At 45.7% G+C, this 288,358-nt stretch overlaps 3 protein-coding genes across 4 annotated transcripts; 1 reads left to right on the top strand and 2 right to left on the bottom strand.

The window, feature by feature from the left end:
* Positions 1-29,253: 29,253 nt before the first annotated feature.
* Positions 29,254-70,304, bottom strand: LOC141114345 (cytoplasmic polyadenylation element-binding protein 1-B-like). 2 transcript variants are annotated; one of them, XM_073607969.1, is made up of 12 exons: positions 70,244-70,304; positions 62,734-62,745; positions 57,351-57,548; positions 52,977-53,194; positions 50,207-50,441; positions 47,844-47,954; positions 43,529-43,633; positions 37,378-37,514; positions 37,071-37,269; positions 36,620-36,714; positions 33,074-33,154; positions 29,254-29,343 (listed from the first exon to the last, which is right to left on the bottom strand). In XM_073607969.1, exons 1-12 carry the CDS (start codon positions 70,302-70,304, stop codon positions 29,254-29,256), a joined length of 1,542 nt encoding a protein of 513 aa, XP_073464070.1. The 2 variants fall into 2 exon arrangements, with proteins under 2 accessions (XP_073464070.1, XP_073464071.1); XM_073607970.1 differs by having other exon boundaries at positions 43,544-43,633.
* Positions 70,305-83,011: 12,707 nt separating this feature from the next.
* On the bottom strand, positions 83,012-130,525 carry B4GALT5 (beta-1,4-galactosyltransferase 5). The gene is made up of 9 exons (XM_073606765.1): positions 128,185-130,525; positions 107,053-107,187; positions 102,344-102,457; positions 99,302-99,423; positions 98,132-98,248; positions 92,296-92,483; positions 91,285-91,407; positions 91,047-91,148; positions 83,012-89,561 (listed from the first exon to the last, which is right to left on the bottom strand). Exons 1-9 carry the CDS (start codon positions 128,288-128,290, stop codon positions 89,414-89,416), a joined length of 1,155 nt encoding a protein of 384 aa, XP_073462866.1. The 5' UTR covers positions 128,291-130,525; the 3' UTR covers positions 83,012-89,413.
* A 28,740-nt stretch (positions 130,526-159,265) lies between these two features.
* SLC9A8 (solute carrier family 9 member A8) lies at positions 159,266-219,346 on the top strand. Its single transcript, XM_073606764.1, has 16 exons — positions 159,266-159,418; positions 164,862-165,040; positions 173,745-173,825; positions 175,114-175,172; positions 176,835-176,918; positions 185,115-185,216; positions 186,509-186,543; positions 197,573-197,716; positions 198,420-198,558; positions 203,231-203,336; positions 207,837-207,953; positions 209,192-209,274; positions 211,187-211,298; positions 213,595-213,815; positions 214,657-214,803; positions 216,755-219,346. The coding sequence occupies exons 1-16, from the start codon at positions 159,405-159,407 to the stop codon at positions 216,860-216,862; spliced, it is 1,731 nt and encodes a 576-aa protein (XP_073462865.1). The 5' UTR covers positions 159,266-159,404; the 3' UTR covers positions 216,863-219,346.
* Positions 219,347-288,358: the final 69,012 nt, after the last annotated feature.

Genomic DNA, 288,358 nt, shown 5'->3' with positions numbered 1-288,358 from the left:
CTTTAATAGTATCTCATTGTGTGTGTTCTACCTGAACTGTCTATAGTGCAATGCAAAACAGTTATTTCTTTGATATTCGCTGTGATATTCCTCAGCCTGGTGCCTATAGTGTGTATTATAACACACAGTACAATGTATATAATGTTATATACAGCAAGTATTGTACATTGTGGTTGGTTTACACATCTGTAGCCCCCTCCCGACCAAAGTATCTGGTAACTGTCAATGTCCATTATCTGAGCGTTATCTGCTCTGCTCTTCTTGCCTCTTTCCCTGGTTAAACATTATATACCCAAAGAATAAACACCTAGAGAGCCCACAGGAAAACAGAGCTTTCTTCTGTATTGAGGTTCAAAGAATGGAGCGCCCCTCTCCTGTACAGAGGAGCAGAGAATAAAACACCTTCTTCCTTTATTGAGGGACTAAGCATGGCTCCCCCTCCTCCTGTACAAAAGGGCAAAAAACGGAGAGCCCTCTTCCAGAACTGAAAGAGAGAGATTTAAGCTCCCTCCTACTGTACAGTGGAGCAGAGAAGGAAGTGCCCTTCTGCTATATTAAGAGGAAAATAAGTGAGTGTCCTCCTCCTATACAGTGGGGCAGAGAATGGAGTACCCTTCCCCTGTACCGAGGGGCAGAGAATGGAGCACCTTATTCCTATATAGAGGAGTGGAGTATGGAGTGCCCTCCTCCAGTACAAAGGTGCAAAAAATGGAACATCCTCCTCCTGAATAGAGGAGAGGGATAGAGAATGGAGCACCCTCCTTCTGCATGGGGGAAGAGAATGAAGTGCCCTTCTCCTGTATAGAGTGGAAGAGAACTGAGTGCCCTCCTCCTATACAGAGGGGCAGAAAATGGAGTACCCTTCCCCTGTACAGAGGGGCACAAAAATGGATCGTCTTCCTCTACAGAAGGGCAGAGAATGGAGTACCCTTCCCCTGTACAGAGGGGCAAAAAAATGGAGCACCTTCCTGTACAGAGGGGCAGAGAATGGAGTACCCTTCCCCTGTACAGAGGGGCAAAAAAATGGAGCACCTTCCTGTACAGAGGGGCAGAGAATGGAGTACCCTTCCTGTGTACAGAGGGGCAAAAAATGGAGCACCTTTCAGTACAAGGGGCAGGGAATGGAGCGCCATACTCTTGTATAGAGTGGCAGAGCATGGAGTATCTTCCTCCAGTACAAAGGTGCAAAAAATGGGGCACCCTCCTCCTAAACTGAGGGGTAGAGAATGGAGCTCCCTCCTTCTGTACAATGGGGCGGCGAATGAGGTGCCCTTCTCCTGTACAAAGGGAAAGAGAATTGAGTGTCCTCCTCCTGCACAAAGGGGCAGATAATGGAGTCCCCCTCCATGTACAGAGAGCCAAAAAATCCTCCTGTATAGAGTGACAGAGCATGGATTGTCCACCTCCAGTACAAAGGGGCAAAAATGGAGCACCCTCCTCCTGTATAGAGGGATAGAGAACAAAATCAACATTCTCCTGTACAGAGGAGAAGAGAATGGACTACCCTTCTCCTCTACAGAGGAGCAATAAATGGAGCACCCTTCTGTATAAAGAACAGAATGGGACATCATTCTCATATAAAGAGGGGCAGAGAGTGGAGCACCCAACTTCTGTACAGAGGGACAGAGAATGAAGTGCCCTCCACTTGTACAGTGGGGTTGATAATGGAGTGTCCTCATCCTGTACATGAGGGTGGAGAATGGAGTGCCCTTTCCTTGTACAGTGGGACAGAGCACCCTTCTATACAGAGGAGCATAAAGTGGAGCACCATCCTCCTGTACAAAAAATGCAATGCCCCCCCCCCCCCCTCCTTCATAGGACAGACAATGGAGCGCTCTCCTCCTGTACATAGAGGCATAGAATAGAGCAGCATTACAATTGAATAGAGCTCCCTCCATCTGTACAGAAGAACATATAATGGAGCACCCTCCTCCTGTACAGAAGGGCATAAAATGTAGCGCCCTCCTCCTGTATAGAAGGACATATAATGGAGCACCCTCCCCCTGTACAGAAGGGCATAGAATGGAGCGCCCTCCTCCTGTACAGAAGGGCATAGAATGGAGCGCCCTCCTCCTGTACAGAAGGGCATAGAATGTAGCGCCCTCCTCCTGTACAGAAGGACATAAAATGTAGCGCCCTCCTCCTGTACAGAAGGACATAAAATGTAGCGCCCTCTTCCTGTATAGAAGGACATATAATGTAGCGTCCTCCTCCTGTACAGAAGGACATAAAATGTAGCGCCCTCTTCCTGTACAGAAGGACATAAAGTGTAGCGCCCTCCTCCTGTACAGAAGGGCATAAAATGTAGCGCCCTCCTCCTGTACAGAAGGACATAGAATGGAGCGTCCTCTGCCCATACAGAATGTTGTCACAGTGTACAGAATGTTCAAGTACATATTTGGGGGGCACACCCTACAATGCGTTTAAATTCAAGATGGTGCTGCTATAAGACCTACAAACAATACAAAATATTTTACAGCGCACACATACAAGAATGACATTTCCTGCAGGGCTAGTTAAAAACACCTGAACATATTCAAAAAATACGGGGGTTTGGTCACACTATATGGTCATATAGTGCTAAGCCCACTTACTGCGACAAAGTACCCTGAATTAGTGGGTCCTACTCTAGTAATAGAATGGAAGATCCTTTGTCTCAACCATGGGAGCTGAACTCCTCTATGTGGGAGAACTGAAGGGGATACATCCTAAACACTGGTGGCCACTAAATAGGAGGTAATGAGGAGCCCAAAATATTTTGTACTGTTTGTAGGTCTTATAGCAGCACCATCTTGAATTTAAACGCATTGTATGGTGTGCCCCCCAAATATGTACTTGTATATTGGAATAGACCCTGACCAGGTTTTTTTGGGCTGGAGCACCCCTCCCCCTCCTCATTACCTCCTATTTAGTGGCCACCAGTGCATAGGATGTATCCCCTTCAGTTCTCCCACATAGAGGAGTTCAGCTCCCATGGTTGAGACAAAGGATCTTCCATTCTATTACTAGTGTAGGACCCACTAATTCGGGGTACTTTGTCGCAGTAAGTGGGCTTAGCACTATATGACCATATAGTGTGACCAAACCCCCGTATTTTTTGAATATGTTCAGGTGTTTTTAACTAGCCCTGCAGGAAATGTCATTCTTGTATGTGTGCGCTGCAAAATATTTTGTAGTGTACAGAATGTTGTCACAGTGTACAGAATGTTGTCAGAGTATTGAATTATGCGCTGGAAGCTTCTTGGATACAGCAAACGGCTTTACTTTTATGAAGGATGGCAGAACATATCATCAATGAAAGTCAGTAGATATCTGTTCCCGCCTGATGTAGGAGTTTTCATTGGACCACATACATCACTGTGTATGAGCTGTAGAGGGTGGGCGTTTTTTCTTTGAGATGCCCCTGGAAGGGAACCACGGGTGGCTTTTGCTTCAATTCAGCACTTACATTTCATGAGCACTTTGCAAGGCGCGATTGTCAAATCTTCTGAGAAGCCTCTCTTTATAATGTCCTGTATGGCTTCTGGACTTCTGCGCCCCAGCCGTCTGTGCCATAAGTGAATACATTTGCTGTGTAGGTCATTAGAGACTATATTGGCTTGCTGGTCTGTGGGGATGAACCTGTATAGGTGATCATCCAGTTTTCCTTTTGCGAGGGATCTTATTACTGTCAATTGTGCATTCATCACCCTGGAAATTAACTGTGAGACCATTGTTTGCAAGACCTTTCACTGATAGAAGGCTGCCTTCTAGTTCTGGAACATACAGCACTTTCTTTACAAGGATACTCTTCTTGTCTCCTTGTGGTGTAGTGCAGTTCAGGAAGCCCTGGCCTTTACCTTCGGAAGTGATGCTTTTCCCGTCTGCTAGGAAAACTTTGTCTTTTGCACTGTAATCAATGTTTGTGAAGAAGGTCTCATCGCTAGTCATGATGCTTGTCACGCCTGACTCTATGCACCAGCCGTGTGGCTTTCTGCTCTGTGTTACTTTGTACTGCAGCAACATGGCTTGGCTGCGCGAACCGCCGTTACCTTACGTCGCTTCCTTTTTTTGGCCACTAGGGGCGCATGCACCGCCGGAGGCTCGCGCTCGCCCACAGAGCCAATGCGAGTGCCCGGTGGTCGCGATCACCGCCAGGCTCCCTCGATCACTCGGGGCACACCGAGAACCGATATCTGTGTGTGTAAACACACAGTTTCCGGGTTCTCTGAGGGGAGAAGAGACAGATCGTCTGTTCATACAGAGTATGAACAGCGATTTGTCATCTCCCCTACAAAGTCCCCTCCCCCTTCAGTTAGAACACATACTAGGGAACACAATTAACCCCTTGATCGCCCCTTAGTGTTAACCTCTTCCCCGCCAGTGACATTTTTACAGTAATCAATGCATTTTTATAGCACTGATCCCTGTATTAATGTCACTGGTCCCAAAAATGTGTCCAAATTGTCCGTGTCCGCCATAATGTCGCAGTCCCGATAAAAATCGCAGAAAAAAAAAATAATAATACAAATTCCATAAAACTATCCCCTATTTTGTAGACACTATATAACTTTTGCGCAAACCAATCTATATACGCTTTTTGTGAATTTTTTTTTTTTTTACCAAAAATATGTAGAAGAATATATATCGGCCTAAACTGAGGAAAAAAAAAATATTTTTTATATATTTTTGGGGGATATTTATTATAGCAAAAAGTTTAAAAAATTGCGTTTTTTTCAAAATTGTCACTCTATTTTTTTGCTTATAGCGCAAAAAATAAAAACCGCAGAAGTAATCAAATACCACCAAAAGAAAGCTCTATTTGTGGGAAAAAAAGGACGTAAATTTTGTTTGGGTGCAATGCCGCACGACCTCGCAATTGCCATTTAAAGCGACGCAGTGCTGAATCGCAAAAAGTGCTCTAGTCAGGAAGGGGGTAATATCTTCCTGGGCTGAAGCGGTTAAAGGTGCGATTCCATGATGTGTCTGCAGTTTCCTTTGTGATTGCTTTGACTCTTTCTTCCGTGAATAGCTTTCGCTGCTCGGCTTTCCAGATAGAACAGTCCTTTTTTAAGTGACAGGTCTTCTTTCAGCGAAAACAGGCTCTGCCTTCTTTGTTGTGCTTTGTGCCTTTGTATATCTTAAGAGCTTTGTCATCATGGTACGTGTTTTCTTTCCTTTTGTCGTATTCATCAATTAACTTGCCTTTGACATATTCTAGTATTAGTTCCTGCTCGGGTCTGGTTTCTAAAGCTTTGATAAGAGCAGTATATGTCTCTGCAAGTCTGCAGAGGAGCAGGGCAACAATATGGTTATCTTTGATGTCCTCTCCAAAATATGCTCTATGATTTCTAGCATAGCTTTCATGTGTTTACACAATTGCTGGCCTTCTTCTAGTCTCATCTTATAAAGCTTCCTTAGCAGAAATAACTTGCTGTTTAGACTTGAACGCCCATGCAGTTTTTGTAATGAAGTCCACATACCTTTGGCTGTTTTCTCTGTTCTTATGTGGATAAGCTGGCCATCTTCCACCAGTAAGCTTACAGTCGCTTTTTCCTGTCTATCCTTCTTGTCTCAGTACTCCGTCTCTCCATTTGTGGGTCTGTCTGTATTCAGCACTTGCCACAAGTCGTTCTTGCTAAAAGCATTTCTAGTTTAAACTTCCACAGCTGGTAATTGGCATTGTTCAGCTTTGCAATTGCAAACTTGTATACAGCTTGTATACAGTATTTACTGACTCACTGAGTTACAGAATTCTCTTTCCAGTGCCTGGGAGTTTGGGGGTGCCTGCTGGGTATGCTGGGTGCACTGGGAGCCATAACATGTTGTCGGAGTATTGAATTATGTGTTGGAAGCTTCTTGGATACAGCAAATGGCTTTACTTTTATGGAGAATGGCAGATCATATCTTACAGCATGTCTTTATAATGGAGCAGGAAGCAGGAATATAAGAGAAAACCTACACTGAGAAAGATAACACTTCCTCTGTTCACATTACCATAGATACACACTACAGTGCCACCTGCCATAATGCATACAGTATTGTCAGTTTATTAGCAACCATGCTGTTGTTCTTTCCAACGCAAAAGGGCTTAGAATGGAGCGCCCTCACCCTGTACAGAAGGGCATAGAATGGAGTGCCCTCACCCTGAACAGGAGAGCATAGAATGGAGCACCCTCACCCTGTACAGAAGGGCATAGAATGGAGCGCACTCCTCCTGTACAGAAGGGCATAGAATGGAGCGCCCTCTTCCTGTACAGAAGAGCATAGAATGGAGTGCCCTCCTCCTGTACAGAAGGGCATAGAATGGAGCGCCCTCTTCCTGTACAGAAGAGCATAGAATGGAGCGCACTCCTCCTGTACAGAAGGGCATAGAATAGAGCGCCCTCCTCCTGTACAGAAGGGCATAGACTGGAGCGCCCTTCTCCTGTACTTAAGGGCATACAGTAGAGCACCCTCTTCCTGTACACAAGAGCATAGAATGAAGTGCCCTCCTCCTGTACAGAAGGGCATAGAATGGAGCGCCCTCCTCCTGTACAGAAGGGCATAGAATGGAGCGCCCTCCTCCTGTACAGAAGGGCATAGAATGGAGTGCCCTCCTCCTGTACAGAAGGGCATAGAATGGAGAGCGCTCACCCTGTACAGAAGGGCATAGAATAGAGCACCCTCTTCCTCTACAGAAGGGCATAAAATGGAGCGCCCTCACCCTGTACAGAAGGGCATAGAATAGAGCACCCTCTTCCTGTACAGAAGGGCATAAAATGGAGCGCCCCCTCACCCTGTACAGAAGGGCATAGAATGGAGCGCCCTCCTCCTGTACAGAAGGGCATAGACTGGAGCGCACTCCTCCTGTACAGAAGGGCATAGAATTGAGCGCCCACTTCCTGTACAGAAGAGCATAGAATGGAGCGCCCTCCTCCTGTACAGAAGGGCATAGAATGGAGCGCCCTCCTCCTGTACAGAAGGGCATAGAATGGAGCGCCCTCCTCCTGTACAGAAGGGCATAGAATAGAGCGCCCTCCTCCTGTACAGAAGGGCATAGACTGGAGCACCCTTCTCCTGTACAGAAGGGCATAGAATAGAGCACCCTCTTCCTGTACACAAGAGCATAGAATGGAGTGCCCTCCTCCTGTACAGAAGGGCATAGAATGGAGAGCGCTCACCCTGTACAGAAGGGCATAGAATAGAGCACCCTCTTCCTGTACAGAAGGGCATAAAATGGAGCGCCCCCTCACCCTGTACAGAAGGGCATAGAATGAAGCGCCCTCCTCTTATACAGAAGGGCATGGAATAGAGAGCCCTCTTCCTGTACAGAAGGGCATAAAATGGAGCGCCCTCACCCTGTACAGAAGGGTATAGAATGGAGAGCGCTCACCCTGTACAGAAGGGCATAGAATAGAGCACCCTCTTCCTGTACAGAAGGGCATAAAATGGAGCGCCCTCTCACCCTGTACAGAAGGGCATAGAATGGAGCGCCCTCACCCTGTACAGAAGGGCATAGAATGAAGCGCCCTCCTCTTATACAGAAGGGCATGGAATAGAGAGCCCTCTTCCTGTACAGAAGGGCATAAAATGGGGCGCCCTCACCCTGTACAGAAGGGCATAGAATGGAGCGCCCTCACCCTGTACAGAAGGGCATAGAATGAAGCGCCCTCATCCTGTACAGAAGGGCATAGAATGAAGCGCCCTCCTCTTATACAGAAGGGCATAAAATGGAGCGCCCTCACCCTGTACAGAAGGGCATAAAATGGAGCGCCCTCACCCTGTACAGAAGGGCATAGAATGGAGCGCCCTCACCCTGTACAGAAGGGCATAGAATGGAGCGCCCTCACCCTGTACAGAAGGGCATAGAATGAAGCGCCCTCACCCTGTACAGAAGGGCATAGAATGAAGCACCCTCCTCTTATACAGAAGGGCATAGAATAGAGAGCCCTCTTCCTGTACAGAAGGGCATAAAATGGAGCGCCCTCCACCTGTACAGAAGGCAGAGAATGAGGGCTATGTTTTTTGGATTGCTCTCTAGAAATGACTTTGTCACCTTTATTATTATAATTTTGCGTATTATAAGATGAAATATAAGCTCTCCGGAGGGTATCTCCCAAAGGTGTGCAGCCCCCTATATAAGTCATTCAGCCCCCCCCTGCTGGGATTGTGGCCGGGTGGGGCGCTGAATGATGAATTCTGGTCCTGGGTGGCTTTCTATGGGTGCACTCTACACTCGCCCCCCCCCCCCCCCCCCCCCCCCGTATACCGACCTCAGTATTGTGTCATATCCTTTCATGGTATGATTACTCCATTGTTTCACCACCGGGAGATTTCACCAATCTCTTCTTATCATTATCCTCAGGTTTAATCACAATGTGTTCCCTGACAGCCTGGAACCTCCCGTGCCATAGCTGAGCGCAGGTTTCCTCACCCCGGACTCTCCGTACCGTCCCTCGCCATCCATCCGGGAAAACTGCTGACTGGCTCATCTGTGAGCGGAGATGTCTGTACATTCCTGCTGAATACAGACTTTGATGTAAATACGCTCCATTTATCTCTGCCAGAGAGGCATGCGAAGGGTGTGAGATCATTGTTGCCTCCTGTTTTATTGCAGGACATTTACTGACGTACGGGGTCCGAGGACTCCGCAACAACTCCATGGGGGTTATTTACGAAAGGCAAATCCACTTTGCACTACAAGTGCAAAGTGCACTTTAAAATTGCACTGAAAGTGCAATTGGAAGTGCAGTCGCTGTGAATCTGAGGGGTAGATCTGAAATGAGGGGAAGCTCTGCTGATTTTATCATCCAATCATGTGCAAGCTAAAATGCAGTTTTTTTATTTTCCTTGCATGTCCCCCTCGGATCTACAGTGACTGCACTTCCAAGTGCACTTTCCGTGCAATTTCACTTGTAATGCAAAGTGGATTTGCCTTTCGTAAATAACCCCCCCTTGTGCTCTGCCTGTATGTCTTCCTATGATGAGATGAAGTATTGGGGTTGATTTACTTAAGGCAAATACACATTGCACTTTACAAAGGGGGTTATTTACGAAAGAAAATTCCACTTTGCGCTACAAGTGCACTTGGAAGTGCAGTCGCTTTAGATCCGAGGGGGACATGCATGGAAAATAAAAAAACAGCATTTTTGCTTGTACATGATTGGATGATAAAATCAGCAGAGCTTCCCCTCATTTCAGAGCTTCCCCTCAGATCTACAGTGTACTACAGCGACCTGCTTTTACAAGTGCACTTGTAGTGAAGAGTGGATTTGTCTTTAGTAAATCAACCCTAAAGTGGCACATAATTGTGAAGTGGAAGGAAAATGATAAATGGTTTTCAACATTTTTTACAAATAAATCTGTGAAAAATGTGGTGTACATTTGTATGGCGCCCCCCGGAGTCAATACTTTGTAGAACCGCCTTTCACTACAATTACAGCTGAAAGTCTTTTTGGGGATGTCTCTACCAGCTTTGCACATCTAGAGAGGGACATTTTTGCCCATTCTTCTGTCAGATTGGATGGAGAGCGTCTGTGAACAGCAATTTTCATTTCTTGCCACAGATTCTCAATTGGATTTAGGTCTGGACTTTGACTGGGCCATTCTAACACATGAATATGCTTTTCTTCCATTGTAGCTCTGGCTGTATGTTTCGGGTCGTTGTCCTGCTGGAAGGTGAATCTCCGCCCCAGTCTCAAGTCTTTTGCAGACTCTAACAGGTTTTCTTCTAAGATTGCCCTGTATTTGGCTCCATCCATCTTCTCATCAACTCTGACCAGCTTCCCTGTCCCTGCTGAAGAAAAGCATCCCCCCAACATAATGCTGCCACCACCATGTTTCACAGTGTGGATGGTGTGTTCAGGGTAATGTGCAGTGTTAGTTTTCTGCCACACATAGCGTTTTTCTTTTAGGCCAAAATTCAATTTTCATCTCATCTGACCAGAGCACCTTCTTCCACATGTTTGCTGTGTCCCCCACATGGCTTCTCGCAAACTGCAAATGGGGCTTCTTATGGTTTTATTTCAACAATGTCTTTCTTCTTGTCACTCTTCCATAAAGGTCAGATTTGTGGAGAACACGACTAATAGTTGTCCTGTGGACAGATTCTCCCACCTGAGCTGTGGATCTCTGCAGCTCCTCCAGAGTTACCATGGACCTCTTGGATCTTCTCTGATGAATGCTCTCCTTGCCCAGCCGGTCAGTTTAGGTGGACGGTCATGTCTTGGTAGGTTTGCAGTTGTGCCATACTCTTTCCATATTCAGATGATGGATTGAACAGTACTCCATGAAATTTTGAAAGCTTTGGATATTTTTTTAAAACCCAACTCTGCTTTATACTTCTCCACAACTTTATCCCTGACCTGTCTGGTGTGTTCCTTGGCCTTCGTGATACTGTTTGGTCACAAAGGTTCTCTAGCAAACCTCTGAGGGCTTCACAGAACAGCTGTATTTATACCGAGATTAAATTACACACAGGTGGACTCTATTTACTAATTAGGTGACTTCTGAAGGCAATTGGTTCCACTAGATTTTAGTTAGGGGTATCAGAGTAAAGAGGGCTGAATACAAATGTCCCCCCACACTTTTCACATATTTATTTGTAAGAAAATTTGAAAACCATTTATCATTCTTCTTCCACTTCACAATTAGGTGCCACTTTGTGTTGGTCTATCACATAAAAATCCCAATAAAATACATTTATGTTTTTGATTGTAACATGACAAAATGTGGAAAATGTCACTGTATACTGGAAATGATGCAGCTATAGATGCTTTACTGTAATGGTGACTTATAGCGGGACTGTGATAGGGTGGGGGGCAACCTGGCGCTAACAAATACTAACGAGTACTAATAGCTGCGCAAACTGATGATGCTATATAAATCCTATATAATAATAATAATAATGATCTGGGAGGGTCACCAACTGAGACTGACTTCGCTAGTAACACTAATACAGTGATTAATGATAGTACTATACACTGTCACTTTATTAATGACACTGGCTGGGAAAGAGTTAACATCTAGGGGCAGTCAAGGGGTGTGCCTAACAATGTGTAATGTGTGTTGCTTTTACTTTCTGATCTGGCAGTTTTTTCTCCCTGCTTTTTAGGGAGAAGAAACAGCCAGATCGCTGTTCACAGTACACAGAGTTCACAGAACTCCAGTGTGATTGGACAAAGCTGATCAGCAGGTTTCAGCTGAATTTATTGGCTGAAATCACTGACTGAGGGAACATTGAACAAACAGGGAGGGTCTAGCTAGGACTGAACTAACTAGCGCTAAACAAGAGGGGAGGACAAAGGGAAATGTCAAATCTCCTAAGTAAACAAGTTGTAGTGGCCCTAAACCACCACTAGATGTCAACATGCATCAGAACACGAGTAAACCAGCTACAGTTCAATGCAATAACAAAACAAAAAAAAAATACATATAAGTGGAACAAAAACATATTCCTCACGCACTGCCAATATCACATCCTCATTCCTGAGCAATCCTCATTCACATTCTCATTTATTAGCAATAAAGCCTTTCATTAAACTTTGTATATCAGCAGATGGTCTGCAATGGGAATATAATACATACTGGTTACCCCAATCATATATCTAACAATGTACAGCACTAGGAAGGAGCCGAGGCACTTCCGCTGAACTGTTGTTGCTGCACATTCCAGATTTCATTTTAAGCAAAAGTCTCAGATTTATTTATTGAGCAGCTTAGGAGAAATTTACTTGAATACAAAAGTTCCCTTGCCCATTAATTGTGGTGTGATTTTGTTTGTGAGGTGTATGTTTATCTCATTTACTGTTCTTATTGTTTGTGATTATTTTTTTCTATATTTGATCATTTTTTTGTTTACTTTAAATGTGTTATTTTCATTTTCCTTGCCTTTTGTATAATGAGGGGTTGTATTCTGGAAGAAGAACAGATCCAGGATAAACGAAAGGAGCTTCTGTAACCCTCAGGAGACAATGACAGCACATTTATCCCTCATTTATCCTAACAATGCAGGATAGGGGGGGATGCCAACTTTAGGAGTTTTTTTTTAACAGGCTTCGAAAGATATATAAATGGCCTACACCTATAGTGTTTTTATAGTGTTTTTACCTACAGACAGGGCCCGCGCTACCACTAGGTGAACTAGGGTGCATTGCCTCCTGGGGTGCAACCACGACATGTCCTAACAGGACAGCGGCATGTACAGAAACTGATCCCCTGCAGCTGCTGAATGTCAGTTCATCCTCCTCTCCCTCCCGCAGGTATTCTGTGGCTGCAGGAGCGAAATGGAGTGGGGCCGGGAGATATAGTGGCTGGGAGAGAGCACAGCTGGGCCAGGAGAGATCAAAGTGGGGCCAGGGGAGAGGAAACAGCGGGGCCGGAAGAGAGCACAGCAGGCCTGAGAGAGATCAAAGCGGGGCCAGGGGAGAGGAAACAGCGGGGCCGGAAGAGAGCACAGCGGGCTTGAGAGAGATCAAAGCGGGGCCAGGGGAGAGGAAACAGCGGGGCCGGTAGAGATCAAAGCGGGGCCAGGGAAGAGGAAACAGCGGGGCCGGGAGAGAGCACAGTGGGGCCGGGAGAGATCAAAGTGGGGCCAGGGGAGAGGAAAGAGCGGGGCCGGGAGAGAGCACAGCGGGGCTGAGAGAGATCAAATCGGGGCCAGGGGAGAGGAAACAGCGGGGCCGGGAGAGATCAAAGCAGGGCCAGGGGAGAGGAAACAGCGGGACCGGGAGAGATCAAAGCGGGGCCAGGGGAGAGGAAACAGCGGGGCCGGGAGAGAGCACAGTGGGGCCGGGAGAGATCAAAGTGGAGCCAGGGGAGAGGAAAGAGCGGGGCCGGGAGAGAGCACAGCAGGGCTGGGAGGGAGCACAGCGGGGCTGGGAGAGATCAAAGCGGGGCCAGGGGAGAGGAAAGAGCGGGGCCGGGAGAGATCAAAGCGGGGCCGGGAGAGATCAAAGCGGGGCCAGGGGAGAGGAAAGAGCGGGGCCGGGAGAGATCAAAGCGGGGCCAGGGGAGAGGAAACAGCGGGGTTGGGAGAGATTCCATATCTGAAATGACAGTCACAGTCAGGGATCCGTACCGATCACTGACTCAATTTTATTTTTTTACATTCATAACTAAGGTATAGTAAAGTGTGAACAGGAAGCCTCTGTACAAAGTTTTTTCCTTTTTATGCATCCTGTGCTTCTGAGGCTCCAGAGATGGAGATTCAGGGCGGTGTCTTCAATCTCATCATCACAGGTCTGTTTAGACCCCTAATATCTCACCAAAGCCCCTGAACGGTGGTCCTTAAAAAAATAAAATAAATAAATAAAATGTTAAAAATAATTAAAAAATAATATAACAAAACAGCAGGCTAAATATAACTAAAAGACACAGAGAAACAGGTAGTTGTCATTATTTGTAATTTGGTTTAAAGAAAAAAAGGGCTGCTCTAAAATGCCCGACCCTATTATTTGTCCCAGTTCGGTCTTTCTTCCCACTGTTCCCCACACACTGCCCCCAATGTTCTGCATACCGCTGTGGAATTGGATGATGTTAGCTGGAGAAATTTAGCAGTTTCATGTTTTATATGTTTTAATATTTTCTGTTTTTAAAATTTTTTGAAGTTTTTTTTTTTTTTTTGGGGGGGGGGGGGGGGGGGGGTTCAAGTCGTTGATCTTGGCCAGGGCACAAAATAGTCTAGCTCCGGCCCTGTCTACAGACACCCCTTACCTGCATGGACAGTTCTTGGTAAAGGTGAACTAACCCTTTAAGCTGCTGAGCCATCACAAAGGTTGTGTTTTGCTTAGCAGAAGCCCCCCCCCCCCCCCCCCCCCCCCCCCCCCGCCTCTTATATGAGAGCGGAGTCGATACAGATAGCTCCTTCCTTTTCCTGGGAAGTTCTCGATAACACCGTCTCCTCTGGGAGATGTAAGAAAGTGAATGTTCTCAGCCCCTCCGTCTTCCTTCCAGCAGAATCGCAGTTCCTCCAGAGCTCAAAACATCCTCTGCTGCTGTTTGAGTTGGCGTCGGGTTCCTCGGAATCAAATATCAGCAATCCAGTTTTGTTGGTGAATTTATTACTATCTAAGTGGCCACAATTTCCTTCCTTTCTAACCATTTCCTGCGTGACAAGAGCTCCACAGGGCTCAAAGGGAGACGGAAATCACACACACATATGCGCAGCACAGCGGCTTTGTGGTTAGACTTCTACTTTGCAGCACTGGAGTCCTTGATTTAAATCCCATTCAGTGCTGTGTGCACTGGTCGAAATCATTTGGTGGAGGGGGGATTATGGTGGGGGGGTTGTTTTTCAGGGGTTGGGCTTGGCCCCTTAGTTCCAGTGAAGGAAACTGTTAAGGTGTCAGCATACCAAGACATTGTGGACAATTTCATAATCCCAACCTTGTGGGAACAGTTTGGGGATGACCCTTTCCTGTTTCAACATGTCTGCCCACCGGTGCACAAAGCAAGGTCCATAAAGACATGGATGAGCGAGATTGGGGTGGAGGAACTTGACTGGCTTGCACAGTGACCTCCACCCCAATGTGGAGAGTGTGAGCCAGGCCTTCTCTCCAACATCAGTGCCTGACCTCACAAATGCTCTTCTGGAAGAATGGTCAAGCATTCCCATAGACACACTCCTAATCCTTGTGGACGGCCTTCCCAGAAGAGTTGAAGCTGTTATAGCTGCTATGGGTGGGCCAACTCTATATTGAACCCTACGGACTAGTGCCCCGTACACACGATCGGACCTTCCGACAACAAAATCCATGGATTTTTTCCGACGGATGTTGGCTCAAACTTGTCTTGCATACACACGGTCACACAAAGTTGTCGGAAAATCCGATCGTTCTGAACGCGGTGACGTAAAACACGTACGTCGGGACTATAAACGGGGCAGTGGCCAATAGCTTTCATCTCTTTATTTATTCTGAGCATGCGTGGCACTTTGTGCGTCGGATTTGTGTACACACGATCAGAATTTCCGACAACGGATTTTGTTGTCGGAAAATTTTATAGGCTCTCAAACTTTGTGTGTGGGAAATTCCTATGGAAAATGTGTGATGGAGCCTACACACGGTCGGAATTTCCGACAACAAGGTCCTATCACACATTTTCCATCGGAAAATCCTATCGTGTGTACGGGGCATAAGACTGGGATGCCATTAAAGTTCATGTGCGTGTAAAGGCAGGTGTCCCAATACTTTTGGTGTATCAACCAAAAATCCAGAAAAAACACGATACAACTGTTATAAATTGAGTTGCAGTTCAGTGAGTAAAATAAGTATTTGATCCCCAAGCAAAACATGACTTATTAATTAGTGGAGAAACCCTTGTTGGCAAGCACAGAGGTAAGACGTTTCTTGTAGTTGGTGACCAGGTTTGCACACATCTCAGGAGGGATTTTGGTCCACTCTTTACAGATCTTCTCTAAATCCTTAAGGTTTCTTGGCTGTCACTTGGCAACTCAAAGTTTCAGCTCCTTCCATAAATTTTCTATAGGATTAAGGTCTGGAGACTGGCTAGGCCACTCCATGACCTTAATGTGCTTCTTCTTGAGCCACTCCTTTGTTGCCTTGGTGGTATGTTTTGGGTCATTGTCATACTGGAAGGCCCATCCATGACTCATCTTCAGTGCTCTGGCTGTGGGAAGAAGGTTCTCATCCAAGATTTTACAATTCATGGCCCCGTCCATTGGCCCCTAAATGCAGCAAAGTTGGCCTGTACCTTTAACAGCGAAACAACCCCAAAGCATAATGTTTCCACCTCTGTGCTTGACTGTAGGGATGGTGTTCTTAGGGCCATAGTCATCATTTTTCGTCCTCCAAACACAGAGTCGAGTTAATGCCAAAGAGCTCAATTTTGGTTTTATTTGACCACAGCACTTTCTCCCAATCCTTCTCTGAATCATTTACATGTTAATTGGCAAACTTCAGATGGTCCTGTACATGTGCCCTTCTTGAGGAGGGGGACCTTGCGGGTCCTGCAGGATTTCAATCCATGACGGCATATTGTATTACCAATGGTTTGTTTAGTGACTGTGGTCCAAACTACCTTGAGATCATTCATAAGCTCCTCCTGTGTAGTTCTGGGCTGATCCCTCACTTTTCTCAAGATCATCCTTACCTCATGAGGCGAAAGCTTGCATGGAACTCCAGACCGAGGGCGATTGATGGTTATTTTGTATTTCTTCCATTAGTGTATAATCACTCCAACAGTTGTCTCCTTCTCACCAAGCGTCTTGCTGATGGTCTTGTAGCCCATTCCAGCCTTGTGCAGGTCTACAATCTTGTCCCTGACGTCCTTTGACAGCTCTTTAGTCTTGCCCATGATGGGGAGGTTTGAATAGAAGAGCTTCTGTGGACAGGTGTCTTTTATATACATAACGAGTTATTGTTGGGAGAACGTTATTAAATTGACAGGACTAATCTGTGTAGCACATGAGCACATTGGGGTTGATTTACTAAAGGCAAAAAGACTGTGCACTTTGCAGAGTGCAGTTGCTCCAGAGCTTAGTAAATGAGCAAAAGCTCTGCTGATTTCCACCATCCAATCATGTGCAAGCAAAAATGCATTTTTTTAAATTTTCCTTGAACGTGATTGGGTACTCTTTGCAAAGTGAAGCCTTACCTCATTTACTAAGCTCTGGAGCAACTGCACTTGCAGAGGGCAACTGCACTGTGCACAGTCCATTTGCCTTTAGTAAATCAACCCCATAATGTAGCCAGTCTGTGGGAGACAGAATTATTGTTGGTTGGTAAGGGATCAAATACTTATTTTACTCACTGAACTGCAACTCAATTTATAATGTAATATATTTGTATATTTGTATCGTGTTTTTTTTATGGATTTTTTTTTGATATTCTGTCTCTATCATTTAAAATACACCTATGATAAAAAAAATTATAGACCCTTCATTTCTTTGTAAGTGGGCAAACTTACAAAATCTGCAGGGGATCAAATTATTATTTTCCCCACTGTATGTGAGATAGGGACCCTTAGATTGTAAGTGTCTTGAAGGCTGGGATTGATGTGTGTGTGCTTTTTATGCACTGTGTAAAATGTTGGCACTACATACAATGCTTGTAATATTGGTGGAGAGAGGTTAGACTGGTGGATGCAGCAGCAGCGCCCCCCAGTGCCTGAACTTTACGCCTTGCACGTTCTGTGTGCACACTTCATTTCTTGCGGCTTCTTCTGAGTCACTGAATGTTTTTTTATATCTTGATTTTTTTTTAAGTGTTTTTCATTTCACTCTTCCATTAAGTGCATGGGTTAGAAACACTTGTGTAACATCCAATGTTTGCTTCCCTGCTGCATAGCAGCACGCCTACGGCAAAGGATAAGACTCCTCCGTTTCTGCTATTCTAAAAATCCTATTCATAAAATCACACTAAAAGCTAAAAATATCCTATAAATAAAGTGACAAAAATAAAATATTGTATATAAAAAATATGCATATAAATGCAATTTGCATACTATGGGGTTGATTTACTAAAGGCAAATAGGCTAATGCACTTTGCAAAGTGCAGTTGAACGCTCCATGGGGTTGATTTACTAAAGGCAACTAGACTGTGCACTTTGCAAAGTTTTGAACTCTGCAGGAGCAGTTGCTCCACGGCTTGATAAATGAGCAGAAGCTCTGCTGACTTCCATCATCCAATCATTTGCAAGCAAAAATTAATTTTTTTAAATTTTCCTTGCATATGTTTGGGTATTCTTTGGTAAAATTAAGCTTTGGGGTTGATTTACTAAAGGCCAATAGCCTGTGCACCTTGGAAAGTGCAATTGCACACTGCAAGTGCAGTTGCTCCAGAGCTTGGTAAATGAGGTAAAGCTTCACTTTGCAAAGAATATCCAATCACATGCAAGGAAAAAAAAAAAAAAAAAAAAAACAGCATTTTTTTCTTGCACATGATTGGTTGATGAAAGTCAGCAGAGCTTCTGCTCATTTACTAAGCTCTGGAGCAACTGAACTTTCCAAAGAACACAGTCTTTTTGTCGTTGGTAAATCAACCCCAGTACCTCATTAAAGAGGGAGTCCTGCAAATTTTTTTTTTTTAAGTCAGCTACAAATACTGCAGCTGCTGACTTTTAAAATATGGACACTTACCTGTCCCAGGGATCCAGCGATGTTGGGACAGGAAGAGGCATAGGGGGTTATTTACTAAAGGAAAATCCACTTTGCACTACAAGTGCACTTGGAAGTGCAGTCGCTGTAGATCTGAGGGGGACATGCAAGGAAAATAAAAAACAGCATTTTAACTTGCACATGATTGGATGATAAAATCAGCAGAGCTTCCCCTCATTTCAGATCTACCCCTTAGATTTACAGCGACTGCACTTCCAAGTGCACTTTCAGTGCAAAGTGGATTTGCCTTTCGTAACTGAAACTAAGGGGCCGAGCCCAACCCCTGAAGAACAACCCCACACCATAATCCCCCCTCCACCAAATGATTTGGACCAGTGTACAAAGCAAGGTCCATTAAGACATGGATGAGCGAGTTTGGGGTGGAGGAACTTGGTGGAGGAACCTGGTTGGACTTGGCCCCTTAGCTCCAGTGAAGGGAACTCTTAAGGCGTCAGCATACCAGGACATTTCGGAAAATTTCAAGCTCCCAACTTTGTGGGAACAGTTTGGGGATGGTCCCTTCCTGTTCCAACATAACTGCGCACCAGTGCACAAAGCAAGGTCCATAAAGACATGGATGAGTGAATTTGGGGTGGAGGTCTGCACAGGCTCCTGACCTCAACCTGATAGAACACCTTTGGGACTAATTAGAGCGGAGACTGTGAGCCAGGCCTTCTCGTCCAACATCAGTGCCTGACCTCACAAATGCTCTTCTAGAAGAATGGTCAAACATTCCCATAGACACACTCCTAAACCTTGTGGACGGCCTTCCCAGAAAGAGTTGAAGCTGTTATAGCTGGAAAGGGCGGGCCAACTCAATATTGAACCCTACGGACTAAGACTGGGATGCCATTAAAGTTCATGTGCGTGTAAAGGCAGGCGTCCCAATACTTTTGGTAATAAAGTGTTTATATATTGTTTGGGGGTTGTAAGTGATTTTCAAGCAAACAAATGCTGCTTTTTACATGTATGATAGAAATGTCAGAAGTCAAGTAGTTAAAAACATTGGGCTGCGTTTAGATCAGTAAAAATGCCCGAATGCCTAAAAACGTGGAGTTTTAGGTTCCCCGTGTGCCTTATAGCTCTGCAACAACAGATCACTCTCTATGCTTCAATTAACATGGCCCTACCGATCCATATGCCTTTGCAAAGGGCCATCTGTAGCCAGGCAGCTGGCAGGCAGCTTGTAGAAATCAATGACAGGTGGAGGTCATATACGTGCGGGTCAGATGCACACAGCAAAGTGTAATCAGACCGCGATCTGATCCGTGCATCAGACCTGCACGGATGTACACTCTGGGATGCGGTCTGTGCAGCCAGCCACCTGTCAGCTACCTTCACGATCCTGTATGGAACACCTGCTGAAGACCGCCCTTTGCACGGGCGTACGGATCGGTACCAGATCGGCCTTAGTGGGTCATGCCCGTGTTCTACCATCACTGTTATGGAGTCATTTTGGAGATTTTTACTTCTACATTAGGACACGACTCGCGTGGTCGTGCGACGTGACTCCCAAACAAAATTGACGTCCTTTTTTTCCCCACAAATAGAGCTTTCTTTTGGTGGTATTTGATCACGTCTGTGGTTTTTATTTTTTTGCGCTATAAACAAAAAAAGAGCGACAATTTTGAAAAAAAAAAACGCATTATTTTTTACTAAGGCTGCGGAAATTAACGATTAATTCCTCGATTAATCGTTAACTTTTTTGATCGATCAAAATTTTTTTGATCGGTAGGCTGCCTGCCCTGGGGCCGCTTTGGGCCAAGCTGTGGCTGCAGCGCAGTGCTCCGCTCCCTCCTCCTCCACTATATGTCATACACAGTCTGCGGGCATCTCCCGCTGTGTGTCTCCGCAATGTGAGAAAAGTCCCGCCCTCCTCCTAGATCAGCTCGTGTGATAGGCGCAGTGTTCTGTCTATAGACGCAGTGTTCTATCTATTACACAAGCTGATCTAGGAGGAGGGCGGGACTTTTCTCACAGCGCCGCCAAAGTTTTCACACTCAGCTCCGAGACACACAGCGGGAGATGCCCGCAGACTGTGTAATCCAGGCACAGGCACTGACTGCAGTGAGGCTGCGATTATGGGCACGGTGAGACTGCATTATGGGCATGGTGAGGCTGCCATTGTAGGCACGGCGAGGCTGCGATTATGGGCACGGTGAGACTGCATTATGGGCAGGTGAGACTGCATTATGGGCATGGTGAGACTGTGTTATGGGCACGGTGAGACTGCGATTATAGGCACGGCGAGGCTGCGATTATGGGCACGGTGAGACTGCATTATGGGCACGGTGAGGCTGCGATTATAGGCAGGGCAAGGCTGAGATTATGGGAACGGTGAGGCTGAGTTTATGACGTGTGACGTCCTAGCCATGCCCCGCTATGTCCAGCTTCGGCCGTTGCCATAACAACGGTGCTAAATCAGCTAAAAGTAGTTGGATCTGTATGTGTGTTATAACTAATCGAAATTAGTCGATTAAAAAAAAAATCAATTCAATCAAACACGAAAATTTTAATCAGTAACAGCCCTATTTTTTACTTTTTGCTCTAATAAATATCCCCAAAAAATATATAAAAAAACATTTTATTTCCTCAGTTTCAGTTATGTATTCTACATATTTTTGGTAAAAAAAATGGTAATAAGCGTTTATTGATTGATTTGCGCAAAAGTTATAGCGTCTACAAAATAGGGGATAGTTCAATGGCATTTTTATTAATAATTTTTTTTTTTTACTCTTAATGGCGTCGATCAGCGATTTTTATCGTGACTGCGACATTATGGCGGACAGATCGGACACTTTTGGCGCTATTTTCGGACCATTCACATGTATACAGCGATCAGTGCTATAAAAATGCATTGATTCCTGTGTAAATGTGACTGGCAGTCAAGGGGTTAACCAGGAGGGGGCGCTGCAGGGGTTAAATGTGTCCTAGGGAGTGATTCTAACTGTGGGGGGAGGGGCTGTGTGTGTCACAACACTGATCACCGCTCCCCATTACAGGGAGCTGTGATCAGTGTCACTAGGCAGAACGGGGGAAATGCTTGTTTACATCAGCATTTCCCCGTTCTTCCTCTCCGTGAGACGATCGCGGGTATCCCCGGGGACATCGAGTCCGCGGGACCCGCGATCACACTAACAGAGCTTGCAGCGCAGTCGCGCAAGCGTGCCGCCGCCAGCGCGCTCGCGACCACACGGTGGCAAATTTAAAGGGACGTACCTGTACACCCATTTGCCTGCCCGTGCCATTCTGTCGACGTATATCTACATGCGGCGGTCAGCAAGTTATTAATGACCTGCAGCTAAGCACTATAACCAGATACAGGGCACAAAATAAAAATGCATAAAATAAAGTGTAGCGCTAGGTATAAAAACAAGATGATCCTGTGCAAAAAAAGCATATATGAAAGTAGATATATCACTGTATTATTAAAGTGCAATATGACCATTAACATTAGATAGCATAAAATCAAATAAAGTGCAACTATACAGTGTACATGAATTATATTATACGCAACCAAAATATTTAGTTGTAGTGCAATCCCATTGCTTTTGTCACATGGGATCGCACTATAACTAAAATATTTTGGTTGCGTATAATACAATTCATCATGTGTGCACTGTATAGTTGCACTTTATTTGAATTTATGCTATCTAATGTTAATGGTCATATTGCACTTTAATAATACAGTGATATATCTACTTTCATATATGCTTTTTTTTGCACAGGATCATCTTGTGTCTATACCTAGCGCTGCACTTTATTTATTGTAAAGTGAAGCTTCTGCTCATTTACTAAGCTCTGGAGCAACTGCACTTGCAAAGTGCACAGTCTATTAGTCTTTAGTTAATCCACCCTATTGGGGTGCAGTGAAACCATTTCTACATATTTTTGAAGGCAGAGTAAAATGGAAGCAGAAAGTGTAATGCCCCGTACACACGGTCGGATTTTCCGACGGAAAATGTGTGATAGGACCTTGTTGTTGGAAATTCCGACCGTGTGTAGGCTCCATCACACATTTTCCATCGGATTTTCCGACACACAAAGTTTGAGAGCAGGCTATAAAATTTTCCGACAACAAAATCCGTTGTCGGAAATTCCGATCATGTGTACACAAATCCGACGGACAAAGTGCCACGCATGCTCAGAATAAATAAGAAGATGAAAGCTATTGGCCACTGCCCCGTTTATAGTCCCGACGTACGTGTTTTACGTCACCGCGTTCAGAACGATCGGATTTTCCGACAACTTTGTGTGACCGTGTGTATGCAAGACAAGTTTGAGCCAACATCCATCGGAAAAAATCCTAGGATTTTGTTGTCGGAATGTCCGAACAAAGTCCGACCGTGTGTACGGGGCATAAGGCTCGCTTCATATATATGCAAATCGGATGCATTTTGATGCATCTGATTCGCATAACATGTGAACCAGACCCACTTTCAATGGAGCTGGTTCATACATATATATATGGGACGGTTGCAGTGTGAATGAAAAAAGGGTCCGGTGTGTTTTTCAGTCCGGTTCAGGTGCGATTTCAGTGTCAAATTTGCACCTGAACCACTGAATGGAAACCGCACCAAAACTGGACCTGCATATATGTGATCCCAGCCTAAGTTCACCTTTACAGAAAATTCGTAATGTGACCATACACTGGATGGCTGGACCCCTCCCCACCCCCCCCCCGGTTTTGCTGTACTGGAGTCGCATTATCCTCTGCTGTCAGACACCGGCATGCTGCTTCACCGGTCCAGGGATTTGAAATCCCTGCGGCTTGCTCTCCTTGCAGCGCTGAGAGGACGGGCTATACGGCTTCTGATTGGTCAGTGCTGTCTATGTGACGGCGCTGACCAATCAGAATGCCTCTTGTCCATACATGCTGAGAGGTACAGGAAGGAGATGTGCAGGGATATCAAATCCCCGGACCAGTGACGCGGCTGGTCGGTGTCTGACAGCGGGTGATCGCGGGACTCCGGGGGGGGGAATAGGGAGGGGGTCCAGTGTAAGGTCAGCTTACAGATTTTCTGTAAAGGTGGACTTACACTTTAACCACTTGCCTACTGGCCACTTTTACCCTCTTCCTGCCCAGGCCGATTTTCAGCTTTCAGTGCTGTCGCCCTTAGAATGACAATTGCGCGGTCACGCAACACTGTACCCAAATAAAAAATGTCCACACAAATGGAGCTTTCTTTTGGTGGTATTTAATCACCACTAGGTTTTTAATTTTTTTGCTAAGTAAATAAAAAAAGACCGAAAATTTTTAAAAGTTTTAGTTTGTTATAAAATTTTGCAAACAGGTAATTTTTCTCCTTCACTGATGTGCGCTGATGAGGCTGCACTGATGAGGCTGACTGATGGGCACTGATGAGGCTGCACTGATGGGCGCTAAAGAGGCTGATTGATGGGCACTGATTAGGCTACATTGATGAGGCTGCTCTGATGTGTACTGATGAGGCTGCACTTGTGGGCACTGATGGGAACTGTTAGGCAGCATTGATAGGTGACACTGATGAGGAGGCACTAATTGGCAGAACTGATGGGCACTGATGAGGCTGCACTGATGGGCACCGATGAGGCTGACTGATGGGCCCTAATTAGGCTACATTGATGAGGCTGCACTGATGAGGCTGCTCTGATGGGCACCAATGAGGCAGCACTGGTGGGCACTGATGGGAACTGTTGGGCGGCATTAATAGGTGACACTGATAAGGAGGCACTGATTGGCAGAACTGATGGGCACTGATTGGCAGCACTGGTGGGACTGCACTGATAATCAGGACACTGAAAATCAATGCCCCGATTATCAGTGTAGATGTCCCTTTTACACAAGCCTGTTATCGGCTCTCTTTTCCTCCCCTCATGCTTTCAGCATGAGGAAAGGAGTGCCGATAACCGGCTTCTGTTTACATTGTGATCAGTGTGATTGGACACAGCTGATCACGTGGTAAAGAGCCGCTGATTGGCTATTTACCTCAATCTGTGATCAGCAGTGTCTGGAGGAACTGTTATCACAGAGCGCGGACACCCGCGCAGCAGCGGGCGCGATGATCATGGGAGGACGTCATATCACGGCCTCCCAGAACTGGCCGGCTGTGCTGTAGCCGTCATTCAGGTATAGCGTGGTCGTCAAGTGGTTAAATGCAGGTAATGACTTAAACAGAAATACACCGGTCACTTGCGCTTAAACATCTTTATTATATGCGACAAAACAACAAAAAAGTAAACAAAACTCACAAAACTACAATGAGGTAGAAACTTCGCACACAAGACAATGGCCACACCGGTAAGCGAGTGCAAACTTAGGTCTACGTCTACCGAGCAAACGTTACAGACGGTATCTTTGGCACGGAGCTTCCAAACAGAGGAGTGGACAGAAATAAAAAAAAAAATACGTGGACACATTACAGAAAGGCTTCTTCCTATAACAAAGCACATAAAGCCCATATACATTTGCGCGGTGTGTTGATGCACAAGCATTGACACGCGTTATGCTGCGAGTTAACACTAAGTCACTCCATTGCGAATAATGGGCTACCAACCACACCGGAAAGGTCCCAAAAGTCAGATGGGTCACAAAATTGTTATAGAGATGCACCATGGTGCATTGTTTTAGTATGCTGGGGGGGGGGGCTATTCAAAATGAATGGAGCAATAACACATCAATGAACGTAATGTGCCTTGCTGCACAAGAACAGGAGCATTCCCACAATGCATAAATCGAAATAAGCCCTCAACCTATGAGCATGGGCACATGACCTCTAGAAGAAGTCTCATCTCTACGGCCTTTACCACCCCACCCATCCTCCGTTCTCTACTGTCTAGCCAGACATTAAAGATCCATTCACTTTTACTCAATGCACGTTACATGCATTTATGCATTGTGGTGTCACTCACTTTCAAATAGTACCCCCCAACGTACTAAGGCAACGCACATGTGCCGCAGCCCGCTGCAACACACCATAATGCGCTGCGTTACAAATTTTGCGGCAGGCCCAATTTTTGGAACATTTTGGTTGCGTTGGCAGCCCATTTTTTTCAACGCAACGCATGCGCAATTAATGCACCACTCGATTGCAAATGAGCTCTAAGTGATTAAAATCTCTCATCCTCTGAAGTGCAATTTAAAAAAAAAAAAGTGCAACAAACATCATTAAAACGATATAAACATACAAAAAGTCATCATCTGTCTCAGCCAATAGACTGGAGCCTGTCCTTGTTTTTTCATTGGAAGTTCAGTTGTACAAAGATTTATCTGTATTTTTTTCAACTAGCAGCTCCCAGATATAGGGGCCCATGCACACGGACTGGTTTGGTGCCTACAGCATAAAAGTTGGGCATTTTTGGCCACAAGGAAGGCCCATGTGCAGTGTATAGCCCACTGCCAGCAGCCTGGTAAAATCAATGACAGGCTGTTCTGAGTGGCACTTACATTTCGGGTAGTATGCATGCAGGAGATCAGCATTTGGAACGCACATCCCCCGCACATGGTCCCAAATGCGAGTCCTGCTCAGAGCAGTGTCAAGCCGCCGCACATTGAGTGGGGAAGATGAGCGCAGAAAGGGTTAAAGAGTCCATCTAACATTTGTGATAGTCCCAAATAAGAGTTCGTAAAATGTTTGCAGCACAAGTGGCAGCCCTCTTCACAGAAAGCCAGCTCTATAGGATCAGAAACAAAACAAAAGAGGGCAAAGCGCCATCTAAGTGCAGCTTATAAAACACACAGGCTGTAAGACAGTATAAGGCTCATCAAGGGGGTCAAACACTGTAAGGAACATCCCGTCCCGCAAAAACCGCTGGAACAGAGGATGAAGCTGTCAGTTCTGGTGAGGACACTGGATTGTATCCCTGCACTCCATCATGCCGGTTGAAGCGCACCCAGAACACACTCTCAAATGGGTGGGATGGCTCCAGACGTCATTGTGTGACAAAACGCATAGGACGGAGTGACATTGCGTTCTTCGATTCCCGGACATGCAGGCTGCTCGTGTATCGCCAGCCGGCGAGAGTGATATTTAGACTTTTTTAACACCATTTTGATAATGATGTAATTGCAACCTTACTTTTATTTTAGAAAGATTTTACACTATGTGGAGCTTTTTTTTTGTATTTCTGAGGATAGATTTATGGAAGCATCATCTGGATGATTTTCATCTTTGGCTTTTAGGAGACCTTATTCAAACAGCATCGAAAAGGTCCTGGCTGGGTGTGTAGCCACAAGCGTGGCTGATACAGGTGACTGTGCTCCAGACAAGATCTCACTCTGGGTGACGGATGGTGGTTATACTGCAGATGTATTGACATGGATTCTACATTTTTACATTTTTCACTTTTTTTGGACTTTATTTCATTTGGATGGCACATATTGTTTCTATCATATGGGTCCTCATTTAGCGCGACTCTGTCGCTGTTTGGATTCATTGTACATTAAAGTTTTATTCCAATGCTGCACTTAGAGGGCGCTTTTCTCCTCTTTTGTTTTGTTCCTGATCCTATACAGCCGCCGCACACTTGACTATGACAGGCTCCTGGCAGTGGGCTCTCTGCTGCACCTAGGTGTGCATCCCCCCAAAAAAATGCCACTTTTGTTTGCGCTTTAGGTTACAAAACAGCCGCATGCATGAGCCCTTTATGATATAAGGTGCCAGGACAAAAACTGACTTAAAAAACTATCTCTAAGAGTGTAAAAATGAACTGGTAAAAATTCCAGAGCGTAAAAAACATGCAAAAAAAGACTTGATTAAAAAAAAAAAAAGAGCGAACACTGATGTTGTTTCGGTAAAAAAAAAATGATGACTGAACAACCAGTTTATGCAGTTCAGATATGAAAGGCACAAAACTGGGCAACTGTCAATGAATCCCCATCGCCCACAGTCATTGCAATAAGTGTAAAACAAGAAGCGTTTGCGATATAAAAAAATAAAAAAAAAAGCTGAGGTATTAATAGTCAAACCTTCAAGCGGTAATAAACCCAAAAATTTATTATATTGCGGCATACCAATCAGATGTGGTGGCTGCATTTGTTTTCACCTGGTGATATGGCCAGTAACACACCTCCTGTATTAGTGAGACACAACTCTGGATGAATAAGCACAGGAGGCACAGCAGACAGCAGCATTGTCAATCTGGGCACAGGGTAGTGGTAAAATGGTTGTAAAGGCTGAAGGCTTTTTTTTAACCTTCATGCATTGTATGCATGAAGGGAAAAAACCTTCAGTGTGAAGCTTCCTCCTAAAGCCCTCCTAATACAGAGATGTAGGAGGAGGAATTGGGATTTTTAAGGTGCAAATTAATTTGAAATAATACCAACTATAATACATAAGAACATTTTTTATTTTAAAGAGCAAAATAAAAAAAATTGTTAAAATATAACAATTGGCAAGTACAGATCAACAAGATTTTATGGATATAGCACTATAGAATGGAGTTCCCAACATGTTTCACCCATATATCTGGCTTCTTCAGGGGATCCTGTCCAATTAGTGGTACAATCTTTCCATTCAATAGAAGGCTTGTACCTCTAATTGGACAGCATTCCCTGAAGAAGCCCTTCCATATATCGGGCTTCTTCAGGGAATGCTGTCCAATTAGAGGTACAAGCCTTCTATTGAATGGAAGGATTGTACCACTAATTGGACAGCATCCCCTGATGAAGCCAGATATATGGGTGAAACATGTTGGGAACTCCATTCTATAGTGCTGTATCCATAAAATCTTGTTGATCTGTAATTGCCAATTGTTATATTTTAACAATTTTTTTAATTTGCTCTTTAAAAAAAAAAAATCCTATATATTATAGTTGATATTATTTCAAATTAATTTGCACCTTAAAAATCCCAATTCCTCCTCCTACATCTAACTAATTAATGGATGTGGTGCTAATATCAAGTCGATTTGCCCGTGATCATAAAGTTCCTTTCCTTCCTAATACATTCCTGAGCCCGATCTAGCGATGTGCATAAGAGCTGCTGCTGCTGTCCTGGCTCCTCATTGGCTGAGATACACAGCAGCAGCAGCCATTGACAATCAGGGCTAGTGAGGAGGGACCAGTGGGTGGGGCTGAGCCCAGTTCTGTGTGTCGAGAGCGGGGCTCGAGAATGAGCATGCACAAGTGCCCCCATAGCAAGCGGCTTGCTATGGGGGCACTCGGTGGCCGGGGGGGAAGAGCCAGGAGCGCCGGCGGGGGGGGGGGGGGGGGGGGGGGGACCTGGGAAGAGAAGGATCGGGGGCTGCTCTGTGCAAAACCATCGCACAGAGCAGGTAATTATAGCATGTTTGTTATTTTTTTTTTAAATTGGAGCCTTTAGTATTACTTTCAATATATTAGCAGATTTAATTATACTAACATATTGAAGCCAAAGTTTATCAGTTACAGCAAACCGTTTTTTTTCCCCCCTTTTGGGATAAAGGTTTTGCATGAATAAAAAAAAGCTGATAATTTTAAGCACCCCTTTCAATGTTTAATGGTTTGTCTCATCCATGTAAACTGATACATTCTGCTGGAGAGAGCTTGAGTTAATGAAAAATAACAGACTTGCAGGCTTGATCACCAGATGAAAACAGAAGAAGGAAAAAGTGATAAAGGTTTTACATAAATAAGTAAAAGCTGATCGTTGTAGGCCCCCCCCCCGTCAGTGGTAAATGGTTTATCTCAATGCTCTAACTGCTTCATCTGCAGGACACCTTGTTCTGTTGGAACAACAAAAGACTTTACCTGCCAGATCACTAGGTGAAAATAAAGCCTGAAAAAAAGAAAAACTAATGCAGCCACCACATCTAAGAATTGGTAAGCTGCAATATAATAAATGTTTTTTTTGGGTTTAATGAGGCTTTCAGACAACTGTCCGCACAAGCTTACACTCAGCAAGTGTTAGAGGACTAGAATAAGAACTGAAAAGAAAGCTGGAGACAAAATATCAACCTCTGTAACCATAAAGAGAAAAAAAAAAATCTTCTATACCTGGGAAGGAACTGACTGCACAAGTGTAAAAAAAACGATTACAGTGTGTGGCAAGAACTATATCACATGACTTCCCCCACCATCCACTGTCAGGTGACTTCATCAACTGCCTCCTGTCAACAGAAATGTATAAGTGCTGAATGTGCCCTCTAGTGGGGGGACACGGGACCTCATCATCTAATCAGCATATTCCTATTGGTTAACATCTGGAATCCCGGCTCTTCTAGTTACGCATGAGCGGGCAGTGGCGACGCAGGAGCTCTTTCGAGTGCTGGCAGTGCCAGCAGGAACGGCAGAAATACTTGAAGCAAACCTAAAAAGAGAAAGGGGGAAAAAAAAAGTTTAATTCTTGCAATACTGACCACTTTAGTAACCATTCAGCACTGGAGAGAAGGGCTTAGATAGAACGATATTACCAAAAGTATTGGGACGCCTGCCTTTACACGCACATGAACTTTAATGGCTTCCCAGTCTTAGGCTCCATTCACACTAGCGCGTTTTTTGATGCATTTTGCATTTTGCAGAAATGCACGGGAATTTTTTAACATGGGTTCCTATGGAACATGTTCACATCAATGCCTTTTTGTTTCTCTGCATTTTTGGAAAGGGTCAGGGACTTTTTTTCATGCAAAATGCAGCGTTTTGCATGTAATAGAATTCAATGGACAAGCATCAAAAACGCAAGTGCACCGTTTTTGCAGCGCTTTTGATGCGTTTTTGATGCGTTTTTTGCAGTTTTTTTTTTTTTTTATTTTTTTTTTTTTTTTTTAATTTTTTTTTTAGACTGTAAAAAAAAACTGTAAAAAAAAAAAAAAAAAAAAAACGCAAAACGCAAATCGCGGCAAAAACGCGGCAAAAACGCTGCTCAAAAACGTGGCAAGCATGAAAAAAAAACCTCCAAAAACGCTCAAAAGCAACATGCATAGGTGTGAATCGAGCCTAAGTCCGTAGGGTTCAATATTGAGTTTGCCCATCCTTTGCAGCTATAACAGCTTCAACTCTTCTAGGAAGGCTGTCCACAAGGTTTAGGAGTGTGTCTATGGGAATGACCATTCTTCCAGAGGGTACAGGCACTGATGTTGGACAAGAAGGCCTGGCTCTCAGTCTCCATTCTAATTCATCCCAAAGGTGTTCTATCTGGTTGAGGTCAGGACTCTGCAGACCAGTCAAGTTCCTCCACCCCAAACTCGCTCATCCATGTCTTTATGGACCTTGCTTTGTGCACTGGTGCACAGTCATGTTGGAACAGGAAGGGGCCATCCCCAAACTGTTCCCACAAAGTTGGGAGCACGAAAGTGTCCAAAATGTTTTGGTATGCTGATGCCTTAAGAGTTCCCTTCACTGGAACTAAGGGGCCAAGCCCAACCCCTGAAGAACAACCCCACATCATAATCCCCCCTCCACCAAATGATTTGGACCAGTGCACAAAGCAAAGTCCATAAAGACATGGATGAGCGAGTTTGGAGTGGAGGAGCTTGACTGGCCTGCACAGAGTACTGACCTCAACCCAATAGAACACCTTTGGGATGAATTAGAATCTAATGTGATGGGGATCCCTTATGGTAAAGGGGGGTGCTTCTGATGTGATGGAGGGACTTGGATGTGATGGGGAGACCTCCAAAGTCATGGAGGACCCTTATGGGAAATGGGTTGGGGGGGCTTTTGACGTGATGGTGGGACTCTGATGTGATGAGGGAGATCTCTGTGAAGGGGGAACTTTGATGTGATGGGGAAACACTGGTATGACAAGGAGACCTCTAATGTCATGGGGGACCCTTATAGTAAAGGGGGCGGGGGTGCTCTTTTGATGTGATGGTGGGACTCTAATGTGATGGGGGAGATCTCTGAGAAGAGGGGACTTTAATGTGATGGGGGAACTCTGGTAGGATAAGGAGACATCTAATGTGATGGGGGACCCTTATGGGAAAGGGAATGGGGGAGCTTTTGATGTGATGGTGGGACCATGATGTGATGAGGAGACCTCTAATCTGATGGAGGACCCTTATGGGAAAGGGGGTGGGGGAGCTTTTGACCTGATGGTGGGACTCTGATGTGAAGGGGCAAATCTCTGTGAAATGGGGACTTTGATGTGATGGGGAAATCTGGCATGATAAGGAGACCTCTAATGTCATGGGGGACCCTTATGGGAAAGGGGGGAGCTTTTGATGTGATGGCAGGACTCTGATGTGATGGGGGAGTTTCTGTGAAAAGGTGACTTTGACCCGATGGTGGGACTCTGATGTGATGGGGGACCTCTGTAAAGCGGGGACTTTGATGTGGGAACTCTGATGTGATGGGGAGACTTCTAATGTGATGGGGAACCCTTATGGGAAAGGGGGGGGCTTTTGATTTTAATGTGACGCAGGGATCTCTGAGAAGAGGGGACTTTGATGTGATGGGGAACTCTGGTAGGATTAGGAGACATCTAATGTAATGGGGGACCCTTATGGGAAGGGAGGGGGGCTGTGATCTGATGTTGGGACTCTGATGTGATGGGGGGATATCTGTGAAGGGGAGACTTTGACCTGATGTTGGGACTCTGATGTGATGGGATTCTCTGTGAAGGGGGGCATTGATGTGATGGGGAACTCTGGCATGATAAGGAGATCTCTAATGTCATGGGGGACCCTTATGGGAAAGGGGGGATCTTTTGATGTGATGTAATGGCAGGACTCTGATGTGATGGGGGAGTTTCTATAAAAAAGGGGACTTTGACCTGATGGTATGGGGGAGATCTCTGTGAAGAGGGGACTTTGATGTGATGGGGAAACTCTGGTATGATAAGGAGACCTCTAATGTCACAGGGAAACCCTTATGGTAAAGGGGCGGGGGGTGCTCTTCTGATGTGATGGTGGGACTCTAATGTGATGGGGGAGATCTCTATGAAGAGGGGACTTTGATGTGATGGGGGAACTCTGGTAGAATAAGGAGACATCTAATGTGATGGGGGACCCTTATGGGAAAGAAGATGGGGGAGCTTTTGATGTGATGGTGGGACCATGATGATGAGACCTCTAATGTGATGGAGGAGCCTTATGGGAAAGGGGGTGGGGGAGCTTTTGACCTGATGGTGGTACTCTGATGTGATGGGGAACTCTGGCATGATAAGGAGACCTCTAATGTCATGGGGGACCCTTATGGGAAAGGGGGGGATCTTTTGATGTGATGGGGGAGTTTTTGTGAAAAGGGGACTTTGACCTGATGGTGGGACTCTGATGTGATGGGGGATCTCTGTCAAGCAGGGACTTTGATGTGGGAACTCTGATGTGATGGGGAACCCTTATCGGAAGGGGGGGGGCTTTTGATGTGATGCAGGGATCTCTGAGAAGAGGGGACTTTGATGTGATGGGGAACTCTGGTAGGATAAGGGATAAGGAGACATCTAATGTGGTAGGGGACCCTTATTGGGGGGGGCGCTTTTGATTTGATGGTGGGACTCTGATGTTATGGGGATCTCTGTGAAGGGGGGACTTTGACCTGATGTTGGGACTCTGATGTGATGGGGGATCTCTGTAATCTCTGTAAAGGGGGGACATTGATGTGATGAGGAGACTTCTAATGTGATGGGGAACTTTTGGGGTGCTTTTGATGTGATCGGGGGAATTGGATGTGGGAACTCTGATGTGATGAGGGCACCCTGACATGAAGAAGGGACTCCGATGTGATGGGGGGGATTGTCTCATGTGAATATTATCCAGGTGGTTGTGTGCTTCATCCCAGGATCAGGTTAGACTGGGGTGCCACCAGATTTTTTGTACTTCTAAATGGTGCCAGAATTGAAATAAGTTTGAGGACCACTGGTTTAAATACATGTAAGGAGGTTTCTGAAAGGTCAATTTGTCACCTCAAGCTTCCTCCATCTCCAAGTGTCATTTACACACCAAATCACAGAAATTTACCAACATGTTGCAGAAAATGTATACAGGCTTATTTGATAAAAATATGCCTGGTGCAATCAATGGCAGCCGCAGGCACTGCACTGAACTCCTTGCACTAATAAGAAAAGATGAACCAACACTGAGATCCAGCGGATTGACAATTACCTTCTCTCTGCAGAAAAACGGACCGAACTGTAAATTGCACACCTGACACATTGACTCTTCCAGGTACGGGTCAATCTGAATCTGAAAAGAGAAAAGGATGGCAACTGAACGGCACTGTACTGATTTCAAAGACTTGACATACAAAGCAACGCTACTCTAGACAAACTCCAGAATCTTCATCACCTGCTCCTCTGACCACCTCAGTCTTTTCCGAGAGGATGAAGACAGCCATTTATAGGTGGCCCAGTAATATTTAAAATACGGTTGCACCGATACCACTTTTTTAAGACGGAGTACAAGTACCAATACTTTTTTTGCAAGTACCTGCCGATACCGATTACCAATCCTTTTTTTTAAATGTCATGTGACAGAGGCACTAATATGCAGCACTAATGGGGAGGCCCTAACATGTAGCACTGATGGGCAATGACAGGTGGCACTGATGAGGCGTTGACTGTGTCAGTGGTTTATTTTATTTTTTCAAAATAAATCTTTTTGATTATTTTTTTACATCTTATTTCTTTTGTTATTTTTTTTTTTTACAATGCTTTCTTTTAGGGGGGACTGTCAGTGGTTTTTTAATTATTTTTACAATTTAACCTTTAAATATTTATTTACTACAAAAGGAAGGAGCCGGTAAATTACATATTTACTGTCTCCTTCCTCCGCTCTCCATTCTGACAGATCTGGGACGAGGGGGGGACTGGAGGAGGACCCGGAGAGCCAGGGGAGGACACGGGGCAGTTGGGGATAATCGGTGCGGCGGTGGGGGTAGTTACAAGCACCGATCTCCCTGTATAGCTTTCATTAAAGTGGTTGTAAACCAGTTACAACCACTTTTACCTACAGGTAAGCCTAGATTAAGGCTTACCTGTAGGTGCTCAAAATATCTCCCAAACCTACATGGTTTAGGAGATATTTACAAAAGAGATGGGCGCCGATGTCTACGGCGCATGCGCCTTAGACTGGGTGCAGGCGCACCTTAGGAACGGCAATTGTGCCGTTTCTAAAGGAGAGCGTGCCGTGACTTGCAGCTCCCATGCGCCGCAATACCTGGAAGGAAGATGGACGCTTCGTGGAACAGCGGTGACATTGCAGGCTTCGGTTTCAGGTAAGTGACACATAATAGGGCTACTATGCGATGCATAGTTGCCAATTATGCTTTACCTTTTCAGGGAAACAAAGAGGAAGTAAAACCCATCAGGGTTTACTTCCTCTTTAAAGTAGCTGACAGCCCCGGGGGGGGGGGGAGGAGGAGAAGCAGCTGTCAGCTGCTTTACTGAAAGCTATACAGGGAGATCGGTGCTTGTAACTGCCCGATCATCTGTGAGGCTGCCCGGCCCCCCTGCTACGCTGAGGACGCCGGGCCCAGTACAACAGGGCCAGCTGTACCGGCCTCCTGCCGGGAAGTACTCGTTCAAATGCTGGGGATTGGCACAGATACCAATGGGGTTTATTTACTAAAGGCAAATCCACTTTGCACTACAAAGTGCAATTGGAAGTGCAGTCGCTGTAGATCTGAAGAGGACATGCAGGGAAAATAAAAAAACAGCATTTTTTCCAAAAAGGAGGTTCACATGCTGGTATCATCCACAAGAAACAGTATTGGAGACTGCTCAGACCAAACACCATCAAAAACAAGGTGCAGGAGTGTGTTACGTACAGGGTGCAACATGTCATTCTCACCCCTCCTCCTAGGTTCTGACCTCTGCACCCCCCACACATCAATCTCCACAGCCCTCACCCCCCCCCCCCCCCCCAAAAAAAAAATTCTTACATCTGTACTCTCTCCTACCTTCCCCAGCTCTGGTACCTCCCTGTATAGCAAGTCCTCAAAAGGCCTGAACACAGGATGCAGCCCACTGGATTGTAAAAAAAAACCCATTGCCATCAAAGCTGACAGGAACCTCCGCCGCTGACAGCTATGCCAGGCCGACCACTTAGCGCACCGGCGCTGCTGGATGGACAGAGGAGAAGAACAGGAAATGTTTACCCTAGGAGGCGGCCGGCCGCGCATGCGCTCGCACAAAGCCGGCGCCGCTTGCAGGACTAAGGAGAAGGATGTTTAATCATGTCTGGGCGACAGGCAGTGGGAAAAACATTTGGTGGCGGCCGGCAAATGCTGCGCGGGCCACATGACAAGGCCTGGCGGGCCGGATTTGGCCCACGGGCCTTGTGTTTGCCACCTGTGATCTAGGGAAATCAAAGGGTTAAATGTGTCCCTAATGAGTCCCTGGACAACGTACGTTATTAAGAAACGCTTAGGGCGGAGCGACGCGCTGACGTCACCTCGTACTCCATTCGTGTATCCAGTTGGAATGGGCTGTCTGTTTGAGCTCCGGCCGGCGCAACTTTTTCTCTGTATCCGCAATATCCTTGGGGCTTTTTTCCTTTTTCTGGCCGGCGCAACGGACTTTCTGATTCTTTTTTTCTACCATCTTGTAAGTGCATTACTTTTTTTATTAATAAATTGTCGTTGGTTTTACACTATTGGAGCATTTATTTCTTCCATGCACCATGACATCTACACGCTGATCTGAGCTGTTGTGAGGTGACCTTCCAGTATCTGAACATTGCCTGCTGTCCCCATGGAGCCGGTCTATGGTATCACACACGCTTTCCCTGATCCTCTGTGATGGGGGATCATGGTGTCTTGGTAAGGGCACATTTCTGCTGATATTGGTGGTGGATTTCACATAACACTTGAAGACAACAGTTTGTTCATCTTTACGGACTATTTTTCACCATTCACTGGTATATACCATATTATACTGTTCACTTATGTTTTTTATGCGTGCACCTAGTGTTTTTCATTCATCATTCGTTACTTAATCTATCAATTGTCAATGATTTTTTTGATGCTTAACATCAATTTATTTTTAGGTATTTATATATTATTTGTTTGCACTGTTGATTTATTTCACATATTATTGCATATTGATTTTGGATTTATATATTATCAACTATATAGTCCTTGGTTACTTCTCTACGGGTAGCGCGATTTTTTACTTTCTATCCCTAATGAGTGTAAGGGTCCTTTCAGAGGGTCCATTTTTTTGGGGGGGGGGGGGGGCTACCAAAAATATGTAGCAGAATACATATTGGCCTAAATTGATGAAGAAATTTGATTTTTTCATTTTTTTTATTGGATATTTTTTTATAGCAGAAAGTAAAAAATATTTTTTTTCCCCTAAAATTGTCGGTCTTTTTTTTTTGTTTATAGTGCAAAAAATAAAAATGGCAGAGGTGATCAAATACCACCAAAAGAAAGCTCTATTTGTGGGGGAAAAGGACGTACATTTTATTTGGGTACAGCGTCATAATTGTCAGTTAAAGTAACGCAGTGCTGTGTCGCAAAAAAAAGCCTGGTCAGGAAGGGGCTGAAGTGGTTAAAAAAAAAAAAGCCTATTTTGCATAGTGGAGGGGGATAGGGATGGGGGGGGGTGGCAACATCCAATTGGGGGTGAAGATCTGCTTTCAGCATATTTGAAAACAGAAGGTTTAAGCAGCCTCTCAGAGCACCTTCCTTGGATGTGAGTCACTTACCTTCTTGGTGAATTTGGAGGTTTTTATTTCCACAAAAGCCGCGCTCACCGCCTTGAGGTAACTGCGCTGGTTGCTGAAAATGACACGTCCAGAACCTGAGCGAAATAAATGTAATAAACACACATCACATGTATATAGATAATAAAGTTGAACCCTCAGCCCAAATCTGTTTGCAACAAGGACACAGTACAAATAGGGCTGAACACGCGATTGATTGCATGCGCTGGGAAGAACAGAGCCGATGTGCCGATCCAGGTGCATCACGCTTTTTCCTTTCTTTTTTTTTTGTTGTTAGAACTTGTTTAAAATATCACAAGTGGCATTTCATTCAGTGCTATTCACCCCAGCGACGTTGCGGCGGTTTGTGTTGCAGCACGCAAAGTAAATACCGCACGGCGTCCTTTTTTTAGTACGCCAAAAAAAATACGTTAAATAAAAAAATGCTGCTCACCAATCGGGTACTTGTGCTTATCGGTATCAATGCCGGCGTAAACCACTCCACCGAAAAGGTCGTTCATTATTGTGGCGAGGGCTTCAGCACTTAGCATGCCATGCAACGCACCAACAAACACAGTCTTAGTGCGATCCACACGATTCGATGGATTGAGCACAAAGTTGCTGTCTGCCAGCACCCAAGGTATGACTTGCACCTAGAGGACACAGAAAGAAAGTCTGAACAAAACTGGTGCTCAATAAAAATGTAAAAAAAAAAAAAAAAAAAAATATTTCTGCCACACTGAACTGTGAGAGGCTGTTACCTTCTTGCTGCGCATTCGGCGGCTTGACATCCTGTAGTAGTGTTCACACAGCTCACTTCGTCTTTGCAAATTTTGGGTGCAGGCTTGAAGTAGTGCTCGCACCGACTTCTCCGACTCAAATACCAGATAAACGAAGCCTAAAATATTAAGAGATACGAATCTAAGACAGCACAGCTGTTGTGTAGCCCTCGGGGCCCCCATAAACAGTAGTCTGCGTGTTTATTCAATTTATGACTGTCTTCTGAAACATGTCTCCTCTCTATGGATGTTCCTAAAGCATGTCCCCAATCTATGGATGTCACCTTAAAAAGGGAGTCCACCTAAAAAAAAAAATTATTAAAAGCCAGCAACTACCAATACTGCAGCAGCTGACTTTTAATAAATGGACACTTACCTGTCCTGGAGTCCAGCGATGTCGGCAGCCAAAGCCGATCAATCGCTCGGCTCTCGGCGGCTACCGCCGCCATTCTCTGTGAGGGGATCAGGAAGTGAAGCAATGCGCATCCTAAGTGGTCCCCGCTATCTCCTGGGACCTGTGTGTTTCCCAGGAGACAGCGGGGGGGCGGTGTTTGCGCGGGAAGGGGCGTGACTATTCCAGGAAGTGGGTGCAAATACCTGTATTAGACAGGTATCTGTACCCCCTCTCCCTGAAAGGTGCCAATTGTGGCACCGGAGGGGGGGGAATCAGATGAGCGGAAGTTCCACTTTGTGGGTGGAACTCCGCTTTGAATATAGATGTCTTCTAATGCATGTCCCCAGTCTATAGATGTCTTCTAATGCATGTCCCCAGTCTATAGATGTCTTCTAATGCATCTCCCCAGTCTATAGATGTCTTCTAATGCATGTCCCCAGTCAACAAATGTCTTCTAAAGCATGCCCCAGTTTATGGATGTCTTCTTAAAAATATCTCCAGTCTATGGATGTCTTCTAATGCATGTCCCCAGTCTATAGATGTCTTCTAATGCATGTCCCCAGTCAATAGATGTCTTCTATTGCATGTCCCCAGTCTATAGATGTCTTCTAATGCATGTCCCCAGTCAATAGATGTCTTCTATTGCATGTCTCCAGTCTATAGATGTCTTCTAATGCATATCCCCAGTCTATAGATGTCTTCTAATGCATGTCCCCAGTCTATAGATGTCTTCTAATGCATATCCCCAGTCTATAGATGTCTTCTGATGCATGTCCTCAAGTCAATGAATGTCTTCTAAAGCATGCCCCAGTTTATGGATGTCTTCTTAAAAATAACTTCAGTCTATAGATGTCTTCTAATGCATGTCCCCAGTCTATAGATGTCTTCTAATGCATGTCCCCAGTCTATAGATGTCTTCTATTGCATGTCCCCAGTCTATGTCTTCTAATGCATGTCCCCAGTCTATAGATGTCTTCTATTGCATGTCCCCAGTCTATAGATGTCTTCTAATGCATGTCCCCAGTCTATAGATGTCTTCTAATGCATGTCCCCAGTCTATAGATGTCTTCTAATGCATGTCCCCAGTCTATAGATGTCTTCTAATGCATGTCCCCAGTCTATAGATGTCTTCTAATGCATGTCCCCAGTCTATAGATGTCTTCTAATGCATGTCCCCAGTCTATAGATGTCTTCTATTGCATCTCCCCAGTCTATAGATGTCTTCTAATGCATGTCCCCAGTCTATAGATGTCTTCTAATGCATGTTCCCAGTCTACAGATGTCTTCTAATGCATGTCCCCAGTCAATAGATGTCTTCTATTGCATGTCCCCAGTCTATAGATGTCTTCTAATGCATATCCCCAGTCTATAGATGTCTTCTAATGCATGTCCCCAGTCTATAGATGTCTTCTAATGCATATCCCCAGTCTATAGATGTCTTCTGATGCATGTCCTCAAGTCAATGAATGTCTTCTAAAGCATGCCCCAGTTTATGGATGTCTTCTTAAAAATAACTTCAGTCTATAGATGTCTTCTAATGCATGTCCCCAGTCTATAGATGTCTTCTAATGCATGTCCCCAGTCTATAGATGTCTTCTATTGCATGTCCCCAGTCTATGTCTTCTAATGCATGTCCCCAGTCTATAGATGTCTTCTATTGCATGTCCCCAGTCTATAGATGTCTTCTAATGCATGTCCCCAGTCTATAGATGTCTTCCAATGCATGTCCCCAGTCTATAGATGTCTTCTAATGCATGTCCCCAGTCTATAGATGTCTTCTAATGCATGTCCCCAGTCTATAGATGTCTTCTAATGCATGTCCCCAGTCTATAGATGTCTTCTAATGCATGTCCCCAGTCTATAGATGTCTTCTATTGCATCTCCCCAGTCTATAGATGTCTTCCAATGCATGTCCCCAGTCTATAGATCTCTTCTAATGCATGTTCCCAGTCTACAGATGTCTTCTAATGCATGTCCCCAGTCTACTGATGTCTTTTAATGCATGCCCCAGATTATGGATGTCTTCTTAAAAATATCTCTAGTCTATAGATGTCTTCTAATGCATGTTCCCAGTCTATAGATGTCTTCTAATGCATGTCCCCAGTCTATAGATGTCTTCTAATGCATGTCCCCAGTCAATGAGTGTCTTCTAAAGCATGCCCCAGTTTATGGATGTCTTCTTAAAAATATCTCCAGTCTATAGATGGCTTCTAATGCATGTCCCCAGTCTATAGATGTCTTCTAATGCATGTCCCCAGTCTTTAGATGTCTTCTAATGCATGTCCCCAGTCAATGAATGTCTTCTAAAGCATGCCCCAGTTTATGGATGTCTTCCAATGCATGTCCCCCGTCTATAGATGTCTACTAATGCATGTCCCCAGTCTATAGATGTCTTCTATTGCATGTCCCCAGTCTACAGATGTCTTCTAATGCATGTCCCCAGTCTACTGATGTCTTTTAATGCATGCCCCAGATTATGGATGTCTTCTTAAAAATATCTCTAGTCTATAGATGTCTTCTAATGCATGTTCCCAGTCTATAGATGTCTTCTAATGCATGTCCCCAGTCTATAGATGTCTTCTAATGCATGTCCCCAGTCAATGTGTGTCTTCTGAAGCATGCCCCAGTTTATGGATGTCTTCTTAAAAATATATCCAGTCTATAGATGGCTTCTAATGCATGTCCCCAGTCAATGAGTGTCTTCTGAAGCATGCCCCAGTTTATTGATGTCTTCTTAAAAATATCTCCAGTCTATGGCTGTCTTGTAATGCATCTCCCCAGTCTATAGATGTCTTCTAATGCATCTCCCCAGTCTATAGATGTCTTCTAAAGCATGTCCCCAGTCTATAGATGTCTTCTAATGCATGTACCCAGTCTATAGATGTCTTATAATGCATGTCACCAGTCTATAGATGTCTTCTAAAGCATGTCCCCAGTCTATGGATGTCTTTTAATGCATGTCCTCAGTCTATGGATGTCTTCTAAAGCATGCCCCCACTCTCTCAACCCTCTCACTGACACTTTTGCTGGACAGCTTGGTCTGTTGAAAGAAGTTGACAAATAGCAGACAGTGACTGGATCAACAGGTGAAAGTAAAGAGAAAAAACCTAAAAAAAGAAAATAGACGCAGCCACCACATCTAAAAATTGATACGCTGCAGTATGATATATTTTTGTTTTAAAATGCTTTAGGAACATTTCTAAACTATTCTTTGGAGCTGGGAAAAGTACAGCGCCTCGATAAATTATTCATACCCCTTGAAATTTTCCTCATCTTATCATGTTACAGCCAAAAACATTAAATGTATTTTATTGGGATTTTATGTGAAAGACCAACACAAAGTGGCACATAATTGTGAAAGTAGAAAGAAAATGATAAATGGTTTTTAACATTTTTTACAAATAAATATGTGAAAAGTGTGGTGTATATTTGTATTGCGCCCCCCAGAGTCAATACTTTGTGGAACCGCCTTTCACTGCAATTACAGCTGCAAGTCTTTTTTGGGGATGTCTCTACCAGCTTTGCATATCTAGAGAGTGATATTTTTGTTCATTTTTCTTTGTAAAATATCTCAAGTTCTCTCAGATTGGATGGAGAGCGTCTGTGAACAGCAATTTTCAAGTCTTGCCACAGATTCTCAATTGGATTTAGGTCTGGACTTTGACTGGGCTATTCTAACACATGAATATGCTTTGATCTAAACCATTCCATTGTAACGCTGCGACCCAGTTGAATCTGTCTGGTGACGTCATCCGTCGCACCGTCCGGTGCTCTGTCTCTCCGGGAGAAACACAGGGGCAGAGCCTGCATGGTGGATAAAGCCTCCTCCCCTTCACTGAAGCAGAAAGTCAGCTGATGAGCTGACAGCCAGTACAGTGCAGGGGAGGAGCTCAAGGAGACCCAAAATCAGGAGATGAATCACTGGGAGGGACTTCTTATGGCTTTCTTTCAACAATGGCTTTCTTCTTGCCACTCTTTCAGATTTGTGGAGAACACGACTAATAGTTGTCCGGTGGACAGATTCTCCCACCTGAGCTGTGGATCTCTGCAGCTCCTCCAGAGTTACCATGGACCTCTTGGCTGCTTCTTTGAATAATGCTCTCCTTGCCTGGCCTGTCAGTTTAGGTGGACGGCCATGTCTTGGTAGGTTTGCAGTTGTGCCATACTCTTTCCATTTTCCGATGATGGATTGAACAGAGCTCCGTGAGATGTTCAAAGCTTGGGATATTTTTTATAGCCTAATCCTGCTTTAATCTTCTCCACAACTTTATCCCTGACCTGTCTGGTGTTTTCCTTGGCCTTCATAAAGCTGTTTGTTCACTAAGGTTCTCTAACAAACCTCTGAGGGCTTCACAGAACAGTTGTATTTATACTGAGATTAAATTACACACAGCTGGACTTTATTTACTAATTAGGTGACCTCTGAAGGCAATTGGTTCTACTAGGTTTTAGTTAGAGGTATCAGAGTAAAGAGGGCTGAATACAAATGCACACCACACTTTTCAAATATTTATTTGTAAAAAAAATTGAAAACCATTTATCATTTTCCTTCCACTTCACTGTTATGTGCCACTTTGTGTTGGTCTATCACATATCTAATAAAATACATTTACATTTTTGTTCGTAACATGACAAAATGCGGAAACATTTCAAGGGGTATGAATACTTTTTCAAGGCACTGTATGTGGCTTTTCAAGGATGCTGGAATGAGGGCATTAGAGCTAATCCTTCAATACCACAATATTTACAATCTGCAGCAAAACTGACGTATATGCCCTAAAAAGTCAACCAGTTTTTGCAGCTGATAGCAAAATCAGAAAGCATACCAAGTCCACACCATCATGAAAAGATTGCAAACGTCTACATAAAATTCTGGCTTCAATATTTGACCTATAACATAACCCATTTGTAGCATATCCAGTCTTTGCAAGAGGTTGAGAAGAGAATCTGTGCACTCCAAAGAGGTTAAAGGTTACTTTCAAATATTTTAACAGTGCCATTGGATTCAAATTCTTACCCAAGTGGCTAAGCCATGGATGGTCAGCCAAAAGATAAATTCAATCATGTACTCTTTTAATACTGAAGAATATAGACTGGCTAACGGATAGCTAGAGTCACACTATTACATACACCATATTACCACAAGTATTGGGACTCCTGCCTCTACACGCACATGAACTACACTGAACGTGGGAACAGTTTGGGGATGGCCCCTTCCTGTTCAAACATGTCTGCGCACCAGTGCACAAAGCAAGGTCCATAAAGACATGGAGGAGCGAGTTTAAGTGGAGAACTTGACTCAGAGTCCTGACCTCAACCTGATAGAACCATCTTTGGGATGAATTAGAGCGGAGACTGCGAGCCAGGCCTTCTCATCCAACATCAGTGCCTGACCTCACAAATGCGCTTCTGGAAGAATGGTCAAATATTCCCATAGACACACTCCTAAACCTTGTGGACAGCCTTCCCAGAAGAGTTGAAGCTGTTATAGCTGCAAAGGGTGGGCCAACTCAATATTGAACCCTACGGACTAAGACTAAGACCATTAAAGTTCATGTGCGTGAAAAGGCAGGTGTCCCAATACTTTTGGTAATATTGTGTAGCTGCTGGACATAGCTGGGTAATATTGAAAGCCTTGTTGTAATCCCATCTCCATGCCCCAGAAGGTCCAGGGGTGGCTTGTTGGGCATCATCAAAAAGTGTTCAGATCAAAGTAATCTCCTACCACTCTAGCATTACCTTTAGACATATTACCTGTAGGAGGACAACCTGGATGAAGTTCCTGCTTACCAGGCCACTCAACAGTCAGTGCACCAAACGCACGGAATGCTTTTATCAGGGATGCTGCAAAGCAAGAAAGGCAAAGTATGATACACAATATAAGAAATTAAAGGACATCATCTTCTATCTGGGCTTGAAAGAAGGGCTAGCATCTCAGGAAAGGCTTTTTATAATGTTAAGCAAAAAAGGCAACTACCCCAATTAATAATTAGCTTTTAGAGTAAGGTTGTTAGGCAGCTTTCCAGCTGCTTCCACCACCAGACTCCTAGCTGCTCCCATCAGCAGCCAGGTAAGGAGTCTTCTCATTCTCCTAGCTGCTCCCATCAACAGCGGGGTAAGGAGTCTTCTCATTCTCCCAGCTGCTCCCATCAACAGCGGGGTAGGGAGTCTTCTCATTCTCCCAGCTGCTCCCATCAACAGCGGGGTAAGGAGTCTTCTCATTCTCCTAGCTGCTCCCATCAACAGCGGGGTAGGGAGTCTTCTCATTCTCCCAGCTGCTCCCATCAACAGCGGGGTAGGGAGTCTTCTCATTCTCCCAGCTGCTCCCATCAACAGCGGGGTAGGGAGTCTTCTCATTCTCCCAGCTGCTCCCATCAACAGCGGGGTAAGGAGTCTTCTCATTCTCCTAGCTGCTCCCATCAACAGCGGGGTAAGGAGTCTTCTCATTCTCCCAGCTGCTCCCATCAACAGCGGGGTAAGGAGTCTTCTCATTCTCCCAGCTGCTCCCATCAACAGCGGGGTAAGGAGTCTTCTCATTCTCCTAGCTGCTCCCATCAACAGCGGGGTAAGGAGTCTTCTCATTCTCCCAGCTGCTCCCATCAACAGCGGGGTAAGGAGTCTTCTCATTCTCCTAGCTGCTCCCATCAACAGCGGGGTAGGGAGTCTTCTCATTCTCCCAGCTGCTCCCATCAACAGCGGGGTAAGGAGTCTTCTCATTCTCCCAGCTGCTTCTCCCATCAACGACGGGATAACAAGACTTCCCAGACTCCTATTTGCTCCCATTAGTAGCACGGAATCGAGTCTTCTCAGCCTTCTAGTTGTTCCCATCAGCAGCAGGGTAACGAGTCTGGCAGCACAACCCCCCCCAGCAAGATTTGGTCCTCGGCACAGGAGGCACCTTATTTAACCACGTTCATCATTCCAAGTGGACATCATATGATATCCTCCTGCAAAAGTGCCTTGTACACGGCCGTGCGCTATCACCGGCGGTGTCCACCGGACACCGCCGATGACAGATCACTGTACCGGCCTGCTGCCAGTATCATGTAATCGCTGTAACCAACCACAGCAGATCACATGACAGTTGTAAAAAAATGGATGGCTTCCTTTCATGCCACCCATTGTGTACAATTGTGTTGCTAGCTGTGATCCTTCACAATGATCACATAGGACAGACAGGGCCAATGACAGCCCATCTGTACATCCCAGATAGGAAGGATAATTTGCCACAAATGTTGCGGCAGTGTTGAATTGTAAGTCTGTTAACGTGCTGCACATTTTCACTGCCAAGTTGTACACTTGCAAAGCACTCGAAGTTCTAGTCACTCTAGACACTTTTCCAATTTGTAGCGAATATGCGTGGCAAGTCTCTAGCAAGGGCAAAGTTGCAGTGGCGAGTCTACAGCAAGAGCTCTGCAAGTCCACAGCATGAAAATTCAGCCTCAGTGCCCCCCTGTGGTGGGATGAATATTGCGCAACAAAACTGAACCAGAGCATGCAGCAGACTGGGATGTGATTAGCTATGGCCAATCACAGCTAATCACAACAATACTCACTGAATACATCGGTTTTATTCCATAAAAATGGTTGCTTATACCAGCGGTTCTCAACCTCAGTACTCAAGTACCTCCAACAGGCCATTTTTGCAGTTTTTCCTTAATCTTGCACAGCTGCTTTGAATCAGAGTCAATGGCTTTGTATTTTGGACAGCTACCGTATATACTCGAGTATAAGCTTTTGGTGGAGGGGGGATTATGGTGGGGGAGTTTTTCAGCACATTTTTTTGTTTTGAAAATGTCCCCCTCGGCTTATACTCGAGTGAAGCACTTTTCTGCAGCAGAGAATGACATTTTCCGAACCGTTTTTGGGGCCCGTATCTCGGGGGCCACTTGGTGCTAAGAACTCCAAATTGTGTGCAAACACAGTGGCACTAGCACTACAACATATCCAAAGCTGGGGTTCCTAGCAACAAGTGGCCCTGAGATACGGGGCCCCAAAATCGGTTCGGAAAATGTCATTCTCTGCTGCAGAAAAGTGCTTGACATTTTCCGAACTGAATTTGGGGCCCTGTATCTCGGGGCCACTTATTGCTAGGAACCCTAGTTTTGGATATGTTGTAGTGCTAATTAGACTGGGTTTTCATACCAAATTTGAGGTTTCTAGCACCAAATAGCCCTGAGATATGGGGCCCCAAAATCAGTCAACTGTGTCCATCTGCAGCAATGTCATTTCGGGACCCTTTGGGTCCACAGACCCCAAATTTTGGCTGCAGCTAGGGGGCATCTAGGAACCCTTAACTACTGAGTTTGAAGTTCGGGGGACCTATGGCTGCAAATGGGCACAGAGAGGCTGCAAATGGGCATTGTTGACCCTCTTTTCTGCGCATTTCTCACCCTAGGCTTATACTCAAGTCAATAAGTTTTCCCAGTTTTTTGTGGTAAAATTAGGTGCCTCGGCTTATATTCGGGTCGGCTTATACTCGAGTATATACGGTATTTTACCTAAGAGAAATTCCGAAAACATGGCCTTTTGGGGGTACTTGAGAACTGAGATTGAGAACCACTGGCTTATACTGTACCAATGAGATTCATTGGTATAAGCAATAATAAAGTGTAAAACAAATTGATCTGATCACTTCCCCAGAGCAGTAAAGTGTTACTATGGTAACACTGTATTGCTCTGGTCACAGTTTGTTAAAAAAAATACATAATCGTAAAAAAAACGAAAAAAAAAAATGCTGTCACCAGTGTCCCTGACCACCACCACACCAGTTATATTATAACGCTGCACTGCACTGATGACCGTATGGGAAAAAGACATTTGAGAAAAACATTTTTTTTTTTAAATTCTTCATTTTTCAAAAAAAAATCGTGACAAAAAATTCCGACTTCAAAAAACTTGCCATGCCTCTTACTAAATACCTTGGACTGTCTACTTTTCGAAGAAAGGTCATTTGGGGGGGGATATTTGTACTGCCCTTACATTTTTCGTCCCTCAAGAAATGACATAGACACATCAGTACATCGGGACTGATCGATTTTCAGATATGTACCACAGTTTGTGGACGCTATAAAACTTTCCTACAGACTAAATAATAAACACTGATTTGGGCTTTTTGTCACCAAAGAAATGGAGCAGAATATATTTTGGCCTAAATTTACGAAGAAAGATTTTTTTCCTTTATTTGTAAAAAAAATAAAAAACCCAGTGGTGATTAAATACAACCAAAAGAAAGCTCTATTTGTGTGTAAAAAAAAAAAAAAAAATTGGCCTGGGCAGGAAGGCGGTGAATGTGCCCTGTATTGAAGTGCTTGTGATAGCATCGGGTTCCCGATTCCCTGTTTGCTTGTAAAACATTTATTAAAATAAAATGATAAAGGAATTACTCACAAGCAGTAGTAAAATCTGGTGTCATAGACTCGAACGACAACAAGCAGCTTGGTGAGGATGATGAGTATATATATACAGGGAGTGTCGAAGGAGGACTCACTGCTGTGCTCTGATGAAGAAGGGACGTGCCCTTCGAAACGCGTCAGCTAGTAGTGAAGCTTACATATTCCTCTAAGACCTTTGGTAGGCTTCGCTCATCATCCTCACCAAGCTGCTTGTTGTCGTTCGAGTCTATGACACCAGATTTTACTACTGCTTGTGAGTAATTCCTTTATCATTTTATTTTAATAAATGTTTTACAAAAGATAATGCACATGGCTGGTGCGCCCCTCTTTCTTTTTATTTCCTTGTCTGGTAGGACTCCCCATCCTTGAGGGCAGCAAGGCCTGTGTTGTTCTTCTATCTATCTGGTCGACCACTTGTGCGCAGGAGTCAATTTGTTCTTCTGTATCGTCCCTGTTTGCTTGCCTGACCTAGATCCCCTTGCTGCCAACCATAGCCTCCCGCACTGACTACTCTTTGGATTGCCGCCTGACCTTGGACTGCTTACTGAACTATGCTTGGCTTGCTGCCTGCCCTGACCCTGGAACTGTCTATTGCGCTTCTTTCTTACCCGCCCTGACCTTGTAACTGTTTTCAGACTGTTTTCATCTGGTCTACTCACCCTCTGTGGCATCCCAGGGAAGGCCACCAAGAAACACCTTGCAGGAATAAACCTGATTCTTGTTGCGAGGAGGTAGCTGACCACTCCATGTGTAAGATGCTTCATTCAAAGCTATTAATGAAAAAAAAATGCGTTATGGCAATATTAACTCCCGCTTTAAACTTTTGTAGGACATTTATATGGCAACATTCAGTACCAAGCTCTTGAATTTTTACATACATTATGTGTGTGGATAAAGATTAATTTCCTTAGAACAGGAACATGACAAGAGTGCTAATCATCCTATATCTATATTTCTGATATTCTGCCATATTGCTTATCTCAGTGGGGAACATCCATAATCACTCTCCGTGGCTCTCCTCCATACCCTCTATAAATCCAAGCCTTCATCATTCGTGGCTACTTGAAATATACACTATATTGGCAAAAGTATTGGGACGGCCTGCCTTTACACAGACGTGAACTGTAATGGCATCCCAGTCTTATGCCCCGTACACACGGTCGGATTTTCCGACGGAAAATGTGTGATAGGACCTTGTTGTCGGAAATTCCGACCGTGTGTGGGCTCCATCACACATTTTCCGACACACAAAGTTTGAGAGCAGGCTATAAAATTTTCCGACAACAAAATCCGTTGTCGGAATTTCCGATCGTGTGTACACAAATCCGACGCACAAAGTGCCACGCATGCTCAGAATAAATAAAGAGAGGAAAGCTATTGGCTACTGCCCCGTTTATAGTCCCGACGTACGTGTTTTATGTCACCGCGTTCAGAATGATCGGATTTTCCGACAACTTTGTGTGACCATGTGTATGTAAGATAAGTTTGAGCCAACATCTGTCGGAAAAAATCCTAGGATTTTGTTGTCGGAATGTCCGAACGTGTGTACGGGGCATTAGTTGAGTTGGCCCACCAACTATTGAGTTGGCCCACCCTTTGTCGCTATAACAGCTTCAACTCTTCTGGGTAGGATGTCCACAAGGTTTAGGAGTGTGTCTATGGGAAGGTTTAACCATTCTTCCAGAAGCGCATTTTTGAGGTCAGGCACTGATGTTGGATGAGAAGGCCTGGCTCGCAGTCTCCGCTCGAATTCATCCCAAAGGTGTGTTCTATCGGGTTGAGGTCAGGACTCTGTGCAGGCCAGTCAAGTTCCTCCACCCCAAACTCAATCATCCCTGTCTCTATGGACCTTGTTTTGTGCACTGGTGCGCAGTCATGTTGGAACAGGGAGGGGTCATCCCCAAACTGTTCCCACAAAGTTGGGAGCATGAAATTGTCCAAAATGTCTTGGTATGTAGATGACTTAAGAGTTCCCTTCATTGGAACTAAGGGGCCAAGCCCAACCCCTGAAAAACAACCCCACACCATAATCCCCCCTCCACCAAATCATTTGGACCAGTGCACAAAGCAAGGTCCATAAAGACATGGATGAGCAAGTTTGGGGTGGAGGAACTTGACTGACCTTTTTAGGTGGAGGGGGGGTTATGGTTGTTTTCCAGAGGTTGAGCTTGGCTCCTTAGTTCCAGTGAAGGGACTCCTAAGGAGTCAGAATACCAAGACATTTTGGACAATTTCATGCTCCCAACTTTGTGGGAACAGTTTGGGGATGGCCCCTTCCTGTTCCAACATGACTGCGCACCAGTGCACAAAGCAAGGTCCATAAAGACATGGATGAGTGAGTTTGGGGTGGAGGAATTTGACTGGCCTGCACAGAGTCCTGACCTAAACCCGAAAGAACACCTTTGGGATGAATTAGAGCGGAGAATGTGAGCCAGGCTTTCTTGTCCAACATCAGTGCCTGACCTCACAAATGTTCTTCTGGAAGAATGGTCAAACATTCCCATAGACACACTCCTAAACCTTGTGGATGGCCTTCCCAGAAGAATTGAAGCTGTTATAGCTGCAAATGGTGGGCCAACTCAATATGGATCCCTACGGACTAAGACTGGGATGCCATTAAAGTTCATGAGGGTATAAAGGCAGGTGTCCCAATACTTTAGAGTAAAATATGAAAATATGAGTAGTGTGGATTTGGCATTATCAATAAAGATGTCCCTTTATGTTGCACTTAGTTGGCTTTTTGTTCCCACTCTGTGCTACCTCTTGAACCTCCCTACTGTCAGTTAGGCTACCCACCACATGAAGCAACCAACAGGATAGCAACAGGGGCAGCTGTCTATCTTTAAACCTGCCTGCTCTGATTTAGTGTTCCTTGCTCCCAGAGTTAGTATAGTAAAATAGAAAGCATAAATACATCTCACATGTGCACTTTGTTTCAGCTGCTATGGTATCTGGATTTTTTTCGGCTCCCCAGTGTCCTTCAACTTTTCAAAAAAGAAGACAATGTTCACAAATATCTTACCTGCAGCCTGTTTATGCAGCCGAGCTTCCCTTTCAATACTAAATGGGTCGTCTGCCGATTCTAAAAGGTCCTGGGATGGCCAGTCAGAAGGACCCGGCCATCTCTTGGACATCCTGAAGTGGGAAGCTCCATTGTCTGGATCCCGCCTTGAGTCAATGCCCAACCTCAAAGGGTCTTGAGATACGCCACCTCTCGGAGATTGGAATGGTAGAGAAGGAGAAATCCGCAAACCTGACTAGAGTAAGCCACAAGCACGACAAATTAGTGAACTTAATCAAATCAGATTGAAAGATAACTTTACAATTTATACAGGTTATTGCAAAACGAATACATTGTAATACTTCGAAATCCTGCTTCTGGAAATGCAATTTATTTTCGTTCAGTAGAAGACAGGCAACCATAATGCACATACACTCACCAGCCACTTTATAGGTACACCTGTTAAAGCGGAGTTCCGCTTAAAAAAAAAAAAAGTCTGCAGCTACAAATACTGCAGCTGCTGACTTTTAATAATCGGACAATTACCTGTCCAGGGTCCAGCGATGTGGGGGGATCGAAGCCCCGCTCGTCTCCCCCTCCGCTCGGCAGCGGCGGCATTTAACCCTGGGCACCCGGCTGTGGCTTCACAGCCGGGCACCCACTGCGCATGCGCAAGCCGCGCCGCGCTCCATGACTGGCCCGAGCAATCATCTGGGACCTGTGACGTGTCCCAGATGATTGCCTAGAGCAGGGGTCTTCAAACTATGGCCCTCCAGTTGTTCAGGAACTACAAATCCCATCATGCCTAGTCATGTCTGTGTATTTCAGAGTTTTACAATGCCTCATGGGATGTGTAGTTCCGCAACAGCTGGAGGGCTGTAGTTTGAAGATCCCTGGCCTAGAGGGAGGGGGGGGAGAGCTGATCTCCCTTCCTGCGCCAAGGGACGTGACGTCAGGAGCCCAGGCGCCGAAGGAGGCAGATTACGAAGGACCCCCTAGCAACAGGCATTAAAAAGGGTGAGTAAAAAAAAAAAAAATTTCTCCAAATGTTTTTTTTTTAGTTTTTTAAATGCACATTAATGAAATTTTTTTTTTTTGGGTGGAACTCCACTTTAAATTGCTTGGCAAAAAAAAGAGGGTTTCACCATAGTAGTTGCCACATTCCTAGGATATGATTAGGGAAAAGAGAAATCCCACTTCAATGGGACTTTAAAGGCAACAAACACTTATATAGTACGAAAAATAGTTTTTTAGATATACATAAAAGTCAACGATCAAATGGAATGATCGATATTAAAAAACATCAAAGTTTATACAAAATATACCTACATATGAAAAAAACAAACAAAAACAAAACACAACAGTTTACATGAAAAATATGACAGAGATAATGATACTCTCCAGTAAATAATAATCCCCGGTACCCGACGCGTTTCTGGTTATACACCTTCGTCAGGGGTATAGGATCGAGGTAAATATGGTCATAATTTGTTGTTACTCATGTAAAATGATTCCATGAGGAAAATAGGTGAGGCAACTGTGCCAGGGGTGGGGGTGCAGATGGATGCCAACCAAGCAGTAGTGAGATCTTGGAACAAAAAGTTTGCAGTTTATTGTTTGCCTAATGAACAGCAGCAAAAAAATTCCAGCGACTGAACTGAACAGTGTCCGCTGTACAGAGATGAAGGTAGGTAGTTGGTCAGAGCTTTCAATAAATACATGAACGGGTCTCTATGGTTGGCGTCTCTCCGCTCTCCTGGCACTGCAGAGCGGGGAGACGCCAACCATAGAGACCTGCTCATGTATATTTGGGAAGACACGTACCCTTTGGAACAAGGACATACTTGTGCTACTCACTGATCTGGAGTTTTATTGAAAGCTCTGACCAGCTACCTACCAAATTCCAGCGATTGAACTGAACAGTGTCCGCTGTACAGAGAATAAGGTAGGTAGCTAAAAATGACACTGGCAGGGAAGGGGTTAAAACTAGGGGCCGATCAAGGGGTTAACTGTGTTCCCTGGGTGTATTCTAACTGTAGGGGGGGATGGGCTCACTGGGACATGACAGAGATCACTGGGATTAGAAGATCTCTGACGTGTCAGGCAGAACGGGGAATCGCCTTGTTTACATAGGCTGTTCCCCGTTCTTCCTCTGTACATAGCGATCGCGGGTCGCCAGCAGACATCAAGTCCGCAGGACCCGCAGGTATGAACCCGCGGCGTGCCCACTATGCTCCTCGCATAGACCAACGTACACCGACGCTGGTTTGCGCAGGAGAGCCAACCTGCCACAGTATAATGACGGCGGCAAGAGGTTAAACACCACGGCCTACCTGAGTATTGTTGCTGACCATGTCCATCCCTTTATGACTACAGTGTCCCCATCTTCTGATGGCTCCTTCCAGCAGGATAATGCACCATGTCACAAAGCTCCAATCATCTCACCACTGGACAATGAGGTCCCTGTACTCCAATGTCCTCCACACTCACCACATCTCATCCAATAGAGCACCTTTGGGATGTGGTGGAACGGGATGTGCAGCCGACAAATCTGCAGCAACTGTGTGATGCTATCATGTCACGATGGACCAAAATCTCTAAAGAATGTTTCCAACACCTCGTTGAATTTTTTGCCACCAAGAATAAAGGCAGTTCTGAAGGCAAAAGGGGGTCCAACCCGGTACTAGCAAGGTGTACCTAATAAAGTGTCCGGTGAGTGTAAGTGTGAGTGAAGCCAACATACTGTAGAGTAAAGCTCATTATCAGGAAAGGAAAGTTGCTGTTAACTTACAATCAAGTCAGTAAGGGCATCTGAGGCAGAGCTGAATCCACTTGTATCAGAACTCGAGGGGCTGCTAGAGCGGGATTCCAAAATCGAACCGTTGTCTAATCTACAGCCATTCAGCAGGAGGGCAGGGTATTTCTCTACCAGGTCTGAGCAAATGGGATCCAGTGGCCAGGAACCAAGAGGTGGTGGATTTGCTGGAGGGTTTTTGAGTAGGTTAAAAACTAGGGATGAAAAAAATCAAAAAATTGTGTTTAGTTTTCAAGTTAATGTTCTATAACACGACCATGCATGGCCAAATAAGGCCCATTTCACACTTGTGTGACCTGTCCTGTGACTTGGGACTGCAAAGTCGCATGACAAGTTGTTCCCCGTGTTTTCCAAGGAGTACCGTTCATATCTGTGCGACTTCAAGTCTCAGCGACTTCAAAGTAGTCCCTGTACTACTTTGGTCGGACTTTGATGCGATTTGAGGTCCATAGACCTCTTGCTTACACAGGCATTGCTTAAATTAGCATCGAAATCACGGCAAAAATTGTGGTAAAATTGAGCAATTTTCAGGTCTCACAAGTGTGAAAGGGGCCTAAACTAGACAATCATGTTTTGGGCTGCATGGTAAAATAAACTGGGACACACCATTAGAAGGATTACTAGAAGGAGAAAGGAGGTCCTGATTCCCCTATATTGATATTTATATCACTAGAGGGTTCACCAGCAGAAGTAAGGAGGTCCTGATCCCTTATATATCTTTAGTTATCACTGGCGGATTCACGAACAGGAGGAAGGAGGTCCCGATGCCTCTATATAGATCTTTAGCTATCACTAGAGGGATCCCAGCAAAAGGAAGGTGGCCCTGATTCCCTTATATATCTTTAGTTATCACTAGAGGGGTCACCAGCAGGAGGAAGGAGGTCCTGATGCCTCTATATAGATCTTTAGTTATCACTAGAGGGGTCACCAGCAGGAGGAAGGAGTTTCTGATTTCCTTATCTATCTTTAGTTATCACTAGAAGGATCACAGCAAGAGGAAGGTGGTCCTGATTCCCTTATATATCTTTAGTTATCACTAGAGGGATCACCAGCAGGAGGAAGGAGGTCCTGATTCCTCTATATAGATCTTTATATCACTAGAGGGATCACCAGCAGAAGGTAGGGGGTCCTGATTCCTCTATATAGATCTCCCCTAATAGTGGCAGCCTTATAAAGTAGATATTTTTATAGGAGTGGCTTCTAAAACAGTAGGGCTGTCAAGTATTAAAGCGTATAATAAAAAATAAAAGTGTCTATACTCTTTTGCATCACTCACAAGTTCTAAGTTCACTGTAGAAGCATCAGCACAACCACGCATCCAGAGCTTCACGAAATGAACGTAATTTCCATGGCCAAGCAGCTGCACACAAGCCTAAAGCAAAGCATTGGCTGCAGCAGTGTAATTCACACTGCCCTTGGTCTCTGAAGCAGAGAAAATACATTCTGTGGAATAATTTACAAAGGGTGGGAGTGAGGGATACATCTACACTAACTTCCAGACTCCATAGTACCCACTGTAAAACTTAAGGGAGATGGTCTGGGGCAGTTTTACAAATGTTGGCCTGGGCTCCTTAGTTCTAGTGGAGGGTCCTGTTGATGCTACAGCATACTGTATAAAGGCATTTGGGACAATTGTGCACTTCCAGCCTTGGGGTAACTTAAAGGTTCCTTTCTGTTCCAGCATGACTGTGCTCCTGTGTACAAAGCCAACTCCAAAGACATGGTTTGATGAGTTTGGTGTGGATGAGAGGCCATCAGAGAGCCCTGAACTCAACCCTACTAAACACCTTGAACATCAACTGAGGGCCAGGTCTTCTCATCCAACATCAAGACCGGCCATCAATTAGTCTTGGCTGAAAAAGCACAAATTTTGTTCAGCACATTAAATGTAAATCCATGTGTGCAAAAATTGGCACTTTTGGTAGCATATGAACTAAACATTAAAGAAGAACTCCAGGTAAAAGCCCCTAGATCGGTGGTTCGCAACTCCTGTCCTCAGGACCCACTAACAGGCCAGGTTTGCAAGACAACTGGAATACATCACAGGTGATATCATTTGCTGCTGAGTAATTGCAGTATTCTAGTCTGCATGTCCCCAAGGTAATACTTAAAATCTGGCCTGTTAGTGGGTCCTGAGGACAGGGGTTGAGAACCACTTCCCTAGATCGAGATGAATTATGCATATGTTCCCCCCCCCTCCCAATTTTTTGGTTTGTAAAGTACAGGAGCCATGCCCAGCAGTCAGCCCCATACATGTATATGAGAGTTTTGCAGACAACTGGCTATCTACAGATTAGTAAGTCAACACTGGGTTTCTGAATTGGGTCAATGGACAGTAAAGCCCTTCACATGTCTGCATCTATTTCACCCCACTCTAGAAATCTGTAGAGTGGGGTGAACTCTCTGGGGTGAAATCTCTAGAGTGCTGCAAACAGCTTCTGCTAAAAACACAACATGGAAGGGAAAAGGTCGTAACCACACAAGAAAACCAGTCGTAGGCGGATCCTTGTGCACGAAACGTGTCGGGAGGGGCCTAGGTGCTGACGTCATCGCCGCCGTGTCCTCGTGCTGGAAGGGATGGCCATTTCTGTGAGTCTGGCCAGCATGTTTTTTATTCTTTATGCTATAGCTATTTTTAACTATATTTTAATAAACTTCTACACAATATTAACACATTTGTGGACTCCCGATGGTGAATTTTTGGAGAAACCGTGGTTGGCAAGCACAAAGGTAAGACATTTCTTGTAGTTAGTGACCAGGTTTGCACACATCTCAGGAGGGATTTTGGTCCACTCTTCTTTACAGATCTTCTCTAAATCCTTAAAGTTTCTTCTTTTCTGGCTAGGCCTCTCCATGACCTTAATGTGCTTCTTCTTGAGCCACTCCCTTGTTGCCTTGGTGGTATTTTTAGGTCATTGTCATGTTGAAAGACCCATCTATTACCCATCTTGAGTGTTCTGGCTGAGGGAAGAAGGTTCTCATCCAAGATATTACAATACATGGCCCCGTCCATGGACCCCTTAATGTGGCAAAGTCGGCCTGTACCTTTAGCAGAGAAACAGCCCCAAAGCATCATGTTTCCACCTCCGTGCTTGACTGTAGGGATGGTGTTCTTAGGGTCATAGTCAGCATTTTTCTTCCTCCAAACACGGCGAGTCCCCCTCCTCAAGAAGGCACATGTACAGTCATGCCAATGAACATCTAAATGATCCAGAGGATTGGGAGAAAGTGCTGTGGTCAGATGGTACCAAAAATTAGCTCTTTGGTATTAACTTGACTCGCCGTGTTTGGAAGAACACCATTATCATCCAAATCATTTGGTGGAGGGGGGAGTATGGTGTGGGGTCGTTTTTCAGGGGTTGGGCTTTGCCCTCTACCTCCGGTGAAGAGAACTCTAATGCCCCGTACACACGGTCGGATTTTCAGACGGAAAATGTGTGATAGGACTTTGTTGTCAGAAATTCCGACCGTGTGTAGGCTCCATCACACATTTTCCATCGGATTTTCCGACACACAAAGTTTGAGAGCAGGCTATAAAATTTTGCAACAACAAAATCCGTTGTCGGAATTTCCGATCGTGTGTACACAAATCCGACGCACAAAATGCCATGCATGCTCAGAATAAATAAAGAGATGAAAGCTATTGGCCACTGCCCCGTTTATAGTCCCGACGTACATGTTTTACGTCACCGCGTTCAGAATGATCGGATTTTCCGACAACTTTGTGTGACCGTGTGTATGCAAGACAAGTTTGAGCCAACATCCGTCGGAAAAAATCCATGGATTTTGTTGTCGGAATGTCCGATCAATGTCCGACCGTGTGTACGGGGCATAAAGGCGTCAGCATACCAAGACATTTTGGACAATTTCATGCTCCCAACTTTGTGGCAACAGTTTAAGGATGGCCCCTTCCTGTTCCAACATGACTGCGCACCAGTGCACAAAGCAAGGTCCATAAAGACATGGATGAGTGAGTTTGGGATGGAGGAACTTGACTGGCCTGCAGAGTCCTGATCTCAACACGAAAGAAAACCTTTGGAATGAATTAGAGCGGAGACTGTGAGCCAGGCCTTCTCGTCCAACATCAGTGCCTGACCTTACAAATGCACTTCTGGAAGAATGGTCAAACATTCCCATAGACACACTCCTAAATCTTGTGGACAGCCTTCCCAGAATATTGAACCCTACGGACAAAGACTGGGATGCCATTAAGTTCATGTGGGAGTAAAGGCAAGCGTCCCAATACTTTTGGTAATATTGTGTATTTTCTAACTGGATGTATTTAGAGAACTATGATTTCATTTCAGTCTTCCAAAGAGCAAGCCTGCCTCTTTCCAGACAGCATCTTACCTGACTTGGTTACTGACGGTGTGCTAGACTGCCCAGAAACATCAAGGTCCAGAGAGCTCCATATTCTGTCCCAGCCAGTCAGGTCAAGAAACTGCAGACCACTGCAGGAGTCGTCTGGGTCAGGAGGATCACGAGGAGATGGATCTTGGGATGTAGGGAAGAGCACTCCACTTGCTCCTTCTGTATTAGGATAGTCTGCTTCGAAAGAGGAAGAAAAAGTTGATTCCTGTGAACATAACAAAATCTTCACCTGCAACAGGGAGCATGCACGGCCTAATAACAGGCGTATCAATACCCACACCCTCGTATTCTGACTTGCCTGCTATGTTGAGAGCTCAGCAATCATTGTCTTAGTGCCATACAATGCAGTCCTGAGGATCAGAGAAGCAAAACTGCCATATAGGTTATTCAGCTCTCTGAGAAATAAGCAGTTTCATGTGACCATAAACACCAATACTGTGCTTCAGGTGTCTCTGCCTTCATCCCTATCACACACTGTTCAGGATCAGCCTTTCTCAACCTTTATAACCTAGACTAGGGGTCTACAAACTTTCTAAATAAAGGGCCAGTATAGAGTCTTTTAGACTTTAAAGTTGGAGGAATAGTGCCCCATCATTGGTGTCAGTGGGAACAAGAGTGCCCCATCATTGGGGTCAGTTGGAACAAAAGTTCCCCATCATTGGTGTCAGTGGGAATAAGAGTGCCCTATCATTGGTGTCAGTGGGAGGAATGGTGCCCCATCATTGGTGTCAGTGGGAGGAATAGTGTTGCATCGTTGGTGTCAGTAGAAGGAATAGTCCCTTATCATTGGTGTCAGTGGGAGGAATAGTGCCCCAGCATTGGTGTCAATGGGAGGAATAGTGCCCCATCATTGGTGTCAGTGGGAGGAATAGTGCCCCACCCATCATTGGAGCACAGGTGTGTCAGGAGGAAGGGGTCTCTGGAGCTGCTGCAGGTGATCCGTGTGAGAGGGGAGTGGTGGTGAAATCTCTCCCAGCTCTCCTGGCCCCTTTCTGGGGAAGCCATGGAGGCCAGCGGGGCCTCTCCTGCTGGAAGCTCTCAGCCATCTCCTGGGCCATCGGGTGACATGCCTGCCACTGTACAAACTGATCTCTTTACCCATGGTGAGGATGAAGGTTCTGAGGCCATTTGGGAGCGAGTGGTGGCCGGGATAAAGGTCCTAAATAGGGAGAGGGATAAGCTTTACAAGCTACGAGCAGAGCTGAGGCATTTGAGAAGGCAGCGTGATGGCTTACATAGCCAGAAACGTGGATCCATGGATCCAGAGATCCAACTGGCCAAGATCCGGGTGGAACACCAGACCATTGTGTCCATGATGGAAGGCAGAGATGGACTCTTCAAGGAGAAGTCTAGCAATGAGCAAAGGTTTGGAAGGATGGCAAAGATGGAGGAGGAGACCCCCAGTTCTGACCCCCTGCCCCCTCAGGGAGAGGCAAGCAGACCCATGCCTTCCCAGGACTCGGGAGGCATGCTCAGGGCCATCCAGGTAATGGAGTCTCCTATGCGAGGGGATCAGCTGGCGTTTGGTGATGAGGACATAACTGATAATGTGCCTGATAATGTCAAGCCTCAAGCAGGGGATGAAACTTTTTTTTGTGCCATCTAGCACCATGAGCAGTGTTGAAAGTGTGCCCAGTGACACTCAAATTGCTAATGTTATCTGCAGCAATGTTGTACCTGCTAATGCTGCAGCGCAGCAAGAGCTGCATTTAAAAAAATGACATTTCTGAAAAGAAACTACAGGTGTCAGCAGAGCCTATTAACCCTCCTTTGGCTGAGTCTAAAGCTGTTTGCCCCATAGCTGCTGAAGACTCTACAGTGCAGCATCAGGAGACAGCTGGTATTGCAGCAACTGTGACTATTCCTGATGGGAAATTGAACGTGTGTGTGACTGATAGCAATTGTGCAAGTGTGATGGACAATCGTCCCAGCTCAGTCCAAGCAAATAATAATAATAATAGTGTACAGACTACTGTGACATCAGTGTGGGGCCTTGGCCCTGATAAACCTACGTTTGCTCAGGTGGTACACTGTGCTCCTGGTAGCTCCGCTCCCAAGAGGGTTTTCCCCCTGCAGCCTACCATTTTGGGCACCCCGGGATCTGCTCTTGGGTCTCTGGCTTCTGCTGGGGGTCCGAGAGGAAATGTGGTAATTCTCAAATGGGAAGGTGGTGCAATCCCTCCAGCACGGTGTGCGGTGGTGGATTTGATTTTGGAGATGGGTTTTGGGGCAAATGACCTGTATGCCCTAATACATGTAGCTGGGACACGGGATTATACTATTAGCTTCACCAGGCCAGAGGGTCTTGACCTTTTCTGGGAGCGATATGAGGCTCAGTGCAGGTCAAGACCTGAATGGGAAGGTCTGGCCCCAGTTACGGTTTCTCAGAGGTCAACGGTGAAGCCGAAGCTGTGTCACCGCTGTGGAGAAAAGGGGCATTTGAGCTCCTCCTGTTCAGCCTTGATATGTTCAGTGTGTCGGGGTCAGGGTCATATGGCCAAGGACTGCACTGAAATGATCAAGTGCAATCTGTGCCTGCGCCTTTGCCACCTCTATAGCAGATGTCCTGAAGCCTGGCACAATATGGAGAAGGAGGTAATAGATGACTTGTCAAGACTGGACAGGATGGAGGGTGAGTCCCCTGGTGTACCATCCTCCTCTGCGGTGACCAACTCCCAGGTCCTGCTCTGGATCCCTCTCCAGTTCCTGTGGCCACCCCTCCTGTGTTTGTAAGTACTCCTTCCGTATCTGTCTCTGTGTCCCCCCAGCCTACTGTACCCTCTACTCTTGTGTCAGAACCTTCCAAGTCTGTGCCCCCCCGAGTCAGTTACCCCCCAGGAGTCTACCCCTCCTAAGTCTGACTCAAAGGGAGCACCCCCCCACCAGAAGTGGTAGTAAGTACTAAATAGGTCACTTCTTCCTCTGTACAGAAGTCTTGTGGAAAGACTTCAAAGAAAAAAGCAAGAGATGAGGGCATCTCTGAAGCTGACCTGTAGTACCTGGAGGAGAGAAGGAAGGTTGGGAAACGGAAGAAACAGGTGGTGAGGACAGAATGGGCTCCAGTGCCTGTCTCCAACTCTCATAGGTCCTCTAAGTGGGATATTTCCTCATCTGGAGCTTCTTCAGAGCGAAGTTCTGATTCGGAAATGGAGTTTGAGGCGGCTTCAAGAAAGAGAGAGGCTTCTGGTGATGAGCAGCAGAGGGGAGCTAAGAAGCAATCCACCCAATAACCCAAATGGCGGTCCCCCCTCCGTTAAAAGTGGTGACAATAAATGTCGCCAGCATTAAGTCAGTAACAGCTCATTCTATGGCCTTCTTTTTGTTCAGCCAATTGGATGCTGAAATTTTATTTTTGCAAGAGACTAGGCTCACCTCCTTGGCAGATATTCATATGGCCAAGAGAGAGTGGAGGTATGGCCCATCTTACTGGTCTCCTGCGGCCGAGCCTTACGGCAGTGTGGCAGTGTTGTTTAAAACCGGCATGGTAACTGTCCGGTGGGTTATTGAGGTGGAGATTGGGAGATGTATGGTCTTAGACGTCCTTGTGGGAGGGCAGGACCTGCGCCTAATTAATGTTTATGGGCCGCACACAAAGTGGGACAGGAAATGCCTTTTTACAAGCCATTTCTTTTTACATCCCGGCAAGTGGTCTTTGGAGGTGACTTTAATACAGTAACTAGGCCCAAGGACAGGAAGGACTTCAAGGACAGGCTGGGATATGATAGCGTTTTTTTTAAATAATATGTTTAGGGATGCTGGTCTTGTGGATGTGCACATTAAGCACCTCCCGGATGACACCGGGTTCACCTTTCATCGAGGTAATAGTCAGAGTAGGATAGATAGGTTTTTTTTTTGACGGAGACCTCTGCTTTCTCGCCCCCAGTGGTGCAGGCAGTAGAGTCACTGTATGCTATCTGTGGTCCTGAATGCTTCAGATGCCCCTCAGAGGGGTAAGGGCATCTGGAGATTGAAATTGACTCTACTCAAGGAAGAACATGTTAGACAATCCTTTGAGGAATTCTTTCAGGCACAGGTGACCATCCTGGACTTTTATAGCAGCAAGGCTGAGTGGTGGGAGCTGACCAAAAAGAAGATCGCTGGATTCTTCAGGGGCCTAGCCAATAGAAAGCAGTTTAATAAATACATGACCTACCAATGTTTACTGAGGAAGCTGGATATTCTTGTCTCCAGAGGAGGAGATCCTGGGGCAATCTCCGAAGTGAAACTCCATCTCAGGAAGTGTCAATATGAACGGCATGTCTCTTTGGTTCTGGAAAGGGACTATGGGAAGTACCACTCGCCTGACCCTTACCAGAACTGCAAACAAGGTGTAGCTGTTAAAACGGTCGTTGGCCTTAAGGACAGTACAGGTTCCTTGACAAAGTCCAGGTCAGGGATCCTGGAGGTCCTTTTATGCTGACCTTCTTGGGAGGAAAGAGCTTGACCGTGAAAAGATGGAAAGCTTTTTTGACTCTACTCCAGGTCTAAATGATGAACAGCTTGCCATCAAAAATTCACCCGGACCGGATGGGTAGTTCCCCCTTCCATGAGGCACTCGGCTGTGATTCTTCTTTCAAAAGGTAAAGATCCTTCGATAATTGAGAATTTGCACCCCATCAGCCTTCTCAAAGGTGCTGGCAAAGATTTTTTTTCTGGCGCCTATCGTCAGTAGCAGAGTCTTTGCTTTCTCGCCATCAGCACTGTTCGGTCAAGGGTAGGAGCACCTTCATAGCGGTTTTAGCTGTCCGGGAGGCCTTGGAGCGATGCAGGGCTGCAGGCTGGGGAAAAAGTATTTGCTGACATTGGATCAGGCAAAGGCTTTTGATCGTGTTAACCATGAGTACCTGTGGTTGCTCCTTAGTAAGTAGGGTCTGCCGGGTGGTTTTGTCGATTGGTTGAAAGTCTTGTGTAAGGGGGCAGAAAGCTTTCCTCTTGTTTGGTCCTTTGAGGTTGGCTCTGGAGTGCGTCAGGGTTGTCCCCTGAGTCCCCTGCTCTATGTGTTTGCAATCGACCCCTTCATCAGGAGGCTAGAGAGCGGCATGTTGTGTGAGGTACCAGTGGGGCTCCCGGGTGAGCCGCCTTTGAGGGTTGTTGCCTATGCGGACGATGTGTCAGTGATTGTCACTGGGACCGATAAAGCAGAGGAGGTGGTATCTCTGGCATCAAGTTACTCTGAAGCATCAGGCTCCAAGATCAATCAGGAAAAGAGTGAAGTTTTCTGGATGGGAAAGGAAGGTGAGGGGTTTGATCTCCCGGACACCTTTCCAGTGCCCCAGGAAAAAATTAAGATACTAGGCATTGAATTCGGACCCGGCGATTATGGCCTCAAAAACTGGGAAGGCAGACTGGAAATTGCCAATACTAAGGTGATCAGCTGGAAGAGATGGAAGTTATCTCTGAGGGAAAGGGTTGATCTGATAAAGACTTACCTGATTCCGATCTTCTTGTATGTAAGCTTCGTCTGCACCTTGCCAGAGTCTCTCTATGCTAGGGTCAGTAGTGTGTTCTTCCAGATGCTGTGGGGGAACAGACTGAACCCCATCAAGAGGAATGTCACCTATCTATCCAGGAGGGAGGGAGGCTTAGGTATGGTCAACCCAGTTCTTTTCTTTTCGCTGCTTTTTCTCAAGTTTAACATTGGTAATATGCTTGCAGTGGAACCTCCTGGATAGGTAGGCATATTTAGATCTTGGTTTAGGCCTTTTCTAAGACTTTGGGAAGAAGGTGGCCAAGTGAAGAATCTCAGGGGTCATCGTGGTCAGCTACCAGCATATGTTGCTCCGTGCCTGAAGTTACTACGGCAGTGGCGATTGTCGGCTGAAGATCTCAGATCGGTTCCAAGGAAATTCCTTATGAGTCGAGCCTTGAGCAAAGCCTTTCATGACCCACTGGCCTTAAGGGATTGCCCAGGCCCAGTTTTGAAGGCAGATTCATTTGGATAGAGTCCCCCTTAAATTTAGGGATCTGGCCTGGTTGTGCTTCCATGGGAGGCTCTATATTTGGGGCAATTTGAAATTCCGCAGTATGATGGATCGTAGTTGTCCTCGGGAGGAGTGTGCAGATGAGGAGACTATGGACCATTTTCTGCTTCATTACCCTTTTAACATAGAGGTGTACAAACAGGTGGGGCGGGCCCTCGGTGTTCCTTTCCTCTCCAGGCTGGGTTATGCTGAGTGGGTGTACGGAGCATTCAATACTGGTGTTGTTTTTTGTTTGGATACACTTTTTCTAATTAGCCTAGTAGTCCGTTATTTCACCTGGAACGCACGGTGTCAGGTCTGCATTCGGCATAAAATCCTTCCTGTTCAGGTGGTGGTGTATGACACTTTGCATGAGGTGGAGAAGATTTGGGTGCTTGAGAGAGACAAGCGGAGTCGGGGGGCTTGGTTGAAGGCGTGGAGGGGTTTCAAGCCTCCCTGACTGCCAGGAGTCTCTTTCCCAGGTGTGGCTGTCTGTCTCTTATCACCCTAGATTATTATTTTTTTGATTCATTTTTCATAAATGGCTGCGTACATAGGTGATGGGTTGTGCCTCTTAGGCCCTCTCTGCTGCTTTATGTAAATAATTTTCTAAAAATGTTTTGGTAATGGAATATGTATATATTGTATATATTCTGAACATGGATGTGTATTCCTTTGATTTCTGTTGAAGTTTTGTACTATGGTTTTGTTTTTTACTTTTGTATAAAATTGGTTGCTTGACTCTTTTCAATAAAAGATCAATAGTGCCCCATCATTGGTGTCAAATATTGGGGTCACTCCCTGTGCCGCATCTGTAAGTATAACTAGAAATAGGAACGGGAAAAAGGGAACCATTTGGTCAGACTTTAAAGACAAGGACTACAATAGTTCTATAAAAAATAGTCTCTTTTTTGTCTATTATTAAAAATACTATTTGTTAAAAACAACAATTATACATAGACAGCATCATTTAAAAACATGTTTTCATATATGTAGAAAACATGTTCCCAAGGGGCCTAATACTTTAAATGTGTAGTTACTATAGAAGATATCACGTGAGTGAGACCCGTGCGTCAACACATTTCGCTGATCTGTTTCCTCAGGACACACAGAGGGTAATGAAATAAACACAGGTCTCACTTGTCTGGATATGAAAACACACAGAAATGGGTCTCCCTGGGCGGGCACCGAAGGACATAGGAAAACAAAGCGCAAAGTAACCCACGACTGGATTGTCTATAGGAGATTCCCTTCTCCTTTTCACCTCCTCCTCTGCTCCACAGGCTCCCTGGATCGCTCTCTACATTCTGAGCATGGGCATTTGAGGACGGCTGGGATTGTTACCATGTCCCCTTCTACCTGCCATATAGATATTGTGGATTGTCTATAGGAGATTCCCTTCTCCCTTTTAACTCCTCCTCCTCTAGGACTCGGCAATATGTTTGGTGGACTCCATATCATACCTTCATTACCGCTAGGATTCAAGATTTCATTATGTTGCCTTTTACAGCTCTATAAATATCTCCTTCTCAATATCAATTTGTTTACAATTTGTTTAACCCACCAGTCGTGGGTTAATTTGCACTTGGTTTTCCTATGTGCTCCGGTGCCTGCCCAGGGAGATCCATTTCTATGTGTTTTCATATCCAGACAAGTGAGACCTGTTTTTTTTTTTCATTACCCTCTGTGTGTCCTGAGGAAGCGGATCATCGAAACACCTTGATGCACAGGGGCTCACTTATGTGATCTCTTCCATAGTAACTACACATTTCAAGTATTAGGCCCCTTGTAGCCATGTTTTCTACATATATGAACACGTTTTTAAATAATGCTATGTATAACTGTTGTTTTTAACAAATATTTTCTTTTTTGTCTATTAATAAAAATTTTATTTTTTATACAACTATTGTAGTCCTCGCCTTTTAAAGTCCGACCAAATGGTTTTCCCTTTTTCCCCCTTCCTATTCCATCATTGGTGTCAGCGGGAGGAATAGTGCCCTATCATTGGGAAAAATAGGGCAACATTGTTATGGTCAGTGAAAGAAATTGAACCCCATTATTAGTGTCAGTGGGAGGCACAGTACCCAATACTAGTGGGAATGACCCAAGGGCCAGATAAAGTCAAGCAAATGGCCACATCTGGCCCATGGACCCCAGTTTGGAGACCACCTACTGACCTAGAGGAACCCTTGAATTAATATTCAAGTCTCAGGGGAGCCTTGCTAAAAATCAATTAATCTGGGCCAGTGGGAAGAAAGTCCCTTACATGTTCCTTACTTTAAGGTCAGTGGGAAGGATGCTTCTTAGATTGGCGGCCAGTGGGAAGAATTTTCCTTTCAATGGTGGTCAGTGAGAAAAATGTTCCTTACTTTGGAGGTCAGTGGGAAGGATGTTCCTTGCAGTTTGGGTGAGTGGGAAGAAAACTCCTTACATTGGTGGTCAGTGGAAAGAATGTCCCTTACATTGGTGGCCACTGAGAAGAACGTCCCTTGCATTGGTGGTCAGTGGAAAGAATGTCCCTTACATTGGTGATCACCGGGAAGAATGTCCCTTACAGTGGTGGTCAGAATGCCACCCTTACAGACAGCTAAAAAGATCATGTTGCTGGCTCTGCCAGGTGGCAATGGACCCAGAACTAAGCCAACACCACCAGATGGTAGGGCAATCAGTCACAGCTTGAGTAACCCATAGCAACCTCGAGAAGTATTCCATGGAGCCCTTGTTAAAAATGACTGTTCTTGATAGACTCCAAGCCTGAATCACCAACACTAATGGTGGACTTCATCACTGGACTAGTGTAATCTGTTTGCTTAGAATACAGACGAGAGCTTGGTGTATGAAGCACTGCTTGCCAGGGAACATTTGCAGAAATATCTGAATTCCATCAGAGGGTCTAGCTTTTACATACTTTTGCCTAAAAGATTTTTAATGAACCAGGTAAAGCCAGGCACAGCTCCCATACATGGTCCAATTTGATCTATCCACTTCTACTGTGTACTCTGGCTTTCTGTCCTAGTCCTAGCTTGTCAAGACAACCTCTTATATTACAATTTAGGAAGGCAATATTCCACTCTGTTCATCCATGGATTTATCTCGCAACCATAGCCTTCACTTTCTAGGCCAAACTGAATGCAGGAATGGAGAAGTCAGGGTCAATAACAGAAGTAAATAAAGTAATTGCCTTGGCAATGGATAGGTTTCACCAGAGATAAGCAGGCCTGTTAAAGCAGATCTGTTAAGAAAAAAAGCAACACTAGATACATCATTGTTCTCCTAAGCCATTTCAAAATGTACCCTAGTGGCAAATGGAAGTTTATAAGAAGACATTAATCTTAATGAAGTTTATAATTTTTTAGAATTTTAGATTTTTACCACCTCATCTCCGGAAGGTTTTACCCCCTTCATGAAAAGGGCATGTTTTGCCATTTAACACTGCGCTACTTTAACTGGTAATTGAGCGGCCATGCAAAACTGTAACAAGCGAAATTAATTCTTTTTTTTTCCCCACAAATAGTATAATAATAATATATATAATTTCTTTTGGTGTTTTTTAAATTTTTCTCAATATATATTTCGTAAATTATTTTCTTAACGAAAAAAGACCGAGCATTTAGAAAAAAACGAACAAACAATATTTTTTATTTTCTGCTATAAAACATATGCAATAAAAAAAAATGTAAAAATCGAATTTCTTCATAAATTTTTGGACAATATGTATTCTTACTTACTTTCTTACTTTTAGTTCGTAAAAAAAAAAAAAAAAATCCCAAGAAGTGTATATTGATTGGTTTGTGTGAAAGTTATAACGTCAACAAACTATGGTATATACTGTATACTGGAATTTTTTTTTTTTTCTACTAGTAATGGCGGTGATGAGTGACTTATAATGGGACTGTGATAGTGCGTCATGCAATTTACTGACACTAAGGCCCCTTTCACGCTGGGGCGGTTTGCAGGCGTTATTGCGCTAAAAATAGCGCCTGCAAACCGCCCCTAAACAGCCTCCGCTGTTTGTTCAGTGTGAAAGCCCGAGGGCTTTCACACTGAAGCGGTGCGCTGGCAAGAGAAGAAAAAATCTCCTGCAAGCCGCATCTTTGGAGCGGTGAAGGAGCGGTGTATTCAGCGCTCCTAAACCGCTCCTGCCCATTGAAATCAATGGGACAGCGCGGCTATACCGCGGTAATACAGCCGCGCTATACGAGGGGTTTTAACCCTTTTTCGGCCGCCAGCGGGGGGTTAAAACCGCACCGCTAGCGGCAGAATACCGCGGTAAAACAGTGCTAAAAATAGCGCTGTTTTACCGCCGACGCCCCCTACCACCACAGTGTGAAAGGGGCCTAAGACCCCACTAGCGGGGACTTTTAACCTCTGCTAGCGGCTGAAGGGTTAAATGCACCCAAAAAGCGCCGCTGTCGAATGGCTTTGCAGGCGCTGCGGCAGCGCTGCCCATTCAATTGAGTGGGCAGGGGCAGTGAATTCACCGCTCCTAAACCGCTCCACAGAAGCCGCTTGCGAGACTTTTTCTAACCGGCCACTGTATATATACGTAATTTTTTTAAAGATGGATATCTCGGTAACGGCAGCAGCTGCTGCCACAACCGAGGTATCCATCTTTAGGGCCGGCGTTTCTGTACACGATAATGGTGGTCTCTGCGGCGGGTTCGCTGCGAGATCACCGTTATCGGCGGCGGGAGAGGTGCCACCCCCCCTCCCGCCGCTCTCCCGCGCCCTCCGCCGCTTACCGGAGCCGTCGGTAGCGGCGGAGGAGGTCGGGACCTGTCACCGCTGAGGTACTGAGACGAGTGAGGCCAAGATGGCCCCCACCGTCTCTATACCATGTGACAGCCGGAGCGACGTCATTACGTCGGCTCCGCCTACTTCTCTTAAAGGCACAATTTTTTTGTGTCATTTTTTTAAACGACTTTTTTTTTTTTTTTTTTTTTTTTTTTTGCATTTTAGTCTAAATATGAGATCTGAGGACTTTTTGACCCCAGATCTCATATTTAAGAGGACCTGTCATGCTTTTTTCTATTACAAGGGATGTTTACATTTCTTGTAATAGGAATAAAAGTGATCCAAATTTTTTTTTTTTTAAAACAGTGAAAAAATAAATAAAATAAAGTAAAATTAATAATAAAAAAAAAAAAAAAAAAATTTTTAAAGCGCCCTGTCCCGACGAGCTCGCGCACAGAAGCGAACGCATACGTGAGTAGCGCCCGCATATGAAAACGGTGGTCAAACCACACATGTGAGGTATCGCCGCGACCGGTAGAGCGAGAGCAATAATTCTAGCCCTAGACCTCCTCTGTAACACAAAACATGCAACCTGTAGAATTTTTTTAAACGTCGCCTATGGAGATTTTTAAGGGTAAAAGTTTGACGCTATTCCACGAGCGGGCGCAATTTTGAAGCGTGACATGTTGGGTATCAATTTACTTGGCGTAACATTATCTTTCACAATATAAAAAAAAATTGGGCTAACTTTACTGTTGTCTTATTTTTTTATTCAAAAAAGTGAATTTTTTCCAAAAAAAGTGCGCTTATAAGACCGCTGCGCAAATACGGTGCAAAAAAAAGTATTGCAATGACCGCCATTTTATTCTCTAGGGTGTTAGAAAAAAAACAATATATAATGTTTGGGGGTTCTAAGTAATTTTCTAGCAAAAAAACCTGTTTTAAACATGTAAACACCTAAAATCCAAAACGAGGCTGGTCTTTAAGTGGCTAAACCGCTCCACAGAAGCCGCTTGCGGGACTTTTTCTAACGTCCTGAATTGCACCGCTCCAGCGTGAAAGCACTCGGGCTTTCACACTGGGGCTGCAGGGGAGGCGTTTTTTCAGGTGCTATTTTTAGCCCAAAAGCACCCGAAAGACGCCTTTGGTGTGAAAGAGGTCTAAAGCTGGCCATACATTATACAATTTTCTTTTAGATTTACCAAAACCATATAATATGAGGTCAAACCTAAACACTTTCAATTTGTATGGCAGGCACTTGCACTACACAGTTGAAAGTAAATCTAAAGGAAATTGAACGAGAAAATTGTATAATGTATGGCCAGCTTTAATGACACTGAGTCGGAATTGACTAACTGACATCACCATTGACACTAATACAGTGATCAGTGATAATACTATGCACTGTCACTGTAGTGATGGCGCTGGCTGGGAAGGGGTTAAATGTGTACCTAAGGCCCCTTTCACACTGCCACGACTTGAACGTCGTGCGGTTTTGCGGCCGCGACTTTGACATGATTTTTTACTGCGATTTCATGGTCTATGGACCTCAACTCGCATGAAAGTCGGACCAAAGTAGTGCAGGGACTACTTTGAAGTCGGCACAACTTGAAGTCGCACAGATATGAATGGTTATCATTGGGGATCAAGGGGTTATGACTTTTCATGCGACTCTGAAGTCCAAAGTCGCAGGAAGAGTCGCACAAGCGTGAAAGGGGCCTAACAAGTGTTAATTTGTGTAATGTGAGCCGCTGTTTACTAAAGATCTCTTTGTTTCTTCTCCCTGCAGATCTTTCCCTCCTTACAGAGCCCTGTTTTGATTGTCAACACAGGGGCTCTGGGCTGTGATTGGACTCAGCTGATCAGCCATCAATCATTGGCCGGGACCTACTGACAAACAGCAGGGGGGGGGAGCGCCCTAAACCCAGAAACGGGCATCGACCGGGAGTCTTACTCTAGAGCTCACTTGCACCTACAAATGTCTGTGTGCACAGTCTCAAATGAACCTGGACATCATTGTTGGAGTCCTCGAGTGATACAAACATAATCAGGTATTATACACGCTGACAGCCAACCAATACTGATTGATCAGTTTCTGAGGATTGATCCTTTTACAAACCATTAATTGGCTATTTTTTTATCACATACACAGAAGAAGAATACCTTTCGGGGGGTCACATTTTCCGCTGGCCTTGGGAGTGGTTTTAACAGCACCGGAATCCAGAAAATCGTTCAACATGGCATTTATCAGTCTCAAAATATCTGCATTGCTACATGTAGAAAAAGCCGGAGTGTCAGAATTCTGTCCCCACCAATCCTTTGTTCTCCCAAAATCATCCATCTGCAACAAAAAAATAAAAAATGCTTTCATTTTAATAGACCAAACCATCCGGGAGATGAAACCCATCTGACCCTCCTAGCAGTCACAATGCACCTCCCCCTTTACCCTTTACCCGTGTATTGTGGTTTTATACTGGCATTTGACACCTTTCTAGAAATTCTCTCTACAATACTTAGTAGCTGAATTCATTCTTAACAGTCTGAAACAATTGCGGCGCCGGTCACAAGGCCATATTAGGTCCACATGGCTGATCAAATATGACCAATGATGTCACAAGCTTTCCTGCCTACAGCTGATTGACCCGGCACTGACAGCTTCCTTCCACGACTGGCCAAACATAGGTTGTGACCAGACCCAAGCTCACATGTGTGAGAACACAAGGCCCGTGGGCCGAATGTGGCCCACCAGGCCATTTCATGTGAGGAGGATAGAACTCCTCCTACAGATTCTGTGCCTCTCTGCGCAGCCACAGCACCTCCTCATCTCCGCCTGGTCTCAGCGTTCAGTAGACACCGGCAGCTGACTCCAGCCCTCCTCTGGTCCTCCTCCAGACTCTGCACTTTCTGCTTCACATCTCCACCCCATAGCTTCTTTTGCAGCAGCACAAGGTAAGGGAGGGTGGGGGACTCTTGACTTCTGATGGTGGATATAAAATGTCCTGCCTTATCCTACAGACCATTAGATATATGTCCTGCCTTACCCTACAGACCATTGTATATATGTCCTGCCTTATTCTATAGACCATTGGATATATGTCCTGCCTTACCCTACAAACCATTTTATATATGTCCTGCCTTACCCTACAAAATATTATACATACAATGTCCTGCCTTACCCTATAGTCCAGTATATTTTTGTACTGCCTTATCCTACAGACCATTAGATATTAGTCCTGCCTTACCCTACAGACCATTGGATATATGTCCTGCCTTATCCTGAAGACCATTGGATATATGTCCTGCCTTATCCTACAGACCATTGGATATATGTCCTGCCTTACCCTACAGACCATTTTATATATGTCCTGCATCACCCTACAGACCATTGGATATGTGTCCTGCCTTATCCTACAGACCATTGGATATATGTCCTGCCTTACCCTACAGACCATTTTATATATGTCCTGCATCACCCTACAGACCATTGGATATGTGTCCTGCCTTATCCTACAGACCATTGGATATATGTCCTGCCTTACCCTACAGACCTCTAGATGTATGTCCTGCATCACCCTAAAGACCATTTTATATATGTCCTGACTTACCCTACAAACTATTATACATACAATGTCATGCCTTATCCTACATTCCAGTATATATTTGTCCTGCCTTATCATACAGACCATTAGATATATGTCCAGCATTACCCTACAGACCATTAGATATGCATCCTGCCTTACCCTACAAACTATTATACATACAATGTCATGCCTTACCCTACAGTCCAGTATATATTTGCCCTGCCTTATCCTATAGACCATTAGATATTAGTCCAGCCTTACCCTACAGACCATTGGATATATGTCCTGCCTTACCCTACAGACCATTGGATATATGTCCTGCCTTACCCTACAGACCATTGGCTATATGTCCTGCCTTATCCTACAGACCATTTTATATATGTCCTGCATCACCCTACAGACCATTGGATATATGTCCTGCCTTACCCTACAGACCATTGGATATATGTCCTGCCTTATCCTACAGACCATTTTATATATGTCCTGCATCACCCTACAGACCATTGGATATATGTCCTGCCTTATCCTACAGACCATTTTATATATGTCCTGCATCACCCTACAGACCATTGGATATGTGTCCTGCCTTACCCTACAGACCATTTTATATATGTCCTGCATCACCCTACAGACCATTGGATATGTGTCCTGCCTTACCCTACAGACCTCTAGATATATGTCCTGCATCACCCTACAGACCATTTTATATATGTCCTGACTTACCCTACAAACTATTATACATACAATGTCATGCCTTACCCTACATTCCAGTATATATTTGTCCTGCCTTATCATACAGACCATTACATATATGTCCAGCATTACCCTACAGACCATTAGATATATGTCCTGCCTTACCCTACAAACTATTATACATACAATGTCCTGCCTTACCCTACAGACCATTGGATATATGTCCTGTCTTACCTTACAAGCCATTACACATATGTCCTACCACCTATCTAGGGGGTGCTGCGCTTCCCAAATTTCTTTGGCCCCCCAGGCTGCTCTGGACACAGCGAGGGGCTAAGAGCTCCTCCTCCTGACCATGGTGCTGCGGGATTCTTGCACTGCACACAGAGCCTGGCGAAGCAGAACGGTCAGGAGGAGGTTGGCTTTTGCCCCACACACTACACAGTGCAGCACTGCCAATACCCCCCCCCCCAGCACTGCCCCCAAGGAGCCCCCACCCCACCTCCCTGTAGCATTGCTCCTCTCCTCCTCCTTCTGCCAACTACGGTTGTTGCTGAGGCAGGTGATCGGTTTTAGGATGGAGAGCGGGTAGGGGCTGGTCATGTAGATTACCACACTGATCGATCGGTACTGATTGCTCCTGTGTTTATTCGTCACTGAAGCACAGTAAAAGCACATTGTGAATAAATAGGAGACTCTGTCTGTTTAGATGAGCTTACAGGAAAATTGTACCCAATGAGGGGGGGGGGGGGGGATAATCGTTTGTGCCTGGGATGTTTATGTAGGAGGGGGGATTGGCAGCTATCTGTGCTGGGAAGTGTAATGGGGATTGGGGGGGGGGGGGGGATTTGATAGGAGGAATGGAGGTGCCAGAAGGGGGGACTGGGGGAAATGTTTGTGCTAGGAGGGGGTGGGGGATTTGTGCTACCGGGGGGGGTGGAATTTTGCTGGAGGAAATTTGGGTAAGGAGGAAGAATTTGTGCTGGGAAGGTTAATTGGGAGGGAGTTTTGGATTTGTGGAGGGATTGGGGAAGATTTGTGCTGGGAGGGGGATTAGTGCTAGGAGGAGAAATTGGGGGGAAGGGGCTGTGCTAGGAGGAGTGATTGGGGGAGATATCTACTGGGATGGGGGGAATTTGTGCTAGGAGGAGGAATTAGGGGGATTTGTGGTTGGAGGGGGGATTTGAGGGAGAAGAGCTGTTCTAGGAGGGGGAATTTGTGCTTGAAGTAGGGATTTGGCAAGACTTGTGCTGGGAGGGGGGATTTGTGCTAGGAGGAGGGATTGAGGGGAATTTTTTGCTAGGAGTGGGATTTGTGCTTGAAGGAGGGACTAGGGTAGATTTCTGCTGGGAGGGGGGAATTTGTACTAGGGGAAAGATTTGGGGGATTTGCTAGGAGGATGGATTGGGGGGTTGTGCTAGGAGAAGGGATTAGGGGTGATTTGTGCTGTGAGGGGGGGGGGGATTGGTGCTAGGAGGAGGGATTAAGGGGAGATTTGTGCGGGAGGGGAGATATGAGAGGGAATTTGTGCCAGGAGGGATGGGGGGGGATTGGTGCTTGGAGGAGGGATTTGAGGGGGAGATCTGTGCTGAAGAGGGGGGAAATGTGTACTAGGGGGAAAGATTTGGATAAGAGGATGGATTGGGGGGGGGGGAGATTTGTGCTGGTAGAGGGGGATGTGTGCTAGGAGGAGGGGCTTGTGCTTGGAGGGGGCATTTGGGGGAGATTTGTGCTAGGAGGGTGGATTGGGGGGTATTTGTGCTTGAAGTTGAGATTGTGGGAGATTTGTGCTGGGAGGGGGGGGGATTTGTGCTAGGAGGAAGGATTGGGGGAGATTTGTGTTGGGAGGGGGTATGGGGGGGATTTGTGCCAGGAGGAAGGATTGGGGAGATTTGTGTTGGATGGGGGGATTTGGGGGAGATTTGTGCTAGGATGGAGAAAGAGGATGTAATTTTTTTATGGGGGGGGGGGGTGAGGGAGATTTCTGATAGTAGGGGGGAATTGGGGGGTTTTGAGGGCAAAAAATTGTGCTGGGAGGGGGGAATATTTGCATTTTTGTTTGGAGAGAATTTGGCTTGCAGACAGAATTTATGCTTAGAGGGGAATGTGCTGATTAGAGCAGTTTTATTTTTTTTTTTGGGGGGGGGGGGGGGGGTTTATGCTGAGACAGGATGCCGGAAGCAACATAAAAACACAGTTTCACACTGTACAGGCCACAGTGCCCATGTGGGCCCCGATACCTCATTTACACACAGAGAGCTTTATTTTATTAAAGGGAATATAAACCCGCAAGGTTTATCACCTTAAAGGCTCTTTTACTTACCTGAACCCGATCTTTCCAGCGACGGGGAGGAGCACAGCTCAAGCCGCTGTCTCGGGTCCTTATTGAATAGACTGAGAGCAGCGGGAGCCTCAATCAAATCCAGTGACCCGGGAGTCGGGGGGCCAAGTCCTGCTGTTTGTGTCAACGAACGCAGCAGCAGGACTCGGGGGCGCAGGGGTGCCCCCATGGAAAGCGGCTCTCCGTAGGGGGGAACTCGAGAAGAGAAGGAGCCAGGATCGCCACGGGAGGGACCCCAGAAGAGGAGAATCGGGGCACTCTGTGCAAAACCAACTGCACAGAGCAGGTTAGTATGACATGTTTGTTATTTAAAAAAAAAAACCTTTACAATTACTTTAACTCAGTATAGTTTTATTTTTTAGATTTAGCAGGAAGTTATGTGAGTGCTAATAATACTTCTCATATATTTTTAGTGATATCATTTTGATATTTTGGGATTTCTAGGGGCAGCCCGTGTGAATGGGGCCTTAGTAGGAATTTAACAGGAATTGTGTAAGTCATATTGTGTTGATGTCTGCTAATAATGTTTTTAAAGTATTTTTTAAAGTCAGCAACTACAAACATTGCAGCTGCTGACTTTTAATAAGGGCACTTACCTGTCCAGCGAGTCCGCGATGTCGCCCCCCAGGCCGATCCGTCTACCGGATCGGGTGCCAGCGCCGCCATCCTAACGAAGGGAAACAGGCAGTGAAGCCGCAAGGCTTCACTGCCCGTTGTCTACTGCGCATGCGCGAGTCACGCGCCGCTTTGTGAATAGACGCCTATCTACTGGGCACACACACACACGTCCCAGAGGACATCGCGAGGGAGGACAAGAACCGCGGAGTTGGAAGTGGCAGATTAGGACGATCTGCCTAGCAACAGCCATTTCTGGTAAGTAAAAAAAATATATATTTTTTTCAAATGTTTTTTAACTACTTGCTGCCTGCCCACCGTCACATGACGACGGGACGGTGCAGCTGTTATCCTTCCAGGTCCCCCAGGGGGCGCGCCCGCCGCGTCACTCGGGTCCCGGTGCGCGGCGGCCGCGATGTGAACACACAGATCCACGTCCTGTCAGATGGGAGGAGACCGATGGTGTGTTCCTTGTACAGAGGAACAGCGATCGGTCTCCTCCCCTCGTGAGTCCCCTCCCTCAACAGTTAGAATCACTCCCTAGCAACATGATTAACCCCTACAGCGCCCCCTCCTGGTTAACCCCTCATTGCCAGTCACATTTATACAGTAATAAATGCATTTTTATAGCACGGATCGCTGTATAAATGTGAATGGTCCCAAAAATGTGTCAAAAGTGTCCGATATGTCCCCCGCAATATCGCAGTCACGATAAAAATCGCAGATCGCCAGCATTACCAGTAAAAAAAAATTAAAAGAAATAAAAATGCTATAAATCTATCCCCTTATTTTGTAGACGCTATAACTTTTGCGCAAACCAATCAATATACGCTTATTGCGATATTTTTTACCAAAAATATGTAGAAGAATACGTATCGGCCTAAACTGAGGAAAAAAATTGTTTAAAAAAGATAAAAAAAATGGATATTTATTATAGCAAAAAAGTAAAAAATATTGTGTTTTTTTTCAAACTGGTCACTCTTGTTTCGTTTATAGCGCAAGAAATAAAAACCGCAGGGGTGATCAAATACCACCAAAAGAAAGCTCTATTAGTGGGAAAAAAATGATAAAAATGTCATATGTGTACAGTGTTGTATGACCGCGCAATTGTTATTCAAAGTGCGAAAATTGGCCTGGGCAGGAAGGGGGGTGAAAATGCCCTGTATGGAAGTGATTAATGTATTTTAAAGAGCATTTTTATGTGTTTTTTGGGTGGACCTCCGCTTTAATAGTAGTTTGATAAACATTTGGGCAATTATTGATGGGATTGTACTGGCCCCTTGACTTTTTTTTTTTTTTTTTAACTGCAACCCCCAAGATCAGACAGGCCCTGTGCCTTACCCTGCAAAGCTTTACATTAATAATATCCTTTCCTGTCCTGCAAACCGCTGGATAAATAATGTCCTGCCCTACAGACCATTGCGCATATATATATATATAAAATCAGCGTGTGCAGAGATAATCGTATGTGCGCACACTGTATATATAATGATATGTGCCCCCCCCCCATGTACAATGGTAATTTCCATAGAGAACCTGCAGCGCACACATGGCGGCTCCTCGGCGGCTCTTCCTCCGCGCTCAGCTCTGTACAGGGAAGTCACGTGACCTCCCCGGGGATTAACCCCTACTCCGCTGCAGAGCAAGCAATCGGAGGCCTTCTCTGTGCACACTAGGCGCATGAAATCGGTTGCTGTAAGGCGGCTACTACTCACACACACACAGTGCACTGGTCTGGGGCCCCTCACACTGGTCTGGGGCCCCTCATAGAACATGCAGCACCCTTAGGAGGGGATTCAGCAGTCACTTACCATGGGGGGAGGCATGGCCCGGGGCTCCTGCGCAGTACACCGCTCCTTCTCCATCCTCCTCTTCTTCTTCTTCTTCTTCTTCTTCTCCGACTTCTCTGATTTACTTTTTCAATAACAAGCAGTCCCCGCCCCTCTCTGTCCCCGCCCTCCAAGAACTTTGAATGGCAGGCACCTGTCCCCCCAGTACTGCTGGAGGAAACGTGACGGGGCGGGGCTTACTGTGCTCCCACGTGCTGGGGGAATGCTGAGGGAGCAATGGAATGGGGAGAGAAATACTGCAATATACTGGGGGGGGGGGTGTCACTGATTAGAGAGGAATGCTGGATCATACTGGGGGATCAGTGATAACTCATGGGAGGGAGGATAATGCAATATACTGAAGGACCACTCATTGGCAGGAATGCTGAAACATCCTGGGGGGGTCACTCCAATGAAGGGTATACTGGAGGATTGGCGGATCATATTGGGGGATCAGTTATCACTCATGGAGGGGGGGGGGATACCGCAATATACTGGAGGACCACGAATGCTAAAACATGGGGGGGGGGTCACTGATTGGAGAGGAATGTTGGGTCATACTGGGTGATCACTCATGGGGGGGGGGAACTAATGCAATATACTGGGGGACCACTCATTGGCAGGAATGCTGACTGAAACATCCTTGGGGGAGGGGGGGTCACTGATTGGAGAGGATTACTGGATCATACTATGAGGTCAGTGATCACTCATGGAGGGGGGGGGGGTGTCTTGCAATATACTGGGGGACCACTCATTGGCAGGAATGCTGAGACGTCCTGGAGGGGGGTCACTGATTAGAGAGGAATGCTGGATCATACTGGGGGGTCAGTGATCATTTGTGGGGGCGGGGGGGTGTTACTGAAATATACTTGAGGACCACTTATTGGCTGGAATGCTGAAACTTCCTGGGGGGGTCACTGATTAGAGAGGAATGCTGGATCATATTGGGGGGTCAGTGGCCACTCGTGGGGGGGGTGTTACTGAAATATACTGGAGGACCACTTATTGGCTGGAATGCTTAAACATCCTGGGGGGTCACTGATTAGAGACGAATGCTGGATCATACTGGGGGGTCAGAGATCACTCGTGGGGAAGGGGGGGATATTAGGCAGAACGTGAACATGTTGACCCTGAAGTTGATGTGTCGACTGCAGAAAAATAGGGCATGGTAGTTTGTTGTATATGGGGCTGTGTAGCTGCAGACTGGTCAGGGTGCCCCATGCTGACCCGTGCCCACAGCCAAAAGTGCCTACAATGGGCATGTGAACATCAGAACTGGACCACAGAGCTATGGAAGAAGATAGCCTGGTCTGATGAATCACGTTTTCTTTTACATCATGTGGATGGTCAGGTGAGTGTGCGTCACGTACCTGGGGAAGAGATGACACCAGGAAGCAGTATGAGAAGAAGGCAAGCCAGCGGAGGCAGTGTGATGCGTTGGGCAATGTTCTGCTGGGAAAACTTGAGTTCTGCCATTCATGTGGATGTTACTTGACGCGTACCACCTACCTAAACATTGTTAGTGACCATGTACACCTCTTCATGGAAATGGTATTCCCTGATGGCAGTGGCCTCTTTCAGCAGGATAATGCGTCCTGCCACACTGAAAACAATGGTTCAGGAATGGTTTGAGGAACACAACAATAAGTTCAAGATCTTGACATGGCCTCCAAATTCTCCAGATCTCAGTACGATTGAGCGTCTGTGGGGTGCGCTGGAGGCCCCACCTCGCAACTTACAGGACCTAAAGCATCTGTCACTGATGGTTTGGTGCCAGACACCACAGCATATCTTCAGAGATCTAGTGGCTTCCATGCCTCAATAGGGCAGGGCTGTGCTGGTGGCAAAAGGGGGGCCTACTCAAAATTATTGGGTGGGTGGTCATAAACTTATGGACAGGAGGGGTGGAAAGTGGGAAGCAGCACTGAAAGAGGAAATGAAGAGGGGCGAACAGTGAGAAGCAGCACTGAAGGAGGAAGAGAGGAGAGGTGGACAATGTGGAGCCGCACTGAAGGAGGAAGTGAAGAGGGGCGTGCAGTGAGGAGCAGCACTGCAGGAGGAAGTGAGGAGGGGTGGAAAGTGAGGAGCAGTACTGGAGGAGGAGTGGATGGATGGACAGCAAGGAGCAGCACTGGAGAAAGGATGAACAGTGAGGAGCAGGTAGTGAGAAGGGGTAGAAAGTGAGAAGCAGCACTGGAGGAGGAAGAGAGGAGGGGTGGACAATGTGGAGCCGCACAAGAGGAGGGAGTGAAGAGGGGTGTGCAGTGAAGAGCAGCACTAGAGGAGGAAGTGAGGAGGGGTGGACAGTGAGGAGCAACACTGGGAAATAAAGAGGGGCGGACAGTGAGGAGCAGCACTGGAGGAGGAAGAGAGGAGGGGTGGACAATGTGGAGCCGTACTAGAGGAGGAAGTGAAGAGGGGTGTGCAGTGAGGAGCAGCACGTGAGGAGGGGTGGACAATGTGGAGCCACACTAGAGGAGGAAGTGAAGAGGGGTGTGCAGTGAGGAGCAGCACGTGAGGAGGGATGGACAATGTGGAGCCGCACTAGAGGAGGAAGTGAAGAGGGGTGTGCAGTGAGGAGCGGCACACGAGGAGGAAGTAAGGAAGGGTGGACAGTGAGGAGCAGCACTGGAGGAGGAAGTGAGGAAGGATTGAAAGTGAGGAGCAGTACTGGAGGAGGAGGAGTGGATGGGTGGACAGCAAGGAGCAGCACTGGAGAAAGGATGAACAGTGAGGAGCAGCACATGAGGAAGAAGTGCGGAGGGGTGGACAGTGAGGAGCAGCACTGGAAGAGGAAATGAGGAGGGGCGGACAGTGAGAAACAGCACTGGAGGAGGAAGAGAGGAGGGGTGGACAATGTGGAGCCGCACTAGAGGAGGAAGTGAAGAGGGGTGTGCAGTGAGGAGCAGCACACGAGGAGGAAGTGAGGAGGGGTGGACAGTGAGGAGCAGCACTGGAAGAGGAAATGAAGAGGGGCGGACAGTGAGGAGCAGCGCTGGAGGAGGAAGTGAGGAGGGGTGGAAAGTGAGGAGTAGCACTGGAGAATGAAGTGTGTGGGAGTGGAAAGTTAGAAGCAGCACTGGAGGAGGAAATGAAGAGGGGCAGGCAGTGAGGAGCAGCATTGGAGGAGAAAGAGAAGAGAGGTGGACAATGTTGAGCCGCACTAGAGGAGGGAGTGAAGAAGGGCGTGCAGTGAGGAGCAGCACTGCAGGAGGAAGTGAGGAGGGGTGGACATTGAGGCACAGCACTGGAGGTGGAAATGAAGACGGGAAGGCAGTGAGGAGCAGCACTGGAGGAGGAAGAGAAGAGAGGTGGACAATGTTGAGCCGCACTGGATGAAGAAGTGAGGAAGGGCGTGCAGTGAGTAGCAGCACTGCAGGAGGAGGTGAGGAGGGTGGACATTGAGGCGCAGCACCGGAGGAGGAAATGTAGAGGGGCGGACAGTGAGGAGCAGCATTGGAGGAGGAAGGGTGGAAAATGAGGAGCAGCACTGGAGAAGGAAGTGAGGAGGGGCAGACAGTGAGGAGCAGCACTGCAGGAGGAAATGCAGAGGGGTGGACATAGGGAGCAACGCTGGAGGAGGTGTGGAAAATTAGGAGCAGCACTGGAGAAAGAAGTGAGGAGGGGCGGACAGTGAGGAGCAGCACTGGAGGCGGAAATTAGGAGGGGTGGACATAGGGAGCAGCCTCTGGAGGGGGAAAGGAGGAGAGGTGGAAAGTGAGGACTGAGGAGCATCACTGGAAGAGGAAGCGAAGAGGTGCAGACAGTGAGGAGCAGCCCTGGAGGATGAAGAGAGGAGAGGTGAGCAGTGAGAAGCAGCACTGGTGGAGAAAGTGAAGAGGGGCAGACAGTAAGGAGCCCTGCAAGAGGGAAGCTGAAACATTGCTGACACGAATATTGGCTGAGATCCTCCTCCCTGAGACCTCCAAATCACCTGGTACAATCTCAGCAATAAACAGCAATTTATCTTTTAAAACAATCCTGAAATAGGCCCATCATGTTTGGACAATCAACAAATTAAAAATAAATGAAATTCAGCTTCATCTCTCGCCATACTCAACCTCATTTGTCTATATCAGGGATGCCCAACCAGTGGCCCAGGGGCCAGATGTGGCCCGTGGAGTACCCTGATGTGGCCCGTGGAGTACCCTGATGTGGCCCGCGACCTCCTGTTCTGGGATGGCTGGTTGGCAAGCCCAGATCGCGGGTTGACGACCCGCCATCCCAGAGCATTAGGGTTGTGAATGAGGTCGGCGGTAGAGCAGAGCAGCATTAGCAAATGCTTCCTGTATAGCGCCGGCTCCTGTCACAGGCAGAATGATACTAAATGCACTCTGCCTGGGACAGCCAGCGAAACCGGAATGGAAGACTGTTATTAAAGGTAAGTTTATTACTAAAATCAAAGTGTATATATGGGCATATCTGTTCTGCAGTGGTTAGTGGGCTGATTTCAAACTGATCCACAGGTGCAGCGCAGTGCACCTGCGGGTTACCTGCACTGAGCCATAGACTTCTGTTATCATCAGCAGGAAAGCCACAGGTGCACTGCGCTGCACACGCTGCTTCCCACTTACGTTCTGAGCGTCGCATATGCAGAGTGGACCTGTCATCTGGCCGCTCTGCTCATTGTGGCCCGCGACCGGTTACCAAGTCGCTTAAGTGGCCCTTGCTCTTCAAAAGGTTGGGTATATGGATCCAAAATCCCCAAAGAAATTTAAGATAATCCTAGTGGAAGGTCATCTGAGAGTTGCACCAAACATTTGGAGCACACTAGGACCGTGCACATTCATTAGCATATTTCAATTTCATGAGAAACATTAATAGAGTTTCTTGCATCACTTTTGATTTGACATGAAAGGTGCTTCATCAGTCTGTGTATGGTGTTCCTGGTGCATTTCTCTCCACGTGCCAATCTTTGTTAATTTCCCCCTCAGCGTCTGTGCGGTTTTGCTTTGGTGGTAGTGATAGATCATAGTATTGGGAAGGATGATGTGACATGATATAGCCAGGACTTACAGAAGACCGTGGGATGTAGGAAGATAAAAAATGAAGGACCTCCTGCTGATCAAAAAGCCAGATAAGAAGTTGTAAAACTTAAATATCAAATCTACAGACTTCAATCTCTGTACAAAGTCCAATGACTTCTGGTGATCAGGAAGGAATTTGTAGTTGAGTAGATGGACATGTGTCTTTTTGCCACCTAATTACCTATGTAACAAATATGTAGTGGTCTCTGTGCTTCTCCAACCAGTCGACCATTCTGTGCTGACCTGGACAATAAACATCTGATGCATCAATAGAGAGACCTGGACCAGGAGAGCCATGGGGTCACCAGTGAAGATGGGTGCTCCTCACTCTGGTTAAGTGAAGACTCTTAGAGGAGTTGGTGGCGGTAGATGTGACTGTAAGCGCTCCTCTACACCAGTGTCTATGGACCTTCAACCTAATTTTATTCCCCATTCAATACAAAACCATATTGAAGCAACTCAAAGAAAAATTAAAGCAACTCAGAAGCATCTCAGGTCTTTTGAGCCCGGAGTCCTAAATATGGAGCAATGGCCTCCATCCATGAATGGAGTGATTGGGCTGGTGAATTTATCTGATAACCCCAGTGGTGTCAGGAAGGAAATAGTGTATTCTTAAATTGGCAGTGGCTTTGCTGGGGATCTCTTCTGACGTCTTCTCCTGGATCCACAGAATCATGTGAATTGGTCTTGATAGATATTTCTCAGCCTGTTTCCATGCGACTCGGCTGAAGATTCCAGCGCTGTACAGTACACACGACTATCTACTGTGCCTTCTCCACAACAAATTCCCACCTGTTTTATGCCATGGAACTTTTGTACCAGATTACACAAAGGACAACACACACACGAATATCTCCTGTGAACCTTTCATTGAAAATCTTTAATAAATAATAAATATAAAAATGTAAAATACATGAGAATGACAGACAGAGGAGATTATATCGGACACACACCCAGGTGGTGTACAAGCATGCTGGGTCATCTTCCCCTCTCCCCACCCAGAAATTACCCCTTTGCAAACTCTCAGACAAGGCCCCTGTGGCTAGTCAGTCCCCCATGGTCAACATTCAGAAAACCTGGGTTCATCAGTTTTCAAGGCTTGCTAACAGTGCATGTTTTCCTCACTACCAGATAGGAGCAGAGTTTTGCCAAGTAACCATAGACCTGAGATGACAGCCAAAATGGCTGGGCAATGCGTCACTCTCGTGTCTACAGCTGGTGTGTCAGCTGATTTTGGGGGAGTTCGGAAAATCTTATCTGATTACTATTGTTCCCCCTGGGATAAAACAGCAGCAGCAATGAGTCCTTCCTTCTAATCCCATTGGCTCAGTAATGCAGGAAGTGACAACATTCCACAAACAGCAGCTCCCGGTCTAAGGTGCCTATACGCGTAAGGTGGAAATTTGGGACTTTTCCTGGATTCAGGCACTTTAGTTTACAAAGCTGCCTGGGGCGAAATCTCTGCTCATTTTCTCGCGTTCTACAGAGGTGATAAAAACAAGCAAAATCAGTTTGTAGATTTTACCCATTGAAACATTTTTCCAACTTTTTTCCTGCAGCAGCTTCCAGCCACAAATGTGAGAAAAGGCAACTTAACTGGCCAATAGATCAAAGTCTCTGCACTATGACCCTTCCACCAAACCATAGTACTCCCATTACCGAGCAATCTCCCATCATCTGAAAATCTCAATCAACCTAACATTCCCCTATCATCCCACAATCCCCCATCACACCAGAATTCCCTACTGACCTAGCTTTGCCATCATCTGAAAGCCTCAATCCCCCATCATCCTGATAACCCCCATCACCCTATAACCCCCCATCACATGGAAAACTACCATCACTTCCCCCACTGACCCAGCAAACTCCTATCACCCTGCATACCGCCTATCAGCCCACAATTCCCTATCGTCCAGACATGTCTCATTACCACACAATCCCCCATTATCCTGAAATCCCCCATAGAAAAAATTATAAACTTGCTCCTGAGGACGTCGCACATGAATGACGAAATGCGTAGGGCGGGACTTCCAGTTCCATCACTTCCAGTTTAGTGAAATGCTTTATATCAACAAGCATGATTTTACTTTCTTGTGTACACAAGAGGTCAATTCAGTCTGGTGAGTGTGGTGTGTGTTTGTTTGCACACAGGGGAGCGGAGCATATAAGGTTTATTTTGTGGGGTGTATGGAATGCTGCGTATAAGTCATGTTTTGGGACTCACTTGGACACTTGTTATTTATATTTATTATTAATATTTTTCTGCATAATGCGCGAGCGCTGTTTTTTTCTTTTTTCAAAATCCCTCATACCCTTCAATCCCAATTCATCCTGCATTGCTACGGCACCCCCAATCCCCCCAATCTCTACAATCCCCATTTTTTTCCAGCAATCCCTTTCAGTTCAATAATCCCCCAATAATTCCCATCACCACACAATCCCCCATCATCCAACATTTCATTGTCCAGCAACCTCCCACAATCCACCAATGACCCAGTAATGCCCTATCTTCCTGCAATCACCCCACAATCCCTCAATATCTCCTATTTTTTTTGCAATTTTCCTATTCACCCCATAAAATGACATCATCCTGCAATCACCCCAACAATTCCCATCATCCAGCAATCATCTCGCCAATCCACCATCACCTGGTAATCCCTCATGATCCCGCAACATCCTCACCAAAATCCCCCCAACACCCCACAGTCCTTCATCACACCATCCAGCAGATTTGCCATCTATCATTCACGAAATGCATCGGAAAGACATAAAAATAAGTAATATTTCAATAAGAATGTAGAAAATCATTTCACAGTAATAAAAGGCCTCCAGCAGAGAGTAAACCATCCCAACCGTGACACTCCATTTACATTACATGTTTGGATTTCCCCCTTTTTTGGGAATACTGACAGCCAGCAGGTTTGTACCTGAAAGTGAAATTAATATCTCCAAATCATTTCATAGAATACATTCAGGAGAATTGTAGGACCAAAGCTGATGGAACTAACTGGATGGTACAGAGAGAAAACATTCTAACGCTGAAGCTAAAAAAAGGTCCCTTTTAAACTTCAATCTTCAACAAATGTAGAAAAAGCTAGCGCTCCATGGAATCAGCCTTTAATCAATTGTTCTTTATAAAAGTTTTTGTAATACAGTCATGTACAAAGCCAACGAGTTTCGGCTGTCAGGCCTTAACCACTTGCTGACTGCGCTATAGCCGTATGAAGGCGCCTCATGATCACGCCCGCTGCAGGGCGCGGTTAGCGCACTCTGTGATTGTAGTGTACGCAGGACACTGGTGATCACATATTGAGGTAAAGAGCCAATCAGCGGCTCTTCACCACGGGATCAGCTGTGTCCAATCCCAGCTGATAACGGATGTCAACAGAAGCCGGTTATCGGCACTCATTTCCTCAAGCTGACAGCACGAGGAGAAGAGAAGAGAGCCAATAACCGGCTTCTCTAAAAGGGACATGTACACTGATATTCAGAGCACTGATTATCAGTGTCCTGATTATCAGTGCATTTCCAACAGTGCCCATCAGTGCTGCCAATCAGTGCCTCCTCATCAGCGTCACCTATCAGTGCCGCATACCAGTGCCAGTCAGTGCCGCCTATTAGTGACACCTATCAGTGCCACCTATCAGTGCTAAAAAGCATCGGCTCTTAGTGCTGCCTCATCAGTGCCTCCTCAATAGTGCCGCCTCATCAGTGTCTATCAGTGCAGCTTATCAATGCCCATTAGTGTCCCCTCATCAGTGCCCATCAGTGCAGCCTATTAGTGCAGCCTCAGTGTCCTGATTATCAGTGCAGTCCCATCAGTGCCCACAAGTGCTGCCAATCAGTGCTTATTAGTGTCTCCTCATCAGTGTCACCTATCAGTGCCACATACCAGTGCCCATTAGTGCCGCCTATCAGTGCCCATCAGTACCACCTATCAGTGCCGCCTATTAGTACAGCCTCATCAGTGCCCATCAATGCCCATCAGTGTCGCCTCATCAGTGCCCATCAGTGCAGCCTATTAGTGCAGCCTCAGTGTCCTGATTATCAGTGCAGTCCCATCAGTGCCCACAAGTGCTGCCAATCAGTGCTTATTAGTGTCTCCTCATCAGTGTCACCTATCAGTGCCACATACCAGTGCCCATTAGTGCCGCCTATCAGTGCCCATCAGTACCACCTATCAGTGCCGCCTATTAGTACAGCCTCATCAGTGCCCATCAATGCCCATCAATGCCACCTCATCAGAGCCCATTAGTGCAACCTCATCAGCACACATCATTAAAGGAGAAATATTACTCGTTTGCAAAATTTTATAACAAACTATGAAAAAGTTTGTTTTTTTTTCAAAATTTTTGGTCTTTATTTGTTTATTTCGCAAAAAATAAAACCCCCAGTGGTATTTAAATACCACCAAAAGAAAGCTCTATTTCTGTGAAAAAAAATTATAAAAATGTCATTTGGGTTTAGTGTTGCATGACCGCGCAATTGTCATTCAAAGAGTGACAGCTCTGAAAGATTAAAATTGGCCTGGGCATGGAAGGGGGTAGAAGTGCCCTGTAGGCAAGTGGTTAATCATGGCCGAAACGCGTTGGCTTTGTAAATGACTGTATTACACAAAGTTTAATAAAGAACATTTGATTATAGCCGATTCACAAGAAGAGATTTGGAATGTGAAAGATTGTAACACACTTTTCCCCCTGGACAGGAAGTCCACCCAATCTTCCAGAGATCAGCATGTGCCAATCTATAAGTGTGTCTTTTATCTGTCTATAAATCTATCTATCAATTGTTGTTTTGCCCAATTGAAGTTCTTTAATCACAATTGTCCAGCAAAGAAAATGTTCCATGAAATGTCTATAAATTTTCCTAATATAAAACATATCAGCTGAGTCTAGGGCGTTGTGTGATCCCATCATATGAACTGATAAGGAATTGGGGCATCACACTCTGTATGAGGATAACCTGCCCAAAATAGAGAAAAACTGCCTAAACAAGAACAACAATGAGACATTAGGACAGACGCGCCATACAGAATTCGCCATTTCCCAATCTATTACTGCCAGTGAGGAAATAAGACTTACGTCTCTCTGGATAAAATCAGCTGGCCATATTTGAGATCCTGGATTTGGTGTCTTGCCATTCTTCCTATGAGCTGGCAATTTCCTAACAATGTTTTCTCAGCTTATCGGACACCTCCAGCAATTTCCACCAAAAGTTTCCAAATGTGTTTGAAGTATCAGAAAGTTGATGAGATGCACCCTAAGCTCTGAGTACACCCATTGGCACCTGCTGCACTGCTCTGCCAAGGGAGGACCATTGAAAATGGGGCAAACTTGTTTCTCATTTATGACTCCAAGGTGGAGATAAAAAAAAAAAAACTAATGAAAGCACCACACTGGAAAGGTGTGAATGGGCCCTTAATAAACTTTTATCTCACCCAACACTTCCAGTGGGGGGACCTGTTGGATTTTACAAGAAGCTGAGAGGAGCCAATAAGAATTGGACACTTTTTTTGTGTTTATCATATCCTAGGACATACAGCCCATGCGCTTCCTCTAGGTCAGTGGTCTCCAAACTGTGGGTCGGAGGCTGGGTGCGGCCCTTTGCTCGCTTTTATCCAGCCCTTGGGGTATTATTCCACCCACTGTTAGTAACACTGTGGCATAGATTCTGCCACTGACATCAACAATGGGGCACTAGTCCTCTCCTTGACACTAACTGTTGCGTACTATTCTTCCCATTGACACCAACGATGGGGCACTATTCCTCCCATTGATACCAATGATGGGGCACTATTCCTCCCATTGATACCAACGATGGGGCACTATTCCTTCCACTGACACCAATGATGGGGCACTATTCCTCCTGCTGATACCAACGATGAGGCACTATTCCTTCCACTGACACCAATGATGGGGTACTATTCCTCCCCTTGATACAAATGATGGGGCACTATTCCTCCCACTAACACCAATGATGTGGCACTATTCCTCCCACTGACATCAACAATGGGACACTATTCCTCCCACTGACACCAACGATGGGGCACTATTCCTCCCACTGACACCAACGATGGGGCACTATTCCTCCCACTGATACCAAGGATGGGGCACTATTCCTTCCACTAACACCAATGATAGGACACTATCCCTCCCACTGACACCAATGATGGGACACTATTCCTCCTACTGACATCAACAATTGGACACTATTCCTCCCACTGACACCAACAATGGGGCACTATTCCTGCCACTGATACCAACAATGGCAATGATGGAGCATTGTTTAATCCCACTGATACCAGGACATTTTTTTCTCCAAATGACCACAGTCCGGCCCCCTAAAGTTTGAAGGACAGAAAACTGGCTCTTTGTTTAGAAAGTTTGGAGACCCCTGCTCTAGGTTCTTTGACAGTTCCTCTAGGTTCTTGTGCCCTAAACCGCTGGTTAATGTTGTAAATGAATGCTTTTTGTACACACCTAGCTATAATAATGTCCAGGTGTACAAAGCGTATGTTCTGCCATCTACCAGGACCCTAAGGGTCACATACTGTGGCCAACAGCCTCGCTTTAGCCTATGTGATGGCCATTGGTCATTCCCACACTACACACATCATAAGACACTGTCCACCCTGCTCAATAAAGAAGAGAAATGAGACCAATGAAAAGATCTGTGATCATGGTACAGTAAAACCTCAATATCCTCCCCATGGGAGAGGTGCCTTCCCGACTCTTTGCACCCCCTTTTGGCAAAGCAGCTTAGGCTCATGGAGTGTGACTTTTGCTGTACTTCAAAGTTAGACCTTCAGGCTCCTCTTCTTGTGACAGTTGAAGATGTATCCCCCCATCAGATTATACATATTGGACAACCCCTTGTATGACATTTCTGAGGACATAGGAGCTGGAGGAGGAGTGGATCACAATACTGACTTCTCCCATCTATGTAAACAGGAAATGAAGCTTATCTACTGTATACTGCCACTTCTGTAAGAAGTCATAAATATCTGCATACATCGAGATAGATATATTTGAAATATCAAGTACAAAGTCCTCCCCAAAGAAAGTCTTCCATCTGGTAATATGCAGCTGCCTTGTGGATGCTGAGGCTGTCCTTCATTTCCAGCGAGCGTTGCCTCTATGGCGGCCAGCTCCACGACTGGCAACAGCAAAGATGGTAGCGTATTCCCAAGCCTGCCGCAGCCTCCACCATTTCATATGCTTTGAAGGATCCGTCTGGTCAGGAAGTCAAGATCTCTATTGAGTTCAATAATCACTCACCACAGCCAGCTCCGGAGTTAGCTCTACTGTGATGTTCTTATATAAATGTTCATAGGTGATTTGCGGAGAGTACTTCAGGTTGTTCAGGCCGTCAATGTTCTGACGCTCTTTGGATCTTCTTAGTAAAGTGTAACTGAAGGGGAAAAAAAACACATCTGGTGAGACTGAGCGCAATCATACGATGAAGAATTCCGCAATCATATGATGAAGAATGGCTGACAAACAGAAAGTGACTTTCTTAAAGGTTGTCGCTCAGGAAAGTCACATGACTTTCCCCATGTACAACCTGGAGACAATTACTTTCTGACCCTTCATACACATGTCATCCCCTTGTTCTAAACAGGGACTACTATGTCAATTTAGTTTTTGGCTGGGCTGTAGTTAGCTCAGACGGTATAGGTTTTTTTACCTGGTTTGACCACAAACAGGTAGGAGGTTTATGTCACTGGTGCCTGCTGGAGGAAGATATAAATATTTGGGACAGGCCATGTAATTACACTCTTTCTTTAGGCTAAGGCCTAGGGAGGTGCTGCTGGATGGAATCCTCTGCTGTTAGGCACAATAGCCTATTTGGGGCCTAGCGTGTGCTGAAGTGGTTCTGAAGCTGTCCTGTGTGGCGTGGAGAAAGCTGTGCCAAGGAGGAGACCCAGGGGAGGCCCAGGAAGAAGGCTGGTTTCTCAGAAGGGCCTGGTGACTCACTTGGAGGACGCACAAAATTTGGGAATGTATTACAGCGTTGAGGGTCAGTACTATGAAGCTGGACATTGACCTAGATCTAGAGAATCTGCAATGATCTGACACTGTATCTGGTACCCCAAACCCTCACCACCTTAACCGTTCTGAAAAAAACTTTAAAAAAGACAAACGTGACTGGTGCCTAATATCCTTTCTCGGTTCACTATTGATGATGAAATTGATGGGATGAAATGCTATTCCACCGCCGGCCTCTGGAAATGCTATCTTGCCTTTGGGGAGGTCAGTGGGGTGCTACACACATCCTTGGAGATTTATAGGAATCACTTAGGTTGATGTCACTATGGACAATGTATGATGCTGTACAATGCAGAATTAAGCAGACTGTGCAATATGTCCATCCAACATGGAGGTCCATTGCATAGATCTTAGGTATCCAGTTTTATGTCGGTACCCTGAAATATATGAGTTGTTATCAAATCTTTGGAGCCTAAACTGTAGTAATTAAGGTACTGTTATAGTCTTTAAAGTAAACCTTAACTTAAAGGTTGGGTCACTTAAAACAACTGTAAGCATTAGGGGTTGAGGGCTGGGGTATCAGAAGGAGCAAAAACTCACTTGTGTGTAGTAAAAAGGAGATCTCACAGAATCCTAAGTTCAGGTCATATGATCTAATGCCATGGCAGCTGAGGTATAGGCCGTTGACCTAACATACCAGGTTTAAGTCACATGACCCTGTAGGCAACCCAGCAGGATCTTGTTAATGGCAGGGAGGTACAATTTAAAGTCGTTCTCAAATTCCTTCCTCACCCAGATCTAAGACCCAGAGTCTTCTGCTTGCAGCAATCGAATTTCAAATTTGTTTTGCATCCTTTATTGACCAACACAATATGATTTTTTTTTTCATTATAAGCAGCAGACTTACCGCCCCAGAAACTGGACCTCTCCTCGGTGGTGGTGGGGAATGGACTTATATTTTCCAACATCACCTTCTGGACGCGTCACGGTGTATCCGGCATACTGCACCCTGGGAAGGAGAGAAGAGTCATATTTGAGCTTTGTTATACACCATAGTGGTGATTGGGCAGGAAGTGCTGTGTGTTCACTGGCTTCTCCTTCAGCCTCTCCAGTTCTTGACCATCCCAGTTCTCTGCTGGTCTTACCTGTTCCAGAGGTCATCATCCTCTCCGCCCCAACCCCAGAAGGCGTTAGGAAAACCATTAATGTTCTGGAACTGCTCCACCGTCAGGCCGCTCACACCTCCAAAAAACTCCTTATAAGGTAGCCTGGGCGGAGAATACAGAAAGCAGAGCAGCTATTAGCTGGCAGAAAGGGCATGTCTGAGTATAGAGGACAGGGCCTATGAGAGTGAGGATTTCCAGTACAACTTTTATAAGAACTATATTGATCACCATGCTGATCCTATAGCTTTAGTACTTTCTCAGTCTGTAGGCGGGTGCAGTCTATTTTCTCCACTGCAGGTGGCGCTCAGCTGCAGCAGCAGTGCAGAGGGAGAGGAAGTCAAGGGGAACATGGTTCCTCTATGTATTCCTGGGTCACAGCCCATGTGACTCTGGCGGCCATCTTAGTGTCAGGCAGAGTCTATTTAAGACCCTGCCTCCTAAGTTTGGTGTGCATTTAGAATGGCATGTTGTTAGTGTCGGGACAGGTCACCTATCTGTCAGGGACAGTAATAGCGGCAGGGAAAGGTTCCAGACGAGAAGGGAAAGAATAGGGATCTGCTACTCCTCCTGGAAACCTTTCCGCTTCGGCTGGGACACGCTAGGCCCGCATTTTTGCCCCTCAAGACAGACGCTGTAAGGTCGGCTGAGTTCTGCTCTGCTACAATCTGCTGTTCACCTGTGATTGTTCCCGGTTGGGCTGCCTTCTGCCGGGCTTGTTGTGTTTAGTTGTATTCTGACTACAAGTTCTTTCTATTTGCTACTGGACTGTGTGTGAGTTAATGCCGTTGCACCACGCTGCACCCTCCCACAAGTCACTGACCTGAGAAATGCAGATCAAGAAAGTCAGAGAAAAGTCAGAAATACATATCTGCATCCTTGTTCTGGATACAGAGTCAAAGTATTCAATTCAGAGGACCGGCATGGAAGCCAGGCACCCCACATTTTTAAAAGGGGAAGTTACCAATGGCAATGTCACACAGGGGAACTCACAGGTACATGTACTTGTCCAGCTTTGCGGCGAAGTGCCGTGGCATATTCTGACAGCCATAATAATTGCGGTCGTTCTCCGGAATGTGGTCAACGTCGTGAAATATCAGACAGTCCCAATCCAAATCCTTCATTGCTTCAATAAAGCCGATATTAAAGAGCATTGCACGGTTAAATGGCTGATTCCCCGTCTGCAGAGAAAAAACAATATAAGTCAGCGAGCTGCTGAGTTGGGACAGTATGGTAAATACTGAGGACTAAACTGAAGTTCTATGGAATTTTAAGAATACAATTTCCCTTACCAGCATTCCCCCAATGTCATACACAAGAAATAAAGAGGATGGAAATGATGGGATCAGAGGTAGTAGGCACAGTCATCTGCAGTACGGGAACCAGACATCCAAGGTTGGGGTGTCAGAGATCAAAGGTAGGGGATCAAAAATCTTAGGTTGGGCTATCTGAGATCCAAGATTGATTCTGACATTGTGAGTTCAGGGATATGAAGTAGGGGGATCTGAGATCTAAGGTTGGTGGACCAGCGAACTAAGGTAGGGAGATTATTAGATCCAAGTTAGGGGAATCAGAGATCCAAGGTGGGGAGGTCTGGGATTTGAGGTTGAGGGATCAGAGATCCAAGGCTGGAGAATCAGAGATCCAAGGTTGGGGGACCAAAGATTTAAGGTTGGGAAAAGCACAGATCAAATGTAGGGGATCACAGATCCAAGGTAGGGGGATCAGGAATCTGAGGTTAGGCTAGCTTAGATCTGATACTGTAATGTTTATGACCTTTGCGCTTATTGAGAAACTCAACTATATGGTCAGCAGATGAACACAATCTTGTGGAAACAACGGGGCAACATGTACAATGCGTATGAAAAAAAGTGCAGCACTATACCTTTAGGACCATGTGGTAATAAGCATTAAACCAACTTCTTTCTAATGTAAATACATACATTAATAGTAATTACATTTATTTAAATAAATAAAATAACAGTAAACAACCAGCGTCCTTAGTCTCTATACAAAAATGTCCAATTGTAAAAACTTCAGAGTATTGCCTTCATGAACTCTGCAGAATATTGCTCTTGGGTCCCAAAAGCTCCAGTGCAAATGTGCAAAATGTGAAAAACAGCTTGTTTCATATAAGTGAATTATCCAAGTGCCACTCCACATGCCCCACCATCTGCCGCACTCACCAGATATTGCACCTCCTTAAATTAATACTAAGGTCTGATTGCGCTTAATGCTTGGCTCAAAAACATCAGCTCCACCTCTGGCACCTTTGGTCCACTTCTCTAATTTTACCTCCTTTCAGCTCCAAACCACCAATTGAAGGTACCAAAAATACCCCTAGATAGTGTAAAACCCTTTATTTAAATTTTTCCAGGACACTCCACTTAATGAACTTACATAAAACCACCATGGAATGGCTCTGCTTACTGTCTCTCAGTACTTACTGTCTCACAGTACACAAGGGGACAGTCCCTAAAGACTTCCTGATGATGAAACGCGTTGGAGGGGGCTACACCTGTGATGTAGTTTCTGCTCTGTGAAGTGCATGGTCATCTTGGAAACCAGGAAGTACCAAGTGACAGTAAGTGCACGAAGTGGAGTATGCTAGAAACATTTTACACTATCTATGGATCTTATTTTTTTTTTTTTTGGTGCCTTTCATTGGTGGTTTGGAGCTGAAAGAAGCGGAGACTGGAGAAGAGGACCGGAGGTGCCAGAGGAGGAGATGGTGTTAAGCATTAGGCGCAATTGGACCTTATTATTAAAGTATAACTAAAGGCAAAACTTTTTATTTTTTTGTTTTGGATAGAGTGGAGAGGGATTAGAACACCTGTCAGTTTCTATTGCTGTCTGTGTCCCAGCCCCCCGTTAGGGAGATTCACCCTCTCTATTTCTCCTGTTTACCATTATCATTGAAAGTGAAAGTAGAAGAAAATTCCATATTTTTAATTGTCGCCAGAAAAGTAATAGAGGGGAAATCTTCCAATGGGGACACTAGTTCTGGTTACGGAATCCCTTAATTTGTAGAGATTTCCTCTCACTTCCTGTTTGGTTATGGGACAGGAAGAAAACGGAAATCTCTGCGATGGTTAAAAAAAATCTGACAGAGGTTATAACCATCCACTGCTCTATCCAAAATGAAAAAAAAAAAGGTTTTGCCCATAGTTCTACTTTAAGGGGTCACAATATCTGGTGAGTGCGGCACATAATGAGGCAGGTGGAGTGGCACTTGGATAGTTCACTTATATGAGAGAAGCTGTTTTTTTTTCACCTTTTACACATTTGCACCGGAGCTTATGGGACACAAGAGCAATATTCTGCAGAGTTTATGGAAGCAATAATCTGCATTTTTCCACAATTGAACGTTTTTGCATAGGGACTAAGGACACCGTGTTTTTTTAATGTTTAAGCCCATGATTATCACGTTTGTTAGTCAAAGTTTATTTACATTAGTAAGAAGTAAGTTGGTTTTGATGCTTATTAACACATAAGGGGGGAGATTTACTAAAACTGGAGACTGCAAAATCTGGTGCAGCTGTGCATGGTAGCCAATCAGCTTCTAACTTCAGCTTGTTCAAGGCTCCGTTCAAACTTGATGCAACTTTGACGCAACTTTGGATGGGTGCGACTTGGATGCGACTTTGGCTTTGACCAGTGATATTGGACAACTGTCGCATATATAACATTCAGGTTGCAACTTTCATTCAACTTTTGAGGGTTTACATTGCAGTCTATGGCACTTAAATTGCATGAAAGTCAGACCAAAGTAGTGCAAGAACCTTTTTAAAATCACACATATTTGAACGGCTGTCATTGAATAACATGGGGTGCAACTTGTCATACAACTTAAGTGTCCAAAGTCGCACGACAAGTCGCACAAGTGTGAATAGAGCCTAAAGCCTTGACAAAAAAACTTGGAAGCTGATTGGTTTCTATGAAGAGCTGCACCAGATTTTGCACTCTCCAGTTTCCGTAAAACACCTTGGTCTTAAACGTATAGCGCTGCACCTTTTTTTTTTTTTTTTTACAAATTATTAAAGAAAAGCAGTCTCCAACATATCTAGGCAATAAAAGTAACATACACTGTATAATCCAATATACATCAGTTATCCTCTGGCAATCGTACAAACTGCCGAAAATTGCAAAGAAATAACATGAATCCCAAGGGAGTCCAAAATGCTAAAGCAGCAATGCAGTATTTCTCCTTACATACACTATATTACCAAAAGTATTGGGACACCTGCCTTTACACACGCATGAACTTTAATGGCATCCCAGTCTTAGTCCGTAGTTGAGTTGGTCCACCCTTTGCAGCTATAACAGCTTCAACTCTTCTGGGAAGGCCGTCCACAAGGTTTAGGAGTGTGTCTATGGGAATGTTTGACCATTCTTCCAGAACCGCGTTTGTGAGATCAGACACTGATGTTGGACGAGAAGGCCTGGCTCGCAGTCTCTGCTCTAATTTATCCCGAAGGTTTTCTATCGGGTTGAGGTCAGGACTCTGTGCAGGCCAGACAAGTTCCTCCACCCCAAAATCGCTGATCTATGTCTTTATGGACCTTGCTTTGTGCACTGGTCCAAATAATTTTGTGGAGGGGGGATTATGGTGTGGGGTTGTTTTTCAGGGGTTTGGGCTTAGTTCCAGTGAAAGGAACTCTGAAGCAGTGGGGGCTGGTGCTCAAAGTTTTTTTGGGGGGGGCGCAAACAAACTGAAAAATTCTAAAAAAAAAAAAAAAACATCAATTGCAGCCTCACTGTGCCCATCAAACACAGCCACTGTGCCATCAATTGCAGCAACTGTGCCCATCAAATGCCACCACTGTGCCATCAAACACTGCCACTGTGCCATCAATCGCAGCCACTGTGCCATCAATCGCAGCAACTGTGCCCATCAAATGCCGCCACTGTGCCATCAAACACTGCCACTGTGCCATCAATCGCAGCCACTGTGCCATCAATCGCAGCCACTGTGCCATCAATCGCAGCAACTGTGCCCATCAAATGCCGCCACTGTGCCATCAAACACTGCCACTGTGCCATCAATCGCAGCCACTATGCCATCAAACGCAGCCACTGTGCCTATCAAAAACAGCCACTGTGCCATCAAATGCTGCCACTGTGCCCCATCAAATGCTGCCACTGTGCCCATCAAATGCTGCCACTGTGCCCATCAAATGCTGCCACTGTGCCCATCAAATGCTGCCACTGTGCCCCATCAAATGCTGCCACTGTGCCCATCAAATGTTGGCACTGTGACCCCCCGCCCGCTCGCCGTCTGCCCGGCACTTACCCTATCTCGGTGGCAGCTCAGGCAGCGGGTGACGGCGGTGAGCTGTGGGATCTTGCAGTGTGTCCTCCATGCGTCTCCTCCCCTCCTCCTGATAGGCGTCCAATCGCAGCGCCTGTCCTTTCAGCCATTAAGGTGATGGGTATCAGACCTGCGCTACCTGATTGGTGGAGAGGTGGTTCAGTGTTAGAAAAGCGAATATTCATTCACTTTTCTAACACACCTGGGTGGACTGCGAGCGCAATGCTTTGCGCTCGCAGTTCACCTTTTTTGAAGCCTATTAGAGCCTAGGGCTCTAATCAGGTGCTTCAAACCCCGCCCCCCCCCCCCGCCGCTGTTATTCAGGCGCCCGACGTCCGAAAAGGGGCCGGACGCCTGAAAAGGAGGTGGTGGCAGGGGCCATGGATAGATTCATGCAATGCATGAATCTATCCATTATTCAAGAGGGGGAGGCTGGAGAGAGGGGGCGGCCCCCATGCACTCTTAATGGACGTACCGCCACTGCTCTTAAGGCATCGACATACCAAGACATTTTGGACAATTTCATTCTCCCAACTTTGTGGGAACAGTTTGGGGATGGTCCCTTTCTGTTCCAACATGACTGCACACCAGTACACAAACATGGTCCATAAAGACATTATATCTGAGAATACGGAATCCAACAATGGGGGATCGGTAATCTGAGGTTGAATGATCAGAGATCCAAGATAGGGGGATCAAAGATCCAAGGTTGGGAGATCAAAGATGCAGGGTTGGAGGATCAAAGATCCAAAGTTGGGGGATCAAAGATCTGAGGTTGGAGGATCAAAGATCCGAAGTTGGGGGATCAAAGATCTGAGGTTGGAGGATCAAAGATCCGAAGTTGGGGTATCAAAGATCTGGGGTTGGAGGATCAAAGATCCAAAGTTGGGGTATCAAAGATCTGGGGTTGGAGGATCAAAGATCCAAGGTTGGGGGATCAAAGATCTGAGGTTGGAGGATCAAAGATCCGAAGTTGGGGTATCAAAGATCTGAGGTTGGAGGATCAAAGATCCGAAGTTGGGGTATCAAAGATCTGGGGTTGAGGGATCAAAGATCTGAGGATGGAGGATAAGAGATCTGAGGTAGGGGAATCACAGGACTGAGGTGCGGACAGTAGATGTCTGTCACACCAACTCCTCTCAATGCTGAAGGTGATATCATAACCTTGGTAAAACTCTCTTCTTCCACTAGGTGTCAGCAGAGTTCTTTATAACTTACAGAGAAGTGCCATGATATACACTAACATTGGTCAGCAATATATCAACCAATTGTACTTTTCTTGTACTATGCTCCACTTAAAATTGTAAATGTTGTTTAGTCAATAGAGCTGGAAAAAAATGTTTCAATCCAACCGACAGCAGCTGAAAAAAAAAACAGATAATCTCTAATCTGGACCAGGAACAGTATCTGATCTATTCGGTATGAAATAATCTTACCAATACTTTGGTTAATCAATACAAAACATTATTGAACACTAATTCAGCAGTACAAGAGATGGACGGAGTGATGTTCTCTTACCTGTTCGATGACGTATAAGGCGAATTGCAGCCGCTGTCTCTGCAGCATAGGAATGAGGTGTCTGAACAGAACCGGGAGATGTTCATGTCGATTCCGGAATGGGATGAGGATGGCAACCTGGAGACAAGGGTGATACAAGATACACTATATTGTCAAAAGTATTGGGACACCTGCCTTTACACGCACATGAACTTTAATGGCATCCCAGTCTTAGTCCGTAGGGTTCAATATTGAGTTGGCCCACCCTTTGCAGCTATAACAGCTTCAACTCTTCTGGGAACAAGTTTTAGGAGTGTGTCTATGGGAATGTTTGACCATTCTTCCAGAAGCGCATTTGTGAGGTCAGGCACTGATGTTGAACGAGAAGGCCTGGCTCGCAGTCTCCACTCGAATTCATCCCAAAGGTGTTCTATTGGGTTGAGGTCATGTCTTTATGGACCTTGCTTTGTGTACTGATGCGCAGTCATGTTGGAACAGGAAGGGGCCATCCCCAAACTGTTCCCACAAATTTGGGAGCAGGAAATTGTCCAAAATGTCTTAGTATGCTGACGCCTTAAGTGTTCCCTTCACTGGAACTAAGGGGCCAAGCCCAACCCCTGAAAAACAACCCCCACACCATAATCCCCCTCCACCAAATAATTTGTACCAGTGCACACTACTCATGTAGCCGGAGGCCGCGAACCCTGGAAGGAAGACTGGAGGAAAATATCAGCCATCTCAGTGGTGACATTTGAGCGCTGGAGGGCTTCGTTCTAAAGTAAGTCTATCATAATGTGCTAGTATGCAATGCATACTAGCACATTATGCAATTGCCTTGCAGGGAATTTTTTTTTTTTTTGTTAAACCACCTGCGGTTTACTACCTCTTTAAGTGTTTTCGTAGTAGAACTTGCAGTTGATTGTGAAGTGATGTACCAGAAATGGCCATCCAATAGATTAGTTTGGGGCCAGTGTGATGTCCTCAGTGCTTTCTGTCTATTTCATTGTTATAACAGACACTGGGCCTTGCTATCTGCTGGTATTAGGAGTTTTGGCCGCCCTAGAATCTCCTACCAGGAGTAGGTAGTGATGTTATCAATAACTTGCATACAGCATGGCTCATAAGCTTCCTCTTATAAAAGTGGCTATCCTGATGGCAATCGGATAGAATATCTTTATACTTGATCCTTACCTTCCAGCGTGGGACACAGTCTCTGGGCTTCCAGTGACCACCCAGTTTGATGGAGTCATCATCAAAGAGTTGTTGGATGTCACTCAACTGTACTTCACTCACGTTGACCTCCATGGGGCCTTCTAGATTGTGGGAAAAAAAAAGAGCCATCAGTGGTGAATCTGTCAGTGCCCCATTATAGAGAAGAGTGTAGGCAGGCGCAGTCTACTTTCTCCACTGCAGGTGGTGCTCTTCCGGAGCAGCATTGCAGTTGGAGAGGAAGTCAATAGGAACATGGTTCCTCTATGGTTTTCTGGGTCACTGGGGAAGCCGCTGCTGCCCCGTGGGAGTCTGGCAGGCATCTTGGCTCAGGCAGAGCCTATTTAAGGCCCTGAATCCCAGGCTGAGCATGCATTTTGTGAGTGGGTAGAGTAGGGAGAGGTACCCCGCCTGGTAGGGACAGTACTAGCAGCAGGGAAAGGTTCCTGATAAGGAGGAAGAGCATAGAGCCTGCAACTTCTCTGGACATCTTTCCGCTTGGGACCGAGATGGCCAAGCCACATTCTGCCCCTCCTAACATGCACTGTCAGTTCGTCTGAAAGCTGCTCTCTCCTCGCTGTTGGACCCGTGAGTGTTCCTACCAGATTCAATGTGAACGGTCTTTGTATTACTTCAGAACAAATTCTTTAATCGCACTTGGACTGTGTGTGTTATTGTCGGCGCACCGTGCTGCACCCCACCTACAAGAGCACCCCAATATTACCAGTTTAAAGCCTCTATAGACACTCCATCCATAAAACCTCTCCCTGTCAGCGGCCGTTATAGAAAAGTGCACCCTGATATTACAAGCTCAGCACCTCTGTAGGCACATCATTCATAGACCTATCTAAGTTAGTTCCCCGTTATAGAGGAGAGCACTTCAACACTACCAGCTAAGTGCCTCAATAAATACACCATCCATGAACCTACTCATCTCAGGGCCCAGTTTTACAGAAGCATAGCCCAAAAATTACAATCACCTCAATAGACACATTATACCATTAAACCTATCCATGTTAGCACCCTTTTTTAGAAGAGGGCACTTTGATATTATCAGTTTAGAGCCTCTACAGACACATTGATGAACCTGTTAGTATCAGCCCTCAGTTATAGAGAAGCACATCCAATACTACCAGCCCAGAACCTCTATAGACACATCATCCATGAACCTATCCATGTCAGCACCCTGTTATAGAGGGAAGCACCTTGATATTACCAGCTAAGCACTTCTAGACTCATCATCCCTGAAACTATGCAGGTCAGCCTCTCATTAGAGAAGAACACACCCTGATATTACCACCTTAGCAAATCTATAGACACATCATCCATAAACCTATTGATGTCTGCACCCCATTATAGAGGAGTGCACCCCAATATTACCAGACTCATTAGCTCTCTGGATACATCATCCATGAAACTATTCATGTTAGTGCCATATTATTGAGGAGAGCACCCCAATATTGCAAGCTAAGAGCCTTTACAGACATATAATACATGAACCTGTCCATGTCATTGCACGTTATAGAGGAGAGCACCTGGATATACCCAACTTAGAGCCTCTATAGACATCATCATTTATGAATTTATCTAAGTCAGCATTCTGTTATAGAGGAAGGCACCCCTATATTACCATCTTAGAACTTCTATAGACACGTCTCCATTAATTTTTTAGTGATAGTGCCCTTTATAGGGGTGAGCACCACAATAATATCATTCCAGAGCCTCTATAGCAGGGCTTCTCAACTAGGGTTCCTCCAGAAGTTGCTAGGGGTTCCTTGAGCAATGAGCTATTTCTGCCTCTCAGATAAGTTCCTACTGACACCATCTGTAAGGCAGTAATTCTTCGCAATGACCACAAGTGTAAGGATCATTCTTCCCTCCGACCATCACACTAATGTATCATGAATTGTAGATATAGTCATTTTTATCAGGGGTTCCCTGAGACCACAAAGTTATTTCAAGGGCTCCTCTGTGTTGAAAAGGTTGAGAAAGGCTGTTCTATGGACACAACCTAGAACCTGCCTATATCAGCATCCTGTTATGGAGGAGATCACCCCGATACTACCCGCTCAGCTCCTCTAGAGCAGGGGTACTTAAACTTTCTAAGCTAAGGGCTAGTTTACTGTCCTTCAGACTTTAGGGGGGGCCAGACGTTGGTGTCAGTGGGAGGAATAGTACCCTATTGTTGGTGTCAGAGGGAGAATTCGAACCCCATTGTTGGTGTCAGAGGGAGAAATTGAACCCTATTATTAATGTCAGTGGGAGGAATAGTGTCCCATCACTGGAGTCATTGAGAGGAATTATGCCCCATTGTTGGTGTCAGTGGTTGGAATAGTGTCTTGTATCAGTGAGAGGAACACTGCCCCAAGGGCCAGATAAAGGCCAGCAAAGGGCTGCACCTGGCCCCCGGGCCACAGTTTTGGAGACCACTGCTCTTGAGAAACATTTTATATAAGAGTAATATTGTAGGTTTACCATAGGTAATTGTCCAGATCATAGGTGTGCTATTGCATTAGGGTGTGCACCCCAAAGCTCAAGCACACATGCCCTTCTCTGCAGCCTCAGCTGCACCGGACAGTGAATGAATGGGAAGTGCTCTGTGCTGAGTGGCTAATAAACACTGTAATTACTACGCTTCCGTTATGAATGAACACAGTGAATGTGTTCACTGTCTTCATTTAGAAAAGAAAGGGGCCAGTAAATTACATATTGACTAGCCCTTTCCTCCACTCTCAAACTTGAAACATCCCCCCGCAGCAGCCACGGGAAGAGGAGGGAAGCCAGCAGCATTGCGGGAGGGGGGGAAGCCCAGGCAGTAGGGGTAGTCAGCACAGCATAGAGTAATTACAGTGTGCCCAGGCACACCTAGCACCCCCCCCCACGCACACCTATAGTCCAGATTATTACATACAGTATATCATATTATCTGGATTTGCTTTTATAGGGGGCCTCAGAAGTAAATAACTTATACAGGCCCAGTGGTGTTGAGAATGGTGTCCTACTGGTCACTGATCTCTGACTTACTCATAAACGGGAGGCGCTCCGGGCACTGAAGATGCGGCAGGTAGGTGAAGTCTTCGGGAAGGAAAGTCGTAGTCTGAATATAGGAGTCATTGTTGCTGAAATAGATGGGATATTCTGAAGAAAAACACAAATGGAAAGGTATGATCAGGAACCTGAATGTGATATTTATATCAGAACTGCCACTTCCATTGTGAGTTTCAGGAAATAAGAGTTAGCATTCATTATCCTTCCACTGAGAACACTAGGTACCCTGGGAAATGCAAAAGGCAAAACCTGCATAAGATGCATTGATCATGTAGTTTCATGGTGGCATTTGTTGCCCTGTATACACAGCCTATAGAAGATTAAACCTTTACCTTCCGGAGTGAGAAGTTTCACTTTGTGTTCAAACATGAGACATGCAGCATGGCACTGCACAGGCTAATGCATGACCTCTGTCTGCAGTCTAAGAACTGACACTTCCTGTGAAGAAATTACATATCCTACAATCCCTGTGTCACTCTGTCTAGCACTAATGCAGGTAAAAGCTAAATAGTAATTAGATCTGATAGAAACACAAACAGGCAGAGCAATGAAGATAAGAGATGTGTGGCAGAGCAGGCAGAGCAAAGAAGGGAAAAGGGACAAGCTAGGTTAATGAATACATGGACAAAAGGGAATCGATCAGCCATGACACTAAGGGCTGCAGCCACAACACGTAAGCCCATCATTACACGGTAAGGCAAACAAACAACACAGGAAATATAACTACATCAGGGGTCTCCAAACTTTCTAAACAAAGGGCCAGTTTTTTGTCCTTCAGACTTCAGGGGGGCCGGACTGCGGCCAGTGGGAGTGGAAATGTTCCTGGCATCAGTGGAAGTAAACATCACATTTGGCATTAGGTGGAGGAACAGTGCCCCATTGTTGGTATCATTGGGAGGAATAAAGCCCCATCATTGGTGTCAATGGGAGAAATAGTGCCCCATGGTTTGTGTCAATGGGAGAAATTGTGCCCCATCATTGGTATCATTGGCAGGAATAGTGCCCAATTGTTGATGTCACTGGGAGAAATGACACCCCATTGTTGGTGTCAAAGGAGGAAATGGTGCCCCATTATTGGTGTCAAAGGGAGAAATGGTGCCCCATTGTTGGTGTCAATGGGAGAAATGGCGCCTCATTGTTGATGTCAGTTGGCAGAATAGCATCTCGTATCAATGGGAGGAATAGTGCCCCAAGGGCCAAATAAATTTGGAGACCAGTTTGGAGACCACTGAACTACACTAATACTTAGTTAAAACAACAAACATCTGAAAGTTCTCAGCTCCTTTAAACGGTATAGCATTTTGTTATATATATATATATATATATATATATATATATATATATATATATATATGGTACTTGTTGATCCTGCCAGAAATCTTCTGAGCTGATAATGTCCTGCGCTTCCTGCCTGTGCTGCACTCTTATCAGTTATATTGTTCCCAGCTATCTCTGTGGACTACAGAACTCCTCCCCCAATGCTATAGTGATGATTAGAGATGCACCGAAATTTCGGCCGCCGAAACATATCGGGCAAAAATTGTGCTATCTGCATCTACAGATAAGAGAAAAAGGTGCCGATAATGGCGCCGAAAACGCACCCGATTTTACCGCGATTCTGCCGCGATTTTACCACCATTTTACTGTGCTTATTGTGTGTTTTTCATAGGTCATGTGGCTCAAAAACTGCATCAAAAACATAACACAGGTGTGTTAGTGATGCGTTCTTGCTGCATTTTCAATGGGGAGGTGAGTTTTTGGTGCGCTTTTTTTAACTGACCAAAAATGCAGCAAGCAGGACTTATAACACCGCAGCGGAAGCACAACGAACCAGTGTGAAGACATACATAGAATTTAAAAGGATGCATTTTTCTTCAGCTTTTCTTGCGCTAAAGGTGGCGATAATGGCCGACAATAAATTCATATTCATTTAAATTCATGATATTAACCACATGCCAACCAGCGCACAATCATGTACGTCGGCACAATGGCACAGCTGGGCAAATGGGCGCGCGCCCGCCATGTACTCCGTGACCGTGCCCGCGGGTCCCACGGACTCGATGTCCGCCGGGGGGCCCGCGATCGTGTCACGGAGCAGCAGAACGGGGACATGCCTATGTAAACAAGGCATTTCCCTGTTCTGCCTAGCAACATGACAGAGATCACTGTCATCGGGAGCAGTGATCTCTGTCATGTTGTAGTGAGCCCACCCCCCCCCAGTTAGAATCACTCCCTAGGACACACTTAACCCCTTGATCCCTAGTGTTTAACCCATTCCCTGACAGTGTCATTTACACAGTAATCAGTGCATTTTTATAGCACTGATTGCTGTATAAATGACAATGGTCCCAAAATAGTGTCAAAAGTGTCCGATGTGTCCGCCATAATGTCGCAGTCACAATAAAAATCACAGATCGCCGCCATTACTAATAAAGAAAAAATAATATAAAAATGCCATAAATCTATCCTCTATTCTGTAGACGCTATAAATTTTGCGCAAACCAATCAATATACGCTTATTGCGATTTTTTTTACCAAAAATATGTAGAAGAATACATATGGGCCTAATCTGAGAAAGAAATGTGTTATTTTATATATTTTTGGGGGATATTTATTATGGCAAATAGTAAAAATATTGCTTTGTTTTCAAAATTGGCGCTTTTTTTTTGTTTATAGAGCAAAAAATAAAAACCGCAGAGGTGATCAAATACCACTAAAAGAAAGCTCTATTTGTGGGAAAAAAAGAACTTTGTTTGGGTGCAACGTCGCACGACCGCGCAATTGTCAGTTAAAACGACGCAGTGCCGAATCGGAAAAAGTGCTCTGCTCAGGAAGGGGGTAAATCCTTCCGGGGCTGAAGTGGTTAATAAAAAAATCGAATATAATACAATTATATATAAAAATATATATATTTTTTTTAAAAACTGTGATTTTCGGTTTTGGTTTTCGGCCAAGTGCATACCGCATTTTCGGTTTCGGCACCAAAATTTCCATTTGGTACACCTCTAGTTCTGAAGTTCTAACAAACTTCCTATCCTAGGGTGACAGCGCTCCTCCCTAATAGATACAGTACAGTGAGTGAGCGCTGTCACCCTAGGACAGTCATATATGAGGACCGCAGAGCTTTACACTGAATTATCAAAAATGGAAACTTTACCTTAGGTTCACACCTATGCGTTTTTTAGTGCGTTTTGCAGTTTGCACAAACGTACTACAGTCCATTTAACATGGTTTCACTTTGTCAAAGGGGGCTTCCAGATTCCGAGTAAGCCCCCCCGCCTGCAGACCCCCACAACCACCGGTCAGGGTTGTGGGGAAGAGGCCCTTGACCCCATCAACATGGGGACAAGGTGCTTTAGGGCGGGGGGGGGGGGGGGGGGCAGAGCCCCCCTGCCCCAAAGCCCCCCCCACATTGAGGGCATGTGGACTGGTATGATTTAGGAACGCTCGCTCATCCCCTCCCTTTTCTTACCTGCTGGGTTGCATACTCAGATAAGGGTCCAGTATAGATTTTGGGGGTGGGCCCCCTCGCCATTTTTTAAAATAAATTTGGCGAGGTTCCCCTCAAAATCCATACCAGACCCTAAGGGCCTGGTATGGATTGGGGGGGGGGGATCCCACGCTGTTTTTTTTACCAATTTTATTTTTTTATTGCTGGCAATTTTTTTTTTTTACATTCAGCTGTCAGCGGGGGGAACCCCGCTGACAGCTGATGACTCATCTGTTGTTAAGGACACAGTGGCTGCCTTCCTGACCGCTCCTTAGCAGCCAGCTATACACAGTTTGCTATGGAGAAAAAAAACGCAACAAGCAAAACGCATCAAAAACACAACACTTGCGTTTTTTGTGTGGGTTTATGAAGTCTATTACATGCAAAATGCCATCTACTGCGGGGAAAAAAAGTCCTTGACCCTTTCCAAAAGGGCACCTACTGAAAAACGCATAGATGTGAACATGTACCATAGGAAACCATGTTAAATGGACTGTAGTGCATTTCTACAAAGTGCGAAATGCACTAAAAAACGCATAGGTCTGAACCTTAGGCATGTGCAATTCGTTGAGTTCCGAACTAGTTTTTTTAACTTATTTCGACAAATTCGTTAATTCAAAAATATCCGAATTAACGAAAACATGTTTGATTTTTCAGATTTTTCGAATATTCGAAAATTCGTAAATTTGAAAATTCCTAAATCCGAAAACCCGAAAATGTGAAAATCTGAAATGATAACTAACTAATAATAACTTAACTATTACTAACTATTAAATTATAGGTATTGGAATTTCCTTTCAAATTTGGCTGTTAGTGAACGTAAGGAATATGAATTTATCCGGAGTTATGAATTATCCAAAATAACGAATGCCGTATCTAAACGAATGGAACGTAACTAATTAATAATAATAAATAACAACAATAATAAAAAAAACTTTTTATTATTATTAGTATTTATTAATAATTCGTTCCATTCCATTTGTTTAGATGCGGCATTCATTATTTTGGATAATTTGTAACTTCAGGTAAATTCGTATTTGTTATGTTCACTAACAGCCAAATTTGAAAGGAAATTCCTATAATTTAATAGTTAGTTAGTATGCAATTCTCTTAAGTCCACCTCACCATACTCAAACTGACCCCTCTATAGAATTGCAGGCCTGTTGTCATATTGTGGTCACCCCTGTGTACCTACCTGTGTCATTACTGCTGTTATTCCTCCGTGCGTACGCACTGCGCACCATCTGCTCATACACCTGTGCTCCTATAGTGCGCATGTTCTCCCGTATGAGGATACCACGAGCTTGCATCATGAAAAGATAGGTGTTCACTGCGGAGACACAACAAGGAGACATCAAGGAGACATCATGAACTAAGCTTCCCATTGTATCAGAATCTTGGGGAAGGTGGAGGAGATTGGCCAATCAGATGGCTGCTTTCACTGGGACTCTGTGTAGATAAAATGCTGCATGAAATCTGATTGGCTGTTAATTAAACACAGACATTTTTTTCTCCTCCACACAATGAGGGGAAGTTATCATAATCAGAATCTCTCATTCTTCATATGTACTATCATTGATCGATCTGCTGGCAGTGATAACTACGTGGAGATCAGGCCAAGGAGGTTCTGCTTGTGGGATCTACTGAGAGATGGGGAACCATTCAGGGAATGGAGGAAAAAAACTGACGCTTTACTGGCAAACCCCCCCCCCCCCCCCGCACAAAGGGCATGAAGCTGGAGGATGATGATGAAGAAATACAAAGATAGCGTATGAACACCAACTGATTAAATGTATTATACATAGTCATACCTCCCAACTTTTTGAGATGGGAATGAGGGACACCTATCAGCAAATGACCCCTGGCCACGCCCTCTTAATGGAGAATTGTACAAAAAAACAAGATTGGTTAAACCCACAAGTGCTTTTTTTTACCACTACTATTCTTTTATATTGGCTTTTGGAATTTACAAATGCAGCAATTTAGATGAATCAGATGAAAGGTTTAGTACTAGAAAACACTTTTTGATAGATGAAAGGTGCATTTTATATACAACTCTATAGATCAGACCAAAATGAGGGACAAATGGGGTGGAATGAGGGGCAGAGGGACATTGCTCCAAATCCGGGACAGTCCCTCGAAATCAGGGACAGTTGGGGAGCTATGCACAGTGAGAGATGAACATGTTACATGACATGAAGCAGAGGGCTGGGGATGTGGGGTGGACTTCATGAATAATGGATAAGAAATATGAGATAAGTGCAGACAGGTCCCCTGTGGCACCTCCCTTCTGTATACACCTGTGGCCACTCTGTCCTCCTTCCTGTATACACCTGTATACACAATTGGCCCCTTTGACCTCTCTTCTGTATACACCTGTGGCCCCTCTGTAGTTTCTTCTGTATACACCTGTGGCCCATCCATCCTCTCTTCTGTATACACCTGTGGTCCCTTTGTCCTCCCTCCTATATACACCTGTGGCCCATCCGTCCTCTCTTCTGTATACACATAGCCCCTCTGTCCTTGCTTCTGTATACACCTGTGGCCCCTCTGTCCTCCCTCCTGTATACACATGTGGCCCCTCTATCCTCTCTTCTGTATACACATATGGCCCCTCTGTCCTCCTCCTGTATACACATGTAGCCCCCTCCTGTATACACATGTGGGCCCTCTATCCTCTCTTCTGTATACACATGTGGCCCCTCTGTCCTCTCTTCAGTATACACCTATGGTCCATCTGTCTTCCCTACTTTGTATACATATGGTCCCGCTATACTCCCTCCTGTATACTCCTACAGCCCCTCCATCCTCCTTCTTGTATACAGATGGGTTCCCTGTGGTCCCTCTGTACTTCCCCCTGTATACACCCGTGGTTCCACCCCTCCTGTGTACACCTATGGCTCATCCATACTCCCTTCTGTATACATATGCAACTCCTCTGTCCTTCCTCCTGTATACACACCTGTGGTCCCTCTGTGCTCTCACCTGTATACACCTGGGGTTCCTCTGTGCTCTCACCTGTATACACCTGGGGTCCCTCTGTGCTCTCACCTGTATACACCTGGGGTCCCTCTGTGCTCTCACCTGTATACACCTGTGGTCCCTCTGTGCTCTCACCTGTATACACTTGGGGTTCCTCTGTGCTCTCACCTGTATACACTTGGGGTTCCTCTGTGCTCTCACCTGTATACACCTGGGGTCCCTCTGTGCTCTCACCTGTATACACCTGGGGTCCCTCTGTGCTCTCACCTGTATACACCTGTGGTCCCTCTGTCTTTCCTCCTGTATACACCTGTGGTCCCTCTGTGCTCTCACCTGTATACACCTGGGGTCCCTCTGTGCTCTCACCTGTATACATCTGTGGTCCCTCTGTGCTCTCACCTGTATACACCTGTTAAGTATAAAAGGGGTGGTTGGGACTTTAAATGAGGTGCGTACTATACAGTCAGTAATAGGTAAATATCCATCTTTGTAGGCTATTCTTTTTCTGGGTTACTCTGCACCCAAGACCATGGCTATATCACACAGCATGAGATATTTTATTTGAACTTTCTGGGACTACCAGTTATGTCACCACTTACTATCCAAAGGAGATCCCCAATTCCCTTCAAGTCCTCTCATTTGGGCGATGTTGGGCGAGGGCAGCATTCCCACAGCTCCCAGTGCAGATGCCTCCTGACAACCCCTTTTCTACAGTGCCACATGTTGAACCTTGAGCTGTTGTGTGAGTAAAGCAGGCTCTGCATCTGCTCCTGAGGAAGTGGAGTGTTCTCCACGAAACGCGTTGAGCCATACGGATGCATTTTCCTTACTTCAATATGCTTTTTTATATTTAATTTTACATACAATCTCTTGTCAACCATGAATCTATGTTATAACTGTATACTGAATTCTATCCACATAATCAGTCCTTTAACCAATGTTCATATATTTTTTCTATGTGTTATGATCCAGCCTTATCATGATGACTATGTTTTTATATCCAAAGAATTTGTGCAATCATGGAATACAATGTTTTTATTCCAGTATTGTTGTTGAGGTTCTTGAAAAATGAATTCAGCTCTCAACATTACTGTTTAATATTGTATTATGTTACAATCCCCGATATGTCCATATATGAATTATTGATGTGTTTATGTATTTACCTATTACTGACTGTATATTACGCATCTCATTAAAAGTCCCAACCCCCCTTTTTATACTTAACTGAATAGGGATAGAGGCACTCGGTTTTAATACTTTGTGCCTCATTAAAAGTCCAAAAAACCTCCCCTCTCTAAATACTGTATACACCTGTGGTCCCTTCATCCTCCCTTTGCCGTACACAACTGTGGTCTCTCCATCCTGCCTCCTGTGTACACCTATGGCTTATCCATATTCCCTCCTGTGTACACCTATGGCTTATCCATATTCCCTCCTGTGTACACCTATGGCTTATCCATACTTCCTCCTGTGTACACCTATGGCTTATCCATACTCCCTCCTGTATACACCTATGGTCCCTCTGTGCTCCCAACTTTATACATCTGTGGTCCCTTCTGTATACAGCTGTGGCCCTCAGTACACTTTCCTGTATACACCTGTAGTCCCTCCATCCTGCCTCCTGTGTAGACCAATGGCTCCCCATACTCCCCCCCTGTACACAGACAGCTTTCCGGTGGCCCCTCTGTACCCCCACCTGTATACACTGGTGGCCTCACCGTACTCCCTCCTATATACACCTACAGCCCCTCCGCCCTCCCTCCTCTATACAGATGGGTTCCCTGTGGTCTCTCTGTATTCTCACTTGTACCTCTGTACTCCACCCCCTCCCCCCACCGAATACACTTGTGGTTCCACCATCACTCCTCCTGTGTACACATATGGCTCATCCATAATCCCTTCTGTATACACGTGGTGCCTCTGTCTTCCCTCATGTGTACACCTGTGATCCCTCTGTACTCCCACCTGTATACATCTGTGGTCCCTTCATCCTCTCTTCTGTATACATCTGTGGCCCATCAGTGCTCCTACCTGTATACACCTGTGGTCCCTCCATTCTGCCTCCTGTGTACATCTATGACCCCTCCATTCTCCCTCCTGTATACTCCTATGACCCCTCCATTCTCCCTCCTGTATACTCCTATGACCCCTCCATCCTCCCTCCTGTATAATCCTATGACCCCTCCATTCTCCCTCCTGTATACTCCTATGACCCCTCCATACTCCCTCCGGTATACTCCTATGGCCCCTCCATACTCCCTCCTGTATACTCCTATGACCCCTCCATTCTCCCTCATGTACACTCCTATGGCCCCTTCATACTCCCTACTGTATACTCCTATGGCCCCTCCATTCTCCCTCCTGTATACTCCTATGACCCCTCCATCCTCCCTTCTGTATACTCCTATGGCCCCTTCATACTCCCTCCTGTACACTCCTATGGCCCCTCCATTCTCCCTCCTGTATATTCCTATGGCCCCTCCATACTCCATCCCGTATACTCCTATGGCCCCTCCATACTCCCTCCTGTATACTCCTATGGCCCCTTCATCCTCCCTCCTGTATACTCCTATGGCCCCTCCATTCTCCCTCCTGTATACTCCTATGACCCCTCCATTCTCCCTCCTGTATACTCCTATGGCCCCTTCATACTCCCTCCTGTATACTCCTATGGCCCCTCTATTCTCCCTCCTGTATACTCCTATGACCCCTCCATCCTCCCTTCTGTATACTCCTATGGCCCCTTCATACTCCTTCCTGTATACTCCTATGGCCCCTCCATCCTCCCTGTGGTATACTCCTATGGCCCCTCCATACTCCCTCCTGTATACTCCTATGGCCCCTCCATACTCCCTCCTGTATACTCCTATGACCCATCCATTCTCCCTCATGTACACTCCTATGGCCCCTTCATACTCCCTCCTGTATACTCCTATGGCCCCTCCATTCTCCCTCCTGTATACTCCTATGACCCCTCCATCCTCCCTTCTGTATACTCCTATGGCCCCTTCATACTCCCTCCTGTACACTCCTATGGCCCCTCCATTCTCCCTCCTGTATATTCCTATGGCCCCTCCATACTCCATCCCGTATACTCCTATGGCCCCTCCATACTCCCTCCTGTATACTCCTATGGCCCCTTCATCCTCCCTCCTGTATACTCCTATGGCCCCTCCATTCTCCCTCCTGTATACTCCTATGACCCCTCCATTCTCCCTCCTGTATACTCCTATGGCCCCTTCATACTCCCTCCTGTATACTCCTATGGCCCCTCTATTCTCCCTCCTGTATACTCCTATGACCCCTCCATCCTCCCTTCTGTATACTCCTATGGCCCCTTCATACTCCTTCCTGTATACTCCTATGGCCCCTCCATCCTCCCTGTGGTATACTCCTATGGCCCCTCCATACTCCCTCCTGTATACTCCTATGGCCCCTCCATTCTCCCTCCTGTATATTCCTATAGCCCCTCCATACTCCCTCCTGTATACTCCTATGGCACCTCCATACTCCCTCCTGTATACTCCTATGGCCCCTCCATTCTCCCTCCTGTATACTCCTATGACCCCTCCATTCTCCCTCCTGTATACTCCTATGGCCCCTTTATAGTCCCTCCTGTATACTCCTATGGCCTCTCCATTCTCCCTCCTGTATACTCCTATGACCCCTCCATCCTCCCTTCTGTATACTTCTATGGTCCCTTCATACTCCCTTATGTATACTCCTATGGCCCCTTAATACTCCCTCCTGTATACTCCTATGACCCCTCCATCCTCCCTCCTGTATACTCCTATGGCCCCTTCATCCTCCCTCTTGTATACTCCTATGGCCCCTCCATCCTCCCTCCTGTATACTCCTATGGCCCCTTCATACTCCCTCCTGTGTACTCCTATGACTCCTCCATCCTCCCTCCTGTATACTCCTATGGCCCCTTATACTCCCTCCTGTATACTCCTATGACCCCTCCATCCTCCCTCCTGTATACTCCTATGGCCCCTCCATCCTCCCTCCTGTATACTCCTAAGGCCCCTCCATCGTCCCTCCTGTATACACCTATGGCCCCTTCATACTACCTCCTGTATACACCTATGGCCCCTTCATACTACCTCCTGTATACTCCTATGGTCTCTCCATACTCCCTCCTATATACTCCTATGACCCCTCCATCCTCCCTTCTGTATACTCCTAAGGCCCCTCCATCTTCCCTCCTGTATACTCCTATGGCCCCTCTGTAGTTTCTTCTGTATACACCTGTGGCCCATCCATCCTCTCTTCTGTATACACCCGTGGTCCCTTTGTCCTCCCTCCTATATACACCTGTGGCCCATCCGTCCTCTCTTCTGTATACACGTAGCCCCTCTGTCCTTGCTTCTGTATACACCTGTGGCCCCTCTGTCCTCCCTCCTGTATACACATGTGGCCCCTCTATCCTCTCTTCTGTATACACATGTGGCCCCTCTGTCTTCCTCCTGTATACACATGTAGCCCCTCTGTCCTCCCTCCTGTATACACATGTGGGCCCTCTATCCTCTCTTCTGTATACACCTATGGTCCATCTGTCATCCCTACTTTGTATACATATGGTCCCGCTATACTCCCTCCTGTATACTCCTACAGCCCCTCCATCCTCCTTCTTGTATACAGATGGGTTCCCTGTGGTCCCTCTGTACTCTCCCCTGTATACACCCGTGGTTCCACCCCTCCTGTGTACACCTATGGCTCATCCATACTCCCTTCTGTATACATATGCAACTCCTCTGTCCTTCCTCCTGTATACACCTGTGGTCCCTCTGTGCTCTCACCTGTATACACCTGTGGTCCCTCTGTCCTTCCTCCTGTATACACCTGTGGTCCCTCTGTGCTCTCACCTGTATACACCTGTGGTCCCTCTGTCCTTCCTCCTGTATACACACCTGTGGTCCCTCTGTGCTCTCACCTGTATACACCTGGGGTTCCTCTGTGCTCTCACCTGTATACACCTGGGGTCCCTCTGTGCTCTCACCTGTATACACCTGGAGTTCCTCTGTGCTCTCACCTGTATACACCTGTGGTCCCTCTGTCTTTCCTCCTGTATACACCTGTGGTCCCTCTGTCTTTCCTCCTGTATACACCTGGGGTCCCTCTGTGCTCTCACCTGTATACACCTGGGGTCCCTCTGTGCTCTCACCTGTATACATCTGTGGTCCCTCTGTGCTCTCACCTGTATACACCTGTTAAGTATAAAAGGGGTGGTTGGGACTTTAAATGAGGTGCATAATATACAGTCAGCAATAGGTAAATATCCATCTTTGTAGGCTATTCTTTTTGTGGGTTACTCTGCACCTAAGACCATGGCTATATCACACAGCATGAGATATTTTATTTGAACTTTCTGGGACTTCCAGTTATGTCACCACTTACTATCCAAAGGAGATCCCCAATTCTCTTCAAGTCCTCTCATTTGGGCGATGTTGGGCGAGGGCAGCATTCCCACAGCTCCCAGTGCAATGCCTCCTGACAACCCCTTTTCTACAGTGCCACATGTTGAACCTTGAGCTGTTGTGTGAGTAAAGCAGGCTCTGCATCTGCTCCTGAGGAAGTGGAGTGTTCTCCACGAAACGCGTTGAGCCATACGGATGCATTTTCCTTACTTCAATATGCTTTTTTATATTTAATTTTACATACAATCTCTTGTCAACAATGAATCTATGTTATAACTTTATACTGAATTCTATCCACATAATCAGTCCTTTTACCAATGTCCATATATTTTTTCTATGTGTTATGATCCAGCCTTATCATGATGACTATGTTTTTATATCCAAAGAATTTGTGCAATCATGGAATACAATGTTTTTATTCCAGTATTGTTGTTGAGGTTCTTGAAAAATGAATTCAGCTCTCAACATTACTGTTTAATATTGTATTATGTTACAATCCCCGATATGTCCATATATGAATTATTGATGTGTTTATATATTTACCTATTACTGACTGTATATTACGCACCTCATTAAAAGTCCCAACCCCCCTTTTTATACTTAACTGAATAGGGATGGAGGCACTCGGTTTTAATACTTTGTGCCTCATTAAAAGTCCAAAAAACCTCCCCTCTCTAAATACTGTATACACCTGTGGTCCCTTCATCCTCCCTTTGCCGTACACAACTGTGGTCTCTCCATCCTGCCTCCTGTGTACACCTATGGCTTATCCATACTCCCTCCTGTGTACACCTATGGCTTATCCATACTCGCTCCTGTGTACACCTATGGCTTATCCATACTCCCTCCTGTATACACCTATAGCTTATCCATACTCCCTCCTGTATACACCTATGGTCCCTCTGTGCTCCCAACTTTATACATCTGTGGTCCCTTCTGTATACAGCTGTGGCCCTCAGTACACTTTCCTGTATACACCTGTAGTCCCTCCATCCTGCCTCCTGTGTAGACCAATGGCTCCCCATACTCCCCCCCTGTACACAGACAGCTTTCCGGTGGCCCCTCTGTACCCCCACCTGTATACACTGGTGGCCTCACCGTACTCCCTCCTATATACACCTACAGCACCTCCGCCCTCCCTCCTCTATACAGATGGGTTCCCTGTGGTCTCTCTGTATTCTCACCTGTACCTCTGTACTCCACCCCCTCCCCCCACCGAATACACTTGTGGTTCCACCATCACTCCTCCTGTGTACACATATGGCTCATTCATAATCCCTTCTGTATACACGTGGTGCCTCTGTCTTCCCTCATGTGTACACCTGTGATCCCTCTGTACTCCCACCTGTATACATCTGTGGTCCCTTCATCCTCTCTTCTGTATACATCTGTGGCCCATCAGTGCTCCTACCTGTATACACCTGTGGTCCCTCCATTCTGCCTCCTGTGTACATCTATGACCCCTCCATTCTCCCTCCTGTATACTCCTATGGCCCCTCCATACTCCCTCCTGTATAATTCCTATGACCCCTCCATCCTCCCTCCGGTATACTCCTATGGCCCCTCCATACTCCCTCCTGTATACTCCTATGACCCATCCATTCTCCCTCATGTACACTCCTATGGCCCCTTCATACTCCCTCCTGTATACTCCTATGGCCCCTCCATTCTCCCTCCTGTATACTCCTATGACCCCTCCATCCTCCCTTCTGTATACTCCTATGACCCCTCCATCCTCCCTCCTGTATAATCCTATGACCCCTCCATCCTCCCTCCTGTATACTCCTAGGACCCCTCCATCCTCCCTCCTGTATAATCCTATGACCCCTCCATCCTCCCTCCGGTATACTCCTATGGCCCCTCCATACTCCCTCCTGTATACTCCTATGACCCATCCATTCTCCCTCATGTACACTCCTATGGCCCCTCCATTCTCCCTCCTGTATACTCCTATGACCCCTCCATCCTCCCTTCTGTATACTCCTATGACCCCTCCATCCTCCCTTCTGTATACTCCTATGACCCCTCCATCCTCCCTTCTGTATACTCCTATGGCCCCTTCATACTCCCTCCTGTACACTCCTATGGCCCCTCCATTCTCCCTCCTGTATATTCCTATGGCCCCTCCATACTCTCTCCTGTATACTCCTATGGCCCCTCCATTCTCCCTCCTGTATATTCCTATGGCCCCTCCATACTCCCTCCTGTATGCTCCTATGGCCACTCCATACTCCCTCCTGTATACTCCTAAGGCCCCTTCATCCTCCCTCCTCCCTCCTGTATACTCCTATGGCCCCTCCATTCTCCCTCCTGTATACTCCTATGACCCCTCCATTCTCCCTCCTATATACTCCTATGGCCCTTTCATACTCCCTCCTGTACACTCCTATGGCCCCTCCATTCTCCCTCCTGTATACTCCTATGACCCCTCCATCCTCCCTTCTGTATACTCCTATGGCCCCTTCATACTCCTTCCTGTATACTCCTATGGCCCCTCCATCCTCCCTGTGGTATACTCCTATGGCCCCTCCATACTCCCTCCTGTATACTCCTATGGCCCCTCCATTCTCCCTCCTGTATATTCCTATAGCCCCTCCATACTCCCTCCTGTATACTCCTATGGCACCTCCATACTCCCTCCTGTATACTCCTATGGCCCCTCCATTCTCCCTCCTGTATACTCCTATGACCCCTCCATTCTCCCTCCTGTATACTCCTATGGCCCCTTTATAGTCCCTCCTGTATACTCCTATGGCCTCTCCATTCTCCCTCCTGTATACTCCTATGACCCCTCCATCCTCCCTTCTGTATACTTCTATGGCCCCTTCATACTCCCTTATGTATACTCCTATGGCCCCTTAATACTCCCTCCTGTATACTCCTATGACCCCTCCATCCTCCCTCCTGTATACTCCTATGGCCCCTTCATCCTCCCTCTTGTATACTCCTATGGCCCCTCCATCCTCCCTCCTGTATACTCCTATGGCCCCTACATACTCCCTCCTGTGTACTCCTATGACTCCTCCATTCTCCCTCCTGTATACTCCTATGGCCCCTTATACTCCCTCCTGTATACTCCTATGACCCCTCCATCCTCCCTCCTGTATACTCCTATGGCCCCTCCATCCTCCCTCCTGTATACTCCTAAGGCCCCTCCATCCTCCCTCCTGTATACACCTATGGCCCCTTCATACTACCTCCTGTATACTCCTATGGCCCCTTCATACTCCCTCCTGTATACTCCTATGGTCTCTCCATACTCCCTCCTATATACTCCTATGACCCCTCCATCCTCCCTTCTGTATACTCCTATGGCCCCTCCATCTTCCCTCCTGTATACTCCTATGGCCCCTTCATACTCCCTCCTGTATACTCATATGGTCCTTCCATACTCCCTCCTGTATACTCCTATGGCCCCTCCATTCTCCCTCCTGTATACTCCTATGGTCCCTCCATTCTCCCTCCTGTATACTCCTATGGCCCCTTCATTCTTCCTCCTGTATACTCCTATGGCCCCTTCATACTCCCTCCTGTATACTCCTATGGCCCCTCTATCCTCCCTCCTGTGTACAGATGGGTTCCTTGTGGCCCTTCCTCTGTACTTTCACATGTATACACTTGTGGCGCCACCATACTCCCTCCTGTATACACATGTGGTCCCTCTCTTCTCCCTCCTGTGTACACTGGACATGGCCCTTCCATACTCCTTCCTGTATACACCTAAGGTCCCTTCATCCTTACTCCTGTATACAGGCAGGTCTCTATGTTCTCCACCACTCTGCAATTATCAGAGCCCAGCCCTAACACTTCACATTATGGGTTCATCTGAAGCCAAAACTAAAACCTACCAGTATGGTTTTCTGCTGTGTCCTACTGGAAAGACTTCCCTTCACTTCCTGTTCCAAAGAAGCAATATGAAGTAAGAAGAAATCTCTCCAAAGTGAACTGAAACCCCCTCTTGCCACCGGAATGGGCCCCCACTGCAGGAATAATTGTTTTTGTTTTATTTATTTTTTACACCGCAATACATATCATACTTGGTACGCTGAGCCTGGTTGATGGGTTACTGCAAACGTTACCACCCTACAATAATGTGAACGGGCCCTAAGCCACTCAGTCACCATAGGCCCTAACACCTATACTAGCTTATTACACTTTACCCTGCACGTATAATATGGTTGTATGTTGTCTGCGGTGCAGTGTTCAGGTGATCCCTCTTGTTATCATGGCTTTATAATTGCCTTACCTGCTGCTTTCTGCTCGCTCAGAGGCCGATAAGTAGGACACAAGGGACACCTCAGCACTGCAAAGAAAGCTGACTGCAAGAGCAGAAAAAAAAAGGCGCCGTAACCTGGGGATCTGTGTGCTTATATTGTAATCCCAGAGCCACCCAGAGTGTTTTCTAGCATTCCCTCACCAGCTAATAGAAAGAGATACTTCTACCAGCATTGAGTCATCCACTTAGGCAGTAGCCTAGGGCCCAGAGGATGTCCAGGGGTGTCCAATCTTCCCTAAGGCTTGTTTTAGACGTGAGGCTAGAAGGTGGCAAAAACAGGCAGAGCCAAAGTCTTACTGCCCCATTGAACATCCACCTAAACAAAGACATGCAGCCACCTAGGGCTGTACACATGCCGTTATACCCTGCTTTGCGGCTGTGCCAAAAATTACACCTCCTGTTGCATTCAACCGCTGAACTCAAGCCATTAAGCCAGAATTAATGTGGCCCTGCAGCCGCAATGCACTTGGTTGCATTATGGTCGTTTGCCTTTTTAAGGGTTAAAACAGGTGGTGGGGTGGCAACCACACACACTGAGCCTGAGTGCTCACTAGGTGTCCCTTATATGTATATTGACCCAAAATTTGCCCAAAGATGGACTGGTCACATCCAGGATATTAGGTCCTAGGGCAATGGTCTCCAAACTGTGGCCCTTTGCTTGCTTTTATCCGGCCCATGAGGCACTATTTTTTTTACTGAAACCAACGAATGTGCATAATTCATACTAATGACACCACAGTTCCTTCCAATGACACCAATGATGGGGCACAATTCCTACCAATGACACCAACAATGGGCTCCAGTGAAGCTAATGATGGGGCACAATTCTTCCCAATGACACCAACAATGGGGCAAAATTCCTTGCCAGCAAAAATGGGGCACAGTTCCTCCCAATGATTCCAACAATGGAGCCCAATGACACCAACGATGGGGCACAATTCCTCCCAATATCACAAATGATCGTGCACAATTCCTTGTTCTGACACCATAGAGGCATTATTTACTCCAGCTGATGCTGGAACATTTTCTACACTCGATGGCCACAGTCCAGCCCCCTAAAATCTAAAGGACAGTAATGTGCCTTTTTGTTTAGAAATTTTGGAGACCCCTGTCCTAGGGTAACAACACTGCTATTCCATAGATACAGTACAGTGAGAGAGCGTTGTCACTCATGAATAGGAAGTGTGTTACTGGCAGGATCACCTGGTAAAAAATAAAGGGAAAAAGTCCTAAAAAAAAATAAAAAAGAAGACTAAGCAGTCACCAGTGGTGGTTAACTGAAATACTTGACATTTTTGTTCTTGGCATCAAATATGGTTTAACCCTACACAGCCAGATGTCATGGGTAAGCGTTACAGGAGATACCACCTCCACAAAATTCATACATGAGACCAATAAGATGGACAACCGGAGGCTGTTGGGAAAGAGGGACTCCAGAAGAGGGGCAGCTGAAGCTATGTGTGTGTGTTAAAAAAAGATCTTAGAAGAGACAGCTCAGGTTCTGGGGTGGGGGCTATTGGAGCTGAGTGTGTGGAATAGACCTGTTGAAGCTGTTTGTGTGTGTATGTGGACTAGACCTTAGAAGGATGGCTCAGATCCCAAGATGGAGGTACTATTGTAGCTGTATGTGTGGAATAGACTTTATAAAGAATAGCCTAAGTCCTTGGATGGTGGGACTCTTGGACCTGCATATGGGGAATAGACCTTACATAGGGATGGCTCAGGTTCTGGGGTGTCAGGACTCCTGAATCTGTGTGTGTGGAATAGACCTTAGAAGGTATGGCTCAGGTCCCAGGATGGAGGCATTCTTTGAGCTGTGTGTGTGGAATAAGCCTTAGAAACTATGGATTTGGGCCCTGGGGTGGCAGGACTCCTGGAGCTTTGTTTGTGAAATAGACCTTAAAAGTCACAGCACTAATTCATTGGCGGGGGACCTGCTGGAGGTTTGTATTCAGTAGACCTTAGAAGGGAAGGCTTAAGTCCTGGACTGGGGGACCTTCTAAAGCTGTGTGTGTGATAGACCTTAGAAGGAATGGCTCAGGTTCTGGGGATGGGGACCTCCGGGAGCTACGTGCGTTTAATAAACCTTAGAAGGGTTGGTTCAGGCCCTGGGGTGTTGGGACTCCAGGAGCTGTGTGTGTGGAATAGACCTTAGCATGGATAGCTCATGTCCTGGAGCAGGGGACCCCTTGGAGATATGTGTGGAGTAAACTTTATGAGGGAAGGCTCAAGTCCTGGGGTGAGGGACCTCCTGGAACTGTGTGTAATGTAGACCTTAGAAGGAATGGATCAGGTTCTGGGGGGATCTCTGGGAACTGTGTGTGGCGTAGACCTTAGAAGAGATGGCTCAGGTCCTGAGGTTGGTGACTTCTTTGAGCCATGTGTGTGGAATAGACCTTAGAAAGGGTGGCTCAAGGACTGTACTGGGGGAATCTTTGGATCTGTGGGTATTATTGACCATAGAAGAGCAGCGGATTGGCTCAGGTCCTGGGGTGGAGCGAAAAGTCAGAAGGTAATCAACCAAATGTCATATGTGAAGGTCTTCCAGTAAAGCTGCCATCACTGAGCCGACAGGCAACATTCTGTACCATATTAATCTCTATAATCTTCCTTTTAAAAGGGACAAATCTGTTCCTTATTACTCTATATAATGCAATCATTATTATAATACTGAGCATTCTGTCCTATGCAGCTAACATTCTAATGTAAAGGAGGTTCAGAGATCAGTCTTTACACAGCATTTGTATCATCTGTTAGGCTGGCCACAAATCTTTTAATCTTATGAAACAATCTATTATAGACAACTTTTATATTCCCTAAGCATAGAGTTACCTTCATATTCTGCTCCATTAGATGTTTCAAAGGAACCCCTTCCCCCAAAACATGCAAATTAAACTGCTCTATTACTGATATACAGATTGTGACTTTCTTCCAAAAGTCAATAGTTACAGCCTCATCTCCATCTCTAACCACTCCCCCAGCCGCTGACCCAATACATGACTCTCATAGGACATGCAAAGATGTGAGTGATATTCAGGATCATTGACTTCAGCCTGTTTTCACCTCTATGTGCTTTGTGGGAAGCAAGATGGTGGAGCCTACTAAAGAAGACTGCAAGGTGGACTGTGATGGGGGTACCATGACTGCAAGGAGGACTGTGATGGGGGGGGGGGGGGTCGGACATGACTGCAAGGGGCACTGTGATAGGGGGGACCATGACTGCAAGCAGGACTGTGATGGGGGGGGCATGACTGCAAGGTGCACTGTGATGATGGGGGGGGGGGCATGACTGCAAGGGGCACTGTGATGGGGGGGACTATGATTGCAAGCAAGACTGTGATAGGGGGGGGACATGACTGCAGGGGGCACTGTGATGGGGGGGACTATGATTGCAGTGGGTACTGTGATAGGGGGGGCATGACTGCAAGGGGCACTGTGATGGGGGGGAGCTATGATTGCTAGGGGCGCTGTAGTGCCCCTTTACAGTGCTGTGATGTAAAAGGGGGCTGATATAAAGGGGTATTGTGAGACTCTGTGACTCCCCCTGGAAAAATTGGCTACACCAAAAGCGGTCCCTGGTGCCAATAAGGATGGGGTATGTTGCTGCAGAGATACTAAAATTACATTATACAGTGGTAACTAATTGTGTCTTAGGCCCCCACCCTTGTGTAGGGATGGTTATTCCAGTCTAATGCAGACTTCAACGTAGAGGCCATAATGTGCACGTCACTGACCTTGAACAAATGTTCCTTCTCCTTAAAGCCCAACTCCAGGCACTGCAAATTATTTTTATGTTTTTTTTCATCTTTAATCAAAAATGTTTTTCTTTTTTTCTAGTTTGGGGGCTCTCTAAGCTTTGCTGAGAGTATCTGCTATATACAGTGGGGGAGGGGGGGGTTTGCACTTATAGCTCCCCCCTGAATCTGAACAGTGTCTATGATCAACACCAGTTCCAGTATTGTGCCTCCATTCCTCTCACTCTGCTGTTCCATTTACATAGCAAAGCACAGCAGCAGGGCATCACTGTTGGACACCAGTTCCGTAGGAAGACCTTTATGTCATGACCTGCAGAATTAGCCCTCCTACTCTTGGTCATCCTTTTGTCTCCCCAATATACAGGCCGTTGCATTCCTCACTACACTGGACTTGCATATACCAAGTTACTTCACTTGTGGTTGGCGAGTCTTTCATATGTCTAAGCTTCTGTCTCAGTGTGTTGCTGGCTTGAAAAACATAGGGATGGAATGTTTGCTAAAAATCCTTCTGAATTTTTCTGACATTTCAGCCACATAAGAGATGACTATATTACATATGGATAAGTAGGGAAACATATTCAACATTACTGATAAATTCCAGTTAAATGTGACTATTAATAGGTATCAGAATTGTACCCCCCACCAATCTTCCACCTCTTATCTTACCTCTTCCACTTCCACCACTTGGGCAGTGATTATAGTAAAGCCTTTTTAGATTGGCATCTCACCCCGGGTTGTGTGACAATGATACCCTGCCAGCCTTCAGTCTAGGAAAAGCATTATTTTCTTGGGAGCCATCAAGAATTGGAAGTAATCAGTTACTATTTTATGTGGGCTTCCCCTTATAGAGAGGTGTGAGGACTTCTCTTATTTTGGAAGGGAAGGCTGATTCTATTTCTTCTTTGGAGGAACGTTAGAACATTCAGTAACCCACTGCTAGAACACAGGTCTCACTTTTCTTTACACCTCTCTCAATGTGTTATTAAGAATTTTTGCAACTCATTAAAGTGTGGTGCCGTCTTTACCTTGTATGACTCTTTGTTCATACAATCAATTTCAGTAAAGTCTGTTTGCTGCTTTCAAGAAGCCTTGAGTGGACTGTTTATTCAACAATATGGGCCTACTTTTGGACATGGTCTTAGATATGGAGAAAAGAACAGGACAAAGACCGGCATGTAGAGTGGGCTGGATAGAGGTGCTGGGTTCTGAACAGGCCAGGCTGGGTCACCTACAGGGTGTCTCTAGTGCGACTATTCTCAACCAGGGTTCCTCCAGAGGATGCTAAGGGTTCCTTGAACTGTGGCTGGTTGCCCTTCCATTTCATGGTGCCTCCATAGTTCCAGGACCAACAAAACTTGGCAAAGCCAGCAGAATGACACCAATGATCTTTTTTGTAGTTGTCTGTATGTGTTGTGTTATTCCTACTAACCACAGATGTAAGGGTCCATTTAATTGGATTTAGTAAGGGTTACTAGGCCTGGAAATTTATTTAGGGGTTCCTCTGGGCTAAAAAAGGTTGAGAATGGCTGCTCTAGAGGGTGATAATCCTCGTGGGCTCCATTCTAGAGAGCCTCAGGAAACTTGTGGCGACCAAAGGGTTAATGCACACTATAAGTGTTCCTGTTACATTAAATGCCTACCCTTGTACTGCAGAAATCTCCCCAGTTACCTGGCTCAGGTTATTTGGAGGCCAATGAAGCCATTGACAGATTTATACTTCCTACCCCCCAGGCCAACTGTCTATTGCCATCTCCCTCCTATCCCAATTGAAGGCTAGCTCTAATATCACACTAACACTATTATATGTCATACACAAGGCACACTGAGGCCGGGGGGGCAGAGGGGCTAAAGAGTTGGGCAAACTGCCACTTCACTCTTCTAAAAGTTTGGTTCTAGGTGTAAGGACTTGGAGTAAGGGATCTGTGAGTATACAGTGCACTATTTCACCAACACAAATGCAGGGACAGCAGCAATTAGGACCTTTTATTATATGAAGAAATATAATACTGAGAGTCATCAACACGTGTGGGTGGTAGTCTAAAGCCAGTGGAAGCCTTGCCACCCTATGCCTTGGCCTATGTTGGCTATGCCGAAATCCGGCCCAGGATGCAGCATCATGTCTATGCATGGCTGACAGATATTAATGTAAAAACTCCCGAGCATTCACTTAAAACTGTGTATTTCTATTCTTGTAGGAGGAACATTTAACTGGTGACAGATGACAAGCAGTCAGTAGGAATAAAAGCTCATGAGGTGTGCTGACTTCAGATAACAGAAATGCTGGAGTCATACTAATAAATATAAGGTTGTTGCCTTGAAAGAACAACTTCAGGGTGAGGAGGATTCCTTTACAGGCCTCAGGCCTCTGCATATAAGAACCTTCACCAACACACTTTCTCATGAAAAACATGAAATCCCTTTATTTGAACAGGAAAGTATTCATCTCCATGCATGGGTGAAGGAACCATCTATTACACCTGGAAAAAGACGAGGAGCCACCAACATATCAAGTCTTCTACATATTATTTTACTTTCACAGGGGACGGACCATCTACATATTATTAGACCTGCACAGGGGGAGTAGTCATATACAAACTATATCATTTTTACAACTGCATAGAGGGGAGGAGCAATTTAATATCATTATTACACCTACATTTAGGGAGGAGCTAACTACATAATTATTATTTAACATTTACATAGGGAGGAATAATTTATCCCCTTCCCACCGAGCGTACGCAGATGTGCGTAACTCGGCTTTCGGGGGTTATACCAGGATGATGCCTGCAGCTGCAGGCATCATCCCGATACCGTTTTGTAGAGCGGGCGATCGGCTTTCCAAATATAACAACCGATGCGGCTAAAAGGCTGTTATACCGGAGGAGCGGGAGGGGACCCCCGATCCCTCCACAAAGAATACCTGTCACCACCTATTACTGTCACGGTCAATGTTTACATTCCTTGTGACAGCAATAAAAGTGATCAAAATTTTTTTTTTTTTTTTTTTTTTTTAAACACAATTTTTAAATATAAAAATAAATAAAAGAAATAAAAAAAGAAAAAAAAATTTTTAAAGCGCCCCCATCCCCGTGAGCTCGCGCAGCAAAGAAAAGTCGAGGTATCGCCGCGATCGTCAGAGCGAGAGCAAAAATTCTAGCACTAGACCTCCTCTGTAACTTTAACCTGGTAACCGTAAAAAAAATTTAAAGCGTCGCCTATGGAGATTTTTAGGTACCGTAGTTTGTCGCCATTCCACGAGTGCGTGCAATTATAAAGCGTGACATGTATGGTATCTATTTACTCGGCGTAACATCATCTTTCACATTATACAAAAAAATTGGGCTAACTTTACTGTTTTTTTTTAAATTCATGAAAGTGTCCCTTTTCCCAAAAAGTTGTGTTTAAAACACCGCTGCACAAATACCGTGTGATAAAAAATATTGCAACAATCACCATTTTATTCTCTAGATTCTCTGCTAAAAAAATATATATATATAATGTTTGGGGGCTCTAAGTAATGTTCTAGCAAAAAATACGGAGTTTAACTTGTAAACACCAAATGTCAAAAATAGGCTTAGTCATGAAAGGATTACATATCATTATTACACCTGCACAAGGAAAGGAAACATCTACATATCATTATTACAGCTTCAGAGGCGGAGACGTCATCTATATATCATTATTACAACTGCACAGGAGGAAGTTGTCTACATAAAATTATTACACTTGCACAGGGGGAGGAGTTATCTACAGTTCATAATTACATCTGCACACTGGGAGGAGCCAATTACATTGTATTATTACACCTTCAGAGGGGCAGAAAACATCTATATACCATTATTCGCCTTGCACAGAGGAGTAATATCCCTCTATAATTTATTACACCTTAATAGGTGTAGGAGCCACCTATATATAATTATTAGACCTGTATAGGGGAATGCTATCTACATATTATTATTTTACTTTAACATAGGGAATATTAATTTATATATTATTATTACACCTGCACAAGGAAAGGAGATATCTACATATTATTCTTACTGCTTCAGAGGTGAAGAAGTCATCTATATATCATTATTACACTTGCACAGGGGGAGGAGTTATCTACATTTCATATTTACATCTGCACAGGGGGAGGAGCCATCTACATTGTACTATTACACCTTCACAGGGGGAGAAGTCATCTATATACCATTATTACCCCTGCACAGAGGAGTAATAGTCCTCTATAATTTATTACACCTTAATAGGTGTAGGCGCCACCTATAGAACATTATTAGACCTGTATAGGGGGAGGGGCTATCTATATATTATTATTCCACTTTTACATAGGGTGTAGTCATTTACATATCATTATTACACCTGCACAAGGAAAGGAAACATCTACATATCATTCATACAGCTTCAAGGACAGAGAAGTCATCTACTGTATGTATCATTATTACACCTGCACAGGGGGGAGTTGTCTACATAAAATGTTTACACTTGCACAGGGGGAGGAGTTATCTACAGTTCATAATTACATCTGCGCAGGGGGAGGAGCCATCTACATTGTATTATTACACCTTCAGAGGGGGTGAAGTCATCTATATACCATTATTACCCCTGCACAGAGGAGTAATAGTCCTCTATAATTTATTACACCTTAATAGGTGTAGGAGCCACCTATATATCATTATTAGACTTGTATAGGGGAAGGAGCTATCTATATATTATTATTCCACTTTTACATAGGGAGGAGTCATTTATATATCATTATTACACCTGCACAGGGGGGAGTTGTCTACATAAAACTATTACAATTATTACATTTCATAATTACACCTGCACAGGGGGAGGAGCCATCTATATTGTATTATTACACCTACACAGGGGGGAGATTTCTACATAAAACTATTACACCTACACAGTGGGAGGAGTTATCTATATATTATAATTACACCTGCACAGGGGGAGGGGCCATCTACATTGCATTATTACACCTTCAGAGGGGGAGAAGTCATCTATACACCCTTATTACCCTTGCACAGAAGAGTAATAGTCCTCTATCATTTATTACACCTTAATAGGTGTAGGAGCCACCTATATATCATTATTATAACTACACAGGAAACCTTTACATATAATATTATACCTACGCAGGGAGAAGCTGTCCTTAATCACCATTACACATGCGCAGGAGGAGGAACTATCTCTATATCCTTTTTACACCCGCAGGGTGGAAGGAACCTTTAACACAAATTACTTTTATACCTACACAGGTGGGAGGAGCCATAAGTATATAATTATTGTGCCTGCGTAATTATTACACTTTAATAGGCGGAGGCGCACTGTCTATACTGTATATAATTACTATAACCGCGGGGGGGGGGGGTTGGGACATGTACATATCATCATTATTATGCCTACGCTGGAGGAGGAGTCATCTGTATAGCATCATTATATTGTACCTGTGCAAATATCTTTTTTTTTTACCCGAATAGGAGGAGCCATCTATTCTTTTTATATCTGTCATTGAAGCATTGATAAGAATCCTATATATGGAGGTACTCAAGGCTCTCCCATCCCCCTCTATGGGTGGAGGAAGACTTTCCATGGATTGGAATATCCCTTTATATCACTTGCCGGAAAAACTCACAAGTAGACCCTCCTCCCTCACTAGTGAGCACCACTGCCCAAGCCCCTCATCTGTATCATGTATACTGCATATAGAGGGTCATATACAGTCACATAGTGTATTTACTACTAGTAATTTATAATACAACTCTCTGTGATGCATAGTGCACTGTATTACACTATAGCATTCATACTGCTAGTTATAGATAAGTCCCTATCACTAGCAACATCCATCCATCTACACACACACATAAATGGTATATATAAATGTCTCTTACCAATTCCTGGAGCCACATAAATGAAATAAAGAAAAGAAGAGGACAGGCAGAAGAAAAAAATGACCGCCAGCACAGATCGGTTTGGAATTCGGGCAATTTTCCTCATGGCACAATATGGAATCTTCGAAAATGAGATGTAAAAAAAGAAAATGTGCAGTTCCTGGAAAGAGGAAGGGGGGGTCACATCCACATATTAATGGGCTCAGGGTGACAATGGATAACAATCGGCGATCATATCTGAGAATTAGAGGTTATTGGGCATGGTAATATGGGGGGGAGGGGATACATCCATAGAGTGTGCGTATTTAATATTGAATGATAGTCAGATGTTTCCTGGAATCAAGAAGGAGTCTCCAGATGTAGAAGAGGGGTATCCCAGAGATTTTGGGGTCTCCTGATATAGAGGAGGGAATATTCCACAGATCTCAGGGTCTCCAAATATAAACGAGGGAATATTTTGAAGATATTAGAGTCTATGGATATAGAGGAGTTTTTTTTTTTACAGATATCTGGGTCTCTGTATATAGAGGACAGATATTCCACAGATATCACTGTCTCTATAAATGGAGTAGGGATATTCTGTCTCTATATATAGAGTAGGGGGTGTTCCACAGATGTCGGGGTCCCTGTATATAGAGACAAGATTGTTCCACAGATATTGGGGTCCTTGTATATAGAGAAGAGGATATTTCACAAATGTCAAGGGCCTTTAGATATAGAGGAGATGTTCCACAGACATTTGGGTCCCTGTGTATAGAGGATGTGTTCCACAGATTTTGGAGTCCTTCAGATAAAGAAAAGATGTTTCACAATTATCGCAGTCTTCAGATAAAGAGGAGAAGGTGTTCCACAGATATTGGGGTCTTTGTATATAGAGAAGGGGAATTTTCCACAGATGTCAAAGGTCTTTTGACATAGAGGCCACAGATATTTAGGTCCTGTATGTAGAGGAAGAGATGTTCCACAGATTTTGGAGTCTTCAGATTTAGGGGAGGAGAAGTCCCACAAATATCAGAGTCTTCAAATATGAAGGAGGAGATGTTCCACAAGTATTAGGGCCTTCAGAGAAGGAAATGTTCTACGGATATTGCGGCCTCTGTATGGGAGGAAATATTCCACAGATTTCGGGGGTCTCTGTATATAGTGGAGGTAATGTTCCACAGATATTGGGATTTTCAGATATAGAGGAAGAGATGCTCCACAGATATCAGGACTTCTGTATATAGAGGATTGGGGTGTTCTACAGACACTGGGGCCTCCTGGTATAGGATATTGGGTTCTCTGTATTTAGGGAAAGTGATGTTCCACAGTTGATGGGGCTCTCCAGATATAGAAGGATATTTCACAGATGTCAGGAGTCTCCAGATATAGAGTATGGAAGTTCCACTGATGTCAGGGGTCTTGAGATACAGAGGAGGGGATATTCCACAGATGTTGAGGGTCTACATATATGCAGGAGAGATGTTCCACAGATAACAGGGGTCTCCGGATATAAAGAAGGAATATTCCACCGATGATGGTATCTCAGATTATAAGAGAAGGCAGGTCCACACATACTGGGAGCCTCTAAATATAAAGGACATGGTAGATCCACAGATGATAGCACCTCTAATGATAGTAAAGCCAAAGTAGGTCCACGGATAATAAAGAATCAGATTTTTGAGACAGTAGATCCACAGACAACGGGGTCTATAGAAGAGACAATAGATCTACAGATGACAAAGGTCTCTGGATATAGAGGAGATGAAAGATCTACACACGACGAGGGTCTCCAGATGTAGAAGAGATGACAGATCTACAGATGATGAAGGTCTCTGAAAGATCTACACATGACAAGGGTCCCTGGATGTAGAAGAGACGACCGATCTTCACATGATGAGAGTCTCTGGATGTAGAAAAGGTGTTGGATCCAAAGACGATGGGTGGTCTCTGTATGTAGAAAAAGGTGGTAGATCCGTAGATGATGGGGGTTTACTGGATATAGAGGAGATGTTAGATTCTGAGGTGCCAGTGATCTTAATGTATGAAGTAAAGGTAGATCCACAGATGACGAGGGCTTCTAGATAGAAAGGAAGGGGGCTGTACTGCAGAGCAGAGGTAGAAACACGAGTAACTGGAGGGATGGAGATAAAATAAATGGTAATCCCAGAGAGGGCTTTGGAGTCTGCAGCAACTCCTCAGCAGGTGGGCAGCATCCAGAACAAAGGGGGATCTGGGCAGTTCCTGGGAAAGGAAAGTGATAGGGGAGGACAGTCAAGAGAAAGGGGTTCCCCTAGCTGCTAGTCCAATGCTGAGCAGCTCATGAATGGAAAGAAAGAAGACTGGGGAGGGGGAGCGAGGAGACATGGAAGTGGGTGTGTTCTGGCAGAGACTGTCTACAAACTGCCAGCTGCAGCAGATAGCAGACAGGTCAGAGCTATGTCCTCTGCAGAAACTCACAGCGGCCAATCAGAGATCTCTCCCTGCCTCCTACAACAGATCAATGCTATTAGGAAGGTTTCAATTGTCCACCGTGATGGGTTGAGGTGATGAATAGAATATTCATAGTGGACACAGTGAACACAGACAGATGTGTGCTGTGCAACACACCGTGCACTACTGCAAAGGAGAACAAATGCCTCTTTTACAATTACACTTCATTTTATCTCAGTTTAGGGTTTACTGTTTTTATCTTTATGCTTTGCACAGCAACAAAATAAATAAAAGGTTAATTTCACATTTTAGGATAGTGATCGCGTTGGGCCAATTATTCCTTTTTACCCCCCCACCCCCCCCACCCCCACTTTATTATGTACAGTACATCTGTTCAAATGCTTAGTAACACAAATTGCTAATCAGCCAATCACACGGCAGCAACTCAATGCATTTAGGCATCTAGACGTGGTGTAGACGACTTGCTGACATTCAAACCGAGCATCAGAATGGGGAAGAAAGGGGATTTTTAAGTGACTTTGAACGTGGCATGCTTGTTGGTGCCAGACGGGCTGGTCTGAGTATTTCAAAAACTGCTGATCTACTGGGATTTTCACGCACAACCATCTCTCGGGTTTACAGAGAATGGTGCGAAAAAAGAAAATATCCAGTGAGTGGCAGTTGTGTGGAGGAAAATGCCTTATTGATGTCAAAGGACAGAGGAGAATGGGCAGACTGGTTCCAGATGATAGAAAGGCATCAGTAACTCAAATAACCACTCGTTACAGCCAAGGTATGCAGAATACCATCTTTGAACGCACCACACATCCAACCTTGAAACAGATGGGCTACAACTGAGGCTACAATTCGCACAGATCACCAAAATTGGACAATAGAAGATTGGAAAAGCGTTGCCTGGTCTGATGAGTCTCGATTTCAGCTGCGACATTCAGATGGTGGGGTCAGAATTTGGCGTAAAAATGAAAGCATGGATCCATCCTGCCTTGTATCACCGGTTCTGGCTGGTGGTGGTGGTGTAATGGTGGGGGGGATATTTTCTTGGCACACTTTGGGCCCCTTAGTACCAATTGAGCATCGTTTTAATGCCACGGCCTCCCTGAGTATTATTGCTGAGCATTTCCATCCCTTTATGACTACAGTGTCCCCATCTTCTGATGGCTCCTTCCAGCAGGATAATGCACCATGTCACAAAGCTCCAATCATCTCACCACTGTACAATGAGGTCACTGTACTCCAATGGCCTCCACACTCACCACATCTCATCCAATAGAGCACCCTTGGGATGTGATGGAACGGGAGATTGACATCATGGATGTGCAGCCGACAAATCTGCAGCAACTGAGTGATGCTATCATGTCATCATGGACCAAAATCTCTGAGGAATGTTTCCAACACCTTCTTGAATCTATGCCACGAAGAACGAATTCAGTTCTGAAGGTAAAAAGGGGTCCAACCTGGTACTAGCAAGGTGTACGTAATAAAGGGGCCGGTGCGTGTATATTCACATCAGTCACTGCCCTCAAGGAGCTTACAAACTAAGGTCCCTAACTCATATACTAGGGCCAATTTAGACAGGAGCCAATTGATCTACCAACATGTCTTTGGAGTGTGGGAGGGAACCCACACAGGCACAGGGAGAACATGCAAACACTAGGCAGTTTGTGTCGTTGTTGGGATTTGAACCTGCGACCCTAGTGCTGCTGTGCAGAAGTGCTAACCACCTAGCCACTCCTTTCAGGCCTGGTTCATGCTATGAATCGCACAGGAGCGCGCTGTGCATTCTTGTTGGATTCACATGCAATTCATTTTGAATAGCTCAAATGGCACTGCATCGCACTAAAAATACCATGCGATCTGTTGAGGGCAAATGCACTGCGTATGCGACCTGCATTCGGGGGGGGGGGTCGTTAACTTAACATTGACACCTTCTGCAGATCGCAACTGCAGTGCGTTTTGAATGCAGTGCAGAAAACGCACACAGAACGCGGGTTTACCCACACCGCCTTCTAGTGTGAACTTTATACAGTATAGGAGAAAGGGGGTCACATTCATACCCTGTTTCCCCAAAAATAAGACCTAGTGTGATTGTCGGTGATGGCTGCAATATAAGCCCTACCCCCCAAATAAGCCCTACCCTGTTTCCCCGAAAATAAGCCCTACCCTGAAAATAAGACCTACAAGGACTTTAACTAGGGCTTATTTGGGGGGTAGGGCTTATATTGCAGCCATAGCCGACAATCACGCTAGGTCTTATTTTCGGGGAAACAGGGTATCATTTTGTATGCCAAACAATATCTTTTTCTCCAAAACGAATCTACACACGTTCACTACTGAGAGTGGGAACTAAACTGCATCTGAGCACCACAAATCTAAAATGCTATTTAAGACGCTATTTAAGAGAGGGTGGCTGTTCCTACACACAGTGGGACCATGGAGAACCCTCAAACAGGAAGTCAGATCATGGCAACAACAAATTGTGGAGGATGTTCCACAGAAGATGGAGGTCTCGAGGTGTAGAGAAAGAAGATGGGGGACTCTAGGTATGGAAGAAAGGATGCTCCACATTAATCAGGGTTTCTGAATATAGAGGAGGTATGTTCTACATATATTTGGGGGATATCAGATACTTAGAGGCAGCAATGTTCCACAGGTGATGGGGGTCTGCAGATATAGTGGAGGGGATGGTCCTCAGATACCAAGCTCTCCTGATATAGGAGAGGGAAGTTCCACAGACAATAAGGGTTTTTGTATATAGAGGAGGGGATGTTGCATAAATATCAGGATATCCTGATATACAAGAAGGAATCATCACGATCTCCAGATATACGTAGATGAGGGAAATTCCACAGATATTGGGGTCTTCTAAAAAAGTTAAGTGAAAGCTCAACAGGTATGGGGGGGTCTCTGTACATAGAGAAGGAAATGTTCCATGAATATTTGGGTCTCTCTAGCTATAGAGAAGAGGTTTTACATAGATATCAGGGTCTCCCTATATAGAGAAGGTAACATTTCACAAGTGATGAGGGTCTCCAGATATAGAGGATAAGGACAACATTGATATGCTAATAAATGTCTGTTGGCCTAGAAATTCACTGAACCATACATGCCCAGAATATTAACATATTAGATATCTTGTCTCCAAATATCACCCAAATTGTCCTTTCCGCTCTTCTCAAGACCCCCTACTCTCAAGCTCCCTCGTCTCCTCCTCCCATGCTCGTCTCCAGGATTTCTCCAGAGCCTCTCCCATCCTCTGGAACTCGCTACCTCCACCTGTCCGGCTATCCCCTACTCTTGCTACCTTCAGGTGATCCCTGAAAACTCATCTCTTCACATCTCTAACTAATCTTCTACCACTTCCATCAACTAATTCCCCACAGTTACAACCTTTTGTACCACCTGCCCCACTCTATTAGATTGTAAGCTCTTCTGAGCAGGGCCCTCTTAATCCTCCTGTATCTTATAGTATTATAACCGTATTGTCTCCCTTTTATATTGTAAAGCAATGCGTAAACTGTTGGCGCTATATAAATCCTGTATAATAATAATAATAGATGCACAGTGATGTCATTTGCCAGGTAATGGAAGCATATGTGATATGTGTGTTTGACATTTTTCCTGCCCCTGGTCCAGAGATTATCAGATGGCAGCAACCATCCAGACATCTGTGTTTGCCAGAACATCGAGCACTTTAGATATCTAATAAAGGCACATAATCAGACTTCGAGTGCACTATATCACATTATTATTTTCTAATCTGGTACAATTGATTGTATTTCCCACATTAAAAAAAGATTTTAATGTCACCTCTCAAACTTTTATTTACTTTTATTTACAGATGATTTATAAATCATCTGTACTATACCAGAAGCCAGTTTTGGCATTTAAATTATTAAAAAAATTACTTAGAAAATTACAGAGATTTGTGTTTGATCGGGGAGTACAGGGAGGGATTTGTATCTGATCTGGGAGTACAGCAGAAAATTTGTGTCTGATCGGGGAGTACAGCAGGAAATTTGTGTCTGATCGGTGAGTACAGGGAGGAATATGTATCTGATAAGAGAGAACTGGTGAGTTTGGTGTCTGATTGGGGAGTGCAGGAAAGGATTTGCGTCTGATCAGGGAGTACAGGAAGGGATTTGTGTCCGGTCAGGGAGTACAGGGAGAGATTTGTGTCTGATCAGGGAGTACAGGGAAGGATTTGTGTGTGATCAGGGAGTACAGGAAGAAATTTGAGTCTGATCGGGGAGAAAAGGAAGAAATTTGTTTGTGATAAGGAAGTACAGAATGCATTATGGTCTAATTGGGGAACATATTAGGATTTGGATCAATTTGGGGGCACAGAATGGTATTTGGGTCTGACTGGGACACAGAGAGATATTTGTGTTTTGACTGGGAGGGACAGGGTTGGACCTGGGTCTGATTATGAGGACTAAGCGGGTTTGGGTCTATTTGTAGGTGCAGAAAAAAAGTCTAATTGGGAAGACTGAGTGGGGCTTGGGTCTGATGGGGGGGAACCAAGTCGGTTTTGGATCTGATAAGGGGTACAAGGTAAGGTTTTGGGTCTGACTGTAGGCACAGAGGCACAGAATGTAGGCACAGAAAGAGATATGTGGTCTAACCAGGGAGGGATGGGGGATATTTGTGGTCTGATCACTGTGGACCAAGTAGGATTTGTGGTCTGATCACTGTGGACCAAGTGGGATTTGTGGTCTGATCACTGTGGACCAAGTGGGATTTGTGATCTGATCACTGTAGACTAAGTGGAATTTGTAATCTGATCACTGTGGACCAAGTGGGATTTGTGGTCTGATTATGGGGACTGACTGGGATTTGTGGTCTGATCATGGGGACTGACTGGGCTTTGCGGTCTGATTATGGGGACTGACTGGGATTTGTGGTCTGATTATGGGGACTGTTTTATTATTTTGGGAGTAAAGAGAGACATTTACATTAGGTCTGATTGGGGGGACAGAGTGGGAAACTGGTCAGGTGGGAGGGCTGAGTGGGATATGAGTCTGATAGGCAGTAGTATGTGATGGGATTTGCGTCTGTCTGATTGGAAGGACAGTGTAGGATTTGGGTCTGATTGGAAGGACAGTGTAGGATTTGGGTCTGATTGGAAGGACAGTGTAGGATTTGGGTTTGATTGGAAGGACAGTGTAGGATTTGGGTCTGATTGGAAGGACAGTTTAGGATTTGGATCTGATTGGAAGGACAGTGTGGGATTTGGTTCTGATTGGAAGGACAGTGTAGGATTTGGGTTTGATTGGAAGGAAAGTGTAGGATTTGGGTCTGATTGGAAGGACAGTTTAGGATTTGGGTTTGATTGGAAGGACAGTGTAGGATTTGGGCCTGATTGGAAGGACAGTTTAGGATTTGGGTTTGATTGGAAGGACAGTGTAGGATTTGGGTTTGATTGGAAGGACAGTGTAGGATTTGGGTTTGATTGGAAGGACAGTGTAGGATTTGGGCCTGATTGGAAGGACAGTGTAGGATTTGGGTCTTATTGGAAGGACAGTGTAGGATTTGGGTCTGATTGGAAGGACAGTTTAGGATTTGGGTTTGATTGGAAGGACAGTTTAGGATTTGGGTTTGATTGGAAGGACAGTGTAGGATTTGGGTCTGATTGGAAGGACAGTTTAGGATTTGTGTTTGATTGGAAGGACATTGTAGGATTTGGGTCTGATTGGAAGGACAGTTTAGGATTTGGATCTGATTGGAAGGACAGTGTAGGATTTGGGTCTGATTGGAAGGACAGTGTAGGATTTGGGTCTGATTGGAAGGACAGTTTAGGATTTGGGTTTGATTGGAAGGACAGTGTAGGATTTGGGTCTGATTGGAAGGACAGTGTAGGATTTGGGTCTGATTGGAAGGACAGTTTAGGATTTGGGTTTGATTGGAAGGACAGTGTAGGATTTGGGTCTGATTGGAAGGACAGTTTAGGATTTGGGTTTGATTGGAAGGACAGTGTAGGATTTGGGTCTGATTGGAAGGACAGTGTAGGATTTGGATCTGATCAGGGGTACAGAGTGGGATTTGAATCTGATTGGGTCAAAGAGAGGTATTTGGGTCTAATCAAGTAGTCAGTCTTAGTCATGTCCTTGCTGGCAGAGTGTCCTCTGATGTCACAGCATGCAATGTGTACAGTTTTAAGGTTGGACTCCTTAGTCACATAGGTGGCAGTTCGGTCACTCACCCCCATTAATGAACAAATCAATAAGCTTGCTCACCGCATACCTCAGTGAGTAAACAGTTCTATGTACTGGCAGATGAACACTTACGTATGTAACGCGTGATGCTTCTTACATAAAAATTGTGACAGAATAAACATTATTATTGCATTAAAGTAAAGTATGTGACAAAAAAGAGGGTGAATTCAGAATGTGTAGGGAATTTTTGGATAAACCTTACTGAATCACCTACTCTCAAACCATTTTGGAACAGTGGGGGTAATTTACGAAAGGCAAATCCACTTTGCACTGAAAGTGCACTTGGAAGTGCAGTCGCTCTAAATCTAAGGGGTAAATTTGAAATGAGGGGAAGCTCTGCTGATTTCATCATCCAATCATGTGCAAGCTAAAATGCTGTTTTTTTATTTTCCTTGCATGTCCCCCTCAGATCTACAGCGACTGCACTTCCAAGTGCACTTTCAGTGCAAAGTGGATTTTCCTTTAGTAAATAATCCCCAGTGTCATCCATTTTAGAAATATGACGACCATTTTAAAGCAGTTTTTATATAAAAAAAAATGTGGTAATATAAAAAAATAAATAAATACACGTACTTACCTACCTGCTGCAGGCATCGGTCTGATACTACAAGCTGTCCCTTGCTGGCGCTAAGCTCGAGAATTGAGCGATCACGTGACCATGATCGCTCAGTTCTCGGGTCCACTATGAGCAGAAAGTGGTGACTTTTAATCGCGTCTCTCTTCTTTGCCCCTCCAGAGCTCACTGGAGCACCAGGCTAAAGAGGGGGTGGGAGCGGCTGGCTCAGGCTCTCAGCAGTGTGCTAAAAGGCTGAGCCAGCTGCCTGTAAGGCACCTGGGTGGATCTTGACATCATTGTGGGGATCCCTACAGAGTCTGGAGCGCCTCAGTCATGTTAGCAAGCAGTGGGCTGGATGGGAGATATTTCATACCTCCCAGCTTTTTAAGATGGGAATGAGGGACACCTATCAGCAAAAGTATGCAGGCATAGGACACACCCATGACCACGCCCCCTTAAAGGAGAATTATACAAAAAAACAAGATTGGTTAAACCCACAAGTGCTTTTTTTTACCACTACTATTCCTTTATATTGGCTTTTAGAACTTACAAATACATCAATTTAGAAATCAGATGAAAGGTTTAGTGCTGGAAAACACTTTTTGATAGATAAAAAGTGCATTTTATATACATCTATATAGATCAGACCAAAATGAGGGACAAATGAGGAGGAATGAGGGACAGAGGGACATTGGTCCAAATCAGGGACAGTCCCTCAAAATCAGGGACAGTTGGGAGCTATAGATATGTGTCCTATCTGTTTGTGTTGTGGTCTTTTTAAGGGGATGACAAATGTACTCAGGGATTCTCACCTGTTCAGGATGAGGGGTTCTGGGGTGGTTGGGCAGAGAGGGAAAAACTGATCCACAGTTTTCCCAGAGTTGATCAGCCCTAATATGGCAGGGGCGTATCTACCCCGAGGCAAACAAGGCGTTTGCCTTGGGCAGCATTTTTCAGGGGGTGGCACCGCCCCCTGGAGGCAACCGCACTATAGCCAAATGACGGCTACAATGTGGTCCTCCAGTTCTGAGAGAGCATCTATTGATGTCCTCTCAGAACCGCACTTGCTATGGCGTGCACCCGGCACGCTCTGTGATCGCTGTGTGCTTCAGACCGCGGTAAAGAGCCAGTCACAGCTCTTTGCCACATGATCAGCTGTGTCCAATCACAGCTGATCACGATGTACACACACTTGCCGGTTATCCGCATTCATTTTCTCACACAGCAACTTGCTAGTGTGAAAGGGGATAGCTACACTGATAATTAGGGCACTAATCAGTATCCCGATTATCAGTGCAGTCCCAATCAATTCCTATCAGGAAAACCGTTCATCTGTATGCTATTCCAACGGACCAAAAACGACGCAAGGGCAGCTATTGGCTACTGGCAATTGAACTTCCTTTTTCTAGTCCCATCGTACGTCATTGCGTTCTAAATGATCGGACTTTGGTGTGATCGTGTGTAGGCAAGTCGGTTTCATCGGAACTCTGTCGGAAAAACCGTCAGAGTTTATTCTGACGGAAAAACCGGTTGTGTGTACGTGGCATTACAGATTGCTCCTAGGATCCATCCATGGATCACATATAGATTCCTCTCAGGACTTATCCACAGATCTCGTACAGATTTCTCTCAGGACCCATCCATGGATCTCATACAAAGTTCTCGGAGGACCCATCCATGGATCTCATACAAAGTCCTCGGAGGACCCATCCATGGATCTCATACAAAGTCCTCAGAGGACCCATCTATGGATCTCATACAGATTCCTCTCAGGATCCCTACATGAATCTCATTTCTTTCAGGATCTATTCACAGATCTCATACAGATTCCTCCAAGGACCCATCCACAGATCTCATACAGATTCCATCAGGACCCATCCATGGATCTCATACAGATTCCTCTCAGGATCCAGCCACAGATCTTGTACAGATTCCTCTCAGGAGGACCCATTCACAGTTCTCATACAGATTCCAATCAGGACCCATCCATGGATCTCATATAGGTTCCTCTCAGGATCCACCTGGATCTTGTACATTTTCCTCTCAGCATCCACCCAAGATCTCATACAGAATCCTCTCAGGACCCATCCATGGATCTTATAAAATTTCCTCGCAGGACTAGGGTTGCCACTTCATCCCTTTAAACCCTAACACGTATTAATTACACAGGTTCTGTGGCTGGTTAAAGTGGTAATTAAAATCACTTAGTGACTTATCTGCATTAAGTTAGCCACAGAACCTGTGTAATTAAAAAGTGTTCAGGTTTAAAGGGATGGGGTGGCAACCCTACTTGGGACCCATCCATGGATCTCATCCAGATTCCTCTCAGGATCTGTGCACGAAAATCATACAGATTTCTTTCAGGATCCATCCACAGATCTCATAAAGATCTCTTTCTTTTGAGTGTCAACACAGGGCTCTGGGCTCTGATTGGACACAGACGATCAGCAGGTCCTGCTGACAGACTCCAGCTGTGTCAAATCACAGGGGAGTAGGCAACCTAAACCTGAAAACAGACAGCGATGTACCAGTATGTCGCCGTGCCTGTACGGGACACCTGTCCGCAGTACATTGCGGGTGGGCGGTACAAAAATGGTTAAAACTGTCCTAAGGGGGACTCAACAGTCACTTCCCAGCATATATATTAAGTCATTCTAGAATCCAGGAACTAAAAACACATACAAAGAAGCTTCTGTTTGTGGCATTTGATATAACTGTTATAGAACCTGAACTGTGACTAAACACACCCAACGATAGGTATGAAGTGTCACCCAACCCTAGTTGCCACCTCATCCCTTTAAACCCGAACACATATGAATTACACAGGTTCTGAGGCTAATTTATTGCAGATAATGCACCAAGTGAGTTTAATTACCACCTTAATCAGCCACAGATCCTGTGTAATTAATATGTGTTCGGGTTTAAAGGGATGAGGTGGCAACCCTACACCCAACTCATTCTTCTTTCTTAGTATGGTGCACTTTTCCTGTATAGTTCCTATTTATGGATAAAATGCGAGGCTGTCCCTGGCCCTGCACAGCATGCATATGGGGATTGTTTAGGAACCTCCCGTTGGTAGGGACTCCAGTTGGAGTTATGGTCAGAGCACAGGCCATTATTCTGTTCATACAAAAAGAAACAAAAACGGGGGCGTTTACCCATACATGTGATTGTGGGTATATTAAGAGGATGTTTGAGGAGGCTAATCTACCATTGCTGTGGCTCTGAAGAAGAGGGTTCTCCCTCGTAACGCGTAAGCCGTTTGTGATGCCATCAAGTTCCTCCAAATATCTGGTCCAGGTGGCAAGCGTCTAGAGATACTGCTCGTAATTGCTGGAACATTTATAAGCCTCGTTTTAAAGCTCGTTTGTGAGTATAATTCTTGTTAGACTTTATAAATAAACGTTATCCTTGGTAATGCACAAGGTCGGTGCGCCCTCCTTTTCTTTTTGCATGTTTCAGTTCTAAGGATACCCATTGTTCTGAGGAGGGCACCAAGACCTGCGACATTCCATATACTTTTATAAAAGGGTTGGCTACACCACCTACTCAGTTGACCAAGCTCCCGAGCACAGGAGATTGTATTGTGCATTATTCTGTTCATTCTGGGATATCTTTCATGGATGATTTATAAGCCAGGCAGGACAATCATGGTTCCTGTACCTGTGCTCAGCGAACATCCCATAGGTCTGTAAATTAATCAGGCAGTTTCCAGTCATGCAAAGACTCTGGGCTCTTAGGTTACAGTAACATGGCCGGTAACTTTATCTCCGGCATCGGTGACTGTCGCTGCCATGTGTCTTTTGTTGTTGTAGTTGATTAGGGGGGCGTGACTTTTGTCTTTTAGCTTCTTTTACTATCTACTCATTTTGGAGGGATCTCAGATATCATCATCTACACAAAACAATCAGTGCTTAACCACTTCAATACCGGGCATTTTCACCCCCTTCCTGCCCAGGCCAATTTTCAGTTTTCAGCGCTGTCGCATTTTGAATGACAATTGCGCGGTCATGCAACACTGTACCCAAATGAAATTGTTATCATTATTTCGTCACAAACAGAGCTTTCTTTTGGTGGTATTTGATCATCTCTGCGGTTTTTCTTTTTTGCGCTATAAACAAAAAAAGAGCGACAAGTTTGAAAAAAAAATACAATATTTTTTACTTTTTGCTATAATAAATATCCCAAAAAAAACCTAATTTTTTCCTCAGTTTTGGCCGATATGTATTCTTCTACATATTTTTGGTAAAAAAAAATTGCAATAAGCATATATTGATTGGTTTGCGCAAAAGTTATAGTGTCTACAATATTGGGGATAGTTTTATGGCATTTTTATTATTTTTTTTTTTACTAGTAATGGCAGCGATCTGCGATTTTTATCGTGACTGCGACATTTCGACGGGCATATCGGACACTTTTGACCATTTTGGGACCATTCACATTTATACAGCGATCAGTACTATAAAAATGCATTTATTACTGTATAAATGTCACTGGCAGGGAAGGGGTTAACACTCGGGGGCGATCAAGGGGTTAATTGTGTTACCTAGGGAGTGATTCTAACTGTAGGGGGAGGGGGCTCACAAGGGGAGGAGACCGATCGGTGTTCCTCTGTACACGAAAAACATGATCAGTCTCCTCTCACCTGACAGGACGTGGATCTGTATGTTTACACACGCAGATCCACGTCCTGGCTCTGTTACCGGGCAATCGCGGGCACCAGGCGGACAACGCGGCCGCCAGGCAATGCGCAACGGCTCCCGAGTGACGCGACGGGCGCGCACGAGCACCTCCCCAGACTGCCGGAAAGCCCAGGACGTCATATGACGCCCGCCCAGGATGGGAGATCTCTCCTGCGGACATCATATGACTATGGGCAGTACTGAAGGGGTTAAAGTGTTACTAAACCCACAACAGTAAAATCAGTCTGTATATGCAGTAAAGCATGTTTGTTATACTCAGTGTGGAACCTAAGGGGTTAATACTATGCATTGTGTAAAAAGGCTGTTTGATCTTGTCTTCTCTGATCCTCCCCCTTCTTGCATTGTCCCCAAAACATCTCTAGTTAAGACAGAGTTAGTGGAGTCAGTCTGCACATGCTCAGTTTGGTGTGTATTGCTAGAGAGTTTTTTTTTCTTTCTTGGGAGACTGCATATGATCAGCACATGGCCAATCAGCACTGTCCAGACAGAGGGTCAGGGGTCCTGCATCCTCATAGGACAGCCAGTGCATGATAAAAAACTCCTCCTACAAGTTGAGAAAAGGTATTTAGCAGTTTATATTTACTAAAATAATCGCATTTCCATGTTCTGTGTACTGGGGGAGACCAGATATAGTAAATGCAGGGTCCTGGGTTTAGTAACACTGTAAAGTGGAAGTAAACTTCCATCATTTGCTTTTATCTATAGGCATACCTCACAACTTTTTGAGATGGGAATGAGGGACACCTCTTAGCAAAAGTATGTAGGCAGAGGACACACCCCCTGCCACGCCCCCTCATAGGAAAAAAAAAAGTTTAGTTAAAGCCACAAGTGTTTTTTTTAACCACTACTATTCCTTTATATTGGCTTTTGATATTTACAAATGCAGCAATTTAGAAATCGAATGAAAGGTTTAGCACTGGGAAACACTTTTTGAAAGACAAAAAGTGCATTTTATATACAACTATATAGATCAGACTAAAATGAGGGACAAATGAGGAGGAATGAGGGACAGAGGGACATTGCTCCAAATCAGGGACAGTCCCTCGAAATCAGGGACAGTTGGGAGCTATGCCTATAGGCAAGTCTATAACAAGACTTACCTATAGGTAGTGTAAATAGCTCCTAAAGGTACACCGTTTAGGAAATGTTTAGTTTACATGCAGCTAGTGACATCACTGGCGCATGCACTCTAAAGGAATGGCCACCCGTGCCATTTATTCAGAGCCCTATGCCGGGAACGAAGGCATGCGTGGGAGTGATGTCATCGCGGCTCCGGACAGTCACAGAGCTGGAGTTCGCAAACCCAGAAGCAAGAAGGGGAATGATAAGAGCTCCTGAAGCGATGACTTCTCGGCGCAGGAAGAACTTTGTTTTAAGGTAAATGTAACATAATGTGCTAGTATGTGATGCATACTAGCACATTATGCCTTTACCTTTTGCAGGTACAAAAATTTTTTTTTTTTAATTGTCCACCGCTTTAAGTATTGCTTAGTTTAAAGAGACCCTGTCATCTGTAAATCTTTATATGACACATCCATGTAGAATGATGGTAAAATAATGTAATAAAGAAGGGATCAAGCAAGTTCATTGCATTTCAGGCTTATGATAGGAGCTTGTCCATGTTGTGCCATACCTAAGACGCACTGGGGTTGATTTACTAAACATGGAGGGTGCAAAATTTGGTGCAGCTGTCAAAACTTAAAGTAGTTTTAAACCCACGAAAAGAAAAACAACAACAAAAAAAACCTGCAAGTCAAAGGCATAATGAGCTAGTATGCATAGCATACTAGCTCATTATGAAATACTTACCTAAAATCGAAGCCCCCGCAGTGGTCTCGGCACACCACATTTACAGGTATTTCTGGGTATGATGGGCTCCGATGCTGTGTTTCGGGCGCATGGGATTTGCCGGTAACGGCATAGCAGATGAAAAAACGGCACAAGCGAGCCGTTTCTTCAGTGCACATGTGCCGATGACGTCGCTGATACAGTGAATATCTCCTAAACTGTGCAAGTTTAGGAGATATTCATGGTACTTACAGGTAAGCCTTATTATAGACTTACCTGTAGGTAAAAGTGGTGTGTACAGCCTGGTACACACGATCGGACTTTATACAAACTTTTCCGTGGATTTCTGTCCAAAGGGCGTTGGCCGTGAACTTGGTATGCATACACACGGCAGGACTTTTTAGGCAACAAACACGAACGTAGTGACGTTTCAACGTACTGACGACACTTCAAAAGAGGACGTTCAATTCTCCGGCGCCACCCTTTGGTCAACTTCTGTATTGCTGTCTGATCTTTTGAATTGGTTCTGAGAATGCGTGTTGGCACTTTGTACTAAAGTCCGATGGTTTTGTGTACACGTGATCGGTCTTGCCGACGTCGGACTTTTGTTGCCGCCAAGTTTGTTTGTTCGCACAGCCAACATTTGTCCGATGAAAAGCGAAAAAGTTTGTCCGATGGGAGTGTACACACGGCCGGATGTTGCCTTAAAACAGATAATTTGCATGTTTGTTGTCAAAAAGTCCGATCGTGTGTATGGGCCTTAAGAGTTTACAACCACTTTAACAGAACAAGCTGAAGTTAGAAGCTGATTGGCTATCATGCACAGATGCACCAGATTTTGCACTCTCGAGTTTTAGTAAATCAACCCCATAATCCGCAGAGGATAATGAGAGTTGTTTGTCTTCTAAACCGTCACATGGGGGTATTGCAGAAAATCCCACAATCCTCCAAAGTCACCACGCGGAAAATGTATTCTGAACTAAAGTGAGTATATAAGATGTTGAGTATTTCTGTGGGAGTTGTAGGACATGGCGGAGGAGAGGACATTCACTTAGTGGAACATGAAGTACTATGTCAGCAGGATGTCCATGTGGGTCCTGGGGGTTCGTGTAACCTAATACACTCCCTGTCTGTAGGCAAGGCTCATAGGACAAGTAATACGCCAACAGTGTGAAGAAGAAAAAATCCCCAGTTCCTATCTTCCTACTAAGATGTGAGCAATGAGTTTCTGGATATTATATTGCACAATAAGTCAATTCCACTTACCCACACAAGAAGAAACCATCTTTATTCCAGTAAGATGAATACTATGTTTGCATCATACCTAAGCTCCAAAAGTGGTTACTTGGTGCTTGTTCCTCAGACCCGCTGTAGTGCCACTGAAACATGCTCGTGCTCCTGTTCCCCCTGATGACGCTGTTTGACAACGCAACGCATTGGGCGGGTCTTGACCGGTGACATCATCCAGCCCGCAGTGGTGCTGGTGTGGCACTGTTTTACATTATGTGCGGCCTCTGTGTCTTTTCATGAATGTGGATGCTGTTCGGCCTGACATGCTGACCTTAAACCTAGGTTTAAAAGTTGGCGGCTTGCTGTGATCACTGTCGGATATCTGCAGGCTTGTTACCCAACATGCTTGCTTGATTTCTGTTATAGCGTTCAATTTTATCTGGTGAGAGGCCATTGTTACTTGTCGTGTAGGGCACAAGGTGTTTGGTTATCTCTTCCAGATACACTATATTGTCAAAAGTATTGGGACACCTGCCTTTATGCGCACATGGACTTTAATGGCATCCCAGTCTTAGTCCGTAGGGTTCAATATTGAGTTGGATTAATATAGGGATACAGAGCTGAGAGGAAGAGAAAAGAACTGCCAACATCCCAATTAGGAAACAGAATGTGTTGCATGCATATAGCAGCATGGAAACCCCTCGGCTAATGCCAATTTATTGATATATAACCATAAAACCAGGACATAGTCCATAAAACATGAATACAAAAGCATAAGTAACATGGTATAGTGTATACAATGTGTGTATATGAATGTCTATATACCCTATACCATGTCACTTATGCTTTTGTATGCATGTTTTATGGACTATGTCCTGGTTTTATGGTTATATATCAATAAATTGGCATTAGCCTTTTAATCATATTATTTGTTTCTTAACTGCCTCAAAGTCCCTGAGGAGTTTCCATGCTGCTATATGCACACCCCACATTCTCAATATTGAGTTGGAGGCTAGTCAAGTTCTTCCACCCCATAAGGACCTTGCTTTGTGCACTGGACCAAATCATTTGGTGGAGGGGGAATTATGGTGTGGGGGTTGTTTTTCAGGGGTTGGGCTTGGCCCCTTGGTTCCAGTGAAGGAAAGTCTTAAGGCATGGGTGGTCAACCTGTAGCCTTCCAGCTGTTGCAGAACTACAGTTCCCATCATGCCTCTGCTTTTCGGAGTCAAGCTTGTATCTGTCATTGGTCCCTCATGGGACTTATAGTTCCGCAACAGCTGGAGGGCCACAGGTTGACCACCCATGTCTTAAAGAGTCAGCATACCAAGACATTTTGGACAATTTCGTACTCCCAACTTTGTGGGAACAGTTTGGGGATGGCCCCTTGCTCTTCCCACGTGACTGGTCCATAAAGACATGGATGAGCGAGTTTGGGGTGGAGGAACTTGCCTGGCCTGCACAACCCGAAGACCTTTGGGATGAATTAGAGCGGAGACTGCGAGCCAGGCCTTCTCATCCAACATCAGTGCCTGACCTCACAAATGCTCTTCTGGAAGAATGGTCAAATATTCCCATAGACACACTCCTAAACCTTGTGGACAGCCTTCCCAGAAGAGTTGAAGCTGTTATAGCTGCGAAGGGTGGGCCAATTCAATATTGAACCCTACGGACGAAGACTGGGATGTCATTAAAGTTCATGTCCGTGTAAAGGCAGGCGTCCCAATACTTTTGACAATATAGTGTATATTCACTTGACTGGTGAATGGTTAAATGCTCTCATTTGAACTTTCTTAGTTCTTTCTTCCAGCATGCTGAAGATTTTCACATCATTAGACATTGATATACAGTATCTCACAAAAGTAAGTACACCCCTCACATTTTTGTAAATATTTAATTCTACCTTTTCATGTGACAACACTGAAGAAATGACACTTTGCTACAATGTAAAGTAGTGAGTGTACAGCTTGTATAACAGTGTAAATTTGCTGTCCCCTCAAAATAACTCAACACACAGCCATTAATGTCTAAACCGCTGGCAACAAAAATTTCTGTTGATGTGACTTCACTAACCATGAAAAAATTGATTGAGCCTGGAAATGGAGGAACATTTTTCTAATGTATGGCCAGATTAACCGCTTCAGCCCCGGAAGATTTGGATCACCTCTGCGGTTTGTATTTTTTGCGCTATATATATATAAAAAAAAAAAAAAAAAGAGCGACAATTTTGAAAAAAACACAATATTATGTACTTTTTGCTATAATAAATATCCACGTTTTTTTTTTAAAAAAAAAGCTATTTTTTCTCAGTTTAGGTCGAAATGTATTCTTCTACATATATTTGGTAATAAAAATCACAATAAGCGTATATTGATTGGTTTGCGCAAAAGTTATAGTGTCTATAAAATAGGGGATAGTTTTATGGCATTTTTATTATTATTTTTTTTTTTAATTAGTAATGGCGGCGATGTGCGATTTTTATTGTGACTGCGACATTATGGTGGACACATCGGACACTTTAACACTATTTTGGGACCATTGTCATTTATACAGCGATCAGTGCTATAAAAATGCACTGATTACTGTGTAAATGACACTGGCAGGGAAGGGGTTAACCACTAGGGGGCGATCAAGGGGTTAAGCGTGTCCTAGGAAGTGATTCTACCTGTAGGGGGGATGGGCTACCACTAACATGACAGCGATCACTTCTCCCGATGACAGGAAGCAGTAGATCTCTGTCATGTCACTAGGCAGAACGGGGAAATGCCTTGTTTACATAGGCATCTCCCCGTTCTGCCTCTCCACACTGCTGGCGAACATCGAGTTCCCGGGAGCCGCGGGCACGCGCCCGCGGCGGGCGCACGTGAAAGGCAGCAAATTTAAAGGGACGTACAGGTACGCCCATTTGCCTGTCTGTGCCATTCTACCGACGTACATCTGCGTGCGGCGGTCGGCAAGCGGTTAATGGCATCCCAGTCTTAGTCCGTAGGGTTCAATATTGAGTTGGCCCACCCTTTGCAGTTATGACAGCTTCAACTCTTCTGGGAAGGCCGTCCACAAGGTTTAGGAGTGTCTATGGGAATGTTTGACCATTCTTCCAGAAGTGTATTTGTGAGGTCAGGTACTGATGTTGGACGAGAAGGCCTGGCTCGCAGTCTCCGCTCTAATTCGTCCCAAAGGTGTTCTATCGGGTTGAGGTCAAGACAGTCAAGTTCCTCCACCCCAAACTCACTCATCCATGTCTTTATGGACCTTGCTTTGTTCACTGGTCCAAATCATTTGGTGGAGGGGGGATTATATAAAGACATGGATCGCTCATCCATGTGTTTATGCCGCCTTGTGTAAAGTATAATATAGTATACATCTTTCCCAGCAAATTACACATCACATCCCAACAAATTCCTTCAACTTCCAGCAAGCTGAGAAGCTACTTCAGCCTATATAAATGGTCCTCTGTTTTTATACCAAACCAAGCCACAAAGTGGTTATTCCAGAAATTTTTCATTCTTTTCTTGTATCAAATGACTAAGCCAGAGGCATCCCAGGAGCAGAGTTGAGGGACTGGCATGTATTAGTATCAGCCAGTGCATCCTTTCTTCTCACATGATGCCTCTGGCATAGTCATATCAAACAAAAACAGCATGTAGAGTTTCAGAAATAACAAGTTTATACCTTGTTTGGTGTAAAAACACAGAGGACACATTTATACGCATTTTTTCTATCGGTTGAACTCAATGAACTTGTGCCTTTTTTTCAACCTGACTGTGTAACCACTCATGAGGGATATACAGGAGATGCCGTTGCTGACCTTCTTTTGCAAATAATAGATCCCTGGCTGTGGTTTTTGAGCCACCAGCTTTAATACTTTCCAAGTCACTGTCCTTGAACAACTACCCTGTTTCCCCGAAAATAAGACCTAGCGTGATTGTCGGTGATGGCTGCAATATAAGCCCTACCCCCCAAATAAGCCCTAGTTAAAGTCCTTGTAGGTCTTATTTTCAGGGTAGGGCTTATTTTCGGAGAAACAGGGTAGGGCTTATTTGGGGGGGTAGGGCTTATATTGCAGCCATCACCGACAATCACGCTAGGTCTTATTTTCGGGGAAACAAGGTATGCAGATCTGGAAAAAAAAGGAGGAAAGTACTCTATACTAGGCCAACAGGTCAACATCATGAAGCAAGCGGGACATCATCAAAGCCAGACAACCAGCATTTTGAGAAGGAATGTTTAGCAATGAGAGGCTTCTTTTAAAGTTAGATATGTACAACCTCCATAAAGCAGTAAGGCATTTAGCTACACAGTCATCTAAAGCCGGCCATAGATGGATCAAATCTTGGCCGGTTTAGCAGGGATCGGCCAAGATTAGTTCCATCTATGGACAGGCTGGTTGTACTGAAGACAATCCTTTGATTGACTTCAGTACAACCAGCCTGTCGGATGTTTTGCATGTGATAACGGCTGGCGGCTATAGCCATTGCGTTCTGCCGGTGGGGAAGGATAAAATGAGATAAAACAACAAAAGAAGATGGACAGATAAACCAATCTGTGTGAAACAAGTACTGTTCATCATATTACGGGCTACCAAAGGAATCTGAGGGGCCACAAGTAATAATAGCGTTATAGGGTCATTGTCAGGATAGATGTAAGGCCAGACGTAGGTCTGACTATGGTACATAAAGTATACTATACAAAGAAATTGACAGGGGGTGGGTGGCGCTACCTTGTGAGGGTACCTTGATTTGCAATATAATGGGCCTCAAAAGGGATCAGGAAAGATGTAATAGTAACTGTACCCCCTACTTAAGTAATCCCTCTTTAAGTGATGGGTCTAGATATCCAGCGTTAACTGAATATACTGTGCTACCAGGTCTTAGTCATGCCTATATGCAAGTGTACACCGTGTGATTTAATCAACAAAAAAATAATATATATTAACCACTTGAGCCCCGGACCATTATGCTGCCTAAGGACCAGAGGTCTTTTTCCAATTTGGCACTGCGTCGCTTTAACTGCTAATTGCGCGGTCATGCAATGCTGTACCCAAACGAAATTTGCGTCCTTTTCTTCCCACAAATAGAGCTTTCTTTTGATGGTATTTGATCACCTCTGCGGTTTTTATTTTTTGCGCTATAAACGGAAAAAGACCGAAAATTTTGAAAAAAAATGATATTTTCTACTTTTTGTTATAAAAAAAATCCAATAAACTAAATTTTAGTCATACATTTAGGCCAAAATGTATTCGGCCACATGTCTTTGGTAAAAAAAATGTCAATAAGCGTATATTTATTGGTTTGCGCAAAAGTTATAGCGTCTACAAACTAGGGTACATTTTCTGGAATTTACACAGCTTTTAGTTTATGACTGCCTATGTCATTTCTTGAGGTGCTAAAATGGCAGGGCAGTACAAAACCCCCCCAAATGACCCCATTTTGGAAAGTAGACACCCCAAGGAAATTGCTGAGAGGCATGTTGAACCCATTGAATATTTATTTTTTTTGTCCCAAGTGATTGAAAAATGACAAAAAAAAAAAAAAAAAAAAATATTTACAAAAAGTCGTCACTAAATGATATATTGCTCACACAGGCCATGGGCCTATGTGGAATTGCACCCCAAAATACATTTAGCTGCTTCTCCTGAGTATGGGGATACCACATGTGTGGGACTTTTTGGGAGCCTAGCCGCGTACGGGGCCCCGAAAACCAATCACCGCCTTCAGGATTTCTAAGGGTGTAAATTTTTGCTTTCACTCTTCACTGCCTATCACAGTTTCGGAGGCCATGGAATGCCCAGGTGGCACAAAACCCCCCAAAATGACCCCATTTTGGAAAGTAGACACCCCAAGCTATTTGCTGAGAGGCATATTGAGTCCATGGAATATTTTATATTTTGACACAAGTTGCGGGAAAGTGACACTTTTTTTTTTTTTTTTTTTTTTTTTCATAAAGTTGTCACTAAATGATATATTGCTCACACAGGCCATGGGCATATGTGGAATTGCACCCCAAAATACATTTAGCTGCTTCTCCTGAGTATGGGGATACCACATGTGTGGGACTTTTTGGGAGCCTAGCCGCGTACGGGGCCCCGAAAACCAATCACTGCCTTCAGGATTTCTAAGGGTGAAAATTTTTGATTTCACTCTTTACTGCCTATCACAGTTTCGGAGGCCATGGAATGCCCAGGTGGCACAAAACCCCCCCAAATGACCCCATTTTGGAAAGTAGACACCCCAAGCTATTTGCTGAAAGGCATGGTGAGTATTTTGCAGCTCTCATTTGTTTTTGAAAATGAAGAAAGACAAGAAAAAACATTTTTTTTTTTTCTTTTTTCAATTTTCAAAACTTTGTGACAAAAAGTGAGGTCTGCAAAATACTCACTATACCTCTCAGCAAATAGCTTGGGGTGTCTACTTTCCAAAATGGGGTCATTTGGGGGGGTTTTGTGCCACCTGGGCATTCCATGGCCTCCGAAACTGTGATAGGCAGTGAAGAGTGAAATCAAAAATTCACGCCCTTAGAAAGCCTGAAGGCGGTGCTTGGTTTTCGGGGTCCCGTACGCGGCTAGGCTCCCAAAAAGTCTCACACATGTGGTATCCCCGTACTCAGGAGAAGCAGCAGAATGTATTTTGGGGTGTAATTTCACATATTTCCATGGCATGTTTGAGCAATATATCATTTAGTGACAACTTTGTGCAAAAAAAAAAAAAAAAAAAAAAATTTGTCTCTTTCCCGCAACTTGTGTCGCAATATAAAATATTCCATGGACTCGACATGCCTCTCAGCAAATAGCTTGGGGTGTCTACTTTCCAAAATGGGGTCATTTGGGGGGGTTTTGAACTGTCCTGGCATTTTATGCACAACATTTAGAAGCTTATGTCACACATCACCCACTCTTCTAACCACTTGAAGACAAAGCCCTTTCTGACACTTATTGTTTACATGAAAAAGTTTTTTTTTTTTGCAAAAAAATTACTTTGAACCCCCAAACATTATATATTTTTTTAAAGCAAATGCCCTACAGATTAAAATGGTGGGTGTTTCATTTTTTTTTTTCACACAGTAATTGCGCAGCGATTTTTCAAACGCATTTTTTGGGGAAAAAACACACTTTTTTTAATTTTAATGCACTAAAACACGCTATATTGCCCAAATGTTTGATGAAATAAAAAAGATGATCTTAGGCCGAGTACATGGATACCAAACATGACATGCTTTAAAATTGCGCACAAACGTGCAGTGGCAACAAAATAAATACATGTTTAAAAGCCTTCAAAAGCCTTTACAGGTTACCACTTTAGATTTACAGAGGAGGTCTACTGGAAAAATTACTGCCCTCGATCTGGCCTTCGCGGTGATACCTCACATGCATGGTGCAATTGCTGTTTATGTTTGACGACAGACCGCCGCTTGCGTTCGCCTTAGCGCGAGAGCAGGGGGCGACAGGGGTGTTTTTTTTTTTTTTTTTTTTTTTCTTTATTATTTTTTTGCTTTTTTAATCTTACTTTTAAACTGTTCCTTTCATATTTTTTTTTTTAATCATTTTTATTGTTATCTCGGGGAATGTAAATATCCCCTATGATAGCAATAGGTAGTGACAGGTACTCTTTTTTGAAAAAATTGTGGTCTATTAGACCCTAGATCTCTCCTCTGCCCTCAAAGCATCTGACCACACCAAGATCGGTGTGATAAAATGCTTCCCCAATTTCCCAATGGCGCTATTTACATCCGGCGAAATCTAAGTCATGAAATACTCGTAGCTTCCGGTTTCTTAGGCCATAGAGATGTTTGGAGCCACTCTGGTCTCTGATCAGCTCTATGGTCAGCTGGCTGAATCACCGGCTGCATTCTCAGGTTCCCTGTTGAGACAGGAGAGCCAGAGAAAAACACGGAAGACGGTGGGGGGGGGGGGGGCATTCCCTCCCACGGCTTGTAAAAGCAGTCTAGAGGCTAATTAGCCGCTAGGATTGCTTTTACATGAAAGCCGACCGCTGGCTGAAAAGAATGATACCAAGATGATACCTAAACCTGCAGGCATCATTCTGGTATAACCACTCAAAGTCGTGAATGGCGTACCTGAAGACAAAAAAATGGTTAACAATGGTTAACAATAAAGCACAGTAAAGTGTAAATAATTACACACCTGAAAAACAAACATGATAAAACATAATAACAATAACAATAACAATAAAACATTGCAGAATAGAATACAGTAAAAAAGAGCAGAACAATAGAGAGAGAGAATAGAGAGAGAGAGAACAATAAAACAACAACTATTTTTTTTTATTTCATATTTTTTTTTTTTTTTTACACTTTTTTTGTAACTAACTTTTATAACTGTAACCGGTTCCAGGTTCGGGTCTCTCAAAATGCGATGGCATCTTGGGAGACCCTGTGAAAGTGTGCCTAGTCTGTGCAATGCTGTACCCTACGCTAATACTCAACTAGTGAATGGTAGCGTTCAAAACATTCACCAATGCAAAGACCAGGATTGTCAGGACAGGAGGGACAACAATAGCGGGTGTCACGCCTATATCCGCGCTTGCTGCAGACACGACATCTTTTTTGGGGGTTCGTTGGGTAGGGGTACTCGGGAGGACATAAAAATGCCTCTCATGCAGCCGACTGCATTTGGTTGGGGATGTGAATGGGGGAAGCACGGGCGCTGCAGAAGCGGTGGGTTCCCAATTAGGATTGGCGAATGCAGCAGGAAGGGCACTATGGGCACGATGGGCCTGTGTTTGTCTTTTTGGTGGCAGCGGGACACTACTTGTGCTTGCCACCTCACCAGCTTCAACTGCACTTATGGGACTCGCCACGTCACCAAGTGTTACTGCAGTGCTGGTTTGACTACGACCGGGGTGTACTAGGCCGCTGGCGCTTGCCAGTTCACCAAAACGCTACCAAAAAACGTTAGCGATCGCAGGGATCAGGCCTGACTCTGCGAACGCTGCAGTTATGCGTTTAGTGTTTTGTAAGTGACAGTGATCGATCGATACTGCACTTGGGTGGGCTGGGCCGGGCCGGGCGGAGGGGCAAAACGCAGGTGCTAGCAGGTATCTGGGCTGATCCCGCTAACACTGCGTTTTTGGGAACCCTAAACTGCTGGTGACGCTAGTATAGATCTGATCGGATCAGATATTGATGCGATCAGATACTATACCACTAAGGGAGGTGTACGGTGCGTGCGTGGGTGTTAGCGGTACTGGCGCTAATCTGACGCTGCCTGGGGCTGGTGCTTGCCAGTTCACCAAAACGCTACAAAAAAAACTGTTAGCGATCGCAGGGATCAGGCCTGACTCTGCGAACGCTGCAGTTATGCGTTTAGTGTTTTGTAAGTGTCAGTGATCGATCGATACTGCACTTGGGTGGGCTGGGCTGGGCCGGGCGGAGGGGCAAAACGCAGGTGCTAGCAGGTATCTGGGCTGATTCCGCTAACACTGCGTTTTTGGGAACCCTAAACTGCTGGGGACGCTAGTATAGATCTGATCGGATCAGATATTGATCCGTTCAGATACTATACCACTAAGGGAGGCGTATGCTGCGTGCGTGGGTGTTAGCGGTACTGGCGCTAATCTGACGCCTGGGGCTGGTGCTTGCTAGTTCACCAAAATGCTACCAAAAAAACTGTTAGCGATCGCAGGGATCAGGCCTGACTCTGCGAACGCTGCAGTTATGCGTTTAGTGTTTTGTAAGTGACAGTGATCGATCGATACTGCACTTGGGTGGGCTGGGCGGAGGCACAAAACGCAGGTGCTAGCAGGTATCTGGGCTGATCCCGCTAACACTGCGTTTTTGGGAACCCTAAACTGCTGGGGACGCTAGTATAGATCTGATCTGATCAGATATTGATCCGTACAGATACTATACCACTAAGGGAGGCGTATGCTGCGTGCGTGGGTGTTAGCGGTACTGGCGCTAATCTGACGCTGCCTGGGGCGACGCATATCACCGCCGGGCGATCAGGGGGCTAAACCTTTATTTGGTAATAAACGGCGGGTGCCCTGACACTATAAAAAATAAACAAACTAACCAGCATCAACCGTAACAGTTATACGGTGATCAGTGGTGAAAGGGTTAACTAGGGGGCAATCAAGGGGTTAAAACATTTATTAGGTAGTATATGGGGGTCCCTGACGCTATAAAACGCTGACGGCGAACCTAAATATTTACCTCACTAACTAGCATCACCAGCGACACTAATACAGCGATCAGAAAAATGATCGCTTAGTGACACTGGTGACAGGGGGTGATCAAGGGGTTAAAACTTTATTAGGGGGGGTTAGGGGGGTACCCTAGACCTAAAGGGGGGTAGTACTCACTGTCCCAACACTGTAACTGTCACAAACTGACACTATGCAGTAATCAGAAAAAAAAAAAAAAAAAAAACTGCTGGTGTCAGTTTGTGACAGGGGGGGGGGGGGTGATTGGGGGGGGATCGGGGGGCGATCGGGGGGGGGATCGGGGTGTTTTGTATGCCTGGCATGTTCTACTGTGTGTGTGTGTGTTGGTGCACTCACATAGATGTCTTCTCTCCTCGGGCCGGAACGGAAAATACCGACCCGAGGGGAGATGACATCACTTCCTTTGCTGCTGTTTAGCATACAGCAGCAAAGGAGTGTTTTCATTGGCCGGCGGCGATCGCGAGGGGGGGGCCACGAACGGATGGTCTCCCCCTCATCACCGATCGCCGCTGGACAAAAGACGACCGCCTCGGGCACCGGGGGGGGGTCCGATCGGACCCCCCACCCGCGGAAGGCAAATCACGTACCCTGTACGTGATTTTGCCTGTCCGTGCCACTTTGCCGACGTACATCGGCGTGAGGCGGTCGTCAAGTGGTTAATTGACAACAAGTCAACAGTGATAGACCAAACCTCATATAAATAAATAAAACTAAAATAAACCACAGTACAAGATTATATCAATCCCCATGTGTGCCAATATGCTTAGAAGCATAAAAGTGAATATAAATAGTCCCAGCTTTGAACATATAGTGCAGAGTTCCACATTAGGTAATATAAGGCTGGTGAAAATTGGTGATCAACTTTGTAAAGAATGGGTAAAAAATAGATCAAAAAATGATGAAAAATAGTGTAAAATTAATAACAAAATCCAGTAGCAACAAGTGAAAAAAGCGTCTGTAATATGTGACTTTCGTGGACACAGCTGATCAGATCCAGTGACTTGCGGTGCTCCCCCTCAAAGATCCCCACTCACCAGCTCCCTACACCCCTGCAGGGGTAGTAGGCATGTAGTATTTAGGCTGCAATCAGATGTGTATGGGTCCTCAGGGTACACCGCTCCAGCTGTAAGGTCTCTTTCAGTACGTCCTCATAGGGAAGAAACAGGGCTCCATAGTGTGATACTTTTACGGTATTTTATTTATCACAATATACAAGAGAACCAAATAAATAAAAAGTTTAAAAACCAAGACGGTCACACAGCTTGTGAACTAATTCGTATGGAGAGTGCAGGGCATCTAGGATCGTCAGCTGCGCGGCGTGCGCCTCAGCTGCGTTCCACACTCTCCTACTTCCGCGTGTGACGTCAGTGCGTAGCTCCGCCTTACGCGTTTCGTCATCGACGTTATCAAAGGCGCAGCTAGCGTACCTCGTCCTCTGTTATTTAAAGCCAAGCAGTGTATGCGTTCCTCCCACTCTCCTCCCCTGGGTGTGCTTATAATCTCGTGTCACCTCCCAAGGAATATCATTCCATAGTATAAAGTATACTATAAAAGCATGAGTTGTGGGCAATAGGGGTTCCACCTTGATTGCAGGTGACATTGTGCACCTTACGTATCCCGTTTTACAGTCACAGGGGAGACCCCAAGCATGCCCATGTAGTGTTTGAGGTGAGGAAATCACATTGTTCTCACATTTGTTCCATTCGGTTGTCTTCACCTACAACAATGGAAGGAGACCTCCAAACTTACAAGGTGTACCCCACTGAGATATGTGGATCTATTACTGGACAGTTGTGAACTGTAATCATTTGGTCCTGGAAGACCCTTCAACTCCAGCTCCTAAACGATAGTCCGGATGTCCTGATGGGCCCTTTACATCAGGCTCCTGAGCTGTAGTCAGGAGGACCCAGCAGCCCTGGCTTTTACCTAGGGATTCTGGTATGTAGTCATGAGGTCAAGGCCAGTCCTTAACATCAGGCTTATGGTCTGTAGTCAGGGTTCCTGCAGGGCTTTCATATCTGGCTCCTGGCCTGTAGTCATGAGTTTCCAGTGGACCATTCACATCAGGCTCTTGGGTTTCCACTGGGTTTTCAGTGAGCCATTCACATCAGGCTCTTGGGCTGGAGTCAGACCCTTTATATCTGGCTATTAGGCTGTAGTTATAGGGACCTTGCAGGCCTTTTACATCGGGCTTCCAGGCTGTAGTCAACATTAGGCTCTCAGGCTGTAGTCAAGGGATTCATCGCATCAGAATCTTGAGTTTTAGTCAAAGGGTCCATTGAGTCCTTCACATCAGGCTCTTGGGCTTTAGTAAGGGTGTTCGGTGAACTCTTAAAATCAGGCTCTTAGGCTGTAGTCAGGAGTACTGGTAGGGCCCTTCACATCAAGGTGAAAGCTGATGGCAAGAGGATGGTGATGGCTGATAGCAAGCAGGGTGAGAGCTGATTTGATGGCCCTTCAAATCATGCCCCTGAGCTGTAGTCAGGGGGCCTAGCAGTCCTGAACTTTATTTAGGAATCCTGGCATGTATTCACAGGGTCCTAGCCAGTCCTAACATTAGGCTCCTGGTCTGTGTTTGGGGGGTCCTGTTGAGCCCTTGACATCAGCCTTCTGGGCTGTAGTCAGGGGTCCTGCAGGGCTTTCACATCTGGCTCCTGACCTGTAGTCAAGGGGTTCCAGTGGGTCTTTCACATCAGGCGCTTGGGCTTGAGAAAGGGGTCCTGGCAGGTCCTTCATATTCAGCTACTAGGCTGTAGCTAGGGAGTCCTTGCAGGCCTTTCAGATCACCCGGTGGGCCCTTCACAGGGGGTCCCTAAGGACCTAGTACATCAAACTCCTGAACTGTAATCATTTTGTCCTGGCAGACCCTTCAACTCCAGCTCCTAAACGATAGTTAGGATGAGCCCTTCACATCAGGCTCCTGAGCTGTAGTCAGGGGGACCCAGTGGTCCTGGACTTCACTTAGGGATCATGGCATGTTGTCATGAGGTCCTGGCTAGCCTGTAACGTCTGGCTACTGGCCTGTAGTCTAGGGGTTCTTTTGAGCCCTTGATTTCAGCCTCCTGGGCTGTAATCAGGGGTCGTGAAGGGCTTTCACATCTGGCTCCTGGCTTGTAATTAAGGGTTTCCAGAGGGCCTTTCACATCAGGCTCTTAAGCTTGAGTAAGGGGTCCACTCCTGGCAGGTCCTTCATATTCAGCTACTAGGCTGTAGCTAGGGAGTCCTTGCAGGCCTTTCAGATCACCTGGTGGGCCCTTCACAGGGGGTCCCTAAGGACCTAGCACATCAAACTCCTGAACTGTAATCATTTTGTCCTGGCAGACCCTTCAACTCCAGCTCCTAAACGATAGTCACAGGGTCCTGATGGGCCCTTCAAATCAGGCTCCTGAGCTGTAGTCAAGGGGACCTAGCGGTCCTGGACTTCACTTAGGGATCATGGCATGTTGTCATCAGGTCCTGGCCAGCCCATAACATCAGGCTCCTGGCCTGTAGTCTAGGGGTTCTGTTGGACCCTTGATATTAGCCTTCTGGGCTGTAATCAGGGGTCCTGAAGGGCTTTCACATCTGGCTCCTGACCTGTCATTAAGGGTTTCCAGTGGGTCCTTCACATCAGGCTCTTGAGCTTGAGTAAGGGGTCCTGGCAGGTCCTTCATATTCAGCTACTACGCTGTAAAAATTAGGGGGTCCTGTCAGACCTTTCACATCAGCCCCTTAAAGGGATGTTCCCTGATCTCTGTACTTGCATGGACCTTCTTTCACTGTGTGTCAACTTCTTTCTGCACTGTGTATGGGGGTATGTGATAGACCATGCCCCAGACCTTGTAACTACAACCATGCAGATGCAGACTCCTCCCTTCCACACACTGGCTCCTCCTCCCGTCTAAAGCTTCCTAACCATAGCAACAGGCAACGTCAGCACGCTTCCTGTCAGCCCGAAAGGAGACGTCACCCTGTTGGCTTCCTCTCTATGGTGATCTCGGGGAGAGGTAATACGGTGTTTCGCCAGATCAGAATTGGTAACGGAAGTGACGACGCTGCGGTCCTGTCGCTGCAAGGAGACGCTCTGCCCCGCACTGAGCTGCACTCTATGGTACCGCTCGCTTTATGAAGGTGTAGCAAGATGGCGGAGGCGGAGTGAGTGCTGGCCCTTCATTACTTCCGTATTTACGATAGATATACATATGACATGTTACTGAGGGGGGCCGGGGAGGAACTCACTGTGTGTTCTGTCACTGAGGGGCCCCTGTGCGTCCCTTCTACTGTCACCACTGAGGGGCCCCTGTGTGTCCCTTCTACTGTCACCACTGAGGGGCCCCTGTGTGTCCCTTCTACTGTCACCACTGAGGGGCCCCTGTGCGTCCCTTCTACTGTCACCACTGAGGGGCCCCTGTGTGTCCCTTCTACTGTCACCACTGAGGGGCCCCTGTGTGTCTTTTCTACTGTCACCACTGAGGGGCCCCTGTGTGTCCCTTCTACTGTCACCACTGAGGGCCCCTGTGTGTCCCTTCTACTGTCACCACTGAGGGGCCCCTGTGTGTCCCTTCTACCCTTCTACTGTCACCACTGAGGGGCCCCTGTGTGTCCCTTCTACTGTCACCACTGAGGGGCCCCTGTGTGTCCCTTCTACTGTCACCACTGAGGGGCCCCTGTGTGTCCCTTCTACTGTCACCACTGAGGGGCCCCTGTGTGTCCCTTCTACTGTCACCACTGAGGGGCCCTTGTGTGTCCCTTCTACTGTCACCACTGAGGGGCCCCTGTGTGTCCCTTCTACTGTCACCACTGAGGGGCCCCTGTGTGTCCCTTCTACTGTCACCACTGAGGGGCCCCTGTGTGTCCCTTCTACTGTCACCACTGAGGGGCCCCTGTGTGTCCCTTCTACTGTCACCACTGAGGGGCCCCTGTGTGTCCCTTCTACTGTCACCACTGAGGGGCCCCTGTGTGTCCCTTCTACTGTCACCACTGAGGGGCCCCTGTGTGTCCCTTCTACTGTCACCACTGAGGGGCCCCTGTGTGTCCCTTCTACTGTCACCACTGAGGGGCCCCTGTGTGTCCCTTCTACTGTCACCACTGAGGGGCCCCTGTGCGTCCCTTCTACTGTCACCACTGAGGGGCCCCTGTGCGTCCCTTCTACTGTCACCACTGAGGGGCCCCTGTGCGTCCCTTCTACTGTCACCACTGAGGGGCCCCTGTGTGTCCCTTCTACTGTCACCACTGAGGGGCCCCTGTGTGTCTTTTCTACTGTCACCACTGAGGGGCCCCTGTGTGTCCCTTCTACTGTCACCATTGAGGGGCCCCTGTGTGTCCCCTCTACTGTCACCACTGAGGGGCCCCTGTGTGTCCCATCTACCCTTCTACTGTCACCACTGAGGGGCCCCTGTGTGTCCCTTCTACTGTCACCACTGAGGGGCCCCTGTGTGTCCCTTCTACTGTCACCACTGAGGGGTCCCTGTGTGTCCCTTCTACTGTCACCACTGAGGGGCCCTTGTGTGTCCCTTCTACTGTCACCACTGAGGGGCCCCTGTGTGTCCCTTCTACTGTCACCACTGAGGGGCCCCTGTGTGTCCCCTCTCCTGTCACCACTGAGGGCCCCTGTGTGTCCCCTCTCTTGTCACCACTGAGGGGCCCCTGTGTGTCCCCTCTCTTGTCACCACTGAGGGCCCCTGTGTGTCCCTTCTACTGTCACCACTGAGGGGGCCCCTGTGTGTCCCCTGTACTGTCACCACTGAGGGGGCCCCTGTGTGTCCCCTCTCCTGTCACCACTGAGGGGGCCCCTGTGTGTCCCTTCTACTGTCACCACTGAGGGGCCCCTGTGTGTCCCTTCTACTGTCACCACTGAGGGGCCCCTGTGTGTCCCCTCTCCTGTCACCACTGAGGGCCCCTGTGTGTCCCTTCTACTGTCACCACTGAGGGGGCCCCTGTGTGTCCCCTGTACTGTCACCACTGAGGGGGCCCCTGTGTGTCCCCTCTCCTGTCACCACTGAAGGGGCCCCTGTGTGTCCCCTCTCCTGTCACCACTGAGGGGGCCCCTGTGTGTCCCCTCTCCTGTCACCACTGAGGGGGCCCCTGTGTGTCCCCTCTCCTGTCACCACTGAGGGGCCCCTGTGTGTCCCCTCTACTGTCACCACTGAGGGGCCCCTGTGTGCCCCCTCTCCTGTCACTACTGAGGGGCCCCTGTGTGTCCCTTGTATTATTATCACTGAGGGGCCCCTGTGTATCCCTTCTACTGTTACCACTGAGGGGCCCCTGTGTGTCCCCACTACTGTCACCACTGAGGGGCCCCTGTGTGCCCCCTCTCCTGTCACCACTGAGGGGCCCCTGTGTGTCCCTTCTACTGTCACCACTGAGGGGCCCCTGTGTGTCCCCTCTCCTGTCACCACTGAGGGGCCCCTGTGTGTCCCTTCTACTGTCACCACTGAGGGGCCCCTGTGTGTCCCTTCTACTGTCACCACTGAGGGGCCCCTGTGTGTCCCTTCTACTGTCACCACTGAGGGGCCCCGGTGTGTCCCTTCTACTGTCACCACTGAGGGGCCCCTGTGTGTCCCTTCTACTGTCACCACTGAGGGGCCCTTGTGTGTCCCTTCTACTGTCACCACTGAGGGGCCCCTGTGTGTCCCTTCTACTGTCACCACTGAGGGGCCCCTGTGTGTCCCCTCTCCTGTCACCACTGAGGGCCCCTGTGTGTCCCCTCTCTTGTCACCACTGAGGGGCCCCTGTGTGTCCCCTCTCTTGTCACCACTGAGGGCCCCTGTGTGTCCCTTCTACTGTCACCACTGAGGGGGCCCCTGTGTGTCCCCTGTACTGTCACCACTGAGGGGGCCCCTGTGTGTCCCCTCTCCTGTCACCACTGAGGGGGCCCCTGTGTGTCCCTTCTACTGTCACCACTGAGGGGCCCCTGTGTGTCCCTTCTACTGTCACCACTGAGGGGCCCCTGTGTGTCCCCTCTCCTGTCACCACTGAGGGCCCCTGTGTGTCCCTTCTACTGTCACCACTGAGGGGGCCCCTGTGTGTCCCCTGTACTGTCACCACTGAGGGGGCCCCTGTGTGTCCCCTGTACTGTCACCACTGAGGGGGCCCCTGTGTGTCCCCTCTCCTGTCACCACTGAGGGGGCCCCTGTGTGTCCCCTCTCCTGTCACCACTGAGGGGGCCCCTGTGTGTCCCCTCTCCTGTCACCACTGAGGGGGCCCCTGTGTGTCCCCTCTCCTGTCACCACTGAGGGGGCCCCTGTGTGTCCCCTCTCCTGTCACCACTGAGGGGGCCCCTGTGTGTCCCCTCTCCTGTCACCACTGAGGGGGCCCCTGTGTGTCCCCTCTCCTGTCACCACTGAGGGGCCCCTGTGTGTCCCCTCTACTGTCACCACTGAGGGGCCCCTGTGTGCCCCCTCTCCTGTCACTACTGAGGGGCCCCTGTGTGTCCCTTGTATTATTATCACTGAGGGGCCCCTGTGTATCCCTTCTACTGTTACCACTGAGGGGCCCCTGTGTGTCCCCACTACTGTCACCACTGAGGGGCCCCTGTGTGTCCCCTCTCCTGTCACTACTGAGGGGCCCCTGTGTGTCCCTTGTATTATTATCACTGAGGGGCCCCTGTGTATCCCTTCTACTGTTACCACTGAGGGGCCCCTGTGTGCCCCCTCTCCTGTCACTACTGAGGGGCCCCTGTGTGTCCCTTGTATTATTATCACTGAGGGGCCCCTGTGTATCCCTTCTACTGTTACCACTGAGGGGCCCCTGTGTGTCCCCTCTCCTGTCACCACTGAGGGGCCCCTGTGTGTCCCCTCTCCTGTCACCACTGAGGGGCCCCTGTGTGTCCCCTCTCCTGTCACCACTGAGGGGCCCCTGTGTGTCCCTTCTACTGTCACCACTGAGGGGCCCCTGTGTGTCCCTTCTACTGTCACCACTGAGGGGCCCCTGTGTGTCCCTTCTACTGTCACCACTGAGGGGCCCCTGTGTGCCCCCTCTCCTGTCACTACTGAGGGGCCCCTGTGTGTCCCTTGTATTATTATCACTGACGGGCCCCTGTGTATCCCTTCTACTGTCACCACTGAGGGGCCCCTGTGTGCCCCTCTCCTGTCACTACTGAGGGGCCCCTGTGTGTCCCTTGTATTATTATCACTGAGGGGCCCCTGTGTATCCCTTCTACTGTCACCACTGAGGGGCCCCTGTGTGTCCCCTCTCTTGTCACCACTGAGGGGCCCCTGTGTGTCCCCTCTCTTGTCACCACTGAGGGGCCCCTGTGTGTCCCCTCTCTTGTCACCACTGAGGGCCCCTGTGTGTCCCCTCTACTGTCACCACTGAGGGGCCCCTGTGTGTCCCCTCTCCTGTCACAACTGAGGAGCCCCTGTGTGTCCCTTCTACTGTCACCACCGAGGGGCCCCTGTGTGTCCCCTTTACTGTCACCACTGAGGGGCCCCTGTGTGTCCCCTCTCCTGTCACCACTGAGGGGCCCCTGTGTGTCCCCTCTCCTGTCACCACTGAGGGGCCCCTGTGTGTCCCTTCTACTGTCACCACTGAGGGGCCCCTGTGTGTCCCCTCTCCTGTCACCACTGAGGGGCCCCTGTGTGTCCCTTCTACTGTCACCACTGAGGGGCCCCTGTGTGTCCCCTCTACTGTCACCACTGAGGGACCCCTGTGTGTCCCCTCTCCTGTCACCACTGAGGGACCCCTGTGTGTCCCCTCTCCTGTCACCACCGAGGGGCCCCTGTGTGTCCCCTTTACTGTCACCACCGAGGGGCCCCTGTGTGTCCCCTTTACTGTCACCACTGTGGGGCCCCTGTGTGTCCCCTTTACTGTCACCACCGTGGGGCCCCTGTGTGTCCCCTTTACTGTCACCACCGTGGGGCCCCTGTGTGTCCCCTTTACTGTCACCACCGTGGGGCCCCTGTGTGTCCCCTTTACTGTCACCACCGTGGGTCCCCTGTGTGTCCCCTTTACTGTCACCAATGAGGAGCCCCTGTGTGTGTCCCCTACTGTCACCACTGAGGGCCCCTATGTGTCCCCTCCACCTTCATAGCTGAGGGTCCCTGTGTGTCAACTGTATTATCACCGAAAGGCCCCTGTGTGTCCCTTATATTATTATCACTGAGGGGCCCCTGTGTGCTCTCTAGTGTCATCACTGGGGGTCCCTGTATGTTAGTTGTATCATTATCACTAAGAACCCCCTGTGTGTTCCCTGTATTATCATCACCAAGAGGCCTCTGTGTGTTATCTGTACCATCACTGAGGGGCCCCTGTGTTTCCTCTCTATCATAGTCCTGCATTATCGATGAGGGCCCTCTGTTTGTCTCCTGCATTATCACTGAGGGACCCCTTTGTGCCCCCTTTATTATCATTAAGGGGCCCCTGCTCTCTAAAAAAATAATAATCATTTTTGTGGGTGGGATTCAGCTATGGACCTATTACAAAAAAATGTTGTGTGGTAACCCATAAAAACGTTCCTGTTAGTAGTCTAGTGAGTGATGGATTGTGATTGGTTGCTGTATGTCCTGCACACTCCATGCTGGACCTACTGGGGAAATGTGGGATGACTGCAGGTCCCACGTTCTGATTGTTGGTGGATGTGTTTATGGTTTTATTCCAGAGTGCGGAATGACAGCCATGGAGACTTCAACATCACTCTGCTCACCACTGCGGCCATGTCCACGCGGCTTGTCCTACAGACCCCGGCTAAGCCAATCATCCCGGTCCAGACTGGAGTCCAGGCTCTGCAGGAGGAGCAATCAAACGGGATGACCATCTTCTTCAGCCTGCTGGTCCTAGGTGAGGGTGTAGAGTTGTCATCTGCTCCACATAAAGCTGAATGATCTCTCTGCGGTCATGCGGAGCATCCTCTGCTCAGCAGTATTGTGTTTAGCCTTCCTCTCGGTAATCTTCCAGACTAAGATTACTGCCCTGACCAGGATAACCAGTACAACATGCCTGCATATGGCACTCAGACAGAGGCCAGCTAAATAAAAGCATGTGTTAGTAGAACATGAGATGGTTGTAATAGGGTGGTTGGACAAGGAATGGTGGGCCTTGGTGTGGTTGAACACAAGATGGAGGGACAAAGGATGGTTGGAAATGGGATGATAGGACATGGAGTGATGCGACATGGGGTGGTTGGACATGGAATGATGGGACAGGTATTGCTTGGACACAGGATGAACAGTCATAGAATGGTGGAACATAGAGTGGTTGGACTTGAGAGGGTAAGTCAGTGATTAGTTGGATAGGTAGTGGTTGAACAAGAGATGGTGAGACATGGAATGGTGGTAAATAGTGTGCTTGAATGTGGGATGGTGGGCCATGGGGAAATTGGACACAAGATGGTGAGGCCTAGGGTGGTTGGACATGAATGGTGGGGCATAGGGTAGTTAGAGACAAGTTGATGGGGCATTGGGTAGTTGACAGAAGATGGCGGAGCATAGGGTAGTTGGACCTGGGATAATTTTAAATAGGGTGGTTGGACATGGAATGGTGGGCCATGGCGTAGTTGAACACAAGATGGTGGGAGAATTGGGGAGGTGGACATGGGATGGTTGGACATGGAGTGATGTGATATGGGGTGGTTGGACATGGGATGGTTGATCAAAGGGTGGTTGGTCATGGAATGATGGCACATTGATTGCTTGGACACAGGATGAATAGACATAGAATGGTAGATCATAGAGCAATTTGACTTGTGATGGTGGGTCAGGGGATAGTTGGATAGGTAGTGGTTGAAAAAGAGATGGTGAGACATGGGATGGTGGTAAATTGTGTGTTAAGAAGTAGGATGGTGGGCCATGGAGAAGTTGGACACAAGCTGGTGGTGCATAGGGTAGTTGGACACGGGATGGTGGGGCACAGAGTAGTGGGACATGGAATGGCGTGGCATAGGGTGGTGGAATATGGGATGTTGGGATATGGGTGGTTGGACATGGGATGGTTGGTTATGGAATGATGGCACATTGATTGCTTGGACACAGGATGAATAGACATAGAATGGTAGAACATAGAGCAATTTGACTTGTGATGGTGGGACAGGGGATAGTTGGATAGGTAGTGGTTGAAAAAGAGATGGTGAGACATGGGATGGTGGTAAATTGTGTGTTAAGTAGGATGGTGGGCCATGGAGAAGTTGGACACAAGCTGGTGGTGCATAGGGTAGTTGGACACGGGATGGTGGGGCACAGAGTAGTGGGACATGGAATGGTGTGGCATAGGGTGGTGGAACATGGGATGTTGGGATATGGGTGGTTGGACATGGGATGGTTGATCAAAGGGTGGTTGGTCATGGAATGATGGCACATTGATTGCTTGGACACAGGATGAATAGACATAGAATGGTAGAACATAGAGCAATTTGACTTGTGATGGTGGGACAGGGGATAGTTGGATAGGTAGTGGTTGAAAAAGAGATGGTGAGACATGGGATGGTGGTAAATTGTGTGTTAAGAAGTAGGATGGTGGGCCATGGAGAAGTTGGACACAAGCTGGTGGTGCATAGGGTAGTTGGACACGCAATGGTGGGGCACAGAATAGTGGGACATGGAATGGCATGGAATGGCGTGGCATAGGGTAGTGAAACATGGGATGGTGGGATATGGGTGGTTGGACATGTAGTGATTGGACATGGCTTGATTGACTGGGGTGGTTGGACGTGGAATGTTGGGGCACAGAGTGGTTGGTTGAGAGATAGTGAGACTTGGAGTGGATGGACAGGGGATAATGAAAGAATGGTTAGACATGGGGTGGTAGGACTTGTTCAGTCAGCCAGTGTGACTGACTAGTCATCCAGCTCCATCATCACACCAGAATACATCAAGCCAGAGAGCCATATTCTTAATTTGTATACAGCACAAGCCTCTTTAAAGTGTCTGGAAAAATGTTCACATGACAATGTGCTTGTTCCTCCTTGCTGGTCAGTTCCAAGCTTGCCAGGGGATTCTGCACATGTGAGGGGTTTCTTGTACTCCATATGCTGAGAGCCCTGTGTCTGCAGAAGACTTCACCAGGAAAAGTAAATTGACTGGCTGTGGTAGGCTGAGGAGCAGGAGAGGTCATGCATATTTTGATCACGTGACCAGTTAAAGAATAAATGGCTCTTAGCAGAGGTTGTGTCACTCGGAAAGGAGAATTTCGGATGTCCCATGCTGGAGGAGCCATCCTTCTGATAGATATACCTCCAGATGGGTTCATTATGGTCATAGGATGCTGAGCTTCCTGAATGTGTACTATTGTTCATCTTCTACCCCTCCCCCCCTGAGTTCACATGGCTGCCCTGGTCATCTGATCCCCGGGTGCCAGACAAGTCGGTTGGGTGAACAGTACTGCCTTTCAGATCTGATGAGTGATTGCTGAGCCCTCCTTACAGCATGCGCTGAGGACTAATGTGCAATCATCTTCTTCCTGTGTTTCTCTAAGGGTCATATAACCCTGCACTTCAATCTAATTATCCTGGTCTTGTACAGAGTCTTTCCTACATAGAGGAGAGGAGCACTTATATTTCAGGGGTTTTATAGGTCCGCACTTTGTCCCATTCCCCCATCACCCCCCCCTGCATTATACATACTGTACTTCATGGGTCCTGAGCCAGCAGTACGTATACTCCAAGATCATATAGATCTGCACTTCACCCAATTCCTCCTGCATTATACAGTGTATAGAGGTCCCTTGCCACCAGAACATGTACCTCAAAGGTCTTATAAATGTTCAACCCCCCTCCCCCATCATCACTGTGTTATATGCAGTATCCTGTATTAGATACATATAACGTAGGTCACCAGCCAGTGGTAAATATACCTCGGGGATCATACAGTGCTTTGAAAAAGTATTCACACCCCTTGAAATTTTCCACATTTTGTCATGTTATAACCAAAAACGTAAATGTATTTTATTGGGGATTTTATGTGATAGACCAACACAAAGTGGCTCATAATTGTGAAGTGGAAGGAAAATGAGAAATGGTTTTCAACATTTTTTACAAATAAATATGTGAAAAGTGTGGGGTACATTTGTATGGCGCCCCCCGGAGTCAATACTTTGTAGAACCACCTTTTTGCTGCAATTACAGCTGCAAGTCTTTTTGGGGATGTCTCTACCAGCTTTGCACATCTAGAGAGTAAGGATGGGCTTGGGCGTATTCGCACACTCCACGTGCAGAGCCCGCCAGGAAGTCGGCACGGCGCTGCGCTAATCACAGCAGTGAGACATTGTCCCGATGCGCGGCTGCAGAGATCGGGAAATGTCTCACCGCCTGTGATTAGCGCAGCGCCGTGCCGACTTCCTGGCGGGCTCTGCACATGGAGTGTGCGAATACGCCCAAGCCCATCCTTACTAGAGAGGGACATTTTTGGCCATTCTTCTTTGCAATAAAGCTCAAGCTCTGTCAGATTAGATGGAGAGCGTCCGTGAACAGCAATTTTTAAGTCTTGCCACAGATTCTCAATTGGATTTAGGTCTGGACTTTGACTGGGCCATTCTAACACATGAATATGCTTTGATCTAAACCATTCCATTGTAGCTCTGGCTGTATGTTTAGGGTCGTTGTCCTGCTGGAAGGTGAACCTCCACCCCAGTCTCAAGTCTTTTGCAGACTCTAACAGGTTTTCTTCTAAGATTGTCCTGTATTTGTCTCCATCCATCTTCCCATCAAATCTGACCAGCTTCTCTGTCCCTGCTGAAGAAAAGCATCCCCACAACATGATGCTGCCACCACCATGTTTCACAGTGGGGTTGGTGTGTTCAGGGTGATGTGCAGTGTTAGTTTTCTGCCACACATAGCATTTTGCTTTTAGGCCAAAAGGTTAAATTTTGGTCTCATCTGACCAGAGCACCTTCTTCCACATGCTTGCTGTGTCCTCCACATGGCTTCTCTCAAACTACAAACAGGACTTCTTATGGCTTTCTTTCAACAATGTCTTTCTTCTTGTCACTCTTCCATAAAGGGCAGATTTGTGGAGTGAATGACTAATAGGTGTCCTGTGGACAGATTCTCCCACCTGAGCTGTGGATCTCTGCAGCTCCTCCAGAGTTACCATGGACCTCTTGGCTTCTTCTCTGATGAATGCTCTCCTTGCCCGGCCGGTCAGTTTAGGTGGACGGCCATGTCTTGGTAGGCTTGCAGTTGTGCCATACTCTTTCCATTTGCGGATGATGGATTGAACAGAGCTCCGTGAAATGTTCAAAGCTTGGGATATCTTTTTATAACCTAACCCTGCTTTATACTTCTCCACAACGTTATCCCTGACCTGTCTGGTGTGCTCCTTGCCCTTTAGATGCTGTTTGTTTGCGAACATTCTCTAACAAGCCTCTGAGGGCTTCACAGAACAGCTGTATTTATACTTAGATTAAATTACACACAGTTGGACTCTATTTACTAATTTGATGACTTCTGAAGGCAATTGGTTCCATTAGATTTTAGTTAGGGGTAGCAGAGTAAAAAGGGCTGAATACAAATGCCACCCACACTTTTCACATTTATTTGTAAAAAATGTTGAAAACCATTTATCATTTTCCTTCCACTTCAAAATTATGTGCCACTTTGTGTTGGTCTATCACATAAAATCCATTTACGTTTTTGGTTGTAACATGACAAAATGTGGAAAATTTCAAGGGGTATGAATACTTTTCAAGGCACGCTACCTCCACACTTTGTCCAATGCTCCTTCATTACACAGAGTAGTTATTGGTAGCATATAGCAGAGGTCACTGGTCAGTAGTATGTTTACCCTGGGGATTATTTGCCTCCACAGGTTGTCCCCCTTCGTTCCCCTTCATTATACAGAGTATTTATATAGATTGTTAATTGGAAAGGTATAACAGAGGTCCCCAGCCAGTGGTTCATATACACTGGAAATCATAAAACTCCACACTTTGTCCAGTTCCCCTTCATTATATTATGTATGTATGTGTATGAATGAATGATTTGTAAAGCGCTGCAAATGTGAACTGAATCGCCTCAAGGCGCTAATGCGTTTTGTGTCTGAGCAGCTTCTTAGAAGAGGAAGGTTTTTAGTTTTTTCCTGAAGGCCAGATGGTTTTCTTCCATGCGGATATATATGCTACCAATAAAATACCGTATTTATCGGCGTATAACACGCACAGGTGTATAACACGCACATTCATTTTGAGAGGAAAGATTCAGGGAAAAAAAATTAAATTTTAAATAAGGAACTTTGAAGCAAAATAAGGGTCAGTGCCCATCTGCAGTCTCACCATTGCCACCAATGCAGCCCCATCAATGCCCACCTGCAATCTCACACCTGCCATCAATGCAACCTCATCAGTCCACATCAATGCAGCAGCCTCACCATTGCCATCAATGCAGCCTAGAGGGGACAGGGAGGGGGACGGGACGAGCGCCGTCTGATTACATACAGTGAGAATCTCCTATGATAGACAGAACACTGGTCCAATGGCCGCCAAGGAGACGGGACTTCCTATTACAGGGGCCGCCAAGTAAACAGGAGATTCTCACTCTATGTAATCTGACTGCACTCGTCCCGCCCCCCTCCCTGTCCCCTCCGTGGCAGCTAAAATTGAAGTATTGGCGTATAACACGCACGCGCTATTTGCACCCAATTTTTAGGGTGAAAAAGTGAGTGTTATACGCCAATAAATACAGTACTCTGTATAATGAAGGGGAACTGGACAAAGTGTGGAGTTTTATGATTTCCAGTGTATATGAACCACTGGCATATGAACTCTATATATATATATATATATATATATATATATATATATATATATATATATATATATATATATATATATATATATATATATATATATTTATTATTATTATTCAGGATTTATATAGCGCCAACAGTTTACGCAGCGCTTTACAATATAAAAGGGAGACAATACAGTTATAATACAATACAATACAAAAGGATTAAGAGGGCCCTGCTCAGAAGAGCTTACAATCTAATAGGGTGGGGCAGGTGGTACAAAAGGTTGTAACTGTGGGGAATGAGCTGGTGGAAGTGGTAGGAGATTAGTTGGAGACGTGATAGGCTTTCCTGAAGAGATGAGTTTTCAGGGATTGCCTGAAGGTAGCAAGAGTAGGGGATATCCGGATAGATGGAGGTAGCGAGTTCCAGAGGATGGGAGAGGCTCTGGAGAAATCCTGGAGACGAGCATGGGAGGAGGAGATGAGAGAGCTTAAAAGCAGGAGGTCTTGAGAAGAGCGGAGAGGGCGATTTGGGTGATATTTGGAGACAAGATTAGTGATGTAGCTTGGGGCAGATTTGTGAATGGCTTTGTATGTTGTGGTTAGAATTTTGAATTTAATTCGCTGGGTGATTGGGAGCCAGTGTAGGGATTGAAGTAGAGGGTTGGCAGACACTGAGCGGTTGGTAAGGTGGATAAGTCTGGCAGCAGCATTCATGATAGACTGAAGAGGGGATAGCCTATGGAGCGGTAAGACAATGAGAAGGGAGTTGCAATAGTCAAGGCGAGAGATAACAAGGGAGTGAATGAGGAGCTTGGTGGTTTCATTTGTTAAAAAAGGGGCGAATTTTAGAGATGTTACGGAGGTGAATTCTACAAACTTTTGACAATGATTGGATTTGAGGCTGAAATGACAAGTCAGAATCTAGGATTACACCGAGTACCCTGGCGTGAGGGGAGGGACTGATGGTTGCATTGTTGATTTTGATGGAAAAGTCATGGAGGGGGGCACGGGCGGGGGGGAATATTAATAGCTCAGTTTTAGAGAGATTTAGTTTAAGGAAGTGGTGCGACATCCATGCTGATATGTCAGTTAGTAAGTTAGTAATGCGAGAGGAGACTGAAGGAGTGAGGTGAGGAGTAGACAGATAGATTTGGGTGTCCTCAGCGTATAAGTGGTATTGGAAGCCATGGGCAGTTATTAGGTGACCAAGGGAGGAGGTGTAGATAGAGAAGAGAAGGGGTCCAAGAACCGAGCCTTGGGGGACCCCCACAGAAAGGGGCAATGGAGAGGAGGAGACAGAGTTGTAGGTGACACTGAAGGAGCGCTGTGATAAATAGCCAGAGAACCAGGATAGAGCAGAACCTCGGAGGCCAAGGGAATGTAGTTTATTGAGAAGGAGCGGGTGGTCAACAGTATCAAAGGCCACAGAGAGGTCAAGTAGTAGGAGTATGGAGTACTGGCTGTTGGTTTTAGCAGTTAGTAAATCGTTAGTGAGTTTTAGTAAGGTATATATATATATATATATATATACCCTGGGGATCAGTTATAGTTTTGGGTTGGTTGCCATTTGTTTGTACTGCTGGTTAATTGGTAAGAGGACGCACTGAATACCTTTGCTGCCATTGTGCTATTGCTTGGTGTCTAGTGTGTCCCTGTACCTTTTTAATGAGGGGTGGGCTCCCTCCAGGCATACCTGCCCTTAGTCTATCCATTATTATATATGTGCTCCAATTCAGGAGACTCTCAAAATGATAGTTAGGACTGCAGTACACTGGGGTGCCGTGACGTGGCCGCTGCACCTTACGCTTGTATTTGCAAATGTGTGCAAACTATACCTCTTGGTTTTAACATGAACTGTTATGCCCCGTACACACGGTCGGACTTTGTTCGGACATTCCGACAACAAAATCCTAGGATTTTTTCCGACGGATGTTGGCTCAAACTTGTCCTGCATACACACGGTCACACAAAGTTGTCGGAAAATCCGATCGTTCTGAACGTGGTGACGTAAAACATGTACATCGAGACTATAAACGGGGCAGTGGCCAATAGCTTTCATCTCTTTATTTATTCTGAGCATGCGTGGCACTTTGTCCGTCGGATTTGTGTACACATGATCAGAATTTCCGACAACGGATTTTGTTGTCGGAAAATTTTATATCCTGCTCTCAAACTTTGTGTGTCGGAAAATCCGATGGAAAATGTGTGATGGAGCCTACACACGGTCGGAATTTCCGACAACAAGGTCCTATCACACATTTTCCGTCGGAAAATCCGACCGTGTGTACGGGGCATTAGACATGGCAATTCGGTTTGTTGCTGGCTGGTAAGGGAGCTGGGAATTTCTGTTTGTTGTTTTTAATCATATACCTCCGCACTGTGTCTCCTTTCTTTATACAGAGTATTTATTGGTAGCAGAGGCCCCTAGCCAGTGGTATGTATACTGCAGGGGTCTTAAAGTTCTGCACTTTGTCTCCCCCTCTTCCAGAAACCTCCCCCCCCCCTGTGTTGTACAGAACATAGGTCCCTTGCCAGCAGTACGGATACCCCCGGGGGTCACAATATAAATATAACACTTTTGGTAGACTGACCCTTTTAAGTATGTTTTCCCTTCTTAGATTGTAAGCTCCCACGAGAAGGCCCCCTCCCCTAACCCTCTTCTTTTGTACCGCACTTCTTTTGTAATTGTACCGTCTCCTCTTGTTTTGTAAATCGCTGTGCAAACTGTGGGTATATTTCTGTAATTCTGTATAATAATATTACTGTCCATCCTTTTGTTATTTATAATCATCCAATGAATATTGTCTTCTGTGTTTTGTGCAGCTATTTGTATTGTTTTGGTCCATCTACTCATCAAATACCGTCTCCATTTCCTGCCGGAGAGTGTTGCTGTGGTCTCCTTAGGTAAGTGATGGGAACATGATCTGTGTGTCGCAATGTCTACTACCTTTTCATAGCTGGCATCATGTTTCTGAACAATGCAGGAGGTGTGAGGATATAATGTATACCTGGAAGATCCCGTGCTTGTAATGTGTATCCTGGTATGGGCTCAAATTATTTATCTTGAACTCATGTATGTGTGATGTGTATTCTGGGGTGAGGTCGTGTGTGTGTGTGATGTGTATTTTGGGGTGAGGTCTTATGTACGTGAAGTGTACCCTGGGGTGAGGTCATGTGTGTGCGATGTGTACCCTAGGGTGAGACCCTATGTGTGCAATGTGTACCACGGCGGTGAGGTGTGTGCGATGTGTACCCTGGGGTAAGGTCACGTGTGTGCGATGTGTACCCTGGGGTAAGGTCATGTGTGTGCGATGTGTACCCTGGGGTGAGGTCATGTGTGTGCGATGTGTACCCTGGGGTAAGGTCATGTGTGTGCGATGTGTACCCTGGGGTGAGGTCATGTATGTGTGATGTGTATCCCAGAATGAGGTCATGTGTGTGCAGTGTGTACCCTGGGGTGAGGTCATGTGTGCGTGTGATGTGTACCCTGGTGGTTAGGTCGTGTGTGTGTGATGTGTACCCTAGGGTGAGGTCCTATGTGTGAAATGTGTACCGTGGTGGTGAGGTCATGTGTGTGCGATGTGTACCCTGGGGTGAGGTCATGTATGTGTGATGTGTATCCCAGAATGAGGTCATGTGTGTGCAGTGTGTACCCTGGGGTGAGGTCATGTGTGCATGTGATGTGTACCCTAGGGTGAGGTCCTATGTGTGAAATGTGTACCGTGGTGGTGAGGTCATGTGTGTGCGATGTGTACCTTGGGGTGAGGTCATATGTGTGCAATGTGTACCGTGGTGATGAGGTCGTGTGTGTGTATGTGTACCCTAGGGTGAGGTCCTATGTATGCAATGTGTACCGTGGTGGTGAGGTCATGTGTGTGTGATGTGTACCCTGGGGTGAGGTCATATGTGTGCAATGTGTACCCTGGGGTGAGGTCATGTTTTTGCGATGTGTATTTTTAGGTGAGGTCGTGTGCGTGCGATGTGTACCCCGGGGTGAGGTCATGTATGTGTGATGTGTATGCCAGAATGAGGTCATGTGTGTGTTATGTGTACCCTGGGGTGAGGTCATGTTTTTTTATGATGTGAATCTCTAGGTGGGGTTGTGTGTGTGTGTGATGTGTACCCTGGGGTGAGGTCATGTGGGTTGTGTCCTGAGCGAGGTCACAAGTTTCTTGTGTTCCCTCATTGGCAGGAATCCTAATGGGTGCAGTGATCAAGATCATAGAGGCTCAGAAACTGGCCAATTGGAAGGTAAGAGTGTCTTCCAGGACATAGTATAGGAGAGTTCACAGCCATTGTGCAAGTCACCATTTCCGAGCAGGATTTCAACTATGATCTGATACATAGACTACCACACCTTCATCCCAACCAAACAAAATACCCATGGGACTTTTTGGAGGTACGTCAACACATATATTTTATATAAAATTGTAATTTTATCCAGTGTTAACAAATAATATATTGTCTTACACGGAAAACAAATCTAAAACCTTTGTTTGTACAATCAACTGATTTACTAGCATCAGTCACATAATATTTAATCAGCTTACTATGTTACAGCCAAAATCTTCCATTTGAATAATAGTTATATATGCTTGCAGAGTATACAGATGGACAAGTTGCATTTCAAATCTCAACGCGTTTCATAACCAATACTCACTTCATCAGGATGTCTAAAAAGTGGAAATAACAAAATGTAATACAAAAATAATTTACAAAAGTACAAAAAAATGAATGGACGACATTGTTCATCATCATGTTGTAAAATATAGTACACACTTACAAATCAGCCTTGAAGTTGATTAAAAGAATAGAGAATTTTTGCATGGTAAACGCTTTGGGATGTCTGTCCTGGGGGGCTGTGGAGAGGGGGAAGGGCCCAGCGAGACAACAAGGGAACTCAGGCAGGTATGACTCAACTAAAGCCCAACAATGCCACTCAACCCTCCAAAAATATATATGTATATATTACCTTCAAAATTCAAAAAATAATAAAAAATAAAAATGTTTTATATTTGTTTTCTGTATAAGGCAACATTGTATATGTGAATACTGAATAAAATTAAGATCTTATATATGATATATGTGTTGATGTACCTGCAAAAGTCCCATGAGCATTTCCCAGGAGGACACCTTTTTAGCTGTCTTCTGTGAATAATCCAACTGGGGGTCTCAGTCACTGTACAGGACTCCTTCTCTGCTTTATCCCTCGAGTATCCCCACTAGAGGTCATAACCATTGTACAGGACCCCTTTACTGCTCTCACCCATCAGTAACCTCACTGTAGGTCACAGCTATTGACAGGACCCCTTTACTGCTCTCACCCATCATTACCTCACTGCAGGTTACAGCCATTTTACAAGACCCCTTAACTGCTCTTTCCCATCAGTCAACCCCACTGGAGGTCCCAGCCATTGTACTGGACCCCTTTTATTGCTCTCTCCCATCAGTCATCCCCATTGGAGGTCCCAGCCATTGTACTGTACTAGACCCCTTTACTGCTATCTCCCTTCAGTAACCCCACTGGGTGTCCCAGCCACTGCACTGGACCCCTCTACTACTATTTCTCTTCAGTAACCCCAATGGAGGTCCCAGCCATTGTATTGGACCCCTTTACTACTATCCCCATCAGTAACACCATTGGAGGTCACAACAGTTGTACTGGACCCCTTCACTACTCTCTCCTATCAGTAACCCTAATGGAGGTCACAGCCATTGTTAAGTCAGCCTTTTATTGCTCTCCTATCAAAAACCCCACTGAAGGTGACAGCCATTTTACAGGACCTCTTTTACTATTATCCCCAATCAGTAAGCCCCCCTCACCTACATCCTGAGGCTTGCTGGGATCTCCTGAGAACAATATGACCACCTCTACTGTGTGTGGGGAAAGCTGAGATATTTGTCTTTATACAGGAGGAGGAGATGTTCCGGCCTAATATGTTCTTCCTTCTGCTGCTCCCACCTATTATATTTGAGTCGGGCTACTCACTGCACAAGGTAACTCTCTTTTTTTATTGTGTAGTATGTGCTGTCTGAATCCGGCAGATATATGTGTGTCTGTAATCCAAAAACCGGGTTTTTACTGTAAAAGATGTGAATATCCAGGAGCTACATCAGTCAGTATAGCAGATTACTTAAAAATGGTTCCTGATGAGAACAGAATTTGAGATGTTACCCACAATCGTATATACACATTGTGGTTAATTCACATGTACTATTTGCTGCTTTTGGCAGTCAGCACAGGAGAGCTTGTGGCCCTTTTAGCAGGACAGGAAACGAAAATTAATTCCCCAGGACCAGTTGAAGGTTTTTCTGTAACTGGACAAAATTGAGGCCCTTTGGAACCATCTGAGACTTTCTCTGGTGTGCTGTATGCTTCTTCCCCTATATGTTGGAAAAGCACTGGTCCTTTCCCTTGCTGGCGCTTGGAAAAGTCTGTACTGCGAGTTGGCTTGACTGAATGTTGTCCTGGGTTCCTGACATGTTTTCCAAAGACCTTGGCTAGCAGCTTGTTCTGATGCCGATTCCCTTTTTGGCTTCTGGGGCACATCATCAGGAGGAAGCGCTTCCTTAATGTCAACCAACCAGTGCAATTACAGAGAACATGAGGGTGCAGCTACACAATGCGTTCTCAAACAGATTAGCAGCGAACATACAACTGAGCATACAGACATTGGTAATGCGGTGAATGATTTGCTTAATGCACAAAACAAGACAACGCGATGCTTCAAGTGAGTGTAGTCTCCAGATGGATTGGGTAAACTGGGTGCTAGCCCCGGCTCGCTTCCATAGAGCCTGGATACAAAATAGAAACCGGCTGCACTCCATTACCAATACAAACAGGTTTTATTACATAAAGTGCAAAAAACGTTTCACACGAACGCTGTCCAGCCAAACAATGTGTTCTCAAACAGATTAGCAGCGAATATACAATCGAGCGTATAGGCATTGGTAATACAGTACAACTGTCTCTTTAGGAGTGTGAATTCTTTGCTTAGTGCACATAAGGTCGCCTATTTTAATATTTAAACTGATATTAAAGCCTTTTTTTATTAAAATCAAGAGGTTATACTTACCTTCTCTGGGCAATTGTATTCTCAGAGCGGTCCCTTACCTCCTCTTTTGGAGTCCGCCGCTGGTGCAGTCTGCTCCTACTTTCAGCGAGGCTGTGTACATCCATAGACACACACAGTGCGGCTCAGCCACTCCCCCGCTCTGTCCTTACAGGATTTAACTGACAGCATCAGGAGCCTATGGTTTCTGGGAGGAGCTGCAGCCAGGACAGCGCTGGATCACTGACAGGGCTCAGGTAAGTGCCTCCTGACCTCTTCCCCCCCCCCCCTTGCTGCCTCCTGACCTGTTCCCCCCCCTGCTGCCTCCTGACCTCTTCCCCCCCCTGCTGCCTCCTGACCTCTTCCCCCCCTGCTGCCTCCTGACCTCTTCCCACATGCTGCCTCCTGACCTCTCCCCCTCCTGCTGCCTCATGACCTCTTCCCCCCTGCTGCCTCCTGACCTCTTCCCCCCCTGCTGCCTCCTGACCTCTTCCCCCCCTGCTGCCTCCTGACCTCTTCCCCCCCTGCTGCCTCCTGACCTCTTTTCCCCCTGCTGCCTCCTGACCTCTTTTCCCCCTGCTGCCTCCTGACCTCTTTTCCCCCTGCTGCCTCCTGACCTCTTTTCCCCCTGCTGCCTCCTGACCTCTTTTCCCCCTGCTGCCTCCTGACCTCTTTTCCCCCTGCTGCCTCCTGACCTCTCCCCCCCCCTGATGACACCTGACCTCTTCCCCCCCCGATGACACCTGACCTCTTCCCCCCCCCTGATGACACCTGACCTCTTCCCCCCCCGATGACACCTGACCTCTTCCCCCCCCCGATGACACCTGACCTCTTCCCCCCCCCGATGACACCTGACCTCTTCCCCCCCCCGATGACACCTGACCTCCCCCCCCCCCCCGATGACACCTGACCTCTCCCCCCCGCTGCCTCCTGACCTGTTCCACCCCCCCCCCCGCTGCCTCCTGACCTGTTCCCCCCCCCGCTGCCTCCTGACCTGTTCCCCCCCCCCGCTGCCTCCTGACCTGTTCCCCCCCCCCCGCTGCCTCCTGACCTCTGTTCCCCCCCCGCTAGCTCCTGACCTCTGTTCCCCCCCCCGCTAGCTCCTGACCTCTGTTCCCCCCCCCGCTGCCTCCTGACCTCTGTCCCCCCCCCCTGCCTCCTGACCTCTGTGTTCCCCCCCCGCTGCCTCCTGACCTCTGTTCCCCCCCCGCTGCCTCCTGACCTCTGTTCCCCCCCCGCTGCCTCCTGACCTATGTTCCCCCCCCGCTGCCTCCTGACCTCTGTTCCCCCCCGCTGCCTCCTGACCTATGTTCCCCCCCCGCTGCCTCCTGACCTATGTTCCCCCCCCGCTGCCTCCTGACCTATGTTCCCCCCCCGCTGCCTCCTGACCTCTGTTCCCCCCCCGCTGCCTCCTGACCTCTGTTCCCCCCCCGCTGCCTCCTGACCTCTGTTCCCCCCCGCTGCCTCCTGACCTCTGTTCCCCCCCGCTGCCTCCTGACCTCTGTTCCCCCCCGCTGCCTCCTGACCTCTTTCCCCCCCCGCTGCCTCCTGACCTCTGTTCCCCCCCGCTGCCTCCTGACCTCTGTTCCCCCCCGCTGCCTCCTGACCTCTGTTCCCCCCCGCTGCCTCCTGACCTCTTCCCCCCCCCCCCGCTGCCTCCTGACTTCTTTTCCCCCTGCTGCCTCCTGACCTCTTTTCCCCCTGCTGCCTCCTGACCTCTTTTCCCCCTGCTGCCCAGGTAGTTAGAAATTCTGCGTAGTTCTTGGGCCATCTTTTTGGCTTTCCTCATACTTTCAGATTTTTACCTTTGTGCACTTTGAGTGAGGGTTAGTGTGCTGTTTTGTGTTCCTCAAGGAGTTTCTTTGGTGTTTTGGCCTTTTTCTTTTTAAATCTCATTGGCCAAACAGTGGAGAACTCAAAACCTGATGCCTCTTACCTAGGAAGGGTTGTACAGTATGCAACTTAAAAATGGCAAGAGTCTGGAAAACATCTAGCTGTACTTATCAGTGTTGGGAATGAAGCTTTCTTCTGTAATCAGTCCTTCACTATTTTCCAGACTTGAGCTCTCTTTCCTGCATTCACACTAGCAGATTTGCCGTGGATCTGACCGCGATTTGACATTGCCGAAGTGTGGATGAAAAAATGCGAGACTCGCATTTTGAGATGCCATTCATTTGAATGATACCTCAAATCGCGGTGCGGGTTGTCGTTTGATAAAACGTGCTGCCATTGCGGCAACCAGCAGTCCAGGAGCTACTTTTGGGCGACAATCGCGGAAGACTCGCACTGCAATTTGAGTTGTCATTCAAATGAATGGCATCTCGAATGCGAGTCCTGCGTTTCGTCATTCACACCTTGGCGCTGTCAAATCGTGGGCATATCCGCTGTAAATCTGCCCGCGATTCCAAACACTGTAGTGTGAATGCAGCCTGAGAGTCAACAGCTTGCCCATTCACGGGAACCCTCTCCTGTGCATAGAGCTGGTGAAGCTGTCATGGAGGTAGGTTTTGAAGATGCAGACCTCCATTTGATTAAAGATCATCTGTAAGAAAATATTGTCTTGCAGATTCAGGAAGAGAAGGTGGAAATGCTTCTTACTGCAGCATGTGTGAGGGTTTGCAGGAGCAGACGTTTCCTTTTTAAAAGGCGTTCTCTTATTCTACAATGAGATAAAGTCTCGGAAAATTGATTTTTCCCCATTAGCCTTGGAGAAAGATGCCTATGCTTTGAAACATAAATCCTAACCTGGATGATGCATTTAATACTTATATTTTACAATTACCAGAGATATAGATTTTTCCTTTGAGGACTAGGAATCGTATGGATATGAAGATGGATGGGCTTCTTAAGTGGACTTAAAACTCCTTCCTTTCTAACCTTAGGCCTTCTTCAGCCGTGGCTAATATGGTCCATAATCAGGAATACTGGCTATCTGTACAAAATCAAAAGAAACAGAAACTGTGGCCATCAGAGGATGACCTATTTCTTTCTTGAACCCTTCAGAAACTCCAAAGCTTTATTCGTTCTCTTTGTAGGACAGATCAAAGGTCATAGGTATCTAAGAGCTCTATTGCCCACATTTTGGATTCCTGTAGCACAATGAATACTGACCAGGGGTGTAACTACCACCATAGCGACCCATGCGGGCGCTATGGGGCCTGCAGCTGAGTGGGGCCCAGTGAGGATGAGAGCACCGCCGGCACAGTCTCCCAGCCAGGGGAGGAGAGAGGAAAGGAAGAGGCGAGCTGTCCGTATCAGCAGAGAGCTGAATTGCCCGATGTAAGAGCTTTCATTAGAACTTCCAGTGTTCCCGGGGCTCACGTCACATAGCTCCACCTTTTGGCCCGGTGCCTTTGATAGACAGGACGCCGATCCAATGCGGGACATGTGACGTCATCAAAGGCGTCGGGCCAAGAGTCGGGGCTATGTGACGATGAGCCCCGGGAAGACAGGAAATTCAAATGAAAGCTATTACAGCGGGCAATCCTGCTCTCTCTGCTGATCCGGGTGGCTTGCCTCTTCCTCTGCATAGATGGGGCTATATGGGGCACAGGCAGACCAGGCTGTATTGGGCACAGGTCCCGCTGTATGGGGCACAGGTCCCGCTGTATGGGGCACAGGTCCCGCTGTATGGGGCACAGGTCCCGCTGTATGGGGCACAGGTCCCGCTGTATGGGGCACAGGTCCCGCTGTATGGGGCACAGGTCCCGCTGTATGGGGCACAGGTCCCGCTGTATTGGGCACAGGTCCCGCTGTATTGGGCACAGGTCACGCTGCATTGGGCACAGGTCACGCTGTATGTGGCACAGGTCACGCTGCATTGACACTAGGGCAGCTGTGGGGGGGGGGCTGTTTGCAGGGGGGCCCCATACAACATTTTGCTATGGGGCCCTGCTATTTCTAGTTACGCCCCTGATACTGACCCTTTATCTTTGCTCCCTCGGGCAGGTCTTTTCACTTTCTTCCTTCTCCATTATGATCTGGTGTTTTCCCAGAAGTGGACCTTGGATGGAACATTATTCAAACTCTGGTCCTGGTTTAATCTGGTGAGGTTTTGTTCATCCTGTGCTGTCCTGGAAGATGATGGGAAAGCAAGAGTTAGATTTCTCAGTATCTCTATTTTCAGGAATCCACCAGGACAAGCAAGGCTCCTACTCTTTGTATGTGGTGTTGTTGGTATCTCAGGACTACCCTTTTTAAGTTACTACTGACTGATCCTGAGGTCCTTCTTTGAAAGTTGTAGTGGTTTGGGTTTCCTGTTCCAGTGGAAAGAGTTACACCCCTGTACCTTTCTGGAAAATTCTTGGCAGAAGTTTGCTTAGTCTGATTCCCCTTCCTCAGATCGCAGGTTTTATCTCTGGATTTGTTAAATGTTCTGCTTATGATTTATTTTGTGGGTAAAAGTCAGCTGACGAATCATCATTACATGAGTTCTTTGCATTGATGTAAATGGAAGCCACTGAGAACAATGTGATTTTTATTGGCGTACGTTGCAGTGCGGCGGCCAGCGCAACATAAATCAAACTAGTATAAATGAGGCTTCACTGTTTAAATGCTAATTTCGTTTTAAAAAGTTCTTACCTGGTAGATATTGATCTGTATTAGTGTTTTGATGTAAGAATTGATCTGAGATAGGACAAAGAACGTCTGTATGATAAATCATGGTTATTAGACTGGGCATTTATATGATTGCCATTAGGGGTGAGGCAGACATTCTTTCCTTGTTGAACCACTTTAGAAAGGTTCCTGCAGGTACAAGGTAATAAATATTTCTTTACTATAGTTAGAACAAGATACACAAATGTCTGTTTACAGTTTGTGTAACCATGAGTGGGGGTGTGCATAGGGGCCCCTGGCTGCATTGGGGCCCAAACATTGAGCAGTGTACTTTCAGCATATTCCATTCTGGTGACAGGGCATGCCGGTGTCATACATGTAGGTCTTTTTGGCTTGGACACATTGGGAAACCACCCATAGCAATTCAATTGCACAGTGACAGTTCTGTTTCATTTTGATTAGTTGTTCTTGTCAGAGCTGACCCTTGCCTCTCCTCTGCTGTGTGTAATCTTATGTACACAATAGGTAACTGCGCTTGTGAGAACAGTAACAATATCAGCTGCTAGCACACTATGAGATATTTTTCACAGCAGACAATATGTATGTTAAGTGCGGTGCTAGAAGAACACCATAAAAATGAAAAAGAAGGGAAAAAATCCAGATCCAAAAATCCTTAAAATGGTCTAAAGCCTTAAGGTTTTTCACCCTAATGCATTCTATGCATTAGATAGAATGCACGTCAATAGAAGCAAACAGGGCGGCTCGAGGGAGCGAGCATGCACGGGTGCACCAATTGAAAGCGGCTTTCCATGGGGGCACTTGCCGAAAAGGAGGAGCCTGGAGCACCGACAGGGGGACCCTAGAAGAAGAGGATCGGGGCTGCTCTGTGCAAAATCATTGCACAGCGCAAGTAAGTATAACATGTTTGTTATTTTGAAGAAAAAAAATGTGAGCCTTTAGTAACCCTTTACTAAAGTGCAATGAGAAGAATCTGAATCTTCAGTGTAAACACTGTCCTTATTTAGAAGCATTAAAATTGCAATCACAATTAAAAGAAATGAACGACACACTGTAAAACTACCCGATGATATGGAAAACTTTGCTCTTCCGGTAAAGCGTGGTGATGTCGCAACAGGCTCCATTCTAGGCGTTTTCCGGGGCACATAAGACGTAATTTGTAACGAAACGCGTATGGTGGAACCTGCTGTGACATCACCACGCTTTACTGGAAGTGTGGAGTTTCCATATAATCGGGTATTTTTATGCAGCGCTTGGAGAACACCATAGAAATAAAAAAAAAAGCAGGAAAAAAACGAAAAAATTACAAAAAATCCTTATTAAAGTGCAATAAGAAGAATCTGAATCTTTGGTGTAAACACCATCCTTTTTAAAAAGCATTGAAATTGCACCTACAACTAAAAGAAAAGAACTGCGCTATGTAAAAATACCCAATTGTATGGAAACTCTGCACTTCTGGTCTACTTCCAGTAAAGCGTGATGACGTCACAACAGGCTCCGCCCTACACATTTTGTCACAAAGATGTCTTCCGGGGCAAGGGAGACATCATTTGGGATGAAACGCATAGGGCGGAGCCTCTTGTGACATCATCACGCTTTCCTGGAAGCAAACCCCAAGTGCGGAGTTTCCATAGGATCGGGTATTTTTACACAGCGCTGTTCATTTCTTTGTTTTGTAAGTAAATTTTAGTGCTTTTTAATAAAAGTCAATCAGTTTTCACACTAAGTGGAGCTTGTGATCCTCTGTTTGTCGGTACTCACCTGCACACATGGATCCTTGACTGGGAGGCGAGACCATTGATGTTACTCCTCTAGGAGGACTAACTTTTGTTGAGGTAGATATTTGGAGATCAGGAGTGTGGATCTATATGCAATCACAAAAGGGTGATTTGACTCATATAACCTTAATAATCATATGTATCTGGTAAGCAGATTTGAGTCTTCTTTCCTCTGCTGAGGGTGCACATTGAATGGTGTTCACATCAAAGACTAGGACGGTGTTTATTCTGTGGATTCAGATTCTTCCTATTGCACTTTATTAAGGATTTTTGGACATTTCTTCCATTCTTCTTTCTTTTTTTTATGGTGTTCTTCTGGTGTGTAATCCTATGGTTACTACATCTCCTCCAGCTCTGTGACCTGAGTGGTTCAGTCAGATCCAACAGATTACATTTCCAGGAACACAGCCAGATGGGTTTATAGATGTCCAACTGTGCTGCCCGAGGTGACATCTGGGGGAATTTAGCTGTCCCTTTACTGCTGCCAAGGTATTATGAGTCTCCTTCCGTATTCTGGACTGCTTATACCCTAAATGTTGTGTGAAGCAATTGTAGGATGTTCCTGATATAAGATATTCCACAAGGAATGGTTCTAACACTCTCACATTGCAGGATGGAGATCACAGGATAGAGATGATAGGGGCAGTTGCATCAAGATGTGAACTAGGAAAAACATGGGAAATGTAGGATGGAGATTGGGGGGGGGGAGGGGTGCTGGGAATCAGAGAAATTGAGTTTTAGAAGTCTCTTCCTTCTCTTGATGTCACTTTCTTTTTTTATTATTTCAGGGAAACTTCTTCCAAAATATTGGCTCCATCACTCTGTTTGCAGTAATCGGTACAGCCATATCAGCCTTCATTGTGGGTGGAGGCATCTTCTTCCTGGGGCAGGTAGGTGTCTGAGCTACAATCTCATCATATGGAGGATATACATTTAGTGTAGAGCATCCTTTTTCAACCTTTTCAACACGGAGGAACCCTTGAAAAAAAACATGACTATATCTACAACTCATGATACATTAGTGTGATGGTCAGTGGGAAGAATGCTCCTTTACAGGTTTCGTCATTGGGAAGAATTTACCCTTACAGATAGCTAAATCGATCAAGGGTGTCACTAGAAACTTATTTGAGAGGCAGGAATTGCGCAAGGAACCCCTAGCAACCTCTGGAGGAACCCTAGGGTTCAACGGTCCCTTCTCTGGGAAGCCCTTTGTAGAAGGGTGCATGATGCTCCTATGATGACATAGTAATGAGGAGCCCCTCCCATAGGAAGTCCAGTATCGAAGCCCACACTCCTGTATAGGGCAACATGATACTTATGGTTACATGGTAATGGAGGATGGCAAGTCCTATGTAGAAGGCCACACCCCTGTATAGAGACATGATGTTTGTATGAAGAAATGGTAAAGCTGGGCCCCTCCCCTGTGAAGTCATGTGTAGAAGGCCACACCCCTGTATAGGGGGGCATGCTACTTGTGGTGACATGGTAATGAGGGACTCCTCCCCTGGGAAGTCCTATGTATAAGGCCACACCCATGTATAGACACATGATGTTCGTATGATGAAATTGTAAAGCTGGGCCCCTCCCCTGGGAAGTCCTTTGTAGAAAGCCTCACCCCCATATAGAGAGACATGATGTTTGTATGATGAAATGGTAATGCTGGGCCCCTCCCCAGGGAAGTCTAGTGTATAGGGCAACACCCCTATATAGGGGGACATGATACTTGTGGTAATGAGGGACTCCTCCCCTGGGAAGTCCTATGTAGAAAGCCACACCCCTGTAAGGAGACATGGTGTTGTATGATGAAATGGTAATGCTGGGCCCCTCCCCTGGGAAGTCTAGTGTATAGGGCAACACCCCTGTATAGGGGGACATGATACCTATGGTAATGAGGGACTCCTCCCCTGGGAAGTCCTATGTAGAAGGCCACACCCCTGTATAGAGACATGGTCTTTGTATGATGAAATGGTAATACTGGGCCCCCGTCCCTGTGAGGTCCAATGTTGAAGGCCACACCCCTGTATAGGGGAACATGGTACCTTTGGTGACATGGTAATGAGGGGCCCCTCCGCTGGGAATTCATGTGTTCAAAGCCGCGTCCCTAAAAGAGGGGACATGCTGCAGCTATGATGGAATCTGACAGTTCACGTCCAGCCTGACAGTAATGTTTTCTTTTTCTCAGGCGGATGTCATCTACAAACTCACCATGACTGACAGGTATCCATCTCCCCTCTACCCCCTCTGTGTGCATGCTGCTGTTCTGGGTAATGACTGATTATTTTTAGGTTAATGTGTAACGCACACAAGAAAGAATGATGCATTCTATACTTTGTTATAAGGGTAATGATCTGTGTTCACATTGTGTTTTATCTCCAGGACGAACGGTATGTATTGTAGGGTGCTGCAGAGGGTTGCAGGCACCGCTCATATGAGGTGATGTAATGACGGGTGTGATATGTACATACAATATGATAGGAGGAGGGTGCGATCTATAAAGGAAGTTTCAATAAATGGCATGATATAGATGTTAATAGAAGATGTGTTCCCTGGCTGCTTCCATCCCTCATTACATTGCTGAGGCGGGGTATCGGTGTATATTCTAGAATGGTACCACTCTGCTGGTCACAAGACTGCCTTGGGGGTATTGTTGGTTGCCTGTCCAGTGTTATTAGCCTCTCCCCCCCCCCCCCCCTCTTTGTGCTCCCTGTTCTATCTCCATCTCTACCCTTTCTCGCTATTTCTACCCCTCCTCCCTAATCTTCCTCCGCCCTTTCTGTCCCTCTTTCCACCCCTTCTTACCCCTAAAGCTACATGGGGTATAATTTTTGAAGCCATGGAGAAAAGTTGGCGCTTGCACCAGCCGCAGGGAAGGTCCACCTGACTGTTAAATACCTCAAAGTGAAAGGGGAATTTAAGAAATAATTAAAGAGATAATTAAAAATAAGTGACTATAAGGAGTTAACAGGACTGTAAGCTAACCATTTTATTTAGTGATGGGGGCTTTGACTAGCATTCAGAGAACTCTTTGTTATATTGGAGCCATTTGCTAAAATCATTTAAGTTCATTTTTTTTCCTCATTAATGTACACACAGCACCCCATATTGACAGAAAAACACAGAATTGTTGACATTTTTGCAGATTTATTAAAAAAGAAAAACTGAAATATCACATGGTCCTAAGTATTCAGACCCTTTGCGTTGACACTCATATATTTAACTCAGATGCTGTCCATTTCTTCTGATCATCCTTGAGATAGTTCTACACCTTCATTTGAGTCCAGCTGTGTTTTATTATACTGATTGGACTTCATTAGGAAAGCCACACACCTGTCTATATAAGACCTTACAGCTCACAGTGCATGTCAGAGCAAATGAGAATCATGAGGTCAAAGGAACTGCCTGAAGAGCTCAGAGACAGAATTGTGGCAAGGCACAGATCTGGCCAAGGTTACAAGAAAATTTCTGCTGCACTTAAGGTTCCTAAGAGCACAGTGGCCTTCATAATCCTTAAATGGAAGACGTTTGGGACGACCAGAACCCTTCCTAGAGCTGGCCGTCCGGCCAAACTGAGCTATCGGGGGAGAAGAGCCTTGGTGAGAGAGGTAAAGAAGAACCCAAAGATCACTGTGGCTGAGCTCCAGAGATGCAGTCGGGAGATGGGAGAAAGTTGTAGAAACTTATTGTAGATCAAAAGGGGCTTCTACTAAATACTGAGCAAAGGGCCTGAATACTTAGGACCATGTGATATTTCAGTTTTTCTTTTTTAATAAATCTGCAAAAATGTCAACAATTCTGTGTTTTTCTGTCAATATGGGGTGCTGTGTGTACATTAATGAGGAAAAAATGAACTTAAATGATTTTAGCAAATTGCGGCAATATAACAAAGAGTGAAAAGTTTAAGGGGGTCTGAATACTTTCCGTCCCCACTGTATGTATGTATGTATGTGTGTGTATATATATATATATATATATATATATATATATATATATATATATATATATATATATATATATATATATATATATATATATATATATAATATAATATAATCTATCATAGTTTGTAGATGCTATAACTTTCACACAAACTAATTAAAGTGGTTGTAAACCCTTTACAACCACTTTTTGATACAGGTAAGCCTATAATTAAGCTTACCTGTAGCTACACTGGATATCTCCTAAACCTGCATGGTTTAGGAGATATCCCCTGTATTTGCATGTGACGGCGTCATCGGCACATGCGCACTGAAGCAACGGCACGTATGTACCGTTGCTTCAGTTAGCCTGTGCCGTTACCGGCGGCTCCCGCGCATGCGGGGGAGTGACGTCATCGCGGCTCCGGCCAATCACATCCCCGGAGCCCGCGATACCCGGAAGTAACTCCGGGAGTGATGTCGGCCGCCGGAGCAGTGAACGAGGACCGCTGTGGGGTCTTCGATCTCAGGTAAGTAATTCATAATGAGCTAGTACACTTGCAGGTTTTTTTTTTTTCTTAGGGTTACAACCACTTTAAGGGCCTCAAGAAATTGAATGAATATATATATATATATATATATATATATATATATATATATATATATATATATATATATATATATATATATATATAATATATATAAAATTTACTATATGGGGCGGCACAATGGTGTAGTGGGTAGCACTTTCGCCTAGCAGTAAGAAGGGTCGCTGGTTCAAATCCCAACCACGACACTACCTGCCTGGAGTTTGCATGTTCTCCCTGTGTTTGTGTGGGTTTCCTCCAGGTACTCCGGTTTCCTCCCACACTCCAAAGACATGCTGGTAGGTTAATTGGCTTCTGTCTAAATTGGCCCTAGTATGTATGAATGTGAGTTGGGGACCTTCGATTGTAAGCTCCTTGGGGGTAGGGACTGATGTGAATGTACAATGTATATGTAAAGCGCTGCGTAAATTGATGGCGCCGTATAATATATATATATAAAATATATACTTTAAAAAAAAAAAAAAAAAGGACGTCTTGTAGAATACATTTTTGCCCTAAATTTGATTTGGATATGTTTTATAACAGAAAGTAGAAAATATAATTTAAAAAAAATAAGTCTTTTTTCGTTTTACATAGCAAAAAATAAAAAACCCAGTGGTGACCAATTACTACCAAAGAAAGCTCTATTTGTGTGAAAAAAAATGATATAAATTTCATTTGCGTACAGTGTTGCATGACCGCACAATTACCAGTTAAAGTAGCGCAGTGCTAAATCGAAAAATATGGCCTGGTTATGAAGGGGGTAAAACCTTCCGGAGCTGAAGTGGGAACATCCAAACGCAGGAAATAGTGATCTAGGAAGCATAAAAGTTGTTTATAGCCCCTAGGTAACCTCTGCTGCATTTACAAACACTAAACGCAGTAGTGCCAATGTAATTAAGGCCTTACACACACTGTAATGGAATTATTAGTCAATGAATACCTGACCTGATGAGGTGGCTCGCTGTGTTGTGGGTAGGGCAGTGCGTCTGTGGACAGGCTCCTCTGCCATCTGGCGGGGTGCCATTTCTTGTCATTATTGTCTCCATGATGTGGTAAGATGAGAACGGCATGGCTGACTACATCCTTGTTACGGTAACTGTTGCAAAGGAACCCCATGGAGCGTGTCGTTTGACCTTTCTGCTCCGGGGGTCATATTATCTCCTTATGTCATGTGTGGTGTCCTGGGGTCATTGTCTCGGTATACCGGGACATCTTATATTTTCCTGAGCTGTCGCTGTAAGTGGGAATTGCAGGAAGATGTGAACATTAAAATGAAAATGAAAAAAAAAAAAAAAAAAAAAATCTTCAGTTTATTTAGATGTGACTAATTCGCATACTGATTAGCAGCAGAAAATGTCCAGCACGCCGCTCAATTTTACAGCGACTCGGCAGACTACCCAGTTGTTACCATTTACTACATACAATACACAGTTACCATTTACTACATACAATACACAGATTGTCATTGGATACAAGAATGGTACAACACTTATCAAGTTATGGGCGGCAATCAGGTGACCCAGAGCAACTGACGATTGTACACATCTATCTATCTATCTCTATTTTTTTTTTTTTTTTTTTTATTTATTTTTTAACTAGTAATAGCATTGATCAGCGACTTATAGCAGGACTGCAATATTGTGGTGGACAGTCGGACACTAACTTACACTTTTCGGGAACCAGCGACTCTTACACAGTGATCAGTGCTAAAAAATATACACTGTCACTGTACTAATTACACTGGCTGGGAAGGAGTATACAAATCACGGCGATCTGTGTGCCTAGCCAGTGTTTGCGTACTGTGTGGGAGGTGCTTTTACGAGGGGAAGGCATAGATACATGTTCCTGCTTTGCAGGAACCTGACAGGATGGTAATCTGCCTTGTTTACATAGGAAGGCGGCCGTTCTGCCTGTGTACCGAAGGATCGGTGGGTGCCGGCGGACATTGAGACAGTCGTACCCGCTGATCAGCATTCGCTATGTATAATCAGAGGGAGAGGGCGGCCGGCGGCACGCATGCGCACCCACAACCAGGAAGTGTCGGATCACGTACTAGGTATGTGATCTGGCACAGCAGTGCCACCTTGCCACCGTATAAGTAAGTAATACGGGTTGTAAGTGGTTAATCGAAGGATGTTGGGCGGGTGGGTGGCAACAGGGTCACCTATTGACCCAATTTTGTCCAGTTTATCAGGGTCAGACAAAATTTGTACAGTGTGCAGCCAGCTTAAAGTGATATTAAAGGCATTTTTTGTTTCTAAATAACAAACATGGTACACTTACCTGTTCTGTGCAGTGGTTTTGCCCAGAGCATCCCAGATCCTCCTCTTCTGGGGTCTCCCACTGGTTCTCCTGGGCCCTTCCTCCTGCAGAGTCCCCCCCAGAGCAAGCAACATTCTATGGGGGCGCCCAAGCAGGCTCATTCTTGAGCCGCTATTCTGTGTGTCCTTTCACACACACCATAGGCGTGCGCAGGGGGTGTGCCAGGTGTGCCTGGGCACACCCTAATCACCCCCTGTGGCGCAGATTTCCCCTACTGACAGTTCATCAAAGCCCCTAAACAGGGCTCCTAAAAACAATTGTAAAAAAAAAAAATTAAAAAAAACAAAAACCTACTGACACCATCCACTGCCCTACTGACAAGTCCCCTGCTATACTAACACTGTCCATGTTTTATTACATTTGAGGTGCACACCCTAATGCAATAGGCTGCGCACACCTATGACACACACACACAGCTGCAACTCGGCCCTGCCCCCCCTCTCTCCTCATTGGCTCACTCGATGTGATTGACAGCAGCGGGAGCCAATGGCTCCCCGCCGCTGTCTCAGCCAATGAGGAGGGAGAGTCCCTGGAGAACTGAGGCTCTCGTGCACATTTCTGGATCGCGATGGGGCTCAGGTAAGTATTGGGGGGGGGGGGGGGGGCTGCTGTACAGAGAAGGTTTTTTACATCGAATGCATGAAGGTAAAAAAAACCTTGAGCATTTAAAACCACTTTGAAGTGACACTAAACAATATCCTTATTCTCCAAAAGTAATCCATCCACATCCACTACTTAGTGGCCATGTAATCTATTTTTCATGAAATTGTTTCTTACTGTTTTATTTTCTGCTTATAACATCCTATGTGAGCTCCCAAACCTCTCCTTTTTCCTCTGCACTTTTGTTTGTTTGGAATGAGCAGGGTACTTTAGTGGCAGTCCTGTGCACAGCTGTATGCACACTACAAATCCTATAGTAGATAGCCCCAAGTCCACCTCGGGTGTGAGCAAGACTTTTACCTACATACATTGGGACCATGGAGAATGAATGTAGTCACCATCTAACAGGAAGTCAGATCACAGCAGCAAAAACAATGGAATTTGGAGGAAGCTGAGAGCAATAGAATATAAAGTTTAGCGTCACTTTAACCACTTGCCGACCAGCCGCCGCAGTTTTACTGCGGCAGAATGGCACGGCTTGGCGAAACGAAGTTATGTTGCCAGCGCTTCGCCCTGTGGCCACTAGGGGAAAGCGCGCACCCACTGTTCTCCCCCGGAGCCGACGTGAGTGCCCGGCGGGCGCGATGACCGCCGGGCTCCCGCGATTGCTCGTGACACACTGAGAACCGGGATCTGTGTGTGTTTAAAAACACAGATCCCGGTTCTCTGAGGGGAGAAGAGACTGATCGTGTGTTCATACAACGTATGAACAGCGATCTGTCATCTCCCCTACACAGTCCCCTCCCCCCTTCAGTTAGAACACAGAGAGTTAACCCCTTCCCTGCCAGTGACATTTTTACAGTAATCAGTGCATTTTTATAGCACCGATCACTGTACAAATGACAATGGTCCCAAAAATGTATCAAAAGTGTCCGATATGTCCGCCATAATGTCGCAGTCCCGATAAAAATCGCAGATCGCCACCATTACTAGTAAAAAAAAAAAAAAATAATAAAAATGCTATAAATCCCCTATTTTGTAGACGCTATAACTTTTGCACAAACCAATCAATATACGCTTATAGCGATTTTTATTACCAAAAATATGTAGAAGAAAACATACCGGCCTAAACTGAGAAAAAAATTAGCTTTTTTTTTTTAAAAAAAAAAAAAATGGGGATATTTATTATAGCAAAAAGTAAAAAATAATGCGTTTTTTTTTTTTCCAAAATTGTCGCTCTTTTTTTGTTTATAGCGCAAAAAATAAAAACCGCAGAGGTGATCAAATACCGCCAAAAGAAAGCTCTATTTGTGGGAAAAAAAGGACGTCAATTTGGGACGTCAGTGCCGAATCACAAAAAATGGTCTGGTAATTCAGCAGCCAAATCTTCCGGGGCTGAAGCGGTTAAAACAGTTATCTTATCAATGAATTCCTATGAATTCCTATGAATTCCTATGCACTCACCAGGGGAGGTCTGCTGATTCATTCAACATCCTGTACCAGGATATAGACTGACACCTCTTGGTCACTTGATTGCTGTCTGTTACTTGATAAGCTTTGCACCGGTGTCTTGCCAAGAAAGTTCCCCCGTCGGATAAGGACCCCCCTGTACTGCACATGCGCTGTGCTTGCGCAGTGCGAACGACTACGGAGCCGCCGAAAAATTGCAGAGGAAGAACAGCTGATCGTCGGCTGTATACGGCGCCTGCGCACTACATTCTAACCTAAGTCCACGTTAAAGCCCCACCATCCAAGTGGACATAGAGTTAGAATATTAAAATGCCGAGCGCAGCGAGGCCGTGCCCGAAGCGTGGTGAGCGTAGCGAGGCCGTGCCCGAAGCGTGGCGAGCGTAGCGAGGCCGTGCCCGAAGCGTGGCGAGCGTAGCGAGGCCGTGCCCGAAGCGTGGCGAGCGTAGCGAGGCCGTGCCGGAAGCGTGGCGAGCGTAGCGAGGCCGTGCCCGAAGCGTGGCGAGCGTAGCGAGGCCGTGCCCGAAGCGTAGCGAGGCTGTGCCCGAAGCGTGGCGAGCGTAGCGAGGCCGTGCCCGAAGCGTGGCGAGCGTAGCGAGGCCGTGCCCGAAGCGTGGCGAGCGTAGCGAGGCCGTGCCCGAGGCGTGGCGAGCGGCCTGTTACAAAGTGTTTTTTTTTTTTTTTTACTATAGTCTTGGCACACAGGCGCCGTACAGCTGACTCAGGTGTTCAGCTTCGGCTCTTTTCGGCGGCTCCCTTGTTGTTCCTACTGCGCAAGCGCTGCGCCTGCGCACTACAGGGGGGTCATTATCCGCTGAGGGGAACTTTCTCGGCAGAACACCGGCTGGCCTTAGAACTCAGAGACTGACAGTCCTCTTTTGGCTGCGTGCTGCTATTAGGAACCTGGGGCTGCTGGGACTTGTAGTTCTATATTGGCTGTGCGCTGCTATCTGGACGCTGAAGCCTCTCCATTGTATTTGCTGCCACTGGGATTTTGCTGGACTGTCCTTGTACCTCGGATTACTACCACTGAGCTTTGTCGCCACCCTGTGGTTTTGCTTGGTGTCCCTGGCTGTACCTTTTTGCTGTCCTGCTTCTTTCTGGACCTAACCCCTGGCTCCAAACACATTGCTTTTGTGTACTGAAATGCCTCGATTCATGTCATTTCCTGTGTGCTTCACCTCTGTGCTCTCTTAGGGCTCATGCACACTGCATCTCAAAGGAGCTCAAAGAAGCGGCTCCTACAGGCTTTTGAACTGTCTTTTTTTTTTTTTCTGCCTGGAAACTCCCCTCCATGTTAGCCGATGTGTCCATGCACACTTTGTCTTTTTCAGGCGTTTTCAGGCATATGCTCCTACATGCGCAACACCTCTAATATATATAGACAATAAAAAATGTGTGATGTGAGATCTCCAATGATAATAGTATATAATGCATATGTGAAAATAATAATCTAGATGAAAATGTTATGTAAATAAATAAAATCCAATATCCAAAAACAAATCGGTGAATAATCAGTAAATCCAATAGTGATAATATAAATTTATTGGACTTATTGATTATTCACCGATTTGTTATTGGATATTGGATTTTATTTATTTACATAACATTTTCATCTAGATTATTTTCACATATGTATTATATACTATTATCATTGGAGATCTCACATCACACATTTTTTATTGTCTATATATATTAGAGGTGTTGCGCAGGATCATCTGCACAATTTATTTATTTAATTGTGAATCCTTTTTAGTTTTTTTTAGTGAGTGGTGGTCACTATTTTGATTTTTCAGCAATATCACCATTTAGCTTTTATTCTTTTTATTTCTTCACTTTATCGGTATAGTAGCGCAGAAGTCTTTCTACGGAATTATATGCTCCTACATGCAGAAAAATAAAAAAAAAAACAGTGCCCCAAAGAGCTCAAAGAAGCTCGAAAACGTTTGTTCCAGTGTTCCAGCTTTTTGTTTTGTTTATACAGTGGTTAAGAAAATACTACCTAGGAGGGTTTGTGAAATAAAAAAAATAAAAAAAAACACTTATGCTCAAAGAAGCTTCAAAGGAGCTTGAAGAAGCTCAATAAAAACATGCACACAAAACATGCACACAAAAAATCACAAGCTTCTTCAGGCTGAAATAAAAGCTCAAATGCCTGTAAAATCAGCTTTTTTTTTTTTCCTGAGCTCCAGTGTGCATAAACCCTTAGTTCATCACTGTGTCCAACTGGGGACTGTCTGAATTTCCCTCCTAGCAGCCAGTCAGCTTCCTCCTATTTCATCAGCAACAGGAAACAGTAGTGTGATTGGTTGTTAACTGCAGGGGGGGGGGGTCAGGCAGGGTACAGATCACACAGAGGGGGGGGGGGGGGGCAGGTGGTGTACAGACCACACAGAGGGGGGTCAGGCAGGGTACAAAGCACATAGAGGGGAGTGAAGGCGGGGCACTGAGCACACGGGGGGGGGGTCAGGCGGGGTACATAGCACAAAGAAGAGGGTGCAGGCGGGGTACAGAGCACACAGAGGAGGGTTCAGGCGGGGCACAGAGCACACGGGGAGGGGGTCAGGCGGGGCACAGAGCACATAGAAGAGGGTGCAGGCGGGGTACAGAGCACACAGAGGGGAGTGCAGGTGGGGTACAGAGCACACATAGGGGGTTCAGGCGGGGTACAGAGCACACAGAGGGGAGTGCAGGTGGGGTACAGAGTACACAGAGGGGGTTCAGGCGGGGTACAGAGCACACATAGGGGGTTCAGGCGGGGTACAGAGCACACAGAGGGGAGTGCAGGTGGGGTACAGAGTACACAGAGGGGGTTCAGGCAGGGTACAGAGCACACAGAGGGGAGTGCAGGTGGGGTACAGATCACACAGAGGGTAGTGCAGGCAGGGTAAAGAGCACACAAAGGGGAGTGCAGGTGGGGTACAGATCACACAGAGGGGGTTCAGGCGGGGTACAGATCACACAGAGGGGGTCAGGCGGGGTACAGATAACACAGAGGAGGGGTCAGGCGGGGTACAGAGCACATGGAGATGGGAGGAAGCAAGGCACAGAGCACTTGGACAAGAGATGCAGGCAAGGTGCAGAGCATACTAAGGGGAATTCAGGCAGGTACAGGGCACAGGTAGAAGGAGGATGCAAAGGGGTACAGAGCATACGAATGAGGCATATAGGTGGGGTTCAAAGTTACATAGTAGGTGAGGTTGAAGAAAGACACAAGTCCATCAAGTCCAACCTATGTGTGTGATTATATGTCAGTATTACATTGTATATCCCTGTATGTTGTGGTCGTTCAGGTAATAGTTTTTTTAATCCATCAATGCTCCCCGCTGAGACCATCGCCTGTGGAAGGGAATTCCACATTCCTGCCGCTCTTACAGTAAAGAACCCTCTACGTAGTTTAAGGTTAAACCATTTTTTTCTTCTTTTAATGAGTGGCCACGAGTCTTGTTAAACTCCCTTCTGCAAAAAAGTTTTCTCCCTACTGTGGGGTCACCAGTCTGGTATTTGTAAATTGAAATCATATCCCCTCTCAAGCGTCTCTTCTCCAGAGAGAATAAGTTCAGTGCTCGCAACCTTTCCTCATAACTAAGATCCTCCAGACCCTTTATTAGCTTTGTTGCCCTTCTTTGTACTCGCTTCATTTCCAGTACATCCTTCCTGAGGACTGGAGCCCAGAACTGAACAGCATACTCCAGGTGCGGCCGGACCAGAGTCTTGTAGAGTGGGAGAATTATTGTTTTATCTCTGGAGTTGATCCCGTTTTTTAATGCCAATATTCTGTGCCATTGCTGAGCCTATCATCTACTAGGACCCCCAGGTCTTTTTCCATCCTTGATTCAGAACACACAGAGTGGAGATGCAGGCAGGGTACAGGGCAAATGAAGGTGGGAGGTAAACAAGGTATAGAGCACTTGGATGAGGGATGCAGGCAAGGTGCAGGGCATGCTAAGGGGAATGCAAGTGGGTACAGGGCACAGGGAGAGGGGGGATGCAGAAGGGTACAGAGCACACTAATGATACATGCAGGTGTAGTATGGAGATCACTGAAGGGGATTCAGGTGGGATATGGATCACATGGAGGGGGGTGCAGGTGGGGCTCTCTCCTTGTCATGTTATGGATTACACTGCTCTTCCCTCTCTGATTGTACCAGGTCACACATGGTTGCACATGAATTCACACAGACATATGAAACGGCTCACTCAGGGTGGACAAAGTCTCCATAGGGACAGGGATAATGGAAGGACAGAACTGGCATGACTGGGAGTATTCTCATTTATTTCTGCTTTCTTCCTTTATAAGGTGATACATATATTTCCTATGTAATTGACGTCCCAATGCTGCCTATATTTCAGCTTTGCCTTTGGATCATTAATCTCTGCTGTGGATCCCGTTGCCACAATTGCCATTTTCAATGCCCTGAACCTGGATCCGGTGCTGAACATGTTGGTGTTTGGGGAGAGCATCCTTAATGACGCCGTCTCCATCGTTCTTACAAAGTGAGTGAATTGTATATCGTGTTATTGTGTGACGTGCACCCCGGCCCCCCCCCCCCAGGGACGTGTCCTCTGATATTCGGTTCTGGTTCCGGGACCCATTTATTGTACTGTGTTTTCTGTAAACAGCCACCGATAACCCTGTTGTGTCATTGGTTCCAGTGACTGCTGTGCTCTTAGGGTGTCTGTCAGGACCGGGGTGCTAATGAAGGTGCTGAGTGATAGACTCCCTGTATATTAATATTTTTGTTAATATATATGTCACAATATATGTTGTATTTCATGTGCACAAATTATCATCTCCCTCTTGCCTACATCTGAAACATTTACTCTGATACGTCGAGCACGTGCCCATGATATTGTTGTTACAAGGAGACCGTAGGTAAGTGCCCAGCCTGACTAAGAGTCTTTAAGGCAATGGGACTTATTGGACTTTTCCAGCTTATATCTCAATGACTGTAGACAAGGCAACGGTACTCGGGGACAGAACACTGCTGCTGGTGCAGAAGTAGAACATCTAAAGTCTGCCTATATGACACGGTTGGAATTTTGATCTGTAAATGACAGGTAGATTTAGCTTGATGTAAAAACTTGTCATTTCCAGATACACAGGTGTGTTACATTTGATTCCAATGTCTGATATGTTGCATTTGATTCCTATGTCTAACATGTTACATGTGATTTCCTATGTTTTGTCTCCCTACAGCACAGCGGAAGGACTGAACCGCGGGGAGCTGGCCAATGTCAGCGGCTGGCAGACTTTCCTGCAGGCCTTGGCCTATTTCTTGAAGATGTTTTTTGGTTCAGCAGCTCTGGGAACATTGACCGGCCTTATTTCTGCAGTAGTATCCTTTCTACACAATACCTCAATCCAGTATTCCCCCTCCCCCCCTTTGATACACCAGAGATTTAATTGTAGCATTGCTGACACTATCTGTAGGCTGCTTCTCTAATAGCAGTCTTTTCCGATCCTTCCTTCCCCTCCCCCTCTAATTTGACTTAGGACCGACCCTATCTTGTGTGAAATAAGGACTGCCCCTATTGTGTATGAAATAAGACTAAAGCAGCCGTAGATGGTGCAATTTGCGGTTGCGGGTAAGAAAAATGCTAGATTCCCCCATCAACACTCCAGCTGAGCTATTGTGTTCTCCCAGCAGGGCGGCTGGGAGAACATACAGTAATTATTGCTAGAAGCTATAGCCGCTAGCAATAATTGCATGTAAAATCCGACAGGCTGGTTGTACCTGAGTTGATCAATCAGCCTGCTCATACATGATTCGAATCTCGGATGGTCCCTACTGAACCGGCCGAGATTCGAATCCTCCATGGTCGGCTTAAACTGATTGTAAAGGCTCGTGTGTTTGTTATTTAAAAAAAAAAAAAAAAAACATATCTTTCACCTTCTCTGTGCAGCTCGTTTTGCACAGAGTGGCTCCGAACAACTTCTTCTGGGGTCCCCTGGCGGCTCTCGTGGCTCGTCCCCACATCAGATAACCCCCTAGGAGAAGCGCTCTCCCAGAGGATTACCTTGCTGGCGCGCACCCGTGTTCAGCATTTGCGTCCATAGAGGCCGAATGCAGGACTCGGGCCCCGCCCCCCGGTGCCTGCGTCATTGGATTTGATTGACAGCAGCGGGAGCCAATGGCTGCGCTGCTATCAATCTATCCAGTCAAGAGCCGAGAACCCCGGACAGCGAGAGACAGCGCATCCCCGTGGGTCAAGATCCAGAGTTCAGGTAAGTAAAACAGGGGGGCCATTCACTGCCAGGTGTTTTTTCACCTTAATGCATAGGATGCATTAAGGAGAAAAAAACACGTAGGTTTACAACGTACCATCCCTATCTTGTGTAAAATGAAAATAAGTACCATCCCCATATTGTGTAAGATGAGAATAAGGATTGTCTTCATCTTGTGAAAGATAAGAATAAGGATTGTCTTCATCTTTTGAAAGATAAGAATAAGGACCGCCCCCATCATGCATAATTTAAGACTAAGGGCCGTCCCCATCTTGTGTAAGCTAAGGCTGGCCATAGACAGGTTTGAATCTCGGTTGGTTCAGGAGGAACCCGCTGAGATTCGAACCATGCATGGGCAGGCTGAATGTACCAAATTGACCGATCGATCAACTTGGCTACAACCAGACTGCCTGATTTTAAACGCAATTATCGCTAACGGCTCGTATAGCTGATCGTAATAATCACTGTCTTCCTCCAGCAGGAACAGCTTCCCCTGCCCTCCCGCTGGGAGAATACAATGGCTCGGGAGAGGAATCCCCCTGTCAACACTGTCTGTAGTTGCAGGAAAGAAATTTGCTCTGTGTATGGTAAGGAATAAAGACTGTCCCTCCTTTGTTTAAGATAAGACTAAGGACTAACCCCATCTTGAGTATGATAACACTATGGCCCATCCCTATTCTGTATAAGGTAAGACTGAGGACTGTGCTCTTCTTGTGTAGTGTAAGACTTAGAACCATCCCCATGTTGTGTAAGTTAAGGCTGAGGATCGTCCACATCTTGTAGAAGAAAAGACTAAGGACCGTCCCCATCTTGTGTAAGGCCAGCCATGGACGGAGCAATTTTCTTTCCGCAACCACGGGTTTCAAATGCCCCATCAACACAGTCAGTGTGGTTGGGGGTATCCTTACAGTGGTGCCATTGTGTTCTTTCTGGAAGGGGGGGCAGTGATTATTGCTAGCTGCTATAACAGCCGCTAGTAATTAACCGACAGGCTGGTTGTACCCAAGTTGACTCGGTTATTATTCAAGGGATGTTGTCTTTTCTGACCTGCTCTTGACCTTTTCATTAGCAATGCCAGAGTGTTCCCCTACTTCGATACAGGTGGTCTGTAGTGCGGTCAGAGGAATCCCCGAGGCCGTGGACCTCAAAACCAGAGGCCAGATAACCCCTCCCATTGGCCTTCCTCTTGAAGGTCTACCCCCACTTTTACAAGTAGGGGGCTGTTTGAACATTCAGATGGGTCTTTTGGTAGTTTACCTCCTCGACATTTGGGTGCTAAGGTTATCCAGGTTAAATCCTTGTGCCTGGCATCTCCTTCAGCTACCCTTCACCATTCTACTGGTGTTTCTGCACACAGCAGTGTAATTTCCCAAGCTTGTGTGGGTTCTTCACACCCTAGAACTCCTTGTTCCTACCATAGTAGTAGCTTGACTTCAGGAGTGGTATCCCATACAGCCTTACACACCTCTTTTTAGTCAAGTTCCTTATCCTCAGACACTGTTGAACTTTTTGCTTTACCCTTCTCCTAAGGGACCCTCTGATCTACAAGGTTGGCATGGACCAGTTTCTGCTGTTCCCTTCTCTAGTAAAGACCTCACCACCCTTCAGTATGCTCCACCTTCCCTGGCTTCCCCATTGAAAAACGCTCAGACGACCTTCACCGAGGGAGCAGTGGCGGCCCGTCCATGGGGGGAGCATGGGCGCTGCCCCCCTTATCCATGCGTCCAGCCCCTAATCTACATGCAGGGTGCCGGACGCATGGATTTCTATTGGGTTTTTTCTTTTGCAAAGCACATGATTAGAGCCTGAGGCTCTAGTTGGCTTAACAAAAGGGTGGGCTTGGGGTGCAGAGCACTGCACCCTGAGTCCAGCCAGTTGTGTGACGAATTGCGAATTCATATTTGCTATTGTCTTCCTGCTTCTCCTCCCCGGCTAATCAGGAAGCAGCTACTGAGACCCAATTGGCCGAGAGGAGAAGCGACCATATTGGCCGGGCAGGGGGGAGGATATAAAGGGAGATCCGGGAGCACCAGCCACCATTGCCGAGGAGCGGCAACTTTCTGGATACTTGCCCTTCTGAAAGGCCTTGTCTACTCATGCAGATGATGGGCAGTAAAAACAGGCGCCGGAGGCCATCATGGGACCTGCTTGTGTGGTTGATTTGAGGCCTCTTGAAGAGGTTTCATCTGTCCTTGTTTCTGTCCCTAGTCAGGTGAATGTTCTTAGCAAGATTCCTGCCTCTACTGGACGTGATGGGTCAGATTATTCCCAGAACCATGTTTTTTGGGTCAAGGTTAGTCAAGTTTGTAGCTTTTTCTCTGTCAGGACACAGAGACACCTGCAGTTGAAAGGATGGGATTGCTCATCCATATATTCTTCTGGTGTTAAAATGTGCCAGCCCTGGTTGTGTTATATGTTTTTCCCTGCCTATCCTCTTCCCTGACTCTTGCTCACCCTACTCCCTTCTTCAGTCGGTCCGTTTTAAGGGTGATTTAGCTCATTCTTAGGATTATATATTGTCAGAGCTCTCAAGTCCCAAAAAATGGGTTGTCTGACCAAGCAATGCTTTTTCTCACCATGGAACCTCCTTTTCCTGAATCCCAAGAGTTATGAATATAAGGCTTGGGCTTCTCATGTTGACCATCTGATCTTCCCTTATGTACTTCTTTTGATTGTTCAAGGTTTCCTTGGGAAAACTGTTTTCCTTGGGCTTGTTCATCTCATTGTTCTAGTTTCCTCCCTTTCAGGTAAATGAGTTGTCCCACCTGGTTGGATTGTTTGTTGGTTTCCTCAGCCTCTTCCTGGCTCAGACTCCATGTTCTTCAGGTAGTGTCATTCCCCTTGGTAATGATATCTCTGTACTGGTCTTAAGAACAAGGTTGATCCTTTGTTGCTTCCCTTGGTAATGGCAGTTCCACTGTCGTGCTAAGGCTTCACCTCATGCTGTTCAGTTTTTGGCCTTGGTTCTTCAGGTACTTCTGAGTTCTAGACAGTTCCCCAATTTTTTTTTTAGGTCTGTCAGTGGCAGTTGCCTACCCCTCAGGGACTGCTTTTGGAGGTCTGTTTAACAATTCTTGTTCTGTCTTGACTTCTTCGTACCATAAATTCTTTTTCTAGGAGTCCGTTGAGGGACACAGGTCACAGGGACACATTTGTTTATTTGCTGGTCCTTGATACTGCTTTCTCACAAAACTGTGACATGCTGGATAGAGGAGGATCATATAGGTGCCTGCTTACAGTTTTTCTGTTTGCCAATATTCCAACCTGCTGTAGGCAGCAGTACAACCCAGCTGTTTCTGAATTCCTGTGTCCCTTCATCTTATTTTTACCATCAGGAAGTTGGATCTGTGTTACAGCCATTTTTCAGGCAACCGTGCCATAGATTCTGATATCTTGGCTCTCACCTGCAGAATGTCCTTCATAGATTCTGATCACTGGACTCTCACCTCAACTCAAAATCTACTCCAAATCTGCATCTATTAAACCGCCATGTGTGTGTCTGTACACTGTCTTGTGTTGGCATGCATTTTGTATACCATCTTATATGTGTGTGTTTTATACACCGTCTTATGAAGGCTTCTAACTTTAGTTTGTTCAATTAAGCTTTGACAGTAAAACCTGGAAGCTGATTGGCTTCTATGCCGAGCTGCACCAGATTTGGCACTCCAGTTTTGGTAAATCTCCCCCATTGTGTGTTTTGTATGCTCTTTTGTGTTACTGTCTGTTTTTTGTACCCTGCTTTGGCCTATCCTGTGTGTAGATTTCCTCAGCTCGGTGTTCAGGTGTTGAAGCATCTGGATCTGCGGAAGACTCCTTCCCTGGAATTTGGAATGATGATCATTTTTGCTTACCTCCCATATGGACTGGCTGAGGGTATTTCACTCTCTGGTGAGTCCTGAGCATGGCCCTGTATCTGGAATGATAAACACATGGGAGAAGATTGTTTGGGGCACTGTGTCTAGGCTGATAAACACTTAGGAGGAGATTGGGTGTGTTTTGGGTGATAGAGGAGATTTGGGTGGGTGGAGGGGGGGGGGGGGGTCTATGGAATGCTCTTGTGTGTCCAGATTGTGAAGTTGTGGCTAATCAGAGGAGTGCTAGAACATTTGTCCTACAAACGTCACATGACTCTCACACTGGGGGCATTAACAAGAAAAAATGTAATGGTGTGCAGGAAATCTGGTGAGATAGAAAATATTACTATACTGTACTGTGGGGTGGGGGATGCCAGGAGTATGGGGTGTACTACTATAATGTGAGGAGGGGGATGTCAGTAGTAGGGATCGACCGATTTTCAGTGCGGCTGATTAGCAGCGGCCGATATTCACTTTTTAGAAGTATCGGTCAAAAAACTGACCGATATTACTGATATTGCTTCAAGGGGTTTTACCTGGGGTGATGCATGCAGCTGCATGCATCATCCCGGTACCATTCTTTAGAGTGGACAGTCGGCTTTATTGTAATAACAACCGATGCGGGTCAGCAGCTGCTCGGCTGTTATTACAAGCAATATAAAGAGGGGTGTGACCTGACACAACCAATAATGGCAAGCCTCCATCAATATTATATTAAAACAAAAAAAAAGGGAAAAGGATAGTGGGACTTAATATGAGGCTTGTCATTAAGAAAGATGATGCATACATAAAAAATTAAATTATTATAATTTATTTGCACAATCACTTTGGGCATTCTATATTTTATAAAACCTGTTATATCAATGAATAATGATGCAATACAATCAAGATACTCACATATTGAATATAACTGATACAATAAGCATTACATTTGATCAAGGAACATGATTAGTACAATGATAATACAGATCATCAAGCAAACCTAGTTGATAAAATAAATTCATAGGTTAAACATACATCAGTTGACGATTATAAACAATTGATTATAAAAACATGATAATAAGCCAGACTTTTTGGCACCCTTGGATTGAAAGACTTGACGCGTTTCATGGCATTGCAGCCACTCATCAGGAGTATAATGCCAAGTTAAACTAAAAGATGGATAGATAAATAAACTATTAGTTTTTAAAACCAGCAGAAGGGGACGTTCTCCCACCGCCTTCCGCCGCTCGTCTGGGCTCTCCCGTCCCATCGCAACCAGTCGACACGTCCGCCGGCTGGCCGAAGACCTGAACAAAGCCGATGCTTCGTTTGGGTCTCGAATCTAGTAATCCGGAAGCGATGTCATGACATCACTTCCCGGATTACTGGCATTTTTAAAAGCGCCAGTTTTAAAAAATAAAGTTTTCAAAAATGCCGATCTTGACGTTTTGAATACTTTGAAGTGCAGAGGAGGGGTTTGAGGTCTTATAGACCCCCGATTTCTCCATAAAGAGTACCTCTCACATGCCTATTCCTGTCACAGTGGATGTTTACTTTTCATGTGACAGCAGTAACAATGATAAAAAAAATGTTTTTTAAATGTACAAAATATTGGCTATCCGCAGGAGAGGTGGCTGAAATATCGGTATCGTATCGGCACCGAAAAAACAATATTGGTTGATCCCTAGTCATGGGTATGGGGTTGGGTGGCTAGACTAGTGGGGGATGTCATGAATATGGAGTCGGGTATGGACTGTAATGGGGAGTAGGGGGGGGGGGTGCCAGGGGTATGAATCAAGGAGTTGGCTTGTAACGAGGAGTAGTAGGGGGATGTCAGGAAAATGGGGTCAGGGAGTTGGAATATAATAGGGAGTAGTGGAGGATGTCAGAAATATGGGGTCAGAGGGATGGACTGCAATAGGAAGTAGGGGGGGGGGGGGTGTCAGGAATATGGGGTCAGGTGGATGGAATTTAATGGGAGTAGTGGGGGATGGAATGTAATAGGAAGTAGTGGGGGGTTGGGTCAGGAATATGGAGTCAGGGGATTAGTGGGCGATGTCAGGTATAGGTGGTCGGAGGGGGGGGGGTGTTTGGCTTGTATTGGGGAGTACTAGTGGATGTCAGGAATATGGGGTCGGGGGGGTTGGATTGTATTGGGTAGTAGTGGGGGATTTCGGGAATATTGGGTAGGGGGGAGGGGGGTTGCATTGTATTAGGGAGTAGTGGGGGATGTCAGGAATATGGGGTCAGAGGGGGTTAGATTGTATTAGGGAGTAGTGGGGGATGTCAGGAATATGGGGTCAGTGGGGGTTGGATTGTATTGAAGGGTAGTGGGGGATGTCGGGAATATGGGGTCGGGGGGGTTGGATTATATTGGAGAGTAGTGGGGGATGTCAGGAATATGGGGTCAAGGGGGGGGTTGGATTATATTGGGGAGTAGTGGTGGATGTCAGGAATATGGAGTCAGAGGGATGGACTGTAATAGGAAGTAGGGGGGGGGGGGTGTCAGGAATATGGGGTCAGGTGGATGGAATTTAATGGGAGTAGTGGGGGATGGAATGTAATAGGAAGTAGTGGGGGGTTGGGTCAGGAATATGGGGTCAGGGGATTAGTGGGCGATGTCAGGTATAGGTGGTCGGAGGGGGGGGGTGTTTGGCTTGTATTGGGGAGTACTAGTGGATGTCAGGAATATGGGATCGGGGGGGGGTTGGATTTTATTGGGTAGTAGTGGGGGATTTCGGGAATATTGGGTGGGGGGGGGGGGTTGCATTGTATTAGGGAGTAGTGGGGGATGTCAGGAATATGGGGTCAGAGGGGGTTAGATTGTATTAGGGAGTAGTGGGGGATGTCAGGAATATGGGGTCAGTGGGGGTTGGATTGTATTGAAGGGTAGTGGGGGATGTCGGGAATATGGGGTCGGGGGGGTTGGATTATATTGGAGAGTAGTGGGGGATGTCAGGAATATGGGGTCAAGGGGGGGTTGGATTATATTGGAGAGTACTAGTGGATGTCAGGAATATGGAGTCAGAGGGAGTTGTATTGTATTGGGGAGTAGTGGGGGATGTCAGGAATATGGGGTCGGAGGGAATTGTATTGTATTAGGGAGTAGTGGGGGATGTCAGGAATATGGGGTTGGGGGGGGGGGGGTTTAGATTGTAGTGGGGGATGTCAGGAATATGGGGTCGGAGGGAATTGTATTGTATTAGGGAGTAGTGGGGGATGTCAGGAATATGGGGTTGGGGGGGGGGGGTTTAGATTGTAGTGGGGGATGTCAGGAATATGGGGTCGGGGGTTGTATTGTATTAGGGAGTAGTGGGGGATGTCAGGAATATGGGGTGGGGGGGGGTAGATTGTAGTGGGGGATGTCAGGAATATGGGGGTTGGGGGTTGTATTGTATTAGGGAGTAGTGGGGGATGTCAGGAATATGGGGTGGGGGGGGGGTTAGATTGTAGTGGGGGATGTCAGGAATATGGGGTCAAGGGGGGGTTGGATTGTATTGGGGAGTACTAGTGGATGTCAGGAATATGGAGTCAGAGGGGGTTGGATTGTATTAGGGAGTAGTGGGGGATGTCAGGAATATGGGGTGGGTGGGGGGGGGGTTTAGATTGTAGTGGGGGATGTCAGGAATATGGGGTCGGAGGGGATTGGATTATATTGGAGAGTACTAGTGGATGTCAGGAATATGGAGTCAGAGGGGGTTGGATTGTATTAGGGAGTAGTGGGGGATGTCAGGAATATGGGGTCGGGGGGGTTGGATTATATTGGAGAGTACTAGTGGATGTCAGGAATATGGAGTCAGAGGGGGTTGGATTGTATTAGGGAGTAGTGGGGGATGTCAGGAATATGGGGTCGGAGGGGATTGTATTGTATTAGGGAGTAGTGGGGGATGTCAGGAATATGGGGTCGGGGGGGGGGGGGGGTGGTTTAGATTGTAGTGGGGGATGTCAGGAATATGGGGTCGGGGGTTGTATTGTATTAGGGAGTAGTGGGGGATGTCAGGAATATGGGGTCGGGGGTTGTATTGTATTAGGGAGTAGTGGGGGATGTCAGGAATATGGGGTGGGGGGGGTTAGATTGTAGTGGGGGATGTCAGGAATATGGGGGTTGGGGGTTGTATTGTATTAGGGAGTAGTGGGGGATGTCAGGAATATGGGGTGGGGGGGGGTTAGATTGTAGTGGGGGATGTCAGGAATATGGGGTCAAGGGGGGGTTGGATTGTATTGGGGAGTACTAGTGGATGTCAGGAATATGGAGTCAGAGGGGGTTGGATTGTATTAGGGAGTAGTGGGGGATGTCAGGAATATGGGGTGGGTGGGGGGGGGGTTTAGATTGTAGTGGGGGATGTCAGGAATATGGGGTCGGAGGGGATTGTATTGTATTGGGGAGTAGTGGGGGATGTCAGGAATATGGGGTCGAGGGGTTGGATTGTATTAGGGAGTAGTGGGGGATGTCTGGAATATGGGGACGGGGGGGTTGGACTGTAATGGGGACTAGTAACATACAGTGTGATATTTGGATTTGATTCTGATTGGTGTCTCTTGTGTTTTGCAGGTATAATGGCTATTCTGTTCGCTGGTATTGTAATGTCTCACTATACTCACCACAACTTGTCCCCTGTCACCCAGATCCTCATGCAGCAAACCCTGAGAACTGTGGCCTTCTTGTGCGGTGAGTTACAGTGCCATCTACTGACAAAGGAGTGTGTGTACATGGACTGGGTCTTGAGGAGGTGCACATCCTGGATACTAAACCTTCTATGGGCAGAGCATTATTATACAGTGTGCTCTGTCCAGAGGGGTGCACGGACTACATACGGCACCCTCTACTGGCAGAGTAGTGCCTTTACATAAGGCATCTGAGGGATGCATAGTTTGAGTACAGCAGTCTCTACTGGCAGACCAGAGTTTGTACATGGACTGTGTCCTGTGAAATGTGCAAATTGGATACAGTGCCCTCTACTAACAGAACATGTTGTATACAGGAGTGTCATGAGTTATGTACAACCTGCAGACAGCACTTGAATAAACTAGAGTAGTTGAGTAATGTGTGTACATTTGCTGAGGTCCTGAGGGGTGTCACAGCACAGCCACCCTCTACTGCATAGTAGTTTGTGTACATTTCCTGTGTCCTAAAGCAGTGGTCTCCAAGCTGCAGCTTGGGGGCTGAATGCGGCCCTTTTGCTTGCTTTTATCCGACCCTTGGGGCAAAATTTTATTCTCTGACCCCAACGATGGGGCATAATTCCCTCCACTGACACCAACAAAGGGGCACAATTCTTCCCAATGACACCAATGATGGGGCACGGTTTCTCCCAGTGACACCAATGATGGGGCATGATTCTTCCCACCCAATGACACAAACGATGGGGCACAATTCCTCTCACTGACACCAAAAATGGGGCATTTGTTTACTCCCACTGATGCCGGGACACTACTTCCAATGGCCACAGTCCGTCCCTGAACCGAACCCCCCCCCCAAAAAAAAAAAATCTGAAGGACTGTAAATTGACCCTTTAATTGGGAGGTTTGATGACCCCTGTCCTACAGGATGTACAGCCTGGATAGAGCACCCTCTGCTAGCAGTGCATTGTGTTTACATTGAGAGAGTTGTGAGGGGTGTACAGCCTGTATACAACACCCTCTACTGGCAGAGAAGTGTCTGTACATGGACTTTGTCATTAGGGCTGGATACAGCAGACTCTGTTACTAGTGTGTAAAATCAATGTGCAGTGTTTATTATAGGTATGGGGTGTGAATAATAGGTATGCAGGGTTTATCATTGGTGTGTGGTGTTTATTATTTTATACAGTGTGTATTCTTAGCCTGTGGTGTTTAATATTGGTGTGCAGTGTTTGTTGGAAGATTCTTATGTGTTAAATGCTGATCTCTCTTCTTCTTCCTTTCCAGAAACATGCGTCTTCGCCTTTCTTGGCCTCTCCATTTTCAGCTTCCCACACAAGTTTGAGATCTCATTTGTCATCTGGTGTCTTGTGAGTACCTGTCACTGTGTAATCATTATGTTTACTTATAATACCGGGTGTGCTAGACCACCACCTCCCCTGTACACACAATATAATACCGGGTGTGCCAGACCACCTCATCCCCTGTACACACAATATCATACCGGGTGTGCCAGACCACCCCATCCCCTGTACACACAATATAATACCGGGTGTGCCAGACCACCCCATCCCCTGTACACACAATATAATACCGGGTGTGCCAGACCACCCCATCCCCTGTACACACAATATAATACCGGGTGTGCCAGACCACCTCATCCCCTGTACACACAATATCATACCGGGTGTGCCAGACCACCCCATCCCCTGTACACACAATATAATACCGGGTGTGCCAGACCACCCCATCCCCTGTACACACAATATAATACCGGGTGTGCCAGACCACCCCATCCCCTGTACACACAATATAATACCGGGTGTGCCAGACCACCCCATCCCCTGTACACACAATATAATACCGGGTGTGCCAGACCACCCCATCCCCTGTACACACAATATAATACCGGGTGTGCCAGACCACCCCATCCCCTGTACACACAATATAATACCGGGTGTGCCAGACCACCCCATCCCCTGTACACACAATATAATACCGGGTGTGCCAGACCACCCCATCCCCTGTACACACAATATAATACCGGGTGTGCCAGACCACCCCATCCCCTGTACACACAATATAATACCGGGTGTGCCAGACCACCTCATCCCCTGTACACACAATATAATACCGGGTGTGCTAGACCACCTCATCCCATGTACACAGAATATAATACCGGGTGTGCTAGACTACTCCATCCCCTGTACACACAATATAAGATCGTGTGTGCTAGAATACCCCATCCCCTGTACACACAATATAATACCGGGTGTGCTAGACCCTCCCATCCCCTGTACACACAATATAATACCAGGTGTGCTACACCATCATGTGCCCCGTCCCCTGTACACACAATATAATACCAGGTGTGCTACACCAACCCGTCCCCTGTACATGCAATATAATACCAGGTGTGCTAGACCACCCCATCCCCTGTACACACAATATAATACCGGGTGTGCTAGACCACCCCATCCCCTGTACACACAACATAATACTGGTGTGCTAGACCACCCCATCCCCTGTACATACAATATAATACCGGGTGTGCCAGACCAACCCCATCCCCTGTACACACAATAAAATACCGGGTGTGCTACACCATCCCGTCTCCTGCACACACAATATAATACTGGGTGTGCTAGACCACCCCATCCCCTGTATACACAACATAATACTGGGTGTGCTAGACCACCCCATTCCCTGTACACACAATATAATACCGGGTGTGCCAGACCACCCCATCCCCTGTACACACAATAAAATACCGGGTGTGCTACACCATCCCATCTCCTGCACACACAATATAATACTGGGTGTGCTAGACCACCCCATCCCCTGTATACACAACATAATACTGGTGTGCTAGACCACCCCATCCCCTGTACACACAATATAATACTGGGTGTGCCAGACCACCCCATTCCCTGTACACACAAAATAATTCCGGTTGTGCTAGACCACCCCCATCCCCTGTACACACAATACAATACCGGATGTGGCCCACCACCGCTTCCCTTGTAAACAAAATAGAATACCATGTGTGCTTGATCACACAGCATCAATTCTCTAGAGCCCCCCCAGACCCTGCAGCTCTGACATATTGAGGCATTCCGGCCCTTCATGTCTCTTTTTGGATGATGTGATCTTGCGCCGTGCGATAATTTGGTGACACGCTTATATTGCCTAGCTAGAAGATGTTCTATAATTAATATGAATGATGTCCATGGAGTTCATTGGTGACTGTCAGGTCTCTCACATGCAGCTTTTATCACTCAGGTTCTGGTGTTGCTGGGTCGAGCAGTCAATATATTTCCTTTGTCTTTTCTGCTCAACTTCTTCCGCGATCACAAGATCACCCCGAAAATGATGTGCATCATGTGGTTCAGTGGTGAGTGGTCAGTTGTCTTCTCCCAGCATGCTTTGTATTTTTCAGTTAGGGCTGATAAAAGTGAAATGCCCCAAGGACACCGGTGGGTCCCCGTCAAAGGTGCTCAGCCTTTCTGGGACTCCAGTAGATCCCTGTCCCATTAGGCTCAGCCAGTTTGGTAGGTCCCTGTCCCATGAGGTTCAACCTCTCTGGGACTCTGGCAGGTCCTTGTCCCAGGGGCTCAACTGCCTGGGGCTCTGGCAGGTTCTTGTCCCAGGGGCTCAACTGCCTGGGGCTCTGGCAGGTCCTTGTCCCAGGGGCTCAACTGCCTGGGGCTCTGGCAGGTCCTTGTCCCAGGGGCTCAACTGCCTGGGGCTCTGGCAGGTCCTTGTCTCAGGTGCTCAACTACCTGGGGCTCTGGCAGGTCCTTGTCCCAGGGGCTCAACTGCCTGGGGCTTTGGCAGGTCGGTCCAGGGGAGCAGGACAATCCTCCTGGGGCAGCTAGAGCCAACTCTGTTTTCTTGATAGCACCAGGGCAGTCCAATCAATTTCTAAATAAAAATATTTCCTGCCCTGTAGTAGTTATAACTGTATGTTGTAAGTGTCCAGTCTGTTTTTCCCTTACTATTGAGCTGTTAATGTTTTATTTACTTGGGCCTTCCTGGATTGATCCACTCTTACTGTAAAGAACATTTACTTAACCACCTTACTACTGCCCTATGGCAAATAATGGTGGGTAGGTGAATGTATGTTTATGGAGAACGGTTTAATAACCGCGCTCTGTTTACTACTTGTGTGAACGCCAGAGCAGGTCCCAGGCTCAGTGCACAGGAACATTTAGAATGACTCTGTGACTTATCTTTTTTTTCCCCTTTGCCCTATCTTAACCCACCTTCCACCTCTACAGATGCATACCTACCTCGATCTGATGGACGCGGCTGGTGATTGTTTACAGCCAGTGTACTCGCACTCCTGCACTAGACCTGCGCATTACAGCCCCATAGACCAATGGTGCAGGCAAGGCACGGAGAGTAACATTTGCAGTGCTGGATGTAAACAATCATTGGAGGCCACTGCTGTCAGATTGAGGTAAGTATGCACCTGTGGGCGGCAGGGGGTATTCGGTTAGGCCATAGAAAAGGGAGGCATCAAGGGGAAATCTCTGTCTTAAAACAATATTAAAGTCTTGTGTTTTTTTTTTTGTTTTTAAATAACAAACAAGTTATACTTACCTGCACTGTGTGTGGGTTTTGCACAGAGCAGCCCTCTTCTCGGGTCCCACGCTGGCGCTCCTAGCTCCTCCCTCCTGTCGGTACCCACGCAGGCACTCTCCCGAAATGTGGCTCTGTGTGTCCATTGTGAAGTCACAGCTCGGCCCCACCCCCTCCATCTCCTGATTGGCTTACTGGCTCCCACTGCTGTTGAAAGCCAATCAGGAGTGCAAATCCCCAGAGAGGCAAGGTTCTCGTGGACATCGCTGGATCGAGAGGGGGCTCAGGTACGTATTAGGGAGGGCTGGGGGCGCTGCTGCACACAGGTTTTTTACCTTCATGCATAGAATGCAAGGAGGTAAAAAACCTTGTGCCTTTACAACCACTTTAAAGATGGCTATCGGAAGCAGCATATTCAAGTGAAGGTTGGGGGGGTGGTTAATTATTTGATTATGAGCTCGATTTTTAACCCTTTCACCCCCCTTCAGAGTCCCCTCTCTTCCCTTCATAGCCCCCTCTCCTTCATACCTACCCCCCCCCCCCCCCCTCTTCCTTAGACCTCCTTAGCTGTACATCTAATCTACATTGGTCTCTGTAGTGACCTCTGCATAAATACCTCCACCTTCCTTATCCTGCACATTAACCCCTTCCATCCTCATACTTTATTGACCTGTACGGGGTCCCCCTGTCCTTTAGTCAGCATCCCCTTGTCCTTTGTACAAAGTCACCTTGTCCTTGGTACGATCCTTGGGGTACACAATGTCCTCCTGTCCTTTGTAGAAATCGTTCCGTTGTCCTTTGTATGATGTCCCCCTGATCCTTGGGATACACAATGTCCCCCCATCAATTGTATGGTGATCTGTGCCCTTTGTACAGTGTCCCCTTTCCTATATCTGGTGTCCCTCTGTCCCTTGGGATATTCAGTTCATCACTTCGGATACCTGAGTGCCTGTTATTTATATCATCTACATATTGTTTTTACAGTGAACCAGAGCCATGTGTAATGTATGTTTTCATGTCTGCTGTGACATTTTGACTTGCGGGTGCTCCTGTACGTGGGTCCCTACTGTGGTCTGTCCTAGTGACCTTGTGCCGTGTCCCTCTAGGATTGCGGGGGGCCATTCCTTATGCCCTGAGTCTTCACTTGGAGCTGGAGCCAATGGAGAAGCGTCAGTTGATTGGAACAACCACCATCATCATTGTGCTGTTCACCATCCTCCTCCTTGGGGGTGGCACCATGCCTCTTATCCGACTCATAGACATTGAGGACGCCAAAGCTCGGAAGAAGAGCAAGAAGGACATTAATCTCAGCAAGACGCAGAAAATGGTGAGTGGGCATTCATCTGTCCAGACCTCTGACCTAGCTCTGTAATAGGGGAGAATGATTCCAAAGCTGTGAGATCATAGTTCTCTGTACCTGACCTCCTCAACAGCAATCAGACGATTCCTTTTATTGTCTTTAGAAATGTCTGTTCCTCTTTTCTCTAGTATGTCTACCAGCTGTGAATGTAGCCTTATAATCTATCCCTCACTGTGTTCATCAATGTCTGCAATATAATTAGCGTTCTCAGATGGGGGTGACGCGATCCCTTCCCCCCCTTCTCCTGTCCTTGGCCTGGAAGAGTTTACACCAGAGCTGCGCCTGGAGTGATGTCATGGGGCAGAGCTGCGCCTGGCGTGATGTCATGGGGCAGAGCTGCGCCTGGCGTGATGTCATGGGGCAGAGCTGCGCCTGGCGTGATATCATGGGGCAGAGCTGCGCCTGGCGTGATGTCATGGGGCAGAGCTGCGCCTGGCGTGATGTCATGGGGCAGAGCTGCGCCTGGCGTGATGTCATGGGGCAGAGCTGCGCCTGGCGTGATGTCATGGGGCAGAGCTGCGCCTGGCGTGATATCATGGGGCAGAGCTGCGCCTGGCGTGATGTCATGGGGCAGAGCTGCGCCTGGCGTGATGTCATGGGGCAGAGCTGCGCCTGGCGTGATGTCATGGGGCAGAGCTGCGCCTGGCGTGATGTCATGGGGCAGAGCTGCGCCTGGCGTGATGTCATGGTGCAGAGCTGTGCCTGCCGTGATGTCATGGGGCTGATCTGTACCTGGTGTTTAGAGAATTACAGAGAAGTGTGTATGATGCCGCCCTTCCTCAGGGGATGATGCTGCCTTCTTTTTCAGGGTAACACAGTGGAGTCGGAGCACCTCTCCGAGCTGACAGAGGAAGAGTACGAGGCCCATTATATCAAACCGCACAATCTGAAAGGCTTCATGTGGCTTGACGCCAAATATCTCAACCCGTTCTTCACTCGCAGGCTGACGCAGGAGGTAATATAGCTCTGCCGGACTGACTGTTGCCCCCCTGTGTGTCCCCAATTCATACTGTGAAACTGTATATAGTATTGGGATGGGACAGTAATATTTTATATAAAAAATGACAGTGCAGCGCTCGGAAATTCTACATACATATAATAGTGTTCATAAATGAAATGCTATAATTTATAATCCTCAATTTAAAAAATAACATAAATAAACAATATATGTAATGAGGGGTAAGCACCACTAGGTGGCAACCAAGTCCAAAGATGAATATGAATCTTTTTTTTTTTTAAAGTGCTAATAGTGCAAAAAAGTCCTAAATTAGATGCAAGGATGAATATTAATCTTCCTCATTTAATAAAGGCATATGTAGAGTCCCCAAGTGCAGAAATAATCCATGTTGTCACCAACAGTGCACCGCACCACCACCTCTGCAATGCACTCACCAGATAAATGAAATGTATAAGCAAATACACATCCAATCCATATATCGCCCGATATTCATCAGACTCCAACAGTTCAGGTGCCGGTGATCCTTTCTCTGCATATAAAGCTCACTCAATGGAGCCTACACAAAAAAAGTATATAGTGTAGTATTTTATTGAAATATGAGCAATAGTACATAAAATAAGAAATCCACGTGGAAAGTATATAAATATCCAATAAAGTCACTCCAGGGGCCACTGAAACGATTCCAGGACTCGGGGGCGTGACGTCAGGCCCCACCCAATGTGTTTCGTATGCATGCACGTCCTCTGGGGATCCACCTAATATTTTATATAGTATTAGGGTGGAAAGGTGAGATTAGGCCAGTGGTTCTCAACCTTTTTTAAGTCAAGGCACCCTTTAAAATTATTGACTAGTATTCCATTGTTTCTTTCCCACACTCGGCTCATGTGACTCCAGTGCTGACAGAGAGAGGCAGGGGAGGAGCAAACAAGGATGCTGTGCAGGCACCTGAAGTCCCCCTTATCAACCAATGACGTCATTGATTGGTTGTTGGGACACTGATGATTGGAAGGTTGTAATGGTACACAATGAAAATGAATGACAGGCTTCATCCACCTGCTGGCTTCAATACAATTTTTGGCCAATTTATCAGCATTTTACCAAGGAAACAGGGTAAAAAAGGCTGCATTAGGCTATCCCAGGCCTGCACCATATACAGATGAGAGAAGATCCACAACTCTGCTGCCACCTATTGGCCAAAGAGCAAAAGCGCTTTTAAAAGAGAAGTATGGGGTTTCGTTTTTTTCCAGAACCATACTTTTCTAGCTGGATGCAGCATCGGTCCCCCGCCAACTCCAACACTGAGAACTGAGCGATCAATCACCTCCGATCACCTGGTTCTCAGGGCTCCCTGAGCAGAGAGCAGATCTTTGACACCCCCCCCCCCCCCCCGCGCTTACTGGAGCGCTGAGCTGCGGAGGGGGTGGGAGCGGCCGGCAGTTCGCTGAGAGTTCCGAACTCCATTGTCTCGATCGTTCTCGACCCTGGTCCGGCTCTGGGTTATCAGCCGACGGGTCATAGGAGTGTAGAACGAACTGCACTCCTATGATCCACAGGGGAAGTACAGCCAAATGTGCTTTGGCTGTACTTCTCCTTTAATCATTTTTTATTAATTATTTTATCTTTACAGGATTTTTTTTTTTATAGCACAAATTACGCATCAATTAACATGCTGTATATTCACATCACTCCCTGCCTTCAAAGAGTTACAATCTAAGGTCCCCGTGTCACATGCATTCATACATGCACACATACTAGGGCCAATTTAGACAGGAACAGATTAACCTACCAGCATGTCTTTGGAGTGTCGGAGGAAACTAGAGAATCATGGTGAAACCCATGCAAGCACAGGGAGGAACTTCATGCAGATAGTCTACTGGCTGGGATTCGAACCGAGGACCTCAGTGCTGCAAGGTAGCAATACTAACCCCATTCTTTGTCTTTCATTTAGGACCTTCATCACGGCCGCATACAGATGAAAAGTCTGACCAACAAGTGGTATGAAGAGGTCCGCCAAGGGCCATCTGGGTCAGAGGACGATGAGCAGGAGCTGTTATAGCCAACCAGAGTTTCCATGCTGACGTGTGGTGCACAGTGTTGACTTGAATGCAGAGGGTATGCGGCATGTCCAGGTGACACTAAAAGCTGCTTACCTGTCCATGGTATGTTCACCCTACAGGGGGGGGGATGCTTCTTCTGTGGGCTGCCCACACTATAGACAAGTCTTTCCATAGTTGTATTTTCTCTGCAGTTTCCTGATAATGTGATATTATGGAGTCCTGGCTGGCTGAGGCTCCACTAATGCCTGATCACATAACCTTTATATGTTGGAGAATCGCCAGCCTGGTCTGAGCTGGCTGTCGGTGACGATATCCTGAGAAGCTGTGTCCAGAAAATGAATTGTGGGATTCTCAATGCTCACTGACCCCTGACAGTACTACTGAGTAGGAGCCGCTAATTGCATTGGACGGGGAGGTGAACTCTTAGGTAATTTTACGGGTCAGGGGGGGACTCTCAGGTGATGCTACAACTGGAATTTGTCTTCAATGTTAGATTTATTAATTTGTAAATACAAGAATGCACTTTGAAAAATAGTTATTTAGAAATTAAAGGGTGTGGGCTATTTTTACATGAATAATTGGACTCCTCCCCTTGGTGCTGGGTTGCTCCTATGTCTGTTCTGTGGTAAATATAGAGGGCTGGAAATTCATGGAGAGGGTACACAGCTGTAGTGGTGGAGATTGGACATACAGCCAATCCGGAATAGGGAGACGGATGTTGGGGTCGGGTGGGGGTTTGAGATGCACCAATCAGGGAGAGAGAATACGATGTAGAGGAGGGGTTTAATACAGAGGATATTGAGATGTGTGCTGTCATGGCTGATATAGCTGATTAGTGAGGTAGGCAGTGAAGCTGCAGATGTTTCAGGATCTGAACGTATAATATATTTTCTTTTTTCATTCACTGAGGGACACTGGAAGTCGTATACCATTGGGTTATACTGCCGCCTAGGGGAGGATTGGACACTAGCAAACGAAAAAAAAAATCTATAGGCCAGCCCAGGATATACCCCTCCTATTCCCAGCATGTCCTGGTTTTTGTTCTATTAGGATGGGCATCTTCCGGTCAACTCTGCTGGGAAAATTCACACCTGATTTTTTTTAATTTTTTTTTTTCTAGCATTGTGTTTTTACTTTTCTTCTATATTTCTTCTGTCAAGATTATTCAGTAAGCTCCGCCTCCATGATAGCAGCTACTCTGATTTGCTTTTCCTCAACCTAGCTTTGCAACACCATAGTTGGACCCTGCTGGACTGGACTTTTGCAGGGATAGCCTGGAAGTGACATTCGGTCACTGAGTTCTACGCTAGACTTTTCCTAGATTCCATTCTGGTACCAAGCTAATCACAGAGCTCTTTTCCAGTCCAGAATCGTTGGCATTGTCTCACTACTTTACCCTGTCATCACTTCAGAATTGCAAGATACCGTTTCAACCCTTATCAATGTGGTACACAGTGGCGTCACTGTGGGGGGTGTGGACCGCACCTGGGTGACTTCCGCCAGAGGGGTGACACCAGGGTTGCCAACCATCCATAAAAAAAATATGGCTGGGGGGGGCGACTTTGGAACTGCGAATGTGCTGGGCTTGGACATGCTCAACCACTTTTGACTGGACGGGCGCATGCGCAGTGATTCAGTGACATCATGGCGCTGCCCAGCGACATGTTTGAATGAATGGCAGCACAGCAGTTTGCATGCCTCTCGAGTCCTGACCGGGAAACCATATCCCAGCCCGCACCATCTCACCACCATGCCACTGTGAGCAGCACGGACATGGAGTCCCAGAGACTGGACCCCTGCCCTGCACCATCCATGGCTATGGAGGCTTCTGCGTCACTGTGAGTACGGCTATGGCCACAAACTCTGGCTATCTCTTATATCATGTCCGCACAGTCTCTGACCATCTCTGGTATCCTCTCTGCAGTCTCTGACCATCTCTTGTCCACTATCTCTGGCTATCTCTTGTCATGTCTGCGGCGGGGTGTGGGGGTGACACCATGTTTTACCGCACCAGGTGACACCAACCCTAGTGACGCCACTGATAGTACATACTACTCTGCATTTGGAGGATCAGCCTGTTGTCTCCAGTTTGCTAGTATCCAATCTTCCCGTAGGGGGCCTGTATCACTTGACAGTTTATGATTGCCCATTTCCCTGAGTGGTTTCCAAGAAAAGGATTTTATGGTTAGTACAAAAATTCTATTTTTATTATTTTATTATTATATATTAATGACTGCGAGCGGTTCTCATGAAGGTTATATTGTACGATGAAGAACAGGCTGTTGGGGTGGGGGGTGGGGGATGGGGGCGCACTGCTGATCATTTTGTGGATCACACATTTTGCACATTTAGTGCCAAATCCGACGGCTGACAATGTGACAATTTGTATCTATTGACATTCATGATTGTGTCCGATGTTATTTAATGTCTTTGAAGTAGGTGAACGCTTTCGGAGTTTTCTAAAATAAAACATTTCACCGACAGGAGCGTCTTCCATGGTTTTGTGTTATTCTCGGGGGGGGGGGGGGGGGGGGAACAATGATAACTAATTCGTATTTCTTTCAGGGGGTTCCCTCATACTCACTGCCAGAATTCCCCAATATTGATTGGAGGTGGAAAATGGTGATGGGTCAGGGCCGGAACATAACAGGCTGAGATTGGGGATTTCTTCATAGGAAATGTGAGTTCTTGTTTGTGACGTTTTTGTGGACGACTCTCATCATATTCTGATAGTCAGGTGGAAATGATGCCCGTACAGTGGAATCCACCGGAATCCAGTATTGTCCGTAGATGGGACTTTCCACAGGGTTTTGATTCCCTCCCCACCCTTTGCCCATTCTGTCAATGATTACCGCTAGTCTGTCTACTTTTCTTTGTCCTTCTGGTAAACATGGTAAACATTGGGGGAATAGGTGGAGAAAATTTACAAAGCAAGAAAAAGTGACACATAAAAAGATTGTGCCATGTGCCCCGACCTTCTGCTCCACCTACATCTGCCTGAAGCTCTTCCTCACCTGCCTATACCCAACCTTATCTCCATACTGTACAAACAAATGGCGACTGCCCTAACAGCAAGGAGTACATGGAAGGGCGACGTATGTCAACAACAAAGAAAAATTCCCAGCTCAACTTACCAGCCAGCCTGCAACAAACCAAATTGTCCTGTCTAACAGTTCACGTTAAAAACGGGTTTAGTTTGCACACATTTGCAAATACATGCGTAAGCTGCAGAGACCACAACAAGGCACCCCGGTATTATCTGCAGTCCTAACTTTATACATTTTGAGAGTCTCCATAGTACGAGCACATATATAATAACGGATAGATTGAGGGCAGGTATGCTTGGAGGGAGCCCATCCCCATACCCCTGTCCCTTTTCTCCACTTTACATCTATATTTAATCAGGGGGCACCCCATGTGTCCTTTTTGGGGGGTTCCTATCTGTCCTGTCAGGGCCCCCATCCATCCTCTCAGGGTCCCCATTTATCCTCTTAGGTCCACCATCTATCCTGTATAAAACAGGGGGAAACAAGGGTGGGAGTTGATATGAGGCTATGAATGAATAAGTTCATATGCCTCCATCCCTAATATATTGAAAAGGGGGGGGGGGGATGTGGGACTTTAAATGACGCACAATAATAAATAATAAAATGCAATCATGTTTATTGATTTCTAGTAAACAATCATATGATAGTGATAAACTTTATATGATCAATGACAATAAATGACAGCTTGATATTGCATGTATATACATATATTCCAGCATAAATTAGAATTATAATTGATAATAAAGGTAATGATAAGTTGACCTTTGACATGATAAATAATTGAGTCTCAACCATATATTTTGCAATGATGTAGCATGTAACAGTAGCTCTACGCGTTTCATGGGTATTCCCAATCATCAGGAGCAATTAAAAGTAGATCTATCCTGTCAGGGCCCATATCTATCCTCTTGGAGCCCCTATCTGTCCCTGTTGGGTCCTTCTAGGGGCCCCATCTGTACTCTCGGGACCACCATCCTGTTTCTGACACAATATTTTTATTGAAGTGCAAGAAAATAAGTAAAGCTATAATGATCCCACGCAGGGGACATAAACAGTGAGCATAACACGATACAACACAAGAATTCACAGATAGAGCTTGTTTTTTTAGAATGAACAGTCAAACAACAATAATCCTCCGGCCTTGGCCAGGGATCAACACAGGGTGTCTGAACAAAATTTCTCAGAGGCTGAGGTGTGGAGCAGTCCACAAAATTGAAGAAGATAGAACTTGAATCAAGCTCATACAGACAAAAACTGAAAAAAAAAACAAACAAAAGAGAGGGGGGGGGGGGGGGGTGACAAACAGACATACAAAGAAACTAGAAGGGAAAAAAAAGGGAGAAGGGGGGGAGGAGCCAGATAGCAAAGAGGCACACCATCCTGTCTGTTTGACTCTGAATCTGTCCCTTCAGGCCCCTCATCTATCCTCTCAGAAACTCTCTCTGTCCTCTTGGGGTGCCTATCTATCCACTCAGTGGGCAAAACATGTTGAAGTCGCACTTAGAAATACTGAAAATATGACAATTGAATAAAATTCTGATTCCTTAGAGCCTAAGTGGAGCCAAATATATGAATAGAAAAATCAGCATAAGGGACATAACTTAGTAGTATGTGTCCCTTGTGCTGATTCCTCTTCTGTTATTAGAAATCCTTCTCGGGTCCATAACCCCCCCACCCCTGCATCCTTAATCTTCCAGTGCAGCAGGGGTTAATTCAACTAAGGCTCTTTCATCAAGAGAGCCCATGGCTACCCTTTCCATCCAGATTTGCCATTCATAGACTCTGTACTACAGCTTCTATGAATGGTAAACGATCTATGAATTGTGAACGAGTGGTTGATCGTTAGCTCTGCCCCCTTCATTCTCAGATCCTGTTCTATTCAGAGAAGCTGAAGTACAGCTTCTCTGAATGGAGGAGGGGAGCATATTCGGGCTCTCTTAAGGAGAACCTGTGACAGTTCCTGAGTTCTATTAACATAGTTACATAGTAGGTGAGGTTGAAAAAAGACACAAGTCCATCAAGTCCAACCTATGTGTGTGATTATATGTCAGTATTACATTGTATATCTCTGTATGTTGTGGTCATTCAGGTGCTTATCTAATAGTTTCTTGAAACTATCGATGCTCCCCGCTGAGACCACCGCCTGTGGAAGGGACTTCCACATCCTTGCCGCTCTTACTGTAAAGAACCCTCTTCGTAGTTTAAGGTTAAACCTCTTTTCTTCTAATTTTAATGAGTGGCCACGAGTCTTGGTAAACTCCCTTCTGCAAAAAAGTTTTATCCCTATTGTGGGGTCACCAGTACGGTATTTATAAATTGAAATCATATCCCCTCTCAAGCGTCTCTTCTCCAGAGAGAATAAGTTCAGTGCTCGCAACCTTTCCTCATAACTAAGATCCTCCAGACCCTTTATTAGCTTTGTTGCCCTTCTTTGTACTCGCTCCATTTCCAGTACATCCTTCCTGAGGACTGGAACCCAGAACTGGACAGCATACTCCAGGTGCGGCCGGACCAGAGTCTTGTAGAGAATTATCGTTTTATCTCTGGCATTAATCCCCTTTTCTTTCTCGAACATCACGGGACACAGAGCCACAGTAATTACTGATGGGTTATATAGGTATCACTGGTGATTGGACACTGGCACACCCTATCAGGAAGTTCAACCCCCTATATAATCCCTCCCCCTTGCAGGGATACCTCAGTTTTTTACGCCAGTGTCTTAGGTGATGGACGTGTAAAGATGTCCTGTGCTGAGCTCCAAAGGGAATATCCTAAGATCCTATACTGGGGCAAGCCAGGCGAACCGGATCCATTCAAAGTGTCTTTTCATGGCCGAATTGAATGGTACCCGGGCCTCGTGTCCGAAGAAACGAGGTTTTACCCGTAATGCTTCTCTTTTTAGAGAGCTGGACCCCGCAGATCAGAAAATGGCTTTAAACTTCCTAATTTCTGGCGAGGTGCTTTACGGTCCCAGAACTGTTGGATCCCCCTACTGATGGGGGCCCCAGTCTCTGACGGTTTTTTCAAACGGAGCCCACCGTGAGAGGTGAAGATTGGGTCTGTGTAAACGGCACCCTGCGGCTGGATAAGGTAAGAGGAGATTCCACAGAATTTTTGAGTTCTAGTGGCTTTTCTCCTTTAAGGTAAATGCATGCTATGCCTATTGTGACCACCGGGGGCTGCCAAGAGCACAAACCTACACATGCTGAATGTCTGTCTCAGGTGTTGTAATCGCTGTGTATGTCCCAGCGTATCAAGCAGGCTGCAAGCAGGTAAGGTGGATGGGGGGATTTCTCATGTTTGAATGTTCCCCCCCAGGCTAGAGAGGGGCCACAGGGGTCTAGAAACTGGTTATACCACCCGGGCTCTGTGGCCTAATGGCCACCATCTCTGAAGATAGCCGTTCAGGCAAATCTTGTTACCAGTCTCCCTCCTTCCCCCCCCCCCCATCCCCAGCCTTTTCTCCAGAGCATGACAGGAGAGTCGGCAGTGCGGGAAGCGCTCGTTTTTTTTCAAAACTCGAGGGGGGGGGGCGGTAGAGGAGGGGGCGGGATGTCAGCACAGAGTGTTTAGACTCCCACTCAGGCCAGCTGCAGGCTATTAAAGGCACTCTGTACAGGTGCACTCAGCCTTCTGAGAGACACAGAGCTGACGGTCGCATGTAAGGTGGGACACAGGCATTCTCCTAGGCAGCATTTACTGAAGTAACACCAGACTGAGCATTGGGTAGCAAGGCTTTTAGCCAGACTACATCGCTCAGCGGACAGTGTTCATTTGTATACCTCACACCTTGTTGCTTTGCACTATGGGTAGAAGAGGTTCAAGCACCCCAGGAACCAGAGACACTAGGGGATCTCGTTCAGGTTCTGAGGGCCCCCTGTCGGCAGCATCCTTCCCCCCTAAAGATGGGCCAGGGACGGCTAGCCAGGGAGAGCCATCGGGGTCAGGGGCTACACCTGCTTCTGGCACTTCAGCCCCTGTATATATTACACAAGAGGTTTTTTCCTCAACCATTAATGGTCTAGAGGAAAGATTAATGGCCGTGATTACGTCTTCACTCAGTGGAAGAAAACGCACTAGGCCTTCCTCTGTTCCCCAAGACCCTCAGACAGAGGAGCTCTGGGATAAAGGAGATGAATCCCTTTCAGAGGATCAGGATGGGATGGATGATTCCTCTTCGGAGGATTCAGGTGGAGAGGGACCCTCTGCGACTTCCCAAGAGGAGAAAGTCTTAGTGCAGATCCTCACTGGATTGGTCCGCTCCACATTTAAGTTGCCCATACCTGAAACTGCTAAAGAATCCTCTTCTGCTTTGGGGTCACTGAAACCTTTCCAAGCAGCACATGCTTTTCCTGTTCATACTTTACTTGAAAAGCTTATTTATTCTGAGTGGGATCACCCAGACAAACGTTTTTTTCCGCCGAGAAAGTTTTCAACACTTTATCCGATGGAAGAAAAGTTTATTAAAATGTGGGGAATACCAGCTATTGATGCCGCCATTTCCTCCATAAATAATAGCCTGACTTGTCCTGTAGACAATGCTCAGATGCTCAGGGATCCTGTAGATAAAAGGATGGAATCCCTATTGAAGGATGTTTTCTCCTTAGCAGGATCAGTGGCCCAACCTGCAATAGCAGCGATTGGAGTCTGTCAATACTTAAGAGACCATGTTAAGCAGGTCATCAAAGTATTACCTGAACAGCAGGCCCAGGGGTTTGCTAACCTTCCAGCGGCCTTATGCTTTGTGGTTGACGCCATTAGAGATTCTATCGTGCAAACCTCCCGTCTTTCACTGGGGTTGGTGCATATACGTAGAATCCTATGGTTGAAAAATTGGTCAGCCGAAGCACCATGTAAGAAGCTACTGGCTGGGTTTCCATTTTGTGGTGCAAGGTTGTTTGGAGAGGACTTGGATAACTATATCAAGAGAATCTCTTGTGGGAAAAGCACTCTCTTACCTGTCAAGAAGAAGAGTAAGCGTCCCTCTTTCAAACGGACTCTTTCCCCAGCGCCGGGGGCTTCAGCCTCCAGGCAGTCTCGACGGCCGCCTCCATCGGGGTCCAGAGACAAGAGTCAACCCCAGGGACAAAAGAAGTCCTGGGGAAAGAAGCCTACTAGGCAAAACACTAAGACCTCTGCATGAGGGGGCGCCCCCGCTCACTCGAGTGGGGGGAAGACTGCGACAATTCTCAGAGCTCTGGCAGGAGGACTTCCAGGACAGATGGGTAGTCTCCACGGTAACCTTAGGGTACAAGCTGGAGTTTCAGGAATTCCCTTCTCCTCGGTTCCTCAGATCAAATGTTCCCAGAGACCCAGAGAAGAAGCAGTCGCTCCTTCTAGCGTTAGAGCGACTTTTGTCGCAGGAGGTCATTATGATAGTTCCCGCAAAGGACCAGGGATTGGGCTTCTATTCCAACCTTTTTACGGTCCAAAAGCCAAATGGGGATGTCAGGCCCATTTTGGACTTAAGGGATCTGAACCGATTCCTAAGGATTCAATCCTTCCGCATGGAATCAATTCGAACAGTAGTTCCCACCCTGCAGGGAGGAGAATTTCTGGCATCAATAGACATCAGAGATGCATATCTGCATGTGCCCATTTTTCCTGCTCATCAGAAGTTTCTGCGCTTCGAGGTAGGAGGGCGCCATTTCCAGTTTATGGCTCTGCCCTTTGGGATAGCCACTGCACCTCGAGTGTTCACAAAGATCTTGGCTCCTCCTCTGGCCAGATTAAGGGCTCAGGGTATAGCTGTCATAGCTGCTCTTGATAGACCGGTCGGTAGCCTCTTTGAATGGAAACTTGAGGACCACGGTCAGGTATCTAGAACACCTGGGTTGGATCCTCAACTTAGAAAAGTCTTTCCTAAAACCAGTAAGAAGACTGGAATATTTAGGTCTGATTATACATACAAGCCAGGAGAAAATATTTCTACCCCAGGCAAAGATCACTGCTTTGAGAGAGCTGATTCTGACAGTAAGGACCAAGAAGGGTCCCTCAGTCCGCCTTTGTATGAGGCTACTAGGGAAGATGGTGTCTTCATTCGAAGCAGTTCCCTATGCTCAGTTTCACTCAAGAATGCTGCAACACAGTATTCTGTCGACCTGGAACAAGAAGGTTCAGGCATTAGACTTTCCGATGCACCTGTCGCATGCGGTGCGTCAGAGCCTCAATTGGTGGCTCATACCCGAAAACCTGCAGAAGGGGAAATCCTTTCTACCGGTTACCTGGACGGTGGTAACAACAGATGCCAGTCTGTCAGGTTGGGGAGCAGTTCTGGAACAGGCTGCGGTCCAAGGAGTATGGTCCAAGACAGAGAGGACCTTACCCATCAACATTCTGGAGATCCGGGCGATACATCTAGCTCTAAAAGCCTGGACTATCAGGCTACAGGGTTGTCCGGTCAGGATCCAGTCCGACAATGCCACAGCAGTGGCTTATGTCAATCATCAGGGAGGCACCCGGAGCCGAGCTGCTCAAAAAGAGGTGAACCAGATCTTAGTCTGGGCAGAGATGCATGTGCCATGCATATCGGCAGTTTTCATCCCGGGAATAGAGAATTGGCAGGCGGACTATCTAAGTCGCCAGCAGTTACTTCCAGGGGAGTGGTCTCTGCATCCCGATGTCTTTTGGGCCATATGCCAAAGATGGGGGGTTCCAGATGTAGATCTCTTTGCATCCCGATTCAACAAAAAGATAGACAGATTTGTGGCAAGGACAAAAGATCCTCTTGCATGCGGGACGGATGCGTTGGTGATTCCGTGGCATCGGTTCTCACTGATTTACGCATTCCCGCCTATTCTGCTACTACCACGACTCCTTCACAGGATCAGGCAGGAAAGGAAGTCGGTACTTCTGGTGGCCTCCGCTTGGCCCAGAAGGACTTGGTATGCAGAAATAGTAAGGATGACGGTAGGTTCCCCGTGGACACTACCGGAACGCCCAGACCTGTTATCTCAAGGTCCAGTGTTCCATCCTGCCTTACAAACGCTAAATTTGACGGTTTGGCTATTGAGACCCACGTTCTGAAGAGTCGTGGGCTCTCAGGTCCTGTCATATCTACCTTGGTTAATGCAAGGAAGCCAGCTTCCAGGATGATTTATCATAGAGTCTGGAAAGCTTATATAACCTGGTGTGAATCCAGAGGTTGGCATCCCAGGAAATATGTCATAGGTAGAATCCTTGATTTTCTACAGATGGGATTAGAGATGAAGCTGGCCTTGAGTACCATCAAGGGCCAGGTCTCTGCTTTATCAGTATTATTTCAGCGGCCACTTGCTTCGCATTCTTTGGTCCGAAACTTTATGCAGGGGGTGATGCGTCTTAATCCTCCGGTTAAAGCGCCCCTAAACCCCTGGGACTTGAATTTGGTCCTGGCTGTGTTACAGAAACGGCCTTTTGAACCAATAAGTCAGATTCCTTTGGTCTTGTTGACAAGGAAATTAATTTTTCTGGTGGCCATCTCTTCTGCTAGAAGAGTATCAGAATTAGCAGCTCTTTCCTGTAAGGAGCCTTATTTGATTATACACAAGGATAGAGTGGTACTACGCCCTCATCCTAGTTTTTTACCGAAGGTGGTTTCTGATTTTCATTTAAACCAAGACATTGTCCTACCTTCCTTTTTTCCAGATCCCTGTTCTCCGGAAGAGAGATCTTTACATTCGTTGGATGTAGTAAGAGCAGTTAAGGCCTATCTAGGGGCAACTACTCAGATCCGCAAGACGGATGTTTTGTTTGTGCTGCCAGAGGGTCCCAATAGAGGACAGGCAGCGTCAAAAGCTACCATTTCTAAATGGATTCGACAGTTGATCATTCAAGCTTACGGTTTGAAACAGAAGATTCCTCCGTTTCAGATCAGGGCACATTCCACAAGGGCTATTGGTGCTTCTTGGGCAGTGCATCACCGGGCCTCTATGGCTCAAATCTGCAAGGCCGCAACCTGGTCTTCAGTTCATACATTCACCAGATTCTATCAGGTGGATGTGAGAAGGCATGAGGATATCGCCTTTGGGCGTAGTGTGCTGCAGGCAGCGGTACAGGGTCCTCAGGTCTGATTGCACCCTACTTGGTCGTGGTTCCCCCCCCCCTCAGGTAGCATTGCTCTGGGACATCCCATCAGTAATTACTGTGGCTCTGTGTCCCGTGATGTTCGAGAAAGAAAATAGGATTTTTTAAAACAGCTTACCTGTAAAATCCTTTTCTTTCGAAGGACATCACGGGACACAGAGGTCCCACCCCTCTTCTAATACACTATATTGCTTGGCTACAAAACTGAGGTATCCCTGCAAGGGGGAGGGATTATATAGGGGGTTGAACTTCCTGATAGGGTGTGCCAGTGTCCAATCACCAGTGATACCTATATAACCCATCAGTAATTACTGTGGCTCTGTGTCCCGTGATGTCCTTCGAAAGAAAAGGATTTTACAGGTAAGCTGTTTTAAAAAATCCTATTTTTAATGCATGCCAATATTCTGTTTGCTTTGTTAGCAGCAGCTTGGAATTGCATGCCATTGCTGAGCCTATCATCTACTAGGACCCCTAGGTCCTTTTCCATCCTAGATTCCCCCGGAGGTTCTCCCCCTAGTGTATAGATTGCATCCATATTTTTGCCACCCAAATGCATTATTTTACATTTTTCTACATTGGAGGTGGGGGCAGGACTAAAAGATTTTTACTAACAGAAGAGGAATTAGCACAAGGGATATATCCTACTGGCTATATGTTATGTCCCTATATAACAATATTAATATATAAAATAAATAGGTTTTGTTTGTTATAAAAAAAAAAAATAGATGAAATCGGTCTCCTTCAATGTGTCAGGGATTTTGTTATTGTAACTCCTGCGAGTCGTAGATTCCTCCCGATCTCGGCATGGACGGTTCTCCAGGCGCACGCAGCGTATCCCTGTGGTGAATTAGAGTAGATATGTTAGTGTGTGGATGCCATGGTATATGAGGGTGTAGCATTGCAAGATGGGCATCTCAGCCTGTGCTGGTTTCATGTCACAGGTCTGTGTGACCCATAACTGGGTGGACTGAATTCTGCAAATATGGGTGGGGGTTAAATTTTAAGGCATCATCTTAACCAACACCAAGGGTCCCCATACACTATACAATCCAGGTATACAAACATTTAGATTAGGGGCCTCCAAACTTTTCTAACAAAGGGCAAGTTTGCTGTCTTCTTTATTGGGCCAGATTATGGCCATTGAAAATGGCCCCAGCATAAGAGAGAATAAACTTTGCCTCAGGATTGGTGGTCAGCAGGAGAAGGAATAGTCCCCCATTATTGGTGTCAGTGGGAGGACTAGTGCCCCTTCGCTGGTGTCAGTGGGAGGACTAGTGCCCCATTATTTGCATGTGTGTACGAGGACTAGTGCCCCATCATTGGTGTCAGCGTGAGGATCAGTGCCCTATCATTGGTGTCAGCGGAAGGATTAGCGCCCTATCATTGGTGACAGTGGGAGGACTGGTGCCCCATCATTGGTGACAGTGTAAGGAATAGTGCCCCATCATTGGTGACAGTGGAAGGAATAGTGCCCATCATTGGTGATAGTGCCCCATCATTGGTGACAGTAGGTGGAATAGTGCCCCATCATTGGTGACAGTGGAAGGAATAGTGCCCCATCATTGATGACAGTGGGAGGAATAGTGCCCCATCATTGGTGACAGTGAACGGAATAGTGCCCCATCATTGGTGACAGTGGAAGGAATGGGCCTCTTATCAGTGTCGGTAACAGTGCACCAAGGGCCGCATAAAGGGTTGCAGTTTGGAGACTACTGCTATAGAGAACTATGCTAACAAAGAGTATTCCACAATAGTGTGTTCATGTATACCAACAATAACTACAGTACCAGAGAGTACAGCATGCTATCAGAGAGTTGCAATTATACCACAGAGATCTATGGTAACAGGAAATGCAGCATATCAAGTGCTATAAGGTTTACAGTGCTCTGCATGTTACTAGAGGGTGTTACTGGGATACCAGAGAGATCTTTGGTAACTGAGAGTGCAGCATAAAACCAGAGAGTGTTCCTGTGATTTCAGAGAGAAGTATTGTAATAGAGTGCAGCATATTAGCAGAGAGTGTTCCTGTGATTTCAGATCAGAGAGAGAGCTACAGTATGTTAACAGAAACTGATGTGATAGCTGCATGGTGCCAGAGAGACGTAGAGGTCACTGAATGAAATGCAGCACTCCATGCAACTGGAGGTAATATTGCCATTACGTGATGGAGCCACAGGGAGCGCTTAGGGACGTTGATCGTTATTGATGGCTACCTGTTTGGTCTCTGAAAATTAAAGCTGAACTCTGGGAAGCGTGAAAATTCTCCCTTGCAGTGGGGAATGAACTGCTATTTTAGGTTTAGGGGGCTTTACTATGATCAGGAGTTTGTGTTGATCTCCAGATTATTAATTCACTATGTATAAAAGAGAAGGGTGGTTTACCTGCTCCTCTAGGAACCTCTGCAGGGTGTTTAAATCTCTGGCTGATTCCCTGTATGAAGAGCTGGTTCTCTGCTCCATCTTGGATCTGTAAGATAGAAAACATCAATATATAATGCTACTGCCTGTACATGCTTAGTGGAGATGGGCTTGCGGGGTCAGCTGGACACTTACACAATCAGACAGCTACTGCTGTTGGTGATGGCGCAGTTCCTGAAGCCTCTCCAAGGCTGGGTGGTAGTCCGGTGTGCTGTGGTTTGTTCTGTAGAACTTGGATGGTTTGGTTGCCAACTTCACGGACAGCAATGGCTGCAGACTCAACCTGGAAGAAGCAACAAAAAAAAATACCATGAGACCACACGGCCAATATGAAGTGCATTTATCAAGTGATAGGAGATTCCTACATTTTACAGCAAAAAAAAGATTCACCAACTGCTGGAAAAAGACTAGCCTGACTACTTGGTGTATGAGCTGACTAGCTGGGCACCAGGCTCGTGATATTGGTAGGGCACAGACCATCACCAAAGGGCTGTTATCCACCCTGAGAGTCATCCCAGCTCTGGGGATCTGATGTTAATCCTAAAAGTCTTCTTACCAACAACTCCTCCCAGCTGTGTAGTATGATACTTCGTAGATTTATGAAACTCCTCATGAAAAATGGCCTTCACACTCTAAGCCTCATAATGTAATGATATACAAAGGAGACAGGAGAAATCCTTATACATAGACCTCATCTCTTCTGACAAAACAATGGAGTGTTTGATGCCAAATACCTAAATTAATATTGAAAAGCAAGTCAATGACCGGAAGTTGTGTGTTCGCTTGGCAGGTTTGGCCAGTTATATTTGCAGGAACCTAAAAGGCAAAAAAAAACAAACAGTGTTTATAATACACTAATCATGGTTATGATCCGTCAGTGACATTGCTATAAATTCCTATATAACTATGGAGTCAATACATTCACACACAATATACAGGAGAGATAAGATTTGGACACGAAGATGTGGAAGGAGCCCAGTGGTGGTCTGCACCAAAGCTTCCGGAGCTCAAGTCCCCCTTAATTATGATGGCCCTCTGCAAAATGTAGAAAATTTTATTTTTTTCAATTACCTCAGAACCTAAAACTAATGTATCCATAATGGAAATGATTGTGTCTTTGTGTATGGTGGAAATCAACTAATAAATATTTTTTTGCTTGTAATTTGAAATTTACTAAAATATGGCTTCCATATGATTGTGAGGAGACTCAAAGAGAGACCAGAACCTCATATAAAGGGGCTTAAGAGAACTGGAAAGAACAAGGCAAATCTGACCAAGTAGTTGTATGTAGATACTAATGAAGGAGGGACGTCCTAATGAGGGATGAGTGCTGGGAACCCACCATCTAAATGTATTATTATTATACAGGATTTATATAGCGCCGACAGTTTACGCAGCGCTTTACAACATTAGGGCAGACAGTACAATACAATTCAATACAGGAGGAATCAGAGGGCCCTGCTCCTTAGAGCTTACAATCTAGGAGGGAGGGTCAAGTTATACAAAAGGGTAATAGCTGTGGGGGATGAGCTAATGGAGAAAATAGTGCAGTTGTTAGATGGAGGCAGGATAGGCTTCTCTGAAGAGGAAAGTTTTTAGGGATCGCCTAAAAGTGGATAAATTTGGAGACAGTCTGACAGATTAGGGTAGGGAATTCCAGAGGATGGGCGAGGCTCGGGAGAAGTCCTGGAGGCGGATATGGGAGGAGGTGATGAGGGAGCTAGAGAGCAGGAGGTCTTGGGAGGAACGGAGATGGCGATTAGGTTGGTATTTTGAGACTAGGTTAGTGATGTAGCTGGGGGCAGAGTTGTGGATGGCTTTGTAACTTATTGTTAGTATTTTGAATTTAATTCGTTGGGCGAGTGGCAGCCAATGGAGGGATTGGCAGAGAGGGGTAGCAGACACTGAGCGGTTTGTAAGGTGGATGAGTCTGGCAGTTGCATTCATGATGGACTGAAGGGGGGATAGTCTATTTAAAGGTAAGCCAATGAGGAGTGAGTTGCAGTAGTCAAGGCGAGAGATGACCAGGGAGTGAATCAGGAGCTTTGTGGTTTCACTGGTTAGAAAGGGACGTAGTTTAGAGATGTTGCGGAGGTTGAGGCAGCAAGCTTTGGAAAGTGATTGGATGTGGGGCCAAAAGGAGAGTTCAGAATCCAGGATAACACCTAGTACCCTGACATGTGGGGACGGGTGGATGGTTTTGCCATTGCTCTTCAGAGAAGTCAGGGGAAGAGGCACGTGAGGGAGGAAATATTATAAGCTCGGTTTTGGACAAGTTGAGTTTGAGGAAGTGGTGTGACATCCATACAGATATGTCGGTTAGTAAGTTAGTGATGCGTGAGGAGACTGATGGAGTGAGTTGAGGGGTGGAGAGATAGATTTGTGTGTCATCAACATAGAAATGATATTGAAAGCCGTGAGAGGCTATCAACTGACTCAGGGAAGAGGTGTAGATTGAAAATAAAAGAAGTCCAAGAACAGAACCTTGGGGGACCCCGACAGGGAAGGGAAGAGGAGTGGAGGAAGTAGAATTGTAAGTGACACTGAAGGTGCGTTGGGATAGGTAGGATGAGAACCACTGAAGAGCACAGTCACGGAGACCGAGGGAGTAAACTTTTTTGAGGAGGAGGGGGTGGTCAACCGTGTCAAACACTGCTGAAAGATCCAGAAGTAGGAGTACAGAATAGTGTCTGTTGGTTTTTGCAGTTAGTAGGTCATTTGTGAGTTTTAAAAGAGCAGTTTCTGTGGAGTGTTGAGGGCGAAATCCAGATTGAAGGGGATCAAGAAGGTTGTTTTCAATGAGGTGGTCACTCAGTTGGTTGTAAACCAGGCGTTCAAGGAGTTTAGAGGAAAAGGGGAGCAAGGAGATGGGGCGTAGGTTGTTAAGATTGGTAGGGTCCAAAGACAGCTTTTTGAGTATGGGGGTGACCAGTGCATGTTTTAGAGCACCGGGGAAGATGCCAGAGGTGAGGGAGAGATTGAAGATGTGGGTTAGAGAGTGTAGGATGGGGTCAGAGGGTGACCGTAGCATTTGAGAGGGAATAGGGTCCAGGGGACAGGTGGTTAGGTGGGCGATAGAAAGGAGTTTAGCAACTTCATCTGTAGTAGCAGATTTGAATAGGGGGAGTGTCAGTTGTACCTGTTGACATGGGGTCTTAGCTAAGGGAGATACCTGTAGAATGGAGATTTCATCACGGATTGTATCAATCTTGTTTTTGAAGTGATTAGCAATTTCCTGGGCAGTGAGTAAGTCAGTGGGTGGAGGCGGTGGAGGACAAAGTAGAGAGTTAAAGGTAGAGAAGAGTTTATGGGGATTGGATGAGAAGGTGTTAATAAGAGTTGTAAAATAGGTTTGCTTGGCAGTGTGGAGGAAAGAATAGTATTTTTGGAGGGCAGATTTGTATTGGTTGAAGTCTTTGAGAGACTTAGTCTTGTGCCACAGATGCTCAAGAGCGCGACTACGTTTTTTGAGAATTTTAGTGTCATCTGTTTGCCAGGGTTGTAGGGGTCGAGGCCTGATTCTGCGTGTAGTGAGGGGAGCGAGCTTGTCCAGGGTGGAGGACAGAGATTTATTGTAGATGAACGTGGCTTGGTTGGGGCAGGACAGGGGAGAGATTTTGTCATAGAGGTGGTCGGTAGCAGAATAGAGGAGAGAGGAGTTGAAGTTGCGAAAGTTTCTACGGGTGATGGTTAGGCGATTGGAGGGAAAGGTGGTGGAAGACGGGGAGAGAGAAACTAATAATGTGGTGGTCGGAGAGAGGAAAAGGATTGTTTGAGAAGTTGCATGGAGTGCATAGGTAGGAGTATACAAGGTCAAGGGTGTTGCCATCAGAGTGAGTAGAAGCCTGTACCCATTGCTTCAGGTCAAATGAAGAGGTTAGACTAAGAAGTTTAGAAGTAGCAGGAGTGTTTGTATTAGCAGGGATGTTGAAATCACCAAGAAGGATTGTGGAAATATCCGAAGAGAGAAAGTAGGGTAGCCAGGCAGAAAACTCTTCAAGGAAAGTCGATAATGGTCCAGGGGGCCGGTAGATCACAGCAATTCTTAGGGAAGTAGGAGAGAATAGACGTATACAGTGGGCTTCGAATGGTGAGAGGGAAAAAGAGCGAGGAGGGTGAATAACCTGAAAGGTGCTCTGGGGGGATAGGAGGAATCCCACTCCATCTCCCTTGCGTCCATTAGGCCTAGGGCAGTGAGTCCAGTGAAGGCCACCCTGGGAGAGGGAAGCAGGATAAGGGGTGTCATATTCGTGGAGCCAGGTTTCGGTGAGAGCAAGTAGATTAAAGGAATTAGTGACAAAGAGGTCATGAACAGCAGTGAGTTTGTTGCAGGAGAGAGGGAGGCTGGTGTTGGGAAGAAGAGGAATGGAGACTAAATTGTGTAGATTGCGACTACTGCCAGAGGGTGTAGGGTGATGGGTGTGTTGGGCACAGTTAAATAAGGGGGGCCCAGGGTTTGGGGAAATATCTCCAGCGATTAGGAGAAGCAGAAGAGTGAGGGAGGTAATATGAGAATATGATTTGAGGGGACATGCTTCAGTATCCTGGGGGGTATGTTAGCAAGTGGGCTTAGAGTTAGAAAGAGGTGATGAGTGCAGTATTAGGGGGAGGGGAGAAATGTAAGGCAACACCTTATACCATGGATGGGACGGAGGAGATGCGTTGCAGTGTAAGAAGCTGATGGATGTAGACCAGCCTTTCTTAACCTTTTTAACACAGAGAAACTTTCCAGCCTCAGGGAACCCTTGATAATAAATATAACTACAAATCTTGGTACATTAGCTTGATGGTCAATAGGAATCTTCCTTACATTTGTAGTCCATGGAAAGAATCCCCCTTGTAGATTCCCTCCAATATTAAGGGCTAAAGCTGGTTATACACAGTTAGATTTTTGTTTGAACTTTCATGGAAAAATCATTTGTCAGAACATTCTTACTTGCCATCATTGATTCCATCAACTCATTTTGAAGGCTCTTAAAATTTTGTCTAAAGATCTGCTATTTCAATGGAAACCCAGACATATTAGACAGGTTTCATTACAATATGTTTGATGCTTCCCAAACAAAAAACACATTCACAATAATCAATTTGTTTCTGTAAGAAAATGTCATCCTGCAACTTCTCATTTTTACATCCTTGGATTTGAAAACCAACGTCGAAATTACCCCATTACCCATCAGAAAATTGAATGGACGTTCCAAAAATTAAGACTTTCAAACTAAATTCTACTGGTGTGTGGGCAGTTTAGAAAAGCAGAAAAAAGATCAGAAGGATCTTTGTGTCTGCTGTGCAACATGAGAAAGATGTGATTTTTGTGAAAGGGAATGAGATAGGAAAGGGTAAGGAGCGGTACAAACTCACCATCTGGTTAAATGATGACATGTCAGATACTGTAGATGAGACTCCACCCCCCCCCAGGGTGGGATGGACTGGGAAGAACAGTAATGGGTACCACACCAAGTAATTGTATGTAGAAAACAGAGATAGGTGGGATTATGGGGATGGAGAGAGATGAGGTGTGGTACAAACTCATCATCTGGTTATATAAAGACATGTCAGATACTGTAGATGAGTCCCCCCCCCCCCCCCCTCCATGGTGGGACAGAGAGAGAAGAGCAGTATGAAGAGCACACTAAGAGATTGTATGAATAGATGAGATCATGGGGATGGAAAGTGGTGCAAACTCTCTATCTGGTTAAATGAAGACATGTCCGATACTGTAGTTGAGACCCACTCCTTCCCCCAGGGTGGGATAGAGACAGAAAAGCAGTATAGGGACCACACCAATAGATTGTATATAGACAACAGAGATACAGGGGATAATGGTGATGGAGAGAGGAGATAAGGTGTGGTACAACCTCATCATCTGGCTATATGGAAGATATCGTAGTTGAGACTCTCATGGCGGGGTCACACCATGAGGTTGTATGTAGACAACTGAGATTTATGAGATAATAGGGATGGAGAGAAGGTGAGACGTGTTATATGAAGACTTAACAGATACTGTAGATGAGACCCCCAGGATGTGATGAAGAGAGAAGAGCAATGGGGAGCACACCAAGAGGTTGTAGGTAGACAACCGAGATAGATGGAGTTATGAGGATGGAGAGAGGAGGTGTAGTGGGAACTCACCATCTGGTCGAAGCTGCACAGAATCTGTTTTGTCCATTATTCTTGGTTTCAATGGAGCCATTTGCAGGTTCGGGCAGAGACGATGGAGCTAAGGCTCAGTAGAACGAGGACTGTCCAGGAATATGTGCTGGTCATTGTGTACTGGGGTGCAAGGGATGTTCTGCTTTGTGGGCTCCTTGGTCTCCAGAAAGGATTCTGGTTCTGCTGGATTGCTGGTCTGTTGAGCTCCATCTTTTAGCTCTCTCTTTATATGCTGAGGTTTTAGGACAGGGGTCTTCAAACTGCAGCCCTCCAGGTGTTCAGGAACTACAATTCCCATCATGCCTAGTCATGTCTGTGAATGTCAGAGTTTTACAATGCCTCATGGGATGTGTAGTTCTTAGGGTTGCCACCTTTTCTTCCAGACAAACCTGAACACTTTAGCGGCACACAGCTATATATATTTTGCTAATAAATAACATTTCTAATCATATGAAGTTAATAACAAAAGTCCCCCTTTACATCAGAGTCCACAGAGTTCTCCTTTTTGCATCTGAACTCGCAGAGTTCCCTTTCACTGTAAGGGGGGTTTCTGCAGACTCTGATGTAAGAGAGAACTCTGGGGACTCTAACATAAGGCATGCTCTGGGAACCCTGATTTAAGGGGGAACACTGAGGACCCTGATGTATGAAGAGTACTCCGATGTAAGGAGGAACTTACAGAGTGGCCTCTTGTATAAAGGGGAACTCTGATGTAAGGTGTGCTCTGAGAAACCTCATTTACCTTAGTGTACTCACTCAGAGGCAGGAGAGAGAAGGGGGAGCATTCAGTCACAGACAGGGATGGATGGTGAGCTCACTCACCCCTTGGCAGTCAGCACCTCTCATCCAGATGTATCTGAGGCTGCTGGACTAAAAATTTCCAGCCCCAACTTTCCTTTTCTTAGGCACAGCCCTGGGGATTGGAGTGTGGGCAGACACAGAGGGGTAGGGGCGGGAGGCAGAGGTGCACATCGAGCCCTCTCTCCTTTCCCATCTGTGTGTGTGTTGTGGGGGGGTTGTTAGTGCTGGCTTTGGCCAGCATGAAAGAGAGTGTAACAGACACTCTCAGCTTAGACAACTGCAGCCAGCAATCCTGTTGGGAAGCCATAGTCCAGTCTGAATAAAGTGTCCGGGTTTCAGGCAGTCTGAAACCCGGACGCATGATTCCAAACCCGAACTGTCCGGGTGAATCCCGGACAGTTGGCAACCCTAGTAGTTCTGCAACAGCTGGAGGGCCGTAGTTTGAGGATCCCTGTTTTAGGATTTATCACAAAAGTGAAAATTTTAAAATACTTTCAGTTCAGACTTCCCTGACATACTGACAGGAGTTTAGTTTCAGTTTAGTTTCAGTTTCACATCATTTCGCAGTGACCAAAAAATGTGTTTCAGCTGTTTTACTTCCTCCTTTTCTGAACTCATATGGTTCCTTTCTATGATGTCAGATGTCACATGTAACAATTTGCACTCCCGAACAAATACCAATCTTAGTTTATCTGCTCCATTGTCTTCTCCTGTTGTCTCTGTGGTGTGACAGCTTGGTCCACCTTCTGGTGATCCTGCACCACTAGTTGCCATACCATAGCGCTGGCTTCCAACCCACGCATGCAACAAGCCTTGTCTCCTTCTTTTACTGATCCGTTACCACACTGCGCATGCACAATTGCCTAACTTAACTAAGTCCATTGGCTTTACCGCGGTTCTATTGGATAGATATGCCTGATCACGATCTTGTACAGTTAAATCATCATAAAGGTGAAATAGAAAGGCTATAGTGCAAACACACATTTGAACTTATCACATGCCTGACAAAGAGGTCCCGCATGGCCTGGAAACGTTGCACCTATACTTATTGTGATGTGATCACTTCAATAAACATTGGACAATTAATTACGGATCCATAGTGTGCTGGCAAGATACACTCGCTGGCCACTTTAATATGTACACCTTGCTAGTACCGGGTTCGGCCTCCTTTAGCTTTCGGAACTGCCTTAATTCTTCATGGCATAGATTTAACAAGGTGTTGGAAACAATCCTCAGAGATTTTGGTCCATAGTGGCATGATGGCATCACGCAGTTGCTGCAGATTTGTCGGCTGCACATCTATGATGCGAATCTCCCGTTCCACCACATCCCAAAGGTGCTCTATTGGATTGAGATCTGGTGGAGGCCATTGGAGTACAGCGACCTCATTATCATGTTCAAGGAACCAGTGGTAAGATGATTTGAGCTTTGTGACATGGTGAATTATCCTGCTGGAAGGAGCCATCAGAAGATGGGGACACTGTAGTCATAAAGGGATGGACATGGTCAGCAACAATACTCAGGTAGGCCGTGGTGTTTAAACGATGCTCAGTTTGTACTAAGGGGCCCAAAATTTGCCAAGAAAATATCCCCCACATCATTACACCACCACCAGCCTTAACCGGTTATACAAGGCAGGATGGATCCATGCTTTCATGTTGTTTATGCCAAATTCTGACCCGACCATCTGAATGTCACAACTGAAATCCAGACTCATCAGACCAGGCAACATTTTTCCAATCTTCTATTGTCCAATTTTGGTGAACCTGTGCGAATTGTAGCCTCAGTTTCCTGTTCTTAGCTGACAGGAGAGACACCGGTGTGGTGTTCTGCTGTTGTAGCCCATCTGCTTCAGGGTTCGATGTGTTGTGCGTTTAGGGATGGTATTCTGCATACCTTGGTTGAGTGGTTATTTAAGTTACTGTTGCCTTTTTATCTCTGACATCAACAAAGCATTTTCCTCCACACAACTGCCGCTCACTGGATATTTTTTCTTTTTGGAACATTCTCTGTAAATCCTAGAGATGGTTGTGTGGGAAAATCCCAGTAGATCAGCAGTTTTTGAAATACTCAGACCAGCCTGTCTGAAACCAACAACCATGCCACATTCAAAGTCACTTAAATCCCCTTTCTTCCCCATTCTGATGCTTGGTTTGAACATCAGCAAGTCGTCTTCACCATGTCTAGATGCCTAAATGCATTGAGTTACTGCCATGTGATTGGCTGATTAGCAATTTGTGTTAACAAGCAATTGAACAGGTGTACCTAATAAAGTGGCTGGTGAGTATATGTTCTTATCTATGTGCTGATGCCAGTTAACTAGCCCTCAGTTGTTACAGCACTCTTTCACTTTAGTGAGTGTATGACAGTATGGGTAAATAGGGCTGTCTGGGGCTACTTAGGGCTGTGTAGGGTTACATAGGTTGTATTTGTAGTGGAGTGCCCTATTACCTTCCTTCCCTAGGGGTGGGCACATGGCTCTTTATCCTCTGGGTGAACTACCATCATCCCCTGGACATGCCCAGGGATAAAATAAGCAGCCCCTCATACCTTCCTGTGCCCAGTGGGGCATGGATGGAGCGACCATGACTGGGCTAGCTAGCTGCAATTGGGTACAGCTCCCCCCCCCCCCACGCATAAAAAACCTTATGCAGGCCACCAAAGGGCATAGGAGCACACAGCAGGGTGAGAGGTCACTCTATCGGTGCTCAGACAATACGCCGCACACTGCATCAAATTGGTCTGTATGGCTGTTGTCCCAGAAGGAAGCCTCTTCTAAAGATGATGCACAAGAAAGCCCGCAAACAGTTTGCTGAAGACAAGCAAACTAAGGACATGGATTACTGGAACCATGTCCTGTGGTCTAATGAGACCAAGATAAACTCATTTGATTCAGATGGGGACGAGCGTGTGTGGCAGCAACCAGGTGAGGAGCACAAAGACAAGTGTTTTTTGCATACAGTCAAGCATGGTGGTGGGAGTGTCATGGTCTGTGGCTGCATGAGTGCTGTCTACACTGGGGAGCTACAGTTCATTGAGGGAACCATGAATGCCAACATGTACTGTGACATAATGAAGCAGAGCATGATCCCCTCCCTCCGGAGACTTTGCCTCAGGGCAGTATTCCAACATAATGACCCCAAACACACCTACAAGATGACCACTGCCTTGCTAAAGAAGCTGAGGGTAAAGGTGATGGACTGGCCAAGCATGTCTCCAGACCTAAACCCTATTGAGCATCTGTGGGGCATCCTCAAACGGAAGGTGGAGGAGCGCAAGGTCTCTAACATTCACCAGCTCTGTGATGTCCTCATGGAGGAGTGGAAGAGGACTCCAGTGGCAACCTGTGAAGCTCTGGTGAACTCCATGCCCAAGAGGTTTAAGGCAGCGCTGGAAAATAATGGTGGCCACGCAAAATATTGACACTTTGGGCCCAATTTGGACATTTTCACTTAGGGGTGTACTCACTTTTGTTGCCTGCGGTTTAGACATTAATGGCTGTGTGTTGAGTTAATTTGAGGGGACAGCAATTTTACACTTATATACAAGCTGTACACTCACTACTTTACATTGTAGCAAAGTGTCATTTCTTCAGTGTTGTCACATGAAAAGATAGAAGAAAATATTTACAAAAATGTGAGGGGTGTACTCAGTTTTGTGAGATACTGTATGTAGCACCCTCTAGTAGGTAAATTTAAGTTCATGACTCATGGTAAGTTATAGGAGTCCGTAACTGGGTCGGGTTACTGCAGGTTCGGCTGGATGGCTTTACAGATGCACATCTCGGGTACCTCCCCCTGGATCTGGAAGCTTATAGAAGCTTCTGGAAGTTAGTGGACGGAGGCCAGGACGTCCTGATCTGCATACATAGAGGAGTCTGACCAATCCCCAGGCAAAATGTCCTGGCAGGGTGGATGGATCAGCCCTTAAATATGGCAGAGCCTAGACAGCAAGGGGAGTCGGGTGGAAGATGGAGTGCTGAGGAGGCTTTCTGTGGCCTAGGTGGGGTCCCCTAGGTCTAAGGGGGCTTTGCTGGGCTCGGGCTTGCTGGAGAGAATCCTTTCAGCATCTTGTTTGAGAAGGAATCTTGCCTAGGAGCAGAAGGGAGCAAGGAACACAAAGTGAGTACATTGGCACACCCAGAGATTCACAAGGGGAGAGACTTTCACATGTAGCAAGCTTTCAAAGGACAGCGCTGTGCTTAACCTGTTTTATCGCTTGTCCTGGGAGATCTTCTGAGCAGCCAGGTGGGCTGGTAGTACCTGCAGGCAGTGGAGCTGGGAGAAGTTCTACAGAGGAGAGGAGATACTCCAGCATGCAGTTTTGCAAAGTTTTGTGCTATTTAAAAAAGGGTACTAAGAGCTCCTAGTCCGCAAGAGACTTTTGCCACTGAACCTTAAAGGGGTTGTAAAGGTAAAAATTTTTTCACCTTAATGCATTCTATGCATTAAGGTGAAAAAACTTCTGACAATACCGCCGCCCCCAGCCCCCCCGTTTTACTTACCTGACGCCTCGAAAGTCAGCTTCGCGTTCCCGACAGCTATTCCTCCGCTCACCCTGGCCGCTGATTGGCTACAGTGGATGGATTGGAAGCAGCGCAGCCATTGGCTCGCGCTGCTGTCAATCACATCCAATGACGCGGCGCGCTGGGGGGCGGGGCCGAGTGATACAGTGAGCGGCTATAGCCGCCGGCTGTATCACGGGAGCGCGCCCGCAAGCACTAACCACCATGCGAGGGAGCTCGCATTAAGGTGGTTAATGCTTGCGGGGAGGAGCTGAAACAGCCGCCGAGGGACCCCAGAAGACCAGGTTGGGGGCCACTCTGTGCAGAACGAGCTGCACAGTGAAGGTAAGTATAACATGTTTGTTATTTAAAAAAAAAAAAAATCTTACCTTTACAACCCCTTTAAAGACTGATTGTGTCCAGGATCTTTTCTCTGTACATTGAAAAGAAGTTGTCCACATCTGTTGCTTCAGTCAAGTTGGACATCCCATAACCCCTCTACCCCATCCAACTTGTTATCCCTAATAAAAACAAGCCCAGGGATTGATTTCTTGTGTCCAAATGCAAATGGAAAATGTGTGTTGCTTGGCTGTGCAGAAATAGGGGAGCCAGTTACGAGCAGCCCTTGCGGGCGTAGTTCTACATATAGGACGATGGTTAAAAGAATCATGGGGGGTGCAATGTGCTGGGTTGTGTATATAGTTTTGACTCCTACACTTTGTATGCTACACACACTTGACTCCACACTCTGTACTGTACACACCTGACCCCTGCAATATTTATGTTACATACTCAGGCCCGGATTTACTCCCTTTGCCGCCCCAAGGCTGGGTCCTTTAATGCCGCCACACACACACACCACCATTCTCGTCCTTTATCAATGACTGCTACAGTAGATCAATTAAAAACATATCTCCACACACGAGAACACTGAAAATAACTGGCTTTAATTGTACAGACTGAAAATACTCTGTAATGCAGAAAATGCCTTTTAAAGATTATAGCAGTAAGAAACTCCCTACAATTTTTTAGTTCTAACTTTTCTTTTGGCAAACTCATCGATAATATCTTCGTAGGACAAAGTATTTAAAAGTTCTGACTCAATGGCAAGTAAAGCTAAACTGTTCAGTCTTTCTTGACCCAAAGATGATCGTAAATAGTTCTTTATGCAAATACATTTCATTAATTTTTATGCACCACAGTCGCAGTGCATAGAAACAGTATGCATTTTGCGCCACACTGCTCAGCATGCAGTGGTGCTGTTGCAGTGTGAAAAGGACACATAGAAAACAACTGTTTTCTATTGCCCTTGCAGAGACCTGTGTTTTGCTAGTGCAGAAATCACAGACCCCCTTTTACATCAGTGTCCTCAGTCCCCCCTTTACATCACATACCCCCTTTTATATCACGACCCCCTTTTACATCAGTGTCCTCAGTCCCCCCTTTACATCACGACCCCCTTTACAGACTGACCTGACCCATAGCAGACCCCTCATCATAGACTGACCCCCCCATCACAGACCCACAGAGCCGGCTGCGAAAGCCAAGAAGTCGCCACAGGAGCAGCGCCGCCCCTGCACCACTGCCGCCCCAAGGCCTGGCCTCGGTGGCCTTGTGGGAAATCCGGCCCTGTACATACTTCTGACTCCTGCTCTCTGTACATAAGCTCAAGTTTTAAGCCCCTCACACTGTTAGTACAATTTCGCTCCACCATTCGCTGCAGCTAGTCACTATTAGGTCCTTCCCCCTACTCTGCTCCCATTCTCAAGAAATCAGACTTTCCAAGGTTCCCATGTATTTACATAGGGCCAAAGCCTTCTTGCACACAGCTCCCTCTGAATGGAAGTCATCCACCAGCTCAGTCCAGTAGGCGTCATTTGTGAATGTTTGTAGATCCCCACCTGCCTGTTTGGCAATTCCTGCTTGTTTCTACACAGTCCTACATGAGGTGGAGTTGTACCTGTATGTATGGAGCGTTATTTTAGTCCCTCAGGAGAGGTGGTGTTGAAGGAATCTCCACTTTGACTTTAAGTTTCCTTTGGGTTTTCTGTATGAAAGCTTGCTTGAAATGTTCTGTTTCTTATAGTGCCTGCCCACACAGAGACCTTCCCAATAATGAAAAAAGCTTTGAACTTTCCATTTGGCTATCAGGACCCAGGGTTATATCTATGAGATAAAAACTACAAAGTTGTCCACATAAGTCCTTGAGTCATTATGTATCATGGGATGAGGGAGTCTCATTATTATAGTAGTATCTTAACAAGCTGGATGTTAGCCGAGGCAGAGGGTTCATAGTATCTTTTATATAGACTAAAAACTTTGAGGGATTTCTGTGTATCAGAACAGATGTCTTATATACTGTTCGGTGTATTTATATTCTCATTCACCATCATCTATGAACGTGAGCTACAAATTCTTGAAAGGCTTCCAGGTGTTCTGATATGAACCAGCCCATCTACTTACTGAAGCACCATCTGCTCATTACACCGACATCCTTTTAGAAATGTGTTTCTTATCTTGTTGTAACCTGTCTGCTCTGCATTATTCTTCATATATCAATTTAAGCTTTGCCTTTCAATTTAATATAATATTTTATTAAATATCTGTGAATATAAAGATAAATGTAATATATACAGTTATTATTATACAGGGTTTATATAGCACCAACAGTTTGCGCAGCGCTTAAAAAAATGAAGGTAGACATTACAGTTAGATTACAATTTGGTACAAGTGGAATCAGAGGGCCCTGCTCGCTAGAGCTTACAATCTAGGAGGGGGGCTGCACATACAGGGGGTTCTTCCAAAGAAGTGGCGTTCTTAAAATAAGTGGCACTTCCGCTCTTGCTCCATCCATCTGATCATTTTCTTCTCTCTCCACAGGTAAACCTGCGTTTATATCTCCACATACCTTAAAACTGAACATTGCATGACTGCAAAAAAGCTTATTGGGTAAACCTGCGTTTATATCTCCACATACCTTAAAACTGAACATTGCATGACTGCAAAAAAGCTTATTGGGTAAACCTGCGTTTATATCTCCACATACCTTAAAACTGAACATTGCATGACTGCAAAAAAGCTTATTGGGTAAACCTGCGTTTATATCTCCACATACCTTAAAACTGAACATTGCATGACTGCAAAAAAGCTTATTGGGTAAACCTGCGTTTATATCTCCACATACCTTAAAACTGAACATTGCATGACTGCAAAAAAGCTTATTGGGTAAACCTGCGTTTATATCTCCACATACCTTAAAACTGAACATTGCATGACTGCAAAAAAGCTTATTGGGTAAACCTGCGTTTATATCTCCACATACCTTAAAACTGAACATTGCATGACTGCAAAAAAGCTTATTGGGTAAACCTGCGTTTATATCTCCACATACCTTAAAACTGAACATTGCATGACTGCAAAAAAGCTTATTGGGTAAACCTGCGTTTATATCTCCACATACCTTAAAACTGAACATTGCATGACTGCAAAAAAGCTTATTGGGTAAACCTGCGTTTATATCTCCACATACCTTAAAACTGAACATTGCATGACTGCAAAAAAGCTTATTGGGTAAACCTGCGTTTATATCTCCACATACCTTAAAACTGAACATTGCATGACTGCAAAAAAGCTTATTGGGTAAACCTGCGTTTATATCTCCACATACCTTAAAACTGAACATTGCATGACTGCAAAAAAGCTTATTGGGTAAACCTGCGTTTATATCTCCACATACCTTAAAACTGAACATTGCATGACTGCAAAAAAGCTTATTGGGTAAACCTGCGTTTATATCTCCACATACCTTAAAACTGAACATTGCATGACTGCAAAAAAGCTTATTGGGTAAACCTGCGTTTATATCTCCACATACCTTAAAACTGAACATTGCATGACTGCAAAAAAGCTTATTGGGTAAACCTGCGTTTATATCTCCACATACCTTAAAACTGAACATTGCATGACTGCAAAAAAGCTTATTGGGTAAACCTGCGTTTATATCTCCACATACCTTAAAACTGAACATTGCATGACTGCAAAAAAGCTTATTGGGTAAACCTGCGTTTATATCTCCACATACCTTAAAACTGAACATTGCATGACTGCAAAAAAGCTTATTGGGTAAACCTGCGTTTATATCTCCACATACCTTAAAACTGAACATTGCATGACTGCAAAAAAGCTTATTGGGTAAACCTGCGTTTATATCTCCACATACCTTAAAACTGAACATTGCATGACTGCAAAAAAGCTTACTGGGTAAACCTGCGTTTATATCTCCACATACCTTAAAACTGAACATTGCATGACTGCAAAAAAGCTTATTGGGTAAACCTGCGTTTATATCTCCACATACCTTAAAACTGAACATTGCATGACTGCAAAAAAGCTTATTGGGTAAACCTGCGTTTATATCTCCACATACCTTAAAACTGAACATTGCATGACTGCAAAAAAGCTTATTGGGTAAACCTGCGTTTATATCTCCACATACCTTAAAACTGAACATTGCATGACTGCAAAAAAGCTTATTGGGTAAACCTGCGTTTATATCTCCACATACCTTAAAACTGAACATTGCATGACTGCAAAAAAGCTTATTGGGTAAACCTGCGTTTATATCTCCACATACCTTAAAACTGAACATTGCATGACTGCAAAAAAGCTTATTGGGTAAACCTGCGTTTATATCTCCACATACCTTAAAACTGAACATTGCATGACTGCAAAAAAGCTTATTGGGTAAACCTGCGTTTATATCTCCACATACCTTAAAACTGAACATTGCATGACTGCAAAAAAGCTTATTGGGTAAATCTGTTTGTCACCACTGTTTCAACTCCATCTGTAGCCATGCTCACATTATTTCAATGTTTATTTAGCCATTAAGTCTTACCTAAATTATGGGTTCCCTTATCTTTACAATTTTGGCCTTTTAGTCCCCTTGCAGTTTGATTGTGGTGTGAAAGTTATGCCCTGCTAGCTGTGTTGCTAATATGCCCTCCTAATTGATTAATTGCCAGATTCAACCCACACCCAACACACAGTATAAAAACAAGGCCTTCCTTACGGGGGAACACATACAGGGGGCTGCACATACAGGGGGTTCTTCCAAAGAAGTGGCGTTCTTAAAATAAGTGGCACTTCCGCTCTTGCACTTCAGCGATTTGCACAAAGCAAACTATAAAAGACTGCAGGTGACCCCATTTCCTAATCTTATCATCTTCCTCTCTGAAACATGCACTCTTTACCTCTCCTCCTTTTCACAATTGCTGCCTCTCTCCTCAAACTCTCTTTTCTACATCCCTCTGCTCCACCCCACAACCTGTACATATCACCCTCACTTCTCCCCTCCCCCTATTACTGCACTCATCACCTCTTTCTAACTCTAAGTCCACTTGCTAACATACCCCCCAGGATACTGAAGCATGTCCCCTCATACAAATCATATTCTCATATTACCTCCCTCACTCTTCTGCTTCTCCTAATCGCTGGAGATATTTCCCCAAACCCTGGGCCCACTTTATTTAACTGTGCCCAACACACCCATCACCATCACCCTACACCCTCTGGCAGTAGTCGCAATCTACACAATCTAGTCTCCATTCCTCTTCTTACCAACACCAGCCTCACTCTCTCCTGTGCCCTCTGGAACGCCCGCTCTGTCTGCAACAAACTCACTGCTGTTCATGACCTCTTTGTCACTAATTCCTTTAATCTACTTGCTCTCACAGAAACCTGGCTCCACGAATATGACACCCCTTCTCCTGCTTCCCTCTCCCAGGGTGGCCTTCACTGGACTCACTCCCCCAGGCCTAATGGACGCAAGGGAGGTGGAGTGGGATTCCTCCTATCCCCCCAGAGCACCTTCCAGGTTATTCACCCTCCTCCCTCTTTTTCACTCTCATCATTCGAAGCCCACTGTATACGTCTATTCTCTCCCACTTCCCTAAGAATTGCTGTGATCTACCGGCCCCCTGGACCATTATCGACTTTCCTTGATGAGTTTTCTGCCTGGCTACCCTACTTTCTCTCTTCGGAAATTCCCACAATCCTTCTCGGTGATTTCAACATCCCTGCTAATACAAACATTCCTGCTACTTCTAAACTTCTTAGTCTAACCTCTTCATTTGACCTGAAGCAATGGGTACAGGCTTCTACTCACTCTGATGGCAACACTCTTGACCTTGTATTCTCTTACCTATGCACTCCATGCAACTTCTCAAACAATCCTTTTCCTCTCTCCGACCACCACCTTATTAGTTTCTCTCTCCCCCTGTCTTCCACCACCTTTCCCTCCAATCGCCTAACCGTCACCCGTAGAAACTTTCGCAACTTCAACTCCTCTCTCCTCTACTCTGCTACCGACCACCTCTATGACAAAATCTCCCCCCTGTCCTGCCCCAACCAAGCCATATCCATCTACAATAAATCTCTGTCCTCCACCCTGGACAAGCTCGCTCCCCTTACTACACGCAGAATCAGGCCTCGACCCCTACAACCCTGGCAAACAGATGACACTAAAATTCTCAAAAAACGTAGTCGCGCTCTTGAGCGTCTGTGGCACAAGACTAAGTCTCTCAAAGACTTCAACCAATACAAATCTGCCCTCCAAAAATACTATTCTTTCCTCCACACTGCCAAGCAAACCTATTTTACAACTCTTATTAATACCTTCTCATCCAATCCCCGTAAACTCTTCTCTACCTTCAACTCTCTACTTTGTCCTCCACCGCCTCCCCCCACTGATTTACTCACTGCCCAGGAAATCGCTAATCACTTCAAAAACAAGATTGATACAATCCGTGATGAAATCTCCACTCTACAGGTATCTCCCCCAGCTAAGACCCCATGTCAACAGATACAACTGACACTACCTCTATTCAAATCTACTACTCCAGACGAAGTTGCTAAACTCCTTTCTATCGCCCACCTAACTACCTGTCCCCTGGACCCTGTTCCCTCTCAAATGCTACGGTCACCCTCTGACCCCATCCTACACTCTCTAACCCACATCTTCAATCTCTCCCTCACCTCTGGCGTCTTCCCCGATGCTCTAAAACATGCACTGGTCACTCCCATACTCAAAAAACCATCCTTGGACCCTACCAATCTTAACAACCTACGCCCTATCTCCTTGCTCCCCTTTTCCTCTAAACTCCTTGAACGCCTGGTTTACAACCAACTGAGTGACCACCTCATTAAAAACAACCTTCTTGATCCCCTTCAATCTGGATTTCGCCCTCAACACTCCACAGAAACTGCTCTTTTAAAACTCACAAATGACCTACTAACTGCAAAAACCAACGGACACTATTCTGTACTCCTACTTCTGGATCTTTCAGCTGCCTTTGACACGGTTGACCACCCCCTCCTCCTCAAAAAACTTCACTCCATCGGTCTCCGTGACTGTGCTCTTCAGTGGCTCTCATCCTACCTATCCCAACGCACCTTCAGTGTCACTTACAATTCTACTTCCTCCACTCCTCTTCCCTTCTCTGTCGGGGTCCCCCAAGGTTCTGTTCTTGGACCTCTTTTATTTTCAATCTACACCTCTTCCCTGGGTCAGCTGATAGCCTCTCATGGCTTTCAATATCATTTCTATGCTGATGACACACAAATCTATCTCTCCACCCCTCAACTCACTCCATCAGTCTCCTCACGCATCACTAACTTACTAACCGACATATCTGTATGGATGTCACACCACTTCCTCAAACTCAACTTGTCCAAAACCGGGCTTATAATATTTCCTCCCCCACGTGCCTCTTCCCCTGACTTCTCTGTGAAGAGCAATGGCAAAACCATCCACCCGTCCCCACATGTCAGGGTGCTAGGTGTTATCCTAGATTCTGAACTCTCCTTTCAGCCCCACATCCAATCACTTTCCAAAGCTTGCCGCCTCAACCTCCGCAACATCTCTAAACTACGTCCCTTTCTAACCAGTGAAACTACAAAGCTCCTGATTCACTCCCTGGTTATCTCTCGCCTCGACTACTGCAACTCCCTCCTCATTGGCTTACCTTTAAATAGACTATCCCCCCTTCAGTCCATCATGAATGCTGCTGCCAGACTCATCCACCTTACAAACCGATCAGTGTCTGCTACCCCTCTCTGCCAATCCCTCCATTGGCTGCCACTCGCCCAACGAATTAAATTCAAAATACTAACAATAAGTTACAAAGCCATCCACAACTGTGCCCCCAGCTACATCACTAACCTAGTCTCAAAATACCAACCTAAACGCCATCTCCGTTCCTCCCAAGATCTCCTGCTCTCTAGCTCCCTCATCACCTCCTCCCATATCCGCCTCCAGGACTTCTCCCGAGCCTCGCCCATCCTCTGGAATTCCCTACCCCAATCTGTCAGACTGTCTCCAAATTTATCCACTTTTAGGCGATCCCTGAAGACTTTCCTCTTCAGAGAAGCCTATCCTGCCTCCATCTAACAACTGCATTATTTTCTCCATTAGCTCATCCCCCACAGCTATTACCCTTTTGTATAACTTGACCCTCCCTCCTAGATTGTAAGCTCTAACGAGCAGGGCCCTCTGATTCCTCCTGTATTGAATTGTATTGTACTTGTACTGTCTGCCCTAATGTTGTTGTAAAGCGCTGCGTAAACTGTCGGCGCTATATAAATCCTGTATAATAATAATAATAATAATAATAATAATAATAGGAGGGAGGGTCAATTGATACAAAAGGTAAGGGCTATGGGGGATGAGCTGATGGAGAAAGTAAAACCGTGTATTAGTTAGAAGCAGGATAAGCTTCTTTAACCACATGCCGACCGGGCCATAGCCGAAAGACGGCCACAGCGTGGTCGGGTTATCCTGGGTGGACGTCCCTGGGACGTCCTCCCAGAATACTGCTCTCGCGCGCCCCCTGGGGCGCGCACCTGAGAACTTCCATGACCGCCGGGTCCAGAGGACCCGGTGCATCACAGTGAACGGCCGCTAATCGCGGCCGTTTACCATGTGATCGCTCCGTCAAATGATGGAGCGATCACATGTAAACAAACCGGTTCCTCCCTCCCCTCTGTGTACCGATCGGTACAGAGGGGGAGGAGCGGGGGAGGGATCGAATGGTAGCAGCGTTGTGGGCTGCATCTGTAGTGCCCACAACGCTGCTCTGTGACAAATACAGTCACATCCATCCATCCCTCCATGTTCAGCCATCCCTCCATAATATAATACCCTGCAATGCTCTGCAATACCCCACAATACTCTGCCATACCCCACAATACTCTGCCATACCCCTCAATACCCCACAATACTCTGCCATACCCCTCAATACCCCACAATACTCTGCCATACCCCTCAATACCCCACAATACTCTGCCATACCCCACAATACTCTGCCATACCCCGCAATACCCCACAATACTCTGCCATACCCCGCAATACCCCACAATACTCTGCCATACCCCGCAATACCCCACAATACTCTGCCATACCCCGCAATACCCCACAATACTCTGCAATACCCCGAAATACCCCACAATACTCTGCCATACCCCGCAATACCCCACAATACTCTTCCATACCCTGCAATACCCCACAATACTCTGCAATACCCCACAATACTCTGCCATACCCCGCAATACCCCACAATACTCTGCAATACCCCACAATACTCTGCCATACCCCGCAATACCCCACAATACTCTGCCATACCCCGCAATACCCCACAATACTCTGCCATACCCCACAATACTCTGCCATACCCCACAATACTCTGCCATACCCCACAATACCCCACAATACTCTGCCATACCCCGCAATACCCCACAATACTCTGCCATACCCCACAATACCCCGCAATACCCCACAATACTCTGCCATACCCCACAATACTCTGCCATACCCCACAATACCCCGCAATACTCTGCAATACCCCGCAATACCCCACAATACTCTGCCATACCCCACAATACCCCGCAATACCCCACAATACACTGCACTACTCCGCAACACCCCACAATACTCTGCAATACCCCACAATAATCTGCAATACCCCACAATACTCCGCAACACCCCACAATATTCTGCAATACCCCACAATACTCTGCAATACCCTGCAATACCCCGCAATACTCTGCACTACTCCGCAACACCCCGCAATACTCTGCACTACTCCGCAAAACCCTGCAATACTCTGCAACACCCCTCAATACTCTGCAACACCCCTCAATACTCTGCAACACCCCGCAATATTCTACAATACTCCGCAATACCCTGCAATACCCAGTCATACCCAGTCATACTCTGCAATACCCAGCCATACCCAGTCATACTCGGCGATACCCTGCCATGCGCAGCCATACCCTGCCATACCCAGCCATGCGCAGCCATGGTCAGCCATGCTCGGCCATATTCAGCTGTACTCGGCCTCTGTATGTGGCCAGGCTGTGGAAGTCTCACACATGTGGTATCGCCGTACTCAGGAGGAGTAGGAGAATCTATTTTGGGGTGTCCTTTTTGGTATGTACATGCTATGTGTTAGAAATATTGTATAAATGGACAACTTTGTGTTAAAAAAAAATGTGTTTTAGCCACTTCCGGCCCGCCGGCCGTCATACGACGTCCTTGACTTTGTGCGGAGATATCTGAATGATGGGTGCAGCTACAGGCATCATTCAGATATCAGCTTTTTCAGCCAGCGATTCCCTACACCATAGGAATGATCATAGCGGCTGTTCCACTGCTTGATCGTTCTTATGGGAGGCGGGAGGGGACCTCCCCCCCTTCCCGCCGCCCTCCGGTGCTTCTACCGTGTCACCGCTACGATCAGGATCGTTTTTTTTTTTTTTTTCTGGCTTCCCAGCTTAGAGGTGAGATGGGGGTCTTATTGACCCCATATCTCACTGTAAAGAGGACCTGTCATGCCATATTCCTATTAGAAGGGATGTTTACATTCCTTGTAATAGGAAAAAAAGTGATCAAAAACATTTTTTTTTTGGAAAAAAGTGTCAAACTAAAATAAATAAAGTAAAATGAACAATAAAAAAAAAAAATTTTTTAAAGCGCCCCTGTCCGTGTGCTCGCATGCAGAAGCGAATGCACACGTAAGTCCCGCCCACATATGAAAATGGTGTTCAAACCACACATGTGAGGTATCGGTGCGAACGTTAGAGCGAGAGAAATATTTTTGGCCCTAGACCTCCTCTGTAACTCAAAACATGTAACCAGTAAAAATTTTTAAAGCGTCGCCTATGGGGATTTTTAAGTAGCAAAGTTTGGTGCCATTCCACGAGCGTGTGCGATTTTGAAGGGTTACATGTTGGGTATCTATTTACTCGGTGTAACTTCATCTTTCACATTATGCAAAAACATTGGGCCAACTTTACTGTTTTTGTTTTTTTTTAAAGCACGAAACAGTTCAAAACATTGCTGCGCAAATACCGTAAAAGATAAAAAGTTGCAACAACCGCCATTGTATTCTCTAGGGTCTTTGCTAAAAAAACATATATAATGTTTTGGGGTTCTATGTAATTTTCTAGCAAATAAATGATGATTTTTACATGTAGGAGAGAAATGTCAGAATTGGCCTGGGCACTCCAGAATGTCTGAAGGTGCTCCCCTGCATGTTGGGCCTCTGTATGTGGCCACGCTGTGTAAAAGTCTCACGCATGTGGTATCGCCATACTCGGGAGTAATAGCAGAATGTGTTTTGGGGTGTAATTTGTGGTATGCATATGCTGTGTGTGAGAAATAACCTTCTAATATGACATTTTTGTGGAAAAAAAAAAAAAAATCTTGATTTTGCAAAGAATCGTGGGAAAAAATGACAACTTCAAAAAACTCACCATGCATCTTTCTAAATACCTTGGAATGTCTTCTTTCCAAATAGGGGTCATTTGGGGGGTATTTGTACTTTTCTGGCATGTTAGGGTCTCAAGAATATAGATAGGCCGTCAGTAATTCAGGTGTGATCAATTTTCAGATATTGGCACCATAGCTTTTGGACTCTATAACTTTCACAAAGACGAAATAATTTACACCAATTTGTACTTATTTTTACCAAAGATATGTAGCAGTATAAATTGTGGTGAAAATTTACGAAGAAAAATTACTAAATTTGCTAAATTTTATAACAGAAACAAAGAAAATTTTATTTTTTTACCGAATTTTCAGTCTTTTTTCTTTTATAGCGCAAAAAATAAAAAACCCAACGGTGATTAAATACCACCAAAAGAAAGCTCTATTTGTGTGAAAAAAAGGACAAAAATTTCATATGGGTACAGTGTTGCATGACTGAGTAATTGTCATTCAAACATGTGAGAGCACCGAAAGCTGAAAATTGGTCTGGTTAGGAAGGGGGTTTAAGTGCCCAGTTGTCAAGTGGTTAAAGAGAAGGGTTTTCAGGGATCGTCTAAAGATGGATAGATTAGGGGACAGTCGGACAGATTGGAGTAGGGAGTTCCAAAGGATGGGAGAAGATCTAGAGAAATCCTGTAGGTGAGCATGGGAGGAGGTGATGAGGGAGCTAGCGAGCAGGGGGTTTCGGGAGGACCGAAGAGAGTGGCTTGGTTGGTATTTTGGGACTAGGTTAGTGATGTAGCTGGGGGCAGAGTTATGGATGGCTTTGCAAATGATTGTTAGTACTTTGAATTTTATTCGTTGGGTGAGTGGAAGCCATTGCAGGGATTGGCAGAGAGGGGTGGAGGACACTGAACGGTTGGTAAGGTGGATGAGTCTTGCAGCAGCATTCATTATGGACTGAAGGGGGGATAGTGTATGTAAAGGTAGTCCAATGAGGAGGAAGTTGCAGTAGTCGAGGCGAGAGATGACCAGGGAGTGAATTAGAAGCTTGGTGGTGTCATTGGTTAAAAAGGGGCATATTCTAGAGATGTTGCGGAGGCTAAGGTGGCATGATTTGGACAGGGATTGGATGTGGGCCTGAAAGGACAGTTCAGAGTCCAGGGTTACCCCTAGCACTCTGGCATGTGGGGACGGACTGATAGTTGTGCCATTAATTTTGACAGAGAAGTCAGGGGAAGGGGCACGTGGGGGAGGAAATATGAGCTCGGTTTTAGATAGATTCAGTTTGAGGAAGTGGTGTGACATCCAGGCTGATATGTCAGTTAGTAAATCAGTGATGTGTGAGGAGACTGGGTCAACTGAGGGGTAAAGAGATAGATTTGGGTGTCATCTGCATATAAATGGTAGTGGACCCAGGGAGGATGTGTAGATCAAGAATAGTAGAGGTCCAAGGACAGAACTTTGGGGGACCCCGACGGTAAGAGGTATTGGAGAGGAGGAAGTAGAGTTGTGACACTGAAGGTGCAGTGAGATAGGTAAGATTCGAACCAACGGAGAGCACAGCCATGGATACCAAGCAAATTGAGTTTTTTTTGAGGAGGGGGTGATCAACCGTATCAAAGGCAGCGGTGAGGTCCAAGAGTAAGAGTACGGAATAATGATTGTTGGTTTCAGCAAGTCGTTTGTGAGTTTTAGGAGAGCAGTTTCTGTGGAGTGCTGTGGACAAAATCCAGACTGAAGGGGATCAAGAAGGTTATTCTTAATGAGATGGTCGCACAGTCGGTTGTAGACTAAACGTTCAAGGAGTTTGGAGGCAAATGTGAGTAAGGAGATGGGTCTTAAGTTGTTAAGATTGGTGGGGTCCAGTGAGGCCTTTTTTGGTATGGGAGTGACTAGTGCATGTTTCAGAGGGTTGGGGAAGATGCCTGTAGAGAGGGAGAGGTTGAAGATATGAGTTAAGAGTGTAGGATAGAGTCAGAGGGTGACAGTATATATAAATATCTATATATAGATTTAAATATCTGAGTTCCAGTGATCACGGGTAGGTAAGATTACTTTGTAGGTGTCTTTTTTTCATGCCAGATGAGAGCTGACTAGTCAGCAGGAGATTCTTCCAGATTTCAGCATGGGCAGTTCTATGGGCGCATACCTTGTCTTCCTGCAGAAAATAGAAAGAGAAAATTCAGGGACTGATGAATGCTTGGTGAGCCATTAGCTTTTTTCATTATCTGGTATCCACTTTACATAGACATATAAGATATTCTTGATCCAATCCTTGTTGTTCCCCCAAATCTGTCTTGGAGCTTGAAGCTCCTACCAAGAGGATCTCTGCACAATGAGTAAGGATCTCTGCCCTAAATCTCCACCTTGTAAATATAAGTGTATATGAATACTGTAATTATTGAATTCTGATGCAAGCCATCAAATTTAGTTCAACGTAATTCTATTGGATTTCCTTTTAGATACAAGACAATAATGCTCAAACAAACTCATTCAAGAAAGAACAAGGTGGATGATTACATTGAGAGTCCAGAGCAAATGTAGAGTGCAAAAAAAAAAAATAACATTGTGAAATGATCCAGCCAAAATTCAAGTGAAGGCGCAATGTCTTAGAACCTTAAATCTTAAATCTCCCAATAGCAACAAAAGTTTGTTGTGAAATACACAGTCTATAAGTCCATGTAGGTAATGAATAATATTATATGGGAAATACAGAGTCCAAAACTCAGGGCTAACATCATATAGGAACTGAAACTGGGTTCCAAAGTACTGCAAAAAAACAAGGAGAGAGGCGCCTCTGAGTGTAGACGTTTTTAAAAACTTTAATAAAACATACAGTTTATGAACTCACTTTTTAGTAGTAAATACAAGCATATCGGTCCCAGCAAGGGTAAGTCCTGCTTCCTGCTCCCTCGATCTTCCACGCTCTGGCGCTGTCTGTGTATGTCCACCGCTGTAAATGGAAAAGTTTTATTTTTTTTTTCCCCCATTGAAGTCCGTTTTTTTTTTTTTTTTTTTTTTTAGGAAATTGGGCCACAATATGGATAAAAAGAGTAACATATGGTGGGATATCTCCCCATATGGTCCCTAGAAAGCATAGATGATGTTGTGTGCTTTGGATCATGAGCTGTTCCAAGCCTTCTCCGCACTTTTTTCTTCCCCTCATTCTGGTACAGAATAATCTAAAGCCCCATACACTGTATCAGATTTTCTGCTGATTTTTGTCTTCAGATTTACCAAAACCATGTAGTGCAAGGGCCTGCCTGATTGCATACAAATTGAAACTCCTAAGGTTTGACCTCATATTATATGGTTTTAGTAAATCTGAAGGAAAAAATCAGCAGAAAATCTGATAGTGTGTTACGGGGCTTTAGTTTCACCCATCCATCCAAAGAATACTTTTCCAGAACTGGTCTGACTTTTTTTAGATTTTTTTGGGGCAAAGTCTAATCTGGCTTTTCTATTCTTCAGGCTTATGAATGGTTTGCACCTTGTGGTGAACCCTCTGTATTTGCTCTGGTGAAGTCTTCTCTTGATTGTAGACTTTGACAATGATACACCCACCTCCTGGAGAGTGTCGTTCACTTGTCTGGATGTTGTGAATGAGTTTTTCTTTACCATAGAGAGGATCCTGCAATCATCCACCACTGTTGTCTTCCGTGGACTTCCAGGCCTTTTTATGTTGCTGAGCTCACCAGTGCATTCTTCTTTCCTCAGAATGTACCAAACTGTTGATTTGGCCACTCCTAATGTTGCTGCTATCTCTCTTTCATTTTTGAAGTTTTGCAATGGCCTGTTTCACTTGCTTGGACAGCTCCTTTGAACGCATGATGTAGGTTCACAGCAATAGATTCCAAATGCAAATACCACACTTATGCTGGCCATACACTATACAGAAAATCGGCCGAAAAATCGTTCGTATGGACACTTCGTTCGTTTTTCGGCAAGTTAGTGGGTACAAATCGATAATCGTTTGTGACGTTTTTGTTGGAAAAAAACGAACGGCATGTTTGGAAAATTTCTGCCGAACGTACGATAAATTGCAAGGTTAATGTGTTTCCCGTCCGAACTGCCTGCACTAGGTATATGTAAAAAAACGAACACAAAATTATTTATTCATGTCCACTGAACAGATTATCGGACATTATATGATGGCACGATCGTTTGCGGTCACGGTCGAACGTTCGTTTTTCGAAAATGGGTTCGGCCGATTTTCTGTATAGTGTATGGCCAGCATTAGAATCAACTCCAGACCTTTTAATTGCTTTATTGATGAAGAAATAAGGAAGGAGTAGCCCACACCTGGCCACGAAACAGCTTTTGATTCAATTGTCCAATTACTTATGGTTCCTTGAAAAAGGGGGGTTAGCTATTCTTAAGAGCTGTAATTCCTAAACCCTTCCTCCAATTTGGATGTACATACCCTCAAATTAAAAGAAAAGACTACTGCTGGCTAGCCAGCAGTAGTCCGTATGCCTCCTTCCTGGGACCTGGAAAACTGCTACCACTGGAATAATCGCCTCTGTGCGATTACTATGCGATTTTTTTCTTCAACTTTTGTGAGTAGTTTTTATCTTGTTTTTAATTAAATAAACCTGTCAAGGATAATGCACTAGGCTGGTGCGCTCTCTTTTTTCCTCTTTTCTTTTAACACTAGGACAATCCCATCCTTCGAGAGCAGCAAAGCCGAAATCCATAGTCCTTCTTGAACTCTTGGGACTTTTTAGCCAACACACCAGTGCGCAAGAGTATTTTTTGTTTCGTCTTTTTATACCCTCAAATTAAACCTGAGAGTGTGCACTTTCAGCCCATATCCATTATATAACTATAGCTTGAATATGTTTTGGTAAATACCTGAAAAAATCAAAAATTGTGACTGTGTCCAAATATTTATGGATCTAACTGTATATGGACTTTGATTTAATTTCTATGGATTTGTTTTATTGTATGATTTTGTTATATTCACTGGCGCTGCATCATTTCACAATATTGTAAGCTTTTAGGTTTGGGTATATCACACTTTGTTTGCCAGCAGCCACGTGTTATCACAGCGCAAATTCATTACAATACGTTTATTAAAAAAAAAAATAATATTCCACAATGCAGGTAACCGAACACAATGAAATGGCGTAGTATGGGAAACTGAGAGCCACCTAATAGCCACGCAGAGTTGAGCCCAGGGGAACCAGTGATAAAAGGATCCATACAGGATATAGGATAGGAGTTGACCACATAGAGATAAGCCAAGGTGAAAGGGCTTATATCCAATGGTGGCCTTGCAAAATTTTCTTGCCGAAATGTTCTAAATGTTAGTAAGAATTCTATTTAGCTTTTTTATTTGTTAAGTGTGTGAATTAATTGTAGCTAAAAGGCAAAGTCTTAATTTTCACCAAAAATAAAAAAGGTGAACTAGATTCAAATATCTTGACCACCCCTCTACACCTGCACCACATAGGAGCCTTGTTCCCTTATGTTGTCAGTGTAGTGGCCCAAACACCACAATACACAGCCCCAGAGTGAGTATCCCTCATAATGCTCACAATGGCAATTGCTTCTTGGTCAGCGTGACTACGCTGTCCAATGATTAGTGCTTATTTCTTGTGGGACACCTTCCCGAAAGAGTAACCCTCAGATGCACTTTTCATTGGTCAGCATGGCCAATTAACTGTGCTGACCAATTATTATTTGCTTTTGTAAGAATTATGATGGATACTCACTCCAGGGCTGTGAATTGTGGTATATGGACCTCTACACTGTCAGCACAGGGCGTCATGGTCATGGTCATGTGCAGTGGGGTCTGGAGGGGTGGCCAGGACATTTGGCATTCCTTCACCTTTTCATCTTATGTGAAAAGGTAGACTTGCCCTTTAAAGCTTTTGATGTCTTACATTAGTGTTAGACTTTGACTTTGCAGAGAACCAATGAATTAGATTAGGCTCAGATGTCATATGTGAGAAGAATGTGAAGCCCTGAGAAAACGAATTTGCAGATCAGAGGTATATGGAATGGAAAGACTGGCCTCTTTCCTGAATAAACAATAAATGACAATAAATGTGTAAAGGAGAGGGGGGGTAGCCTAATATCAGTAAAAACTAATTGAAAAGAAACAATAGGAGGGCTTTCACTCCTACCTGAAATTCTATAGACAACTGACAGTAAATATGTAACAGAGACAGGGTGACCTACCTGTTCCCCCCTGAGGATCTAAGGACAAATGGCAATATATGTGACAAAGAGAGCAGGGTGACTTACCTGCTCTTCCAGGATCCTCTGCAGGGTGTTGAATCTCTGGCTGATTGCCTGTATGAAGAGATGCTTCTCTACTCCCTTGGGGATCTGGAAGATAGAAAACATTCATATAACTCCTCCACACAAGTCTGAGGAGGACTACCTTGGGGGTCACCTGGATACGTACACAGTCAGACAGTTGCTGATTCTGGTAATGGACCAGTTCCTGAAGCCTTTCCCAGGCTGGCTGGTGGTAGTCCAGTCTTTTCTGGTTTCTTCTGTAGAACTGGATGGTTTGGTCAGCAACTTCACGGACAGCAATGGCAGCGGACTCAACCTGGAAAGAGCCACAAGATACCATGGGGCTACACGGGTTAAATTAAGTGTATTCATTCTATTATGATTATTATTGTGTGCCAGTAACCAACCCAAAACGTTCCTGAATGTTAAAGCAGGAAAGATTCTACAACCACTGGAGGAAGCCAAGCCTTGCTCCTTGGTGTATGATGTGTTATTTGACTGGCTGGGCACCAAGCTCACAATGATACTGGCAGGGTGTAGATCATCACGTGGGTCTGTTATACACCCTGAGCAGAATCTTAGCTCCTGTCTGATGGTGGAGCTCAGGATCTTTGAGATTGCTTCCAAGGGGCATTATCAAGAGAAGACACATACCCAAACTTTCATTCTACGACTGTCATTGTCTACTGCAACCTCAAATTTATCAGCTTTGTAATATTGAAAAGTGGGACACATTATAGCAGGGTTTCTCAACCAGGGTTCCTCCAGAAGTTGCTAGGGGTTCCCCGAGTAATGAGCAATTTCTGCCTCTCATAAGTTCCCACTGACACCATTCATCTTTTTAAGGTTTCTGTAAGGTGGTAATTCTTCCCAATGACCACAAGTGTAAGGAGCATTTTTCCCACTGACCATCACACTAATGTACCATGTGTTGTAGATATAGTCATTTTTAGCAGGGGTTCCCTGAGACTGGAAAGTTATTTGAAGGGTTCCTCTGTGTTGGAAAGTTTGAGAAAGGCTGCATTATAGCATGAAATGTGTAGGTAAAGGACACGACCCTGCCACCCTTCCAATAATATGGGCCATCAAGATCAATGAGGAAAATTATTGGTTTAACCCAAAATGGCATCTTTTCATTAACTACTTTTCCTTTATTTGGCTTTTCAAACAAATAGAAAAATTTAAAAAAAGGTTTAGGACACCAAAACACTTTTGATAGTTGAATAACACATTTCTTATAGAGATCTATACAACAAGCCAAAAAGAGGGACAACTGAGAAAGAAAGAGGGACTATCCCCCCAAATGAGGAACAGTTGGGAGCTATGCAACCTACAGTCTGGATGATGTGGGGGACTGGGGTGAATCAGCAATTTCTAATAGATTCTATCTAAACCCAAGAAGAAAAATGTAATATATTGTAGCTTACCGGTCCTTAAAGTCGAACTTTACTCATAAAAACTTGATAAAAAAAAATATGTTCTTTAGAAAGGAACATACAATCTACATTAACCACATGCCGACCAGAGCACAACGATGTATGTCGGCACAATGGCACGACTGGGCAAATGGGCGTACAGGTACGTCCCCTTTAAATTGCTGCATTGTGGGTGCCTGCGCCGCCGCATACTCTGTGGACGTGCCCGCGGGTCCTGCGGACTCTATGTCCGCCGGGGGCCCGCGGTCGTGTCACGGAGCGGCAGAACGAGCAGATCTAAACAAGACATTTTCCTGTTCTGCCTAACAACATGACAGAGATCTACTGCTCCCTGTCATCGGGAACAGCGATCTTTGTCATGTTCTAGTGAGACAATCCCCCCCACAGTTAGAATCGCTCCTTAGGACACACTTAACCCCTTGATCGCCCCCTAGTGTTTAACCCCATTCCCTGCCAGTGTCATTTACACAGTAATCAATGCGTTTTTATAGCACTGATCGCTGTATAAATGACAATGGTCCCAAAATAGTGTCAAAAGTGTCCGATGTGTCCACCATAATGTTGCAGTCATGATAAAGATTGCAGAACGCTGCCATTACTAATAAAAAAAATTAATAATAAAAATGCCATAAATCTATCCCCTATTTTGTAGACACTATAACTTTGGCGCAAACCATCCAATATACGCTTATTGCAATTTTTTTTTTTTTTTACCAAATATCTGTAGAAGAATACATATCGGCCTAAACTGGGAAAGAAATTTGTTTTTTTATATATTTTTTGGGGATCTTTATTAAAGCAAAAAGTAAAAAAAATTGCTTTTTTTTTTCAAAATTGTCACTTTTTTTGTTAATAGCGCAAAAAAAAAAAAAAAACGCAGAGGTGATCAAATGCCACCAAAAGAAAGCTCTATTTGTGGGGAAAAAAAGGACGTCAATTTTGTTTGGGTGCAACGTCGCACGACCGCGCAATTGTCAGTTAAAGCGACGCAGTGCCGAATCGCAAAAAGTGCTCTGGTCAGGAAGGGGGTAAATCCTTCCGGGGCTGAAGTGGTTAATAATTATGCCACCAAAAATGAGTGTGTGCTGTAATTTTTGTTGTTGTTTGAGGCTTCCATTTTGCTGAAGCCCAGAGCCCCAGCAGTAAATCATAAAGCTGAACTTAACCCATTGATTTAATGGTTTTAAAAAACAGTTACATTCCTGGAATGCTGGGATTGCTAACTGTCACATTTGCTTGTGTCCTCAACCAAACTGTCAATCCATTAAACAGCTAGTTGCAGGGTGAGACCAAGAATTACTGGATATTAAAACAGTATAGACACTTATTTTTAATGTTTTACATAGCTATACCAGCAAAAGGGGCCAGCATGAAGTGATCTAGCAGGACTTAATTTTTTTATTTACTTCATATCCTAGGATGACACTACAATTTATCCATGGAGGAGCAGTGTTGTCACCCTGGGCTGCTCTCCTGACTTGGACTACAAACACCACCCTCCTCCTTTTCTATACCATAAAGTGGGAGTGGTCTGAGGTCCACAGAAGTAAACTGGGCAGGGCTGACAACACTGCTTGAAATAACACTGGAGAGAGCGAAAAAATGTATAAGCTCACAAAATTTCTGGCAGGATCAACCGTTTTTTTTTTTTTGCACTTATTGAACAAATATAACAAAATGTTTTCAATGATATATTTAACAGACCAAAAAGGGAACAAATAAGAGAAGTTCATTGTTAGGGTTTACATACACTGTAACCTAATGCCTTGGTCCAGTCCGCCCCACGCACATTATTTACTGTGGCAGGGCGGCCGCTCTGTACAGAATCACCTACAGGTATGTGATTCTGCCCTCCAGGTCTGGGGCGAGCACGCATACCACCAGCGACCCGCTCCCGCTGTGATTGGACACAGCAGGAGCCAATCAGCGGCTCTGGCGGGCACGATTTCCGCCTGCGATGTAAACAAGGCAGATCACCGTTCTGTGACAAGGGAAGGCACTGATCTTGTGTTTCTGCAAAGCACCTCCCCCCCACAGTTAGGAAGCACACACCCCCCCCCCCCCAGGAACACATTTAACCCTTTGATAGCCCCTGATGTTAACGCCTTCCTTGCCAATGTCATTAGTACAGGGTCAGTGCATATTTTTTAGCACTGATCACTGTAATAATGTCACTGGTCCCCAAAAGTGTCAGTTGGGTGTCCGATTTGTCCGCCGCAATATCGCAGTCCTGCTATAAGTCGCTGATCGCCGCCATTACTAGTAAAAAAAAAAAAAATGTAATAAATAAAAATTCCAAAAATATATCCCATAGTTTGTAGGCACTATAACTTTTGCGCAAACCAATCAATATACACTTATTGGGATTTTTTTTTTTTACCAAAATTATGTAGCAGAATACATATTGGCCTAAACTGATTAAAGAAATTAGATTTTTTACATTTTTTTTTAATAGATAAGTTTTATAGCAGAAGGTAAAAAAATCTTGTTTTTTTTTTTTTTTTTTCAAAATTGTCAGAATTTTTTTGTTTATAACGCAAAAAATAAAAAATGCAGAGGTGATCAAATACCACCAAAAGAAATCTCTTTTGGTGAGATCATGCATTACTGGATTATTTGTAGCGGGGACAAAAAAAAAGTACATTTATTTGGGTACAGCGACGCACGACCGCGCAATTGTCAGGTAAGTAAGGCAGTGCCGTATCGCAAAAAATGGCCTGGTCATTAAGGGGGGGGCGGTAAATCTACTCGAGCTGGAGTGGTTAAAGACAGTGATAAGTCAGTGTTTATTATCTCCGTACGACTTCTGTCCAGGATGCTGCATATCACTGCAACTTCCTGATCGACATTCGTCGCTGCTTTGCTAATGCCGTTGTCATTTCACAGAATGGCCTTTAGGTAGTGCCATCGCCTTCTAAAAAGTCACCGTGTATCAGAATGTCACAGAGAGGATGGAGAGGAGGAGGAGGAGGAGGAGGTAGAGGAGGAGGAGGAGGAGGAGGAGGAGGAGGAGGTAGAGCTACAGAATTCATATACACAGTGAGAGTTCTATCCAGACACCAATCAGCAGCATGGTGGCTTAGTGATATGGACTTGGATATGACTGTGGTGGGAACATTAGAGTGTTAGCTCCTTTGGTGCTGAAGCTGTTATGGCTGGCTTAGTGATCTTTGTACTGCACTGCTGAATATGTCAGAGCTATATAAACGTATAATATTAATAGTGTGCGACTGTGGTGGGACATTAGAGTGTAAGCTCCTCGGGTGCAGAGACTGAGGTGGCTGGCTCTGTTCTCTGTACGGCTTCGTGGTATATGTCAGCATACCTCCCAACATTTTGAGGTGGGAATGAGGGACACCTACTAGCAAATGTATGTAGGCATAGGGCACGCCCCCTGCCACACCCCCTTAAAGGAGAATTAACCAAAAAAAAAAGGTTAATTAAATCCACAAGGACTTTTTTTTAACCACTACTATTCATTTTATATTGGCTTTTAAAATGTACAAATACAGCAATTTAGAAATTGAATGAAAGGTTTAGCGCTGGGAAACACTTTTTTAAAGATAAAAAGTGCATTTTATATACAACTTTATAGATCAGACCAAAATGAGGGACAAATGGGGTGGAATGAGGGGCAGAGGGACATTGCTCCAAATCAGGGACAGTTGGGAGCTATGTGTCAGAGTTGTATGAAGGTATAATAATAATAATAGTGTGTGACTGTGGTAGGACCATTAGAGTGTAAGCTCCTCTGGTGCAGAGACTGATATGACTGGTTTAGCGTTTTGTGTACAACACTAAGGTATACAGTATGTCAGAGCTATATAAATATATAATAATAGTGTGTAACTGTGGGGGGACATTGGAGTGTAAGCTTTCCTCGTACAGCACCATGGTATATGTCATATGTATAAGTGTATAATAATAATAGTATGTGACTGTGGGGGGAGGGACAATGGAGTGTAAGCTCCTCTGGTGCAGAGACTGATATGACTGGATTAGCTTTCTGTGTACAGCACTATGGTATATGTCATATGTATAAGTGTATAATAATAATAGTATAGCTCCCAACTGTCCCTGATTTCGAGGGACTGTCCCTGATTTGGAGCAATGTCCCTCTGTCCTCCTCATTTGTCCCTCATTTTGGTCTGATCTATATAGTTGTATATAAAATGCACTTTTTATCTATCAAAAAGTGTTTCCCAGCGCTAAACCTTTCATCTGATTTCTAAATTGCTGCATTTGTAAATTCCAAAAGCCAATATAAAGGAATAGTAGTGGTAAAAAAAAAAGCACTTGTGGGTTTAACCAATCTTGTTTTCTTGTACAATTCTCCTTTAAGGGGGCGTGGCAAGGGGGTGTGTCCTATGCCTGCATACTTTTGCCGATAGGTGTCCCTCATTCCCATCTCAAAAAGTTGGGAGGTATGTAATAGTATGTGACTATGGGGGGACAATGGAGTGTAAGCTCCTCTGGTGCAGAGACCGATGTGAATGACTCAGTGGGGTTGATTTACTAAAATTGGAGAATGCGAAATCTGGCATTGCTGTGCATGGTAGCCAATCAGCTAGTTCAATTAAGCTTTGACAAAAAAAAAAAACTAGGAGCTGATTGGTTTCTATGCAGAGCTGCACCAGATTTTGCACTCTCCAGTTTTAGTAAGGCTCCGTTCATACCGTGATTCCGCCCGCGATTCGAAATCATGGCAAATCGCGGGGCGCTTGTTACTCCTTAATGGCACCCAAATCGTGACCGCTTCCCGACCGCCTCACGCAGATATTAACGTACCTGTACGTTGCCCTTTAAGAGGCGGCTTGCGGGCGTGCGCGCTGGGAGCTCCATGACCGTGATCGCAGGTCCCGCAGGATACCCGCGATCGTGTCACGGAGAGGAAGAACAGGGAAATGCTGATGTAAACAAGCTTTTCCCCGTTCTGCCTAGTGACAGGACACTGATCACCGCTCCCTGTAATCGGGAGCGGTGATCAGTGTCGTGTCTCACGCAGCCCCCCCCCCCCCCCAGTTAGAATCACTCCCTAGGACACACTTAACCCCTACAGCGCCACCTAGTGGTTAACCCCTTCACTGCCAGTCACATTTTTATGGTAATCAATGCAATTTTTTTAGCATTGATTGCTGTATTAATGCCAATGGTCCCAAAAATGTGTCAAAATTGTCTGATGTGTCTGCCATAATGTCGCAGTCACAATAAAAATCGCTGATCGCCGCCATTACTAATGAAAAAAAATGATCGCTAAAAAGGCCATAAAACTATCCCCTATTTTATAGACGTTATAACTTTTGCGCAAACCAATCAATAAACGCTTATTGCGATTTTTTTTTTTTTTTTTTACCAAAAATATGTAGAAGAATACGTATCGGCCTAAACTGAGGAAAAAAAATGTTTTTTTATATATTTTTTGGGGATATTTGTTATAGCAAAAAGTAAAAATAATGCGTTTTTTTCAAAATTGTCGCTATTTTTTTGTTTATAGCGCAAAAAATAAAAACCGCAGAGGTGATCGAATACCGCCAAAAGAAAGCTCTATTTGTGGGAAAAAAAGGACGTCAATTTTGTTTGGGTGCAACGTCGCACGACCGCGTAATTGTTAGCTAAAGTGATGCAGTGCCGAATCGCAAAAAGTGCTCTGGTCAGGAAGGGGGTAAAATCCTCCGGGGCTGAAGTGGTTAAGGCTTACCTGTAGGTGCTTGAAATATCTCCTAAAGCTCAGCGGTTAAGGAGATATTTACGAAAGACCCGAGCGCCGATGTCATCCGTGCACACGCATCTTAGAAAGGGCACATCGTGCTGTTTCTAATAGGGGTCATGCTGTGACCCTGCGGCTCCCACGCGTATGCGCGGGAGTGACGTCACGCGACTCCGGCCAGTCACAGAGCCAGAGTTCGCGGCCCCCGGAATGAAGAGGGGCGAAGATGGACGCTCCCTGCTAGTGGGGACAACGGTGACATCGTGGGCTTCGGTTTCAGGTAAGTGACACATAATGGGCTACTATGCGATGCATAGTAGCCCATTATGCTTTACCTTTGCAGGGATATAAAGAGGAAGTAAAACCCATCAGGGTTTACTTCCTCTTTAACTACTTCCCACCCGGCCAATGTACATAAACGGCCGGGTGGGCGCTCTTTCCTTCTGAGTGGATGTTCAGGATTGTCCCTCAGAAGGAGCGGGATCGCGCGCGCGTGTCACCCGGACACGGCGCATCTCGGATCAGCAGGAGGGCTCTGTGATTGGCCCTCCTGATCACATGACGGCCGTGTCCAATCACAGCCGTCATGTGATGTAAACACAGCCGGTTGCTAGGCGATCAGCTCTCCTCTCCTCACACGGAAGTTGTCGCTGAGGAGAGGAGAGGGGATCGCTGCAGCCGGCTGATGATCAGTGAGTATGAGCTGTTTTTTACAGCTTTTTACTCACTGATCACCAGCCTAGTGTCAACACACATGTCCCCACATAATGTAAAAACACACACATGTCCCCACATAATGTAAAAACACACACATGTCCCCACACAATGTAAAACACACACATGTCCCCACACAATGTAAAACACACACATGTCCCCACATAATGTAAAAACACACACATGTCCCCACACAATGTAAAACACACACATGTCCCCACACAATGTAAAACACACACATGTCCCCACATAATGTAAAAACACACACATGTCCCCACACAATGTAAAACACACACATGTCCCCACATAATGTAAAAACACACACATGTCCCCACACAATGTAAAACACACACATGTCCCCACACAATGTAAAACACACACATGTCCCCACATAATGTAAAACACACACATGTCCCCACATAATGTAAAACACACACATGTCCCCACATAATGTAAAACACACACATGTCCCCACATAATGTAAAAACACACACATGTCCCCACATAATGTAAAACACACACATGTCCCCACATAATGTAAAAACACACACATGTCCCCACATAATGTAAAACACACACATGTCCCCACATAATGTAAAAACACACACATGTCCCCACATAATGTAAAACACACACATGTCCCCACATAATGTAAAAACACACACATGTCCCCACATAATGTAAAAACACACACATGTCCCCACATAATGTAAAACACACACATGTCCCCACATAATGTAAAAACACACACATGTCCCCACATAATGTAAAACACACACATGTCCCCACATAATGTAAAACACACATGTCCCCAAAACACATGTCCCAAAATAATAAAAAAAGCTGTCCCCCACATATGTCCCACTAAAATCACATGTCCCAATGGTAATCTGCACACATATGTACATGATCATTTGCGCACATATGTCCGTGATCACACAAACCAATTATTATACACCTAACAGGATTTTTTTTTTATCAAAAACATGTAGCAGAATACATTTTGGCTTAAATTTATGACGAAATTCGATTTTATTGGATTTCTTTTAAAACAGAAAGTAGAAAATATTGTTTTTTTTTTTCCAAATTTCCACTATTTTTGCGCTTATATCGCAAAAAAAATAAATAAATAATGGAGTCGTGAATAAATACCACCAAAAGAAAGCTCTATTTGTGCAAACAAAATGATAAAAATTTCATTTGAGTACAGCGTAGCACGACTGCGCAATTGTCATTAAACGTGCGAGAGCGCTGAAAGCTGAAAATTGGTCTGGGAAGGAAGGGGGCGAAAGTGCCCGGTATTGAGGTGGTTAAAGGCTCCAGTTTAAAAAAAAAAAAATAGAAAGTATTCAAAAACGCTGATCTTGACGTTTTAAATACTTTCAAGTGCAGAGGAGGGGTTTGGGGTCTTATAGACCCCCCGATCCCTCCATACAGAGTACCTGTCACATGCCTATTACTGTGGATAGGGATGTTTACATTCCTTGTGACAGCAATAACAGGGATTAAAAAAGATTTAAAAAAAAAAAAGTAATTTTTTTTTTTTAAATGTACAGAATATCATCATATAATTTTGGCTATTGGCCTTAGAGGTGGCCAAAATATCAGTATCGTATCGGCACCAAAAAAGCGATCGTTCGATCCCTAAAATGAACCTCAGTGTGTACAGCACTGCGGAATGTCAGACCTATAGAAATACATAATAATCTATCTAATATGACACTAGTGGATCTGCACAAAGCCCGATGTTCCTCTCTCTTTTGTCGTGTGATTATGATTTTATTCCCTTCCTTTACGCCCTTTTTTTTTTTTATTTAACTCGCCCTCCTTTTCCAAGTTAGAAGGAGACATTTTTTCACTCTGTAGTCATTTCTTCATAGACTTATGACACTCCTCATTAAAAATGTGCTTCCTGCTCAGTGTCAGAATTTAATTAATAAAGTACAGCGGCGATAGAAATAATTCACACACTCAGACCACATCCCTGCAGGCACATCAATCGAATGTTTAGTGCCACCTACTGAAAGAGTAATGCGAATCATGTCGATGACAGGAAGGTGTGATGTGTCTTTTTGGCAAATTTGGCTTGTTTTCTCTGCCAGAACCTACAAGACAAAAAAAGTTCTTCATAATACACTCTTCACAGTAATAGTCATTGATAGGTTGTAATGTGCAGAACATATATAGGTTTAGGAGGGCTTGAGTAACATATAGAAAATTCTTATTTACAGTAATAATGTCTACTTATAAACAAATATGTCCATAATGCTGATGTCATATTCAATTACTGGAGAAACCCACCGTCTGGTTTGGAGACCCTCATGGCGGAGATAGGGGACAGGAGAAGGTAGATACCCCCCATCTTATATACAAAAAGTCTACACACCCCTGTTAAAATGTCAGGTTTCTGTGATGTAAAAAAATGAGACCAAGATAAATAATTTCAGAACTTTTTCCACCTTTAATGTGACCCATAAACTGTACAACTCAGTTGAAAAACAAACTGAAAAGGAAGTAAAATTAAAATACTAAAATAATGTGGTTACATAAGTGTGCACACCGTCTTATAACTGTGGATGTAGGTGTGTTCAGAATTAGGCAATCACATTCAAACTCATGTTAAATAGGAGTCAGTACACACCTGCCGTCATTTAACCACTTGCTTACCGGGCACTTAAACCCCCCCTCCTATCCAGACCAATTTTCAGCTTTCAGTGCTGACGCACTTTGAATGACAATTGCGCGGTCATACAACACTGTACCCAAATGAAATTTTTATCTTTTTTTCACCACAAATAGAGCTTTCTTTTGGTGGTATTTGATCACCTCTGCAGTTTTTACTTTTTGTTAAAAAAAAGTAAAAATCTGAATTAAAAAAAAAAAAATATATATATATATATATATATTTTTATATTTTGTTATAAAAAATTTAAAACAGGTCATTTTTCTCCTTCATTGATGTACGCTGATGAGGCGGCAGTGATGGGCACTGATAGGCGGCAGTGATGGGCACTGATGGGTGGCAGTGATGGGCAGCACTGCTAGGTGGCACTGATTGGCAGTACAGGTGGGCATTGATAGGTGGCACTTGTGGGCACTGTTAGGTGGCACTGTGGGCACTGTTAGCTGGCAGATGTGCCTCTTCCACTTGGGGACCGATGTCCCTGACATCTGAGCCGGTGATCGTCTTTTTTTTCTACTCACGCTGACAGAAAAAAAAAACTATTACCAATCTTTTGTTTACATCATGTGATCAGCTGTCATTGGCTGACAGCTGATCACATGGTAAGGGGCCGGGGGCGGCCCCTTACTTGGATCGGTAATCACCCGATTCTCAGTGACTCGGTGATCGCAACACGCTCGGCGCAGGGAGCGTGCACAGGGGAGGCCGTCATATGACGGCCTCCCGGGAATTCAGGTCCGCGCTGTGGCCGTCATTCGGCAATAGCGCGGATGTGAGGTGGTTAAAGTGCCTCTGATTAACCCCAAATAAAGTTCAGCTGTTCTAGTAGGTCTTTCCTGACATTTTCTTAGTCGCATCCTACAGCAAAAGCCATGTTCCGCAGAGATCTTCCAATCATCGGGGACACCTGATGTGAGGGGGGGCTCTGCCGGGGACACCTGATGTGAGGGGGGGCTCCGCCGGGGACACCTGATGTGAGGGGGGGCTCCGCTGGGGACACCTGATGTGAGGGGGGGCTCTGCCGGGGACACCTGATGTGAGGGGGGCTCCACCGGGGACACCTGATGTGAGGGGGGGCTCTGCCGGGGACACCTAATGTGAGGGGGGCTCCGCCGGGGACACCTGATGTGAGAGGGGGGTTCCGCCGGGGACACCTGATGTGAGGGGGAGCTCCGCCGGGGACACCTGATGTGAGGGGGAGCTCCACCGGGGACACCTGATGTGAGGGGGAGCTCCACCGGGGACACCTGATGTGAGGGGGAGCTCCGCCGGGGACACCTGATGTGAGGGGGGGCTCCGCCGGGGGCACCTGATGTGAGGGGGAGCTCCGCCGGGGACACCTGATGTGAGGGGGAGCTCCGCCGGGGACACCTGATGTGAGGGGGAGCTCCGCCGGGGACACCTGATGTGAGGGGGAGCTCCAACGGGGGCACCTGATGTGAGGGGGAGCTCCGCCGGGGACACCTGATGTGAGGGGGGGCTCCATCGGGGACACCTAATGTGAGGGGGGCTCCGCCGGGGACACCTGATGTGAGGGGGGGCTCTGCCGGGGACACCTGATGTGAGGGGGGGCTCCGCCGGGAACACCTGATGTGAGGGGGGGCTCCGCCGGGGACACCTGATGTGAGGGGGGGCTTCGCCGGGGACACCTGATGTGAGGGGGGCTCCGACGGAGACACCTGATGTGAGGGGGGCTCCGCCGGGGACACCTGATGTGAGGGGGGGCTCCGCCGGGGACACCTGATGTGAGGGGGGCTCCGCCAGAGACTCCTGGTGTGAGGGGGGGCTCCGCCGGGGACTCCTGGTGTGAGGGGGGCTCCGCTGGAGACTCCTGGTGTGAGGGGGGGCTCCGCTGGGGACATCTGATGTAAGGGGGGTTCCGCTGGGGGCACCTGATGCAAGGACGAACTCTGCTGGGACATCTGACGCAAGGACGCACGGCTGGTGGCAGGCGACGTGGCAGGTGACACGCTCAGGGATCCCACTGATTCTGCATTATGGTGAGTTGAATGATTTCATTTTATATTAATAATAGAAATAATGCACTTCAGTCATCCTGACACCATAACAACCATGGTGCCGGGATGATTGAAGTGCTAACACCAGGTGTTTGGAGTATCTTTATCTGCTGATTGTTAAACTTTCTAGAATACACACATTTTTATTGTGTAGGATCTGGGACTGCTGTCCCGTCATTCCCCTCTCCCCCTCTCCATCCCTCCCCCTCTCCACCCCTCTCCCTCTCCACCCCTCTCCATCCCTCATTCATCTCAGACTCTAACCACACCCTCTCGAGCCACGCCCATTTAAGCCACGCCCACTATGTCGCTTAAACCACGCCCATCTTACACCGCACGCGCCGCACTTGTATATTTTTTGTAAGTCACACCTACAAACGAATGCCCCGCCCCCTAATTATTGTACAACTCCGCCTACAGCCACAAAAGCGTCCCACATTTTTTTTTTTACAATGTTGGCAACTATGTCAGAGGGATCTCCTTGTTTTTTTGTTTTTTTTAAAATTTTTTATTTATTAACATTTTCAATAATAATACAGCAGTACAACATGTACCAAACTCCCCCCCTCCCCCCACCTCCCTCTCCCACCCCCCTCCCTTCCCCATCCTCGTGCAGCTTCCACTATTTACAAGTCATACTTATGCTCTTCCAATAACAACATTTAGTTCTCAAGGAGTCAGTGGTGTACATAATCATCACATACTCAGTAGTTCAACTAGTTAGGATTATAAAGACCATCTACCTATGTGCAACCAAAAAAAAAAAAAAAAATGCCAGTGTATGCATCTCTCCTCCTCAACAGATCAATTCACGGTGTACTTAGCATCAAGCCAGCATTGCCAAATTTTCTCAAATTTTTTGGGACATCCCCTTCTCAGGTATGTTGCTTTATAGAAAGGGAGGGCTTTATTAATTAACTCTTTCCAGAAAGATATAGTAGGTGGGCTAGGCTTTTTCCAACACAATAAGATGGCTTTACGCGCATAAAAAGGGAGAGTGAAATCATGGTTCTTTGCGCCCTACGCGGCGTTAACTCCCCCACCGGGCCCAGCAGACAGACTGCCACTGTAACAGGAACCTGTACCGAAAGCTCTTTCCGTATAGTGTGTGTCACCCCCTTCCAGAATTCCCGTATCGGCTGGCATTGCCAGAATATGTGGTCAAAATCAGCATTATCAGTTTTGCAGCGCCAGCACTCAACAGCACCCGTATCGTATATCCCAGCTATCCTTGCAGGGGTATAATAGACCCGGTGCAATAATTTAAATTGAATGAGCCTATCTCTGGCCGACACTAAGGTCTGGAAGGGGTGATCCCACATATCATCCCCCCCAAAGTCTGTTACCAGTGCACTCCAGGTATCCTTACATTTGGCAAGCATTTTTGGTCTTACTACAAATAATTCATTGTATACTGCTGATAGCGTTTTTGGTAAGTCTTCTGCAACCAGCATATTCTCTAGTGGTGATACACCCAACTCCAGCTTATCTGAGCTGAATTGGGTTAAGAAAGCGTGCCTTAACTGTATGTATCGGAAAAAATACCAGTTGGGTAGGTTATATTTTTCCTTAAATTGGTCAAAGGTTAGCAATTCCTGTCCTCCCACTAAGTGTTTGAGTTGCTTAATACCCTAGCCCAAATTATTGGATCAGGGATTGCACTAAAGTGAGGCAACCTGGGATTAAACCACAAGGGAGTGTCCTGTGACTAACTCCCTTCTGGAGATTTCATCAACTTCTGCGCCCTGTCCCAGGCACGTACAGTGACGCGCATCGAGGAGTTCAGAGATGGAGAGGCCTGAGGTCCTCTGTGCAAGTAAAACAGACTCTCATACGAGCCCATAAGGGCTGCCTCCAGTACTGTCGCTGAGTCCCCGTCATCTCTAGTCAGCCAGCATCTAGCAAACACCATTTGTCTAACTATGAAATATTTAAATAAATCAGGCAGCGCCAGTCCACCCTGCCCCAACGGCTCCTGTAAAGTACGAAGGCTGATTCTAGGATGTGCACCGGACCAGAGAAAAGCACTGAATAGGCTATTCACCCTCCTGAAAAAGGAACAGGGGATCCAGACTGGAGAGTTCCTTAAAAAATACAGAAAAACTGGAAGAATCCTCATTTTCAATAAGTTAACCCTGCCAATCAAGGACAGCGGCAAGTGTCTCCATGCCTCAAGCTGCAACTTAACCTTGTTCAATAAAGGCAACAAGTTTAAGGACATAAATTCCCCCACCCTAGGTGATATACGTATACCTAAATATTTGATCTCCGACACCCAGAGAACGGGAGCCCTTTTGGTTGCCAAAGTCTGGGCGTCGCCATCAATAGCCATCAACATTAGATTTTTCCCAATTTACCCGCAGTCCGGAGACTGCGGCAAATTTGTCCAGTATTTTAAACACTGCTTCCAGGGATGATCCAGCATCTTGCAAAAACAGGAGCATGTCATCAGCGTAGAGAGCAGTACATTCCCGTATACCTCCTACTTCCAATGCTCTCACCTCAGATGACCTTCTTAAATCTATAGCCAGAGGTTCTATAACTAGTGCAAATAAGGATGGAGATAGCGGGCATCCCTGAAGTCTGCCTCTACCCACTGAGAACTGATGGGAAACTGAGGTGCCCAATTTTATGGCAGCCCGAGGTGCACTATATAAAAGTGAAATCCAGGTCATGAATACTTCCCCAAATCCCATATGACGCAGTACTGCTAACATATAATGCCAGTAGACTGAGTCAAAGGCCTTGGCCATGTCGAGGGGCACCACCGCCCTAGTCCCCGCATTGTCATGATCAATCTGCAAATGAGCGAACAATCTGCGTAAGTTAGTGTCCGTAGATTTTTGAGGTATGAAACCAGTCTGGTCTATGTCCACTAGGGTAGTGATAACCTGTGACAGTCTTGTAGCTAAGATTTTCATTAGAATTTTAAGATCTTGATTTAAAAGCGCTATAGGTCTGTACGAAGAACAAGACAACGGGTCCTTGCCGGGTTTCGGTAAAAGAATTACTTGTGCCTCTAGCATGGAATTCGGGATGCAGTTGTGCTCCAAACAATAGTGAAATAAGGTTTTCAGTCTGGGGACTAAGTCCTCAATATGCAACTTGTACCACTCTATACAAAAACCGCCTGGCCCAGGTGCCTTGTGCGGAGGGAAAGCCCTGACAGCCGCTTCAATTTCTTTTTCCGTTATGTCCGCCTCCAGAACATCCCTATCCGAAACAGACAGGACCGGGATGTTCAGGGATGACAACAATGCCTCTAAATGTTGCTTGTCATACTCTGGGATAGGGGTATACAGGTCTTTGTAATACTCCACAAAAGTGTCCATAATGTCCACTGGGTTTGTGAGAACGTCTCCCCTACAGTTTTTGATACACGGTATATTCGTCTGTATTCTCTGATCCGCCACTAGCATAGCCAGTAACTTACCATTCTTATCACCCTGCTCAAAAATGGATTCAGCGCTCTTTGTTCTAGATGTGTGTGTTAAGTCAGTGAAGTGCAGAGCCAGTGTGCGTCGTGCTTCTAACAAGTCGTTGTAGGTTGTGTCAGACTTATCATTTGCATGTGCAAGTTCACAAGTCCTTTCCCTTTCTCGCAGTTCTTGTTCCTTTTTATTGTATGTCCTACACACCTGTTTAATGGCTGATATATAATGTCCCCGCATACAAGCCTTAAACGCATCCCATACTGTATCCGGGTTGGCCGACCCTACATTATCTTCCCAGTAACCCGTGAAATGTGGTGCTACCTGGGATGACACCCCTTCTACCTCCAACCAGCCTGAGCTCAACCTCCAAGCCCCTTTTCTACAGGCCGAGGGAATACCAATGTGCAGCAATAGTGGCGTATGATCCGAAAGGCCACCGGCTAAATAATTTGCTCCTCCTGCTAACTGTAACATAGGTGCGTTGGCAAAGGCCATGTCTATCCTTGAGGATGACCTATGTATTTTTGATAAATGTGAGTAACTCACTGTGTTGGGGTTTTTCCACCGCCACAATTCTGTCAGAGAGATCGCAGCTGCCCAGGCAGAAAGATCGGTAGACGCCACCCTGTGTACATTGGACGAATCCAGAGTAGTGGAGAGAATGGCATTAAAATCCCCTGCTATAATAAGAGGCAGATGCATATACGTGGCTAACTTGCTTAAAAGATCATAAAGGATCTGAATCTGAAAAGGTGGAGGTATATAAACGTTAACTAAAACCATCTTACACGTGCTAATATCAGCTATGACAATCAGGAACCGGCCACCCGGATCTGAGATCACATGATGTATGGTGCAGGGAACCACCTTACTGATCGGGATTGAGACCACCCTAGAATAGGTAGAGTACGTTGCATGTAGTGCCCGTTGTATCCAGGCTCTATGTAAGGACAGCACCCTGCTCCCATCCAGATGCGTCTCTTGGAGAAACACCACGTGCGGAGTGACCGACTTTAGGTATTGGAACATCAAGGCTCGACGGAATTTGTCATTTAAGCCTCTGACGTTCCAAGAGACCAAATTAACTGTTGATCCTGCCATAAAATGTATTGCAATTCAATATACATTACACATAGTACCATCATGTTACTAAGAAAATAAACAGGTGGGCTACATGACCCATATAGACACCTAAGTGATTGTATATCTATGGGTTGGAAGTGGAAAGCTGCATTAACGAAAATGAAAAATCCCAGAACCCCCAAAACTCCCTGCTGCTGTGTAAAACACCAACACAAACAGTACACGGAGCTTTTTCCCATAACCTGTCCAGAAAAAGTCCTGAAAAATGTGGCCCCAGAAATATTGAGAAACAAAAATAAAAAAAGTGAAAAAGAGAGCAAAAAACTCTCCTAAGGTCCATCAGTTTGAAAGACAAAGTGTCCGTGCCTTTTAAGCTCCGTGACTCTGCTGCGGATATTCTTCCATTCCTCAACAGCAAATATGTGACCCCTTTCTTTTCCCCAAAAAATTTGTAGGTCCTGTATGAAGAATATATTTAAGGGACCGGTTGCCACAGATTGTCCCTTATGGAGGAGTCTGTAAGAATATAAACGTGCATGCATGGCAGAGCACATAGCAGAATTTCTTCAAGCCCTCCCCCCTTCCCCCCCCCAAAACTTAGACAGGAGAAAACAAGAACCCCCCCCCCCCCCCCCCAAGCAATGTGAACAGGTATAAGAAAACCAGAACATCTTCAGCTAGCAGCTTGTAGCCCTTTTACTCACAAACTGTCAATCCAGTCGCTGGCTTCCAGAGGGGTGTCAAAGAAGCGCACGGTGCCCTTGTATGGAATCCTCAATCTGCTAGGGTATAACATGCTGTACTTGATTTCTTTCTCCCGCAACCGGCGTCTCACCTCATTAAACGATCTGCGTCGTTTCTGCACCTCAGCCGAGAAATCCAGAAAAAACATTAATTTTGTATTTTCATAAGGCAACTCCGGATGCTTCCGTGCTTCAGCCAAAATCATGTCCCTGTCGCGATAATTGAGGTACCGGACTAGGAACGGTCACGGCGGGGCCCCTTCAGGACGGTGGCCCGTTGGTACTCTGTGGGCTCTTTCTACCACATATGTGGGTGGCATGTCAGGCAAATTCAATACATTTTTAAAAAGCGATTCCGCAAATATTGCTGGGCAAGAGCCCTCCTCACCTTCCAGTAGGCCCACCACGCGGATATTATTGCATCTTAGTCTGTTCTCAGCATCGTCAACTTTATTTACCAGCGTGTGTACCAGGGACTGTAGTTCAGTTATCTGTGAGGAATGAGAACTCTGCTGGTCTTCTACAGTGCTTATGCGACCCTCAGCTTCAGAAAGTCTTCCCCTGATTTTATCTAAGTCATGGCGTATAAGGGTGCATTCAGATGCCAGGTGCTCCACCTTTACCATTAGCATGGATTTAAATCCCTCTATTGCTGTTAGGATGGGCTTTGTGATTGCCTCTGGTGTTGCTTCTAGCAGTGCTGGTGAGAGGGGGGCTTATATCTCCTCCGCAGGGGCTGCCATCGCCACAGGAGACTGTACTGGGCTCTGCTACTTCCTCCCCCCACGTTGTGCTCCGGAATCAGAGCCTAAGATGGCGCCTGGAGAGCCGGCGACCCGCCCCTTACACGGCTTCTGAGTCTTCACGGTGGCTTGTGCTTTTCCCCGACCCCTCGCTGACATAATTTCTCCGAGGAGTGCAGGGTGAGCGGGGAGGTCGATGGGTGACTTTTCAGCGAAGAACGAGGATGTAAAACAGACGTATAGGCAGGATTAGCACGGAGCTCTTCAGGCACACGTCTTCTTCAGCTCACATCCCGGCCACGCCCCCAGGGATCTCCTTGTTAAAAGGTATCAGTAAGGAGAAGGGCACAAAAGAATTTTCAAGGCATTAGATATACCAATGGAACACAGTGAAGAAAGTCATCATCAAGTGGAGAAAATATGGCACAACAGTGACATTGCCAAGAACTTGACGTCCCTCCAAAATTGATGAAAAGACGAGAAGAAAACTTGTCAGGGAAGCTGACAAGAGGCCTACAGCAACATTAAAGGAGCTGCAGGAATATCTGGCAAGTACTGGCTGTGTGGTACATGTGACAACAATCTCCTGTATTCTTCATATATCTGGGCTATGGGGTAGAGTGGCAAGACGGAAGCCTTTACTTACGAAGAAAAACATCCAAGCCCGGATAAATTTTGCAAAAACACATCTGAAGTCTCCCAAAAGCATCTGGGAAAATGTGTTATGGTCTGATGAAACCAAGGTTGAACTTTTTGGCCATAATTCCAAAAGATATGTTTGGCGCAAAAACAACACTGCACATCACCAAAAGAACAGCATACCCACAGTGAAGCATGGTGGTGGAGGCATTAACTGGTATTTGAAACTGTTTTTCTTCAGCTGGAACAGGGACTTTAGTCAAGGTAGAGGGAATTATGAACAGTTCCAAATACCAGTCAATATTGGCACAAAAGCTTCAGGCCTCTGCTAGAAAGCTGAGCATCAGCATGACAACGACCCAAAGCATACATCAAAATCAACAAAGGAATGGCTTCACCAGAAGAAGATTAAAGTTTTGGAATAGCCCAGCCAAAGCCAGACCTGAATCCCATTGATCTGTGGGGTGAGGGGTGAGAGGGCTGTGCACAGGAGATGCCCTCGTAATCTGAGCGATTTGGAGTGTTTTTGCAAAGAAGAGTGGGCAAATATTGCCATGTCAAGATGTGCCATGCTGATAGACTCATACCTAAAAAGACTGAGTGCTGTAAAAAAATCAAAAGGTGCTGCAACAAAATATTTTGTTTAACCGGTTCAATACCGGGCAATTTCACCCCCTTCCTTCCCAGGCCAATTTTTAGTTTTCAGCGCTGTCGCACTTTAAACGTCAATTGCGCGGTCGTGCGACCTTGTACCCAAAAGAAATTGACGTCCTTTTTTCACCACAAATAGAGCTTTTTTTCTGTGGTATTTGATCGCCTCTGCGGTTTTTATTTTTTGTGCTATAAACAAAAGAAGAGCGACAATTTTGAAAAAAACACAATATTTTTTACTTTTTGCTATAATAAATATCCCAATTTTTTTTTTTAAAAACACATTTTTTCCTCAGTTTTGGCCGATACGTATTCTTCTACATATTTTTGGTAAAAAAAATCGCAATAACCGTATATTGATTGGTTTGCGCAAAAGTTATAGCGTCTACAAAATACGGGATAGATTTATGGCATTTTTAAAAAAAAAAAAATTTTTTAATTTTTTTTAGCGGCGATCGCGATTTTTTTTGGTGACTGCGACATTATGGCGGACACATCGGACACTTTTGACACATTTTTGGGACCAATCACATTTATACAGCGATCAATGCTATAAAATTGCATTGATTACTGTGTAAATGTGACAGGCAGTGAAGGGGTTAACCACTAGGGGGCGGGGAGGGGTTAATATGTTTCCTAGGGAATGATTCTAACTGAAGGGGGAGGGGACGCACTAGGGGAGGAGACCGATCAGTGTTCCTCCGTTCTGGGAACACAGATCGCTCTCCTCAGAGCTGACAGGCTGTGGATCTGTGTGTTTACACACACAGATCCACATGCCGGCCCGGTTAACGGGCAATCGCGGGTGCCCGGCGGACATCGCAGGCGCCGGGCACACGCACCGGGTCCTGAGGAACGCGGCGGGCGCGCGCGCCCCCTAGACGGCCGGGAATCCCAGGACGTCATATGATGTCCACCCAGGATGGGAGATCCCATCTGTGGACGTCATATGACTATGGGCGGGTAGGGAAGTGGTTAAGGGTGTGCACACTTATGCAACCATATTTATTTATTTATTTTTTACTTCCCTCCACCTAAAAGATTTCAGTTTGTTGTTCAACTGAGTTGTACAGTTTATATGTCACAATAAAGGTGGAAAAAGTTCTGAAATGATTTATCTTTGTCTCTTTTATTTACATCACAGAAACCTGACATTTTAACAGGGGTGTGTAGACTTTTTATACCCACTGTAGGGGGTATGTATGTCTGAGATAGAGGATATGGGGATACATTGAAAACAAGAGTGCTGAGAATCTACTATTTAAACATGGAAATCAGGGTTTAGGTAAAGCCCTGAGTGTTGAGGATGGAGTAAGGAGAATATGTATTAGCAGATCCCATCATCTATTACGTGGAGACATCATATATAGATAAGACCCAGTAAGAGGCATGGGCAGAGGAGTAGGGTGGTCAGTCACCATCTTATTGTTTGTAGACACCAGGAAGACTCCTTTGACAGGCATGAAGAGAAGTAAATGATGTAGAGTACTGAAAACCCACTATGTGGTTGTATGTGAGCATTAGAGATACAGTAGATGAGCCCCATGATGAGCATAGGCATTGGGTGACCAGAGACCCCACAATGATATAGATGTAGAGAGTAGAGTGAAGATCAGGAGGATCTCAATGTCTGGTCGTGCTGAGACATCTCCTCAGAGATTGAGAGGGGAGAAAGTAAGAAACTAACCATCTGGTTATATGAAGATATGACTGGGTGGATAGAATGAGGTATAGAGCAGTATAGGGATCACACCAAGAGTTCATTTGTAGGTAAGCAAAACAGATGTGATCCCATGATGGAGATGGAGAGAGAAGGTGAGGTTTGGGGGGAACTCACCATCTGCTTGAAGGTGTGCAGAATCTGTCTGGTCTGTTCTTCTTGGTTTCGATCAAGCCATTTGCAGGCTTGAGCAGAGATGATGAAGCTGAGGCTTCGTAGAAGGATGACTTTCCAAGCATACGTTCTGTTCATTGTGACTTGGGTACAAGGAATGTGCTGTTCTGATATCTCTGTTTTCTTCAGAAGGAGTCCTGGTTCTGTTCTACTTTTTTTTTTGAGAATGGTTATGTGCAACATGAATAGTTCTATGTTTGTGGTTTTTGGGAATGTGCAAGAGTTGCTACTGAGCGAAATGCTATTTTTTATATTAATGAAACAATATCAGCGTGCAATAATTTGTTTGCAAGAGACATATGCTACGCCAGATACAGTGACATATCTAAAGAGGTTTAATTACACTTAGGGTATACATTCTTGTTATTCTTTTTATTCATGTGGCATCAGTATACAGTACTGGGTGCAATTCACTTACATTGATAAAAAGGCAGATATGTATTTACAGTCATGTGAACAAGTCAAGTGCAACCAAAGGAAATTGTTGACATGTTAACATATTTAAACAGGCAAAACATTAGGTTTTCAGTTACAGTGCCTTGAAAAAGTATTCACACCCCTTGAAATCTTCCACATTTTGTCATGTTACAACCAAAAACGTAAATGTATTTATTGTGATTTTATGTGATAGACCAGGGATATGCAATTAGCGGACCTCCAGCTGTTGCAAAACTACAAGTCCCATCATGCCTCTGCCTCTGGGTGTCATGCTTGTTGCTGTCAGAGTCTTGCTATGCCTCATGGAACTTGTAGTTCTGCAACAGCTGGAGGTCCGCTAATTGCATATCCCTGTGATAGACCAACACAAAGTGGCACATAATTGTGAAGTGGAAGGAAAATGATAAATGTTTTTCAATTTTTTTTACAAATAAATATGTGAAAAGTGTGGGGGGCATTTGTATAGCGCCCCCCTGAGTCAATACTTTGTAGAACCGCCTTTTGCTGCAATTACAGCTGCAAGTCTTTTTGGGGATGTCTCTACCAGCTTTGCACATCTAGAGAGTGACATTAGGCTTTAGTGCCTAGCTACCACCCCGGGGCAGGCAAGAACTGAGCAAAGCATACTTGCGGTTGGCAGGCAGGCAGAGTGATTCAATGATAGTCAAGGTTCAGAGTAGTAATCCGTAGTCAAAAGGCAGGCAGAGTTCAGAGAATAGTTGATATCCCATCCAATCTTAACAACCTATGCCCCATCTCCTTGCTCCCCTTCTTATCCAAACTCCTCGAATGTCTGGTCTACAACCGACTGAGCGTCCACCTTGCTGATAATAACCTTCTTGATCCCCTTCAGTCTGGATTTCGTCCTCAACACTCCACAAAAACTGCTCTCCTAAAACTAACAAATGATCTACTAACGGCCAAAACCAATCGACACTATTCTGTACTCCTACTCCTGGACCTCTCTGCTGCCTTTGATACGGCTGAACATCCCCTCCTCCTCAAAAAACTACACACCTTTGGTCTCCGTGACTGTACTCTTCGCTGGTTCTCTTCCTACTTATCCAACCGCACCTTTAGCGTTTCTTACAACTCTACTTCCTGCTCTCCTCTTCCTTTCTCTGATTGGGGTCCCCCAGGGTTCTGTTCTTGGACCTCTCCTATTTTCAATCTACACCGCCTCCCTGGGTCAACTGATACCAATACCACCTCTACGCTTACGACACCCAAATCTATTTCTCTACCCCTCAGCTCACACCCTCTGTCTCCTCACATATCACTAATTTACTATCAGATATATCAGTCTGGATGTCACACCACTTCCTCAAACTCAATCTATCCAAAACTGAACTTATAATTTTTCCTCCCCCATATGCCCCTTCCCCTGATGGCACAACTATAAGCCCATCCCCACATGCCAAGGTTCTAGGTGTAGTCCTAGACTCTGAACTCTCCTTCAAGCAACACATCCAATCACTGTCCAAATCGTGCCGCCTCAACCTCTGCAACATCTCCAAAATACGCCCCTTTCTAACCAATGACACAACAAAGCTCCTTATTCACTCGCTGGTCATCTCTCGCCTCGACTACTGCAACTCCCTTCTCATTGGCTTACCTCTACATAGTCTATCACCTCTTCAATCCATCATGAATGCCGCTGCTAGACTTATCCACCTTACCAATCGCTCTGTGTCTGCCACTCCTCTCTGTCAATCCCTCCACTGGCTTCCGCTCGGCCAAATAATTAAATTCAAAATTCTAACAACTACGTACAAAGCCATCCACAATTTCGCCCCCAGCTACATCACTAGCTTAGTCTCTAAATACCAACCTGCTCGTTCTCTTCATTCCTCTCAAGACCTCCTGCTCTCTAGCTCCCTCGTCACCTCCTCCCATGCTCGCCTCTAGGACTTTTCCAAAGCCTCTCCAATGCTATGGAATGCCCTACCCCAATCTGTCCGCTTATCTCCTACTTTGTTAGCTTTTAGACGATCCCTGAAAACCCTTCTCTTCAGAGAAGCCTCCCCTACCCACACCTAACAAGTGTATTTTCATTTTTTCCATCAGCTCATCCCCCACAGTTATTACCTTTTTGTTTCCACTTGACCCTCCCTTCTAGATTGTAAGCTCTAAGGAGCAGGGCCCTCTGATCCCTCCTGTATTGATTTGTATTGTAAGTGTACTGTCTGCCCTCATGTTGTAAAGCGCTGCGCAAACTGTTGGTGCTATATAAATCTTGTATAATAATAATAATATCCAATCCAAGGTCATAAACAGGAAAATCCAATCAGCAGAGCAGACAAACAGAGAGCTTGGAGCAAAACGCAATATTATAAGCATGAGACTGCAGGCTTGGCTGGCTTAAATCAGGTTTTGGTCTCCACCCAGAGATTGGCCACATCAATCACCTTCAGGTGAACAGACGAACAAGGAGAATGCCACAGCCAAAACTAGGATGCTGGAATAAGGAGCAGGAGCGCTACACGCTCCTGACAGATTCAAATTTGGGCTCTGACAAGGCCAGTCTATAGCCTTTCGATTTCTTCTTTTTTTTAGCTATTCCTTTGCAGATTTTCTAGGGTGCTTCATATCATTATTGTGTTAGAAGACCCATTTCTGGATTAACTTCATCTTTCAGACAGATGACCTCACATGCTCATAATCATGCTTTGATATGATACAGAATTCATAGTTGAGTCTGTAGGCAGGTTGCCTACAGTATGTTAGTTAGACCAAAGTTTCTCAACTCCAGTCCTTAAGGTGCCCCAACAGGTCATGTTTTCAGGATTTCCCTCAGATGAAATGGCTGTGGCAATTACTAAGTCAGTGAAACTGATCAAATCACCTGTGCAAAATAATGGCAAGCCTGAAAACATGACCTGTTGGGGCGCCTTGAGGACTGGAGTTAGGAAACACTGAGTTAGATAATTAGCTGGCCCAGGCTATGGAAGAGGTTAATGTTCAGCACCTCTGTTTCTCGGCTTTTTGGACCCTGCCTACGCACCCTGTGATTTTAATTAAGGTGGAAGGCCGGGTTCCAGGGCTCTCTCATTCCTGTACCTGAAGATAACATACTGACATGGAGCACTGAGTGGGACTGCTGCATCCAGTCCATTGGAAGGCACCGGGAGCCCAGAGAACTACCAAGCCTTGGAGGATAACAATAATGGACTACTACCTTGTTGACGTATGCCTGGGCAGCTAAGTTGAGTTAAAAAGGGAGATGTTGCACTGGAATGTACTTGTTGGACATTGCCGCAAATGCTCAGTAAAAGTGTATTATCATTTTAAGCCTGGTCTGAAGTAATTTAAAGGGGTGCTTGATGGTTTCTTCAGTATAAAAGAACAGGGTGCATAAAGCAGGGGTATGAAGCAAAGCCACTACAACGGGTACTCGGCAAGGACAAGCAGGAGGAGGAATGCAGTTGCTATGGGTAATCAAGAACTAGTGCAAGGAATATTGCAGTTGGTCATGAAGCATGGTACTTGACATGGTGAAGGATCCTCCGGTAGCGAGGGGGTCGCTGATCTGGCTCCCTCATCATCGGTTGGTTTCCCTAAAGTATCAGAACCGAACCCGCACCACAGCTTGGCCACATGGCACGGGAGATAAGGAGTTAACAAATACACACATGCGGTCTGCACTAGGTGAACAACGCGACCCCATTCTGAATACTGGGAGTGAGGTGGCAGAGGTACACTGGGCTGGTGGAGAGGGCATAGGCTCATTGGTGTCCCTCCTAAATGCAACATCCATCAAGCTAAGGTGTTTAGTGACACAGGGCAAAGACGCTTCACAGTCGGGGAACCGCCATAATGTTTGATTCTCACACGAATGCGGTCCCCGCCTGGTCCCAAGCATTGGTGAGCTCACACAGGTACCCTTACTTGCAGGGCGGGTGGTCCCGACCACAAGTCAATGACTGCATGCTTCCCTGGCCCTAAAGCAGCAAAGCAACCCTAAACCATTATATTTTCACCACATTGCTTTAACGTTGGTATAAAGTTCTTCTTCTGAAATGCTGTATTTTTTTTGCACCAAGCATGTTCACTGTAACTTTGGCCAAACAACTCTTTCTATAATTCCCCCACAGCATATTTGTCCAAAAGGACCACTTTTAACAATAATTTGAATGCCTGAAAGGAGCAGAAGTTCTGCTCCTGGGGTGTAGTCTGTTGAGTGAAGCCTAAACAATTTTCAAAAGATTTGGGTGGAATGGCTTCAGGTACCAGGTTGGTGGTATTATGATATATGTTACAAGCTCGGGAATATGGGACTAACGATTTATATGAGAATTTTTTTTCTTAAGGACCAGAGGGATGAGATTAGAATTTAGAACGGGTATTGTAAATCTGTAAAGCTGGGTTTGGTTTGATATTTTTGTCTTTTTTTTTTTTTCGATAGAGTTTGTTTTGTATTGATGTTTTGTTCTATGGTCTAGGTCAGGGGTCTCCAAACTGTGGCCCAAAAGCCAGATGTGGTCCTTTGCTAGCCTATATCTGGCCCTCTGGGCACTATGCCTCCCAATGATATGAGACACTATTCCTCCAACTGACACCAATAAGGAGGCACTATTTCTTCCACTGATACCAATGATGGGATTCGTCCTACTAATAGGGGCACTACACCCCCCCCCTACTGACCACCAAAACTATATTGATTACATTTTCTGCCCCCGCTGGCCACAATCTGGTCCTCCTAAAGTATGAAGGACAATTAACAGGCCCTTTATTTGAAAAGTTTGGAGACCACTGGTTTAGGTGTTTGTTTGGGACAAAAACATTTTCAATAAATAAAATAAAATTGAAAAGTAATACAAAAGTGAAAGTTTTCAGTCTAAATTTTCTTGAAGTGCGAGTTTATTTCAGCTCTAAAACAACTGAGGCTGTTCCAGCCAAGTAGCCAAGTGAAGAAAATCTACTTTCAGCTCTTATCCTTCCTTTTCAATTTTAGTTTTATGACATATTGTACACTGAGTGCAACACAGAAGTGGGAGAGATACAGGAAACTGTGAAGGTGACCAACATCCAGCCTAAAGCTTGCCATAGATGGATCAAACTTTGGCTGGTTCAGCAGGGACAGACTGAATTTAACTCCATCTAGGGCCATTCCTACTAGAGAGACGTCGATCTAACAATCGACTTCTCTTGAGCCAGTATTGTTGGATTTCTTCATCCACCTCGAAAGTGTGGATGGGGGAATCTGTTCATTTATGTATGATCCATATATGGCCAGTTTAAGATAAGACCTCACTTTTTTTGGTGGGCTGACCGTTAAAAGTGAAATTTGTGAATTGTGCGTCAAGCCAAAACTGACGATTAGACCTGTATGAGCAGCCAGGGGTGATAAGAATAAATTGCAATTGAAAATCTGTTTTTTTTTTTTTTATTGCAAAATTCTCTTTTTAAACTAAAAAGCTTAGGCTGAAGCACTATTTTGTGTCTCTTCCCCTCCCACAATGGTAGGATTTTCCCTAGTGGGTTGTGTCTCAGTCCCTCCTACAATAGTGAGATCTCCCTTAGTGAACCTTGTCTCTGCCCTTAGTGGCGACAGCTTCCCCTCTACCTCCGACCACGACAGGTTCTCCGGCCGGCACTTCTGGTTGGACTCCCAACCCTTTGCTGCTCTCTTGCTTCTGGATAGGCCATCAGACAGCCTAGCAGCCAGATGTGCCCAGGATAGGCCCAAACTCCGGACTAGCAGCCGGGGCAATGCAACACATGTCCACCCAGACAACCGTCCAGGTGGCACAGAACAATGGTCACCTGAATCCACCCAAATATATAGGTTCTCCCAGCAGGCAAAATGATTTTAAAAAAACCCTGCCCGTTGGCTGAGGTACCCCATATACTCCTAATCTGTCCTTGCTTTGCCCTTGTCTTATCTAATGTCACCAGGTACCCGGCCCCCTAGCGGCAGAAGAGAGAAGTGCAGAAAATCCAGATTTAGGGTTTAACTCAGTTGATCCCTAACAATGAGCCAAGGTAACTACACCTGGCAGGTAAATTTAGGAGCAACCCTGCCTAAACATCAGGGTGCTACACTACCTACCCCCATACCCTCCACACTCCTCTCCTACACATACTACCTACCCCCATACCCTCCACACTCCTCTCCTACACATACTACCTACCCCCATACCCTCCACACTCCTCTCCTACACATACTACCTACCCCCATACCCTCCACACTCCTCTCCTACACATACTACCTACCCCCATACCCTCCACACTCCTCTCCTACACATACTACCTACCCCCAATATGCTCCACACTCCTCTCCTACACATACTACCTACCCCCATACCCT

This window comes from Aquarana catesbeiana, linkage group LG12 (genome assembly GCF_042186555.1).
Source record: "Aquarana catesbeiana isolate 2022-GZ linkage group LG12, ASM4218655v1, whole genome shotgun sequence".
In the NCBI taxonomy this organism is placed as follows: Eukaryota; Metazoa; Chordata; class Amphibia; order Anura; family Ranidae; genus Aquarana; species Aquarana catesbeiana.
The sequence above is the reverse complement of the archived record's forward strand: the minus strand, read 5'-3'. Positions and strand labels throughout refer to the sequence as shown.

Excerpts from the sequence above, each read along its gene's own strand:
- B4GALT5 (XM_073606765.1), bottom strand. The coding sequence starts at position 128,290 with ATGAGGAAAATTGCCCGAATTCCAAACCGATCTGTGCTGGCGGTCATT. Across the intron at positions 99,424-102,343 it reads GGAGCGCCTCCCGTTTATGA|AAGGCCCCATGGAGGTCAAC; the intron begins GTAAGTCAGAGA and ends CCCACAATCTAG. Across the intron at positions 89,562-91,046 it reads GAGGTCCAGTTTCTGGGGCG|TTACACTTTACTAAGAAGAT; the intron begins GTAAGTCTGCTG and ends TTTCCCCTTCAG.
- LOC141114345 (XM_073607969.1), bottom strand. The coding sequence starts at position 70,304 with ATGTTGAACGATTTTCTGGATTCCGGTGCTGTTAAAACCACTCCCAAG. Across the intron at positions 47,955-50,206 it reads GCTGCATAAACAGGCTGCAG|CTTTGAATGAAGCATCTTAC; the intron begins GTAAGATATTTG and ends TTTCATTAATAG. Across the intron at positions 29,344-33,073 it reads CGTTTTTCTGCAGAGAGAAG|GTTTGCTTCAAGTATTTCTG; the intron begins GTAATTGTCAAT and ends TTCTCTTTTTAG.
- SLC9A8 (XM_073606764.1), top strand. Across the intron at positions 173,826-175,113 it reads TGTTGCTGTGGTCTCCTTAG|GAATCCTAATGGGTGCAGTG; the intron begins GTAAGTGATGGG and ends CCTCATTGGCAG. Across the intron at positions 185,217-186,508 it reads GCATCTTCTTCCTGGGGCAG|GCGGATGTCATCTACAAACT; the intron begins GTAGGTGTCTGA and ends TCTTTTTCTCAG.